We start from the raw sequence: 251,798 nt of genomic DNA, 5'->3' as shown, positions 1-251,798 counted from the left end.
CCCTAGGTTATTCCTTGACCATGATCCCTAGCCCCCTTCCCACAGCACCTTCCCATTGTAACCGCAGAAGGTGCAACACGTGCCCCTTCACCTTCTCCCTGCTCGCCATTCAAGGGCCCAAACAGCCTTTCCAGGCGAAGCAGCATTCTACCTGTACCTCCTCCAATCCGGTCTATTGCATTCACCACACCCATTACGGCCTACTGTAGACTGGGTTAACAAGATGTAGTGCTGGATGAACACAGCAGGTCAAGCAGCATCAGAGGAGCAGGAAGACTGATGTTTCAGGCCTAGACCCTTCTTCAGAAACTTAGACTGGGTGACTGCTTTGCAGAACACCTCTGGCCTGTGCACAAGCATGACCCTGACCTTCCTGTAAACCAGTCATTTTAACACAGCGTTCTGCTCGCATGCCCACTTGTCTGTCCTTAGCATGCTGCAATGTTCCAGCGAATAACAGCACAATCTGGGGGAACAACATCTCGTCTTCAGACTAGACACTTTACAACCTTTTGAGCTTAGCTTTGAGCTCATCACCTTCAGATTATGAACCCACTACCATTCCTTCCCTCTCTTTTAGTTTTACTTGTTACTATATCATATATGACTCCGTCACTATATCCTCTCTCCCCTGCCCTCACTCCAGTGGGACTGTTAGTTCTTTCCAGTCTGGCAATTAGAAACACCATTGTTCTGCTTTTCTCACATTCCAATCACTTAACCTGCTCTATCAACACCCTTTCACTCCCAGCGTTTGACGCCCCCCTCGCTCCACTATAGCATAAATACTGCTCCCTTCATGCCTCATCAGCTCTAATTAAGAGTCATCTATACTCAAAATGTTAGCTTGTTCTCTTTCCATGGATGCTGCCGGACCTGCTGTAATTTTCAGCATGTTTTCTTTTCAATACAGAATCCAGCATCTGAAGTAATTTCGTCCATGTATCTCAGTCTTCAGTATACTTCATGATCCAGCCTCAACAACCCTCTGCAATAAAGAGTTCCACCGATACAGTACTCACGAGTAAAGAAATTCTTCCTCTTCTCTGTCTTAAATATGTGACTATTTACTCTGTGATACGCCCTCTGGTCTTAGACCTTACTACAAATTCTGCATCTGCCTTGACAAGTCTCGTAACAATCTGCATGTTCCAATAAAATCACTTTCTATTCCAATAGGTATAGGCCCAAACTCTTCAACCTCTCCTCACAAGACACTCCTTCCATACATGGTTTCAGCCACGTGAACCTTCTCTCTACTACCTCCAATGTCAGTATATCCTTACATAATTTGTGCAGTCTTATACCCCATATCTCAGGAAACATATACTGTCCCTGGAGCAGGTTCAGAGGAGGTTCACGAGAATGGTACCAGGAATGAAAAACCGAACATATGAGGAATGTTTGAGGACTCTGGGACTCTCCTCATTGGAGTTTAGAAGGACTGGGGGCATCTAATTGAAACTTACAGAATACCGAATGGCCTGGACAAAATGGATGTTGGGAAGATGTTTCCATTGGTAGAAGAGACTTGGACCCGAAGGTACAGCCTTAGAGTAAAGGGAAGACTTATTAGAATGGAAATAAGGAGAAACTTCTTCAGCCAGAGAGTGGTGAATCTATGGAATTCACTGCCACAGAAGGCTATTGAGGCCAGGTCATTGAATATATTTAAGACTGAGATAGATAGGTTGTTGATTGTCAAGGGGATCAAGGGTTATGGGGAGAAAGCAGGAGAATGTGGTTGTGAAACTTATCAGCCATGATTGAATGGCAGAGCAGACTCGATGGGCTCAATGGCCAAATTTCTGTCTCTATGTATTATGGTCTTATACAATCATTCATGGTAATCCAACTGTGGTCTGATCAGTTGTTGTATAGTTTTAGCAGAACCTTCCTTCTATTATATGCCATTTCCTTTGAAATAATGACAAAATTCCAATTGCCTTCCCTGTTACCCATTGAACATTGATGCCAGATTATTGTAATTCATTCAGCATCTTCTGAAAATCCAAATGCATTACATCCACGGCTTTTCTTTTGTCTATTCTACTTGTTATGTCCTCAAATAATCCTAGTCAATTTGTTAGGCTTGATTTACCCTTCTTGAAGATATGCTAACTTTGCTTGATCATGTTATGTATTTCAAAATGCTTTATTATATCCTTTATAATAGAGGCTGATGTTTTCTCAACAGTTGTTAAACCAACTGACCTGTAATGACCTGAATTTTATCTCTTTGCCTTTTTAAGTAAAGATGTTTGCAATTTGCAATTCCAATCCTCTTGTACTTTAGCTTACTACCAGTACATCCACTTTCTCTGTAGGTACTTCCTTTAATATGCTGGGATGCACTCCATCAGGATAAGGGTTTCCCTAGCACTTTTTCTTAAATGATAATTATTGTATTCATTTTGTCTCTTTTTGCCTCAGAAATTTTGGAATGCTACAAGTGTCTTCTACTGTGAAGATTGATGCACAGTATTTATTCAACTTCTCTGATATTTTCTGGTTTATCATTATTATTTCCCAAGCCTCATTCTCAAAGGGCCTATAATCACTTTGGCTTTGCTCTTCCTTTTTTATATACTTATAGAATCTCTTACTGTCTGTCTTGATGTTACTTTAAAGTTCACCTTCAAATTTATTTTCCACCTCTTAGTAATTCTTTTGGTTGTCTTTTGTTGGTTTTTAAAACTTTCCCAATCATCTGGTTTACCAATTCTCTTTACTACAAAGTACGTTATTTTCTTTCAATCTGATGCTGTCTTTAACTTCTCTGGTTAACCAGGGTTGGCGTCTCCCATTCCTAGAATTATCCTCACCCATTGGAATATATTTTTTTTGTGAGCCAAGAACAATTTTCTTGATTGTTATCATCATTCCTCAACCTTCTTTGCTGCTAAACTCCTTTCCTAGTCCAGCTAGCATCCCCTCATTCCATTGTAATTACTCTTATTCAAGCTTAGCACTGTTATTTCCAAACCAAGTTCCTTTCTAAAAGCTAAATTTTACCATGTTATAGTTACTATTTCCTAGAGCATCGTTTATTCTGATGTTATTTGTTAAACTTCCTTCATTAAATATCACCAGATCCAAAATGGCCTAATCTCTGGTTGGATCCACAACATGTTCTTCTAGGAATCCAAAAACACTCTATAAACTCTTCCTCATAGCTTCCTCTGCCAATTCCCAATCTGACTATTCTAAACCACACGAAGATTAAAGTCACCATGATTAATGTACTACCTTTGTTGTGTGCTCTCATGATCTCCTGATTTATTCTCTGTCCCACCATGTAGCTAATTTTGGGGGCCCATGTTCTACTCCTACTAGTATCTTCTTGCCCTTTTTGGTTTTTACCTCCTCCCATTCTCCATCTTCTGATATAAGATCATTTCTTGCTATTATACTTATTCCAGCCTGAACCACCAGCCTTTCCTTCCTGCCTGAACCAGCAGCCTTTCAAAGACTCACATATTCCTGAGCTTTGACTGTATTTGATTATCGTGGGATCACTTTGCCTAGTCTATCACCCGTTGTTTCTGCTGCTTCTTATACATGTAGACCACCACTGAAGTTTCAGCAGGTTTGCCCCTCATTTTTGGCTGTGCCTCTCATGCTGTCCTGCACTCCCTCATTAAAAATCCAACTCAACCGTAACTGTAGATTGAGGTGTTGAAATATGCAGTGTTATGATCTATTTGAGAATGCACGCTGATTCCCAAACTTCTACTACTGGTGTAATCACAAAAGTTAACGTTCTAATCAAAGCATGCAAAGTCCCTGATTTACCTGTCTGTTGAAATCAAGCTAACAGAAAATATTGACTTAATAAGAATTACTGTTTATTGTAAATAAAGTAAATTCTAATCACAGGTAGACAGCTATGAACTATCAACATGTGGCTCTATTAGTATAAACTGTAACCCCCTTTTAAAACCCATACGCACACATACAGGCAGACGCAGACAAACAAAGATTATTAGTTTTATAGCGAATAGGGAAAAAACACTGTGAATCATAATTCAATAGCACTGGTCCACAGGGGTTCACTGAGACGATCTTTTCACTTGCCACGATTTTGTTTTTCAATTGCCTTTCTTCATGTTCTTCTAACTTCTTCACAGGAGGCACAGGACAATTAATACACTGCCTATGAAGTCTTGTATTTACTGTTTTAAGGCAATAGGTTGCAGCAGCTGGTGGGGGAAAGAAAACTGGCATTCTTCAGGCTTCAGGTATTTTTACCGCAAAGAGGGAGAGACATTCACCACCTGCCCTTCCAACAGTCAGAAACATTCTCAATGTATCATTCACGCTCCAAACTACTTGCCTTTCCAAAGACCAGTCAGAGAGTCGTCTAATTATCTTTAGCATGCTCAACCAGTCACAATTGCACAAGCCTTTAGTAGAATGAAGGTATATTTGCATCCTGATGATTTAATATACAGATGAGTACTCACAAGCCTGTTGTCATTAGTCTCGAAATACTTTGAGATCCAGAGCTGCGTAATGTAATTTGACCTTGAAAATACCTGACAACAAGATCAAGGAGTCTTTTCCAAGTTGCTACTGCTGCACAGCAGTGCACTGCCACCATGATGCGACTGATGGTACCATGATGCGGTGCCTGAGAGTTTTTTTCTTTATAAAGACCATTGGTGTTAACCCACATCTTTCCTACATTCAATCTCCTGCAGATGTAGTGAGGGGTTTTCTAACTTCAGCAAGTATTCATACCAGGTAAGGTGCTACTTATGTTAGCTCCTGTAACTTAAGGATGACACATGGATAATATAGTATCAGAGATAATGGGAACTGCAGATGCTGGAGAATCCAAGATAATAAAATGTGAGGCTGGATGAACACAGCAGGCCAAGCAGCATCTCAGGAGCATAAAAGCTGACGTTTCGGGCCTAGACCCTTCATCAGAGAGGGGGATGGGGTGAGGGTTCTGGAATAAATAGGGAGAGAGGGGGAGGCGGATCGAAGATGGAGAGAAAAGAAGATAGGTGGAGAGAGTATAGGTGGGGAGGTAGGGAGGGGATAGATCAGTCCAGGGAAGGCGGACAGGTCAAGGAGGTGGGATGAGGTTAGTAGGTAGATGGGGGTACGGCTTGGGGTGGGAGGAAGGGATGGGTGAGAGGAAGAACAGGTTAGGGAGGCAGAGACAGGTTGGACTGGTTTTGGGATGCAGTGGGTGGAGGGGAAGAACTGGGCTGGTTGTGTGGTGCTGTGGGGGGAGGGGCGAACTGGGCTGGTTTAGGGATGCGGTGGGGGAAGGGGAGATTTTGAAACTGGTGAAGTCCACATTGATACCATATGGCTGCAGGGTTCCCAGGCGGAATATGAGTTGCTGTTCCTGCAACCTTCAGGTGGCATCATTGTGGCAGTGCAGGAGGCCCATGATGGACATGTCATCTAAAGAATGGGAGGGGGAGTGGAAATGGTTTGCGACTGGGAGGTGCAGTTGTTTGTTGCGAACTGAGCGGAGGTGTTCTGCAAAGCGGCCCCCAAGCCTCCGCTTGGTTTCCCCAATGTAGAGGAAGCCATACCGGGTACAGTGGATGCAGTATACCACATTGGCAGATGTGCAGGTAAACCTCTGCTTAATGTGGAATGTCATCTTGGGGCCTGGGATGGGGGTGAGGGAGGAGGTGTGGGGCAAGTGTAGCATTTCCTGCGGTTGCAGGGGAAGGTGCCGGGTGTGGTGGGGTTGGAGGGCAGTGTGGAGCGAACAAGGGAGTCACGGAGAGAGTGGTCTCTCCGGAAAGCAGACAGAGGTGGGGATGGAAAAATGTCTTGGGTGGTGGGGTCGGATTGTAGATGGCGGAAGTGTCGGAGGATGATGCGTTGTATCCGGAGGTTGGTGGGGTGGTGTGTGAGAACGAGGGGGATCCTCTTTGGGCGGTTGTGGCGGGGGCCCTACATTGGGGAAACCAAGCGGAAGCTTGGGGACCGCTTTGCAGAACACCTCCGCTCAGTTCGCAACAAACAACTGCACCTCCCAGTCGCAAACCATTTCCACGCCCCCTCCCATTCTTTAGATGACATGTCCATCATGGGCCTCCTGCAGTGCCATAATGATGTCACCCGAAGGTTGCAGGAACAGCAACTCATATTCCGCCTGGGAACCCTGCAGCCTAATGGTATCAATGTGGACTTCACCAGTTTCATAATCTCCCCTTCCCCCACCGCATCCCTAAACCAGCCCAGTTCGTTCCCTCCCCCCACAGCACCACACAAACAGCCCAGCTCTTCCCCTCCACCCACTGCATCCCAAAACCAGTGCAACCTGTCTCTGCCTCCCTAACCTGTTCTTCCTCTCACCCATCCCTTCCTCCCACCCCAAGCCGCACCCCCATTTACCTACTAACCTCATCCCAACTCCTTGACCTGTCCGCCTTCCCTGGACTGACCTATCCCCTCCCTACCTCCCCACCTATACTCTCTCCACCTATCTTCTTTTCTGTCCATCTTCGGTCCGCCTCCCCCTCTCTCCCTATTTATTTCAGAACCCTCACCCCATCCCCCTCTCTGATGAAGGGTCTAGGCCCGAAACGTCAGCTTTTGTGCTCCTGAGATGCTGCTTGGCCTGCTGTGTTCATCCAGCCTCACATTTTATTATCTTGGACACATGGATAATGTAGTATTTAAAGACTTAATTGACCTTTACTACGGCTCCTAGTATCTACATATATTGCACTTGAATGTCTAGTTAAGCAATTCATATGTACAAACTGTAGCATACTTTCCTTATGCTGCAAGAGGATTTTGTATGATGGAGACTGAAGCCTTTATTCCAATAGATCAGATGCTGTGATAACATGAGGATGTCCCTGAAAGAACAATTGCATTTTAACTGTGAGGCATAACGCAACCATGATTCTTAAAGTCCATTTTCAATTACTCAATTGAGGAAAATTATTGGTAGACAAAATTTGCAAATGATAAACAAATAAAATGCTACAAATAACCATACATAAATCTGACAAAAATGTAACTTCAACAACACTTTAAAAGAAATCAGGAAATAAACCTTTTCATTGTTTCCATCTGCTAATTTGAACGTCCAACGGTCAATACTGAGATATTTTTACTTACTTGGTATATATTGTACCATCATCTAGATACAGTACTTCAGTTTGGCTCTCCAGAACTCTGCTGGCACTGTCCAAACTTACATCAGATCAAGTTCACTCATCATTCTTATGGTCTTTAATCTACATAAGCTGCAGTTCAAGAAATGACTCAGTTTTAAAATTCTCACTCTTGTGTTCAAATTCCTCCATCGTGTTCCTCCTTCCTAACTTAGTCATCTACAACCCAGCAACTCTCCAATGCTGACCTCATGAGAATCACTAATTTTAATAGTTTCACAATCAGTGGCCATGCATTGCCAAGGACCTTTGCTCTGGAATTCCCTCCATTAAATGTTCATACACTTGACCTCTCTCTCTTCCTTTAAGGCTACTTAAAATCTAACTCTTTGATCAACCTTTTGGTCATCTGCTTTAATATTGTCATGCATTGCTTTTATGTCAAATTTGATTTGATAATACCTCTGTGAAGCCTGCTAGATTTTGTTATGTTAAAGGCATTATATAAATACAAGCTGTTGTTTCAAGGGTTTTTCAGGTGAAGTTGGAATGTTTTATTGGAAATTGCACATGTACCTTTTTTAAAAAATGAAGTATTTTAAGGTAGTTTGTTTTTTTTCAGAGATTGTATAAAATGCAATTAAATTAAGCTACACAGTCCTGTAATGCTGTTGCAACAGCATGAAAATATTGGAAAACTGAGGTGATTTGTGGTACTGGAATATTTGCTCTGAGAACTATAAAGTTGAGAAAATCATTCACAGGTTATTTAAAATACATTGAAATATGTTCAAGTGAGAGAATGGTAGCACCGCCACCTAGTGTTGAAGGATTAAAGGCATGTATAGAGAAGTCATTCTTATATGTAGCAATAACTTAAAATTGTAGATAAAATAGAAAGCAAGTCTGACACAAAGTGCATGCAAATGTAAGAAATGAAGCTTGTTCATAAAAGCGAATCCAAATTATAAATATGTTCAATGATGTGCCATATATCTCAAAGCTGCTGTGGAGTGGGAAGATACATTGTTTGACGCCTGTCCCGTTTGGGATCCAACCCTCGGAAGTATCCAATTGACATTCCAAGTGTCTTAAGTATCTTTGGAAGTTTATATTCGTAATTTAATCTGACATTCCCTACAACATAAAATGAATGAAAATCAAATACCTTGCAAGCTAAATAAGTTTTCACAAAATTTTACTATTCATGTAAATTAGTTCATAAACAAAGCACCTCAGAGTAAAATTTATACCAAAAATATCAACAAAACTCAGGACTAATTAATGAGACCCATTACAAAATATTGAGAAATGTTAGAAATACTTCAGAAAGTCGATAGAAGATTTAAGATCACATATCAATTTGCTTTACATCATCTTTTAAATTGGCAATACATTCATTTGCTTGAATCTGACCCTGCGCACAAAACAAAATCATATCCCCATTATAAACTTGCAAGATTTCACAAATTGCATTCATCAGAGGTGGTACAGTCATTAAAATTGTGTTCATTTTCTTATGTACACAGGCAAGGTTGGTGTATATATGTTTTAAAAGTTTTAAATATCAAAAAATATTCAATTTACTAGGAGCCAATTAATGTAGATCAATGAAATTCATTATCTCAGTATCACTATTAAAGTAATTTCAAATGATTTTAAACTAGACCACCTACTAGTGAAGGATGAAGAAAAATACTAAAAATGCATACTTTTGGTGAAAAGTCTGTTTTCAGCTGAATTAGTAAAACTGCAACATGTTACCACTTTTAAACACATCAAGTCTTACATATTAATGGATAAAAGAAAGAATAAACAAATCTTTCATTATTGTTCATGAATTGTACTAGTTCATTAAAGATTTTACTAATGCAGGTAACTTTCTTCAGAACATGAACTACAGTTTGACAAATATAATGTGATCCTTTTTAAACAATTTTTAATGTTGATAAAAGCACACTCTCTGCAGATTTTTTGCACCACATGGGTTTCACCATAAAGGACACCTCTTGCTCATCTTAGAAAATAATTCCCAAAGGAATTCTGTCTTTGCAACTAAAATGTTTGTAGAAACAAAGAATAATGAAAGAAATCATTGTCAGCAAAATAAATGAAAGGTTAGCCAGAAAAACAAACAATATTTACAGAAAGGTGTGATTAAAAATGCAAGACAAAATGATACTATGATCTTCTTCTGGATGATTATTTAAGAAAGCAAAGCCTCAACATTCCCCCTTTTGTTTGGGCAAGATGCATGCCGCAGACAAAGCTTTATTGCAGGTCAAAATTTGACATATTTCCTAACTTACATACAGTATTTAAACAAGGCACACACATACCTGCAGCATGACATTATTTCTTTCCGTACCATTAAATAGGTGAAGTGTCAATCAACAGCTTGGCTAATGCTGGCAGCCTGCCTAATTAATTGGAGGGAGCACAAAATTGAGGTTCATAATGTAATTTAATGAGAGTCTATATCTCTTAAAGTGGAGGCATATTTTGGTTTAAACCACGTGCAAATGAACATTTAACATGACAAGCCCTCCCCATCTTAGATTGATGGCTTTGGTCAAGGAAGATGACAAGGAAAAGAGACCTTCTTTTCCTTTCAACCAGCAAAAAGATATCCTGCCAATGTGCTAAGAAGTAATAGACAGCATGGAGAGTGATGACAAAACATGCACTAATGACGTGATCAGAATGAATTGCATAATATTGCAGGATTTACAAGGGTGTGTTTATCTACAGTGAAATTCATGATAATTTTCAGGTGATTTAAAATAAATAAACCAAAGAGGACTGAGAGCTTCTCTTCCTGATGGATATCTTCATGTGAGTGTGACAAAGACTTTAACCTGCAGTCTAAAAGGTCTCGCCTCCCCCCACTGCATCCCAAAACCAGCCCAGCTCGTCCCCGCCTCCCTAACCTGTTCTTCCTCTCACCTATCCTCTCCTCCCACCTCAAGCCGCACCTCCACTTCCTACCTACTAACCTCATCCCTCCCCCTTGATCTGTCCGTCCTCCCCGGACTGACCTATCCCCTCCCTACCTCCCCACCTATACTCTTCTCTGCACCTATCTTCTCCCCTATCTATCTTTGATCCGCCTCCCCCTCTATCCCTATTTATTTCAGAATCCTCTCCCCATCCCCCTTTTCTGATGAAGGGTCTAGGCCCGAAACGTCAGCTTTTGTGCTCCTGAAATGCTGCTTGGCCTGCTGTGTTCATCCAGCCCCACACTTTGTTATCTTGGATTCTCCAGCATCTGCAGTTCCCATTATCTCTGATCACAGTCTAAAAGGTAACATCAGTTTGCTAATTACATACTGCTTATGTAAGTATTCAAATCCCATTTTATTTACATGTGTTTAGTTTAGTACACAGCTCTTAATCACAAAAAAACATAGCTTAGATAGATTAGCTCTCCTTCTCTGTGATCTAATTGGATATACATAGCAATTCAAATTGTGCTGGAGTAGCACTTTTCATAGCACGCATTATTAGTTTGTGCATCCTCCAACTCAGCCTTTTTTCTGCAAAGGCGAAAGAACATCAAGGGCTTTGGACAATAGTGGGATTGAAAATATATCTCCCTAACTACTGAGATTTAAATATGAATTTGAAGTAAACAGTCGCACGACAAACAAGGGAGTCTTATTAGAGTGAGCTTTAAGAGTCAAATTAGCCACAGAAAGATAAATAAAGGTGAGGAAAAGAAGAATTGTATCTAAAATTAAGAAAAAAATTCGAAGATGCAAAAATCTTTAATGATTTTTGTTTTGAATCTCCAATGGGAATACACCATGTGCAAGGATGGTATTTGTACTCTACATTTTTGCAGGGAGCTATATTAAATTCTTGATTGTAATGTGCAAATCCAATTAGTTGTTTAAAAAAACAGGGAGGCTGATGGTTTGCTGTCCTTTGTACAAAGCAAACAGCAGAGCAGCATAAATGAGCAGGAATTTTGGATATTTTTCACTCAAAGCATATTTCTTCTTCACCTGAACTTGCTGGCTGATTTTTGCACCAATAAATTGTATTGCGAGCTTTCTAATAGTTTTCCATTAAATAGGGGCTACTTTTAATAGGCAGGCAAGTCACTGGACTAAAGCAAGCTTAAAGCCAAAATATATTTGTTATGATGATTAATGAAGGACAAATTAAAACATAGCTAATGGCTTCAAAAGCAACTAAAAATTATAATTCCACAGCACCTTTAGTGTAATGAAAGGTCCTAAGGTGCATCGCAGGAGTATTACTATATAAAATGAAATATAACACTGAACAACACCTCAAGACATTAGTTTAGATGACCAAAATCTTGATCTGAGGGGTAGGCTTTAAGGAGTATCCTAAAGGAGAAAAGCAATGCCATGATTTTGAAAATAAGGGTTCATAATGGTGGCAGAAATATGAAATCAGAAGCTGATCTCAGGATAAAGTGTAACACCAAGGCTGTGAACACACTGGTATAATCTCAGACTCTTGTCAGAAGTGGCTAACTAGTGAACAGAGTTTGGAGCAGGAGCTAAAATCCTCAGTATTCACAATACTTATTTGGAGGAAATTTCTGTTCATTCAGTACTAGGTTTTGGATAACTAGTCTGATAATTTAGCAACAATAGAGGAGTCAAGAGAAGTTGCGGTGAGGTAGAGCTGGATGCCATCAGCGTACATGTGAAAACCATTATTGTGCCTTCTGATATATCACGGAGGGCAGCATATAAATTAGAATTGGAAGGGACCCAGGGATAGATTCTTGGACTACAGCAGAGGTGCCCGTGCCCATGCCCACTCACCATCAGGAAAGAAGCTGTTGTATGTGATTCTCTGCCTGGAATCCACAACTGTCAACATCCTGGGGGTTTTTATTAATGGGAAATATCACTGGACTATTCATATAAATGCTGTGTCTACAGACAACATTAGATGCTGGGACTCCTGCAGCAAGTAACTCACCTCTGAACCCCCCCCCTCCCAAAATTGTCGATAATCCACAAGGCATGTCAAGAGTGTGATGAAATACTCCTCATTTGCCTGAATGTGTGTAGCCCCAACAACATTCAAGAATCTTGACACTATTGAGGACAAAGCTGTCAGCCTGATTGTCACTTCACCTACAATTTCAAACATTCACTCTCTAAACCACCAACACATAGTGACAGCATTGTGTAGTAGCTACAAGCAAGATTCCTTCAACAGCATCTTATAAACCTATGACCCCTACCACCTAGAAAGACCAGGGCAGCAGATGAGACGTATGAGGGTACCACCATCTGCAACTTCCCTCCAGGCCACAGAATGTCCCCTCCTGGAACCATATTGTTGTTCTGTAACTGTTGCTGGGTACTGAAATCTGTTACTCCCTTTCCAACAGAACTTGAGTGTTCCTAAACATGGATTGCAACTGTTTCCCTATGGTGGAAGAGGTGGAAATCTGATTGGAGTGAATCACACTTTAAGTTATGGGAAAATGGGGATGGATCTGGATGGTGGCGACACATTCAAGGACCTTGGAGAGAAATGGGAGGTTGTAGGCTGAATTATGAAGTTGAAACTTGGTTTTTTGAGCTGTAACAATAACGGCACAGGTTTGAAATGATCACCCCTGAAGAGAGAGAACAATACTACAATATTGGCTAACACGGAGCCTAGAATGGAAAACTCAAGTTCTGAAGAAGGATCACTGGTCTGAAAGTGTTAGCTTGTGTTTTCTCTTTCCACAGATACTGCCAGGCCTGCTGTGTTTGACCAGCAATTTCTGTTTTTGTGTCAGGTTTCCACCATCTGTGATTCTTTATTTTATTTATTTGAGGTAGATTAATGGTTTTATTGGGAACTAGGGCATTGAAGCTGAAGTGAGGAAATGGTTGAAGAAATCAGCCACTGCAGCAATATTGTTGTGAATGCAGAGTTGAAGGCTACTGGGAAGTTTTTAGTCCAGTACAAGTTATGGCCTTCTGTCAAAGACATACTTCCATACCCTAAATTAAACATGCATAATGCTTGATTTCATTTTGATTTTCCTTTAATAAGAAGTACATGTTAGACTGGCAATATAGAATTATTCCTTAAAAAGTTATATTTTTAGACTCTTCATATAAGTTTGCACAATGTCACAGCATGTTTCGTTCACATGAGTTTTGAAAAGGCATTGAAAAACATAAAAGGACACAGGGAAATATCATGGAGATAGGATCGGAGAAGAAAGCTGCAGTAGATATCTTGCATGAGCACAAAGAGTTGAATAATCTCTTTCTGTGTTGCAATTTCTAAGATTTACTAAATTTGTTGCACCTGATGGGCTGACATTAAAATAACAACACAGTTTAATGGCATTGTTTCTAAATATTCTGTGGGGATTAATTCACAATTAAAGATGCTTTGTTGCATTATCTTGGGCCCACAGTTGGGCTGGATTGATTGAAACCTTTACTATAAGAGATAGGAACAATGAAAATGGAGAATGGCCGCCAAATTAAGAGATACAGAGAGACTCCGATGTTCTACTGCATCACTTACAAAATATTCATATTTGAATAAAGGAGATAGCAAGAACCTCAGATGCTGAAATCAGCGACAACATGGTGCGAAGCTGGAGGAACACAGCAAGTCAGGCAGCATCAAAGGAGCAGGAATGTTAACCTTTCAGAAAATTTTAAAATTAGGGTGGTCATTGTAGCACACATTTGAAGAGAAGTGTCTTCTCTCAGCGTGTAGTGCAACATCTGAAGTCTGCCTCAGAAGGCAGTGGAGGCAGGATCATCAAATATTTTTAAGAAATAGGTGAATAGTGTCATGATCCACTGGAATAGTGCACTGGAAATCAAAGCCCACTATTCCCAGAGTCATAACATATGTTAAAAGATTCAGCCAAACTATCCAACTTCCCCAATTTACCGAACTGACAAACTCAGGTTAGAAGAGAACACTCAGCAGGTTTCTGTACTTAACAAGAAAATAACCATTTATTACAAACAGCTGGACGCATAAATTATAACATAAAATACACAGAGAATGTCTCTCGGCAAAATCAGTCATCCTAAGAATTGGTCACTTTGAGGCTGTTTTATGCCTCTCTGGCTCAGCAGAACATTTTGTCTTGTTGACAGTTATCCTGCCACAACATAGGGTCCTCATCCTTCCCCTTCACAGACCTTTCTTCTTGCTCCTGCATCTGACTTGTCCTCTGCCAAGGCATATTCCCTTTGGCAATTAAAGGTGTGCAGAGTGCAGCATACCACTAATGAAGTGAGACAGTGTGCCTGGAGTATACTGTGTGGCACCCCCTCACCAGTCAGGAGGGATCAGAATCTCATTTTCAGGAGGCCTATGGTCTGCTGGATAAAGATCCTTGTGGAAATTTGTTTGAAGTTGTATCTCTCCTTGAAATTAAGATGAGAACAAGCTGGATTTTAAAGGGTTATCCCTTGTCATCCAGCAATAAATGTTATATGAACTGAGAGCATTGGAAGAAGGTGACACCTTTGAGACATCCAGGATATGTGCCTTGGCAGGTCCCTAGATATTGAGCACTAACTTGCATTGTCTGTTGTGGTCTCAAATGATTGGTCCATTAAGGGATCCTTTTCTATTGATGAAAACTGTTGGTTGTTGCTGGGATGTTCTGATTGCACTTCGAATCTGTAGGAAACCAGTGATCAATGAAAATCTGATTGCCTTTACTGCCCAACTCACCTTGCTAAAGAGGAAAGAGAGAAATTGATGGACTGTGGTGAGGAGGGTAACAGTGGCTTCCCAGATCAAAACTGAGTTGCGAAATAGCTGCAAAATAATACAGAACTTCCCCAGGAATTCCCAGAAATGATCTACAAGGCTACAAATTCAGGGCAGCAGGAACCTTTAGTGCTTCCCGGATAGGACTGCCACTCAATCTTTGCAGCAACAGCTTCTTGTCTAGCTGCTGGTATATGTATCTAGTGGTGGGTTCAGGCATCCTGAGGCATGACTTATACTGTCAGTCACTTAGCTGGAGATAGTTGCATAAGGATCTGGAGATACTGCTCCAGGCAACAGCTTTCCTTCAATGTCTTGTCTCGTGCCTTGATCCTTCTCCCTCTGCAGCCTGCACCACAGCCAGTGGCAGCTGCTGCTGTCCCTGAGCTTGCAGATGGGTTCAATACTGGTTTCTTTAGAGCTGGACTGCAGAGGAGGGAGAGAAAACTGTGAGAGTAAAGAGGGAGGAGAGGGAGAGGGAGTGGGGAGAGGGGGAGCAAGGGTAGAGAGAACAGGGGGAGATGCACCTGAAGTCACATGTAGACCAGACCAATTTCCTTCCCAAAAGGACATTAGTGAACCATATGAGTTTTTCCAATAATTGGCAATGGATTTCAATCCAGAATTTTACCATCTGCTGAAGCAGGATTTGAACATGGGTCTCCAAAGCATGAGCGATAATACCATTAAGCCATTGCCTCCCATAATTCTGTTTCTCCTCCACCATTTCACAATCCCTATTTCCCAAAGACCCCTCACTCTTTCCCTGTTTCTGTTGAGATCCATGTTACTGTCAATGTCCTCTTTTTATTCTTGAGGGTCCACAGAATCAAGATCCTGAAGCACATGGGGCCCCATAACTTCCCCAGGTCCCTTCCAGAGTTACCCTGATGTTGTTTGTCTCCTCCACCAACTTGGTCAGTCTAATTCCCAAGCTGTTGTGTTGTGACTCTCCAGTTGATGTCTGTCATTGCCAATGGACACATCCTTCCATACCATCACTTGGACATGTCTATTGCACTTTCACAGCTTACAGCAAAAGACTACAAATATATACAACATTTCAATGGAAGGAGAAATGGCAAAGAGTTTGTGGAGACTAAAGATGAAATGGCAGGTACATAGCCGTTGCATGTGGTCAGGTACCTGAAGTGCCATTTTTCCTGATTGAGGAGAGGTTAATTGGAAATGCTGACAATTCTAACGGGTTATGGAATCAATGAAATGCAAATACATGTCGATGAAATTCTTCACATTTGATGGTGAGAAGCTCAACTCCCCTTTTGAGGAGGGAGAACTTACATACTAAAGGTCATCTTAGGACCTTTGCCACATGCTCCATTCTTCCCGCCTCATCTGGCAGCAGAAAAAAATACTCACAGAGCTTGACCATTACTGTAGAGGCTTCAGGATACTTAGAATTTTTCGTAAATATTAAAGAATGAATTGATAGGTAGAAGCCATATGAAGACAACAGAAATACAAATCTCTGATCTGCTGTGGCCTTCCCTCCACTTTCCTGCCTGAGCCACTCCTAGCACCAACCCCAACCCTTGATTTCTGTTTCAGTCAAAAATCTGTCTAGCTCAACTTTGAATATGTTCAATGACACCACCTCTACAGCTCAAAGGGTAGGGAATTCCAACCACTCACAAACCTCAGAAGATGTTTTTAAACTGTGTCACCTAGTTCTGGAATCTCCCATGTGAGGAAACATCCTCTCAACAACCACTCTACCAATCCCCTCAGAATGTGGTGTTTCAATACAATCACTTGTCACTCTTAACCTCTAATGAGTACAGACCTTATTTGCTCGATCTTTCCGCCTAATTTAAATTCTTCAACCCAAGAATCTGCTGAGTCAATCTCCTCTGAACATGGAGCATGCTCAGAGATGTTGGGAAATGGTGACCAAGATGGATGCTTAGAGAAAATGCCAGCAACCTGCAGAGATCGCGAATTGGCAACATTTGGCTTCTCACTAGAATCTGGGAGAATGGAAACCTTTTGTATAAATGAGGTGAGATTATGAAATAATTAGATGTTAATACATGAAAATATACCTCTCACCACATACTTGTGAGATTCTCAACTAGCCGTTGAAACTTTTACAGAAAGAGTTAGACTTCTATTTCTTAACAAGAACAAATTCATTTTTTCATTCTTGCCATTTTCTCTCAGCTTTCTCACCACTGCCCATATTGTTCTGACACTGACAAAATCACACACTGCTACTTTAATATGGGTTTTAGCATTTTCCCAATAACAAACCTTATGCTATCTGGTCTATAGTTTCTTTTGGTTTGTCTTCTTTCTTGAGCAAGAGTGTTGGATCTGTAGTTTTCCAGCAGACAGAGGCTGTTCAAGAATCTAGAGAATTTTGGAAGTCATAAAAATGCAGCTACCATCTCTACAACTACTTCTTTTAAGACTCCAGAATGAGGCCATGAATTCTAGAGAACTCGTGTGCCTTAAATTCCATTAGTTATCCCATTACTGTTTTTCTAGTAACAGGGCTTTTCCCCCTTCAATTTCAATTATACTTGGGATACTTTTAGTGTCTTCCATTTTAAATCTGGATAAGAAAATACTTATTTAAGCCTCTCCTGTTTTCTCATTTCTTGTTATTAATTCCACAGTCTTACTCTTTTAAGGGAATAATGCTAACTTTAATTACTGTTTTCCTTTCTGTTTTTAGCCAACTCCTCCTTCATATCCCTGTAATTGCCATTATTTAAGTTTAAGTCTCGAGTTATGGACTCACATTTCTTACACAAACCAACTGTGAGGCTCTACCATGTTATGATTGCTCTTGCCTGAGGATCCTTTACTATGAGATCTTCATTTAATCTTAAGTTATTTGCATTGTTCACCTGTATACCTTTATGTAAAGAACAGAAGCAAACTGTATACTCCAATATTTACAAACATGATCAGATTAATTGTCCATATCGTGTCTACTTTAGGTGCTTTCCTTAATTTTCCCACTGTTGCTGCAAATCAGTCTCTGTTCCACAGGCCACCACGTTCTACACAAGCTTTTCCACCAGCTCCCAATGTTGCTACTTTCACTTGCCAAGGTTGATTATGTTTGGTAGATAATATACACGATATTCCTAATTCAAACATAAATCAACAATCCAAATCATGTATAAGCTAAAAAAAAATGAAAAATATATTGGAAATATCCAGAAGGTCTGGCAGTATCTGTGGAGAAAGTTGGCAGGCTAGGATTTCTTTCCAGGGCCCTAACCCTGCCTAGGATTAATTTGGGGTGAGGAAACTGGAGACATTAGCAGCAGGATCTGGAAAGCAATTTTTTCAGGAGGCAACCAAGAAAGTGGTTATTCTGAGAGTCCATTGATCAACAGCAGGTCAGCTCTTGAGACTTAAGGTTCAATAGGAGGCCCTCATGTTTGAAGTATTGATGTAGTTAATAGAGAAGATATTTTATTAATTTATACATTGACAGACCCTCCCCTGGATATCCAATGGGTATCAGCTGTGACTATACAGCTGTGGAGATGTTGAGAGTTGGCAATACCGTTTTCTCCAGGGCGCAGTATTGGCCTCATTCTACATCCAGGGGGCACTTCCATTCCGTGGTCATGTTCCAGCCTCAGTGCAGGGCCACATATTGACTCAAATATTCTGGCTCCTGTTTAACAGACGTTAACAGACTTGCTGGGTCTTCACCATACCCCCAGACCTCCCCCTTACTGAGGACGAATGGTCAGTCCTCAGTAAAGAGCTCACCATTATTCCTCTCCACCCAAACATCAACAAATACAGCTCATGATTGGACGTTGAACAGTTTTTCCGCAGCTGCCAGCTCTGCCTCCGCGCTTACTTCTTTAATTGGGAGTTTAACTTTCCCTCTACTGACCCGTTCTCTCACCTCCAACACACCCCCTCCTCCTGGACACCACCCCCAGGCCCCCTACGCTCCCTCGATCTCTTCATCTCCAACTGCCGTCAAGACATCAATCACCTCAACCTCTCCACCCCTCTCACCCACTCCAACCTCTCCCCTGCAGAATATGCAGCCATCCGATCTAATCCCAACCTCACCATAAAACCCTTGGATAAGGGAGGCACAGTTGTAGTATGGTGCACTGACCTCACATCGCTGAGGCCAGATGCCAGCTCTCTAACACCACCTCCTACTGCCCCCTTGATCATGAACCCACCCCCGACAACCAAAATATCATCTCCCAGACCCATCCACAACCTCATCACTTCAAGTGACCTCCCATCCACAGCCTCCAACCTCATTGTTCCCCGCACCGCCCGCTTCTATCTCCTTCCCAAAATCCACAAACCTGACTGCCCTGGTTGACCATTGTCTCCGCCTGCTCCTGCCCCACTGAACTTATCTCTACTTATCTCAACTCAATTTTCTCCCCCTTGGTCCAGGAATTCCCCACTTACATTTGTGACACCACCCATGTCCCCCACCTCCTCCAAAACTTCTGATTCCCTGGTCCCCAACACCTCATCTTCACTATGGACACCCAGTTCTTATACACCTGCATTCCCCATACAGATGGCCTAAAGGTCCTCTGCTTCTTCCTGTCCCGCAGACCTGACCAGTCCCCCTCCACTGACATCATCATCCGCTTAGCCAAACTCATCCACCTTCAACAACTTCTCCTTCAATTCCCCCCACTTGCTACAGACGAAGGGGTTGGCCATGGGTACCCACATGGGCCCAAGCTTTGCCTGTAGGATACGTGGAAAACTCCCACTTCCGAAGCTACACTGGCCCGATCCCCCACCTCTTCCTCCATTACATCAATGACTATATCGGAGTCGCCTCGCACTCCCATGAGGAGCAGGAACAGTTAATCCACTTCACTAATAATTTCCACTCCCTTAAAAACCTTAGGTTCACCTGGACCATCTCCGGTACCTCTTTCTCCTTCCTGGACCTCACTGTTTCCATCTCTGGCAGCCACCTGGAAACCAATATCCATTTCAAGCCCACCAACTCCCACATCTACATAGAATACACCTCCTCTCACCCACCTTCCTGCAAAACTTCCATCCCCTATTCCCAATTCCTTCGCCTCCACCACATCTGCTCCCAGGATGAGCATTCTACTCCCAGACATCCCAGATGTCCTTGTTTCTCAAGGACCGCAACTTCCCTCCACAGTGGTCGAAAACGCTCTCGACTGTGTCTCCCGCATTTCACGCTACTCATCCCTCACACCCCATCCCCGCAATATCAACCAAACCAGAATCCCCCTCATCCTCACGTACCACCCCACCAACCTCCAGATCCAACGTATCATCATCTAGCACTTCCACCATCTGCAATCTGACCCCACTACCAAAGACATTTTTCCCTCCCCACCCTTATCTGTTTTCGGAGGGACGACTCTCTCCGTGATTCCGTTGTCCGCTCCACACTCCTCAGCAGCCCTACCACCCCCGGGACTTTTCCCTGCAACCACAGGAAGTGCTACAATTGCCCCTACACCTCCCCCACAACTCCATCCCAAACCCCAAGAAAACCTTCTATATCAAACAGATGTTCACCTGCACATCTGCTGTGGTATACTGTATCCGCTGTTTCCAATGTGGCCTCCTCTACATTGGGGAAATCAAGTGGAGGCTTGGGGACTGCTTTGTGGAACACCTACATGCGGTTTGCGACAGATGACTGCACCTCCCAGTCGCAAACCACTTCAACTCCCCCTCCCATTCCTTGGATGACATGTCCATCCTGGGCTTCCTGCAGTGCCACAATGATGCCACCCAAAGGTTGCAGGAACAGCACCTCATATTTCGCTTGGGAACCCTGCAGCCCAATGGTATCAATGTGGACTTCACAAGCTTCAAAATCTCCCCTCCCCTGACCACATTCCAAACCCAACCCAGCTCGTCCCTGCCTCCCTAACGTGTTCTCCCTCCCACCTATCCATTCCTCCCATCTCAAGCCCCACCCCCATCTCCTACCTACCAGCCTAATCCCGCTTCCTTGACCTGTCCATCATCCCTGGACTGACCTATCTCCTCCCTAACTCTCAACCTCCACTCACCTTTCCTGGCTCCATCTCTGCCTCTTTGACCTGTCTGTCTCCTCTCCACCTATCTTCTCCTCTATCCATTTTCAATCCGCCTTCTCCTCTCTCCCTATTTATTTCAGAACCCCCTTCCCCTCCCCCACTTCTGAAGCAGGGTCTAGGCCCAAAACATCAGCCTTCCTGCTCCTCTGATGCTGCTTGGCCTGCTGTGTTCATCCAGCTCTACACCTTTTTATTTCAGGTGGTTAATTGGTTACAACCTGCTTGAAGGCAATCTGCCATTATCATTGCCAATAAACAAACCCTGCACCCTCAAGAAATCCTGCTTATTCCAATATATACCAAAAGATGGCAATATGCTGACAAACCAGCAATCTGACCATTGCAGGAAATTATCGGTCCAGTTGACTCCTGCACCACTTCTGTAGTGAAAAGAGAACTTGGCACACACCAGATCAATGACCTTTTATCAGAGTATCAGATCATTAGCTCAGTTTCTCTCTCTCTACAAATGCTTCTTGACCTGCTGAGTATTTCTGGAATTTTCTCTTTTTAGTTCAGATTTCCACAGCTGTAGTATTCGGCTTTTATATGAGTGTGTATTTCCAGTTGGACTGGATTTACAGGAGTTTTCCACTCTATCCCTGAAATCAAACTTGAACTTTACAAATTTTGAGCTGGTTCACAGATCTAGGGACTTACCTCTTTACACCATAAACAAACTACACTGGCAATCTGACCCACCCTCCTGCAAAAATTCCATCCCCTATTCCCAATTCCTCCGCCTCCGCCGCATCTGCTCCCACGATAAGACATTCCACTCCCGCACATCCCAGATGTCCAAGTTCTTTAAGGACCGCAACTTTCCCCCCACAGTGATCGAGAACGCCCTTGACCGCGTCTCCCGCATTTCCCGCGACACATCCCTCACACCCCGCCCCCGCCACAACCGCCCCAAGAGGATCCCCCTCGTTCTCACACACCACCCTACCAACCTCCGGATACAACGCATTATCCTCCGACACTTCCGCCATTTACAATCCGACCCCACCACCCAAGACATTTTTCCATCCCCTCCCCTGTCTGCTTTCCGGAGAGACCACTCTCTCCGTGACTCCCTTGTTCGCTCCACACTGCCCTCCAACCCCACCACACCCGGCACCTTCCCCTGCAACCGCAGGAAATGCTACACTTGTCCCCACACTTCCTCCCTCACCCCCATCCCAGGCCCCAAGATGACATTCCACATTAAGCAGAGGTTCACCTGCACATCTGCCAATGTGGTATACTGCATCCACTGTACCCGGTGCGGCTTCCTCTACATTGGGGAAACCAAGCGGAGGCTTGGGGACCGCTTTGCAGAACACCTCCGCTCAGTTCGCAACAAACAACTGCACCTCCCAGTCGCAAACCATTTCCACTCCCCCTCCCATTCTCTTGATGACATGTCCATCATGGGCCTCCTGCACTGCCACAATGATGCCACCCGAAGGTTGCAGGAACAGCAACTCATATTCCGCCTGGGAACCCTGCAGCCATATGGTATCAATGTGGACTTCACCAGTTTCAAAATCTCCCCTTCCCCTACTGCATCCCTAAACCAGCCCAGTTCGTCCCCTCCCCCCACTGCACCACACAACCAGCCCTGCTCTTGCCCCCCACCCATTGCATCCCAAAACCAGTCCAACCTGTCTCTGCCTCCCTAACCGGTTCTTCCTCTCACCCATCCCTTCCTCCCACCCCAAGCCGCACCCCCAGCTACCTACTAACCTCATCCCACCTCCTTGACCTGTCCGTCTTCCCTGGACTGACCTATCCCCTCCCTACCTCCCCACCTACACTCTCTCCACCTATCTTCTTTACTCTCCATCTTCGGTCCGCCTCCCCCTCTCTCCCTATTTATTCCAGTTCCCTCTCCCCATCCCCCTCTCTGATGAAGGGTCTAGGCCCGAAACGTCAGCTTTTGTGCTCCTGAGATGCTGCTTGGCTGCTGTGTTCATCCAGCCTCACATTTTATTACACTGGCAATCTGTTCTGAAGTATCTTAATATTCTTATTGTCCCAATTGTTAATTTTAATAGCAAAAACAGAAGTTGCTTGAAAAGCTCAGCAGATCTGGCAGCAATGGTGAAGAGAAATCAGAGTTAACATTACAGGTCCAGTGACCCTTTCTCAGAACTCAACTTTTCCAGTAACTTATGTCTTACAGCATCCGCTGTTCTTTCAGTTTTTATTTTGTTAATTTTAATAGTTTCTCTAAGTTGGTAAGTTTAAATAGTTATAAGTTGATGGATTTTTGTTTTCATAAAACTGATGTAAGTTTGCCTCAAGATTCCCAACCTCATTCCACTTGCGGCTCATACTAACAGGCAAAGAGCTTTTAATTTTGTGCATTTCAGTTGGTTTTAAGCAGTAAAATTGAATGCAGAATGTTCTGCATTGCTGTGCCATCCAGCCTGCTTGAGCTCTGACAAACAAACAAATAAAAATCTTTAATGTTATTGAAGTATTCTGTCAAAATGAGAATATAACCCATTGCTTGAGATTTTAGACAAAAAAGGGTGCAGGCATTTTATTAAAATAAAAGCAAGTTCATTTAATGGGTGGAGTAATGAACAGAATGAACAAGCAACAATATAACTTGACATATAAATGGATGCTAACAATTTAGAATAGCCAAGTGTGTTTATTTTACTATTAATCTTAAATGCAAAACAAGAACATAAAGAATTCTCTATAAACTTCACTATAGCTTTGTGATGTAAGGATGCCATTTTGCAAAAACTTTGCCGTGAAAGAGGGATCTTCACTGCTTAAACTTTGTTAAATAATTTAAAGCTATCAAGTCTGCTTTAATGAAAAAGTATAACTACAATCTTACTGTAGGTCCAGATTAACAGTGATTGAATGAATGGCTTATGCGTCTATTGCACTAAAATGAAATGTAGACACATGTGGTTAAAAGTATTGTTAAATAACATTATCTAATCATCCTAATACAATGTAAACACTTATAAACTGCAAATTATAAACTGCAAAACTCCCTCAATTGTTGAGCATTTATTTCATTCATTCTTCATTAAAACAATTTCAAATCTTTTGCAGGTAGTGCATTGAGATCCAGGTTTGAGGACTCTTGATGTAACAAATATCCCACCCAATGGCTGAATTTGGTATATACAAGTTCTTATTTACAAACTTAGCACTCCGCTCTGTCATCAGTTGCATTAAGCGACTGGTCATCAAATTTATTAAGTCTCATTATAACTTAAGAAACAGCTACTTTTAAAGAAATGATCCCATTGTTTGAAACTAGGATAGCCATTGTTTTAGTGTATTTTGTGATGAGTTTTTTAAAATTTGATTTATTCTTTCAAAGGTTATATTTGAATGCCCAATGCTTAGTCTTTTAAAATAAAACTGTGCTCCCCCTTTTAAATTTTCAGGAATTACAAATTATTTGAGGTGTCACCAAGGTCCTGTTGTAGATCATCCTCCACAGTTCTTTGTAAATGTAAGATTATTAAATCTTAAAAATAAGAACCTTTGCACAAATCCAGTTAGGTTGCAGTTTAAATGTAGTGACATGCCTGTTTTCATTCTGGCACATATTCTAAATACAAGCATATATACACATTTGTGCAGAATGTAAATTTAAAGTATACAAGTACTTTGCAAAAATAGGTATTAAATTTTGCAAAAACAGTGCGGGTTATTAGATCACAAAATACATGATACATTTCTAGCTATTTGAGAGAAAGAAATTGATTATGTTACCAAAATGAATTAATGTCGACTGACACTGATGTCTTACAGGGACATTTTTCTTTCCTTTTCAATTCACAGGCAAATTATTTGATTGCTTCTGGGCAGTTCCAGTTATTCATGTAAAGCTGATTTCTTATTTATAAAGTATGTTATTTTGCTGAAATAGGTGGTGAAAATGCTAATGGGAGGAGAAGGCAAAAAATGGCTTTCAAACCCGAATTAAATTAGGTCAGAATGCTAAGTATTTGTGACCTCATCTTTAATAAATAGTCAGCAGGCAAGACTCGGTCATTACTGCTACACTTGTCACTCATCCACTATACATTGTACAAGGAGAGCCAGAGAGGCTAAAGGCAGAGTGCAGTACTAGGTCCAGTTAATTACATATATTAAAAAATTGATTATAAAGCAGTTAATTTTATCTGGTAAGTGAAGTACAGATTCTGTTTCTCTCTTGCTGAAGTCTGAGCACACACATTATACATTCACCATGTTAGCAGTTTCTTTTGGAAAAGTGGGAACTCCCCAGGCACCCTTTACATAGAAGTTTTTTTAAGTTATTTGCAAACAAACTGATCAACTATTTGTGTGCATTTTTTGCATTTGACGTAACAGCACCAATGAAATTTACAATGGCATCTTTCAACTTTCGTGGTCTTGAACTGATCATAACCCCGTCCACAGCACATTAGCTCACAACCATCCATTCCCTCAGAGGTCTTGTTACAGAGGCGGCCTGTTGTGCCCAGGGAGCCTGTGGTCTTATTCTTAACACAATAATCAGGGCTCTGGTCAAGATAAACTAGATCATCTGCAGTGGGAGGATTGAAGCGGCTGTTAACTAGCTCCAGCTTCCCTTTGCGGTTAATTTTCATGGCAGCAGCACTGTCATACTTTTCTTTCAGCAGATCACCCACTTTCCGGAAATCAGCCAGTTGAAGCCAACAAGTCTTCAAGCTGCAGGAGCCTGAAACACCGTGACACTTGCATGCCACGTCCGCAAGATTGTACACAGCCTGCGAAAAGAAATAAAAGACAGAAGATTTACGTCTCTCGAATTAGATTTCATTTGTTAAGGTATATACCACACTTTGCAATTAATGTTTAACAGCTCTGCTAATTCCAGGTAAACAAATTGTGAACCACAATGTACCTGAATGTCCCTGGAATATAGGAGACAAGAGAATCAAGTTATGTCTTCCCAATTACTGATAAGTGAGCTTTTTCGGGAAAGTTCGTATGTATACAATTAGTGAAGAAAAGAAAGATCAGAATCAGCTCTTCAGAATGACGTTGTAGCAAAAGCAAATTCACAACATTGTGAACAAATTATACAGAGATAATAAAAACTGCAATTTCCAAGCAAATTACAAAATGAAATAACTGTATAAATCACAATATGGGCTCTGAAAAGAGAAGCACATTTCACTTACAGGCTTACAGCAAAAAACAGGTAATTCATGGTGTTGGTAGAATCCCTAAGACTTTGGACTCATTTCATCACTGTTATGAGAGTGGTGGCAATGCAAGGTTCTGAATGTTCACCTTGGCAGCCATTAGATATCTCACCACAGGCCCAAACAGGCATTCACAATGCTGTCTTCCTGCTCTCAGCAATATACAAAAACAACAAGTTGCACTCATGTAGCCAATCTTACAAATGTATAATGAGAAAAGAAATGCTTCCTCAAAATATGCTGAGCAAGGTACAGTGGGTGGCTGAGGCAGAATCACAGCTGGAAAGGTGGTAAGAGAATAGAATAACAGGGAGGAGTGATGGTTTATGTCAGGAATTGGCAGAGGGCCAGAGTGTGCTGTGTGAAGTACACAAGCAGGAGAAATAAGCAGCAGCATGACTGGCTGAAAGGAAAGGGAGGGTGCAGAAAGGACAGGTCATGGGAAAAAAAGGGAAGGTGGAAGTAGTGTGATCAAAGATAATGGGAACTGCAGATGCCGGAGAATCCAAGATAACACAGTGTGTAGCTGGATGAACACAGCATCTGAGGAGCAGGAAAGCTGACATTTCGGGCCTACACCCTTCATCAGAAAAGGGGGATGGGGAGAGGGTTCTGAAATAAATAGGGAGAGAGGGGGAGGCGGACCGAAGTTGGATAGAGGAGAAGATAGGTGGAGAGGAGAGTATAGGTGAGGAGGAAAGTAGTGTGTTCAGATCCAGAGCAGCCAACATGTTGATAAAAATAGCCTGAAGCATCATATACCAATTTTGGGGTTTCCAGGGTCAGAAACTTAGGTTGAATGGACCCCAGTCTATCAGTAATTCAACTGGCACACAACTGATTGTTGGCTGATGTCAGTGAAAACAGAGGGATGAGGAGGAAGGTAAAATCAACCACGAGCAAGAAGAAGCTAACTCAACCTTTCAGTGTATAGTGTTTTCAGGCTGTTATTCAATAAGCACCAACAGACCTAGATTACCAACAGATGGTTGAAGAGCAGTAGACGTGAAACTGTAAGGCAAGTTAAGTCCAGCAAGCCAGCCAAGATTAAAGGTAAATACAGCAAATCAATACAGATGGGGAAGAACATACAAGACTGGACCAGCAGTAGGCATTTGGAAAACTAATCCAAGCTAGTCCATTAAAAATGATAGAAGAGTTCTAGAGGAGAAGTGGCGCAAACAGATAATAAGGAATCATATTAGAAATAGGGTAATACACAAGATCATAGCTCTGACTCAGCAGAGGAATAGAAAATGTGTCTTCAAACGCAGGTCATGTACTGGTATTGAGGCATTTAGAAAGAGAATGGTCTCTTGGTTAAAAAGACAGTTGGGAAAGATATGGATCACTTCAGCTGAGAAGAATTGAAGAAATTCAATTAAGCCTTGGAGAAAGACACTTCAGTTCAGGTCACAAATTGCAATGGAGTTGTGCAGGTATGTCTCAGCCATAAGTGATTTCAAAGATCACATTTTACAGTAAAGTAACACTAAGGATTTTGATTGTAATAGAGAAAAGGTTTATGGTGCTGCCCCATTCTCAATTACTTTTGCAAGATTCCAGCAGCAAAGAGGATCCAAAAACTCCATGTAGTAAAGCAACTGTATAGCAAGTTTTGAGAAGATTAGTAGCTCAGGTTGAGGTTCTGGATGTGAGTTTGCTCGCCGAGCTGGAAGGTTAGTTTTCAGACGTTTCGTCACCATTCTAGGTAACATCATCAGTGAGCCTCCGAAGAAGTGCTGGTGTTATGTCCCGCTTTCTATTTATCTGTTTAGGTTTCCTTGGGTTTGGTGATGTCATTTCCTGTTCTTTTTCTCAGAGGATGGTAGATTGACTCCAACTCAATGTGTTTGTTGATGGAGTTCCGGTTGGAATGCCATGCTTCTAGGAATTCTCATGCGTGTCTCTAGGACAAGCCAAACAGAGACACGCACGAGAATTCCTAGAAGCATGGCATTACAATCGGAACTCCATCAACAAGCACATTGATTTGCAGCCCACGACCATCCTCTGAGAAAAAAGAACAGGAAATGACATCACCAACCCAAGGAAACGTAAACAGATAAATAGAAAGCGGGACATAACACCAGCGCTTCATCGGAGGCTCACTGATGACATAACCCAGAATGGTGACGGATTGTCTGGGGAATGAACCTTCCAGCTCAGTGAACCAGCTTACATCCGGAACAAAATAAAGACCCACTCTTTTGTGGACCGAGAAGAGGAGAGCATGACTGTGTTGGAGGTGGAAGGAAGACGTCGGGTTGGCTATGCACCCTTGCAACTGGTGGATCTTAATGCTGGCTTCGGCCTAACGCTGGTTCAGGGGAGCAGCCAACCTGCAACGATGGCTGCGGCAAGTGCTCATGCCCCAGGTCAGGGGGTCCGGAACACCATCCGTGTTTCAATAAAGAAGGTGGATGAAGTTGCACCTGTGGACCGCACCTTCTTCGTGAAGAGGGTCCTGTTGGACTGTCGTGGGTTCGCTGCTGCGGACATTTACTGCCTGCAGGATTTCCCCAGAGGAGGTTTCTACGATGTAACCTTCAGGAGTGCCATGCTTCGCAAGCGCTTCCTGGAGGTTTTTAAGGAGAAAGGAGGTGAGGGTCCCCTCTCTGTATTGACCACTGTCCCGCTGTTCGTGATGCCATTGCAGAGGAGCCGTATGGTGACTGTACACGTGTATAATCCACATGTGCCAGCAGTTGATGTCCTGACCTTCCTTGGAAGGTACGTGAAGGTGGAAGGGGACCTAACTGTCATCATGGACCCCTTTGGCATCTGGACCAGTAAGAGGCAGGTCAAGGTGACGCTGAGGACGGGTGCGGACGGGAACATCGTACACCCACCGTCCAGCTTCGTGATCGGCGGGAGCAAGGGCTGCCTGACCTACACAGGGCAACCTAAAGTGTGCCATGCCTGCGGTAGGTCAGGTCACGTGGCGGCCGACTGCAAAGCCACCATTTGCAGGAACTGCAGGGAGGAGGGACACCTTGCAAAGGATTGCCCACAAGAAAAAAACTGCAACCTTTGTGGGGAAGCGGGCCACATCTATAGGGCAGGCCCGCAGTGCGGGACCACCTAAGCCCAGGTTGCTGGCAGGGGCAATGTGGGGCAAGAACCCCGGAGGAGAGGATGGCACCAGGGGCCTGCAAGGACCCCCCTAATGTGCAGGAGGGCCAGGTCATGCAGGAGGGCCCAGCCCCGCAGGACGGACCCAAGGCCAGCAAAGCACCCCTGCAGGCTCCGCTCCCCCCCACCCCGGCAACCCGGAGTGGATGGAGGAGGGGACAGGTGACCCAGGGGAGTGGACTACGGTCCAGAAAGCGAGGAGGAAGGCGCGCCAGCAGGCCCAGGCACCGCAACCATCAGGTGGGAAGAGGCAGCTACACGGGGGGCTATAAGAGCTCCTCTGACGAGGGAGATTCGGAGGAGGCCCGCCCAAAGCAGAAGCTAAAGATCTCAAGGGAGAAGGAAAGCAGCACCCCGCTTCCAGGTGACGGGAGGCGTCCTGAGGCTCCCTCCGACACCCAGCCATGCGGCGCTGGGGCCCTGGTGGGAAGGAGGAAACAGCGTGTCCCTAGCCTGACCCAGAGCTGGACTCTCCCGCCTCCATACCCCCGACGGGGGGATGCCACCCGGAAGGCAACACAGACGGTTTCCTCAGCCCAGAGAGTGTCTAGCAGTTAGCCCAGGCAATGGGCATGAAGGGACAGATGGAGGGGCTGGACCTTGGACTTGGGGAGGGTACTGCGGTCACTGCCCACAGTGGGGGTACGAGTTGCGAGCATTAATGTGCGCAGCGTCAAGTCCACCGCAAGATGTGTGTCCATGTTGACCTACCTGACCACCATCAAGGCGGACCTCCTGTTTCTGCAGGAGTGCGGGATGCTGCACCTCAGCAGGTACGGGAAATGGTCCGGCGCCTGGACCTGTGGGCCTTCAATCTGGTCGGGGGTAACGACTGTCGCTCCTCGGGCCTGGCTATTCTGCTGCGGGGGCGCAACTTCACCATCTCTCAAGTTCAGGAGGTGGTGGGGGGGGCGCCTCCTAGTGGCTGACGTCACCTACAGGAACGCTCCCCTGAGGCTGATCAACGTGTACACCCCAGCAGTACGGAGTGAGCGGTTGGCCGTCCTGCAGCGGCTTCCACCCCTGCTGGCTACATTCAGGCCGGTCATCCGAGGCGGAGACTTCAACTGCATCATCGATGCAGATGGAAGATCCGGCGTGGGGACAGCGGGTGGGGGGAGTCAACTGGACGTCACGTCCGGATTCCTGATGGGCACGGTGAAGGACACCAAGCTGCTCGACGTCTTCAGCACCCCTGCAGACGGAGCGCAGCAGAGGTACACCTGGTCACGGCCAGACGGGTCTATTCGCTAAAGGATAGACTTCCTGTTTGCGTCACGGATGTTCTCGGTCAGGTCCACCGGCGTCGAGCCAGTGTTCTTCTCTGACCACTGCCTCCTGCTAGCCGACTGTCACTTACAGGACGACCAGCAGGCCGGCAAGGGGACGTGAAAGCTCAACACGAATCTGTTGACCGCAGAGAACGTCAAGGAGCTTAAGAGGGAGTACGCTAGTTGGAGAACCGTAAAACCCCTCTGAGTCTCCAAGCGACTGGTGGGAGACAGTGAAGGAGAACATCAAGAGGTTCTTTGTCCTCAAGGGTGTTCGGCAGGCGAGAGTTCGGGAAAGCTGTCGCGACTCCAGAAAAGGGTGCAGAACCTGCTCCTTCTGCAGTTGATGGGGGTCGATGTCATGGAGGACCTCCGCGAGGTGAGGGGCCAGCAAGCCTCGCTCTTTGCCATGGAGGCCTCCAGGATAATCTTCCGGTCCAGGGTCTGCTTCGTGGAGCAGGACGAGACGTGCTCGCGTTTCTTCTTTCAGAAGGTGCACAAAGAGAGCTCTGTGCTTAGCCGGCTGAAGGAGGACGACGGCTCGGTGACGTTGTCTCGGCCCGACATTTTGAGGATCAGCAGATCCTTCTATGCCGGACTGTACGACACGAAGCCCATGGACAGCACAGCCTCCGAGTCGTTCCTGTCGTCTATCACGGAGGTCTTAGACGACGGCACGAGCGAGTGGCTGTACCGGCCTATATCCCTGGATGAGCTGACCAGAGCCCTCAACTCCTTAGAGAGGAATAAGTCTCCCGGGAGCGACAGCTTACCGGTCGAGCTGTATTCTGCTCTGTGGGACCTGGTCGGCCAGGACTTGCTGGAGGTGTACGATAGTGCGCTTCGGGCAGGGGAAATGAGGTCCATGAGGAAGGGCATCATCACCCTCATTTACAAGAGGAAGGGGGAGAGGGAAGAAATTAAGAATTGGCGTCCCATTTCACTATTGAACGTGGACTACAAAATCCTGGCCAAGGTCATAGCCAACCAGGTCAGGTCTGTCCTGGAGTCAGTGATTCACCCTGACCAAACCTGTGCTGTGCCGGGCAGGAAGATCACGAAGAGCCTCGTGCTCATCAAGGATACAATCATCTACGTGCAGGACAGGCGGGTGGACACCTGCCTCGTCAGCCTGGACCAGGAGAAGGCCTTCGACAGGGTCTCTCATGCTTACATGAGGGACGTCCTCTCCAAATTGGGGTTCAGGGAGGGCATCCGCAATTGGATCCGGCTGCTCTACACAAACATCGTTAGTGCAGTCTCGATCAACGGGTGGGAATCGGACAGTTTTCCCGTCAGATCTGGAGTCAGGCAGGGCTGCCCGCTCTCTCCTGCCTTGTTCGTGTGCTGTGTGGAGCCCTTCGCCGCATCCATCAGGAAGGACGTGAGCCTGAAGGGCGTGACTATCCCAGGCAGCGGAGGCCTTCAGGTCAAGACCTCCCTGTACATGGACGATGTCGCCGTCTTCTGCACCGATCGTCGGTCGGTGAGTAGGCTATTGGACATCTGCGGCCAGTTTGAACTGGCCTCGGGTGCCAAAGTCAATAGGGGTAAGAGCAAGCCCATGTTCTTCGGGAACTGGTACGACCGCTCCTTCATCCCCTTCACCGTCAGGACAGACTACCTGAAGGTGCTGGGTGTTTGGTTCGGTGGAGCTAGGGCATGCACAAAGACTTGGGAGGAGCGTATCACCAAACTGAAGCAGAGGCTCGGCAGGTGGATGCTCCGGTCCCTCTCCATCACGGGTAAGAACCCGGTTGTCAGGTGCGAGGGGCTTTCGGTACTGTTGTATGTGGCGCAGGCCTGGCCTATTCCCTGGACCTGCGCCGCTGTGATCATCCGGGCCATCTTCCACTTCATTTGGGGGTCGAGGATGGACTGGGTCCGCAGGGACACCATGTACAAAGGCCTGGAAAATGGGGGAAAGGGCGTACCGAACGCCACCTTCGCCCTGACGGCTACCTTTGTGTGCGGCTGCGTCAAGCTGTGCGTAGATCCTCAGTACGCAAACACCAAGTGTCACTACTTACTGAGGTTCTACCTGTCCCCGGTGTTTCGAAGGATGGGCCTGGCCTCATTGTCGCGGAACGCTCCGAGTAGTTGGACCGTCCCGTACCACCTGTCCTTCGTGGAGAAATTTTTGAAAGGAAACACCTTTGACCACAAGGCCGTCAGGCAGTGGTCAGCACGTAGTATCCTCGAGACCCTTCGGGAAAAGGAGAGGGTGGATCCCATCGTGTGGTTCCCCACGCAGACTGCCAAAGTCGTTTGGCAGAATGCCTCAACGCCAGAACTTTCAAACAAGCACAAGGACATGGCTTGGCTGACGAGACTGTCGATCACCTTCTGGAGTGTGCTTATGCACAGGAGGTATGGAGGGGGATGCAGTGGTATTTGTCAAGGTTCGTCCCGAGCAGCTCCGTGACGCGGGACTCCATGCTCGACAGGCGGTTTCCTGGGACGCACGCCGAGATCAACATCAACTGCGCCTGGAAGACCATCAATGCGGTGAAAGACGCTCTTTGGTCTGCCCGCAACTTGCTGGTCTGCCAGCTGAAAGAACTGACCCCGACCGAATGTTGCAGACTGGCGCACTCCAAGGTCCAGGACTACGTGCTGAGGGGCGCACTAAAGCTTGGGGCAGCTGCCGCCAAGGCACGGTGGGGAAAGACCACCGTATGAACCCCCCATCCAGAATGGAAAAAAGGGCCCTATCTGGTAACTGGACCCAGCTGGTGCCTTCCCCAACTGGTCAGGAGACCAACGGGGACTGTGCGGGGTGACGACTGCCGGGGTGTTTTCTTTGTTTTGTTTTATTCCTTTAGTTTGTGTACGTACCCCCTGGGTAACCCGGAGCGGCTTGCATGACTGGGTAGGTGTATGAATATGTTTTATTTTTTGTACATCTTATGAATAAAGTATATTTTTTCAAATAAAAAAAAGTGACGAAACGTTTGAAAACTAACCTTCCAGCTCAGCAAGCAAACTCACATCCAGACCAAATGTATTGCTATGGGCAAAATGAAGAGATAGGTCCCAAGAACTATCTCAACCAGGATACGGATTGAACCCAGAGCTGTTTGCATTATTCCATACCATTCTCTTACACCTTTGGTCCCAAATAGCAACAGAGTTAAAAGGCAACAGCACATTAGTTGGACTACCTCAGCTTATGAACTCGTACATTGTAAAATGTACAATCTTCACAAATTCCTTAAACATGTTTTCATAGTGGAACATTTTGCAATTACAATCACAACAATAACCAACAAGATATTTGAGGGAACCTTTAGCAATGTAATGTGTTTGCTCTGTTGGAGGACATGTTAGGTGAACCCAGCATGACACTGCATAAGAATATTCTCTACAAGATCCAGTATTAGTGATAAAATGGTGAGGGGGATAAAGAGCTGGTCAGTCGGTCGATTACTATACAAGAACAAAATAATAAGTTCAGATCTGTTTGGAGACTGGTCACCACCAATGGCTGTTCTTTGTATTTTTTCGATGTTTAATTATATAAGACATGGTTGCAGAAAGCTGAAAATTTGAAGCTATTACTAAAATGGGTGTGATTCTCAATATCATACACTTGCCCAGTTAGTTCAGCTAGATCTTAATCTGCGGACAATTAGGCTTATGACTGCTTTGCCATGAAGCAGTAGCTAGAACAAATACACTACCAGGATTTATTTATTGGACAGAAGTCTGTAAATGAATTAATATTATTTTTGTATTCTCACTGAGGCATTTCATTGTCTTAGACAAGAACAGAGTCCAATTGTGGTCTATTCTCATGGTAGGTATTATTCTTTTGCACTTGCAGCATCTACTGTGCTTTGCTTTTGTGTTAAAAGAGGCTATCTGGTTGATAAAGAGGAAGTAAATAAAAGAACGTCACTCCTCAGTAATGTTGAACTATATAAAAGGAGACAAACTAAAGGGTTAAGTTTTCAAGAAGATGCTGGAGATAAGATGTATTGGATAGGTATGTTTTCTGCTGATTTATAAAATAAATATAGTGCAAAGTGTAATAATTGCATAAAAACAAAAGTTTGTGTATATGTCTGGGGGGTGAGGGGGGCCAGGGATGCAGTGTGCTACAGAAGTTAAAAGCCAAACAAAAGTGAAGGAACCTCAAGGATAAATGATAGTATTAGACTTAGTAACTGAATCCTCATGTGCCAATGAAGTGGCCAGATTAATGGTTGAACTTATGAGCACGCCACCAGAAACCACTGGAGATGATGGCGAGCACAATTAGGAACTGAGTCGCTTGCCACAAAATAAAAATAAGCAGTGAGGGAAATTGAGCCCAGTTCATGGATAAAAGTTATTAAAAATACTAAGTAAATCTGTGAAGCTTCAAATGATATATTAACAGGCAGATATCAGGCCCTGTCCAAGGAAATAAGGTATCAAAGGCTTAGGCAACTACAAAAAAGCAGATAACTGCTTGAAGCAAAACTTCAGCCTAAAGTTTATGGGGAGGCAGGAGTAAATTTCAGCAGCATGAAATCTGAAAATACAGAAAGGCAGCTGGTAAGGAATGAATAAGGGCAGAAAGACATTTTATTTCCAGATGCACATTAAATTTTCTTAGCATTAACAATGGAAAACAATGTTGGTTTTGAGATTAACCTGGACTTTATTCTTAAGGTACACCTAAAACAAAATTTCATACTTTCTAATGTATTTGGAGTCAGTTTCCTCTTAGCTAGCCTTTTGCAAACGTGCTCTAGTTGCTTAGATAGATAGTTTATATTGAGGACATTGCTTTGCGGCTTTTCACACAATTGAATATACCCAAAGAATGTAATCCACACAAAATTGGTAAACTATTGGGCAAAATTAGAAAAAGGCAGAATGATAGATTTAAACTAAGTCATCCAATTAAATTCCAATTATATCAGGTGGCAGGTATCAATAATGGTTGCAAATATAATTCATTTTACAAAGACTGAGCAAACTATTTCCCACCTATTTGCAAATTTCAAATTCTATGTCTCCACCATTGAGATATTCTTCCTTCCTCCTAAACTAAAATAATATCATCCATGTCTTCATAACAATGAAGAAAACAACAATTCAGTCTGTTTTCTGGCTTGCAATGAAGCCAGCTCTGAGAATGCACAGCCTTCCTTGACCTCGATGGAAACAGTTACTCATTGCTGACAGGGATTTGTAAAACCCAATGCCTGGAATTGAGGAAAGGGAATTTTTAAAAAGGCATGGCAACTTTTTACTACACCAGGTGAAATTACAGCTTATATTTTTCAATGCTACCGAATGAACCACTAAACAGGATTTGTGTTTATTGTCTCTCTCTGATAAGATAAATTGCATTTTAATAGGTCATGGAACATAAAAGCTAGGAGCAGAAATAGGCAATCTATCCCCTTGAGCCTCTTCCAAGGGCATTTAACAAAATTGTGGCTGATCTCATCTTGGCCTCAACTTTGCATTCCTGCCTACTTTCCATAATCTTTCAACTCATTGCTAATTAAAGATCTGTCTATCTCCTCAGTAATTTACTCAAATGTCCCATCATCCACCACACTCTGGGGTAGTGAATTCCACAAGATTCACAACTCTTAGAGAAATAAATAGTCTTCATTTCTGTTTTAAATCTACCACCTCTAAGTGAAGTACAAGCTCTTATTCTAGATTGGCCCACAAGGGAAACATCTGCTCTATATCCACTTTGTCAATCCCCTTTGTCAAATTCACATACCTCAATTAGATCTCCTCATCCTTCTAAACGCTAATGCGTACAGGTTTAAACTATTTAAGTTTTCCTTGTAAGATAAGCATTTTATCTCTGGAATTAACCTAGTGAACCTTTCTTTGTAATTTCTTTTAAAAATAAGACTTTTCTAAACAGTTTATGATTTCACCTTGCTCATTGTAGAATGAAAAGTTCTAAAGTCTCTTGAGAATTTGGTAGATCAACAGAATGATGAAAGCAGATTCAATTATCCCTTTTCAGAATGAAATTAAATAAGCAACTGAAGAAGAACAGTAGAATTGTAGAGATATAGGGAAGAGGCAGGAAACAATGCAGAGAGACAGTATAAACATGACAGGCCAAATGATATCCACTGTGCTTTAAATAATTCTCAGATTCTATAATTACATCACACGGGTAAGATTCTCTCCTTCTAGGACCAAAAGTACTTATGGTGCTCAAGTGATGTTTCACACACATTGAAGATGAAAAGCTATTGAATTGTAAAAGCTCATTCGCCTGTAGTAGTAGATATGCAGTAATGCCACAGGGCATCCTTCATAGGGAGAGGAGGTTAATCTACAAGGTAAGAGCAGATCATAACATCACTTGGTCCAATGATCACAACAATAGCAATTATGTCCAGCCTAGAGAAGTTGCACACTCCTACTCTACTTTTATTATTACATTGACAAAAACACTGATTCAATCAGCACCCAATAAATGTCTCAATGTGTGTAATCCCATGAGAAGTTATAATTTCAGATCTTGGAATACACAGTGCAAACCCTAAGCCATATCAAAACATAGTTGGTCCCAGATAGACTGCATACAGTACAGAGTAATATGTATCACATGATAAATATGATAGTGTTTAAAAACAGAGAGAAAAATGGATAGAAGGAAAAGGTGCTAAAAATAAATGTAAAATTGAAAAATCAAAATAGATAGGTAGCAGCATACCCTTCCGAAACTAATTTGCCTGAAGTAATATTTAACCAGTAAAAATCTTAAAGAAAAATGAAATTCCATGGTAAGTACGGTCGTAGAGTTATACAGCATGGAAACAGCCCCTTTGCTCCAACTTGACTGTGCTGACCAGACATCTCAACCTGACCTAGTCCCATTTACCAGCATTTGGTGCATATCCCCCTAAATCCTTCCTATTCATTTGAATGCCTTTTAAATGTTACAACTGTACCCACCTCTTCCACTTCCTTTTGCAGCTTGTTCCATACACGCACCACCCTCTGCATGAAAACGTTTCCCTTTAGGTCCCTTTTAAATCTTTCCCCTCTCACATTAGTCTTATGCCCTCTAGTTTCGGCCTCTGCCATTCTCAGAAAAAGGTCTTGGCTATCCACCCAATCCACACTCCTCATAATTTTATAGCCCTCTATAAAGTCACTCTTCAGCCTCCAACATTCTTGGGAGAAAAGCCCCAGCCTATTGAGCCTCCCCCTATAACTCAAACCCTCCAATCCCAAGAACATCCTTGTAAACATTTAAAGCTTTTCTGCACCCACTCAAGTTTAACAACATCTTTGCTATTGTAGGGTGACCAGAATTGTACGCAGCTTTCTAAAAGTGATTTCAACAATGACCTGTATAGCTGCAACATGACATCCCAACTCTTTTACTCAATGCACTGACCAATGAAGGCAAGCATGCCAATGCCCTCCCTGCCAATTCTGTCTACCTGTGACTCCACTTTCAAGGACCTACGTACGTGCATCCCTTGGTCTCTTTGTTCGGCAAACTTTCCCAGAGCCTTACCATTAACTGTATCAGTCCTGCCCTGGTTTGCCTTACCAAAATCAACATCACATATTTATCTAAATTTAACTCCATCTGTTTCTCCTCGGCCCATCTGATCAAGGTCTCATAGTACACAGAGATAAACTTCTTCAATGTCCACTCTGTTTTGGTGTCATCTGCAAACTTACTAATCAAACTTCCAAATTCACAAGTAAATCATTTATATCAATTATGAAAAACAGTGGAGTCAGCACCAATCCTGTGGTATGCCACTGGTCACAGGCCTCCAGTCCGAAAAGCAACCCACCATCTTCAAGTGAATTTTGTATCTATTTGGCTAGGTTCCCTTTGATGCTATGTGATCCAACCTTACGAAACTGTCTATCATGTGGAACCTTATCAAACACTTTGCTGAAGTCCATATCAGTAACATTTACCACTCTGTCTTTGTCAATTTTCTGTGTCACCTTTTCAAAAAACTCATTCAAGATAGTGAGAGAAAATTTTGCACACACCATATCATGTTGACCATCCCTAATCAGTCTTTGCCTTTCTGAATGCATGCAAATCCTGTTTTTCAGAATCCATTCCAACATTTACCCACCTCTGATGTCAGGCTCACTGTTCAAATTTTCCTGGCTTTTCCTTACTACCTTACTCAAATAATGGCACCACATTAGCCAACCTCTGGCCTTCCAGCACCTCACCCATGGCATTCAATGATATAAATACCTCAGCAAGGGGCCCAATTTCTTCCCATGATTCCCACAAAGTTCTGGGAAATACCTGATTAAGTTCTGGGGATTTATCTACTTTTATGCATTTTAAGACCTCCAACACCACCTCTTCTGTTCTTTAAACTCTTTTCACGACATCACTATTTATTTTCCCTAGTTCCCTCATTTCCGTGTCCTTCTCTACAGTAAATACTGACGCAAAATATTTGTTTAGTAACCCATTATCTGTGTATCACAATTGATGGCCACGTTGATCTTTAAGGGGCATTATTGTCTCCCTAGTTCACTTTTGCCCTTAATGAACTTGCACAATCTCTTTGGATTCTCCTTAACTCTATTTGCCAAAGGTATCGCATGCCCCCTTTATGCCCTCCTGATTTCCCTCAAGGATATTCCTCCTGCCCTTATACTCTTCTGGGAATTCACGCTGTACCCAATTTATGCCTCCTTCTTTTCCTTCACCAGAGCCTCCATTTCTCTAGTCTTCCAACTTCCCTACACCTATTAGACTTGCCCTTCACATTAACAGAAACATACTGTTTCTCAACTCTCATTATCTCATTTTTAATGTCCTCCCATTTCCCAGCTGTCCCTTTACCTGCAAATAGCCTCCAATCAACTTTTGAAAATTCCTGTCTAATACTGTGAAAATTGGCCTTACTCTAACTTAGAACTTAAACTTCTTAATCAGTTCTATCCTTTTCCGAAATTATTTTAAAACTAATAGAACTATGATCACAAATTGCTCCCTGACACCTCACTTGCCCTGCCTTATTTCCCAACAGAAGGTCAAGTATTGCTCCTCCTTTAGTAGGTACATCCACATAATTAATAAGAGAGTTTTCTTGTACACTCTTGTAACAAATTTCTCCCCATCCAAACCCTTAACACTATGACAGTTCCAGTCAATATTTGGATTGTTAAAATTCTCTCGGATTACAAACCTATCACTCTTACAGATATCTAATATCTCCTTACATCTGTAAAATGTAAAATGTGCATTTTCAGCTCAGGAAAACATTAAAAATGAGAAGAATAAATTGTGAAAATGGAAATCAAATAAAAACAATCCACAATTTCACATCATGACAGGCAGAAATGCATTCCACAAAATGAAAAAAATGAGAAAATGTAGTGGTAGATAAGTTAAGGAGAGAGATACATGGACAGATAGTTAAAAGTGGACTAAAAAGGTGAGTAAGCAGCAATGGACAGAACTGACACCAAACAACTAAGGAAATATCAAACAAACAAACACAAAGGCAGATGGAAATACAAATAAGTTTTGGGAACATGCTGGAGATGGAAAACATTTTCCTGCCAGAAATGAGGAATAACCAATAGCAATAGCTCATCTCTGTTCATTTCTTACCCTCCTGCCAGCTTCATTATTCTGCAGGTTCATTAGTGTCCTGGCATGATCCACTGAGCCTTTTAGATAATTCTTCTCCCTTTCCCTTGCATCCACAAATTCTTTGGCGAACCTGTAACCATATTCGGCATTGTCCCCACAACCTCCCCACAACCAGTCCCGGGGAAGATCTTTGGGTCTGGCAGCGCGACTGCACCCACAGGTTGAGAGCTCACCCTCACGACATGCACGACTTATTGCATTTACTACACCAGCTGCTGAGATGGAATATGTGAAGGCAGTCTCTCGGCTCCCTGAAATAGGAAAAAACAACCATGGTCAATATGCATTTAATTATATGTACCAAATGCATTTCCAAATTAGATTCCCTGGTTTCAAACAAGTTCATTAAATGTTTTTGACAATTAGGTATCGATATTTGTCTTCTTTTATCTCTGTAAGTGCATATGTTTAATCCTGGTCATGTTAATATTTTTCCCTTTTCTCTGAAAAATAATTTGGTGGATAACTTACAGAAGTGAAATTTTACCCATACATGATACTAAACAGAAAGGACCTGATTTAACTGAGTAAATGGGTGTGTTTTGAATGAGTTAAAATGGGGTCCTGAATGTTATCAGGCTATTAAAATTGGAGTGCATTGATGATCTGACCACATTTCTAACAAGATATACTTTCCAGCAAGGGTGACTCAATAGTGCTCAGGTTTGGGATTAAAATACTTTCCCTCCCATGTACACGTAAGTCTATTACAGTGTCGCATTACTGGTCTGGCTTGGAGCTAATTCAGCAGCAAAGAATCAGACAGTATCCAATACTGTCGATGGAGCTATTTTATCTTTGCACATTTTCAGTAAATACACAGATAACTGAATTCACACTTGTATACTCATAGATATTGGACAGAAATGGATAGTGTGGTATGTCAGTGCTGATGTTTTAATGACTGTAATGAGGTTAGTCAGGTGGATCTCATGAAATATGCATTCCCTGATTGGGGCTGTTAATCTGTTCCAATCAGGGAGCCCCTGGCTGACAGATATGAATAGGAATGTTCTCTGAGAACTGGCTCTGAGGGAGCTGGAGCAGTGTCAAGGACTCTCCACATGTAAATAAAGGGTGATTTGGTAGTGGGATACTGGCCTCTCTGGATTTATGTCAATGTCGAGAGTGGGATTCTAGGTCAGCCCACAGCAAATGCCCAAAACAAAGCCAATACCTTTTCAGACATAAGTTTGTAATAACAACGGACCACAAACTCCTGCTAGGTCTACTGAAGGAGGACAAAGGAGTGCCGCCCATTGCTTCAGGCTGTATTCAGCATTGGGTTCTAATACTAAGTGTATATAATTACAAGTTGGATCACTGTTCAGGAGGCCAAGCAGAAATGCAGGTGCACTGAGCTGCCTCCCACTGGCGAATACACTACCCACAGACAATGTCAGACTTTGGCCGCAGTTAGATCCAGTCCTGGAAAAACTGAAACAGCTGGTAGTGATGGGGAAAACCAAAAGACCATCACAAACAAAACTGAAATCTTTCTGGATTCAGAGAGGTCAGATCACAGCAGAGGCTGTTGTATTATTCTGGAGAGCAAGAATGATTGTTCCGAGCTAAGTCACCACCAGAACTCCAGGCTGAACTCCACCAGGGTCATCCAGGGGTTTCCAAAATGAAGACATTGGTGACAAGTCAAGATAACAAAGTGTGGAGCTGGATGAACACAGCAGGCCAAGCAGCATCTCAGGAGCACAAAAGCTGAAGTTTCGGGCCTAGACCCTTCATCAGAGAGGGGGATGGGGAGAGGGTTCTGGAATAAATAGGGAGAGAGGGGGAGGCGGACCGAAGATGGAGAGAAAAGAAGATAGGTGGAGAGGAGAGTATAGCTGGGGAGATAGGGAGGGGATAGGTCAGTCCAGGGAAGATGGACAGGTCAAGGAGGTGGGATGAGGTTGTTGGTGAGAAGTTATGTCTGGTGGCCAGGATTGGATGCAGTAGTGGGGCAGTGGCCAAAGTGCCAACAAGGACAAAAATCTGCACCACACATGGGAATGGCCGGGTAAAGCCTGGACTCGTTTAAATTATGACAATGCAGGTCCTTACATGGGCACAATGTTCTTAGACATTGTGGACACCCACACAAAGTGACTGGATGTGCACAGAATTCATTTGTAAAACACAGAGACGACAATAGAAAAATTGCACACATCTTTTGCAAGACGTAGACTCCCGGAAGTATTAGTTTCACATAAAGGGCTATTATTTACCAGCAGGGTTTCTGAGTATTTCCTAAAGCCAAATGGTATTCAACACATAAGGACAGGTCCATAGCTTCCATCATCCAATAGTCTGGCAGAAGGAGCAGTGCAAACTTTGAAGACAGACTTAAAGAAACAGCCTACAGTTTCAACAGATATCAAACTGTTCCATTTGCTATTTGATTATGGGACTTCTCCTCATGCAATTACAAGGATAGCTCCAACAGAGTTGCTAATGGGGAGAAGCTGCTGCACCAGGTTTAATGTGATCTTCCTGGGCCTCAGGGGTGGGTGAAATGGCATCACGAACACCAATGCCAAACACAAGACTCTGCTAACCGAGAGCAACAGTTTCTTCAGGAGCCAAGATTTGGTGTAGGAACCATGGGAATGGCTCTGCCTGGTCAAGAGGCATGGTCGACACGAGTTCAGGTCCAGTGACATGTAAAGTTCAGTTGGGCGCGATAGTCCTGAACAAGCACATAGACCATATGAAAGTTGCAAACTCACATACAATGCAGGAGCAAAACATTCCCAACTCCTTGACCACCTTTCTGACTGCTCCAGAACCTGTAGGTTCTCTCTCTCTGTCAAGCATTGAAGATACCTTGGAATCTGTGGGCATGGCAGACAGGGCCACCTCAGTGCCTTTACCGCCTGAAGAAGAGAATGACTTGCTTCTGAAATGGTCCTGATGCAAAAGGTGAGCCACTGTTTGTTATAAACCACCCGTATCCGAGCAGCGTTGGAGGGAACCTGACTTGGTGCCAGAGGAGCAAAAGGAGCTACAAAAAAATAAAGAACCAGCCTATGTCCTCAGACTTTCAGGGGAAGGGATATAGTGATTGTAATGAGTTCAGCCAGGTAGATCTCATAGAATATCAGTTCCATGATTGGGGCTGCTAACCTGTTCCAATCAGGGAGCCATGGCTGACAGATAGGAACAGGAGAGTCAGACATCCTGTTCTCTCTGAAAGCTGCCTCTAAGGGAGTTGGATCAGTGTCAAGGACTCTCCATATGTAAATAAAGGGTGACTTGGTGAGGGATACTGGCCTCGGTGGAGTTACCTTAGATGGTTCTCATGATTCCACCATAGCCTAAATGTGACAGCTTTTCTGTAACACAGCAAAGTCACCACATCAATAAAGGTAAGTCTGATGCAAAGCAACATTACTCAAACTGATAAAGACCAGGTCTTACAGATATGTCCAAATATAATTTTATAAAACTTGCATAAACTGCAAGGAAATGGCCAGTAACTTAAGTATATCTAATTATTTGTACAGGAAAACATGTATTTTGACACCTCACATAGTATATTGCTTTAGATGTAAACATTTCCTTTTTTGTAATCTATAACAGATAACGTGCATATTTTAAGAAGAGTGGACCATGACCTGACTATTATTTCTCAATCACTGCCTTCAAGATAGGTCTGTGGGGCCTTGTCTACCATATCTATATTTAGTGCAACATGGGCTACATTCGGAAAATGAATTGGCTATGATGCACTTCAGGACTCTTGATATAGATATGTATGTTGTCATCCTATTGTTAAGTTTTTATAATTAAATTAGAGAACTCTGATAAATTACCCATTTCTTAAAACACAGTATTAACAAGGTAAACAACTATTTTTAAAAAACTGAATTTATTTAGCACCTTTTAACATAATAGTGGCATGTGCAGGATAGACAGGTTTGTCATGGGAAATGCAGGGTTACAGGGATAGATTAGAGAGCCTGGGTGGGATGCTTTTTGGAGGGGCAGTTTGGATATAATGGGCTGAATGGCCTGCTTCCACACTGTAGGGATTCTGTGATAAAATTTCTCAAGGCGCTTCACTGGAGAAATATAAAACAAAATGTGACTTTGAACCACAAACACAGCCGAATTTTGGATGATCTCAAGTTTACACAGGGTAGAATGTGGGAGACCAGCCAGGAATGCATTGGAATAGTCAAGTCTAGACATAACGATGGCATGAATGAGGGTTTCAGCAGCCGATAAACTGAGACAGGTCAAAATCAGGTAATATTATGCAGGTGAAAAAAGGAATTATTTAATGCAATGATAATAACATTTGAGAATTATGAGTATTATTGAAATGTTAATGCGTTTGGGGGTCAGTTTGGAAAATATCAGAAGCAATTGATTAACAATGAATTTTAAAAAGGCATTAAATAGTTAATGACATTCACTAAAGAGACAGTACATTATATAAAGCAAAAAGTAGTCATCTAATGATTACTGAATAAAGTGCAAAGTTTTGACTGTGTTAGTATTTTAATAGGAAATTAAACAAGGAAACACTTCTTCAGTTAAAAAAGTTAAAATTCCTGAAGAATCAGTTTTACACAGCTTCACAAAATATGAACAAAAGTTATAAAGTTGACAAAATGGATTGAAAAATTTTGCTCCTATGGTTTAAGGATGGGATGAAAGAAGGATGAATTCTTATCTACATATGCATATCAGGAAAGAATTGGTTCTCTTTCAAAATAAGGAAGAGACCTAATTGAGGTGTTTATAATTTTGAAAAGTTTTAATGCAGTGAATATGGAAAGAATGTTTTTTTGTGTGGGGCAGGGCATATCCAGGGACCATCAACAGCAGAAAGCCAATAGAAAGTTCATAATTCTTTACCCAAAGAGTGGTGAGAATGTGGAACTTGCTGCCGCAGGGTGTTTTTTAAATGAATAGTACATTTAATGGAAATCTGGAGAACCAGATGGAATAGACTGTTTCAAAAGGTGCATTTAGATATTAAGAGTCAGACAACTGTCTTGGAGCTTAAACTCTGGAAATAATTAATTGACTCAAAAAAGGCCTGTTCCTGCACCAGATCTCCACTGCAATCCTACGTAATCATTTGTTCCAATTGCAAATGTGGGTGTAGTTTGAAATATTTTAACTTAATCCAGGAGTTGCCAAACTATGGTCATGCGTCGCAGGACAAAATCGTGGGTTGTAAGGTCCAGGACCACAGTGGCAGCCATGGGACAACGGGCAATTTGGATTAAACTACAGCAGCTCAGTGTGCCCTGCAGCAAGATGCTGCCTGTTTATCAGAAGTTTAATCCAGCACTAATCTGCATATAGCCATGGGAGGAATGTGGCATTGATGTTTCTGATATGGGAATTTTATATTGCAGGTTAAATTCAAACTGAGTTCTCACACTAATTTTCATTCACAAGTGCACAATAAATTAAATAATAGATCCCAGACTGTTCAAAGTAACTATCCTCTGCCAAATATAACCATGGGTCAATTAGTATATTGTTCCACTGGAAGGAACTCCTCCCCACATCTACTCTCACCATCCCCCGCCCAGGTACCCACCCTAAACTCCTACAAACCCTCCCCTCCCCCAGTATCCACCCAACTCTGACAACACCCCACTAACCATCCACCATCCACTCTCAAAAACCCCCAGTGGCACCTGCCCCTATTTTCTCACAAACCTAACCAGACCCTCCCTCCCAGGGCACACTCACTACTCCCACAACAACCCTCAGCAGGCACACACCCAAAAATCACAACCCACACCACCCCCCCCAACGTCCCCCACTCTCAAACCCTAATCACACTCCAGCATACTATCTCTCACTCACCCCTCCCCCACAGACAACTCCCCCCACATCCTCACTCTCACCACCCCCAATCCAACCCCTCACTCTCAACCTAACAACCCTCTCCCGCTCTCATCCCCCCTCCACTTTCACTCCTCACACCCTCTCCCATTTTCACCACCCAACCTTCCCCCTCTTACATCCCTCTCCCTCCTTCCAACACCCTCCCCCACCCGCACAACCCTTCAGCATCATCGAGCCCACCCCCAAGACTGTGTCTGAAATGCATCGTGGAACAAGATTATGCACAGTGTTTCAAAGCATTTAGTTCACAAGCCCTAGGAAAGTGGAAAGAACAGAGGCAGACAGTTGTTAAATGTGGTGATCTCCAGTTGGATAAACCATAATCACTTCACCATATTCCAATGTAACAACATGTGTGTCCTCCCCATCAGGCTCTAGGTTTCACCCTGAGCTACTTCATCAATTTCATTTCTAGCTGGTTGGCCATTGCGTCCCACTGTCATGGATAAGGCACATCCCAAGTCGACCTTAGCTGTTTTTGGAATCAAATCTGTGTTATTGGTATATTTCTGAATCCAGGTAGCTGGTCATCAAAAACAACAGCTGGAAGGGATAGTTATGCCATGCTGACATTATGCACTTGAGCTGCTGGCTCTGTTATCACTTACAGTGACTTGTAAATTCCAACAACAAACTGTTATGAACTAGGATCCATCAGCATCACCCCAAGAGGCAGAAATAAAAACAATAATGGTCACTGTCCTCTGACAAACCTACCTGGTGATACTTGTAGAAAACAACTTGAGTTCCTTTTTTAAGTCAAAGAAGCATTTTCCTCACGTACTTCATGGAGACTGATGAAACTCAAGCAGCTAATAAAAATTAGACTCCAGTGTCATTTCAACATCACATTAAACCAACACTTTGTATTTTAAATAGCCAAATTGTAAAAGTGGACATTTTCAGTAAATATGTGTGATATTGGTCCAATTTGTCCATCCAGTGAAACTGCGAGTGTATGAGAGCTTTGATTAATTTGAAAGATGTAAACTAACTGTTTTTGGAGGATGCCATTACGTTGTGCCTTCAAATTCTGTTCCTAGGAACCATGGAGGAATCTGACCAAGTGCGATGGCCCCAGCCCCAGCACAGCAAACAGATCCGACTCGCCCCCAGCTGCAGCTAAATACCCAGTCAAAGCAGCAAAAAACTGACTGAACAATTTGACAATCCACCTCAGTCACTAAGTTATAGAGTCATAGGGTTATACATCACGGAAACTGGCCCTTCGGTCCATCTTGTTCATGCCAACCAGATATCCGAAATAAATCTAGTCCCATTTTCGAGCATTCAGCCCATATCCTTCTAAACTCCACCGATTCATAGATCATCCAGCTGCCTTTTAAATGTTGTAATTGTACCAGCCTCTACCACTTCCTCTGATTCCAGACACGCAACACTCTCTGCATGAAAAAGTTGCCCCTATGGTCACTTTTAAATCTTTCCCCTCTCACCTCAAACCTATGCCCTCTGGTTTTGGAATCTGCTACTCTGGGAAAAGGCCTTAACTATTCACCCTATCCACACCCCTCATGATTTTATAAACTGCTACGAGGTCACCCCTCAGCCTCCGACACTTCAAGGAACATAGCCAGAGTCTATTCTGCCTCTCCCTAAAGTTCAGACCCTCCAACCCTAACAACATCCTACTAAATCTTTTCTGAACTCTTTCAAGTTTCACAACATCTTTCCTGTAGCAGGGAGACCAGAATTGCACGCAGCATTCCGATAGTGACCTAATGGATGTCCTGTACAGCTGCAACAATGACCTCCCAACTCCCATACATCATGCACTAACCAATAAAGGCAAGCATACCAAACACTTTCTTCACTATCCTGTCTACCTATGACTCCACTTTTATGGAACTATGAACCTGCACTACAAGATCTCTTTGTTCAGCAACACTCCCCAGGGCCTTAACCATGGAGGTTTATAAGTCCTGCCCTGATTTGCCTTACCAAAATGCAGCACCTCACATTTATCTAAATTAAACTCCATCTGTCACTCCTCAGCCCATTGGCCCATCTGATCAAGGTCCCATTGTGCTATGAGATAGTTTTCTTCGCTGTCCATTACACCTTCAATTTTGGTGTCGTCTGCAAACTTACTGACCATATTTCGTATGTTCATATCCAAATCATTTATATAAATGATGAAAAGCAGCAGACCCAGCACCAATCCTTGCGGCACACCACTGGTCACAGACCTCTAGTCCGTAAAGCAATCCTTCACCACCACCCTCTGTCTTCTACCTTTGAACTAGTTCTGAATCCAAGTAGCTAATTCTCTCTCTATTCCATGTGATTGAACCTTGCTAATCAGTCTATCATGAGGAACCTTGTCAAATGCCTACTAAAGTCTATATAGATCATGTCCACCACTATGGTCTCATCCATCATCTTTGTTACTTCTTTTACTTCTTCAAAAAACTCAGTTAAGTTCATAAGACATGATTTCCCACACACAATGCCATGTTGAATATCCTTATTGAGTCTTTGTCTTTCCAAATACATACAAATCCTGCCCATCAGGATTCCCTCCAACAACTTGCCGACCACCGATGTCAGGCTCACCAGTCTATGGTTCCTTGGCTTTTCCTCACAACATTTCTTAAATAGTGGCACCACGTTAGCCAATCTCCAAACTTCTGCCACCTTTTCTGTGGCTATCGATGATGCAAGTATTTCAGCAAGGGGCCCAGCAATCTCCTCCCTTGCTTCCCACAGAGTTCTAGGGTAGGCCTGATCAGGTCCGGGGATTTACTCACATTTACACATTTGAAGACATCCTGCACCACCTCCTCTGTAATGTGAACTCTTCCCAAGATGTCACTATTTACTTCCCCACATTCTATATCTTCCATATCCTTCTCCACAGTAATCACTGATGCAAAATATTCATTTAGTACCTCCTCCATCTCCTGCAGATCCACACATAGGTGGCCTTGGTGATCTTTAAGGGGTCCTATTCTCTCTCTAGTTACCCTTTTGTCCTTAATGTATTTACAGAATCCCTTGGATTCTCCTTAACCCTATTTGCCAAAGCTATCTCATCTAATTTTTGCCCTCCTAATTTCCCTCTTAAGTATACCCCTACTGCTTTTAAACTCTTTAGGAAATCACTGGATTTCTGCTGTCTATACTTGACATACAATTCCTTATTCTTGGCAAAAATCTCAACTTCTCTAGTCATCCAGCACTCCCTGCATTTACCAGCCTTGACCTTCACCCTAACAGGAACATACTGTCTCCGGATTCTCATTATCTCATTTTTGAAGGCTTCCCATTTCCCAGCCATCCCTTAACCTATGAACCTCCGCCCCTAATCAACTTTTGAAATTTGTTGCCTAATACCATCAAAATTGGCCTTATTCCAATTTAGAACTTTAACTTTTAGATCCGGTCTATCCTTTTCCATCACTATTTTAAAACTAACAGAATTATGCTCACTGGCCACAAAGTTCTCCCCCATTAGTGCCTCAGTCACCTGCCTGCCTTATTTCACAGGAGTAGGTCAAGCTTTGCGCCTTCTCTAGTAGGCACATCTACATACTGGATCAGAAAATTTTCTTAATAAATTAACCAATTCCTCTCCATTCAAGCCTGTAACACTGTGGCAGTCCCAGTCTATGTTCGCAAAGTTAAAATCCCCTACCAATAACGACCCTATTATTCTTACCGATAAATGCTACCCCCTTTGTTTCTGAATTTCACGCTGACTGTTGGGGGTCTATAGTACAATCCCAATAAGGTGATCATCCCTTTCTTATTTCTCAGTCCCACCCAAATAAGTTCCCCGGACGTATTTCCAGGAATATCCTTCCTAAATATAATCGTAATGTTATCCCTCATCGTTCCCTCTCCTTTAGCTGTCACTGAATGAATTTTCCTGACAAAGATTTGAAATGAAAGACATTTCCGTATTAAATAAACGAAAGCAATGGGCCTTTCGACTATCCCTTTCCCCAAAACATCCTGTCAAACGATCTAAGATAACAAAGTGTGGAGCTGGATGAACACAACAGGCCAAGCAGCTTCTTAGGAGCACAAACGATCTACAGGATGGAAACGACTGAAAGTTTCCCAAACCATCTGCTGTGCATATGGAACTCGGCTCCATCTTCTGTCTGCTCCTTGACACTGGATTGTAAAACATCCATATAGTCCTGGATTTCTGCAGCCCTTGTCACAGGATAATTGAATTTCAAAAAGCCAGGGACAATGCATCGAGTCGACACCTTCCTATAAAGCGCCAGCAACAAGGTCTAATGATCGTTGAGAAAAGCCTTCGGCTGCAGTTTTGTTAAAAGGGGCCGAGCATAGCGGATCTCACACTTGCGTGCTAAACTTTTGTTTCATTGAAACATCTTTTTTTGTTATGTAGCAAAGTGGAAAGTCTCACCTATCTGCATGACCCTTCCAAACACAGAGGTGTTATCCACAGTGCTGCAGTTCCACCGCCTCTGTCTGAACTGATACTGGCATTCCTTAATGCCCGTCTTTGCCCCCTCTCCAATATAAATCATATGGTCCTGATACAACTGGCACAACTTCCTCTGGCCTTGCGACAGACCATTCAGTTGACTGCACAGAGGTTGCGCGCCTATAATGTACATCTCAGGCCGTTGGATGGGGTTCATGGCCAGCGACCTATAACAAAAGTTAAAAAAAACCGCAAATCATTCGGGCACAGTGACGAGATGAGTCATGTATTTCAGTTTCTGCTCTGATTTTCCTCGCGTGTTGCAGTATTTACCAAAAGACCCAGCGATTTGTCAGCCCTAATGCTTTTTTTTAAACGGTTAGAAGCGGGATAAAAAAATCTCACGAGTATTAGAAATTTGAAATGAAATCAGCAAATGCTGGAGATGGTTGGTAGTACCTGCAGAATTAGTAGGGAAACAGAGTTAATAATGAAGTTATTAATGAGAAGTTAACTCTCCCTCTTCCCCCCCCCCCCCCGAGATACTTGCTTATATGCGGAGGATTTTCAGTACTCTATAAGGGAAATACAGTTAATTCCGCAACATCAGCTCCACGCTGAAGCTCTTGTGCTTCAGAGAATTCCGCGTTTATTCAAGCAGCCATTCGCCCCTTTTAAAGAAGCTTGAAAAACTATATTAAGAAATTTTTCCAGATTTATTAAAGAAATTGCAAGGTTCACGTCATTTCCAGTGAACCCTGTATCATTATGGTGCGAGAGACTGCATACAGATGCACGTCGACCTATGTCTGTGAGAGAATACACATTGTGCTCAAAAAACTCACACGTTAGCGCATCTACCAGCGTGCAGTAAATGTTCGTCTGAAACACACTGGCGATATCGCCCAATGGAGTGAAACACTGAAAAACTACAGTAGTTCTGAACTTTGCTTCTCACCTTCAATTCCGCCTCATTTTTTCCACATGCACACGCGAATAGAACTCCGCAGCACAGAATATCCGTCCAAATTTCACGGTGCTGTGCACTTTTAAAAATTTATACTGACTTAACCCTCCATCCTTGAATGCAAGCAAGAATCGCCAAACCCCGACTGCGAGGTTTCCAGACCATTGCGAACCCTCCCTGACTCGACGGTAAATTGAACAGCTTTTGCATCCCAAAGTCACTTACCACCAAGAGTTTGCCTGAACCAGGCAGTGGGAAGAGCCAGAGAGGAAAGCGGCAGCCAGCAGAACGTGAAGCCCAGTCATGGTGAGCCTGGCCGGGCTAAGAGCTGCATCGAGTGCTCCTCGCACTGTCACTGAGTTCTGGAAAGAAAAAAAAGAGCAGGTAAAGGCTATCAATCAGGCTGGCTCAGTCCCTCCACAAGTCAGGTTCACCTCCCTTCCTATTCTTCTTATATCAGGCAAACGATCCAATTCTACTCTTGGCGCAGCACAAGCTGAGGTATCTGAGCTCCGCCTGAATCCTCGCGAATCTCTTCCAGAGAGTTTTTATGGACGGTTCATCTCCTCGTTCCGATTGGTCAGAGACTGTCACACTGAAAGGGGGAAAGCTTTTTGTTAAGCTTGGCATCTGAAAGTGAGTTTCCACATTGAAACAAAAGAACAACTTGTTGAAAGGGACATTTCCTCAATCCCATTTGTTCGTTCCCCTCAGAAACTTGGAGAGCTCCCTACTTGAGAACAACTAAAAGCTGGATTCTAACTCTGCTCAGGTCTGAGTGCGGGGGTTGAGGTGGTAGTGGTGGGGGGGGGGGGGTGGCATGAACTGCAGCCAGCTCCAGTACAGCTCTCCTTGCGAGCAGCTCCCGACCACCAGTGTTACCCAAACACCAAATGGCCCCAGATTGTGGGCTGTACAAACACAAGATGCTGGGGCTGGCCGATGATCCTCCAGCAAAATACCACAGTCAGGCCAAGAAAAGCGCCTGCCCATCTGCTGAACCGTTCAACGAGCTGAATAGAAATTTGGCGGCAATAAACTTGCGGCCATCAAACAAGTTGCTTCATACCTGTATGCTTGACGGCGTAAATATAAAAGGTCGGGCAGATGAGTCATATTTTTACTTGTTAAAACAAATTTTATAGAAATATGATGCACTTTAGTACCATAACTAAGATTTTACTGGGTCTTAGACACAAGCTTCGGATGGCAGGCACAACATCTGCATTTCATTAAACAATGAATTCATGTTAAATAAGCAAAAGGCATTTAATCAATGTCTTTTTGGAGGGTTGCGGAGAGAAACGGGGTGGGTGGGGGTTGCTTTCCAAGACGCTAGAAGCTTCAGTGATGACAAGCGGACCTGGCGACCCCGAACTAACTGGGCGGTGTTCCTGGGGCCGGATTGTGTGTATATGTCAGGTTGGGGTGTGTTCAAATGATCAAGGCGCAGATTGCACATCTCCTCACTCCCCAATGTACTCTGCTGCAGCGCCACTCCGGAAACTGCCTGGCGGCTTGGACAACACCAACGCAGCCTGCACCCGACACCCCTTCAAAAAGATCCTCACTTCCAATCATGCTCCTGGAAATCGAGCCTTAACTCTGACGTGGTGTAAAAAAGGATTTGCAGCATCCTCCGACTGACCGTGGAAGCGAAGACAAAGTATATTAAAGCGCAGACAAGATTTCGTTACAGAGGATATATAGACTTTGCAGAGGGTATATAGACATTGCAGAGGATATATAGACAAGGCTGGCGTTTCCGCTCGCGGTCTCCCTTTTGCAAATTCAAAAGGGTTTCATTTTTTACTAAACTTGGCGAATGATAACTGAACAGCAGTGATACAGTTATTACCAGCACCAGGAACCGTGTCAACACGTGTTCCTTTCAAGGCTTCATTTACAAAATGCTTAAAGCGGAACGCGAAGGGGAGACAGCACTGAGAGCTCTCAGTTGAGCTCTCTAGTTCGGTCTCCCTCACCTGCAGACTGCAGAGCTAGTCCATCCACATCTCCACCTGGCCAGCAGATGCTGACCCCGCAGCCACACAGAGCAGAAAGGCTAACCTCTCAGTGGCCCAGAAATACAAAGCCACGCAAATTCCCCAAATTGCTTCCTTCATGTTAAATTCAACACGAGCAGAACCACCCGGATTGCTCAGAATATTATTATATCCGATTGGTTTAAAATATGAAAAGCGAGTAAAGCATATCATCCCGCAGCGCAAGGTCAGAAAAAGCTCAAAAGTCCACTCATTGACGCTTTTGGATGCGCCAGGTTTATGTTTCTTTTCTAACCAATTAATTCAGTGTAAAATCCCTTGAAATAAACTGTAATGACGGAATGGGAACCACGTTCATTTTCTACATTAGCTTTCCACAATATTTGTAATCGTTCCAGTGCCATTCGTGTTGTGTACTCTTTGAAATAATTGCTGTCAGCGTTTGATCAGTTAGCCCAGTCACACCACCTCTCACAAAAATATTGTCAAACGCACAAGAAACAAGAACATCACTCAGAGGTAGAACCGATCACCCCACTGTCTCCTGCGGATTTCTTTAGCGTTCCTTTCAAATCTATAACGAAATGAGAGTTTTGAATTTATCGTACGATATATTTGTCCGTGTAACCTGAAAATAGCTTCACACTTGGCCGGATAACACTGTCTTCTGCAGGAATCTGAAAGAATGTGGCTTCAAATACAACCATGACAAGTCTTTAATAACTCCCAACTTTCACCAGTCCTGCTATTAACTGCAAACAATAGTGAAATCTCCCAATTAAATTGCTCCATTGTGTAAGAAAATCCGTATGCTTTTTTTGGGCACCTAAATTGCCAATGTTATAATTTCAAAGGAATAGTATCTTTATCTGCGCAATTTATCCACAAGCTCATGGACATGGGTGATGGAAGCTCAAGGTAATTGGAATATTTACAAGCTACACAGTAGATCTGGGAACAATTCTTGTGCCATGATGATGTCAAATTTGCTGGCAGTATCACGAGGCAGTGCTTCGTCAATCCTATCTTAATAGGTGAACAGCAGATTGGGAGTTCGGCCCCGGATAAGCAGAATATGACAACGGCCAATAGCAAAAGTGCATTTTCCAAATCCATGCCATGAGGAGAAGTTTCTTCTCTCAGGGAGTATTTGGTCTGTAGAATTCTCTTCACAGGAATACTGAAGACCAGGTCATTGAATATATGAATTAAGGAGGTTTTTGATCAACAAGAGAGGCAAGAGTTATTGGGTAGACAAGTCATTGGCCTCAAACATATTGAATGGTGGAGCAGGCTCAAGGGGCCGAATGGTCTATTCTTGCTCCTAATTCACATACGGGATGCCACTTTGGCCACAATGCCATGTTTGAATTCCCTTCAGTGTGGTTTTGAGACTCAACACAGTATTAAAAGAGATAACAAAGTGTGGGGCTGGAAGAACACAGCAGGCCAAGCAGCATCTTAGGAGCACAAAAGCTGATGTTTCAGGCCTAGACCCTTCATCAGAAAAGGGGGATGGGGAGAAGGTTCTGAAATAAATAGGGAGAGAGGGGGAGGCAGGTTGAAGATGGATAGAGGAGAAGTTAGGTGGAGACGAGACAGACAAGTTAAAGGGGCCGGGATAGAGCCTGTAGAGATGAGTGTACGTGGGGAGGTAGGGAGGGGATAGATCAGTCCAGGGAGGACGGACAGGTCAAGGGGGCGGGATGAGGCTGCTGGGTAGGAGATGGGGGTGGGGTTTGAGGACGGACAAGCGGATAGGTGGGAGGAAGGACAGGTTAGAGAGGAGGGGACGAGCTGGGCTGGTTTTGGAAATACAGTAGGGGGAGGGGAGATTTTGAAGCTTGTGAAATCCACATTGATACATTGGGCCGCAGGGTTCCCAAGCAGAATATGAGGTGCTGTTCCTGCAACCTTCAGGTGGCATCATTGTGGCACTGCAGGAGGCCCAGGATGGACATGTCGTCTGAGGAATGGGAGGGGGATTTGAAATGGTTCACGACTGGGAGGTGCAGTTGTTTGCTGTGAACCGAGTGGAGGTGTTCTGCAAAGCAGTCCCCAAGCCTCCGCTTGGTTTCCCCAATGTAAAGGAAGCCACAACGGGTACAGCGGATGCAGTATACCACATTGGCAGATGTGCAGGTGAACATCTGCTTGATGTGGAAAGTCTTCTTGGGGTCTGGGATGGGGTGAGGGAGGAGGTATGGGGATAAGTGTAGCACTTCCTGCGGTTGCAGGGGAGAGTGCCAGATGTGGTGGGACTGGAGGGGAGTGTGGAGCGGACAAGGGAGTCACGGAGACAGTGGTCCCTCCAGAAAGCAGACAAGGGTGGGGATGGAAAAATGTCTTTGTTGGTGGGGTCGGATTGTAGATGGCGGAAGTTTCGGAGGATGATGTGTTGGATCTGGTGGTTGGTGGGGTGGTAGGTGAGGATGAGGGGTATTCTCTTTTGGCAGTTATTATGGGGATGGGGTGTGAGGGATGAGTTGCAGGAAATGCAGGAGACACAGTCGAGGGCGTACTTGACCACTGTGAGGAGAGGGGGGAGGGGAAGTTGCAGTCTTTGAAGAATGAGGATATCTGAGATGTGCGGGAGTGGAATGCCTCATCCTGGGAGCAGCTGCGGTGGAGTCAAAGGAATTGGGAATAAAGGATGGAATTTTTGCAGGAAGGTGTGTGGGAGGTATCCTAGGTAGACTTTTGTAAAAGGCACAAGTTCCATTTTTGTTAATTATGATATCCTAATCCATTTTCCTTCTAAATCTGTGTAGCTGTTAAAAGCATTGACCACAATAGCCCACAATCAGCCATGAACACGCTTGCCTTTAACATAGAAAGAAGGTCTATTATGAGGCAGCTCAAGTTGCTTTGTCTTGACACAAATGCCCTAAGGAACACATTTGGCAACATCCTGGGTCATCAACAAATCATAACCAATTTCCTTTGTGTGTGGAAAGGCTCCAGAGAATGATTTCCCCACAAACCATACTCACAACTCAGTCATCACCTCACTCACTGCACTCATTACTCCAGTTTGGACCTTGCTTCACCACAACATGATTTGCAACTTCTGATTTATTCAATAACAACTCATCTTGAGCTTTGATGTCCTAGTTCCTAAATAAACACTTACCCCCTCTCATCTTTGTCACCAGACCACCATCCAACTCAGCACTGATCTTCACTTCCAGAAATATAAAAATCCAAAAGAACATACTTGAAAAGATATGGCAGACAACTGGGTTAGCCAGCCACCATCTGCCAGAGACCGTGATAACACGGTGTAGAGCTGGATGATCACAGCAGGTCAAGCAGCATCAGTGCAGCAGGAAAACTGACACTTCAGATCTAGACCCTTCTTCAGAAAAGTGCCAGAGACTGTGCTTTCTTTTCATTTTAGAAGTGCAGTTGTAAGTTACTTTAGGGACAGATATGGAAGGAAGTTTAATTAAAGCATGGTAGGAATGGTGGATGCTAAATGATAAAAGTAGGTGATCAGAAATTACCTTGTCAATAATATGACTGGATAAGCAAGTGGCCATTCACCCAAATTGAGTCTGACCAGTTAAAAGACTATCAGGTTCTGCTGTGATCTGCTAAACTGTTCACTTGTCTTGGGTCATTCAGGAATGCACTAACAAGCTCTGGCTTCTTTTCTCTGCTGCAAACTGTCTTCTCAACTCCTTCCCCTTTGTCCTCTCCAACAATGATCAAGGAACTCATGAACTTTATTGTAACTGCAACCGAGATAACTTCATCAGCAGTCTGGGCAACATCACTCTTCAACGGGTCTACCTGGCTATGCTTTCATAAATGCCACACTCTGCTCTAGTCCTGAACTCGAGCTTGTCTCCTCCTCTCACTTCAGCCCCTCTCCAAAGTCAGCTTGTCAATGAGTCCCACCTACTGCTCCTCTATACACAATCCTTTATACACTAAACTGCTGATTACTCCACTTTTCCTCCCAGCCCCGCATTAGCTGATATTGTAAGCTGTTTTCTCTTTTCAGGTATTGTCCCTCTCACGTTTAAATTTGCAGTTATCACCTTTCTCCTAGCCCACCACTTTTGTGTGCTATCATCCCATTTCCAAACTCCCTTGAATCCCTTTAATCAAGTTTCTGCCCCATAGCTTGGCTGACTTCACCTTGTTGGGACATTTATGTAATTAATTTGTATGTATTATCAGCATATTTTGTGAAGTTTGTGTTATCTCAAGAGGGTTGGAATATAAAAGCAGCGATGTGCTTCTAAGGCTTTATAAGGCTCTAGTTACGCCCCATTTAGAATACTGTGTCCAATTTGGGGCGCCACACCTCAGGAAGGACATACTAGCCCTGGAGCGTGTCCAGCGGAGATTCACACGGATGATCCCTGGAATGATAGGTTTAACGTATGATGAACGGCTAAGGATCCTGGGATTGTACTCATTAGAGTTTAGAATGTTGAGGGGAGATCTAATAGAAACTTACAAGATAATGTCTGGTTTAGAAGGGGTGGATGCTGGGAAGTTGTTTCCGTTAGGCGGGGAGACTAGGACCTGTGGGCACAGCCTTAAAATTAGAGGGGGTAAATTTAAAACTGAAATGAGATGACATTTCTTCAGCCAGAGAGTGGTGGGCTTGTGGAATTCATTGCCGCAGAGTGCAGTGGAGGCTGGGACATTGGATGCCTTCAAGGCAGAGATCGACAAATTCTTGATCTCAAAAGGAGTCAAGGGCTACGGGGAGAATGCAGGGAAGTGGTGTTGAAATGCCCATCAGCCATGATTTAAATGGCGGAGTGGCCTTGATGGGCTGAATGGCCTTACTTCCACTCCTATGTCTTATGGTCTTAAAACAATCTTATCATTGTTGTCTTTTTAAGTGGCAAATACTATGAAGTAACTTTAAGAAAGAACATTTGGAATGCATTGGAGTAGTAACTACGTGTATTTGGACACTAAACCTATCTTGCTTAGCAGGAAATGAAAACCAAAGCTACAATTATCCAGGAAATTGGCCTCAGGATTTTATATTCCGGGAACTCCTATCAAAAGATACAAGTCATAGTTAGCAGTTAGAAGAGGCACCAAGGCTGCTAAGCTAATTGAAACTGAGGTCTAGGTGTTAGTGATACAGATTAAGGTTAGATTGTCAGTGGGAAGCTGGGAACACTCTTCACATCGATCATGAGTTGCAAATATTTGGCTTGAGGGATATAAAAAGGGCCACATCACTGAGAATTTTGCACTCGTCAAGTGATAACATGTCACGAGCGACAATTGACTGGAGAGAGTTGGCTGTGGCATTTTCAAGGAAGCTGGCATTTGTATGGCAGTCAAATATTTGTCAACGGTTTACTGTAAAAACCCAGTATTAGGCTTTGGTAATTAATATAGCTGGAGGATTTCTACATTGGGATAAGGCCCAGTATAGAAATCGATGGCTCCACTACATACTGCATTGCCAGAGCTATAGTAATTACCTAATGAGAAAGTGAATAGAAACCATATAACTTCAACAAACAAGGACTCATTTAGTCAGTTGAAGTCTAACTTGGGACAATCACTGGTAAAGTACAATCTTTCTCATTTTGGGAAAGCTGCAGTTTTTGTGAGGAAGTTAGTTCCACCAAAGAGAGGGAGAGAGAAAAAAACTCAGAAGGCAGCTGCCCAACACTACCTTCAAAAGTTAAGGTAGACTGGAAATTCAAGCCTAAGGTAGACTGGGAAATTGTGGGTTTAAAAAGGATTCACAAATCATGAAGTCTTAAGGCTACAATATGATTTGTATGTATGTTAGAGTTAAGTTGGCTATGCTAAAATATTGAAGTATGTTATGAATCAAGAGAGCAGGTTCAAGGAACCAGGAAGACCCTAGAAGTCTCAAGATTCGTAAGTGTTGACCATGTATATTGTGCCATGCCATGAACAATGAAATTTTAAATATCAATTCTTATCGTTCAATAAAACTTGGTAATCTGTATTCTAAGTTTTTGATTGCCTTTCTTGCCAACAAAGTTATTTCCTAACAAAAAGTTTCTTTCTCTGGGGTTCACAATAAGAATCCAAATCCCTGTACCAAAACAGCTCTTATGAAAGGCACAGATAACCTTCTTTATAAACATCACAAAGGTTAATTTAGAGGTAATGGGAACTGCAGATGCTGGAGAATTCCAAGATAATAGAATGTGAGGCTGGATGAACACAGCAGGCCAAGCAGCATCTCAGGAGCACAAAGGCTGACGTTTCAGGCCTAGACCCTTCATCAGAGAGGGGGATGGGGAGAGGGAACTGGAATAAATAGGGAGAGAGGGGGAGGCGGACCGACGATGGAGAGTAAAGAAGATAGGTGGAGAGAGTATAGGTGGGGAGGTAGGGAGGGGATAGGTCAGTCCAGGGAAGACGGGCAGGTCAAGGAGGTGGGATGAGGTTAGTAGGTAGATGGGGGTGCGGCTTCGGGTGGGAGGAAGGGATGGGTGAGAGGAAGAACCGGTTAGGGAGGCAGAGACAGGTTGGACTGGTTTTGGGATGCAGTGGGTGGGGGGGGAAGAGCTGGGCTGGTTGTGTGGTGCAGTGGGGGGAGGGGACGAACTGGGCTGGTTTAGGGATGCAGTAGGGGAAGGGGAGATTTTGAAACTGGTGAAGTCCACATTAATACCATATGGCTGCAGGGTTCCCAGGCGGAATATGAGTTGCTGTTCCTGCAACCTTCGGGTGGCATCATTGTGGCAGTGCAGGAGGCCCATGATGGACATGTCGCTGCACCTCCCAGTCGCAAACCATTTCCACTCCCCCTCCCATTCTCTAGATGACATGTCCATCATGGGCCTCCTGCACTGCCACAATGATGCCACCCGAAGGTTGCAGGAACAGCAACTCATATTCCACCTGGGAACCCTGCAGCCATATGGTATCAATGTGGACTTCACCAGCTTCAAAATCTCCCCTTCCCCCACCGCATCCCATAAACAGCCCAGTTCGTCCCCTCCACCCACTGCATCCCAAAACCAGTCCAACCTGTCTCTGCCTCCCTAACCGGTTCTTCCTCTCACCCATCCCTTCCTCCCACCCCAAGCCGCACCCCCATCTACCTACTAACCTCATCCCACCTCCTTGACCTGTCCGTCCTCCCTGGACTGACCTATCCCCTCCCTACCTCCCCACCTATACTCTCTCCACCTATCTTCTTTACTCTCCATCTTCGGTCCGCCTCCCCCTCTCTCCCTATTTATTCCAGTTCCCTCTCCCCATCCCCCTCTCTGATGAAGGGTCTAGGCCCGAAACATCAGCTTTTGTGCTCCTGAGATGCTGCTTGGCCTGCTGTGTTCATCCAGCCTCACATTCTATTACAAAGGTTAATTTACCTTACCTGTCTTTTTCAACCTATCTGCATCCATTGACATAGTTGACCATATTTTTGTTGACAACATTTTTGTACTGCCATCCAACATGGCATGACTGCTCTCATCTGGTTCCATAATAATATCTTGAATCACCAACAGAGAATAATTGGCAATGGTTTATTTTCCTGCTCCAACACCCTTGCCATTGGAATTCTCTAAAAGATCTAACTTTGGTGAATTCCTCTTTCTCATCCATAATTTGCCCCTCAATGGCATTGTTTTAAGACACAATGTGGTTTTCACATGTGCATTGACAGCATACAGCTGTACCTCAGCATTCCCCTTCAGTATTTGGTGTCAGACTTCTATCTGACACCAAGTACTTGATAAGCAGCACCACCACTTCATTCCTCTAATCAAAGAACTAGTATTGATGCATTAAAAGACCAAGGGATGGTAAAATATAGTGATGTGACCAGCAATTAAAGCCAAGGACAAGAGCTGCAAATGTGCCTGAGCTTTTAACAGATATAATTGTTTCTGTAGGATCAGCTTCATGTCCTGCACTAACACCTCAACAGGCTTTCATGCAGACAAGTGTGATGGCAAAGGTCCCTACTATCTCTGTGCTGCATCCACTAGAGTTACGATTGCATCAGTTAGACAAAAGAATAAAAAAATGGAACACCGAAACCTGAAAGGAAGCTCAAAGATCAGAAGATTAAATTAGGTAAAGACATTGTATAGAATAAAATGACAAGATCATTCATACGTCAAAGTGCCTGTGATTTTGAGGGAAAAACTTGTTAGTAGTAGATTATCACCACCACCACTCAAGCCTCAGACAAACATTTTGGCAGTAAATTCACCGGATACAGTAACAGACCCTACCTCCTGGCTACTAATGAAGCAAATCACAAGGTAAAACCTTAAAAAAATGCATAACCACTAGGTTCAAACCTACAACATGTCGCATTGACATCTATCCCTTTCATAGGTAAGATCAGAAATTGAATCTCATGAATACATTGAATGTTAAATATTTGTTCTGCTAATACTTCATAGAAGAATTTAACAAGAAAGATAACAAATTTACTTGGTTCATAGGAACAATCTTACCACATGTGGGAATCACTTTCATCCAAAGCAGTTTTTCACATAATACCTACGATGGACTTGGGTAAATTTAAAAGCAGTTTGAAGGTATTGTTTTCCATTGTATTTTTTCACCATGCCTTTAGATTTTGCAAACACTATAGGTAGTTGCAATGAGTTTGAGAAAATAGCAGAAATTTTGAACAAGTATTTGTGGTAGAATGTACAACACTCATCCCAAGAGAAGTATAAAATCCCCTAAGATGTAGGCTATTGGGTTCAAGGGACTTTTCATTCTGATCACTAGGGGAAAAGTATTAGGAAAACTAACAGAACTAAAAGTCCCTTGAGCCCAATCTTAGGGTATTTTCGGAATTGGCTGCAGAGATAATGAATATATTGGCTGTAATTTTCCAAAATCCCCTAGATGCTGGAAAGTTTCAGGGGTTTGAAAAGTTGCAAATATAACGCTACTATTCAAGAAAGGACAGTTCGTCAGCTAGTCTAACTTTCTTTTTATTATTTCATGTGATGCCAGCATCACTGGTAAGATGACATTTTCTAGCCATCCCAAACTGCGTTTGAATTGAATGTTGCTACAATATTTCAGAGGTGAGTTTAGGTTTGGAGTCATATGTAGGCCAGACCAGGGCAAAGAACATGAACGAAGCAGATGGGTTTTTACAACAATTGATGATGGCTGTCATGGTGACAATCGCAGAAGGCAGCATGATGTTTACAAAATTCTCATCTTCTCAGGTACATTCATCATGGGATTATGAAAGGGGAATAATGTTTGATTAAAAAATGAGGTTTTTTTTGAGGAGTAACAAGCAGGGTTGGTAAGGGGTGATTGGTTTTTGCAATGTAATTAGATTCCCAAAAACCATTTGAATACTTGCCACATAAAAGGGCCACCGTATAAGGTAAGAGCTCATGATGCTCGGGGTGCAGATGGGGAGGAGGGGTGATATTTTTAACATTACCAGAGGATTGGCTAATTCATAAAAACAAATTCAGAGCGAAGTAGCTGTTTTCAGGTTGACAAACTGTATAAGTGAGGTGTTGCAGGGATCGGTGCTGTGGCCTCAGTTATTTATGTTTTATATTAATGACTGGATGAAGACACTGACTTTAATTGACAAGAAAGTTGAGGGTAGTACAGTCAGGCAGGAAAGTGGAGTTAAGGCCACAATCAGAGCAGACTTGATGATCTGAAAGGGCCTATCCTGTCTCCTATTACTTATCTCTTCTTCACAGAAATATCCTACAATTAAGTATTGGAAAGACTGAAATAATTATTTTCAGTTCCTACTCAAAATTTTGTTTCCTATTTGTCAGCTTCAATTCCCTCACTGACAGCAGTCAGAGATTAAACCAGTTCTTGACACTGGAATCACACTTGATCCCAAAAGGAGCTTGCAACCTAATACATGTGCACAACAAAGATGGACCCATTTCTACGTGTGTAACAATGTTTGAATTCATCCCATCTCAAGTCATCAGCTGCTGAAACCTTCACCCATGTCTTTGTTACCTCTAGACTGGACTATTCTAACACAATCCTGCCCAGTCTCCCAAATTCTACTGTCCATAACTTGATGTTGACCAAATTTAGCTGCATGTGCCTTAACTCACAGCAAGTGCCATTCCTTTAACATCCCTGAAATCTTATGACTTGCACTGATCCCTAGTCAAGCAAATGTCTAGATTTTAAAATTCTCATGCTTGTTTACACATCACTCCATAACCTTGCTCCTCCCAACCTCTATAATCTCCTCTGGTTCAGCAGCCCTGAGATATCTGCGCTTCTCTAATGCCGACCTATTATGCATTCCCAAATTCAATCACTCCATCATTGGTGGAGTCCTCAGATGTCTAGGTCCCAAGTTCTGGAATTCCCTCCCTATTTCTCTTTGCCTTTCTGCCTCACTTTTTATCCTTCCAGACACTCCTTAAAACCTGGCTGATCAAGCATATGGATGTTTAACCTAATATCACCTCCTGTAGCTCAGTTTCAAACTTTGTTTTGTAATGCTCCTGTGAAGTGCCTAGAGGCTTTTCATTACACCAAAGGTGCTATATGAGTATAAGTTGTTGTTGTTGCTGCTGTTGGTTCAGCCACAATCTCAGTTGCCTGTTAAACATAGCTAACCCTGATATAACTTTGTTAAACTGTTAAAATACTGTTTCCAAACTTTCCCACATATCTGAACCTACACCAAGACTGCCTACTCCCATTTTGAAATGTCGTTTGACTGCAATCTTTCCTCAGTCCATCTCTTGCCTAAATTCTCATTCATGCCTTTGATACTTCTCCGCTCGCTAATTCCAATGCCATCCTGGCGTACTTCCCATCTTTTCCCCTGGAGAAATTTCATTCAAAACTCTGCTGTCCACATTTCAATTTGTTTCCAGGGTCATTATTTTACCACGCCTGCCCCTGTTAATACTTACAGGCTCCCCAGATCATTAATGTCCCAATTTTAAATTCTCACTTTCATTTTTAAATTCATCAATGGTCTTGCCCCTCCTATCTCTGACATTTCATCCTACAAGTTTGGGAGATATCTGTACTCCTCTAATTGTGGTGCACTATACATCTTTGATATTAATCTCTCCACCACTGGTTATCATGCCTTTCAGCCACCTTGGCCCTAATTTCAACTGTTCAGCTCAATTCAATGTGTGTAGTCCTTTGTATTATTTGAACTTGTTTCTGTTATGTTAAAAATCTATTCCGAAGTTAGCCATTTTATGGCTGTTCATGATGCTCCCTCCACAATTGACTGCTCCACAGTCGCATTATTTGTACGCAAGTCAGTTTTCAGATTCTCTCCCATCTACCTCTCTAACTCACAAACCTGGGACCACCTCAGTGCTCTGAGATTTCCTGTCTGACCTTAAATCATTAATTGGGCACAACTATTCCCAAATTAACTTGTAATGTTGGGATCCACAAAGTTTATTGTTTTCATGCAGCGGATGGCAGGTTTGCAGGAATGAGAGTCAATTCCCCAGAAATTGGTGCTGCTGTGATCCTGGAGCCCTGCCATCTTCTTCTGACATTCCTCAGGGTCTGAAGCCAGGGAGAAATCTCCTTGCAACTGGCAGGAAACCAATTAAGGGAACTTAAAAGGCATCTACGTTTTGCATTATGGCATTCCCTGCCAGTACGTAGCTTGCAGAAGGTGAGTGTACCATGGAAAGTCATTGTTGAATGACACTGACCTGCTGGCAACAGTATCAGCACAGAAAATCAGCATGTCTGTGGTTTGCCACAGTGAAAGGATTATATCTTTCACTCCTATCTTTGGGAATGGCAACTGAGTCCATTATAGTTAACATGAAATTCTTACCTGCATTGCTATTCCTGAGGAGTACCTGCAGCCTTAACAACATTGAGATGCTCAAGCAGTAGCTGCCTTCTCCATAACCAGATGCAGCTCCACAGAACAGAGAATGGAGATAGAGCTGCACCACAAAGGAGACAATGATCCCTCCATACAGCTGGTGTACCAAGAATCAGCTTGCTTCATTTCTCTGAACAAAGCAAGTCATTTTGGAGGCAGACGTCTGGCCGAGGGGAGCAGCAGACAGCCATACCTTGCCTGTGGCTGTCAATGGGACCACAACCATCAATTTCCTCACTTCTAATTTCTTCCAGGGATCTTCAAGTGACATCTTCAAGATTTCACAATTTAGTGCCCACACTGCACCAATCAAGTCCCTTCTCTTTCATTAGCCAAGGCCTCCAGTGATATTCACTTTGATGTAGTGAGGTGAATCAAGCCCAGATAGCTGTCAGCTTTGCTTCAATGTCAGGATTTCCACCAGTGCAGAGGATGATTCAACTTTTGTGGCAATCGAGGAGTCATCAGAACACACACGAGTTTCCACTTCCTGAATAGGCAGCTTGTCAATGATCCATCACAAGAATGTTAAACATGTCTGTGCCAAATATCCAGGCAACTTTCATAACTCTTTCATCCTCTGACAGTCTCAACTTTTACCAGCATTCACTCCAACAAACAGCCTCAATGGTTGGCTCCTAGGAGACAACATTCAAGACCTAGCTGCTAACTCCAGTGAGGAATCCAACCACAGAAATTCAGGAGAGATATGTCAGGACCCATTTCACAATCTTTGCAACCATCAGGAAGCTATTGGTTTGCTACAAGTGTCTTTCCAGTGTCTTCACAAATCTGGATGTCCTGCAGGATGCCTCATCAAGGTTCCCTAGGATAATTATGGTCAGCTGCACCCCTCATATGATACCGAGGAAGGGTTGGAGTTGGAGCATGGGGAAGGTAGAGAGAGCGCCTGACAACTGAAGAGAAGGAGACTAATGTACCATTGGTGCCTTTAGCCTAACAGTATACACAAAGGATGGGATTTCCAGAATCTAACAGGCACAAACGTGCAAACTCCACACAGTCACCCGAGGCTAGAATCGAACCTGGGTCCCTGGCGCTTTGAGGCAGCAGTGCTAACCACTGAGCCACCGTGCTGCCATGTTCTGTCAGATTTTCTCGAATTCCTTCTTCAAAATGTCATAGTTTTGCAGTTGATCTCTTTATTATTGAGGGCTTGTTTATCCAGGATAGCCTTCTTCAAACTTTAAACAAGATCTCTCTTCTCTATCATGGGATTTTGTTTCACAAATATAAGTTAATCCTTCTGAAGAAGAATCATATTAGACTTGAACAATTAACTCTGTTTCTCTCTTCATAGATGCAGCCACACCTGCTGAAATTCTCCAGCATTTGTTTGTGTTTATGTAAGTTAATATTGCTGGTTGCAGGAAAGTATTCTGCTTAGCTGAAACTGCCCACTGAGTTTCAAACTTTAAACATCTAAGAAAGAGAGTCATGTTTCTCCATCAGAGTAATTCTTTCTCTTGGCAGTTTCACAGGGCAATGGATGTCTCTGAATATAACTGTGAAAATTTTCTATAAACTTTTGCATTTTGGTTATTAAGCTCCCATTCTTCTCTAATGTTCTTTCTCTGGACTGGTAACAATTCTTCCTGTTCTTGAAGCAGTTGTGTTTATTCACATGTTCATATGAACCTCTATCTGAAGCTCTCTAATGTGGGATTTGGAGGGCTTTATTTTCTGGTGTTCACTCATCAACAAGTTGCTGCAAACATTTGATTTCCATTAAAACATTTCTTTTTCAATCTCTAAGACTTCCCTTTCCTGACCATTTTGTTAATGTGTGCATTAAAAATCTTGTCTTTTACTTAAAAATGCTGTTTCCTCAATCGGAAGTTCCTCATTCATTGATTGTGATTTTTTTTTCCTCTCTAACAGCCACTGTGGCAATAGGAAGGATCATAGTTTTAGTATTTCTTCAGGTAAAGGGGTTGATGTATCAGGTTGTAGTTATTGTTTTGTGGGTTTGGTGTTTTCAGTGGAATTATGGCACAAAAGCAACTCTGTATAATTTTGTGAACAAGTGTGACTTTACTCAATTGGATAGCAGAAACTTCACAAAGGTTGCAAGTATCTGTGCTGTATTCATTGAGCACAGTCAGATCCAGGGCTTTCTTCTTCAACAAAGCATCTATATCAATATGGTTATCATTGCCAGGCACTCTTCTCTCCAAAAATGAAGGAACCACAAACTCATTTCTATGGTCCTAAGGACAGAGTTTCATCAATGAAGGTTGATTCAGAGTGTAATGGAGCATGATTTACTTCTTTTGCTGCTGCTGAACAAAAAAACTATACAAGCATTTCTGTTAAAACAGAAATAATGATGATCAGGGATTACTAGAATATTGGTGGTATTTCTCCCATTATAGCACAGAGTAGCGGTCACCTGCCCTCGCATTCTTACTGGAATAGCTCCAAGGCTCAGTAACTGATTATTAGATGGTTAAAAAAGCTTAGGCTTCAGCCACAGTTTGAAATCTGAAAGAATCGATACCACAGTTCCTGTATCCAAAATACATTTAGTTCTCTTGCCATTAACTATGGCAAACCAGAATTCATCCTATAAATCTGCAAAATCAGGGTAGCAGAAAGCTTGTAGTGGATCTGTTAAATTTGGATAGAAGGAATTATCTGATGTCATCGTTATATCCTCTGAGAAGAATACATCCTGCATCTCAATATCCTCAAATCGTTGGACACTCACTGACTGTTGCAGTCTATTTTTATCTTTCCATCCTCCTGATACCATTCTGAAAATGGTCTCTTTCATAGCACTTATGCCACTCAGTATTACCGGCTGGGCCAATCTGATCTTTCAATAGTGGCAACTGCATGGTCTTTCTTTCTTCCCCCCATTCCTGTTGACAGTCTGTCTGCCCTTTTATTTCCCACTCTATCTCACACACTTGGGTCCCAGTTCCATATGGTCTGACCTCATTGATATATAATCATACATACATACAAGAATCACACAAGCCCTACAGTTTGGAAATAGGGCCTTCAGCCCTACAAGTCCACACCGACGCTCAGAGCATCCCACCCAGACCCATCCCTCTATAACCCACCTAATCTACACATCCCTGAACATTATGGGCAATTTCGCACGGCCAATCCATCTGGCCTGCACATCTTTGGACTGTGGGAGGAAACTGGAGCACCTGGAGAAAATCCACACAGGCGCAGAGAATGTGCAAACTCCACACAGACAGTTGCCCGAGTATGGAATCGAACCTGGGTCCCTGGCACTGTGAGGCAGCAATGCTAACCACTGGGCCACTATTATATGAATTCATTATACTACAATACAGCCCATGAAAATTTATTAACATCGGAGTTAAGACTGTTACGGGATATGTGAGTCTGATAACTTCAGCCTAAACAGTGTCAACTTTATTTCTAACCAGTGTTGTCAGATATCACAACTTTAAAATTAGTGTTAAAAGTTCTTTCTTTTTGGACAGAGACAATTCTTTGCAAATGTTAAGAAATTCAGGTGCTTAGTTATAGCACTTTGTGTTCAGATATGTGTATCTAGATATTAATTCCGTCTTGACCTCAGAATGTTGTTGTGAAAGTAGTTGAATTATGTAACTGATTCACTGCTAAAATGTGCTTCTCATTGTTCTTACCATTGATTTAGAATAACATTACTACAATTTTGTGAAAAATGAAATTTCAACATTTTTGTTCACACATAGACAGTTGAAAGGAGAAATCCTTATACCCAGTCTAAGCCAGACTGTTGAAAGCACAATATTCAGACTCTCCCAAAACTGTAGATGCAAGAAGACCACAATAAACTATTGCGAACAAGTGGCTTAGAATTGTTATTCCATTTAGTTCTTACACTGTATATTTGTAAATTTATAACATAATTGCATAGAAAAACCTTAATTGTCCAATTTAAAAGATTAACCTAACACTTCTTTCCTATTGTATTGAAAAGTAGTTTCCTCGTCACTAAAACAGTTGTGATCACTTGTGTAGCTCTTGGCAAAATTGATGCATTGTTTCTTGTTACCTGAAGTTATTTTATAACTTGATCACCTTGCTTCAGTGTATACAGGAAATCTGTTTGCCTTCTGGTCAGGGGCAATGACAATTAATCCCCTAATGACAACCTCAGTGACATCATATTCTACTTGTTATAAGTGTTTAACATATTCAGTTACGATTTGCTCTGGAACAATCAACTATTAAATGATAATGTGCACTAGAAACATGGAAACATATAAAATAGGAGCAAGTGTAGTCTTGGCCAATTGAGTCTGTTCTCCCATGATCATGGCTGATCCCCTATGTCAAGCCATACCCCTGCACTCTCTTCTTATCCCTTGACACTTTTACTGTTTATGATGCAACCGATTTCTTTCTTAAAGATATTCAGTGACTTGGTCTCCACCCCCATATGTGGTACAGAATTCAACAGAGTCACCACCATCTCAGTTAGGAAATTTCTCTTTCTCTCTCTCATCTTAGTCCTAAATGGTCTAAGTGGACACGCCAGGCAAGGAGGAATATCATGCCTGCGTCCTGTCAGAATTTTGTGTGTTATAATTTAATCCCCTCTCATTCTTCTAAATTCCATTGAATACAGGCTTAGTCAAGCTAACCCCCTTATATGACAAACCTGACATCCCAGGAATCAGCTTGGTAAACTTTTGCTAAACTCTTCTATGGCAGTATATCTTTTTTTAGATAAGGCAATGAAAACTACCCACAATACTCCACAATACTCATGAAGGCCCTTAACAACAGTAGCAAGAAACTCCTGTTCGTGCATTCAAATGCCATTGTAATGAAGACTAAAGTAACATTTGCATTCCTAACTGCTTGATGTACCACCATGTTAGCTATTACTGACTGTTGTACAAGGATACCCAGATCCCTTTTTACATCAAAAGCAATCTAATACCATTTAAGTAAATTGCTGCCATGTTATTAGTCTGACAGAAGGGGACAACTTCCCTTTTATCTGCATTATCATGCATCTGCCATGCATTTACCCATTCACTCAACTTGTCTGAATTGCCTTGAAGTCGCTTTGCTTTCCTCTTGCCACTCATAAACCTACCCGGTTTTGTGTCATTTGCAAAGTTGAAACTACTACATTTAATTCACTCATTCAAATCATTGGAATATATTGTGGATAGCTAGGGCCTGATCCACATGGTACTGCACAAATCAGAACTTCAATACCAGAAAGACCTTTTTATTCCTACTCTTTATTTCCTGTCTGCTAATTAATTCTCAATCCATATTAGTATCATATACCCAACGCCTTATACTTTAAGTTTGTACATTAACCTCTTATATGGGGCTTCACCAAAAGCTGTAGATTTGCCAACATAAGATGTCAATGACCTATATTAAATTATTAAGATGCAACAGTTATCAATCTGGTACAGGCATTAAAATACTTATATTTCACTCCAACTTTAATCCTATCCATTACCCGTGGAATCCAACCATACACTTACTTGGAGCATACAACATAATTTATCCATGGATTCCACATACCTTCACTTGTCTGAGGAGCACTGTATGTGTGGCTGTGTCTCCATGTCCCAATTACAATTATGCTGGAATACATTTCCATCGGTTCTTTCATATTGAACCAAGCCAATAACAAAGAAATTTAATCAATGATGGGGGTAGGTTTGGAAATCACAGACCCTACCTGACATTTTGTAACCAGAAGGAGACCCCTGCTTAATTTGATTAAGATCAAATCATAAAAAGAATGCACTTTTCAAATCACATCCACTGGGGGAATTCCAGGGAGCTTGGGAACTCACAGAACTTAATGCTCACAGTGAAACAATCTTAACATGGGTTATTAGATTACCTGACCATTATTATTCAAGAAAATTGCCAGAGAATAAATTACAATCATGAATGAGAAAAAAAGATTATTTTAAGTAACTATATTTTCAGTTCCTATTTTCACATTCCTTTTAATATCCAGCTTTGTGGAAGAATATATTTTGATTACATTTATTTGAATTCATCAATGAACCAAACTAGCCACACAGCGTAATGATGCCTCAAATGCTAATTGCCACTTGTCACCAAGGTATCATTCTATTATTTTCAACATCTCTCAATGGTATAGATATCATGGAGATTATTGTTTACATGGATGCCAAATGCAGATCCTATTTCCTCACCACATCCAACCTTTCCAATACAGTTTTCTGCCCTGTGACTGCAATATACTTCAAAGAGGCCAGGTGACATATTCAGAAATCTGCTTTATTCAACCTCAAACAGCATAACCTGATTAAACTACGTTTTTTTTCTCAAAATTGGGTACCTTAATCATATTATTCATAGGTTGCATTCAGTCCAAAATACCAAGAGTTGGAATTTGTATCAGGTGGGGGAGGACAGTGCAATCACAGACTGACCTCCTCCACCCCAACTCTACAAATGGCATAGGATCATCGGCAGGCTTAGGGGTAATGGTTGAGAAAACATTGGGGTTTACTGCCTCCAGTTGACACAAGGATCCTGTTAAGGAGGCAACCAACCCCTGGCCAGGCACCAGCCCAAAATCTGCCTGTCTGAATAAGCTGTTGGTCGCTTGTTGTCATTGGTTAAATCCCATCAGTGGAGGGAGAAAGCCTTTAACGGACTTGTAAAGGGCCCCAACTAGTCTATGCACAGGACAGGTTGTAAAGGTGCAAATAAAGTGGGCAAGATCAGTGGCCATAGCATGGCAGCCAATTTTACAGCTTTTGTGTGCCCACAAAATCCAGCCTCCAATCTCTCAACACCACACTTACCATAGTTTTTCCAGTTTATCTACTGTTTTTGTATTGGTGATATCCATGAGATATCGAAGATCCAAGCTGTATGCTTCCACTTTAATTTGTGCACTTCATCCATGAAGAGGTCACATGACATACAAGTCTCTCCTCAGTGGGGTGGCTTTGCGAGTTATTATTCCCCTCAGGGCTCAGTGCTTCTCTCAAACATACACATTACCTTATCATGATATACAAAATAATCTCAACTAATTCTTTATTTTCAGTGGAAAATATTTATTAATACAGAGTAATACTGAAAATAATACACAATCACAAACTCATTCAACTTTCAAAGTCATCAAAAGTGTTTCCGGTACTCCTTGGTTAAACAGCATCTGACTGTTTTGGGAGAAAATCAGAATAATTTTAATGTTGACAAATATCCAATGGCAATAACAGGGACAATACTTATGATGGTTATTAACTAAGTAGACAATAAGTGCTATGGATGCGAGGGTTCATGGAGCAGCCAGTCCTCATTATAATGGAGTTGTCAAGCTGCCAACCACAAACCACAATTTACAAATCTGCAAGTAGGAAATTAGATAGAGCAACCACGTGCAAGGTTTCTGATCCTGAAAGGAAACAGGTACTAACCCTGAAAAAAGAAGTAATACTGCAGGACAGCGAGTAATATGTGAATAGAACCAACAGCAGAAAATGCATGAGACAAATTTTACTGGAACTCTGTAGTAAACAGTTAAACAATAGAAAAGATTTATCAGCCTTGAGTCAGCTAAGAATTATCTCTTGAATCAACCTTGTTGAACGATCATGAAATTAACACTACAAGAACTTAGAAAGAAGTATAAATTAAAATGGGTGAATTTAATGCTAGATCAGTAGAGAAAGAAAAACAAAGAAATATTGTATAGAGACAAGAAAAGGGAGACAGAAAATTTCAAAGTTTTTAAATTTCACAACCACAATTAAAACCTCAAGGAGTGAGAATCCATACTTGTCGTATTTAATTGTCAATGTCAGAGTGGTGATTTGGAGCTAATTAACATTTATCATATTGTTAAAGGAATACTTATCCAGGAACAGACATGATTTAACTTTCTGCTGACATTAGTTTCTATCTGCCACATAACTTAATAGCATTCAATGCAATTAAATAAGAAAGAAATGTGCCATTTTCGTAAAGCTAAATGTTGATAGATGCAACTGCAGCAATAAGTTTAGCTATTTGAGTTTAAATGCTTATCTGTCCCAGCCTGATGTTGCTGAACCACAATCACACAAATAATGGTGAATCTCATCAGCCCTAACAATCACAGAAAAAAAATTAGAAGTGAAATACATTATAGAATTATACATTGTTACTTAGAAAAAACAGGATACAATTCCTATCAAATCTGCAGTGCTGTTTTCCTTCACAAATCAGCTAATTAATTCTACTTGTGCTTCTTCTCATATAGCACCTAATATTCACCTTTTTCAAGGAACCATCCAGTTCTCCTTAAACACACTCTGGGCTCTGCTTTGACAATGGCTTGTGGCACGAAATTCCACATTGTAAATAGCTGGTATATAAAAACATTTATTCTAGCCTCTTCTTTCAATGTTTTATATTTAGTTTAATTTGGGCTTTTGCTTCATTTTTGTCTCACCAAACCAGTGTGAGCAACTTATCCCTACTCACATCATAATCTTTCATAACATTTAATATCTTTATTGTTAACTTACATAGCTGTTCTGAAAATATCTCATATCTCTCCATAAATTGTAATAATTCAGCAGATCTCAAGTATGTTTCCTCTATTAATGTCCCAGGAGAGAGCCAGTCTATGTCACCTCAAGTGAATAAACATTTTCCACTCCAGCTTTTCCAAAGGCGTGCAGTCCCAAATTACATCGATGAAACCGGAACCTTACAACTTCTGTCACTCCAATACAATGTGTCAGCTAATTGGCAACACGTGTTGGAACCCATTACCATGCTCAAAAGTACACAAAACTGTCTGAGAAATACACAGAGTCTTTCAAGTGCTTACTACAGACATTTGTTCCCAGAGAGACAGCTGTGACTTAACCAAGTGCAGAAATCATAGACACTGGAGTAATGCCTTACTTGTTTTCCTTCTCACTATTTATCCAGTTAGGACCATATTCTCCATCTGGGTACTGATGTCAGATTAGCTTTAGCCCCCTCATGACAGGCCTCCCCTCCAGATCCTACTTCTTCGGATATGATTAACAATGTCCTCAAACTTCAGATCACCTGGTCTGCCATTAAAGAATAATTTGGGTCTAATCTTTGAGATCAAAACACTCAGGCCCAAAGAAGCTTTCCTGAAGGAAAACTGGGGTCATTGCAACAAGTGGATACGTAAATATATAGTACGTCACAGAGGATTACAATATCATGTTTGTTTATGTGTTGCTATGTAGATTTTGTAAGGTTGGACACAAATTATGGATTCACTACAAATTCTAGTAATTGTTGCATGGAAAGTCGAAGCAATGTGTAGAAAAGATCCTCATATCTTGTACTAGCTCTCCCTAACCATCAAAAAGGTACATAAATTTGACCAAAATGGATCAATCTCCCTGCACCAATCTCCTACACAAACAAGGAGTGGCATTACACTTGCTTGGGCCTTTGACCTGGTTTGGGGCTCTTTCATTGATTAAGCCAAGATACCTTACCTCAATCCCCTAAAACTTACCAGTGAATTCAATCAAGCCTCAAGCAATTACATTGACTGAAAAGTCCTGAACCCATCCTTGGCAAGCAGATTACACAAAACTATTTTAAAAGTTACATTGCTTTTTGAATAGAATATCACATTGTTACCCGAGCAGCTCACGGGTGGTATTTGTCCAAAATCTTGCCTTGAGTAGATTTTCATGTATCTATTGAAGGCAGTTAATTCTGGACTGTGGCTGGGGCTAGAAACACAGAGGCTTAATCACCCCATACCAGCTGTTGGTTATAACATATCACTTAGGATGGACTGAAAATGCTCATCAGTCAATTGTGTAGGAATAACCAAACCATTAGGATAAGAGGAATTTAAACAATGAATGAAAAAATCAATTGTTTACATGTTAAGTTACTGTTTAAAAGGTAAATAGTTATCTCAAAACCATTTTGAAAGTATTTATTACTGATAACTTCTCAGATTGCAAGTATGTACCTGATAAGACTGTTACTTCATATTGCTTTATTTGCTAGAGACAATACTACAATAGGAACATAATTCATAACAACATCTACTGCAGCAATCAAGACAGAGCCAGACATGACACAGAAATTTGTGCATGTGGTTATGCTTCATATCAAATTAAACCAAAGAGAATTCAGCAGGTATTATCACTGTCCAGTCAGTGAAGCCCTCATTCTGAACTTATGTCAAGTTTTAACTTCAATCTAAAGAAACAATGATAAAGTTGTTATGTGAATAGACATTTAATAATGTGGTGTTTCACATGGCCAACAGTGACTTGATTAATTTTGAATGGCATCATTATTTGTATCTGAAAATGATTTTATTACTTACATATTTCTACTTTGTTGCACTATTAAAACTGTGTGTAATTATTTTTAATCTTTCAAGAGGTACATCCAATGTTGTTCGCTTCCAATAAAAATTTATGCTTTAAAGGCTCAGGAGTTGTGGGGTTGGGTGTGTGGCCAGTGAAATAAATGTGAAAAACTTCAATCCAAACAGGAAATTGTAGCTCCAACTTGGCAGTGTAAAAAATGATGAAAATAATCAGTAGGTCAGTCAACAACACATAGGGAGAACCAGAAACAATTATCACAAATTGGTTAAGAGTAAATTTTGGCGAGTTTCATGGAGGGTTTCTCTCCGTGAGCAATAACAGGGTTTTTCACTCTATTCCCTGCAACTCACTTCATTACCTACATACCACCTTTCTCGAGCACACATTTCGGGTGATCTCCCTTCTCACCAGCACTGGAAACACTCGTCACAGCTGAAGACTCCCAGGATTCCCAGCACTAAGTTTAAAGCCCAGTCATGTATCAGACATTGTCCTAAACAGTGGACATGGAGAGAGAGGAACTGAAAATAAATATTTCTAAGTGTATGTAAGTGGCACAGTTGATACTTCATTGCAAAAACTTGTACCTTTGCAAATGTATTACTATTTATGAGCTAAGATACATAAGTTTACATGTCCTCAGCACCATCCCATTATAGAACCTATATAAGAGCAGGGGCTTCCTTTCCCCAAATTCCAGTGTAGCCTAACATCTTCTCATTGTTCAATGTGGGGCCAATCATGAACTGGAAAGGTGCCAAATGATTGAAACCATTCAATTCTATTCAGCAAAAGCAAAGAAAAATGATTAAAAGTTACACGTGCTTTTTAGAACAGACATGGACAGCTTGAATTTCAAGTGGCAACAAATTTACAGTCAATAAGTGATCACTGCATCCAGCTCACGTCTGTCAGAAGTGGATGTCAATTAAGTCCTGCCTAGCTTGTTGAGCCTGATATTGCAGCTCTCCTTCATCTAGAAGAGGATGATCCAATTGCACATTGACACAAGTTCCTCCCCAGATGATTGCTGCTGCTCTCCCAGATCTTAAGCATCCATCACACCCCTTCTTTGCCTCCACGAGTTGTGCAGAGTGCAGAATTTAAGTATTATGCCGCACACTCTGTCTGAACCAGACTGCAAGATCTCTCTTAGATCAATCAAAGCATCAGAACCTCATCTTTAGCAGATTGATCATTTGCTCCACAATGGTCATCAAAGACTGGGCAGCATTGTACCTACATTTCACTTCAGTCAGGGTGTTGCGTAAAAGGGTTATTAGCCACTGGAGAAAGGCCTTGCTGTCTTGGCATACAGTCCTTATTCCTATGAATCCAGCACAAATGGTGCTGTGCAAATACAGGAGATTATAAGTACTGAATGATTACTGATACCTAGTACCTCAAACCTACATCAGCCAAGAACACAGCATTTTTCAATACCAGGTGGTCTACCTAGTCTTGCAACAGAATTGTTTCCCTGAAAGATGACAAATTAAAAAGCACACTATTCCGTAGCAACACCATTCAAACAACAATTAAATGTGACAGGGAAAGTGGGCCAGCCTTTGGATGGCAATCCAAGTCAGGTTATTTCAAATGATAACTCCAAATACCTGCTCCAGCCTCAATAATCTTCCCTCACCCTTAAAGGTACTTGCTTGATGAAGTGCTAGGCAGTTTTAATTGATGCTAGCCACCCAAGAAATTGGCTCCTGCTGCTGAATCTGAGCAATAAACTGTACGATTAGCAGCGTTTGGCTACAAACTCAAGGAAATAATCAGGCATCACGAAGTCAGTGTTCTGCCTGCATTGTAAACAACAAGTTTTCAGAGACTCTCCAACTCAACATCATAGCTTTGATGCTTAGATTGTGGGTTGCAATACTTTATCATTATTGAATCTCTGACCTATGTTCTATTTTCCAGCCACTCTCCTACCCAAAGTGAAGCAGTGGTAAGGAGTCCCTCATCTTCAACCTTGAGCTTTGTGCATCTGTTCTTCCTTTAAGCAACCAACTCTGTTGCATCCCTCTCACTTTAAGCCCCAACCTCTACCCTGAATTTCTTCTTAATACATCCTCCTTTATGTCAAACCTGAATCTCTAGTTTAGTCTGCTCTCAATGAGTTTAACCTTCATCTAATGGATGTCTTTCCATTGATTTCACTGCCCTCTTTATACCTTTGTGCACCATACAAACCTATGCATGGCTCTGCTGTCATTCTTAGTTTCACCAAATTCTTTCATGAAGTTGCCCTTCCATTCTCTCTAATCTCTAGCACTACAAATACCCATAATCCCTAACATTAATCATTATTCTATGATAAAAGTCTGTACACCCCTACCTCTTTGCCCCACCTTTGGACAAACTGCCAGCTTCAAACCCCAAGGTTTCAAACTTCAATATAAAATGTTGTTTTGTTACCTCCCCAACCTCCCTTAAAACCCAACCATTGTTTGATCACCCCTCATGATTAGCATCTATTTTTCAGTACATCATTCAAAGTGATTCTTTTTCCCATATTAAAGGTTTTACATAAATGCAAATGGTTATTCTTGCTGATTAAATTTCTGATAATAATTTGTGACAAACTGTTCTGGAGAAAGAAGAGACAAGACATTGATTCTAAAATTACAAACTCATAATATTTTTAAGGATGTTTAACCATACATTATATGCCTTGGTGATAAACAATAAGGGGAACTGGGAAGATTTTGTGCTCAATGTTTTATTTTTAAAGTGTTATTTGATCTCACTAATCTAGTAATGCAATAGTATAACAGGCCTGAAGTTAAAGAGTGGCAAAATGAGCCAAAGTTCACACTCCTGATTACTGTCCAGAGGCTGACACCCTCCACAACCTGAAAAGCAAATACAAAGGAAAAGAAAAGATCACACTCAGTTGTGGTGCCTCCCATTTATTGACAATAGCCTGTTAAAAATCATGTCTGGATTTAGTCATGCAACTGCATCTCAGCACAGTCCATAGCTGTGAGGAAGGGAAGGGGTTGGAAGGAAAACAAATAATCAAGGTAAATAGATGACTAAAGTGATCAAAATGAAAATATTTGCATATATGCTTTCACTTCCTGCTTGTCTGTTAATTATGCAATCATTGCATTGAAGGTACAGGGAATTGGATGCAGCACTTCATTTATGTTTTAATTTTTTAAGGCCCTTTCCTATTTCTCACTGGTGTGCAGCCTAATGCAAGTCAGTTACTTCTTAAGTTTTGTCCATGCTATTGTTCATTATGAGCTCTGACAATTAATGTCAACAGGCCATCCAACAACTGACCAAATTAGAGCCAATTTTAACATCTCTTCTTCCAACATTCAGCAGTATGTGCACATTGCAGAGCTGCCTGATAGTGATTAAAGTAGGAATTCAAGTCCATTATTTTGCCTCATTAATCAGTGGTCACTGAGATCAAATGTATTTACATTCCTAGCTGATATCAGCATTAATAACAATTTGTATTTTATATTAGATAACAAGGTGTAGAGCTGGACGAACACAGCAGGCCAAGCAGCATCAGAGGAGCAGGAAAGCTGACGTTTCAGGCCTAGAAGGGTCAAATTGAGCGAATGTGATATATATGAAATTCCAGGAAGTCTTCAACAAGGCACTGGACAGGAAACTACTGGAAGAGATAAATCAGTTTGGAACAGGAGGAGAAATAACAATAATAATTCATAAATAAATCTAAAACTTTTAGTCTGTGAGGAATTATTCCAAAATATTTTGAAACAGTTCACATTTTTCTTCTAATTTGAGAATAGTACAAAGATGCCAAAGAAGACAACATTTTAGAAGAAATTAAGCAAGTTGCATCTTTTTTTAAAAAAAAGAAATTTAAATGGAACTATGGGCTTTAATTTGACTTTGCCTGTAATGGAATTGTTAGAAGTGTAGTTTGGGTGGCAATATAAACACCCAAAATCTCAATGTCCAACACCAAAAAAGTGAGAAACAAACAACAGAAAATCCAAAGCCTCTCATATTTGGAATGGCTGGATAAATGAGTGATAAATAGCAAGAATCACAGTACACCATGACAAAAATGATGTGTTCATTGTCAGGTTGGTAAGTGTAGTTTCACTAGCACATTATGACGAAGAACTCTATAACTGTAAAATATATGAACTGTGATTGATATGGATAGATATCAATTGATAGATTTTAAGAAGTATTGCTATTGAAAAAAATACCCCTCATGGCATCTCAAACTGCTTACAGTCAATGAGCTGCATTTATCATTATGATGCTGATGGCTAGCTAATTACCATATCCTAAAAATGAACACATATTGCAAAAGTTAATAATTATTTTTTGGGTCTATATTATTTTCCATCAAATCTTCTTTCAATTTCTCTCCTTGACCTCCACAAAGAAGAATTCAGTTCAATGTATAATTTTTCAAGTAAGAAATGAGCTTGAATAGTGAATATAGTAAGCTGTGCTCCTGGGGCCCAAAAAGTACATTTGCATCAAGGGCCATTACATATCAATTAGAAACAGAAAGACGGATGAATTTCTCCTCTCTCCATCCATGGGGTCAACGAAAGAAATTGAGTACCAAATAGTGCCTTTACCAATGCAGCCATGTGAAACGGGAGTGTAGTTTTATGGCCTGACATGGATTTGCGATGTTTTGTTGAAACCTGTAAAAGTGTTCTGAAGGCATTGCAGCCCATGTTGCATCATAATGGATTGGGATACCTAAACCAATTATTGCAGTCTCAACAAAGTACAATATCTTGCTACAAGAAGGATTAACATTTTCCTGAATCCAAACTTTTTACAGTTGACAATTAGAATGACTGTCAGCCATGGTTCAGCTCGAAGCACTCTTTCCTTTAGGTAACAAGGTTCTAGATGCACTACACAGCCTCTGTGTTGAAATCTTGGCTGACACTACAGTGCAGTCCCCAAGGAGTACAGAGATACCGTTTTCCAGATGAGATTTTAGACCACGGCCTCATTTGCCTGCTCAGATAGATGTAAGTAATTCCTATAATGGTAATATTCAAAGACAAACAAGGGAGCTATCCCTGGTGTCCTGGCCAATATTTATCCCTCAAATAAAATGCAAAGAAATTCAGATTATTTGATCATTATTACATTGTTTGTGGGACCTTGTAGGGTGCTATTTGGCTTCCTTTTTCCCTGCACTACAGCAGTGACCTCACTTCAAGAAATACTTCATCAGCTGGAAATGCAACATTTTCTTTCTTACAAACATGTAACTAGGATATCTCTAGTCATTCATTTTTACGCAAACAAAACTACTTTCCAATAGATGTCGTGAGTGCACCCAAGCAAAACATAACTCTGTTATGTAGTCTACAGTTTCCTTCCTGCATTCAGTCAAAATTCAAATGCAGCTAATAGCCTAAATCTCAGGATATAGAGAAAAATGTCTTTTTTTGCTGGGAAGAACAGAAACTCTGTTTTCCATTAAATCACGGATCTGCTCTTATGTCTTCATTTGAACAAGAAATCAACTTATTTTAGTTCTACAGTAACAGTGCATGCCTTGAACAATCAAAAGCTTCCTTTATAATACCATTTTATTCAAGGAATTATAAACTTCCACAGGACACAATACAGCCATAATTCATAAGTTTGGCTCCTTGGATGAAAAGATTGTCCTATGACAAAAGGCTGAGTAAATTGGGCCTACACTGTCTCGAGTTTAGAAGAATGAGAGGTAGTCTCTTTGAACATACAAGAGTCTGAAAAGGCTTAACAAGATCAGCACAGAGAGGTTGTTTATCTAGTTGGGGATGTCAGAACACAGTGCACAATCTCAGGTGAAGGGGTTGATCATTTTGGACGAGGCTGAGGAAGAATTTGTGGATTCTTTGAATCTTTGAGGAATTCACAACCCAGAGGGTTATGGATGTTCAATTGTTAAATAAATGTAAGGCTGTGATAACTAGATGGTTGGTCTGACAGGATAATCAACGTATATGAAGAGCAGGCAGGAAAGTGGAGCTGAGGCAGGTGATCAACCCTCACCATATTGAATGGCAAAGAAGAATTTAGGGGTTGCATGGCCAATCTTTTCTCCTATTTATTGTGTAGTAAAGAAAGCTATCAACTATTCGTCCGTATTAACAGTCTTCATTTCATTCAACTAGATGAAACACTGCCAAAAACCGCTTCCTTTCAAAGTAAAGCAAATTTTAAGTTAGTCTGCAGAAAATTGAAACAATAGCACAAGAGTGTAACAGGACCCTATTTTAATAAAGAAGGAGTAGGAAGATTAGTGAATTATTGTTTTCAAATAAATTCTTGATAAGACTCCTGCATGAAATCATCAAATGCAAAATAACCAGCAATGTTTAATGTGAGTTAGCCAACACTCGCAGTTGGAGATGCTGCCTGTCCAGGACAGCGCAAAGGGAGCACCATATTATTTTATCCCATTCAATTTCATGAATAATAACAACTTTGAAAAAGACAAAACTGATGAATTGATGCTATTTCTTCTTCCAGACATATGACACAGAGTGACATACCTCTTCTACTACCGCAGTAGCCAAGACAGAAGAGAGTTTGCATTCATTACAATAAAGTAAAATTAAAACATACGGCTTGAATAAAGCACCTGAATCAGTAATGAACATACCTGTTTTTGTTAAATTAAAGGCATTTCCTTTGCATTCAGCATATTGTTATGGAAACTCCTACTCTCCCTGTTCTCTTGAAAATTGACTAAAGGCATCTGTTATTTCGGTGCAATATAGTGAGAAACTTGTGTTTTTGCCTCATTGCCCCTTAAAAAAACTGTAATTCCAAAAGCTTATTATTTGCTTTTAATTGCCCTTCTACTGACGTTGGGTAAACAGTTGTTCATTGTGTGCATGGACTGCGGGCCCCTCCACCCCGATGAGCAGAATATACTGCAGTTATTCGGGTGCAGACGTTATTCACCATCAAAACCTGCTTGTGTAATTTGTGTTTGTATTTACAAGCTGACAACACAAATTGTCGCTCCTCGCTTCCATTCCGGTGCCGGGGCCAGTCTGAAGGTGTCGCACACGCGCTCTGATAGACAATCCCACAGTCGCCGCAGTCTCCACCCCCGCCCGGCTCTTTAAAGGCCTCTCGCTGTCTCCAAGCCTTTTTGAAAGTTAACTCTTCGATGTTAGCAAGTGTTCACAATAACAACACGGCTAGTTTCACACCTTAATCACAATATATATTACTTAGAGCTAAGAAGGGCTACTCTTGTCTCGTCAAAAAATATTATTTTTGTATGATAAGATCTATGGTAATGTATCCAGGAACAATATATAAACGCATGATATAAACTCAGGATATTATCAAAACTGAGAATACAAGGTGTAGAGCTGGATGAACACAGCAGACAAGCAGCATCAGAGGAGCAGGAAAGCTGACGTTTCGGGCCTAGACCCTTCGCCCGAAACGTCAGCTTTCCTGCTTGTCTGATGCTATTTGACCTGGAGTGTTCATCCAGCTGCGTATTCATCGTGCATCTGCAGTTCCTGCTATCTCTGAAACAATATTATCAAAACTGATGATTTGATATGAAGTCCAAACCTGTTTTAGTTGAATCATAATTGCTAGACACAAAGGAAAACGAATATGTAGTTTAAGCATTGACGAAGTCAACACTCATTACATTGAGCACAGAAAACAACGGCCTGTTTATAATGTGGCTGTATATCTGGGCCAATATTCGTCTTAGTTTGGGTTTAAAAAGCTGTAATTAGGTACAAAAAGAAAATACTGCGGACGCTTGAAATTTGAAATAAAAACAGAAAATTCTGGATATACTCGGCAAGTCTGGCAGCATCAGCGGGGAGAGGAACAGCGTTTATGTTTTAGGCCTGTGACCTTTCATCAAAGGAATTAATTGCAATTCATATGCTTCGGTAGATTCGCGTCGAAAGCGAGACTTTAAGGAACAACAGCGAAATTTGTGGCCGGGTTTACGCACATGGAACAGAATCACAATTTTTAAAAAAAAAATCATAATTCCATAAAGATTCACAATCCTCTCGAGTAAAGAAAATTTCTCTTTCACAACGCAGCTGAATTGGTTAAGGTTACACGCGTATGGAGTCACCGTGCAAAGTACTTCCCACGTCCCTTCAACACTGTTGGTGTCCCTACACCCAAAATGCAGTTCAAGAAGGCGACTCAACACCACCTTCTGCAGGGCAAAGGGGGATGGACAATAAATGCAACGCCCACGTCGCATGAATCGATTTTTTAAAATAAAAACCATAAAGTCTAAGTCGTAAATTTTGTGGCATTCGAACGACTATCGCCTTTTAACTCGGGTTGGGGCAGGGAGGGTTTTTTTATTTTAAAGAAATGAGAATGAAATGTTCGCACTTGGTTGTTGGGGGGGGGGTGAATTTCCAGGTGAGAAAGGCTACATTTTCCCTACGCACCGGGCACTCCAGGGTTAATGGAAAGTGAAGTGAATTGTAAGAAGTTGGTTACCTAGGGAACGATTCTTGCCGTTCCATCTGGGCGAGACCAACTGCCGTCTGAAACGGCGGGGTAGTCCGAGTGCAGAAGGCAACGCTGCTTCAACTCTCACATCATTTATGCTTCCCTGTCAAACGAAACCGAACGGGTCACCACAGCAGGTCAGGCCATTCCTGAGCCGAGCAGGAGGTTTGCGTTCTGGCAGCGCGATTCTCCTGCTGCTTTTAATTTCCGGGGACACCCCCGCGATGGAAAATGCTGCGCGCCTGCCAAGTGGGTTTGAAAAGATCAGACAAAGGCCGCAGGAAGCCCTCGGGCTGCAGGCGTGAGAGTGAGAGCGAGGAGCTCCGATGGAGGAGGACGACGAGGGGGTGGGTGCATTCGTTCAAAAGGAACAACTCCGCGGCCTCCACTTTTTAATCCCCCCTCCTTCCTCCTCGTCCCGCGATTTCAAGTAATACAAGCCTGGGTGGGGAATGCATCGGCAGTCGTGCCTTTAGGCTAAGAGCCCAGAGTTTTAAAGCTGCTTTTCTGATGCGCCGAAGGGTTTTGCAGTTTGAATCCGACTGCGCAACGAGCAGCAGCAGCAGGATCACGTGACGCAGTCCCGGGGATCGCGAATTGATCGATTGGCCCAAAAAAAATAGGGAGAGACTGAGACATTGAGAGAGAAAGGGAGAGAGGCCAGTGGGAAATCAGGTCAAAAAAATATGGAGACGCACATCTCCTGTCTCTTCCCGGAGATTTTAGCCATGATCTTCAGTTATCTGGACGTGCGGGACAAAGGGCGAGCGGCACAAGTGTGCGCGGCCTGGAGGGACGCTGCTTACCACAAATCCGTCTGGAGGGGGGTCGAAGCCAAGTTGCATCTGAGGAGAGCCAACCCTTCCCTGTTCCCCAGCCTGCAGGCCAGGGGCATCAGGCGGGTGCAGATCCTCAGCCTGCGCCGCAGCCTCAGCTATGTGATCCAGGGCATGCCCAACATCGAGAGCCTCAACCTCAGCGGCTGCTACAACTTGACAGACATCGGCCTGGGACACGCGTTCGTGCAGGAGATCCCGTCCCTTAACGTGCTGAACCTGAGCCTCTGCAAACAGATCACCGACAGCAGCCTGGGCAGAATCGCGCAGTACCTCAAGAACCTGGAGGTGCTGGAGCTGGGCGGCTGCAGCAACATCACCAACACGGGCCTTCTGCTCATAGCCTGGGGCTTGCACAGACTCAAGAGCCTAAATTTGAGGAGCTGCCGGCATGTCTCGGATGTCGGCATCGGCCATTTGGCAGGCATGACCAGGAGCGCTGCGGAAGGCTGCTTAAACCTGGAGTATCTGACTTTACAGGACTGCCAGAAACTCTCGGATCTTTCCTTAAAACACATCTCCAAAGGCCTGACCAAGCTCAAGGTTCTCAACCTGAGTTTCTGCGGTGGGATTTCAGACGCGGGTATGTTGCACCTATCACACATGACCAGTTTGTGGAGTCTCAACTTGAGATCCTGCGACAACATCAGCGATACCGGCATCATGCATTTGGCTATGGGTAGCTTGAGACTGACCGGTTTGGACGTTTCCTTTTGTGACAAGATAGGTGACCAGAGCCTGGCTTACATTGCTCAAGGCTTGTTTCAGCTGAAGTCGCTTTCCCTCTGCTCTTGCCACATAAGTGATGACGGCATCAACAAAATGGCCCGGCAGATGCACGAATTGAGGACCCTAAATATCGGCCAGTGTGTAAGGATTACAGACAAAGGACTGGAGCTCATAGCTGACCACTTGACCCAGCTCACTGGCATTGATCTTTACGGCTGCACAAAAATCACCAAAAGGGGATTGGAAAGAATAACGCAACTTCCCTGCCTGAAAGTTCTTAACTTGGGACTCTGGCAGATGACTGAAAGTGAAAAAGTAAGGTGAAAAATTTTGTTTAAAACAAACACTTAAGAATCGCCTCCATTGCTGTCAAAACAGGAGTATTCTGTTGTTTTTATTCCTCCAAAAATTATGACTTTTTAAAAAGTGATGTTCGTTTTGTTGTAACTTACACGGCAAATAATTTCTACACTGTGCTATCAAATAATTTGCAGTACAGTATTCCCATCCTTCAACATGGCTTTCAATTTCAAAACAAAAAATAATTCTGACGGTGGTCACTGTTTCTGGAATTTGGTTCATACTTTTTGTTCTGTTGATAATATGCATATTGCGGATAGACACATTCAAGGCTACCTCGTTTTCTTTTGTGCCCTGAAATTGAGAAGTTTCACAGTAAAATCTGTCCTTACAGCAACATTTCCCCTCCCCGCCTCTGGTCGGTCTACAGCGTTACCCTTTGGACAGAAAACAAAGATATATTTCAATGAAAGTAAAGTTGGCTGGAAACATTTTTACAAATAATCTATGAAGCACACATGACGCTGGTTTTCTTAGACTTGGCTGCACTCAAGTCAAAAACCACCGAACTATAGTTTTATGCAAAGGAAACAAAAAAAGAACTGAAGTTGGAAACTAGACGCCTTGATCTGGCAGCTGTACAGGCTTTTCTTTTCGGTTGAGATTTACAACAGTTTATGGGGGGGAAGCTTACTTTCCCCGTCTTTTTAGCAATGGTTAAAGCCTGTTCTACCTTAAATAGGGCGACCACGTCAAGTGAAGAATCATCGATTTCCCGAGGATTGAATGCCTGTCAGGGCCATGATGCAGAGACAGGCAGTTAGTTGCTGAAGGAAAACAAAATCCTGCTGATCAACCTATATTTGAATTGTACTGTATGTGAATTTGTAAATGATACTTAAACGTTTTATATTCTTACAGTAAACGTTAAAAAGCTGATATTTATATAATAAAGACGGGAAAATATGAAGTATGTTTTGGAAAAAAAGTGTCAGTGCCCCCATTGTGTGTGATCATTTCGAAAAGTACGGTGGTGGAAGTGGGCCAATGGCGCCTTGTTGTCAGTGACGAGATGCAGTCGAGGGCAGCTTTGTGGAGCCTCGCTGTGTCTGATCAGGTTTCCTTTTCACCCGGATGGCCTTGTTCCTTACACTGGGTACCGTATTCTCAAACCTCCCGACGATTCCCGTCGCTTTTTTTTTTAATATGTAAGAATAAAGGGAGTTTGATGGTCTGGGCGAACCCGACGCTGGCGCTGTATTGTTGGGCAAAGTTAAAAAGCTACAGCGCTCTCCTTTTCTGCTTGCCTGCTCATGCATACCAAATAGCTTAGTGTTCAGCTCCCTCAGGATCCTCGTCCTGCCCCCGAGGTTTTTTTTAAAAAGCATTCTTGTCCATTTCTGAGTGCGTTTAATCGGCTTTTCAAGCGGAAAAGAAGGCTGCTCCAATACTAACTCAGCAGCAGTTTTTTTTTAAAAGAAGTGGGTTGGGAATATATAATAGTTCTGTGAGTGTGAATTTTTTTTAATAACCATTTTCCCTCCCAGCCCCTCCCCCAAGTTCTAACGAGCATTTTAACGATTCCACACTGGCTTTCAGAATTTTTAATTCATGACAGTTGATTTAATGATATTTTTAATGTTTTCAACAGACAAGTAGCATTTTTTTTTTCTTTTAACAGCTTCTTGGTAGAATATGGCTGTTCAGAATAAAATGTTTTGTTGAGGTCTGCCCAGTCTGGAATTTTTCAGCCATTTTTTTAATAAGCAGTGCTTTTTTTTCCCCCTGATTTTCTTTTTAAGGTGGAAGAGGCCTTAAGCTGCTAGGACTGCCACTTGGGGTGCAACCCAGAATACCTCGCTATCGCATATACATCCAGTTTCAGTGATGTGCCTTCCAACTGCTCTTCCCCTAACCATCATAGGTTGAGGTTTTTAAATATATAAGTAAAGCTTTTTTTAAACAACAAGTTGTATTTATACAATATCACATCGAGTAGGACTGAAATTATTCAAAAAAGCAGGTTGTCTTGGGATTTGTCTTTTAACTTAAGTTTGCTGAGAGGTAACATTAAAAAAAACAAAATCCAGAATTTTAATTTGATAATTGCATGACTTTATCAATCGTAAGATATAGTCCATGTCAGAAATTAAAATTTAAGAAGTGGCAGAAATGATTTGGGGGAAAGGGAACATGGCTGACTGTCACTACACTTTTTCAATATTCCCATGACATGTTCTGGAAACTAAAAATGACTAAATTTCTGTTACCTTCCTGCCCCTCCAGTGAGAGAACTATCTGAACCTGCTTAACATGTTAACATTCAAACAGAGCAGAGATGATCAATATAATCCAAAGCTATTAAGTAGAATATTTGTGTACATGATTCTCAAACACAAGTTCATGTTCAACCATTTGATATTTTCCATCAGACATCTGTTTTGTTTGCAGTTTGTAGTGCCTACGTTAGAAATACACATTTCAAATTCACTGCATCTAATTAAAATCGTACTTTTACTCTTCACTTTTTAAGATGAGGGTAATTGTGGTAAAATAATGTCTTTTCCAAAACACAAGAAAATGTAGTTTTTTTTTAAACTACAACTGATTTCTTAACCAGTGCTAGAAATTTGTGCTCCACACAAGCTCCAGATATTCCACCATTTTCCCTTATTATGATAAGATGCTGTCCCCTCAAATAACAGTAGATTATTAATAATTCTGCAAACCCATTCATGAGGGTTCACAATGAAACTTCTACTGTGCTTTTAAACACTTGGGTCAGAACACCACAAATGTGTAGACAACAAAAGCTACTCCAAAGTAATGATGTACAAAAGGGGTGACATGACCACAGACCCAACCAGGTTGAAATGTAAAATACTCACAGGCTGCAATATAGGACTTAACTTCCCAAAATTCATTAACTAAAGATAGAGTCAGAGACAAAGATATATACTAGACCTTGATTGCAGGAGACTTATAAACAGTAGGATGGCAAATACCAAAGTAGGGTATGTTCTCTTTCTAAAGCCGTCTTATACAAAAGTGAATATGATTGTTTAATCCAACAAGTTAAGTCCAGGTAAGATTAAATTCTTTTCTGAATGAAATACATGAATATTAAAATTGTTTCTTTCCATGTTATAATACCAGGGATGAGAAAATTCTGCCTTTTGGCAGATTTTCATTCTGCCTGAACATGATATTCTTTTCTTGGAAATAATTTTTGATCTCTGCCTCTCCAAGGTTGTTGGTGCATGCATTCAACTCCAATCTTGCATGCTTTCAGTTGATGTCCAAAGTCAGGGCCCAAATGTGGGGAGCCCCATTGTTGCCTACGACCAAACCCCACTACTGCCACCCAGCCTTCCACAAGCGTTGTCCTGGTTACTGTCAATCATCCCACCAACAGTAAATGCTCTTCTGTTGCCCAGTTGATGGCAAATAGCAGGCAGTGGGAAGAAGCAATAGAACCTGACCTTCTGTGGGATTCAGACTGGTAACCGTGGGGAGCGGGAGCAGCAGAGACCAAGTTTCGGTGGTTGTAGGAGGAACAGGGGACCACAAGTCATCTTGGGGTTTGGCATGCAGGATTTAGCAGTGCAGCCACACCTGGATTGAATCAGAAAAACTTTTCAATCATGTTAGCTTGACTAGGAAGAGGTCTGTGGGCTCAGGATGGTTTGGTGTTGCTGTTAGACTACTGGAAAGACCAGGTTGCCTAGTGAGTTTGGGGGGAGTGGGGAAGGAGGATATGATGAGATGGATGGACAGGACGAGATTTGGGAAGATGGACTTGAGTTATTGGGTACAGAAAGTTGGGAAGAGGAACTCCTTGGCCAGTAGCGTGGAGGGAATTTCAAAGAGGAATGCCTCCAGTGAGTAGCAGCAAATGGTTTGGGAAGGGGAACTATTGAGTGAATGGGGGTTGAGGGGAATAGGAAGAATTTGTGTGAAGTAGAGGGAGAAAAATGAAATGAATTATAACGCACATGTGGGACAGGAGTTTTGTCAAGTCTTCTGTCATCTGGAAATGTGGGGAGATCACTGAAAACCTACATGAATATATTAAACAATAGCCTTTCTACAAAGAACTTTTTTAAAAAATCATTTTCCTATTAATATCTAACGTTGATTCATAAAATGTGATTCTCAAATGATATACTAAATATTGCCATTTTACAGCTGTTTAGCTTTGCTGACATCTTGTTTACATTAACTTATAGATTTTTAAAATATGTATATTTATATATTTATTCATGGGATGTCAGTATTGCTGGACAGCAGAACCATTTTTGACCATCCCTAATTGCCCTTGAGAAGGAGCTTGTGAATTAAAATGAGGTCACATTGGAAAATAGTTTGTGAGGCACTGCCATAGTCTTTGTGCATCACTTTGCACGCACATGAACCAGTAAAGGTCATGTTCTGTTGTCCGTATGGACATCATCTTATATTACATGTGCTGTCTGCATTGAATAATGAAATGCTGAAGTTACTTTGGTGATCTTGTTCAATTGTTTTGTCCACCGTATTAGTGGTGTTAGAAGGTAAACAAAAGGATGGTGATGTTTCTTACCACTGAAGTCCATCCCCATTTGAAGTGGCTTAAATATGAAGTGGCTTCCATGCTTACTTGTCACAAAGTAACAATTCAGGCTTTTTAGTCTTAACCACTTTCACACCTTGATCAATTAATCCCTGTCATTTGTCAAATGATGTATGGACATAAATGCGCAAGGTATCTTAGTCTTTTTGCCAAATAATCTCAAAACAACAGAAGCATAGTTTCCATATTTTATAGACATCTAGATTCAGGTGTTAACTACATGCTTTTATTCATACATATTATTACTTCATGGTATTCCTTGACACTGGAAATAAACCTGTTTGGAGTTATTTCACTTTTTGGCATTTGCATCACATTAGGGCTGACATTCCATTTATTAAATGTTAAGGTGCAACGCAATAATATTCTCATGTTTTACTGGAGTGATAATATCAAATTATGATCAGCATTCTATGTACATTTAGATAATAAATGTTTGCACATAATAGATTTGTCCTGGATCCACATTAAACCTCCAATTGATGGACATTAATAGAATGCACCTTATTTGGTGTAACTTCTCATGTATTCAGTATATTTTAGTTTGAAGCACACTTTAGTAGTTTGGCCTTTATAGTAATTTCAGCTTTTCTTAGTAATAGAAATTTTCATCAATGGCCACCAAATATTTTTAGTATGGCTTGAACCAATTGCACTATTGATATGAAAGAAACTTTGTTGTTAGGTTGAAAATCAACATGTCAAATCTTACTGAGGATGAATCTTTTCTATTTGCTTAAAATTAAAGGGCACCAGTCTCCCAGGTGTTAAATAATCATTGGCAATTTCAATAATAATTAGGTTAGGTTTTGAATCATTTATCTGCTCTAATTGGAGAGACTGACAACTAGGAAGTTGGCACATTTTTTTAAAAACTCTTTGGCCTGAATAGTAGTTCGGAAGAAATATTAAGTTGACAATTAAAATAAACTTCTATGAAATAAATATAAACTTTTTGACCCAGATATTTGGATGAAAGTTTTTGCTATTTAAAGGGATATTGTCAGAACTACATAATTGAGCCACTAAAGACATCTATTTTTTTGAATAACAAATTTAAAGACTAAAGATTGTGGTCTTCACAAAGGATCTTCTGCTTGAAGATTATACTGAACACTGACAAAGCGTAATCAAGACAAGACAGAATGTTGGTATACCACTATATTGTAGTACTGAATAACATGAGGTAGGATTGTCAGGAAAGTTCCTTTTAGGGAAGTTCAATACAAAGGACACTGCATTTAGGATTGCTTATGTTCCCATTCCACAGTGCCGAGATAGGGAGAGACTGAAGAACAGGGACCAGTTTCAAAAGTAGGCGTGAATGAAGAGGAAGAGGGAAAAGCCTAGTAACCTCACAGCCACTATTAGGTTTATATGGTAGGTTTTGTTAATAGACTGTTCATTGTATTGGAAGGAAAAAAGCAACAGTGTAGCTGCAGGTCTAATGGTTCAAATAAACATAAATTAATCAGCAGCCAACAAAATAAATATTGGATTAATTGTGAAATTTCAATCTCCATATCACATTTTTGGGCTGTGTCTAATTATCATTAGAGATTGTCACCATAGTCTGTGAACTTGGGTTCATGTATAACCAGTTATTACCTAGTGAATGGTTATTTCATGATCTATAAATCAAAGCACAGGTCCAAATAAATAGGATCTAAATAGGGTGTGCTTACTATAAAATATAGAACATGAGGTTGAAGCATTTTCAGTAAGTGTGATGTTCCCAATGTGAGTCAGTAACTTTATCACCATAAGGTCACTAGGATGACTTGGAAAAATTTCTGAGTTTAACCAGATGGGAGATGCAATGAGGAGCTTGTTCATTCATAATGGAGGTTAGCTAATTGAGTGAGTCAATATACAATAATTACGGACAGTTTTTCCCATTTTCATAAAAATAGTTAAAATAAAATAGCATTTCCTGCTTTATGTACTGTTCTACATTAAACATAAGCATTAAAATTAGCAAACAGGAAAATTGAGTTAGCCATACAAGTATTGAGTATTCTCAGTAATTTGTAAATATCTTAATGTCTCAGAAGTCACTTATTTAGTGGTACAGTGATACATGGTACTTGGTGTCAGTAGTTTGTGAATGAAAATAAATTTGGAGTATAGTATACTCGAAGTAAAGCAACTGTAATATTTAGAGTTGTACAGCAAAGACTATGACTGAATCGGAGTTAAGGTAGCTGTAAGAGTCGGAGACAAGGTAACCCTGGATAATCCACAAGGAATTGGAGATGGAGGATGGAACTTTCCTAACCACTGATTAACATGGGTGTTAGTGACAAAGTTGGGAAAATTGTGAGATGGGCAGTAAAGAGATTCCCAACATAAAGAGCAAAATGTCCCAGTTTCCAATGAGGTACTGAACAATGAGGCATGAATCTCACCAATGAGGGTTGAGAGGCCAATATACATGCATTAGTATCCATTAACATTCTGTTTATTACATCATCTCACCGTAGCGATTTGCAGATTAGATTCTCCAACCCAGAAACTAGACAGCAACAATTCTGACATTAAAGTCAGAACAGTAACCTGGCAAGTCCAGCTTGGTACTTGCTCCTCCAGCCCTCCATCTTGGACATTGGGCACTAGCACCTCAGGGAAATCTCCATTGGCAGTAATCACACATAACCCGATCCACCAAAACCTCCAGGTCCCTGTCAATCAAACAAGGTGCATATTTCCCTCTGTCATGTCTGGGGAAATTGACAAGAACCATGCAGGGCAGCTGTGGGCTGCTAGCACTTGACCAGGTATGCAGGTGGACATTAAAGATATGCTGCTGTCAGAAATCCCAGGAAGTGCCAATGTGTGGCAAGTGGGAGAATGAGTGGGGCATTAGAGGAGCATGGTGCATGGGTAATGAGGCAAATTTGTGAAGATAGCATGCAAAAACCCACTGGGGCTTGTGGAGAAAAACCCGCCGTGAGACTTGCCAAAATTGACAATCAATTTCTGGTAGAATTCAACCCAGATTAACTGATTTTCCAATATAATAATGCTGGACCACTCGTGGGTTTTGCTGTCTTTTGCTGTCTTCATTTCTAAATATTCACCTCAAACATATAAATTCCAAGTGTGCCTTTAAGACATGGGAATGCACCAATGCATTTGCAGAACATAACAATTTATGGTTTACAAAGATATATTTCATTCTGTTTAAAGCCAAGACAGTAGCATCACAATCTTTACAGAACACAATTAATGACAAGTCAGTTTTCCCTTTCCCTTGTCAAGAATGCTGACACTTGATTGGGGATAATTCCTGAGACTGGCAACTATTTAGTATCCTGACAAGTGCCAATTGTTATTTGGCCTTAAATAATGAAATGTCATGCATGGACCCAACGTATATTCATTTATCAACAGGAACCACTGGCGAGAAATGTTGAGCAAGATTCTTGAATGATGGTTTTCTTCTCCAAAGCCCTGAAGCTTTTAACTGCTCCATGATTAGTGGCTATCTTTAGCTATCTAGGGCCTAAGCCCTGAAATTCTGTCCCTATACCTATTCGCCTTTAATTTTTACCTCTCAGATTCCTTTTACTGCTCCTTAACATGTATTTCTTTGACCAAGCTTTGGGCTACCTGCTCTACTATCACCTCATGTACTGCAGTGTCAAATTTCATCTTCTAATGCTTATGTGAAGTGGCTTGGGACATTTTCTTATGTTCAAGCTGCAAATAAATGCAAGTTGATACTGAAATTGTTTCACTTAAATTAGTATTTGATGTGGTCTCTGCAGTTCATGACGATATCTAGATTCACAATGTTTGATTATTTGCTTTTACATTCATAGTTAATCATGATGCAAATTCTATTCCAAGTTAATCCAGTGCTAAAATTTGAACTGTTTATTTACTCCTGTTCAGCTAGGTTAAATGCATCATCTGGATCAGTGAGCAAAGATGATGTTTTTTGTCCTATTGGCTGAAGAAATTGATGAACCTGCATAATGACTCTGCAGGATTTATCCAGCAATTAGAAAGATTGGCAGACTCTGTCAAGATAGTTATAAAGATCTAAACGTGGAGAAACTTTTGCAGCTCCATCTTCAGTTTATGCTGGTACTTGCTCAAAACTGATACTAGCAATGAAACCTAAATCTCAAGAGGAGGGGAAAGAGCTGAGTGCTAGTTAAAAATAGCACTGATTAGGCTTGCAGCTTGATAATGATTTATGTTCCTAAATGTAGGTTGAATTTTGGTATTAATGTATATAAATTGGGTCCTGGAAACTTGTTCAAGAGGTTCTTTATAATCCAAAAACACAAAAAAACACACTTTAAACAATATTAGACTATGAGTACAATATCAAGAGAGAACTTTTATTTATCCTTGGAGGCTGAAATAGCTCTATCCTGTCTCGAATTTGCTTAACTTTCTAGTGAAGGAAAGGAAGAAATGCTGAATTCAAGCCTTAATGTTTGACAGCTGGGAGTGTCAGGCAAACAGACATCTGCAGACATACTGAACAAGTCAAGCCTGACTGGGAACAAAGAGAACCATGTGGAGAGGGAGGATCAAAGCCATGTATAAGGGGGAAAATTCAGACAGCCACAATTGTGAAATTGGAACGAAGAGATCTGAAGCTAAAGTAGAGCAAAATCATGAAGTCAATAAGCAAAAATTAATATTTTACACCTTGAACATCCACTTTATTTTCCCAAATTAACAATTAATTTTCTACGTTTTATTCTTCTTAAGAGGGGAATGACAGATCAATGACAACCTCGTACTATAACAGCATATGCGATAACTACTGTGTCTTTGTGGGTATGAGACTGAAACCCAGGTAGTTATTCTTTCAAGACAGCGTTGGAAGAGTATTTCTGACTGGCGCTGTAACTATATGCGAACAAAATTGACAGATACAACCAGCAGGCTGATCAATCCTGTGCCAAAACAAGATGCTGGACCATAAGGGTTACATTCTTTCTCATGTCTCCTATGTCTCCACTGATACAATATTATCTCACCCAACTCACACCCAGACCATCTGATCTCCAAAGAATGTCAAAAAGTAAAAACTCAGGGTCAGGATAATGGGGAAGTCCTCTCTGACCCCTTAGTCAGTTGAAACTTGTCCTGGACATCAAATGGACCAAGAGTAACCTTTAAAGATCTTTCATATGATATGGCCTCTTCCCTAATCAGGAACCAGTACAGCTGGAGTACAGTGATAATGGGAACTGCAGATGCTGGAGAATCCAAGATAATAAAATGTGAGGCTGGATGAATACAGCAGGCCCAGCAGCATCTCAGGAGCACAAAAGCTGACGTTTCGGGCCTAGACACCTCTCTGATGAAGGGTCTAGGCCCAAAACGTCAGCTTTTGTGCTCCTGAGATTCTGCTCAGCTGGAGTACACATCGTTTGCAGAGAAATGGGGAGATGGTGCTAAAATAGTAATGCCACTGGACAAATAACCCAGCCCCCAAACTAATACTTTGGGACTTGGACTCAAATCTCACCATGACATTGGTGGAATTCAATTTAAGAAATAAATCTATAAAGTAAAAGGAGTAATGGTGACCATAATAAGTATCATCCATTGTTGTAAAAACCCACCTGGTTCACCTTGATCCATCTGGCCCACATGTGATTCCAGACCCACAGCTAAGTGTTTCATTCTTTACTGCCCTTTGAAATGGCCTAGCAAGCCACTTAGCTCAAGGGAAATATGGGGTACTGAGCTACACTCAGGTCTGAGGAAAAATAATTCAACACCCACCAATTACATCTAGCAATGTAATTCCTCAGTGAGGGTGGAGGGATGGACAATGGCCTACTGATATTTTTGCCACACCATTCATTCAGAAACTCATCTAATGTTCTGGGGACCAAGATCTAAATCCCACCATAGCATATGTTTGAATGTGAATTTAAGAAACATCATATGGAATTAAGAATCTACTGAAGACATGAAACCATTGCCAGGTGTCGAAACACCCATCTGGCTCAGTCATGACCTTCTGGGAAGGAAATCAGCCCATTCTCACCTGGTCTGACCCCATGTGACTCCAAACCCACAGCAATGTGGTTGACTCTTAATGTCCCAGCAAGCCACTTAGTTGTACAAATCGCTATGAAGTCTCAAAGAAATAAAACCATACGGACCACCTGGCATAGATCCAGGCTCTGGAAAAAACAACAGCAGAAACAGCCCTGTCGACCCTGCAAAGTTCTACTGACTAACATCAGGGGGCTAGTGCCAAAATTGGAAGAGCTGTCTCACAGACTAGTCAAGCAACAGACTGACATTGTCATAGTTATGAAATTATACCTTACAGACAATGTCCCCGACATCACATCACCATCCCTGGATATGTCTTGTCCTACCGGCAGGACAGACCCAGCAGAGGTGATAGCACAGTGGTATACAGTCGGGATGGAGTTGCCCTGGGAGTCCTCAACATTGACTCTGGACCTTATGAAGTCTCATGGCATCAGGTTAATCATGGGCAAGGAAACCTGATTACCCCAAACCATCCTCCCACAGCTGACAAATTGGTACTCCTCCATATTGAACAGCACGTAGAGTAAGCACCGAGGGTGACAAGGGTACAACATGTACCCTGGGTGGGGGATTTCAAAGTCCACCACCAAGAGTGTCTCAGCAGCAGCACTACTGATCAAGGTGGTTGGGTCCTAAAGGATATAGCTGGTAGACTGGGTCTGTGGCAGGTGGTGAGGGAACCAACAAGAGGGAAAAATGTACTTGACCTCATTGTTACTAATCTGCTGGTTGCAGATGCATCTGTCCATGATAGTATCAGTAAGAGTGACCAGCTAAGAGTCCCTGTGGAGATGAAGTGCCACCTTCACATTGAGAATCACCTCCATTGTCTTCTGTTGCACTATCACAATGCTAAATAGGACAGACCACTCAAATCTAGCAACTCAAGACTGGGCATCTATGAGGCACTATGAGCCATCAACAGCAGCAGAACTGTACTCCAGCGCAGTCCGTAACCTCATGGCTCGACATGTTCTCCACTCAACCATTACCGTCAAGCCAGGGAATCAACTCTGGTTCAATGGAGAGTGTAGGAGGAGATACCAAGTGCAGCACCAGACATACCTAAAAATGAGATGTCAATCTTGTGAAGATACCAAACGGTACTAATTGCATGCCAAACAGCATAAGCAGCAAGTAAAGGATGGAGTTAAGTGAGCTAATAACCATCGGATCAGATCTAAGCTCAGCAAATCTAAGCCCTTGCCACATCCAGTCATGAATGGTGATGGACAATTAAACAACTCACTGGAGGAGGAGACTCCACAAATACCTGCAATTTCAATGATCAAAGAGCCCAGAACATCAGTGCAAAAGATAAGGCTAAATGACGTGCAGCAATCGTCAGCTAGAAGTACTGAATGGATGATCAATCGTGGCCTCCTCAAATGGTCCTCAGACAGCACCTTCCAAGCCCACAACCATTTCCATCTGGAACGTCAGGGGCATCAGACATATGGGAACACCACCACCTCCAAGTTCCCCTCCAAGCCACTCGTCATTCTGACTTGGAAATATATGACCATTCCTTCACTGTCACTGGGTCAAAATCATGGAATTTTCAGCCAAATCGCATTGTGGGTCAACCTACAGCAGGTGGGTTGCAGTGGTTCAAGAAGGCAGCTCACCACCACCTTCTCAAGGGAAACCAGGGATGGGCAAGAAAGGCTGGCCAGCCAGTGATGCCCACATCCCACAATAAATAGAAACAAAATACTGATACCAGTCTTCAGCCAATTTGATTCACTCCTCATTCTAGAAAGAAGTACTTGTTGGACAGGACAGCACAAAGACTATGGCTCTGACAATATTCTGACATGTGTTGTAGAACCTGCCGCTCCCCTAGTCAAGCTCTTCCAGTGTACTGGCGTCTACCCACAATGTGAAAAATTGCCCAGGTATGCCCTGTCCTCAAAAAGCAGGACAAATCCAACCTGGCCTCACCAGTCTATTCTCAACTACCAGTAAAGGTGATGGAAGGTGTCATCAATGAAGCTATCAAGTAGCATCTGCCCAGTGATGTTTGGGTTCTTCCAGAGCAACTCAGCTCCTGACCTCATTACAGCTCTGGTTCAAACATGGACAAAAGAGATGAATTCCAGAGGTGAGGCGAGAGTGACACTTCTTGACATCAAGGCTGCATTTTACTGAGTGTGGCATCAAGGAGCCCTAGCAAAACTGGAATCAATGGGAATCGGGTCAAACTGTCCACTGGTTCGAGTCATACTTGGCACATACCTGTTGGATGTCAGTCATCTCAGCTCCAGGACATCCCTGCAGGAGTTCCTCAGGGTAGTGTCCTAGGCCTAACCACCTTTAGCTGCTTCATCAACGACCTTTCCTCCATCACGATATCAGAAGAGGGGTTGCTTGCCAATGTTTGAACAATGAATAAGAATCAGACACAATCTACCTACCACCATTTCACATTCAATGGTGTTCCCACCACTGAATCCTCCTCTATCAATCTTGTTGAGTTTAGCATTGCATATAAACTCTACTCAACTTGCCACATAAACATAGTGGCTATAAGAGCAGAGCAGAGCAGAGCAGAGGCTAGGTATACAGTAGCGAAAAGCTCACTTCTGACTCCTCAAAGCCTGTCCACCATCTACAAGGCACAAGTCAGGAATGTGATGGAATACTCCCCACTTGCCTGGATGGGTGCAGCCCCAACAACATTCAAGAAGCTTGATACCATCCAGGACAAAGTATCCTGCTTGATTGGCACTACATCCACAAGCATCTACTCCCTCCAGCACCAATGCTCAGCACAGCAGTGTGTATTATTTACAAGATATACTTCAGAAATTTACCAAAGATCCTCAGACAGCATCTTCCAAACCCACAATTACTTCCACCTAGAAAAACAAGGGCAGTAGATACATGGGAACACCACCACCTACAAGTTCCCTCCCACTTACCTTCCTGACTTGCAAGTATAATCACTGTTCCTTCACTGTCGCTTGGTCAAAATCATAGAATTCTCTCCCTAAGGACATTGTGAGTCAATCCACAGCAGGTGAACTGCAGCAATTCAAGAAGGCAGGTCACCATCGCCCTCTCTAGGGTAATGAGGGACAGTTGACACCCACATCCCACGAAGGAATAAAAAGAATTCCAGAGATTGACACTCCCCTTGGAAATTCTTCCTTGTGTGGCCTAACATCCAATCTATTCCCGGTCTTATTTATCTATCCCGAAACAGTCCGTGCCCAGATGCAGCAAAATTTATGCATGAACTGAAAAGTGCAAGGACTGTCTCCAAAGAGAGAGAATCTAACCATCTCCTCTTTGATGTTCAACAGTTTTGCCATCGCTTAATCACTACATTTAACATTGACCAGAAACTTAGCTAGACTAGCCATATAATTTCACATCAAAGGCTAAGAACTATGTCATTAGTAACTCACTGATTCCACAAATCCTTTCCATCATCTACAAGGCTCAAATCAGGAATGTCCTGGAATATTGTATGGATGAGTGCAGCTTCAACAACACACAAGAAGGTCAAAGTTATCCAGGACAAATCAGCCCACTTGACTGGGACCTCATGCAGATCGTTAGCTTTCACTCCCCCAGCCAACCTTACGGAAAAGCAGTGTGCCAGATTAGCAACTTTTCAAGGCTCCTTGCAGGCACATTGAAAACCTATTAACTCCACCACCTAGAAGGTCAAGGGCAGAAAATACATGGGAGCGCCTGTGCCCACAAATTCCCCTCCAAATCACACAATATGCTGAGTTGGAAATATGTTGCTGTGACTGGGTCACAAAACCTGGGACTTCCTTTCTAACAGCAATGTGAGTATACCCATAGCGGATGGTTCCTAGTGGCTCAAGAATAGAGTTCAGAACCACCTTCTCAAGGAAAATTACAGCACGCAACAAATACTGATCCAGCCAGTGAAACTCACTATGCAATGAACAACTGACGATCTCAGCGATGAGAGGCTTTAGTTAAAGTAATCACAGGCAGAACAGAGAATCTTGTGATGACAGTCAGGAAGCTTAACGGTAGATAATATAGATTTGTTCAGAATTTGAGGGCTTACAGACAACAAAAAGTTGGGAATGAAGAGCAGGGAATAGAACCTTAACAGCTTTCAGTTTCAATGATTCAAAGCATTTAGAGCTATTGAAATATGTTCTCTTGTGTGCAGCCATCTTGATTCTACACTGCAGCTGGTAATCATAAAATAATATGGGATCAAAGGGAACAGTTAGTATTTATCTTATGATTCATATCTTTGCAAGGCTTCAATTCCACTGCAATACATCTCTATCCTGAGAATAAAACTAAACCTTTTCATCAAAAACAAATGATTAAGTTCAAACAGCTCTCTAGTTCAATAGAAGCAGTTCAAACAACTACAAAGTTGCTGCTACGTAAAATCACTTACCTGGTTTCACACGACTTTGTATTGTCTATTTCTAGGACACAGAGTGTATTCCTCTCGGTATTGGGAGCTGTTTCTATCCGGGATTGCTATTTGACTAGTCTTTATTCTGGTTCATGTGTGGCACATGATGGAATTTGAATATATTCTAAAAAATTAACAATTTAATGATAACCATGAAACTGTTGTTGGTTGTTGGAAAACTCCATCTAATTCACTAATGTCCTTTAGGGAAGGAAACTATCATCCTTACTTGGTCTGACCTACATGTGACTTCAGACTCACGGCAATGTGGTTGCCTCCTAATGGCTATCTGGGCAAGTAAGGCTGGGTAATAAATGCTGGCCTAGCCAGGAGCACGTCCCATTAATGAATAAGTTGTTCTGCTGATGATCGGCCTTGATTTTCTTGCCATGCTGTTTTGTGGCTTCTTGACTGAAGGCATCACTTGGAATACAGGGTATGTAGTCTGATTCCCAGTTCTCTCTACAATAGTGGCTCTTTTGGTTTTTGCAGGTATGCCAAATCTTTGCTTTCTAGTCCAAGCACAACATTCATTTGCTGTTGCATTTTCACTAGCGTGCAGACCTTTTGTTCTGACGATTTCTCATTTTCTAAGTTTTCCAGATCCTTTGGCTTGTTTTCAGTTGAAACTTCTCTTTTGTGTTCTTTATTATCTTCAATGTCAGTAGTTGGCTGGTAGCATGCCTTGGTTCGTCTGCCATAGCATTTTTAATCAGTGAACTTATCAACTGGTGTAATGTACCAGTTGAGAAGGATTATGCAGTTTTCAGGATTGTCTTCATTATTTTAAGTGTTCACTGCCCTGTCTTTATCTGTTAAAGCTTTAGCAAACTGGTGACATGACTGAACTCATATTGCCCTGGCAACGTTTTGAGCAGAGCTCATCACCAGATCTAACTGCAGTAGGAATGCCAGATGTGAAGACAAGCTTTCATCTCGGCCAGATCGTCTAACTTAAAAATTAGGTGACTAAAAAGATGGAGCTAATTCCTTCCATACATTTCAAACAGATCATGAATCTTTTCTGGTATTTAGCGACTTACAGAAGGCTGTCTTTTGCTGCTGGGCTTCAACCTGTTTGCACGTATCAAATCTAAATGTGTATCTTGCAATGTCCTTGTCCATCAGTTAGTCATCTTGCTGGTTTTCTAAAGGCAACCCTGGGTCCTTTGCAACTTGAGTGATTGCTGCACCTTTCTTCTTTCACATTATCACATGTAACAAACTGAGATCCCTTAAATATGAGTCTGTGCTGTTTATTGTGTTTATTTCTAATATAGAAATATGGCATTTATATACTTTGGAAAGCTGGGGAATCATGTTTACCCCACAACTCAAATTGCAAGACCCATTACAGCATGTTGATCTTTTTTCACTTTCGCTTCAGATCTTCTGTGAATTAACTGAGATTTCTTACATTTGGGCTTTTAGGTGTACATGCAGTCTGCTTAATTGGTCAGCAAGGAATAATCTTGGTCTTTTTTGTAGGAACTGACAACTCAAGCCCCAATAGATACACTGCTTTCTAGCACTGATGAAGCATCAGTAGATGGCTTGGATGGTAGAAACTAATAAATGTTAGAAAGTTAGGCTTAAGCACCATATTCAGCATATCTGCACAGGACAGTAGAAATTGCTGGTACAGCTCAGTGATTTCTGAAGTTCTCACTGATTCTGGTTAACCTCTGTACAAAAACACTGCTCGGTCCCTCTTCTCATGTGACTGGTCGGGACCCCATTGTGAGTCTTGTGGAGGCCAGCAAACATCATCTAATTCAATGTATCAGCCTACATGGTGTTCCAATGTAGCCTAGGAAGTTGAAACTCCAGCATTGGAATTCTATATGCCTGCCTTTACCTTGCGGATGGTATCTTTTATATTTACAGTGAGAGACTGTTGAAAGCCTCAATCAATTTCGGTACATGGTTTCATATGTTTGTGGATATAACACCTGTCTTTTGACTCAGATGTTAACACTAATTAACTCTTCTGAAACAGTTTCATGCTGAATGTCGTCAATCATTAAAATATCCTTTTTCCACTTGTTTACATTTATTTCTTTTAAGTTATTCTATTTCCTCAATAAACATGGACGTGTCAATTCAATAACGTGCTCCAGCCTAGAACAGGGTACGTAGTATCTGACTCATAGGTCAGGGTGCTATTAACTGTTTGAGAAAAGCCTAGTTGTATTTTCCAGGTAACATATGGCGAACTGCTACTATTGCTTCACAGGTTTTAAAAAGAGTTGCATTCAATTATTGAAATAGGTTCTGTGACCTATCATCTTAAACAATAAAATCTTAAAATAAAAATGTCTTTTACTGTCTCACACTGGAGGTCATTCAAGTATTTTTAGTGCCTCTGTCCCTTGCAGTAAATTGTCATGCATCTGACATTGTTTGGCTGTTTACTGATGTGTGATGATCCCTGTTATCCCATATTGTTCCAAAGGTGTTCCAATAATATGCTGAGATAACTTGCCAAATCTAATTGGCTGGGTGACTGCTTTGCACTCAGTCCATAAGCATGACCTAGCCTTCTGATTGCTTGCCATTTCAGTACACCCAGTCTAGCTCACATTTATATCCTCTACGCTTTAGCGTTCCTATGAAGTCCAACACAAGCTGGAGGAATGGCATCTTATTTTCTAATTAGACATCTTACAACCTTCTGGACTCAACGTTGAGTTCAACAACTTCGGATCATGAAGTCTGTCCTCCATTTTGTTTTCCCCATCTCTGTCCCCATTTCTCCCCAAGGTTTAGTTTTCTTCAGTTTCCTTTCAGCAGAACTGCCCTATGTCCTGCTACTAACACCTCCCCTGGACTTCTCTCTCTTTTTACAACCATGACTATTTTCTTTACCTTTCCTTCTATAACACTTGCAAATGCTATTTTTGTTCACCCTTTAACGGCCCCCTGCCCTTCCATTCCTGTTAATATTGCTCCTTCTCATCTTTTACTCTGACATATAACCAACCATTTTCTCTTTGTCTTCAATTCCAAAGAAAAGTTATACTGGACTCAAAACATTAAATGCATCTGTCTCTCCACAGACACTGCCAGTCCTGGTAGTGTCCTCAATACTTTATGTTGTTATTGTCAACTTCAGCTTTGCTGGAAAGGACATTAGCATGAAGATGAGTGGCCAGTGGTATGGCTGTATTCAAGGGGTTTTGTATTTAACATGGTTTAATTGGTAGTGTCAAAAAGCAGTAAGTACTACTAATATCATGGTAATCACATTAACATAACTTGTAGTATCTCAGCTGAAAAAGGCAATAGAAATGTGTATATTTCAGACATCTTTTCCTCATTTTCAGTTGTATTTCCTTTGTAGCCATTCTGTTAGAATCCAAGTCTAATATGTTTGTTTCCTATGCCAGATAATACTTACCATGGCGTGCCAGTCGGTAATAAAAAAATTACTCTGGAGTTGATTAGCTGTGCTATTTATTGTACAGTCATGTTGATTTTATGTTGTAACTATCAGTCATAAAACAACTGCTCGGTCACAGGGAGCAATTCTCAGAATTAACTACAATGCTGAAGAGAGGTAAGACAGAGTCAGCCCAGGTACAATGGTACATTTAGGATTTGGCCATAGTTTTGTTCATAAATTGTGTTAAGGACTGTGTTTGCGGGAAAAGATATTAAAATCTACCATTTGAAACAAATCTCCCTCTGCTATATTTTTTATAATGATTTCTCAAACAAAAATTGTACATGTTCAGCCATTTTAAGATATAAGCTTTCAATAAAGCCATGCTGAAAATATGCCACTGTTGAAAGAAAGATGGACTGAATAAAGATATGAAAATCCTCTTTCGTGTTGAAAGGAAAAAGACAAATTTAAAAACAAGGTGATGCACTGTCATTAACTGATTGCTTCTGTCAGGCAGCCTTGCCCACCAGCAGAGCACTTTGGAAATTCAAATATGTACTGCATATGAGATGATAGCCCATGAAATCAGAACATTATTAGCTTTTAATCTGGAGATTATCAGTTTGTTTTCAGCCCAGCCCAGATAGGATGAAATTTGCTCTGTGATTTTAATTGGTTCATCTTGTTTTTGTCATCTTTATTCTCCACCCTTGACAATGTGTTCAAATTCAGCCCTAATAAATTGAACACATTTCTGGGCACTGTTAAGAATGACTGGGCGCAACATAATATTCAAACAAAGGTACAGATTAAATCTAACCCAGACAAATAAAAAGAAACTTTCTATTTTCTGCTGAAGGACTGGGTGTCACAGTCTGTTCAAAGACTGCTCTTTCCCCTTTGGGGTAGAAGTTCAAGCCTAGCCCAGAAAGATTACATTAAGTCTCTACTATTTGACTAATGAATGAGTGTCATCATGTATTAGATCACTTTTTTATTCCCTTGGGACAAACATTCTGATTCAATCAGACAGTAAAAGTCATCTCTTCCTAAAAAGACAAAAGTAGGAATACAATTATCAGGAAATGCTACTGCTTTTTTGTATCATTAATTAAAGAAGGATACAAGCAGCAATGGTTATCTGAAGGCTGCAGCATTTATTTGCTCTTCCAGTTAAACGCAGTATTGTACACAAGTCTACCAGGAAGATAGAAGATGGGAAGCTAGATGATCCTTTCTTCAAAGGTCAGTAAAGCAGGATATTGTACAATTTGCATGGGTCATGTAAACTGCTAACAGCTGCAGCAGTGAAATGCATCACAGTATGACAGTAAACTTTCAAGAACATAAAGTGAACTGTAACCATGTAAAATAACAAAGTTTTGAGTAGAAAAATGTGAATCCTTAGTATCCAAAATGGGGCAATTGATAATCATGAACAAAGAAATGGTAGAACAACTGAATAGCAAATCCAGTTCTGTATTCACAAAAGATGACATAAATAATTTCCCAGGAAATGTATGTGAATGATACCCAGGAATGAGAGATATTAGATACAGGAAAACTTTAAGAGAAATTGGGCTTATTCTCCTTGGAGCAGAGAAGATTAAGAGGTGACCTTGTTGGGGTGTTCAAAATTATGAACAATTTTGACAGAGTAAAGAAGGATATTTTGTTTCCACTGTTTGGCATATCAGCAACAAAGGGATCACAATTTTGAGATTGTCAGCAAGTCAACTTAGGAGTGGGATGAGGAGAAACATCTTTACTCAGAGAATTGTTAGGATTTGGAATGTGAGTGGTGGAGATAAATTTCATAGGAGTTTCAGAAGAGAGCTGGATATATATTTGAAAGTGATCATTTAGAGGGCTAGGGAGATAGGGCTGGAGAATGGAACTAACTGGCTAGCTCTTTTGCGAGCCAGTGCAGATATGATGGGTAAAATGGCCTCCTTCTGTACTACAAAATTCTTTGATTCTATAATTCTATGAATGCTAAGGATAAAAATATGTGGTGAGGAAGGCAAACTGATGGAAATTAGAAGCAGTTACGAAAAAGCCAGTATTACAGAAATTAATGGAACTGGAAGCTGACAACTGCCCAGGGCTTGATAATCAATGTCCTAAGATATTAAAGGAAGTGGCCATAGAAATAGCAAATGCATTTGAAAGATTGTCATCTTTCAAAGCATAGTACATTTTGAGACATGACCAGCAAATTGGAGGATGGCAAATGTAACTCCACTATTTTTTTTAATGGGAGAAAACAGGGAATTACGGATCAGTTCCTCTAATATTAATAGTAGTGAAAATGAAATTTTTAGGGCAATGTAATTGGGTTGAAAGGACCGGTAATTGAACATCACTATTCTGCAAGCCATGATAGTTAATGTGATCAATTTGCCTAAGTGACCTGCCATTCAAGACAAAAGCAATTCACACTAGGCCTAGTCATTAAAAGGAAAATAACTATTTATTGGAAACACACTTATTCTTTAACAAATGGCAGAGGAAAATGATTACTAATCTATTACTATGCAACTTCAGATTTACCCCTACAAAACCCAAATACGCACATATCTTTCATGAATCAGACAGACAGATTGTTACAGAAATTATGGGTTGAAAAATAAAGGCAGGGCACACAAAATGCTGAAGATCAGAAGCCCAGATCACATGGATGAATTATGTTATTTCTCTTGGTAATTTTGATTTTACCAAAGAAGGCACAGTGTTTTCTGTAGACTGATGGTTGTTCTTTGATTCAGTCATTGATCAGGTGGACCTAGGTCTTGGATTTGAATTCTTTCTTTTTGTTTCCTGCCTTTTTTTAACTTTCACTCAAGCAGAGAGAAGGGAGATGGATGTGATAATGGGAACAGCAGATGCTGGAGAATCCAAGATAACAAAGTGTGGAGCTGGATGAACAGAGCAGGCCAAGCAGCATCTCAGGAGCACAAAAGCTGACGTTTTGGGCCTAGACCCTCTCTCTGATGAAGGGTCTAGGCCCGAAACGTCAGCTTTTGTGCTCCTAAGATGCTGCTTGGCCTGTTGTGTTCATCCAGCTCCACACTTTTTTATCAGGGAGATGGATGTGTTCTGTTTTCCAGCTCTGGATGTTTTGGCTGACTTACAGGTCTGCAGCCAGAAGACTCCGAGGGCCGTCAATAAGTGGTTTTCCTTTAAACATTTCAGGTGCTGCCTTGGCTTAATGACATAACAGCCACAATGTCCACAATAGCATTCTACTGTATAACTTTATCACACAATCCAACTTGATTTTCTAAGTTGCAAATTGCACACTTTGCCCTTCAATTTCCACCTGCATCCGCAACACTTTGCATTCTAATTTGTGAAGGGGATCTTGGGGAATTCCCAGCTGTTCTATCTGTACCCTGCCTTCTTTTCACTCTACCCCTCTTGAGTTCATGAGGGTGACAATGAAAGGTTTAATTTTAGGGATCATCTCATAATTGTTTGTCACTTCTGTTGCCCCTCTAGCAACTACAACTCTATGGTCTTCAACATAGATTTTTATTACAAAAAGGGATGAGTTTTTACATTCTTCACAGTGAATGATCTCTGTGAGAGCATCGTACATGGTACTTATACTTAAAGCCTGTATCATCTTGTATGATACTAAAAGGGGTGGATGACCTCCTCTGGGTCAGAGAAGTTGGTGCCTGGTTAATCTCTTTCATGCATGCTTACAATTAATTATTAAACCGACAGAGGACCATACCGTAGAATGCACACAGAGATGTTGAGAGTGAGCCCTCGTTCTTTTAAGAGTTTAAGAGAAAATATGGCTCTGTCAAAATTACTTTTCTTTACCATTTCAAAAGTGTAGGTTTGCCCAGGCTCTCTTCCTCAAATTTTGAAACTTTTTTTTGTATGCTTCAGGAACTAACTCATTCATATCCAGTTGAGCATTCCAGCAGTGTCATAACCTATAACAACCTCTCCTGACAGTGATGCTTAAATTTCATGTGCTCTACCTGTGAGCCAGTCCAGTGATAGAGATAGGGAGAATAACCCCACTTTCTCCATGCCAGGCTTGACAAAATTTTCTGTAGAGCAGCCACATTTCAATTTTTCACTCATTCAAAGGGCCAGAGATCAAATTTCAGAAAGATGAGGTTTGGCACAATAGGAAACACCTTTCAAAAAAGTATTCCAAAGCAGTAAATTAATAATTTCAATAAGTGTATAAATAAAACAATGAGCATCAAAACATGCCAAGCAGCAGAGTTCCAATAAAACTATTTTTGCCACAATGGCTATGAAGCAGAGCTGGAGACAGTCAGACCAGACCAGAAGTCCCAATCTCTACAAAAGGGGGTAAGGAACAGGGATCAGGCTGAAGAATAGGGTTTAACTAATACTGACCTTACAATCACTTCTGGTGGTGTACAACTTGAACTGGCCTTAGCAAAGTCCATACTAAAGTGGGTTGCAGGTGAATTGGGCTACCTCCTCTCCCAGCTTGTCTTGCAGAGAGGTGTTTGGGGAGAGGAAGAGAAGGGAAGGTTGGGTGTTGACTGGATCACTCAATCTCATGATTCACACACACTCACTCACATTATCTCTCACTCCCTACTACAAACATACACACTTCTTTCCACAAACAAACACACACGAACCAACATACACAAAGACACACACACACACATTCACTCAAATAGACTTGTTCACACATCCGCTCTCCCAGACACATGCTGTCATTCAGACAGACACACATTTCCACTCTCATTCTCACACACATGCGCGCATGCACACGCACACACACGCACACACACACACACACAGTCTCTCTATCCCTGCTTCACATGCACATGCATCCTCTCCTCCCACATACACATTCCCCCCACACTCTTTCCTTCCCTTGTTCCCTCCTTCATACCCTTTCATGTTCTCACTCATTCCTCCCAAATGTTCTGCCAGTTTAAGTCTTGATCTGCCATTAACTACAATTCTTCCAGGGGTACAAAGGACAGAATCTGGTCTTCACCCGAGTTGCTTGCCACCTGGCCCAAACTCAGCCACAACCTAATTCCTGGACCCGTCCATCAGGCACCCTGTCCCTTGTTATCCCCACGACCACAGTTGGCCACCAAGCCTCAGTCTGAATGAAGTTAGAGACTGTTTTCTGTTATTCCCACCAGTGAGTCTATCAGCAGAAAACAAGTTTTGATTGAATGAGAGTATCCTTGCAGAATCTTCCACATGTACTTGTCTGTATTTAGAGCACTGGTTGTGAGCTGGATGGGAGCCAATGGTGGGCCACAGTCTGGGCCTGTTAGAAAAACCTGCCTTAGTTTCCAAACATAACTGACTTTCTTTCACACTGGGTAAATTTCAACTGCATTCTCTCTATGGCCCTGATAGAACTGTCAAAAGTGGTGTGCTGAATTGGATTAGCATGACCTCTTTGCTGTGTACCTTTTGGATCTACTTACAAAGCGTTGTATTTTGTATGCTTTATTAACAATCTTATTAACTTGGCCTACCAGCTTCAAAGATTTGTATACTTACACTCCAGAATTATCTGTTTCTGAACCCTTTTGATATGGTGCTGTTTAGTTCATAGCTCCTTCTCTCAATCTCCATACCAAAATGAAATACTTCACACTTCTCTGTATTAAATTGCATCTGCAACGTGTCCACCCATTTTACCAGAGTGCCTTACATCCCTATGAGATCTGTTCCCATCCTCCAAACTGTTTACCATTTTTCCAAGCTTTGTGTCATTTACAAATATTAAAATTATGCTCTGTGTATCCAAATCTATTAATATATATCGAAAACTGTAGAAGTCCCAATACTGACCTCTCAGAGACAACATTAAACATTTCTCTCCAATCTGAAAAGCAACTGTTCACAACTAGACACTGTTTTCAGTCAGCTTCACGTTATTCAGTCACTGCCACCTTAATCCTATGAACATGTCAAAACTTGTATGGTAATTTATTAAGCAATTTTTAGAAATCCATATACAAGTATCAACGATATCAACAGCACTACCTTCACTATTTCATCAAAGAACTTGATCAAGTTAGTCGAACATGATTTGCTGTGAACAAATCCATGCTGGCTATCATTTATTTGGTAATATCTTTCTAAGTGGCAATTAATTTTGTTCTAGATCATGTCACCACCAAGTTGTCTCATAAGTAGCATTAGGTAAACAAACTTTTATTGCCAGATTTGTCCTCTACCATTTTTTGAACGGGGTGTTACATTTACAGCCCTCAAATTTTTGGTACCACTCATTTTTCTCTGATGGTTTGGAAGATTGTGGCCTCTGCAATTTCCACAATTACTTTTATCAGCAACCTAGGATGCAACCCATCCAAACTAAGTGACATGGTAATAAAATGTGAGGCTGGATGAACACAGCAGGCCAAGCAGCATCTCAGGAGCACAAAAGCCCGAAACGTCAGCTTTTGTGCTCCTGAGATGCTGCTTGGCCTGCTGTGTTCATCCAGCCTCACATTTTATTATTTTGGATTCTCCAGCATCTGCAGTTCCAATTATCTCTCTCTCTCAAACTAAGTGACATTCCCACTTTGAGTTTCACCAAGCTTTTAAGGAAGAAAGGAAATCTTACTTTTATGTAACAGTTGTTACAGCCACAAAATGTCTTAAAGGATTCACAGCCAGTGACATTCTTTTGAAACATAGCATTGTTGTAATACAGGAAATATAACAGTCAGTTTGCATACTACAAGCTGCAACAAACAGCAATGTGATAATGACCAGATATTCATTTTTGTGTGTTGGTTAAGGGATGAATATTGTCCAGGACAAGAAGATAGCTTGCTATTCTTCTTCTAAAGCATACTATGGCATTTTTCACATGCACCTCAACAAGCAGATGGAGCCTTGGTTTAAGGCCTTATCTGAAATAGGGCACTTCTTCCATTCCCTCCCTATTGCACTCAGTGTCAGCCTTGATTTTTGTGCTGAAGCCCTGAAAGAGAACTTGAACCTTATGACTCTGAAATTAATGTGCAACTAGCACTCAAGTATCTCCTCATCATCGACTTCAACGTAATTTCGGCCTCCTTCCATGTGCCTTTTCCGTGACTTCTTTCCTAAAGGTAGATGTGACATATTGATGTATGGTACTTGCCCACTTTTTGGTTTTCCTTTTTGGTCCTTAAGTAGCTCCACCATTCCAGTGACTCCTCCTTTTACATGATTATGTTTATGGCTGTTCATTTATGATTCTTTTGTGTTCTGTTTTATTTTACTGACTCGCTGATTCTCATCCATCTTCTTTGACACTGTTGTTGACTTCTTCACTTTTTCTGTTATTCAGCTCGCCATTCTGGTATCTGATTTGAGTCCACTAAGACTTCTTCAGAACCTCATCATTCACTGTCTAACCTGTCAAGTTTTGATTCGATTTAGCCTGGGCCACAGTCCTTGCCCCAGTCGCTGAAAATAGCTTTCCTCCAGTTGAGTTTTTCCAATGTAATCGTCGCCATCCTTACCTCACAAACTCTCCAAATGCAGTACTGCTTCCTTTCTTATTGAACTGGAAACATATTAATCAAGAACATTCTTTTGTATACATTCCAGGAATTCCTCTCCCTCTTTAACCTTTAGCTGTGTTTATCTTAATCTTGACTAGGAAAATACAAGTTCCGCAATGTCACTTCTCTTGTTCTTGCACTTTTCCACATTATCGCAATCTCACTATTAATGGGCCTATATTTACACCCAGCAACATTTAGTTAATGTTTCCAAAAGTAGAGAAAGGAAAGAGAACTCGTTAAGACTATTACACCTCAAAAGTACTTCCAAAATTGAACAACAGGTTAAGCAAATAATTAAATGCTGCTGCTGTGCAGTGGCTATGTGAGTAGTATTTTCCATTAACAGGGTGTTGCTATTATTTCAATAAGACATTCTGCCTACGATACATTGAGCAATGTCACTTATAAATTTCAGTGCCGGTACAATGCTAGGTGTGTAGAACATCCAAATGAATGATTGACTGAATCAAACAGCATATTCATTATAGGAAAAGTACCGATTACACTCAGCCAACCAGCACTTGCAAATCAAAATAAAATGTTTACTCTTGAAGATGACTCTACAATAGGGCAGCATTTACTGAACAATCCTGAGAGTATACTCATACCTAAACTAATACCTAATTCAAGACAATCAGTTAAACTTCTAACAAAGCTCATTTCAACTTGTAATAAGTGACATACATAGGAACAAATTCTCAGCAAATGAAAGGAAATATTCAAGTCCAATGCTTTTTGTGAACTAGCTGGGAGTTTGGGGGCAGGGTGGTGTGGGTCTTAATGCCCCGTTATTTTCTCCATGGCAACAGCTCAGCTAATCTACTTTTCAACCAAGCAGCAGCCTTTTCTCCAAAGTACAAATCTGAAATTTTGCATTCTTGTGTTTGTCCTGATGAGTCCAGGATGAAACATTTTGCTAAAATGTAATAAAAATAAAACGTGCTTGAAGAACCCAGCATGTTTGGTAGCATGGAAGACGAGTCAATATGATTCTTTTTACAAGACAAACCTCCTATTTTGCACATCCTCCATGCACATCTCCAGTTTTGCATTCAAAAATGTTGGAAACTAAACTCTACCATGTTACAATAATCTTCCCCAATTCCTATGTCAGATTCATTTTTTGCTCTACTGTCAGTATTTGATCCAGCTACAATGTGCTGTTTAAGAGGTGCAAGTTAAATTTAAGGGATTCAAGCCACATACAATATTGTATCCCTTCCCCCTCACCTCAATATGTGATCAGTTAATGGCGTGGTTTGTATTGGCTGGACAACGAAATCACTCAGAATCAACAGACAGACAGGACAAAGTTGGTACACTGTTTCTGAGATCGGAACTGCAGATGCTGGAGAATCTGAGATAACAAGGTGTAGAACTGGATGAACACAGAAGGCCAAGCAGCATCAGAGGAGCAGGAAACTTGACGTTTCGGGCCTAGACTCTTCTTCAGAAATGGCGGAGGAGAAAGGAATTCTGAAATAAATATGGAGAGAGGGAGAGGTGGATAGAAGATGGAGAGGAGAAGATAGGGTGAGAGGAGACAGACAGGTCAAAGAGGCGGGGATGGAGCCAGTAAAGGTGAGTTAGGGAGGGAATAGGTCAGTTCAGGGAGGATGGACAGGTCCAGATGGCGGATGAGGCTGGTAGGTAGGAGATGGGGGTGGGGCTTGAGGTGGGAGGAAGGACAGGTTAGGGAGGTGGGGACAAGTTGGGCTGGTTTTGGGTAGAGATAAATTTAATGGGGCAGGAGCAGGCGGTGACAATGGGTCGACCAAGGCAGTCAGGTTTCTGGATTTTGGGAAGGAGATAGAAGTGGGCGGTGCACTTTGGGGAACAATAAGGTTGGAGGCTGTGGGTGGGAGGTCACATGAAGTGATGAGGTTGTGGATGGTTTGGGAGATGATGTTTTGGAGGTCGGGGGTGGGGTCATGATCAAGGGGCTGGTAGGAGGAGGTGACAGAGAACTGGCATCTGATCTCGGCAATGTAGAGGTCGGTGCACCATACTACAACTATGCCACCCTTGTCCGCGGATTTTATGGTGAGATGGGGATTGAAACGGAGGGTTGCAGGTTCTGCGGGGGAGCGGTTGGAGTGGGCGAGAGAGGTGGAGAGGTTGAAGCGATTGTTGTCTTGACGGCAGTTAGAGATGAAGAGGTTGAGGGAGGGTAGGAGGCCTTGAGATGGTGTCCAGGAGGAGAGGTGTGTTGGAGGTGGGAGAAGGGGTCATTGGAGGGAGGGTTAGGCTCATGCTTAAAGAAGTAAGCGCGGAGGCGGAGGTGGCGGAAAAATTCCCCTCATCCTCACATACCAACGTCTGGAACCAATGCATTATCCTCTGACACTTCCGCCATCCGCAATCAGACCCCACCACAAAAGACATTTTTCCCTCCCCACCCTTATCTGCTTTCCGGAGGGCCCACTCTCTCTGTGACTCCCTCGTCCGATCCATACTCGCCTCCAGCCCCACCACCCCTGGCACTTTTCCCTGCAACCTCAGGAAGTGCTACACCTGCCCCTACACCTTACCCCTCACCCCTATCCCAGGCCCCAAGAAGACCTTCCACATCAAGCAGATGTTCACCTGCTAATGTGGTATACTGTATCCGCTGTACCCGTTGTGGCCTCCTCTATATCGGGGAAACCAAGTGGAGGCTTAGGGACTGCTTTGTGGAACACCAATGCTCAATTCGCAACAAACAACTGCACCTCCCAGTCGCGAACCATTTCAACTCTTCCTCCCACTCCTCGGATGACATGTCCATCCTGGGCCTCCTGCAGTGTCACAATGATGCCACTCAAAGGTTGCAGGAACAGCACCTCATATTCTGCTTGGGAACCCTGCAGCCTAATTGTATCAATGTGGACTTCACAAGCTTCAAAATCTCCCCTCCCCCTACTGCATCCCAAAACCAGCCCAGCTTGTCCCCGCCTCCCTAACCTGTCCTTCCTCCGACCTATCCCCTCCTCCCACCTCAGGCCTCATCCCCATCTCCTATCTACTAGCCTCATCCTGCCCCCTGGACCTGTCCATCCTCTCTCGACTGACCTATTCCCTTCTAGGGCGGCACGGTGGTTCAGTGCTTAGCACTGCAGCCTCACAGCGCCAGGGACCTGGGTTCAATTCCAGCCTCGGGCGACTGTCTGTGTGGAGTTTGCACCTTCTCCCCGTGTCTGCGTGAGTTTCCTCCGGGCGCTCCGGTTTCCTCCCACATTCCAAAGATGTGCAGGCTAGGTGGATTGGCCATGCTAAATTGTCCGTAGTATTCAGGGGTGTGTGTGTTATAGGGGATGGGTCTGGGTGGGATGCTTCAAGGGGCAGTGTGGACATGTTGGGCCAAAGGGTCTGTTTCCACACTGTAGGTATTCTAATCTAACTCCTCACCTTTAGTGGCTCCATCCCCGCCTCTTTGACTTGTCTGTCTCCTCTCCACCTATCTTCTCCTTTATCCATCTTCTATCTGCCTCCCCCCCTCTCTCTATTTATTTCAGAATCCCCTTCCCCTCCCCCATTTCTGAAGAAAGGTCTAGGCCCAAAACATCAGCTCTCCTGCTCCTCTGATGCTGCTTGGCCTGCTGTGTTCATCCAGCTCTACACCTTTTTATCTCAAAGTTGGTATTCTGCACACATTACGATGAACAGGCAAGAGATAATTGAGTATCCTGATCCCCATAACCATTTTTAGCCCCAATGCTTGCAATTGTAGATATTATCCAAGCAACCTGTTCAGGTATGTTTTACACACCTCTGAGGTAGGAAAGATTTAAACTCAGTCCTCCCAGTTCATAGGTAGGGTCACTCCCACTGTGCCACATGAGTCATTTTATAATTATATTAGCAGTGGGGATTAGATTTTCTATGGCATCCATATTATTAAATGCAGCTACATACTTTAATATAGGATTCAAGTAACTATCCAGGGTTAGATGGCATGTTAGACAGTCATTTTAGAACTTTCTGTGGAGCAACAATTTTTCATTGTTCCATATTGTGATAAATAACTATGTTTACTTTGAATGTACACACTAAAATATTTTGTGAAAAATATATACTTTGATTAGAATGACCTTTTTAGACATTGGCCGAGACAAGTATTTTAGCGTAAATTGTCTAGGAGGCCTTCTTTGTTGTGGTATTCAGCTTTCCAAAGGCATACATCAATACAGCTGTCAACATATCCATCAATAATTCTCCAAATATCTGTTCTTAAATATTCTTCTTAACCTGCTATGCAACACCTTTGTCTAATATATTAGACTTCCTAGGAAACAGTTGAAAGTACAGTTGTTTCTGAACAAAAGTGTGAAAGTGTTTTCCAGTCATAAAAATCATTAAAGCTGTGAGTTGTCACATTCATTATGTCATAAACCTTATCAACGTTATATGTAATTTACAATGCAGTTATGATGAGAACATTTCCATCTCAACTCTCTCCTGATGAAGTGTTTAAGGTGAACGTGTGATTTGCATTTGCCAAGTCTTATTTGTTTTGAGTGAAATCAACACAGAACATATTCCCTTATTATTAATATGGTACAACGCTTGTTGACAAGTGCATTTTACAGCATTGAGGATAAAAGTTTACAGATAAACCACAATATGTTACATGTTTAAAGTAGACTAGATTAAGATACAAGACAGCCCAAGGTGGCAGCTATATAACCCGTTGACTGCACTGTGCCTATGCTTAGCACAGACACAGCAATTTTCAGCTATATTATGATAAACAGGTTCAACAAGGATGTTTTGGCAGAAGCAACCAGAGTTCCTAATAGTCCAGGCAAAAGCACTGCTGACATACACTGCACATCTCATGGTAGCCTAGATCAGTGGTAGACCACTCAGCTCAGAGTCTGAAGGACATGCATCCAAACCTAATTCCCAGAATGCAGTATTTGGTCTACATTCAAATGTGGAGATATTGTACTGACCAAGTCCTGCATTATTTGAGAAGTCTTATTTTAAATATTAAGTCAAGACATCTGGAGATAAAATATCCCACAGTACTATTCAAAGAAGAGGAGGTGTCTTCACCAACTTACAACTCTCAATTCACTTGCCAAATTATACATTATTAGTAAGGAGGATCATAGCAGAAGCAGAAAAATTTTTGGACAGGATGTTCTGTACAAAAAATTGATGATTAGATTTTGAATATAGCTACAATTTCAGTCTACACCGTATTTCATGCTCTACCTGTTCTTTTCAGCACTTCCATAAATGTATCTCTTAGCCTGGGTGATCCAAGGACCCATAATGATTCTTCTGCAGAGGAAAGCTATATAATATGCAACATAAGGAATCCTTGAAAGCTTCATGTGACTATATTGAAGAATACCTCCAAATTATTCCGAGCACCTGGAGGGGGGGAATTTGTGTGCCCTATTATAAACGTGTCTTGGAACCACACATCTGTTATATGGTATGACAACATAGAATCACATCAGTCTCCTGGGATGTGTAAGAATTCCTCTTGTGGATCAAATATTGGCGACAACTGGTTCGCTTAAAAAAAAATTGCCAAGACCTTTGCTTTAGAGTAAGCATTGGCTTATAGAATGCAGTGCTGTGGTCACAAGCAGCTCTATGAACACAAGCAAAGTTTTAAAGCAAAAACATTAGGGGTAGTTCTAGCCTTGAGAGACATGCTGTGCTTGTCCTTTGGGGGAGTTTGGCTTCAGGTCTGATTAGAATATATGACACTTCTCTATCACAGCATTCTTTATAAACTCAAGGCTCTATAAGACCTGTTCCTCCGACAGAGTCATATGCAGCCTTGTCTGTAGATGCCTAGACACAAACAGTTATGCAGAGTGCCATCTCTTCCAAAAGGCACAGACAAACTCATGATGTGTTGGAGATAAAAGGCAACAGCCCAAAATAATTCCACAAAGGCTTCTGAAAAGCTGAATTACATTAGAAAAGGAACAAAAAACATAAAAACAACTGCAAAATGACCTTACAAACTACTAAATGCTTTAATCTTCAGCATACAGTTCAGCACCTAGAAAGGCTAGAAACCAATTTATTTTAGGCATGCAATAGAAATAGGGTGACACCAGTGAAAATGGAATAAGATAATATGCACAATAACACTTGTACCTCACCTTCATGCACTAGCCACAATCTGGACACATCATAATCAGTCCTCCAAAATCACAAGGAGCAATGAAGTTTGAACAGATTTAATATACTAAGTCTACCACATTTGTTTTCAGTGGCATCCAATTCACATCCTAAATATTAAGATCATTGTACGTCGAATTTTTTTAAATGATGTAATTTTTAAGCAGAAGTAATCATGCAATAATATGTACTTGCGCAATTCTATAGTGCATTTCATATAATGGTACATCAGAAAAGTGTAAGGAGAAGATACAGCACAACAGCGAATAATAATATGTTTCTAGCATGTTACTTGGAAGGTGTGGGTGAACTGATTTTATGATCAACTATTTTATGATTAGAATCTCCTGAAAACTGATGTGTACACCAAGAATTATTCATTGCAGACTTCTCTGTAGAACTTCTCAATCTTCCTCTCACTTAATGAGCTGTGCCATCTTGCTGAATCAAATAGACCAGAAAAAAACAAATATAGAAGGCCAAGCATCTTGTCCTAGACAAAATATTTGCTGTTAGCAAGACAATCTGACAGGAGAAGTGACAATTAAATAAAGAAAATATTAACTGGCGCTAATTAGTTATATTAACTTTCATCTATAAAGTTTCCAATTGATATTCCTTTGAGATAATTTCCACAGTTGTCAAAGAGCTGCAGTTCAAAGTGATGGTCACCTATTGTTAAAATTTCGTACTTGACGAGGACCAAAAGTTGATGAACAGCATTGGAATGAAAAAGATTTGAGATTCTCACATGACATTTACATGTTATTAGTTATGAAACTCCATGTATCTGCATTGTTTGAAACTTAAGTGAATTTTATAACCCATGACTATTTTGAAAGTGGTGAAAAACATTGGTGGAAGATTTTTTTAAAAAACTTATTCAAAACCTACCCACTTGGACAGATTTAAAATCAGGCCCATTAGAATGAAGAGCCACCTGGGAAATGTTACCTTCGCTCAATGTTTGCACAAGTAAATGTATATTATCAGGTCCTGCACTATGTGGTGAATGATTTAAACTACTAATTGCCCAGATGGCATTTTTATTGCCCAAGTGGCAACAACACTAAGAAACTGGTATTTGCACTGCTTTCAAGATGTAAGGAAATCTCCTAGGTTAAACAGTATCACAGGAAAACCAAGAGAAATGTTGCTCTTAATACTTAAGTGAGAGCTCAGAGCTAGTGTCAGAACAACTCCCATAATAAATGTCAAAGGAAATCCATAAATATTTTGGTCCGATACAACTGAAGTTCAATATGATATATTGTTTCACATATATTGAAAGTCTGCTTTTTTTGCAGTAAATTTAATTTCTATGTTAAACAGCTAAGTCAAAACGTTGTCTGGATTGTCAGAATAAGTCTACTTTTCAGTGTCCATAATTGCTACTTAACCAATTAAAACAAGTGTCAATCACACACAGAGTCAATGTTTTAAACCAAATGCTGTGCACAGATCAGTTGAAGAAAATGTATATTGCAATCGCCAGTAGTGTTAGAGCCTTTCCAACAAGTCCACCTAATAACAAATAATTGATCTCTACTGCTTGTTTCTGTGAAGTTAACAGAGGGAGGATGAAGCTCAACCTTTTTATAATTTTTTTTTAACTTGCCGGTACTAGTAGTTAGTTGCAGTCGAGATGATGCGAGCACGAGATGGAGGTAGGAGATAACACCAACACCAACAAAAGAAGCAATTTCTCAACATACTTAATGCCACCTTCATACTTTTACATGCAGTTTGTGGGTCTGCCTTTGTTCTGCCGCCACTCCCTTTACAGTCCGTTCAGTACTTTATATTTTATAATCAACTGCTTCAATGATGTCATTCCACACCTCTGGAATAGGTGGAACATGAACCCTGGCCTCCTAGCTCAGTGATAGGGATACTACCACTACACCACAAGAGCCCTTCCATTGGATACTTTAATTAGTTGGGTTTTATTATAGGCAGGTGTTTGGAAGAAAATCTGTGAAAATATAGGTACGGTATCTCAAACCCAGCAATCTGCCAGGCAGAACTGTGCAAAAACTGGACATGTCTTTCTCAGGCACAATGTGGCAATGAACAGGCCATTCTCAGACTGACTTCAGAGGACAGAAATGCTACTTCTGAGTGTGGCTAATTTCAGCTACAGGATGATGATCTGGATTACAAGATGACAAGTAATTTTATATTGTTTGATGTTTTCTTCTTGCTGGTGTGCTTATAGTGCTGGCTGTGATTGGCATCATCGAGGTCCAAACGTGGTAAAACTGAGGTTGAAAAACTTTACTCAGGTTCAGTGAATGAGGCAGTATTTAGGAATCAAAGACTCACAGTCAGCAATAACACAGGTTTATTTTCCTCATTTGGAGGGGCCTCACTTCCTGGAATTATCGTCACTGTGGTTCTTCAATCTTATTTCCAATGGTCTAGATAGCAAAATATTCATGTCTCACTTATCAGAACTAGCTTCTTGCCAACTCTGAGCTCATGAGACTGACTTGCACTGAGTAATAAATGAAAAAAAAAGGTCTAAAGAGCTTCAAGCAAAATGAAGTGATGGTGATAGTTTTAGAACAATAGTTTATAAACAAAGCTGCCTGTTCCACTGGCAGGAGCATTCCAGTTACAACATTCCTGGCCACTTTCAGGGAAGAGAATCAGAAATTAGCCATTTCTCTTAGGGTCTGTGAAGTCTGCATGAAGAAGCTGCTTGGGAATCCATAATCCGCTAAGGTCTTGGTCATAATGGTACTGGATTTTGGACACTATAGCGGCAGTAAAAATTGTGGACAGTTGAGGTACAGATCATCTTCTTCTTCTGGGCAATCCTACAATCTTGAGAATGACTTCTTCCACTTCAGTCTGATGAGTTCTGAGATGTTGATCAGCCTGATTGTGATCTGCACATTGTCACAACATGGTGTTCAAAGGTATAGATAGATGGGCTGCTTGGAAATCTAATGTCTTGACTTTGCCTCTGTACAATTCCTGATAAAGCTTCTCTTAGTGACTTCCCAAATAAGCCTTCTTCATTTTGGTTAGTCACAAACCAAGAATGTCTATGAGTCACAGGGATGCTTTGAAGAATCACTAAAGCACATGCACTGATCTTAAGAGAGTCTCCTGTTGTGACCAAGTTGCAGGTAAAGCAGATCAGTTAGTTATATCTAAAGATCAACAATGATCTAACTGAAGTTTAGAAGCTGCAGAACTATCCCTATTCCTGTACTTATGGTTTAAAGAGAAGGGACTAGATCTCAATCATGGTGATCATGATGGCTAAATATAGATTTGGATTACTTTTGTATCACATAATTAACATGACTATTAAGCAACAGTCTGATCAAGGTGTTATGTTCAGAACATACCATAAAATAATTGAGGTTTATGATTGTCAGCTGAGTTTTAACCTCTGATATCGCCTAGAAGTCACTTCTGTATATGTCAGTTTGAATTTTTAAAGCTATTTTCTCCTCTCATATCCTTAAGGCTGCTGACTTATCAATCCATGAGTTCGTGATTAAAACATTTATGATACTGAGGGGAGTTGACAGCATGGATGCTGAAAGGATGTTTCTGCATGTAGGAAATTCTGATCTAGGGGACACAACTTAAAAATGAAAATTCTTTGAAATTGGAGGTGAGAAGGTATTATTTCTTTCAGATGGTCTTGTGTCTTTGGAATTCTCTTCTCCAGAGAGCAGTGAAGGCAGGACCATTAAATGCTGTTAAGGAAGAGGTAGGAAAATTCGTGATTAACAAAGGTAGCCTATGGTTATTGAAAATTTTTTGGAGTTGAGGGTACAATTATATCAGCCATGTATATACTGAATGGCAGTGCAAGCTCAAGGGGAAAATGGTCTTCTCTTGCTCCTAATTTGAATGTTCATTTTGCTGAATGTTTGATGCATCTTTCAAAACAATCACGTTTTCTATCGTTTAACATGGCAAAAAAACTTCCCACACATTTGTAATCTTGAATGTTTTGAAAAATACCTATGTGAAGAATTGGAGCAAAAAGAGGGTTGTTGTTTGATGTAAAGAAAAACTATAATTCTATCAAAGCTATTAGTTCTCATTATCTCTGTAATTCCAGTACCTTTTTGAACATTTTTTTTGCAGTTGACACAGACTGATCAACTTAGGGGCCGAACAAAAAGTCACCAATACTTCAAAAAATTGAGCCTGAATTCAATGATCGTATCCAAAACAGCAACATCTAATCTAACTGTAAGCAAGAGTTCAGCAGAAACTACAGTGGAATTTGGGTTTACCATAACTGCAGGAATACCCAACATTTTATCACTTTTATAGCAGAGGAAAGAAAGTAAAGGACTTCACTCTACAGTTTGCTGCAACTGTGGTGAATTGAGAGGGATAGTAGGAACTGCAGATGCTGGAGAATCTGAGATAATAAGGTGTAGAGCTGGATGAATACAGCAGGCCAAGCAGCATCATAGAAGCAGGAAAGCTGATGTTTCGGGCCTTAGCCTTTCTTCAGAAAAGATTGGGTGAATTGAGGTTGAAATGTGACTGCTGACTACTGGTATTGGTGTTGAAGGAAAACATGAGTCTTGATGTCACAATCCAGCAGATAACCAGGATGCATCCTACATGAGTAAAACTCATACTTAACTGCTATGAGATATGCTTCTGACATTTTTAAAACTAATCTAGTTGTATTTTAAATGAAAAAATGTTGTTTTGAGACGTTAAGCTTTCACTTAAAATTTAGGTTTAGGTGTCATTTTGTGAACCAAAAACTTCTATGACTTGTACCTAAAGTATATCTATAAACAGTGAATTTCACATTCAAAATGTAACATTGACTCATTATCACTTAGTCCTGACCTCGGATTCTAAATCCAATGACAGGCTAGAGCCAGGTCGACACATTATTTTCACAGTATGCTGATAAAGCAATTTGAGGAGTGATTAGAGATAACAAAGTGTGGAGCTGGAGGAACACAGCAGGCCGGGCAGCATCAGAAAAACAGGAAAGTTGGTGTTTTAGTTTGGGACCCTTCTTCAGAAATCTCTTGAGGAGCAATTAGACTTGGTCAATGTAGTTAGAAAAGTAACTTAGTTCCAAGTCCAAAGTCCATTACTCAAACATTAGCCTATTCAACCTGAAATATCAGTCAGGGAGGCATCTTGGGGTGCAATGATAATGGCCCCACCTTTGGGTCAGAAGGCATAGGTTCAGGTCCCAATTGCTCCAAAGGTGCACAGAAAAGCAATCGGGAACTTCATCTATATGGAGAGACGAAAGAAGCTTAGTTTGCCTTTAAAGCATATGAAGTTATAAGAGATTTGCTGTAAGTGTTGGAAATTATGATGGATTTTGACATAGTAAATGAAGTCAGATGGTTTTCAGCTGTAAAATGGTCAGCAACCAGACAACAGTGTAGTGGGAAGAAAGGATTGTATTTGTGTAGCCAGATCACATCTTAGTAACTTATAAATCCTCACTGAATACAATGAATCATCTTTGGAATACAGTCACTTAGGTAGGCAAATCAGGCAACTTGTACATACTTGATACTAAAATCTAGAATAAGTTCAATAAATAGTTTCTGAGTTTTTTTTGGTAGTCCTGATTGAAGGACGTACACTAGTGAGATAGCTTCACTTCTTATTCAAATAATACACTGATTTTTTAGCATCTAGCTGCACCATTGGAAAAGACAAGGCAGGTTCTCATAAATACTTTATGCTAGGAGTAAGTTATTGACGAGACAGCACTCCTTTGGTGCTACCTATCGTGTCAATATAAATTACATGCTCAAATTACATTATCACCATTCCTGGAGTGAGGCTAGGACAAACAACCCTATTGATTCAAAAAGTCAAAGATTGAACTGAAAGGTCAAATAGACATCCATTAGACAATATCTCTCCCCTACTGAGTCTGCCAATTAATACACGAGAGACACAATTGCAATGCATGTTAACATTGGTTCCATTTAGTAAATATTCTGCCCAACATAAAATGTGTATTTATTCTTTGACTACAATTAAAAGCCTTATTAAACTCAAAATAATATCACTCATGAAGCAATGTGCTGTGATGACATCTTTTATATATCATATACAAAACTGTCAGACCAGCAGACCACTAATGAAACAGAGATCTGAAGTACACTTTAAGATGGTCAGCCTCTTAAATAAAACCACAATATTCCCCTGACAGGCTCATTAAATATGTTCAGTTGTTTCAAATGCTTTGAAGACACTTTATACATATTTTTTTTAAAAAGTAGAAAGTTATCTTTCCATTATTTGCCAATTCTCAACGAAAAGAACTAATGGCAAAGAATTACATTGAAATTTTTGTGCCCATGGATCCTTGTAAAAAACTGAATACCATCGAAAGCTTCCACTAGCAGTCACCGCACATGCCCATATGAACCCTCATTTTTCGCAATGCATGAAAAATTCAGACTCTCACAAGCACAATGGATCAATAGAAAAGTTACTTATAAGCCTCAATATTGAACTTATTTCATTTATTCAATGAGTCAGTTGGTACATTTATCAAATCCTTTCTGTCACATCCTCTGGATTGGTATTTACAACACAGATGATCTTTGAAGGCTATAGATATGCAGTAATTAATGCTCTGAGGACAAGGTGTGCTCGTAGCTGTGTGAAATTGGCAGACTTCTGTCACCCCTCAAATGAATGATGTCATTTGGCCCATCTTTCCACTGAAACCTATAACTGCCACATTCACATAAACTCTCATACGGCTTAAGTTATAGAAGGCTAATTGAAGTAATGAAATCAGATAATTCAGTTTCCTGGAATCCGGTTGATTCCCTTTCAGGCTTGTATATAGGCTTCCCAGTCTTTTATCACAGAAAGATTTTAGTTCTCCATGTTTGTACCTTTCCATGGGGGAATGAGATGAAGTTGATGGTGAAATAATTTCACAGAGGCCAGTATCCAGTCACCAAGTGACCCTTTATTTACCTGTGGGAAGTCCTTGACTTTAGCAGAGCTTCATCAGAGTTAGCACACAGAGGGTTAGAATCTCTGATACTCCTGTTTATATCTGTCAACCATGGCTCTCTGATCGGGGCTGTTAATCTGGTATAATCAGGGAACTCATTTTCTATGAGTTGGCTGACTGACCTCATTAAAATCACTACTTCCCTCCCCCTCTGAGAACTAGAACTCAGGCCAGTTCTATTTTTTGGAGAGCCTCCTGGGGCGTTTTAGCTCTGGATTAGGTTGCTCCAACATGGCATCCAATACGGGCAGCATGTAATGCTTGGGACCTCACCTCTTGCGCCAGGAATGCCTCGGTAGAATATCATGCTCTTCTTCCGCCAACAAAACGTCAATTCAACTACATCCGTCATGTCCATCACAGATTCAGAAGACTCGTCAGCACTTGATGGAGAGGGTGAGCCTGCAGGTTCTGACAGCCTTTCCAACAGTTCAGAGGAGCCAGGCACATTTTGCTCCCACGCTGTTTGCGAGTTTGTGGCTTTCATAGGTGCTTGTTCAAGGGACAGACGCACCTGCCCAAACTTTATACATCACTGGTCTTGACCTCATGTCAATCATGCCTGTTACCCATGCAGGGCCATTTCTGTTCTTACACCAATCTCCATCACCTGTACTAAATGGTCTTTCACACTGGGCAGAGTCTTAGGTCCGGCACTGGCATTCCTGATGCCATTTCTACTTACTGCCCCATGCCTGAGAAGATCAGATTTAACCTGGTGCAGAACCTTCTACCCATTAGCAACTCTACCAGTGAGGTGCCCCTACAATCAAAGGCCATGGAGGTGACCCATATAGTCAACACATAGCCGAGTCCAAGATTTACCCAGCCATTCCCACAGATGTGAAGGTGCTGCTGGTGGTAATTTTTGTCCTTGTTGGCATGGACATGGCCCCACCAATACAGTTATGTCTGCATCCTAGCCTGGCAACCAGACACAACCTCTCACCGGCATATATATATTGGTGGCCCCTGGATGATCATGGTGGAGTTCAGCCAGTATCTGACACTGAACTTTGCTCAAGCTAATCACTCTTGCTCCCTATAACAATCTGCCAACCCCTACTGTGAGCTGGTCTCTCTGGGTCCAAAAAGGTTACAGTTCAGGTTGTGTTGGCCCTTTGGTTTCCCCATCACCAGCTGTTGTTTCAGATTTGACATGGCTGGCTCTTTCTGTGTCCATAGTCTGAAATTGTCAATTGTGACTGGAAGTGTGCCCATAAAATTTAAAACCATTTCAGACTCTTCTATTGGTTGTACTACCAATCAGGTATATGCCAGCAGGAGGAAACTCAATGCATCCACATTTGCTACATGGCCTCAATGATGGTGAACGAACTTGTAATTATAGACACTTAGTATTACAGTCCACCTCTGAATTCAGCCTAAAGAGATGGGCAGCACTGCTTTGCATACTTTAAGCAGACCTAGTAGGGGTTTGTTGTCTACTATTATCAAAAATTTTCATCCGTAAAGATATTAGTGGAACTTCATGATTCCAAATATGACTGCCAATTCTTCTTTATTTACTTGGGCCTATTTATGGTCTGCATTAGCTAAAATCATAAATGCTTACGCTATTGAATGTTCCACTCCATTGGGCCACCAATGAGCTAATACCACTCTGATGCCACATGGGGAGGCATTGCATGTCAATGCCAGATTTCGCTTGGGATCATAGTAGCCAACACCTTCGAAGATGATAGGTGTTTCACACTTCACCGAAAGCTATGGCTTGGCTATGTGACCATTTCCAAGGCTGACCTGTTCTTAGGAGTTGATGCGGAGGTGCCAGGATGGAAGCCAGGTTTTGTATGAACTTTCTGTAATAATTTATCAGTCCAAGAAATGACCTAAGCTCCTAACAGACATGGAGGCTGGGGCACCTTTTATCACCATCTCTTTATCTTCCAACAGGTATGGTCCGGTCATGTCGACTCTGTTGCCTAATTAGGTCACTGGGCTTAGAACACATGTTTTTCCCTACACCCACCTTGGGAAAATGTCTAAGGACTATGTCCAAGTTCTTGAAGTGTTCTGTATTAGTCTTCTCCATTGTTACACCTCATTTAAATAAATAGCAACCTGAGGCAGACTTTGCAAAATGACACCCCAAATGACAGGCTCCTATAACGGTACAAACCCTTAGGGTATTAATTGTAGCATACTTCTGGAAATTCTCATCTAATTACAATTGCAAGAATGCATGGCTCATGTCCAGCTTCATGAAGGACAGCACCCCTGCCAGCTTTGCATATAAATCCTCAATCCAATGGATTGGGTACCTAACCAGCTGCCAATAGCAGTTTAACGTTTGTTTAAAATTCCCACAAAGACAAACCAACCTGTCAGACTTCACAATCGGTACAAACAGCCCTATCCATTCTGCAAACTGGACCGGCTTGATGACTCGTTTACTTTCCAGCATTCTGAGTTCTCCCTCTACATTTGCCTGTAAGGCAAATAGCATTGACAGGCCTCATAAAATCTTGGATTTGCTTCCTGATTAATGTGCAAGATGGCCTTGGCTCCTTTGATGCTCCCTAGACCTTCCTGGAAGACTTCCAGGTATTTCAATAGGACTTCATTCAGGCAGCCATTTCTGATTGAAAGGTATTGAGACAATCTAGCGGAACCTCTCTCAATCAATTTGCCCCATCAATTCAGGGCCCGAGCCTTAGGGTGAACCCTCAATCTGCAAAGGTTCCCTGGTATAGGTTCTCAGTCTAGTTGAGGTCTCGTGCAAACTTAAGGGTTGGAATCCAGAGTGACGTTTTAAAAACTGGCTCTGCAATCAATGATATGGACACATTTGATATCGACCTCCATTAGAACCAGGCGTCCATTTAACCAGATATTTATTTTGATTTGTTTTGATTTGCACGTTGCTAAGCAATTTAACTGTTCCAATGCAGATATAGGTGGGCTTTCTGTGGTTCGGACTCTGTTGGATACCGGCGTATGAGTTCTCTTACTTAATTCAGGTCTAGTGGGATACTTTTGCTATTATGTAGTGGCATACCGGCAACAACCACAATGGCTTTCCAGCCCAAATCCTTAGGAAAGTTTTAACTGTTTGGCTGAGGCTTGACTTTGTTTTGGGGTTTTGCTCTGGGTCAGACTAGAGTCCCTCCAATCAGTTTATGCCCTGAGTGAGGTTATGCAACTGCTTTCACTCAAGTGGTGTACCCCAATCTCAGTCAGCCTGGTAAGGGTGCCAATTTCCATCAGAATACCCTGCAATTCATATGCTCCTATTGCCGCATTTTCCAAAGATAAAGCTAGTTGTAGTTCCTGTTTGAAGTCCAGTCGGGCTTCAGCTCGTAGGCATTTTTACATGGTAACATTATTAGCCCCACATATCAACTGGTCTCTACGCATTTCATGAAGGGGTAAACCATTATCACATGCCTCTGCCAGTCATCTTAACATAGTCAGAAATCTCAACATGGATTCCCCTGGTTCTCAAATTGCCATGTAAAAATGATAGCAGTTCAGAATTACGGGACGCTTTCAATCATAATATTTCTGAACTAATTCTGTTAACTCTTCAAAGGTTTTAGTATCTGGTGCCTCAGGGCAAGTTAGGCTCCTCATAACAGTAGAAACTGTGGGTCCACAGGCTGTCAGAAGAATTACTCATTGCTTTTCATCTGTCCCAGTGTTGTTTGTCCAGAAAAATAATGTTTTCTTTCCACATACTGGGCCCTGTCTCCAACAGCAGGGTCAAATGAGTCAACCTTCTCAAACCATGGCATGACACAAGAAATGCTTACCCCAACTTAGCGACAACTGTTGTGTGCGAGTTTCTTCAGGAACATGCTAAAATAACTCCACAGAGGCCAGTATCCTATCACGGAGTCACCCTTTATTTGCATGTGGAAACTCCTTGAACTCTGTCACAGCCTCATCAGAGTCAACACCCAATGCGTCAGAATCTCTGACACTCCTCTTTCTATTTATCAGCCTGGGCTCCCTGATAGGACCAACTTACAGCCCCAATCAGGGAACTCATATTCTATGAATCCACCTGGCTGACCTCATTACAGTCACTACCAGTAGAATGTGTGGGGTGTCTTGTTGGAATGGGACAGTTTCAAAAGGCAAGTTAAGTGTTTATCATTTTTTTTCATGTTTGTACTCCAGTGTTTTGGCCTCACTGCAAAATGACTACTCCCATAATGACCATGCTTTTCATGCAATAGCTTCATAGACCTGAACTTGCAATATAGTAGTTTGTCTCCATATCCTTTTGTCCAGCATTTTCTATTCTGCTTCCCCCATATTTTTCTGTTAGGTCTTTTCTTATCTTTCCTCCAGAGAATAAAATGTCCGGCCTCCTCAATTTTTCCTGATAGTTGCATCATTCCAATTCTGATTCTACTCTTGTAAAACTTTTCTGTACATTCTTCATTCTCTTTAGACCACCATTATTGTTTCATAATTTCTTCTGATATCTTAATATCTTCTGTATTGTTTTGAAAATGAAACTCATTCTGAAGTTCAAATAAACAAAATAATCTAATTGCAACCTCACTATTGATTGATATGGGTTTATTACTTCTGTGCTTATCTTATTAAATAATCCTGAAATTCTTTCTTTTACAATTTTTATTCAATGTTCTCAACAACCTTTCTTCAAAGTATAATATTTAAAATTTCGCCAAATTTCATCATATTTTCTCGGATATCTCTCCAATCAACTAACATGTCTATGTTGTTCTGAAATCACTTAAAATCTCTATTTTTATGTGGCCCACAAACTTTGACATTGCACTTATTATATCCTGCTGAGTTTCTCCAGTATTCTCTGTTTTTATTAAAGAAGACACCAGTCTTTCACATTGCAAGCTGGAACATTAGGACCATACATCTCAGCCTTACTGATGAATCTCGGGATATTTTTAATCAACCTGTTCAGACATATTACAACATACTGTGGAGCAGGTGGGACTTGAACCCAGGCCTTCTGGCTCAGACATAGGGACACTACCACTCTATTACAAGGGCCCTTACCAAGAATTCTTTGAGATTTGATGATGCGTACAAGACAGGTATATCAATGAAGAACTTACAAGGCTCAATGCTGTACTGTGCTGTAAAAGACTAAGCTTGTTCAAAGTGTATCTCTTGAAAAGTGAAACACAACATATTCATCCAACAGAGGAAAGCTCAAGAAGCAACACATGAGCTGAAGTGAGTTTCTCAGTTTAAAAAAAGCACACTAATCAAAAGATTGAACCTCCCACAGAAGGCTCAGAGAGATTTCTTACTCTTCACTGATCAACAAGTGTGGGCTTGATTAATCTCATGCATCTATATTCCAACATTCAGTTCCACCCTAGATATCAAAGTCAATTCTATGAGACACAATGCTGCCACTAGCAGAATTCCAAGTACCAAAAGTACGTTCCAGCAGACTTCAATACACAAGTGCTACTGACTGTGCATCTTGACCGTTGTGCACATGGCATAAGAGAATCCATAAAATGAAACTGGACAGAGGTTGTTTGAGGTTGACGACCATCTCCTTCCAAATCAAACCATGCTGCAAGGTGTCCTGGAAACATCAGAGATCCTATGAATGGGCACCAGCTGAATTGCAACCTCACCAGATATAATACTCTAAACAGTTTCCTCATGATTGTGAGAATGACAACTTTCTGATCTAAAGCATTGTAGGCTTCAGCCAAGGACAAATATACCATTCCTTCATGAAAGCTCAAACTCAGATCAATATTTGTCAAAGCACTGATCAGAAGTATACTAAGAGTTCCTAAACATCCATAATCAGGATCATTTCAGATCCAAAGCCAAAATATAGTGTCAATTCGGGATTATCTGCACATCACCAGCCACAACAATTCATGCATTGTATATAGGAAAGGAGATCAAAGGCATGCAGAGGATTCTGTAGTTTATTGGATTGAAATGGAGCAGTTAAAACATCAGTGGAGAGTATCAAACTACAAACAAGCCCCCACAAACAAACCTCAAAACTCAAAAATTTTTGAAAGGTTTCTGCAGACTGTTGGGTGCTGCAACAATCAATACTGGTTGATTTGCTGCAATACCGTAAAACCTGAATTTAGGGACACCAGAGATGAATGAAGGGATTAAGAAAACAACAGATTGAGCAGTAACCAAACGGCTCCTTTGAAGACAAGAACAGGGATGATCATCACTGAACCTAGCAAGCAGATGGCAAGGCCAGAGTAGCATTAACTCAAACTGTAAACAGAGAACAGTGATCTGAAGGAGTTCTCAGTGGTACTGCAGACACGCCAGTCATGGAGAAGCTGGACAGTGAACTCGTGACAGTGGACCTCAACAAGAAAACTGATAATCTCACCAGTGGTAAAGCTCCATGAAACAAAGGCATTCCACCTGACATCATCAAAAGCAGGAAATCCACACTACTGCAGCATTTCTGTGACAGGCTTCTGTCTGTCTGAAAGAAAACTGGTGTCCTCAGACATGCATGACATAAACTTTATGCAGAAGTAAGTAGCAATCATAGTGACTCAATGACCAAGGCACTTCCTCGCTCAGTATTGTTAGAATCGAGCATATATCCTGAGTGTCAATGTCACATCAGAGCTGGTAGATTAACAACTGACATTACTTCCTCACTTTGGCAGTTACAGAAGAAATGCCACAGAAATACAGATTATTCTACACTATTTTCATAGACTTTACATAAAAAGAGACAGACTCTTCAAAATACTGTGTAACATAGGCAGCCCAACTCAACTCCTGGGCTTCTTTCTTCAAGAACATGCAGAATTCCTTCAGTTACAATGGAGCAACATCAGACACTTTCAAAATCCACAGTGGAATAAAGCAGGGCTGTGACCTGGCACCAACCCACTTTTGCACATTCTTTGCCAAAGAATATGACTACGCTTTGTACTATTGTACACTATTGTATACTTGTACAATTGGACACTTTATTACAATTGTATGCTTTCAGTGATACAAATTATGGTGTTTACCTGTACAGAGTGCTGACCACACGTTGTTCAATGTGGTAAGGCTGAATGCAAGACCAAAGTGCAAAGTCCCAGCCTATGACTTGTTTGATAATAATGCCACATTAGCAACCCATTGCAAACCTCATCTGAGGCAGCTTGTCCTCCCAGTCTGAATCAACAATTAGCATCCAGATGACCAAAGCTACAAGTTACGACAATGGAAAACCTCACTCTGGAGACTGCCAAGTTTCAAATACCTGAAGCAACAATCACCAGCAACCTATTCCTTGAAACCAAGAGCAGCATTAGAATTTCTAAGGTTGCAGCTGTCATGTCAAAATTGATTATTCGTATGTGAACCAATAGCAAACTAAGCAAAAATACAGAAGTGGTTACAGAGATAGTAGGAACTGCCGATGCTGGAAAATTTGAGATAACAAGGTGTAGAGCTGGATGAACACAGCAGGCCAAGCAGCACCAGAGAAGCAGAAAGCTGACGTTTCAGGTCTTGATCCTCCTTCAGAAAATTTTCTGTAATTTTCTGAAGGAGGGTCTAGACCCGAAATGTCAGCTTTCCTGCTTCTCTGATGCTACTTGGCCTGCAGTGACCATTCAGTTCTACACCTTGTTATCTCAAAAATACAGAAATGACTCTGTTCGCTGGGTTCTATATACACTGAATGAATAATTGCCACAACAATATGCTCTACAGCAAGCTTGCTATCAGCTTGATGTCACCAATTGTGCAATATAAAAATGTTCATGAGTAATACCTTCAGTTTTTTAATGTTGGATGCATGAAAAGTCCTTGGTGCTACCTGAAGACAAGCAATCAGCAGGGTTTGGAAAAATCAACAACAGAAGAAACAACCTGGAGGTGGGAGAGAGAGCCTGCCAGATGGGAAAACATCAGTTGACACCAAGCCAAGGCTATTCATCTGTCCCATCTGTGAATGGAACTGCCATACAAGTCATCCTTGACAGCTACAACAATGCTCGATCCAAAAGGGATACAGAACATAGAACAGTACAGCACAGGAACAGACCCTTCAGCCCATGATGTTGTGCTGAACATGACACCAAATTAAACTAATCTTTTCTGCTTACCTTTGGTCCATATCTCTCCATTCCTTGCATTTTCATGCGCTTACCTAAAAGTCGCTTAAACACCCCTGCCTCCATCACCACTCCTAGCAGTGTGTTCCAGGCATCTACCACTGTCTAGGTAAACACTTGCCCCTCACATTGACTTCGAACTTTCCCCCTCTCACCTTAAATGCATGTGCCCTAGTATTAAACATTTCAACTCTGGGAGAAAGATTCTGACTGACAACCCTATCTACACATATCATAGTTTTACATATTTCTATCAAGTCTCCCCACAGCCCCCACAGCTCCAGAGAAAACAACCCCAGTTTTTCTAGCCTCTCCTTAGAGCACATATCCTCTAATCCAGGCAGCATCCTGATAAACCTCTTCTGTACCCACTCCAAAGCCTCCACATCCTTCCTTAATGTGGTGACCAGAATTGAATGCAATACTCTAAAGTGCAGCCTCACTGAAGTCTTAAAAAACTGCAACATAACATCTTGACTCTTTTACTTAATGCCCTGACCAATAAAAGCGAGCATGCCATATTCTTTCTTAACTGCCCTATCTACTTGCATGGCTACTTTCAGGGAGCCGTGAACTTGAATCCCAAGATCTCTCTGCACATCAATGCTGTTCAGAATCCTGCCATTTACTGTACACTTTTCTTTAACATTTGATCTCACGAAGTGCAGCACCTCACATTTGCCTGAATGCCATCTGCCATTTCTTTGCATATATCTACAACTGATCTATATTCCACCTTTTCCCTTGACAACCTTCTACACTATCCACAACTCCACGGATCTTTGTGTCATCCATAAACTTACTAGCCCGAACATCTATGTTTTTATCCAAGTCATTTATATATTTATTCACAAATAGCAGAGTTCCATATGAATCCCTGTGGAACATCACTAGTCACCAATCTCTAGCCAAAAAAAATCCTTCCACCACTACCATCTGCCCTCTACGGGCAAGCCAATTTTGAATCCAAGTGGCCAAGTCACATGATTCCAAATATCTTAATCTTCTGGATAAGTCTATCATGAGGGATCTAAGTCGAAAGTCTTACTAAAATCCATGTAGACAACATCCACTGCTCTACTCTCATTGATCACCTTCACCACCTTCTCAAAAAGTTCAATCAAGTCACTAAGACATGACCTGCCCCACATAATGCCATGCTGACTGTCCCTAATTAGGCCATAATTTTCCAAATGATTGTAATTCCTATCCCTAAGAACACTTTCTAAAAGTTTCCCGACCACCGATTCTCTCCAAACACTTCCCAACTATAGACTCACTGATCTACAGTTTCCTGGATTATCCCTATTTCCTCTCTTGAGCAGAAGAACAACATTAGCTACTCAACAGTCCTCTGGGACCTGTCCAGTGGCTAGCGAGGATATAAAGACCTTGGTCAAGGCCCCAGCAATCTCCTCTCTTGTGTTTTTCAACAACCTGGTGTAGATACCATTGGGCCCAGGGGACTTATTCACCTTCATGCTCTGCAAGAGACTCAACACCACTTCTTTCTTGATCTCAAAATGCCCTAGCATAGTAGCATGTTCCACCCTAAACTCATATCCTCCATATTCTTCTCCTGCGTGAACACTGACGCAAAGTACGCTTTTAGGATCTCCCCCAAATTCTCTCTTCCAGGCACAAGTTCCTTCCTTTATCCTTGACTGGTCCTACCTTCTCCCTAGTTATCCTCTTGATTTCAATGTATGTATTGAACATAGACATCAGACACACTCCATCCTCTCCTGAGACAGACGGACAACTATTACAATTCCAACTCTTAGCTCTGACATGACAATCACCCTAAACCCCATGCCCTACCCAATTTCCTGGATTTGCACTGCATTTTTCCTTGTAGCTTACTGATTAGAATTAAGATGCACTCACCCTAAACATATGGTCCTATTTTGATGTGATTGTGTCAACCGTCTATGGTACTCACATGGGAATTTAACTTAGTATACTGTTTCTATTTTGATGTCTATTTTGGAACATAGAACAATACAGCACAGAACAGGCCCTTCAGCCCTCGATGTTGCACTGAACTGTGAACTAATTTAAGCTCATCCCCTTACACTATCCCATCATCATCCATATGCTTATCCAAGGACTGTTTAAATGCCCCTAATATGGCTGAGTTAACTACATTGGCAGGCAGGACATTCCACGCCCTTACCACTCTCTGAGTAAAGAACCTGCCTCTGACATCTGTCTTAAATCTATCACCCCTCAATTTGCAGCTGTGCCCCCTCGTACAAGCTGATGTCATCATCCTCGGAAAAAGACTCTCACTGTCCACCCTATCTAATCCACTGATCATCTTGTATGTCTCTATTAAATCCCCTCTTAGCCTTCTTCTCTCCAATGAGAACAGACCCAATTCCCTCGGCTTTCGCTCCAGGCCAGGCAATATCCTGCTAAATCTCCTCTGCACCTTTTCCAATGCTTCCACATCCTTCCTGTAATGGGGCGACCAGAACTGCACGCAATATTACAAGTGAGGCCGCACTAGCGTTTTGTACAGTTGCAGCCACGACATCACGGCTCCGGAACTCAATCCCTCTACCAATAAAACCTAACACACCGTAAGCCTTCTTAACAGCACTATCAACTTGGGTGGCGACTTAGACTCTTCAACATTCCTTACAACCTTACCCGCTACATCACATCGCTCAGTGCACAATGCAATCCACTGATTGAACTTTGCCCACTTGCAAATTTTATTTAGCTTTACTATAGTTTCCAGGCAATCATATTCTATTTGACAATTTCTATCCTAATGCTAAGAAACATTTCAAAATTAGATCAAGTTGTATTTCTATTTTTAAATGGGTCTTTAAATATAATTTGCTTTAGGCAGCCCTTCCAGAAGCATGTTTCCAGTTGGATAATGGTTCCCCCAATTATTATTCATATTTTCACTCTTTGAACCAGTCCTTAATTTTCTCCAGGTTGCGAAGTATAAACTATGGTACCGATATCCTTAAGCTTGTGCAATGTTAACACAGTGCTTTAGAGTCTGGATATAAACAGTCAAAATCTCAATTTTGAATGTTATTTATTCAAAATAATCAAGGAGGTTTGTCAAGCAGGATCCTTCCCTTCAAAAATTACATTTTCATCTATCCACACATGACTGACAAAATTATGCAATCATACAATTAATGAGACTATTTTGTCACTTTTTTTTATTTGCAATCCAATGGGACTCTAGTTTATAATTTCTAAAATGCCATAAGCACCTTGTGGATTCTAATCTCACCTCATATCCTGATATTTGCCATTGGGATTTAATTGATCTGAAACTGTGTCTGGTCAATCTAACAAAATGCTTAAATTACCCAGGAATTCTCCTATGATGGGTCGCCATGTTATTAGTGTTTTCTTTAATGAATACTTCAAGCAGCAAACATTTAGTAAACATAAATACAAGCTGTGAGATTACCAAAATCTGACCAACTGTGCAAGAAAACACTTCCACAGTCCCTAACAACAACTCAAAAATGACCTTGAATATTATAAAGCAAAACAAGTAATTATACAGTAAGTCTAGGGGGATACATATTTGTAACTTAAACCATTCTTTTACTCACACTGGAGGAACAAAAGAACATGAGTACTCAAGAGGTTGAAAGTGTGCGGGATTAATTAAGCACAAAAAATATTTCCGAGAATGCTCTGGGGCTTGCAACCTTTTCTCAGAAAATTGTGTTATTTTATATTGTATTCGGTATGTTTTTTCCCCGTATTTTAGAGTTCACAATGGACCAGGTGACCTATTCCACCCAGCTATGTCGATCCTCCCACATTCTGAATGGATACAGCTGGTATATGAACAAAGTAGTGAATCAATAATGAAATAACCAACAAAAAGATATTAAAAGTCCTAAGATCAGTTATAAAAAATTAATTAGCTAGTAAATGTTTCTGTTTTCTAGATACTTCAAAAAAATGATGAAGTTGAGAAACACTCGTTTCCCTTAAGAATGTGGAGAATGGCCCTATTTTTTGCCCACCCCTGAGATGTGGTTGTATACATTCTTCTGAAATATTATTGATGATGGTATCGCAAAATGGTATCAGAGATGGGAATTCCAAGATTTTGATTCAAGGACAGTGAAGAAACTGAGGCACTTCTTTAAGTTTTCAACATTGGTGTGTCACAACAAAGGTAAGAAGTGTGTCGCAAAGTTTTCAGAAAACTTCAAGACTGTATCCATGTTTCTTATCTCCTCTGGAGCCTCAATGTCTCTTATTGAAGGCAGTATCTGCCGAGATCAGGTGTCCCTACATCGACTGCACCTGCACAAATTTCTGGAGTCACATGTGAGAAAAGTGAGTGTGTATTGGAATCATTTGTTTATTCAAAGTGTGCCTTGATATGAAAAGTTTGGGAATAACTGATATATATTCAAGATGGTATATAATGTAATGGTGTTCCATCTACATTATTGCTCTTGTCCTTTTTTGATGGTCAAAGTCACAACCTGTAATAGGCCACACAGGCTCTAAATAACACTCAGTAGGAGAGAATGTTTGCAGCATGTGCACTCCAATGCAATATCATTTGCACAATAAATAATACAATCTTTTCCCCTGATAATCAATAGTACCACCATAATGAAGTCTGTCAGAATCAATATGTTGAGTTACCAATGACCAGATGCATTCCCAGTCATTTTCATACAAAGGTCACACAGAATCTAGTTATTCTGTAGCAAGTGGCTCATCTCCTGGTAGCTGAAATCTCTACATCGTCTACAAGTCTCAGGTTCGGAGTTTGATGGAATACTCACCACTTTACTGGATGAATCCAGCTGAAATAACACTCAAAGTTCAGCACCAGTCAGGTCAGAGCAGTAAAACATTTAAAATTAAAAACACATTTTATGAAAGTTAGATTCAAGTCACCGCATTGAAAGTAAGTAATAATGGACTTTTGGTGAACAACATTGCATTGATGTGAAAGTGGCAATGTAATTGCACTGTAGTTAAGTTTTGTTTAGGCTTTAAATCCATGCATGGCATGCCACTGAAACCAGATGAAGAAGATACAAGGCAAGATCCATCAGCTTTTTATGTGTTTAATAATAATCCTGAAATTTTATTTGGTTATTTGAGGTAGCTACTATTACACAGAAAACTTATTCTTAATATTTCACAGCTTCTTTCAAGACTGTTCAAAGCTCCTCATTAATTTTTTGTCTAAAAATACACAACTTAATTAGCATCAAAATCATGAGTAAAACTGAATATCCCATGAGATTAAGATGTTCACATATGCATCAGACTGCGCTCACTAGTTTGCTCATGCACTCAATTACTCTTTCATGCTCATTAACACACAGAGCCACCAGTGTGTGTTATGCACATGCACACACACACTGCTCTAGTTCATTCACACAGTTATATTTGGTGAAATGAAATGGTGTGCATCAAATCCCATCCTTGATGGTGGTGGGGGGTGGGGGGAGTGGAAATGATGGAAGGGCAAAAGCATTAGCAACAATATACAGCCAGGAATCCAAGCAGATGATTCACCTTGGCTTCCTCTTGAGTTTGCCAGCAATAGAAATGTCAATCTTCAGTCAATTTAATTCACTCCAGATGACACAAGAAATGACTGAAGACATAGCAACGGTTATGATCCCTGACAACATTCAGCAATAGTATTTAAATATGTGCTTCAGAACTAGGTGAGCCCTATTCCAAGCTGTTCCGATTCTACCGAGCAACATGAAAAATTTCCCAGGAGTGCGCTGTCCATGAAAAGCAGGACAAATTCAATGTAGCCAATTACTGCCCCATAAGTCAGCTGTTGATCATCAGCAAAGTGATGGAAGAGGTAATTGACTATGCTATCAAGTGGCAACGCTGAGTAATAATCTGCTCACAAACACTCTGAGTGGTTTGCACCAGAGACACTAAGCTCCCAAGCTCATTAAAGCTTTGCTCTAAACATGGACAAAGAGTTGAACTCCAGAGGTGCGGTGAGAGTGGCTGCTCTTGATATCAAGATCGCAGTTGACCAAACGTGGCACTTGGGTAATGAGTCAATAAGGATCAGGTGGCAGGGGAGGGGGGTGGTGTGGGATGTGGAATAGTCTGTTAATTTGAAACATACCTAGCACAAAGGAAGATGGCTGTGGTTGACCAAGATCAACCATCTCGACTGGTGGAACATTATTGCAGGAGTTCTGCAGGCTAGTGTTCTAGGTCCAACAACTTTCAGGTGCTTTGTCAATTAGCTCTCGTCAGTCACAAAGTCAGAAATGGGAATATTCACTAATGATTGCACAATGTGTGATACCATTTGTGCCACCTCAGTTACTGAGGCAGTCTGTGGCCAAAGTGCAGAAAGAGACAACATTTAGACTTGGACTGATATTTGACAAATAACATTCATGTCATGCAAATGCCAGTCAATTACCGTCTCCAACAAGAGAGAATATAAGCATTACCTGTTGACATTCAAAGGAATCCAGAGCAGACAGAAGCTGAGAATTCTACACGAGTAACTTACCTCCTGTCTCTTTATCTACCATGTTCAAAGTACAAGTCAGCAGAATGATGGAATATTCTTCACTTGCCTGGATGAGTACAGCTCCATCAACATTCAAGACGTTCAATACCATCCAGGATGCTGCATAATCCTTGAATCCAATATTTCAACATTCACTCACTCCTTCCACCAATGCAGTGGTAGTAGTGTGTACCATCTACAAGACACACTGTAGCAACTCAGGAAGACTCCTTTGACAGCACCATCCAAACTCATGGCCTCTACCATCTCAAGCAACAATGGCAGCAGATATATGGGAACACCACTGCTTCAAGTTCCCTTCCAAACCATACATCATCCTGACTTAGAACAATATCACTTTCACTTTTTCTGGGTTCAAATTCCAGGAACTCCCTTCATAATAGCACTTTAGCTGTACCTAAACGTGAACTGCAGCAGTTTAGAAGGCTGCTCACCACCACCTTCTCAAAGGTAATTAGAGACTTGCAAGGAATACTAGCCAAGCCAATGACACCCATATTCTGTGAAAAAATTAAAAGATGCAAATTCAGAGGTGAAATTACCCAAAGTACATATTAGGTTAAAAAATATAATCTAACATTGCTTCTGTTTTGCAACCCATTGTAGCTAAGTGAAATGTAAACATTGTTGATGTTCACTCTTTAAATTCTTATGATTAACAGGGGATCAACAGTCTACCTAGACACAGAGTGAAGTTCTTCTAACACAGACAATTTTACATTCAGAACTTACCAATTTGAACAGTGACCTGTACTTGATAAAATATCCCACAGTGATTTAAAGGTGAATAAATGCTGAGGAAGAAGCGGAGCATGGAGAATAAATGTAGAATAGAAAGAAAAATTTTCATTGAAATAGTGTTTCCTCATATTCTGGCATCCCAAAATACTTGACAATTAATGAAGTGCCTCTGAAATGTAGAATGGTGCTAAAAGAAGCATTGTTAAAAAGATAGGGTTTGAAAGGGAAGCAGTGACAAAATAGTGAAGTGGTTTCCAGATGAAATTCTGAAGTCTAAGATTACAGATGGAGGGCATGACTGGAAAACACTGGTGGAGGATTGCCTTTCAGATTGGAGGCCTGTGACCAGCGATGTGCTACAAAGATTGGTGGTGGGTCCACTGTTTCTCAGCATTTATATCAATGATTTGGGTGTGAACATAGGAGGTATGGTTAGTAAGTTTGCAGATGACACCAAAATTGGAGGTGCAGTGGACAGCAAAGAAGTTGGCTCAGAGTACAACGGGACCTTGATCAGATGGGCCAACAGGCCGAGGAGTGGCAACTGGAGTTTAATTTAGATAAATGTGAGGTGTTGCATTTTGGAAAGGCAAATCAGGGCAGGACATATACACTTCATGGTAAGATCTTGGGCAGTGTAACTGATCAAAGAGACTTTAAAATGCAGGTTCATAGTTCCTTGAAAGTGGAGTCCCAGGTAGATTGGATAGTGAAGAAGGCATCTGATATGCTTGTCTTTGTTGGTCAGTGCATTGAGTATAGGAGTTGAGGGATCATGTCGCAGCTTGTACAGGACATTGGTTAGGCCACTTTTGAAATACTGTGTGCAACGCTGGTCTCCCTGCTATAGGAAGTTTATTGTAGAACTTGAAAGGATTCAGAGAAGATTTGCAAGGATATTGCCACAGTTGGAGGGTTTGAGTTATAGGCAGGCGCAGAATAGGCTGGTGCTATTTTCCCTGGAATGTTGGAGGCTGAGGGATGATCTTATAAAGGTTTATAGAATCATGAGGTGCACGGATATGGTGAATAGACAAGGTCTTTTCCCTAGGGTGTTGGAGTCAAAAACTGGAGGGTATAGGTTTAAGGTAAGATGGGAAAGATTTAAAAGGGACCTGAGGGGCAACTTTTTCACACAGAGGGTGGTGCATGTATGGAATGAACTGCTGGAGGAAGTGGTGGAGGCTGGTACAATTACAACATTTAAAAGGCATTTGGATGATTATATGAATAGGAATGGGTTAGAGGGATATGGGCCAAATGCTGGCAAATGTGACCAGATTAATCTAGGATTTTTGGTCAGCATGGATGAGTTGGATCGTAGAGTCTGTGCTGTACACCTCTATGACTTCAAGTAGGAAAGTGGTCAGGTAGGGGTTAATGATTTGAATTTTGAATTCAATGTTTCAGAAAACAGAGATCAAAATGTAAGTAACTTTTTTCCACACATTCCCTCATATTTTTGGTAAGCGTATGAAAATTAAACATCTGCCTCAGATGCTCTGGGTGTATCAACTTTGTTATTTTTAATAGAGCAATGAACAGGAAAGATAGATGTTCACAGGGCTTCACCAGGCATTTCTTTTGTTTGGCATTTTCCCCTCGACTGAAGCTGATGTACATTTTACAGACAACCCGCTAACCTCCAGAACACCATCATTATTCATGTGTGAGCTCCGACATGAAGTGCTGGCTGATTTCCCTGACCACCGGTGGCAGCACAGCCGAGCCCACTCCACTGCTCACCCAAAATTCAGACAAATGCACTATCCAACAGGGGTCTCTGGGGAGTCATCAGCAACTTGGCTCGTTTCCTCTTCTGGAGCCGAGGAATGTGAACGGAAATCCCTGCACAAATTTAGCATTGGCTGGGAGATTGAACCCTGATCATTTGTGGTCTGGTCGGTGGAATTTCACATCACAGTTCCAACAGATCTAGATCAAAACGCCAGAAAGTGGTAATGAAAGATGGAACAAGTGAATCTGGATTTCTGTGGACTCAACATGGATTGGGACAAAGGGTAACGGGATTGCAGGTTCTCTGTTTCGGGAGCAGACGGTCCATTGGAATTGAGTAATTGGAACGGGATTTCTGTGGAATGGGTTGACTGGAGATTAATTAGCATTGCGCAACTCGATCAAGATTTATATATAACCGGAAATGGATAATACTGTGCGATGTAACCCAACATTAAACAATTATCGATCATTTAGGCGATTTGCATTTTTTCTGCATCAAACCCTAGGGGTCTACAGTTAAAAGATTACGTACGAAATGAACCGGTATGTTATGCTGCCTGACTGTCGCATAGTTACAACACCGGTAGGGAGAAAAGTGTTCCCAACACCCCACCATGTTTCAGTCTGACCAGGGCTGGTCTGCAGTTACAGAGTTCTGCCAGCGAGAGGCAACATTCACTACAGGTTCGCTCTGGGATTTCAGTACTTTTTGAAATCCGATCATGCGAATTCAGAAAGTTCTGTGGATGAATGAACTTGGTTTTGCATCTGAAGAACCTGGATACGATTGGTTTTCTGGAATCTCCCTTTACTCTCTGCTTTGCTGCATGAGTTTCGGCCACTTTCGTATTTCAAGCTTCGTTGGTTTGACCTAAACCACTCGAAGTAGGTTCACTTCGGAGCATTTACAGACCGATCATTTTAACGAACGTTTCCAGAGAAAACAATGTTGAATCGTGCATTTACAGAAAGAATTTCCCTACAGTTGTAGTTATCTTTTTCCTTGCCCTAGCACATACTTACGAAGTACAATGTAATTTTTTTGATAATGTGTTGAAGACTGGGTTTTGAATACTGGCAATCGGTCGAGCAGACTTACCCTCATTGTGAACAAACCTACGGGATCACTTCTGATCTATTTCGCAGGTAAACCATTCAACTGTAGGACTCAAGTGGATTTAAAACAACTAGCTTCCATTGTAAAAAAAATTGTGGCCCATGAGTAGTCCGTGAGCAACACTGTGAGAACACCAAACTGTAACAAAATGTAGTGTTGCCACCAGGTTGTTTCTATTTGGCGTTCGTGTCAGAGTTCTAAAGCCCAAACACCGGTTAACTGTCTATCTCTAAACTACAGCCGCCCAGCGGTTAGACTGGCACCGAGCTGAGCATGGCCCGGTAGTGAGCTGAGCATGGCCCGGCAACGAGCTGACCATGGCCCGGTAGTGAGCTGAGGGGACAGCAGCGATGGACCGGGAATGAGCGGCTCTCAGCGAAAAGGAGGGCGACTTGTCTGAACCATGGCCCGCAGACTGACTGCGCGCGGGTCTGGTTTTAATCAACAATACCGAACAACATCTCCTTTATCTGAACCATTTCAAATACTTCACCTATCTACCGTGTGAATCTCTACGTCTGGAAAGAACTTCCAGCAGCATTTCAAAAAAAAATTGGAGTCTAAGTCCTTTTAAAGTCTTAGAAAGATGGCTGTTGTTTAATGTGGTAGTTCTAAATTCTTTTTTAAAAAAACCTTGACTTCAGCATCAAGTAGTTATTTAGCGGTCTACAAGGTTTAGCGACAAACAACATTCGCACTCACAGATGTAACGGGTGTTCTCACAAAGCCACCGGTGTGAAGTTTGATGAAATCCCTGAGCTGCTTAGAGTTGGTGGTGGAACGCGACATTTTGAGAGCAGTACTCCCAGTCTCGGCTGTTTGTTTAAAGGACTTTCTGAAGTGATCCATGAGCTAGAAAATGTGTTGGAGCCACGGACTGATCCGCACGGAGTACGGGACTGTCCAGCATGCCCGCCCACAAAGGGAACAGAGCTCAATCAGCTGGCTGGACTGTGGGGGCGGGGAGGGTGGTCTGGAAACCGACTCTCAGGGCCTCCTCTCCGTGCACACACATCCACACTCACAGAAAGACCGATCAATCTCAGGCCGGTCACTGAGAGCGGCTGCCACTCGCAGGTTTCAGTGTAAACAGCCCCTCTTAAATGTCCGTATCCGTCCCGATCAATACAACAAGCATCCAGGATAGCCAACCTCAGCACAACGGCGATCACAGGGCAGCTAGTAGGCACATGGGTGGCACTGCCCGAGGGAGAAACCCATGTCAAATCACTCTCTTCCCTGGCTGCAACGGAGATTTGTTTTTTTTGTTGGGGGCGGTGTCAAAATGCCCTCAAACTGACAGTCCATGCTGTGGTCGTCCATTATGCCTTGGGAATGACCACCCAATATTTTGGTCCATAAAAGCTACTGTATCGAGAAGAACCACGCAGCAAAATTCAAATTCGACTGGCGTGTCTGACTATGTTTAAAGTTGAACAAATGCATGGAATACGAGGAGGTAATGTGTTTGTAAAAACAAGGTACCGGTTGAATAAGATATTGAAGGAAACTTTAAACGACATGTAACTATTTTAAGCCTGATATTTTCTTTCCAGGGGCTCCTCGTTCCAGTCTGTTGAAATCACAGATTCAATGAAATACTTTTGAAGATGTGAACTCATGTAAAACCAGAGATTGACTAGGGACAGTAATAAAATGACTTCCATTGGAGAAATGCAATTGTAAACGTCATATGCAGGTTAAAGTGGGATCGATTGGTTGAGTGATAAAGATATATTATCAACGTTCTGTCTCAAACCTACAAGCACAAACTCCAAACAAAGTCAAACTAACATCTGTATGATGCGACAACCACACTGTACTCGTTCTGCAGCATTCTGCTGTGAGGTACAAACGGCAACAATAAGACCACTTTCAACGCCAAACTAACGTTACATCTCCATCTATGGTACCTCACTCATTTTTAGAGCTCTAGCTTCATGAAAAGAAATGGAGCAGAGGAGAGGTAAACACTCACCTGCATTTTCAGGTTCAGGATACCCTGGGTAAATATCCAGGCTGTTGGGATTAATCAGGGTTTCTCTAATGTGCTGCTGTATCGAAGACAACTGTCAGAATGAAACAGTCAGGGTGAGCACGGACGGAGCAGTTGGTTCTCAGGAGCCCAGGGCAGATGGAGGAATCGAGTTGGACTGTGTGAGCATTGCACCTGTTATTGAAACTCTTTCAGGCTTACATCCATAACTCCACCCAACCCCAGCGCAGGACAGGATCCGTGCTCCTCAACCTCCCGTTCCAACCCTTGAACTTTTCTTCTCAATTCTCCCTCTCATACAGTTGGTTGATCTCTTCCTCCTTTTTTGTCACTGCAGTGCTGGTACTTGCCGTCCTTTACCGCTTTATCCCACTTCTGTTAGCTTTAAGGGTTCCAAGCTTGTCCCTCGGTTTTATGTTTGATTTTTAACGTTATTGTACCTTCCCTCGAGCCGTAGACTAAGTTACCTGAGAGACAATTTTTTTTATCAAATCGAGTGTCACTTCATCAGTGAGAGTTTGTACTGCTGTGTAGCAGCCTGGTCTGTCAGAGCCTTGCAGTGTTGGAGCGCGGTGCAGCCATTTCACGACTGGCTCTCACAGGGATTGCTCAGAAAATGCTGAAAACGTGAATCCACTCGAAACAAATCAAAGGGAAGAAAATAAATCACTGAAGTATCTACTCTCCCGAGTGTTCGGTCCGGTTTAGTTTTTAGTAACTTTCTCCAGCAGCAGTAAACCGATTAAATGCCCAGTTGCAGAGCGCCGAGCTGCGGTCACTCGGCTGTCCTCTCGAATTGCCAGTTTTCACCAACTAGCTATTTTGGTTCACACATGCACCCCTCGATGTGACAAAGTAACATATCCAGCAGTCCAAGAATTATGTTTAACCGACGTCCACTGTCAATCGGGGCCAGGTACAGCTCTGAAGTGCACCAACAGTTGAACGTGCAAACTTCTACAACGTTTCGTAAAAGTTTTCAAAAACTTCTTTTTCAATTGTTGCTGCCTTTTTAAGAAGAAACTCCGCTTTATCTTGCTGGCGCTTTCTTTCTTTCTCTCTCTCTCACTCCTTTGAGATCAGTGAAGGCTGGTCTCGTTTCGGCTTCGTGCAGGGGACGCTGTGCCCGCTTTCCGTCCTCTGTGCTGAGGGTCGCTCGCTGCCGGTCAGGCTGCTCCACTTGGACTGAGCACTTTGACAAAGCGCTACTCCCGAACTGCCACTGACACTGCTACCTGAGCCCCAACGTCGCGCCTGCGCACTGCTCGCCTTGCGCACAGCCCATTGGCAGGTTAACGCCTTTAAAGCGAGACTGTCCCGGATTTCCAATATGAAGTCACACCAAACAAACGCAGCATTACCGTTAAAGCTTCATTTCTTATATACGTACATATATATATATATATATATATATGGAAAGCTCGAAAGTAGAAGGAGTTAGCATTGGTACATCTTTATCAGAGTTAACAGCACAACACATTCCGGGTAGGCTAGAGTTTCTGCTCGTGTATTCTCTGTCTCAGGTATGTTTTGATGTCTTCCTAGTCTTCACAACATTGCCAATAAACAGAAAATAATATGTGGATAAAGCTGTTAACGTATTTCGATATTCCATCACCACAAATTCTCAAGGCAGCCCCTAATCTTACGCAGGATATCACCCACACTTACTACATCATCCAAACCTCTCTTGTCAGCTCAGTGCTTAGGGCCGAGTTTTGATACTCGATTTTCCTTAGATTCTCTGATCTGATATCGTTAGTCTAATTTTTAATCATTACCTCTCATTATAGCCAAGTAAATCTGATTTTAAAAACGATGAAATATTGTATTCCCGCCTTTCTCGCAAAGTGAATACCAGCGAATTTTCTATCAGAATAAATTTGATACTCCATGTTATACTAAATTGTTTTCATTTCTTTTCTTTGAAAATCTAAGTTTCTGAATATCTTTTATTTCACATTTATTAGTCCCTTGAAGATCTTGAGGAGTTCTCCAATTACTTTGTGTGGTTACTGTCGAATTTCCACGTTCCATGAATTGATCAGCTGAGTTACTTAAAAGATAACAGAAAATAGTTTATTCTTCAGTAAAGTGTTTCGGAAAATTGTAATATACTGCGCACAGATACATAATAGTATTAAAAACCGAAAGAACTGAGGATGCTGTAAATCAGGAACAAAAACAAAGTTGCTGACAAAGCTCAGCAGGTCTGGCAGCGTCTGTGAAGGAGAAAACAAGAGTTAATGTTTCAGGTCCGGTGACCCTTCCTCAGAACTCCCACCGGACCCGAAACGTTAACACTTTTTTTTCTTCACAGATGCTGCCAGACCTGTTGTACTTAATAGTATTCATGTGAATGTTATCCACACGGTATCAGTACAGGTATGGATTTTATCATGACAAGCGCGAGTGCACAGACACCAAGTTATACTTTACTTACACGTGTATAATGAGTTCAAGTGCACAAACGGAAATATATAATACAACTACATTAATGTAAGTATGTCCTGATACACGTCTATGCACATATGTCCGTGCGTTTATACGTGAATAATTGGTTCAAGTTACACAGAGTGCTTTGCTCACGTGCGTTCGTGATTAAGGCATATTCCTCCTTCTGGCTGTATTTAAACCATTTGCCACGTTCTCTGACGGTCTCGGCCAGCACTCTATCACATTTCTAAGAGAAGATGATAGGACTTCCTGTTCTTAAAAGTAACGTCCAAGGAAAATATACATCTGCGTTCCAATGAAAACGGTGAATCTTTACAAATTATTATTCGCTTTATTTTTTAAGTAACGTCTGTCGGTCATTCAATCGAGGCCATATATCAAGAGACCCGTGAGCAAGAGTTTCTGTTGTTGGAAGAGTTCTTGTGCTGCCGTGGTAGTAGGCACTTCAAGGAGGCCTGTCTTCAATTTCTACCGGCTCCAGAGATGTGTCACAACAAGCTGATTGAGATGTTTCAATCGTCCTGAATCATTCAGACACTCCTAATATGTTTGAATTCAAAAGTTGCACCAGTTTTCGAAGTCGGAAGATCATTTTTGTACATATTTTGATTACACCAACTCACTTACGATGGGTTATTTTGGTGCGAAGATATTTGTTTCACCCCTTTTTTTCGCCTGCTTGTCAATTTGGTTGAAGCTTACAATTGTTTTGTGGTGCGACAATGGTAGGTACGCAGCACAACACAAACTAAAATGTCCCATTATCAAACATACTTTGGCTTGGTAAAAACGAAGTTTTCGACGCTACTAATTCACGAAATAAACAAGTAACATAGACCAAAGAAATGTACATTACAACTACAGGAATTAACATATTCAACACGTGAACCGGTTTACGTCTAAATCTTGTTTGGTCTCTGCTCTCAAGTTAATGCTTGGATTTCATGTACCCACAGGAGCTAACGAATTAGTCGATGATGGGACTGGCGAGCACGGGCGACCAGATACATCGTGCTGTTTTCAGTGAAGGAGAATCATAGAGTATTTACAACACGGGAAGAGATCCTTTGGCCCATCCTATCTCACAGGTCATCAAACATCCATCTTTTCTCATCCCATTTTCCAACACTTGGCCCATTGCATTGTACACTGTGGCAATCAAGTGCTCATCTCAACCGTTCTCAAAGTCTTCATGGTTCCCTCGACCAATCTTTGAGACAGAGAGTTCCAGGTATCCACACCCCTCTGAGTGAGAAGAAAATATCTTCAAATTTCTTCTAAACCTCCTGCTCCTTGCATTAAAACTGTGCCCTCTGGTAGATAGGGATACACTTTTCTCCATATCTAGCCTGTCTATGTCCCTCAGGACTTTCTACACCACAATCAGGTGTCATGTCAGCCTTCTCTGCTCTAAGGAAAATAACCCCAGTTTATTAGTCTCTCTTCATAGTCCAGTCAAAATCCTAGTGACTGCCTTCTGTACCCTCTCCAGCACAATCATTTCCTTCAGAGAGTGTGGCAACCAGAACTGCACAGTATTCAAACTGTGGCCTATCAAAATTTACAACCAGCTTCATCATAACCTCCTTGGACGGAGGGTAATCCTGAAAGGATTATATTCTTAATTGCTTGTTTATGTCAGGTGACAAATCTCAAATCCTACTCAGGGGATACATGTATGTGGTTATAAAATAATATCCTAGATATGTGGCTCAGTGCTTAGCACTGCTGCCTCACAGCACCAGGAACCCAGGTTCAATTCCACCCTTGAGCGACTGTCTGTGTGGAGCTTGCACATTCTCCCCGTGTCTGCGTGGGTTTCCTCCAGGTGCTCCAGTTTCCTCCCACAGTCCAAAGATGTGCAGGTTAGGTGGATTGTCCATGCTAAATTGCCCATAATGTTCATGGATGTATAGATTAGGTGGGTTATAGGGGAATGAGTCTGGGTGTGATGCTCTGACCATCGGTGTAGACTAGTTGGGCCGAAGAGCCCATTTCCACACTGTAGGGATTCAATGAATTTTATCAATAAAATAGAATTACTCAGCTTTTGTCAGAAAAAGTATTATTGGAAGGCAAGGGCAGAACCTAAGTATTCATGCTATCCAAGTCCCAAGATTCAATCAAAGTCCACCAGAAGTCTATCAATTCCAAAGGACAGTCATTGGACTCAAAACATCATTAATTTATTTCTGTCTCTCTACAGATGCTGCCAGAGCTGCTGGGTTTCTCCAGCATTCTCTTTTCTTTATTTCAGAGTTCCAGCATTCAGAGTATACTTTTATTGTATCAGATTAGCATATGCCAATCCACTTTTATTCTGTCAGAATTGAGTTGATTAACTCTACAGTTTTATTACAGAAATGGCCAGGAAACAGACAAAAATGCAATGCATTTCTGAAGGACTACAATGGTACTTTTTTAATTCACTAATGGGATGTGGGAGTCACTGACTAGGCCAGCATTTACTGCCCATCCCTAATTGCCCAGAGCGCAGTTGCGAGTCAACCACATAACAGTGGGTCTGGAGTCACATTTAGGCCAGACCAGGTATGGATGGCAGTTTCTGTCTCTAAAGGGCATGAGTGATCCAAATGAGTTTTTCCTGACAATCGACATGGATTCACGGTCATCAATAGATTCTTAATTCCAGATATTTTATTGAATTCCAATTCTACTGTCTGCTGTGGTGGGATTCAAACCCATGTCCTCCCCTGTCAGCTTTCCGGAGAGACCACTCTCTCCGTGACTCCCTTGTTCGCTCCACACTGCCCTCCAACCCCACCACACCCGGCACCTTCCCCTGCAACCGCAGGAAATGCTACACCTGTCCCCACACCTCCTCCCTCACCCCCATCCCAGGCCCCAAGATGACATTCCACATTAAGCAGAGGTTCACCTGAACATCTGCCAATGTGGTATACTGCATCCACTGTACCCGGTGCGGCTTCCTCTACATTGGGGAAACCAAGCGGAGGCTTGGGGACCGCTTTGCAGAACACCTCCGCTCAGTTCGCAACAAACAACTGCACCTCCCAGTCGCAAACCATTTCCACTCCCCCTCCCATTCTCTAGATGACATGTCCATCATGGGCCTCCTGCAGTGCCACAATGATGCCACCCGAAGGTTGCAGGAACAGCAACTCATATTCCGCCTGGGAACCCTGCAGCCATATGGTATCAATGTGGACTTCACCAGTTTCAAAATCTCCCCTTCCCCTACTGCATCCCTAAACCAGCCCAGTTCGTCCCCTCCCCCCACTGCACCACACAACCAGCCCAGCTCTTGCCCCCCACCCACTGCATCCCAAAACCAGTCCAACCTGTCTCTGCCTCCCTAACCAGTTCTTCCTCTCACCCATCCCTTCCTCCCAACCCAAGCCGCACCCCCAGCTACCTACTAACCTCATCCCACCTCCTTGACCTGTCCGTCTTCCCTGGACTGACCTATCCCCTCCCTACCTCCCCACCTACACTCTCTCCACCTATCTTCTTTACTCTCCATCTTCGGTCCGCCTCCCCCTCTCTCCCTATTTATTCCAGAACCCTCTCCCCATCCCCCTCTCTGATGAAGGGTCTAGGCCCGAAACGTCAGCTTTTGTGCTCCTGAGATGCTGCTTGGCCTGCTGTGTTCATCCAGCCTCACATTTTATTATCTTGGAATTCTCCAGCATCTGCAGTTCCCATTATCCCTAGAACATTGTCTGGGTCTCTGGATTAACAGTCCAGTGATAATACCACTAGGCCATCACCTCCACTGGATAAACTGTTATTTATCTTAACTATAGAACTTAGCATGCTATCACCATCAGCATAATAACCTGCCAAAATTGAATATGCAATGGTACCCTGTGCTGTAACTGCTGTATATACTGGTTATTGACCACTGGTGGCTTATGGCTGCCACCAATCCTTCCTTCTGAACTGAAACCCTATCTAATTATCAATGGTAGGAGATTAACCACTATAGAACCTTAACATAAAATTTCTTACATAGAAAGGTGGAATTTTTTGTATGAGTACAAAAGGTACTAGTCAGATGGAATTATAAGTATGAGGAACATGGCATAATATCATGTCAGGACCTTGTGCATGATTACTTGTTTCTTCTCCCAATGATAGGAAGTGGCAGAGGCTGGTAAAATAACAACATTTAAAAGGCATCAGGATGGGAATACGAATAGGAAGGGTTTAGAGGGATATGGGCCAAATGGGACTAGATTTATTTAAGATATCTGGTCAGCATGGACAAGTTGGACCATAGGTTTTGTTTCCATGCTGTACAACCCTATGACTCTATGACTGTCTGATATCATCAGGTTGGGTGCAGCTGATACAGCTTCAACATTAATTCTTTCAGAACCATTACATTGTGCAATATTGCATTGTACAAGGGGAGATAGCGCCTAGTGATATTACTGTTAGATTATTAATCCAGAGCCTCAGATGATTTTCTGGGAATCAGGGTTTGAATCCTGTCACAGCAGATGATGGAATTTGAATTCAATAAAATTCTGGAATCAAGTGCCTAATGATAGCAATTAGATAGTTGTTGTCTGGAAAACCCTGTCTGGCTCACTCAGTTCTTTAGGGAAGGAAATCTGATGTCCTTACTTGGTCAGCCTACATGTAACTCCAGAACCACAGCAATGTTTTTGACTCATCACTGCCATCTGGGAAATTAGTATTGGGCAACAAATGCTTTCCCAGCTAATGCCACCTACATACTTTGAATATATTTTTAAAAATACCCCCCAGGCGTATTTGCTCTTAATTAGTAATTGTGCAGTTATGGTTAGAAAATGACTTTTCTATTTATCACTATCCCATCTTCCTTCAGGTCTCTGACTTCACAAATGCATGTGGTCTGGAGATTGCTCAATTCTTCCAGAATGCATTCGCTTCGAACTTGAAAGATTAGAAGGCCTTTGGTTTGAGGAGTGTTGATCTTAACTCTGATCTTGGTCTTGATTATTCTGTTAACCATTTTTCTGCCAGAGGATCCTTTATCTCTTTAATAGCCTCCACAAAGGATGTTGTTCCTGCTGACCCCAATTACGTTAACTGGAGGACCTTTAATCCCCTGGAATGCCTTCCATACTAAAACAGGTACTTGCCCATAACATAATCTGGGGTCTTTTAATCTCATGCATATCCGAGGTAACCACTCTGTTAAATCAAATACTTTTTTTTGCTGTATTATGGCTGTTCAGACCAGGCAATTGTCTCTTTTAGATTGTATCTTGTATCTGTAAACATTGCTCTGGCTTCCAAGGAGTCCCATGCAACAGCATTACATTCTGGTCAAGCAAATCTTTACTGTCAAACTCCTGATCCACCTGAGTTAAAAGATATAAACCGTTTACTTCAGTTCGTTGGTTAGGTTGGACATCTTCGTTCTTCTCCTATGGATGTCCTTCTGGTAAACAAAACATCTCCATTTCTTCAGTAGCGTCACTGGAGGATTGCTGCTATTTGTCACTGATATTAACAAATCCACTGTCTAAATTTGTTCACCAGTGTGTTTTGCTGTCTGAACAACTTCAGTTAAAGGTATTCAGAGATAGTACGAACTGCAGATGCTGGAGAATCTGAGATAACAAGGTGTAGAGCTGGATGAACACAGCAGGCCAAGCAGCACCAGAGGGGCAGGAAAGCTGGCGTTTCGGGCTTAGACCCTTCTTCAGAAACGGAGAAGTGGAAGGAGATTCTGAAATAAATAGGGAGAGAGGGAGGGGGATAGAAGATGGATAGAGGAGAAGATAGGGGGAGAGGAGACAGACGGGTCAAAAAGGCAGGGGTGGAGCCAGTAAAGGTGAGTGTAGGTGGGCAGTTAGGGAGGGGATAAGTCAGTCCAGGGACGATGGACAGGTCAAGGGAGCGGGATGAGGCTAGTAGGTAGGAGATGGTGGTGGGGCCTGAGGTGGGAGGAGAGGATAGGTGGGAGGAAGGACATGTTATGGAGGCGGGGACAAGCTGGGCTGGTTTTGGGATGCGGTAGGGGGAAGGGAGGTTTTGAAGCTTGAGAAGACCACATTGATACCATTGGGCTGCAGAGTTCCCAAGCAGAATATGAGGTGCTGTTCCTGCAACCTTTGGGTGGCAACGTTGTGGCACTGCAGGAGGCCTATGATGGACATGTCATCTGAGGAATAGGAGGGGGAGTTGAAATGGTTCGTGACTGGGAGGTGCAGTTGTAAACCATGATGCCAGCTGTCCCCGCCTCCCTACTCTGTCCTTCCTCCCACCTATCCCCTCCTCCCACCTCAAGCCTCACCCCTTCATCTCGTATCTACCAGCCTCATCCCACCCCCTTGACCTGTCCATCCTCCCTGGAGTGACCTATCCCCTCCCTAACTCCCCACCTACACTCACCTTTACTGGCTCCATCCCCACCTCTTTGACTTGTCTGTCTCCTCTCTACTTATCTTCTCCTCTATCCATCTTCTATTCGCCTCCCCCTCTCTCCCTATTTATTTCAGAACCCTCTCCCCCTCCTCCATTTTTGAAGAAGGGTCAAGGCCCGAAACATCAGCTTTCCTGCTCCTCTGATGCTGCTTGGCCTGCTGTGTTCATTCAGCTCTACACCTTGTTATCTCAGGTAAAGGCACATCAATAAGTTCTTCCTCACAGTAATTGTTTCTTCAGGCAAACTTGATGTGTTTTATATTCTGATCTGTCTTCAGTGATGACAGGAATGTTTTTCAGATCTGACTTTCCAGTGTTATCTCAGATTTTTCAATGACTTATGAGATCCTCAATCTCATTTGAGAACTTTGATCAACACATCATTGATTGAGCTCTGGCTGTATTCCTGGCAAAGTCTAAGTACCCCTGGTATTGTCTACTAAATGCATCTTCCCAAAAGGAGGCTGGAATAATTAATCTTTTAAAGTGCACTACTAAATTGTCAGTAAATTCCAGCTGCTAGTTCTCAAAAGCATATGTTCACAGCCAACACCGTGGAACTTCTGTTTAACAAATTTTTAACACAATACCATGCGTAATAACACATTCTTCGTCTTTGGTGAATTTTCTTGAGCTTCTTTTGTCATGCTGGCAACTGTTTCTTCTCAGCCATATGAGACATTTCTTATGCTATCATTGGTAATCACAATGTTACGGAGTTCTACCATCAGTCTTGGAAGCCTAAAAAAGCCTATTATTAGTTCCCCTTGACTGGTTTATTAACAACAGTTTGTTTTCAGGACCAGTTGTTCTCAGAATTAATGGGATCACCTTCTGTCCCATTAAAGATATTGAGGCTAAAACATGCATGAGGGCTCAAAAATAGGGAATATTGATTGTGCAAAATTTTCATCTCTTTGACACTCCTTGTGTTGTAGTATAACCTATAGTATACCTGTGCTGTTGGCAGCTATTCCACCAGCACCACATCGTGCCAGTAAGTTAGGATTGTGGGGCTGAAGTGAACAGCTGCTTCAAAAACACTAAAGAGGGGCTGAAAACAAAAATCATCAACATAAATGTGAAAACCCAACTCCTCCAGGCCATAAACTATTTGTGGTTTTGCAGCCAGTGTACTCACTTAACTTAAGATTGCTTGGGGCCACAGCATGCAGCACTCTCCACCTCAGATCCCTGATGGCAAAAAAGAAGGACCCTTAATGGAGGGCTCTCAACTAGATGATTATTACCACCAGTGAGTAAACCTTACTCCGAGGCATAGCTGATTGGCAATGCCTCCTTTCTAATCATGTAACCCTTTATTCCTCACCTATTGTAACTCATTGGAAAGGACAGAGTCATCTCAGACTCATACAACTATCAAGCTTAAAATTAATGGGATGCCAATTGACATAAACATCATCTGTGGAATCTAAGTTGTAAGGTCACAAATTTCCCCTAGCAATACTCGGACATCTTTCCTAGTGAAGGTATATTGCCTAATGTAGTTATCATTTCTAAAGGCAGAGGTCCTACCGCATTGACATCTTTGTATGATTAAGCAAGATGACTTTTTTTCTGTTGTGAAACTGTGTTCTACATCTGCACATTCTTGGGAAGTTACTTATCGTGTTACAAATATCGTATTCTTTTGTCATAGCTTGGCATTGTCTGATCTTGTGAAATTTTGCTGTTCCACAGCACTGACACTGACATTTAGTACCTGCTGTTTGGCCGACTGAATACAATGGTGAATTAACATCTTTAGTCTCAGGTTTACCACTTAATTTTGAGGCAATTCAGTACTTTCAGGATTATCTTCTTCAAGATGTCCATTTCTGTGTTTTGTTTGGCCCATGTCTGATATTAAATCTTTTTGTAAGTGTATTTCTCTTTTTAATATTTCTTAATGTATTTATTTGTATTCCTATACAGCTGTTTAACTTCTGTAGCACCTCAAGGAGATTTGTAACTTACTGTTTTCAAGATTGTATTCTTATATTAAATCAATGCTGTTTTTCTTTTTTTTTGGCTTAAAAGTGTCCTCAGTCTTTTAGCCTCTGTATTTAGATTTTCAACTTTGTTCTGCAGGAATACTGCATGATATGCTTCCAATAAAGCTGTAAATTCTGTGACTAGCAACACTAAATTGTGCTAGTTCTTTTCAATTTGAAATTATATCAATTTGTATCTTCATTCTGCTTAACGGCGTGTTTGCTTCATTGTTTAATGATGAAAATGGTGGTTCCTAAATTCTAGAGAATTTTCCCATCCTTACAGCCAAATTGGAAGTTTTTCCACTTCTCCCATGGTAAAATGCATGCTTTCCCACCTTTCATGGCCTAACAGACAAAACACATCCCTTTGCACAATTTTTAAAATAATGTGTAGCCGGAGTCACATTTTAAATCCTCAGTATCCTGATTTTATAAAAGTCTTAAAATTGTCCAATCTGTCTTCTTCTGAAGGACTCTGTAGTTAATTCCTTGATATTGTCAATTTTATGACCTAAGTTAAAGCTTGCAGCTTTTTTCAGCATTTTGGCTCAGGTATACATTATTTTGATGGCCTTTATTCTGTCCCTTGCGCTTGTACACTTCTTTTCCTTCATGACTGGTCTTTGCGCTGTGTTTTTGAACATTTTTCCTTTATCAGGTTATTGATACGCTCGCCGAGCTGGTATGTTGGTTTGCAGACGTTTCAACACCAAACTAGGTAACATCATCAGTGCACCTCCGATGGAGCATTGTTGATCTGTCCCGTTTGTTATTTATGAGGTCTGGTCTGAAGTGTTGGTTGGCCTCATTTCTGGTTCTGCTTCAGCGTGTTTGGTATATGGGGTCTATTTCGAGATGTTTGTTGATGGCATTCCAGGTTGAATACCAGGCCTCTAGGAAATCCCATGTGTATCTTTAGTTGGCTTGTCCTAGAATGATTACATTATCCCAGGCGAATTGGTGGCCTTCTTTGTCTGAGTGGATGGAAGTAAGTGATAGTTGTCATGTCTCCTGTTAGCTAGTTGATGCTCATGTGCCGTGAAAGCTAGCTTTCTCCTGGTCTGTATGACATTGCGTTTGTGGCAGTCCTTACATGGAATTTTATACGTAACATTGGTTCTGTTAGTTGTGGGTATGGGATCCTTTGTTCTTGTCAGTAGTTATCATAGTGTAGCCTTGGATTTGTGTGCTACCACCATTCCTAGTGGTTGGAGTAGTCTGGTGGCCATCTCTGATAGGTTCTTGATGTATGGTAGGGCAACTAATATACCTGGGCAGGCTGTGTCCGCCTGTTGTTGTCTGTTAAGTCAGTACTGGTAGACAAGACATTTTGGGTAGCCATTGTTTTTAAAGACGCCATACACTCGGACAAAGAAGGCCATCAATTCAACTGAGACAACGTAACATTCTAGGACAAGCCAACCAAAAACATGCACGGGATTTCCTAGAGGCCTGGTATTCAACCTGGAACTCCATCAACAAACCTGTGGAAATAGGCCCCGTATACCAATCACTAAGAAGCAGAACTGGAAACGAGGCCAACCACCACATCAGACCAGACCATATAACTAACAAGTGGGGCAGACCAACAACGCTTCATTGGAGGCGCACTGATGAATGTTACTTAGTCTGGTGATGAAATGTCTGCAAACCAACCTACCAGCTTGGCAAACAAATCAACAACCTTATACACAACCCAAACTACAATTTTCCCTTATTCTCTGATTGGACATTGGACCAAAAATACAAAAAATGCTCAATGGAAATTATATATAAGATGAACAGAAACTTATCAAATCAAAATGACATTGTCTGGCATGATGATGCACCCCAGATACTGTGGTGCCCGTCAGTCTCCAAAGGCCTCTATTATGCTGGCAAACATCACATGTTTCCTTCCTATACACACCTGAATATGGACCTAACCATGAAAGAGTGACAGACAGTCACCTGCAATGACCCTCTCCATGACCCACTGCCTGGACTTATTAACTGTCACTTTGGCCAGGCCCAAGAGCAGATGCAGGAGGAGGCTGTCCAACCTGTCTGCCCCGTCCTTCCATTGGGTGCCTGTAAATCAGAATTGTGGGGCTGAAATGCAACCAGAAATTTAGAAGTAGCCCCTTCAACAACTAAAGAGGGACTGTAAACAAAAATCATCTACATAAATATGAAAAACTGTCTCCTCCAGGCCATCAACTATGTGAGGCTTTGCAATGAGTGTACTTACTTGACTTAAGGTGGCATGGGAATGCTACATGCAGCACTTTCCACCCCAGATCCCTGATGGCAAGTAGAAGGACCCTTTGTAGAGGGCTCTCAACTGGATGATTATCACCACTAGAGTGTAAACATTACTTCAAGGCATAGCTGAGTGGCTATGCCTTCTTTCTAATCATTTAACATTAAATTAACATTAGTTTAAACAGCTCCTCATCCCTCCTTTCTACACTGAGTTGAAGGGTTTTCCTAACTACCAGATACAGAAGATAGAGTCCTAACAAGAAGTGGCACTTGCCTTACATAACAAGGTGTTGTTTAATCCAGGAAAGCAAAAACGTACGACTAAAATTAACTTGTTAGGCATCATTACAGTTATAAGGAGACAGTTACATTTGTTCTGTCTCTCTGGGGTCCTCATGTAAGTCTTACTATTCCTCCACCCAAACTCAGTATGATCTCATCAGGCTGGGTGGAGTTCATTCAACTTCAACATTAACTACTTCAGTATCATCATCTTGTACAATAATAACGGAGCAGCATCGTATCACAAACTCCCAAAAATTCAACTTTTTCCAGAGCCTCTTCTTCATGAGACTTGAGTTGTTTCAATGGTGTAGTTTATGCAGCTTTTAGAAGAATTGGGAAAGAGTACTGGTTCTTTGAAATGTTTGTACATAATCAGAATTTATTGTAGACAAGATTGCACTCAAACAAAGCACAAACTATTTAATTGTGGATGCAAAGAGCAACTTTAAAAAAGACAGTATTTTATGCAGCTATTTTATCTTTTTGATGGTGGAAGTCACTGGTTGTGAAACATGGCTAGAGCAATTCCAAAAGAAATAATTTGTGTATACTATAAATATCAACTTTGACATCCCATTAGGCAACAATTAATTATTTGCAGAGAAATGCCTGGTATCATCTGGGTGAGCGTGGTATGATGCTTAAGCATTAAACATTGCCTATTTGGAGAGCTTTCAATTCTTAGAACACCATGAGATCTTTGGACACTTGAACAGCTGTGTTGTTAACATTTCATCCCAAACATAGCACTTCCGGCAAAAAAGCATTCTCTCAGCATTTCGGTGGAGCCTGATTCTATAACAATGAGATTCAAGGTAGGGTAATGCCACTGATCCATAACTGACATGTCACATTGTAGTCAGTCAGTTGTGGAACCAATATCCTGGAGGCCAGCTCTCACTGTGTTTGTGTTAATCATTTGTCAGTCCGAAAACATCCCAGGTTATCAGTTGATTTAGTACCACAATGCGGTACCATCTTCCCAAGGAATCCATGAAAAATTATTTCATTTTGTCTCCACGTCCTAAGATGGCGCTGTCCAATTTAAACCAGATGATACAGCTAAGTGGAAGTTATTAAAACCTAAGACATTTGTAAGTGTGGGCACAATTTAAAATCTCGTCCATACCTGACCTTAGGTCTGTCCGGTTTCCGTGTGTAAAGTCATGTTTTATTACAGCCATTAGCTCATTAACTTCAAAGGCCTCATTTCAAGTCAGTGAGGAGGCAGGCAGTTCATTGAGTTAAAACCCACAACGCCGCATCTTCAAGCATCTGTTTATTTTAAAGTTGGGCGCATATCCAGAAAGTATCACTGTGGTCACTGAAGTTGTAATGGGTCAGGGTGAAAGACGGTCTCTCATTCCAACGTCCGCTATCTCGAATGCAGTATTTGAAACCTGGGGGGTAATGTGGGCCACAGCTTTTTTAAAATCTGAAGGTCACCACATTGTTTAATTCGTCGCTCCTCAAAGAGAGACACTAATTGCTGCATTTTGGCGTTGTTTCAGAATTTTGTTATTTCAAGCATTTTAATTCAGTGTATTTGGCGCCGAAGGCAAACCGCATCATTCCAGAAAACACACCCATCGCAATTTGGAAAATGGTTAAATGTGAGTTGCTCTTTTCTCCAGCATCCATTCATCCAGTTTCTCTGTAGGTCTGAGCGGATGTGAGCTGGTTCCAATTCTAAATATTAACCGCTTCACTTCCGAGGAAGTCTCCAAGAGACTAGCAAGAGGAACAAGACAACACATCGTTTTAATCTTAGAAATTCCTCCGGAATAAATGGATCGCAACAAGGACATTTTTTTTCCGATTGCTCCTAGCATCATTATTCCTTGTACTAATTGTACAGTATGTGAATATCGTTGGCATTTTGCTTTTCCAGAACACTCTCCAGATTTATTTAGATGCTCGTGAAGAATGCAACATTTCTTCTATTCCTTTTAATATTTACATTTGGAGTTCCATTTACACCATCAGTTATATTTTGATTCGAAAGGATCGAACAGACATTGTCATAGATACCCAAGGGAGAATGAGCATTCATCACCAGCAAAAGCAGCAACGACTTTTAGATTTCGCCAATAAAGCAGGCAGCAGTTCTGTTCTGAGAACGCCACTAGCCCTTTGAACATGTATCAAAACGATCAGCCAGCCTAGTAACTAAAATAACAAGAAATTGTCAAAACTTTGAAGCTCACAATCTGACACTTTTACACGGCCTGCTGCCCAATCGTGGGAAAGATTAGAACCTGAACATCCTGAAGAAAAACGCTTTTCAGAGATCCATGCCAACATCCCCTTGTTCGACTTAGTAACAAAAGGTGTGTTTCTGATGGGCTTTAGGGGAGTTGATGTGAATTTGATACATTTGCGAACATGTCAAACAGAGCCTTGTGCAGGAAGGAACCCAATGAAATCCCGTTAGGTTGTCGGTAGATGCAACTAGGCAATAAATATACAGCATTCTACAGAATATTGGAATAAAGACAATTACTTTACCGTTAAGGACTGGACTTTCAGATGATCCTTGTGAGGGTAAACTATGTTGTATATAAATTGAAGCGTGTAATTAAAACCACATTTTTCTAGCATCTGGGAAGAATCATTCGGGCTCACCATTGAGTTTGAAGAATCAGTTAGAAACATGCATTTTTCTGAACACTCAAACCGGAATTGTGTTGGTCATTAGAAAACAAGATGGAGGTTTTTTTTGCTTAATCCAGTGCTTTTACTCAAAGTGATACAATGAGATTACGTGTCAAAAGGGGAAACACGACTATTTCCGTCCTCCAAATCTTTCATGTTCATTAAATTAAAATGCACGGAAAAGTGTATGTAAACATTTAAAAAAAAATCTTTGTAATTGGTGTCATGTGAATTATGCTAATTCTAAATTTACCAATTTAGGCTTCACCCGTTGGCATTTATAGGAATGACTTCCTGCCATTGACGGCCACTTTGACCATTCATTCACCTTAAATCATATTGTATACACTTCCAATATTCCATCTGACACAAGACTGAACTTTGAACCTTACATCCCATCCAGTGCCATGAGTTTTTACTTCAGCTTCAAAAGTATTTACCTCTGCTCCCACCTTACCTTCACTGCCATGAACATGTTTATTTATTCCATCTAGGCTACTGCTTAAGACTTTTACTGCCCTCCAAACCTTCATCTTCTACAAATGCTAAACCCGCAAAGATCTTGCATCAGAGATAGTAGGAACTGCGGATGCTGGAGAATCTGAGATAACACGGTCTGAAGCTGGATGTACACAGCAGGCCAAGCAGCATCAGAGGAACAGGAAAGCTTGACGTTTCGGGTCGGACCCTTCTTCTGAAATGTCAAGCTTTCCTGCTCCTCTGATGCTGCTTGGCCTGCTGTGTTCATCCAGCTTCACATCGCGTTATCTAAGCTCTTGCATCATGTTGTTTAGTAATTCCTACTTTCCTACAACACCTTGTTATCGCCAGTCAATCACATTTCAAATCATTCTCTTTATCTGTAAGTTCCTTGATACTCTTAACTACCCTACTGCAAATTAGTACTGACATTGCTATATCTTACCTTAGCATATTTATCTCATGATGTTTGACATACGCACAATCACCTCTTCACAATTTTCTGCAGCTACTTAGTCCTGTTCATTGAAATTCTTATCTGAACCTCTTTATTCTGTCTTCCTTCCCACATTTTAAAGCTTCCTCCAAATGTAAGTGTTCGACCATATTTCTGGACACTTCCCCAAAACCTTTGACGAACTCTGAGCATCTGAAGCTCTTATTCAACTGCCAAATGTCATGAAATGGTTTCTTTCATTAAAGGTCCTAGATATTTGGTTGTTATTGATGGTGAATTAATGGTAGTGGTGGTGTGCAGTAAGGTGCAGTGGGGAGATTGTGGGGAAAGATTCAGTGAAGTAATTGACTAGAAATGAGATCAAAGCAGTGCAAAGCTACAAGAAAAATGCTGTTTGGAAGTGGGGATGTCAGCATTGAAAGAATTACATAGTTGTGCGCAAAAATTCAATGATCAGAAGGGCAGCAGCCAAGTGAATGCACCAGCCACATTGTGTTTTCATTATTGGTCACCAATCACAAAATTCAGTATGCAGAAATGAATAAAGTGATGTCTGTGGGAATTTTGGGAATGTCACCACATTGCTTCCCCTTTCTAACAGTTTCCATTTTTTGAAATATTGCAATATTTCTCAGTGAAAAATATTACCGTGCCTTTCCTCTGAACCTGTCACAAGTATATAGGTGCACCCTCCATTAAACTTACCATCAACTAAATAGTTGTTCGACCATTTCCCACCACCTGTATTTTCAATAGTTTTTATAGAGTCATACAGTCATACAGCGCAGAAAGCAGACCCTTCATGCTGACCAGATAAACTAGTCCCATTTGCCTGCATTTGGCCCATTTCCCTTGAAACCTTTCCTCTTCATGTACCCATCCAAACGTTTTTTAAATGTTGTAGCTATATCTGTATCTATTACTTCTTCTGGCCGTTCATTCCATATCAGCACCACCCTCTGTGTGAAACGGTCCCTTTTACATCTTGCCCCTCTCACCTTAAACCTACACCCTCTAGTTTTGAACTCCCCTATCCTAGGGAAAAGATCTTTGCAATTCACCCAATCCATGTGCCTCATGATTTTATAAACCTCTACAACGTTGCCTCTCAACCTCCTATGCCCCGGGAAAGAGGTCCCAGCCTATTCAGCCTGTCCTTCTCATTTAAACACTCTAATCCCAGTAACATTCTTGTAAATCTTTCCTGCACCCTTCCCAATTTAATAGTATCCCTCCTATCAAAGGGTGACCAGAACTGTGTGCAGTACTCCAAAAGTGACTTCACCAATGTTGTGTACAACCTCAACATGACGTCCCAAATCCTATACTCAATTCTCGAGCAATGAAGGAAAGTGTGCCAAATGCCTTCTTTACCCCCCTGTCTACCTGTAATGCTACTTTCAAGGAACTAAGTACCCGAGTCATTAAGTCGCTCTGTTCAAAAACATCCCATTAACTGTGTAAGTCCTGCCTTGGTTTGTCTTACAAAAATGCAATAACATGCATTTATCCAAACTAAACTCCAACAGCCACTCAATGGCCCAATTTCCCAGCTGATCAAGAACCTGTTGGACTCTTAGGTAATCTTCTTCACATTCGACTATATCACAAATTGTGGTGTCATCTGGCAAACTTCCTAAACAAGCCTCTTATCTTTTCACCCAAATTGTTAATATGAATGACAAACAAAAGCGGACCCAGCACCAATTCCTGCAGCACACCACTGGTCACGTGCCTTCAGCCCAAAAAACAACTCTCTACTATCAAACTCCGTCTCCTACTGTCAAGTCAATCCCTGGATCCCACGTGATCTAACTTTACTAACCAGCCTACCGTGAGGAACTTTTTCAAAGGCCTTACTAAAGTTCACCTAGACAATGTTTACCACTCTATCATCATCTATCTTCTTGGTCACACCTTCAAAAACTCAAGCTAGCTTATAAGACACAATTTCCCACGATGCTGGGAGATCACATTTCTTTTACAAGTTGTGTCCAGGAATTTAATTGATTATCCTAATCAGCTTTGGATAGATCATAGTATGATACAACTGGGAAGGATTGTATTTGCTTGTTGATACCCAATCAGCTGTTTGGTATTCAATTAGCCTCATTCACTGTTTTTTCATAGAATCCCTACAGTGTGTAAACAGGCCTTTCAGCCCAACCAGTCCACACTGAACCTCAAAGCATCACCACCCAGACATAACCCACCTAATCTACACATCCCTGAACACTGTGGACAATTTGGTGTGGCTAATCCACCTAGCATGCACATCTTTGGACTCTGGGAGGAAACCCACACAGACACAGGGAGAATGTGTAAACTCCACACAGACAGTTGCTTGAGGCTAGAACTGAACCCAGGTCCCTGGCGCTGTGAGGCAGCAGTGCTCATCACTGAGCCACTGTGCCACCCCAGTTCAGAAGCCTATGAAATCTTCCATTTGTATCTACTGAAATTTTTTTTGAAAACCATTATAACACCTGTTTACATACCTTTTCATGCATTGTAGTGCAGATCATTACAACTCACTCTAAAATTTGTTTTCCACATTATTGCCTCTTACTTGTCAATTATTTTATACCTGTTTCTTCTGGCTATCAGTGCTTCTGCTGATGGACAGATTTCCTTTATTTACTTGCAGAAATATAAGTTTGAACACATGCACCAAATTCCCTTCTCTGCTTTAAGAACAAGCCCAAATTTTCTCGATACTTGTGTAACTGAAGTTCTTCATCCATGCCAGAATCTAAATAAACCTCCACTGCATATTTTATAAATCCTTGACAATCTTCCTAAGACATGATGCCCAGTTTTGGCAACAATGCTCCCTAACTAATGGTTTATCAAAATTTAACATATCTTACTTGTATATGTACCATATGCCTTGACTTATAATGCCAATGACTTCTTGTGCTTTATTAACCTGCTTGGTTTGTTCTGCCATGTTTAAAGACTTGTGTAGCTGCACCTCCATTAAAATTGTATTGATGCAAGATTAGTAGGATTTCCATTTGTCTTCGATTATCACCAGCTTCTCATATATGTACACTGTACTATCTTCAAACTCCTTTGGAAACTCTTCCAATGTTGGTGATTCTAGTAGTCAGAGTAAGTTTGAACAACATTGTGTGTGTGTGTGTGTGTGTGTGTGTGTGTGTGTGTGTGTGTGTGTGTGTGTGTGTGTGTGTGTGTGTGTATGTGTGGTATACATTTGCTCCTGATCAATGATTCCTCACTCAACAGTTTCTGACAAACCTTCAGATTCAGAAGGAGAGTTTGTGTAACCAGTGAAACAAGATGTGTGATAGGAGCTGAACTAACAACAGAGGTCAGTTCAGACCAGTTGCTGGGCAGTTGCCTTCGAAGCGGTGTGATGCCAACAGTGTGGGGTCGATCTCCATCACTAGCTGGGGTTACCACGAAGGACTCTCCATTGGAACCTTACCCCTTGCCTGACAGATTCTGGCCCTCCTGGTGGTAAGACTACACCAATTGAAACTAACAGTATGATCTAAAGAACTCTACATGGTGGAATTCATTGCATGCAAAAACCACAAACTACTATGGATCAATTTCCTTGAATAATATGATTTATGAATGGTGAGCATTTTATCTATCATTTAGAGTTCGAATTTTGAACTAGTAGCATGTGGGTTTTGGTTTTATGTCTATGAGGGGTTTTAATGATTAACATTAACCAAAAATTTAACTAAAAATGAAAGACTGTTCCTGGAGTGATAATGGGAATTTGTTTGCATTATGAACATTTTATGATTGGACAAAATAAATGTTGAAATGTTTGTCTTCAGTTTAGAATTTAGATTTAGATTTATTGTCACAAGTTAATAAAAATATGTGAAGAAGTGTTTTCTCGTGTGTCATATGCATAGTGTTGCCACACTTCAGTGTCATCTTGAAATACTGAATATAGTGCAAATATTCACTGCAAGAGAGTTTATTTTTCTCTCTTCCTCATGTTCCTCCTCCACTGCCCCTCCAGTGGCTACTTGACATTGGCCAGGGCCTCTGCAACAGGCTTCATGGTCTCTGGAACAGGCTCTGAGGTCTCAGTTGTGGGCCTCCACCACCATCACTCCCGCGACTGCTATGTTCAAGCTGGAGCATTGGGCCTGGGGATGCATGGGCTCTAACATTCTGTCTCCCTTCTGATGCACCTACAGATGCTGCCACTGATCATCGGTCATCAGGATCCTTTGCCATCACCTTCAGAAATACCTCCACTCCTTCAGGTGCCCCAACCTAGCTGCAGACCTGGAACTGTGGCTCAGTTAGCGAGTCTGGGCTAGGGGAGTCAGCCCAGGATATGTTCCTTGCTCGCTGGTGTGGAGTCATGTCTAGCTTGTCCCGGGTGTTGCTGCCTCCACCACTGCCACTGGAGGCCTCCTCCTTCACCCACCACTTTGCAGACTTTAAAGAAAAGAAAAAGAGCAAAGGTAAAAAGAAGAAAAGAAAGAGGAAGAAACCTGACAGGAGTGTACATGTCCCAGGTTCTGCCTTGCTACTCTGCCACCATCTCAGAAAAATGCATGAATTGAACTTTATCTTATAATGCTTTCAATTTTCAGTTTGTAGAAGTCCTGGTAAAGGTAGATGTAAGAAACACTTTCTCCTGGAGAAAGAAGTTAGGTTAGAATAGTTAGAAAATAGTGGAGAAGCTTGTGTTGAAAACTCCAGACCATAAGTGTTTGATCGGCAAAAGGGTAATTGGAACTGAGTAAATATAATCTCAGTTGTGTGACTAATCAAGAAAAAGACTATTAAACCTTCAGGAATGGGAATTGAAAGGAACAGGTAAGTCAATCCTATAAATGTGATAGAGAATGAAACTCTGTCTGGTCTTTGAGTGCTGTAATGTGATGGTGCGGAATTAAATGGGAATGTATTTTTACTGTGTTTTGAAATGTGTCATATGTAAATAGTTTGGTTTATTTTATTTCATCTTTATTTTCCTTTGTGCAATAAACTTTTATTTTATTGCTAAAACCGAATCTGCTGTATTTTGAGCTTATGTTTCAGTGAAAGATCATTTTGCTAAATAAAAACAAAACAAACATAATCTATCAAGTCAGATTTCAGTCTGGTGTTTGACTTGTCCAGTAATAACATCTGCTTTGATTGTAATGATGATTAATTTTAATGCAAAGTGTATACATTGTACGGGTCAATTTATCCATGAATTGTACAACATGTTTGTATTTTAATGGATAGGAGGAGGCTTTTGCTATGAAAATGGCTAATTGTGAACAGCCCCAAATGTTTGTTGTGGCCAGTAATCCAAGAATTCTTAATTGAGAACCTTTATTTAGTAAGTCTTGACATTGGCACTGGTAAGTGTTATCTTGCTTTTGAGCTGGTGCTAAGTCTCTGGTATGACAAACTGATCAAACCCTCATTCATTTGTCTATTATCTGTTGTCTACGAAACAAAATTATCCAATTGTACTTACTGGAATCAGCTGGATCTTGTTGACTACGAGATCCTTGATTGGGGTTGTTCACCTGAACTAAACAGGAAAGCATTGGCTGACCAATATAACCAGGAGACTGGCCATTACCAGGTCCCGGCAGTGGGCCATGGAGGGGTCATTATGGCTGACTGCCTGCCCCTCTTCCATGGTTATGTCTGCACCTGAGTGTCCCTGGAGAAGGAGCAATGTGCTGTGCACCAGCACTCTCGATGCCTTTCGGGAGAGGTGGACACCACTGGGTGTGGAGTGCTTTATTCCTCCTTACAATTCTATTTTAATTTGATTCCTACCCTCCCCTTCACCTTTTCGTTCACATTGGCATTGTCCCTAAAGGGGGCCATTCTTGTCTGTGGTTCTTTGGTCACATGCGTGTTCCTGGCAGTAGGATGTTAACAGAGTTATTTACACGCCTATTTATTTTATTGCACCTACACGCAGGTGCTGTGGGAAATAAGCACTACTGCCGTTTAAGTGGAGGGGAAGAAAAAAAGAGAAAAACAAGAAAAAAATTGACAGAGGATTTAGAAAAAAATATATAACCAGGAGATTTAGAATCACCTTTGTTCAGGGGACTGGCTACAGCTAGCGTTACTGAGCATGTATAAATAAAGGGTGACTTGGTGACAGGATACCAGCTTCTGTGCAATTATTTCAGTGGTAACAAGAGTGGGATGTGAATTTGGGTTAACCCTGAATGAGATGCTGAGAGACAGTTTGGTACATGGGACTAATGGTGCAACCATGCAGAAGCACCTACCAGCTGAAGCCCAACTTCAATCAGGCACTTCAACTGGTGTTGTCATGTGAAAATGCAGCAAGTGGAAAATGGGAGCTGCAGGGCATCCCGATGGAAGTGGACACCCTCACCTGTCCAACTGAGCTTGGGGAACACCACTTCAGTGTTGGCAATTATAAAGTCTCGGGCAGGGCATGCTCTGAGCAGAGGGACCCTTAGCCAACCTACACCAGAACCCCACAACAAAGCCGAGCCTTGGCCAAGTGGCTAAACAGTTCTTCAGGATGCGGGCTGATAAGCCATTGTAGTTGCTGTTGGTGCATCAACTCAATACAACAGGGGAGTCCGACAAGGCCTGACTATCAGGAAAACTCATAGGCTGGTACAGAGGAAGGTGCACACCCTGGAAAATTCCCTTATGTGTGGGTTGAAACAACTAAATTGCTAATTGCTTATCCAAATTGGAACCGATTAAAATTAAAGTTTGGTTAAATCATCAACCAGTTCCCATGGAGCTTGAAACTGGTGCAGCTGTATCTGTGGTTGTAGAATGTGTCTTTAACGAGACTCGGTCAGAACTCCAAACCTTAGGTTTGCACAAGACCTCTGCCAGACTGAGAACGTACCCTGGGGAAGCATTGCAGATTAAGGGTACGACTTCGATTCCAGTCTCCTATGAGAAGCAGTTGGTGCAGTTACCATGATGGTAGTAAAAGGCTAGGCCCTAGCATATTGGGATGGAATTGGTTGAGAAATATTCGCCTAGTAAATGGCTGCCTCAGTGGAGCTCTAGTGAAATAACCAGGAGTATTTCAGGAAGGACTTGGAACTACTAAAGGGGCCACTTTACATATTGACCAGGACCCAATTCCGTTGGGTGCCATTTGCCTCGCAGGCATAAGTAGAGGCAGAAATCAGGAACCTGGAGAGCGAAGGAATTATCAAACTAGTGCAGTTTGCAGAATCGGCCACACCAATTGTACCAATTGTGAAGCCTTACAGCTCAGTTCACCATTGTGGGGATTTTAAGCAAACAGTAAACTGCTTCTCACAGCTGGATAAATAACCAATCCCTCACATAGAGGACTTGTACACAATGTTGGCAGGGGGCTGTCCTTTATGAAGCTGGACTTGAGCCACACTTACCTGCAATTACAACTGGATGAGGAGTACCAGAAGTACACTACAATTAAAACCCATAAGGATTTATATTAATATAGAAGACTGCCATTTGGGATATCATCAACCTGTGTACTTTTCCAGTGAACCATGGAGAATATTTTACAAGGGCTACGCCAGGTTGCCATTTATTTGGATGATGTACTAATAACAAGGAAGACCAATAAAGATCACCTGGAGAACTTGGACATAGTGCTTAAATGTTTCTCCTATGTGGGCAAACACCTTAGACAGAAAAAAATGTGTGTTCCAGGCACCCCAGTGACCTACTTGGGTTACACAGTTGGTAAAACTGGGTTACACTTGATGGAAGACAACATGAGGGCAATCAAAGGAGCCCCAACTCCCGTGCCTGTATAAGATCTTAGGTTTTTCCTTGTGTTAGTGAATTATTACAGAAAATTCATATGTAACCTGGCCTCCATCTTGCCATCCTTACACCTGCTATTGAAAAAGGGTCTGCCTTGGAAATGGTCATGTAGTCAATAAGTAGCCTTTAGGGAGGTGAAAAACAGCTATGGTCACCTAAAGTGTTGGCGCGTTATAATCCCAAGCGATAGGTAGCACTGACATGCTATGCCTCCCTGTGTGGTATTGGGATAGTGTTGGCTCACCAGTGGACCAATGGAGAGGAATGCCCAATAGTGTATGCTTCCAGACTTTGGCTGATGCTGAACGCAAATATCCTCAGGATAGAGAAGGAAAATTAGGCGGTCATCTTTGGTGTGAAGAAGTTCCACCAGTACCTTTATGGACGAAAATTTGGCATTGTAACAGATCACAAATCCCTGCCAGGGCTACTGAAGGAAGGCAAGGCAGTACTGCCTATACTTCCGGTAGAATTCAGCTTTGGGCACTTATTCTTGGTGCATACAAGTTAGAACACAATCGAGGAAGCCAAGTGGTTAATGCAGATGCCCTGAGCTACCTCCCACTGGCAGATAATCTACTGGTGGTGCCTCCCCTGGAAGAATCTGTTTTGGTTTTAAACTCCCTGCACATCCTTCCAGTCACTGCAGACAATATCCAACTGTGAACACAAAAAGTCCTAGCGAAGCTGAAATAGCTGGTGCTAATGGGAGAAACAAAAGGGGCATCACAACTAAGATTGAAATCTTTTTCAGATACGGCAAGACCAGATCACCCCAGAGGATGGCATATTACTATGGGAAGCAAGGGTGATTGACCTGATTCAAGAGCACCACTAAATGCTAGCCAGACTCCACCAGGGTCATACAGACATTTCTAAGATGAAGATGTTGGCAGGAAGATATGTATGGTGGCCAGGGTTGCAGCTGCATTGGTGCCCAGAGTGTCAACAAAGGCTAAAATTGTGACCAGTGGCACCCCCTAATTTGCGGGAATGGCTGGGTTAATAGTTGTATATCGACTATGCTGGTTCTTTCATGGGCACAATGTTCCTGGTCATTGTGGATGCCCATTCAAAGTGGTTGGATGCACATAAAGTTGGTTCAACAAATTCAGGGATGACAAATGAGAAGGTGTGAGCATCATTTGCAAAACACTGACTTTCGAAAGTATTGGTAATGGGCAATGGAACATCATTTACCAGCAGGAAATTCCAAATTTCCTGAAGTCAAATAGTATTCAGCACATAAGGACAGCTCCATTCTATCCATCATCCAATGGTCTAACAGAAAGAGCAACCCAAACAATGAAAACAGGCTTAAAGAAACAGCCTACAGCTTCACTTGATAGCAAACTGTCCTAGATCCTGTTTGATTACAGGGTCACCCAACATGCAACAATAGGGTTAGCTCCGGCAAAGCTGCTGATGGGGAGAAGATTCTGATAAATTAAACCTGATATTTCCAGATCGAGGGGGGTGGAGTGAAATGGCAACAGGAATGCCAATGCTGGCCAAATGCCTCCTCTAAGCAAGAGACAATTTATTTCAGGGGACAGTTTGGTGTCAGATCCAGGGAAATGGCCCTATATGGGTATAAGGTGAGGTCAACATGAGATCAGGTCCCATGATTTACAAAGTTTGGGTCGACGATGCAGCCCTAAACAAATACATGGTTCGCCTGAAAGCTGTTTCCACACAAACGGGGCAGGAGCAAAACATACCTGGCCCCTCAGGACAGCCAGAATGCTTGTCAGAAATCATACGTTCTTCCCCCTCTGTCTAGTGTAGAGGAAACCTCAGAGGCTGAGATGAATGAAGCCTCGATACCGTTATCACTGGAAGAAGAGGAGGAAACTCTCCCATGGCATTCTGGATGCAAGAGACAGGCTATAGTAATGGTATACTTTGCCCGTATCAGAATCCACGTCAGAGGAACCGGGCCTGGGTCAAAACGTCAGAAGAAAAGCTACAAGATAAAGATCAAGCCTGCATCCCCAGGCTTAGGGGAAGAGGGATGTAGTGATTGGAACTAGTTGGATCTTGTTGTCTATGAGAGTCTTAATTTGGGTTGTTAACCTGGGCCAATCAGGAAACCCCTGGCTGACCAATATAAACAGGGGATTCAGAATCTCCTCAGTTCAGGCCACAGATTCTGAGCTGGCTGGGCAAAGTCAGTGTATTGTGCATAAGTAAATAAAGGGTGACTTGGTGATGGGATACTGTTTGCCATGCAGCTCTTTTACCAGTCATGCAAATTTGTTATTTTAATGGGACAGTGCAGCAAAACACTATAGGGACATGAACAACAACATGTTGAAATTTGAGCAGTGTCCGAGTAACTCTTTTGTCATTTTATGATTTAAAAAAATTGATTCATCTGCAAAGCATTTACTTCAGATAAAAGTTCTGTGGGTGTTTCTGGCATAGTTATCACACACATACTCAGCCATTAGATAGAACTGGACATGACAGGCACTGGTTCATCCACCTCTGTCTGCTTCCTGAAACTATTCATTATTTCTCAGTCTCATTCTATTGGCAGCAGTAATCCTGCCCACAGCATCTGTGCTTGGTCGATTAACACTTCTGGACTAAGGTACAACATACAAATGAGGAGCAGGAGTAGGTCACTTGATGTCCTAAGCCTGTGCTAACATACAATAAGATCATGGCTAATCTGGTTACTCCAGATTCCCACCTATTTGTGATAAACTTAAACCCTCTTACTTATCAAGCATCTACCTTCCTCTGTTTTAAAAATATTCAAGGACTCTTCTCCTGCTGTATTTTGATGAATACAGTTCCAAAGACTTAAGATGCTTGTTAAGAAAATAATTGTCTTTATCTCGACTAAAATGGCTGACCCTTGTTTTGAAACAGTAGCCCTGAGGATTGGGAGTACAGCTGAACAGAATATAAACCTGAGTCTGTGGTGAGACAGTGAATCTTGAAGATTAATTTCTTTTACAAAATTTAGTATTGCTTGTTCACAATTAGCATTTGAGTTAAATGCACTGTGCTAAATTTTAACATGCTTTCAGGTTTGGGCACAGCTTAATCTGCTGTCTGCTGGACAGCGGGTGAGATAAATTAATGAAGTAATTGGTTTAATCCAGTTTTATAACTCCCAGAAAGCTCATTTACCGAAAACAGCAACATAAATTAGTAAAGCCAAAGTACAGTTATTATTGAGTGCAGCTGAAACAGAGTATAAATGTGAGAATGTGAGATGGTGTGGGGTGAGCGGTGTGGGGTGTAGGGTATGATATGAGATCAGAGATCTGAGATCTGAGACCTGAGATCTGAAGATTGGAGAGTGAGGAGATCTTTACTTTGTCAGCCTCCAGGAGGGTGGGAATTGAGTAGCTGCAGGAGAGTGGACAGAATGGCAGCAGGACTTCAGCTCCCAAAATCCAAAAATTGCATTTGTATTCAAATAAGTGGTAACATCACAGGGAGATGGGTAGTGATTGGTTAGTCAGTATTGTGCTCATATTTTTAAAATTTATTCCCTTGCATGATGTGTGTATTGCTATCTGGCCAGCATTTATTGCCTGTCCCTAGCTGCCCTTTAGAAGGTGGTGGTGAGCTGCCTTCTTGAATTGCTGCAGGCCCTACCTGCGCTATAGGTTGACCCACGATGCCCTAAGGGAAGGAATTCCAGGATTTTGACACAGTGAGGGAATGCTGAAGTATTTCCAAGTCAGGATAGTGACTGGATGGTCAGGATGGATCAGGTTTGGAAGAGAACTTACAGGTATTCTCGATGTAGCTGCTGCACTCATCCTGCTAAATGGAAGTGCTCATAGGCCTAGAAGGTGCTGTATTGGGTGAATTTCTGCAGAGCGTCTTGTAAATAGTACACACTGCTGCTACTAAGTGTTGTTGGTGGTGGGAGTGGATGTGGTGCCAATCAAGTAGTTGCTTTTTCCTTGATCATACGACCATAAGACATAGGAGTGTAAGTAAGGCCATTCGGCCCATCAAGTCCACTCCGCCATTTAAATCATGGCTGATGGGCATTTCAACTCCACTTCCCTGCACTCTCCCCGTAGCCCTTGATTCCTTGTGAGATCAAGAATTTGTCGATCTCTGCCTTGAAGGCATCTAACGTCCCGTTGATGGTATATTGTACTGAAGAGGTTGGCTAGGGGAGCAGCAAGTACTGGAGAATGTCTTCAGTACTAAAGCTGGAATGTTGTCAATGCCAATAGTTGTTATACTATCCAGTGCATCCAACTGTTTTCTGATATCAATGGAATGACTTGAATTGGCTATAAATTGGCATCTGTGATCCTGGGGAGGAGGCCAAGATGGATTGTCTACTCAGCACTTCTAGCTGAAGATTGCTGTGAACGTTTCAGTTTTGTCTTTTTCACTGATGTACTGGATTCTTCCATCATTGAGAATGGGGATTATTCATTGGCCGCCCTCCTCCAGTGATTTGTTTAATTGTCCACCACCATTCACAACTGGATGTGGCAGGACTGCAGAGCTTAGAAATGATACATTGGTTGTGGGATCACTCAGCTCTGCATATCACTTGCTGTTTGGCATGCAAGTAGTCCTGTTTGCTGGCTTCACCAGGGTGACATTCCATCTTCAGGTATGCTTCTGGTGTGCCCTCCTGCACTCTCCATTGAACCACGGTTGATGGTAATGATTGAGTGGGGGGATATGCCGGGCCATGAGGTTACAGAATGTACTGGAGTATAATTCAGCTGTTCTTCATGGCCCACAATGCCTTATGGATGCCCAGTATTGTGTTGCTAGATCTGTTCAAAATATGTCCCATTTAGCAGTAACAGAGCTTCTCAACATGATGGAAGGTATTCGCAATGTGAAGGTGGGTCTTTGTCTCCAAAAAGACTGTGAGTTATCACTCTTACTGAAACTGTCATGAACAGATACATCTGCAGCTGACAGATTAATGAAGATGAGGTCAAGTACGTATTTCTCTCTTGTTGGTTCCCTCACAACTTGCTACATACCCTGTCGAGCTGCTATGCCCTTTAGGACCCGAACAGAACATGATCTGATTTTCTAGATTAATTGTTTAGCGATAATATCACTAGGCCATCTCTTCCCCTTATCTTCAAGCCCAGGAAATGTATTGCTAACTACAGATTTTCATTAGCATTATAAAATTTAAAAAATGGTATGAAATATTACTGGAAGTAGTATTAAGGTACAAAAAAGATACAAGTGATTCTATGTAGGAGCCCCGGACACCACTATAATCCAGAGTGAACATGTCCACAGCTCACAGAATTTCAGCTCAAAATTCATGAGCTGGGGGTAAAGCTGCAGATATTGCCTAAGGTGGGGGATAGTTACTGGGACACTCTACTTTATTTCAGGAGGCGGTCACATTTCCTTACAATGTGGTTTCCTGATTCAATCAGTGGACAGGGATGGGAAGGTATGGGGTAGACCTGAGGACTTGAGATAGAAAGGCTTCAACTTTTGCAATAGTTTGAAAAGCCAGAAATACTTTCAACTTGCTTGGGTGAGTGAGGACTGCAGAGTGGATGAGCTAACTGACCATGGTACCATGATGCGGGGAGCCATTCAGGTAGAGGAAACTAAATTGAATGTAGTGGGAGTAAGAGACAGTATAGTGAGGGGAATAACTGAGATCAGTCTCTCTGAGTGTAAAGTGTGAGGACATCTGCCCCAGGCTGGAGAAGAAATAGCAGTGGGAGGGGAAGGATTTAGTTGTCATTGTTTCTATAGGAACCAACAAAACAGGCATAGCAAGGATAGAGATTCTGCATAGATAATATGAGGAACCAGGCCAAAACATAAAAGTGGGGCCTCAGAGATAATATCTGGATTATTACCTGAGCTTTAATCAAATTGGTATTGCCAAATAAGATTAGAAAAATAGAGAAAGCATGGCTCAAAGGCTGGTGTGGGAGAAATTGAGTCTGATTAATTGGACACATGGACAAAGTGAGAGCTGTGCTATTGGGACCAACTGTATCTGACCAACTGTGCTAGGGCTAATGTTGTTATGAGTTACATGGCTAGGGAAGTAGTGACGGTCTAAAACTAAGTATTGGGAGCATGGATCAAGTTGTGAAGATGTGGTTAAATGTAAGAGTAGAGATAAGGCAAGAGGGAAAGGTAATGATAGAGGGAATGATAAACAGACCATAATGGAAGGAATCGATTACACATCCGAGTAAATTAACAGATAAAGCTAGAGGTGACGAAGGTAGTAAAAGAACAAGCTAAATGGTATCTGAATGCAGATAGCTTTCCAAACAAATCAGCTGAATTGATTGTGCAAATAGAAATAAATTTGTTGCAATAAATATAGCAATTACAGAACACAGCTTCAGGAAGAAATAAGTTGGGATCTGAATATTGAAAAGTGTAGGACATTTAGGAAGGACAGGAAGTTAGGAAAAGGTAGAAGGATGGCTATGTCAATTAATGATGATATTAGCACAAGAAAGAGAGATGGCCTACATTCAGGAAACCAAAATGTAGAAGCAGTTTTGGTAGAGATAAGAAATGATAAAGGCCGAAGTCTCTTGTGGGAGTGTTGTACAGGCCTCCTAGCAGAATCCACACATGAGGATGGAGTATAAATGAATAAGTAATGGGAGCTTGTCAGATAGGTCTGGTGGTGAACACAAGAGATTTAAACCCATATATTGGCTGGAAAAATCAGATGAGCAAAGGTAGCCTAGATGAAGAGTTAATCAATTATGCTGTCTTAAGAAACTAACCCGTAAATATTCTAAAGCCAATAAGAGAGCAGATATACTTAACCTGGCATTGTATAACTGGATAGGATAAGTTAGTAACCTCAAAGCAAAGAAGATCCGAGAGAGCAGTCCTGCTGGAAATGATATCCTTGAAACTTGCATTCAGTTTGAGAGAAGAGGAATTGGTCCAAGACTAATATTTTAAACTTAAATCAAGACAATTGTAAGGGCATGAAGCCAGAGCTAGCTAAAGTGAACTGACAATTAAAATTAAGGGATGGGTCAATAGAGATGCAATAGAAGATATTTAAGGCAATATTTTAGAATACACAGGGTAGATGTATTCCAACAAAAAAAATTCAATGGGAAGACCCAACATCCGAGGTAAAATAAAGCTAATGAAGGTATCAAGCTGAAAGAAAAAGCATGTAATTGTGCAATAACAGATGACAGGTCGGAAGATCAGCTGAGCAGAATAAGAAGTGGAAGAATTCTTAAAAATTAACATGGAAGGTAAAAAAAGGATATGAAAGAATGTCAGCTAGGAACATAACAAATATAAAAAGGAAGGGAGTTAACAAATTGAACATTGAACTTTATACAACATGAATCTGGGGAATTGATAATAGGTGGAAAAAAAAGATTACAGATGAATTAGAGATATACAGCAGGGAAACAGACTCTTCGGTCCAACTAGTTCATGCCAACCACATATCCTAAATAGATCTAGTCCCAATTGCCAACATTTGGCCCATACCCCTCTAAACCTTTCCTAATTATATACTGCCTTTTAAATGTTGCAGTTGTACTAACCTCCACCAATGTCTCTGGCAGCTCATTCCACACACTCACCACCCTCTGTGTGAAAAGGTTGCCCCTTAGGTGCCTTTTAAATCTTTCCCTTCTTACCTTAAATCTATGTACTCTAGTATTGGACACCCGCACCCTGGGAGAAGAAAGCTTACAATTTACCCTGTCCCTGCCCCTTATGATTTTACAAACCTCTATAAAGTCACCCCTCAGCCTCCGACACTCCAGAGAAAACAGCCCCAGCCTATTCAGCCTCTCCTTATAGCTCAAACCTTCCAACTGTGGCAACATCTTTCGAAATCTTTTCTGAACCTTTCAAGTTTCACGACATAATTCCCATAGTAGGGAGACCAGAACTGAATGCAATATTCCAATAGTTGCCTAACCAATGTCCTGTGCAGCTGCAACATGACCTCCCATCTCCTATACTCAATGCAGTGACCAATAAAAGCAAGCACATCGAACACCTTCTTCACTATTCTATCTACCAGTGACTCCACTTCCAAGGAAAAATGAACCTGCACCCCAAGGTCTCTTTGTTCAGCAACACTCCCCAGGACTTTGCCATCCTGTGTCTAAGTCCTGCCTTGATTTGCCTTTCCAAAATGCAGCGCTTCATGTCTATCTAAGTTAAACTTTAAAACTTAAAAAATTGAACAGGTTATTTGCATCAGTCTTTACTGTACAAGATATAAGTGGATATAAATCAGAAAATGGAAGGGACAGAGGAACTCAAGAAAAAATACAATCACCAGGAAAACAGTGTTGAGCAAATTGATGGACGTGTGGCTTGTCCCCAGGTCCTAATGAACTTCATTATCGCATCTTAAAGGAAGTGGTTAATAAAATAGCTAACGCATCGATTTCAATTTTCCACAACTCCCCAGATTTAAAGAATGTTCCATTTGACTAGAAAATAGCATATATAACATCTTTCAAAAAAGAGAAAGAGAAAGAACACAGGAAACTATAGGCCAGTTAACTTAACATGTCATAAGGAATATGTTTTCATAAGAAAGTGTTATTAAAATTGTTATAGCAAGCACTTCAAAAAAATCAAGGTAATTAGATAGAGTCAACATGGTTTTGTGAAAAGGAAACCCAATTTATCAACTTTATTGGACTTCTTTGAGGAAGCAACATGTGCTATGAATAAAAGGATAAAAGTACTGTACGAGGATTTCAAGGAAGCATTTGATAAAGTGCCATGTCAAAGCTTACTGCAGAAAATAAAAGCTCGTAGTGTAGGAGATAATTTATTGGTGTGAATAGAAGACTGGCTAGCCAACAGGAAATATAAGTCATAAATGAGGTTAGATCATAAGGAATCCAGGTAGAACTAACTATTTGGATACAAAATTGACTTGAAGGTAGGAGACAGAGGCAGATGGTAGAGGGTTGCTTTTCGGACTAGAGGCCTGTGACCAGCAGGACTGCTTTTTGCTATTTATACAAATGATTTTGATATGACTATAGGAGGAATGGTTGGTAATTTTGCAGATAAAATCAAAATTGCTGTTGTCGTGGACAGTGAAAAAGGTTATCTCAGGTTAGAACATGACCTTGATCAGATAGAATTTAATTTAGATAAATGTGAGGTGATGCTTTGTTGGTAAGGCAGGACTTATTCACTTAATGGTAGGGTGTTGGGGAGCATTACTGAGCAAAAAGATCTTGGAGCGCAGGTTCATAGATCGTTGAAGGCGGAGTCACAGGTAGACAGGGTAGTGAAGAAGACATTTGGTACGCTTAACTTTATTGGTGGGTGCATTGAGTATGCATTAGGAGGTCATGCTGCCTGTACAGGACATTGGTTAGGCCACTTTTAGAATAATGTGTTCAATTCTGATCTCCCTACTATAGGAAAGATGTTGTTAAACTTGAAAGGGTTCAGAAAAGATTTTACAAGGAAGTTGCTGCTGTTGGAGGGTTTGAGATATATGGAGAGGCTGAATAGGCTGGGGCTATTTTCCCTCGAGTGTTGGAGGCTGAGGGTTTACTTTATAGAGGTTTATGAAATCATGAGGGACATGGATAGGGTGAATAGTCAAGTCTGTTTCCGAGAATAGGGGAGCCATAATCAAGATGGCGTAGGTTTAAGGTGAGAGGGGAAAGATTTTAAATAGACCTGAGGAGCAATGTTTTCATGCAGAGTGTGGTGTGTGTATGAAGTAAGCTGCCGGAGGAAGTGGTGGAGTCTGGCACAATTACAACATTTAAAAGACATCTGGATGGGTACATGAATAGGATAGATTTAGAGGGATATGGGCTAAATGCTGGCAAATGAGACTAGATTAAATTAGGATATCTGGTCAGCAGGGATGAGTTGGACTGACGGGTCTGTTTCCGTGCTGTACATCTCTATGACTCTGCATCATTATCTGACTGGCAAGATGTAACAAGTGCCAAACTAAAAGGATCAAGGCAGGAGCCTTGACTTTTGATAACTGATGTAAATAATTTGGATAAAGTAACTGAGGGTATGGTTGCTGAATTAGCTGATGACAAAGATAGTTATGCAAGTAAGTTGTAAAGAGGACATAATAAAAATGCATTAAGTGAGCAAAGATTAGGCATTTTATGGTGATACATAAAATTATTCACCTTGGCAAGAATAAAGAAACGAAGCATATTATCTAAATGGTGAGAGATTTCAGAATGATGTAGGCAGCCTGGTGTATTAATTACAAAAGACTATTATGTAGGCACAGCAAGTTACTAGGAATGCTCACAGATTGTTATCATCTATTGGGAGGAAAATTGAAGGCGAGTCATGCTTTGCAGCATTGGTAGGAACATATCTGTAGTATTGTGTACAAACATTGGTCTCCTTTATTCAAGGAAAGGTGTAAATGCATTGGAAGCAGCTGAGAGAAGGGTTTCCAGACAAATACCTTGAAAGGATAGATTGTCTTATGAAGAAAGGTTGGCCATGCTAGGCTTGTATCAGCTGGAGGTGAGACAAAAAGCAACCTATGAAACACATATCTTCCTGAGGGGACTCGACAGGTTGGGTGAGGAAAGGATGGGAGAATTTAGAATTAGAAGTCGCTGTTTAAAAAAAATGGTCACCCATTTAAGACTGTGAAGACATTTTTTTTTGGAGTGGTTTGTGAGTCTTTGCATTGTCTTCCCCAAGGTCTAGTAGAAGCAGAGCTTTTGAATTTTTTAAGGCAGAAGTAAATAGATCTTTGTTGAGGAATGACGGTTTGAGGGGGTGGGTGGGGGGGGGGGTTGTGGGGGGAGGTCATGACTAGACGAGAATAAGGATAAATCAGATTACCTGTGATCTTGGAACCAAGTCGTCTACTCCTGCTCCTGACTCATAGGTTAGGATATAAGATGAAAATATCTTTTCCGTGTGACTTTATTGATCAACATTGCCAGTGGATGAAGAACTCATACTGACTTTGCTGCAGGTGAATCAAGAGCTCAATAAGTTTGATTGCTGTTGAGTAGATTGTTGGAATCTCGGAGACTCCTCTCTGAGTTAGATGAGACCACTGTACTGGTGGCAAGTGCGTTGAGAGTAGAAAGCAATAAATTGGCTGCTCTCAGAAACTGGAAAGCTGATGTTTCGTGTTATCTCAGATTCTCCAGCAATTGCAGTCCCTACTATCTCTGCACTCAGAAACTGATGGTTTTCAAGAACTTGATGTGTTGACTCTCAACAATGACAACCATGCTGCCTTATGATGACATACCTGTATCAAAGCAGTGTAGCACCTTTTCTTGCCTCCCCTCTCAGAAACATAAGAATCAGAAAAGAAATGGAGTGGAGAGCAAGGTGATTTGGTGGTGATGGACTGAATTGCCCATGACTTCCTTTCTATACTGCATGGTCCGACTGCCAAAATATACTGGGATGATTCAATGTTTCGATTTTCTCCTTCCAATTTCAGCATTTTTCATTAATACAAGCAACAATTTGTTTGGATAGAGCTTTGTTAAATGTTTAAATGAAAAATATTACTTTTTTGTCTTTCTTCAATGCTTTTATCTCTTATTCTTATCTCTTATTCTTTTCACGGCCATTACATCCTTCCTATAATGAGGCTTCAATACTAAACACAATAATTGAACTGCAACTTAACCAATATTTTATCCAAATTTATTATTTCTGTCTTTAATATTATTATGTTTGTTATTTAATAAATACTCATCTGTTTCTGTATTTTTAAAGAAAAAATTATAACAGTTTACAAAAGTGGGAGATTAGGGAGCATTCCAATGTTCCTGATGATTTGTCTGCAGGAGTGTTTGGTTGCGAATCCTATTGGATTGCATGGATTGGTTGGAGCAGCAGTTTGAGGTATCAGGAACAGCGGAGGAAGGTGGGAGGTGACAGATGACATCATTCAGGAAGACAGACAAGCAGGTAGATGGGTACCTGCAGAGGGGGTTGGGAGGGGTTTGATAAATGGCATCATTCAGGAAGACAGACAAGCACTTAGATGGGTAACCTCTAGGTAGGTAGTCCAGGAGTCTTCTGTAGCTATCTCCATCTCAAACAAGTATGCTGTTTGGGAAAATGGGTGATGCTGTCACTGCTACATTCCCCTGAGAGTCCAAGTTTCTGAGACTGGGTCTACTGTAATGAGAGGTACAGCAGGTTCCAAGTGATCTATGGTGTTCAGGGATCCTCTAGGCAGGGGCACAAACAGATGTTTCCGTGGCCGACAGCGAGACATCAGAATGGTGTGTCATCTCCCTGGTGCCAAGGATCTCTTGAGAGAGCATTGAATATTCTCAAAGTGGAGAGTGACCAACAGGAGATTCATGTAAATGCTGGGGCTAATGACACAGGGAGAGAAAGGGGCAAGGTTCTGAAGAGAAGGAATTAGGCTGGAGGTCCTCGAGTGCCATGATATCTGGGTTACTCCCAGTGCCACATGCTAGTGAGAGTAGGAATAGGAGGATAGGGCTGATTAATGCATTGCTGAGGAGCTGGCGCAGGGGGTAGGGCTTCACATTTTTGGATCATTGGAATTTCTTCTGGAGTAGAATTGGCCTGTATATGAAGGATGGGTGTACCTGAATTGGAAGGTGACCAATATTCAAGCAAGGAGATTTGCTAGTATTACCCACAAAGCTTTAATCCAGTAGGAATAGGGGGCAAAAGAGGTAGTGGAAAAAGAGATGTCTGAGGCTAGTACAGTTGAAAACAGAAGAGCCAGTCAAATAGTAAAGGCAGGTAAGAGCAAGGCAGAGAATGAAGTAAGACTGATAAAGTAAACTACATTTATTTCAATGCAAGAGACCTGACAGGTAAGGCAGATGAACTCAGCATGGTTGGGAGCATGGAACTGGGAATATCATAGCTATTACAGAAATGTGGCCCAGGGAAGGGCAGCACTGGCACCTTAATGTTTCAGAGTATAGATGCTATAGGAGAGATAGAAAGAGGGGGCATGTGAGGAGAGGGAGTAGTGTTTTTGGTTAGGGTTGTAAGCAGTCAGGATAGTTCTAGGAGTACATCCAGTGACATTATTTGGAACTGGGAAATAAGAAAGAGATGATCACCTCATTGGGACTGTGGTGAGAAGCCAATTTGTAAGATTGCAGATATATATAATTATAGGTTTGTAATGGTTGGGTTAATTTTCCAAACATCGACTTGGACTCCCGTAGTGTTAAGGACTTAGATGGAGAGGAATTGGTTAAAAGTGTACAATAAAATCTTTTTATGCAGTATGTGAATGTGTTTGTAGAGAAGGAACAAAACTTGACCTGCTCTTGGGAAATAAGGCAGAGCAAGTGACTGGGGTGTAAACGGGAGAGCACTTTTTGGCCAGTGATCATAATTCTAGTTGTTTTAAAATAGCTATGGAAATGGATAGACCTGACCTAAAAGTTAAAAGTTTTAAATTGGAGCAAGGTCAATTTTGATCGTATTAGGCAAGAACTTTCAAGTTGATTGAGAGTAGATATTCATGGGTAACAATATGTCTGGGATGTGAGTGGCCTTCAAAAATGAGATAACGAGAGCCCAGGGACAGTATGTTCCTGTTAATGTGAAGGGACAGGCTGGTAGGTATAGGGAATGCTGGATGCCTAGAGAAATTGAGGCTCTGATCAAGAAAAAGAAGGCATATGGTAGGTATTGATAGCTGGGGTCGAGTGAATCCCTATTGGAGCTGAAAGGCAGTAGGAGTATACTTAAGGGCGAAATCAGGAAGGCAAAAAGGGGACACGAGATGGCTTCGGCAAATAGGTTTAAGGAGAATCCAGAGAGATTTTACAAATACATTAAAGTCAAAAGACTAACTAGGGAGAGAATAGGGACCTTTAAAAATCAAGGCTCATGTATTCATGGAACTGCAAGAGATGGGCGAGATACTAAAAGAGTATTTTGCATCAGTATTTACTGTGGAGAAGGATTATGGATGCTAAGGAACTTGGAGAAGTAAATAGTGATATCTTGAAAAGTGTCAAAATTACAGAGGAGCAGGTGCTGGATGTCTTAATGCATAAAAGTAGATAAATCCCTGGGACCTGATCAGGTATGTCCTAGAAGCTTTGTGTAAAGCTAGGGAAGTGATTGCTGGGCCCCTTGTTGAGATATTTATATCATTGAAAGCCACAGGTGAGATGCCGGAAGACTGGAGGTTGGCTAACACGTGCCACTACTTAAGGAAGATAGTAAGGAAAAATGAGGGAACTATAGACCAGTGAGCCTGACATCAATAGTGGATAAGTTGCTGGAAGGGATTCTGAGGGTCAGGATTTACATCTATTTGGAAAGGCATGGACTGATTAGGGATAGTCAACATGGCTATGTGTGTGGGAAATTCTTGGATTTGATTGAGTTTTTCGAAGAAGTGACAAAGAGGTTTGAATGCAGAATGGTGAACTTTGTCAATATGGACTTCAGCAAGACATTCGACAAGGTTCTACATGGTGGGCTGGTTAACAAGCTTAGATCACATGGGATTCAAGAAGAACTTGTCAACTGGATATAAATTGGCTTGGAGGTAGGAGACAGACAGCGATGGTGGAAGGTTGGTTTTTAGACTGGAGGCCTGTGACCAGCAGTCTGCTGCAAGAATCCGTGCTGGGGTCCATTGCTTTTTGTTACTCATATAAAGGATTTGGATGTGAATATTGGATGAATGGTTAGTAATTTTTCAGATGACAGCAAAATTGGTAATATAGTGGATAGTGGAAGAAGGTTATCTCAGAGTACAACATGACCTTGATCAGATGGGAAAAGGGCTGACAAGTGGTAGATTAGTTTAATTTAGATAAGTGTGAGGTGTTGCATTTATAGTAAGGCAAATCAGGGCAGGACCTATACACTTAATGGTAGGGCCCTGGGGAGTGTTGTCGAGCACAGAGACCTTGGGGTGCAGGGTTCATGTTTCCTTGAAAATGGAAGTACACAAGGTATTGAAGAAGGTATTTGATACGCTTGCCTTTACTAATGAGTGCATTGAGTATAGGAGTTGGGAGGGCATGTTGCAGCTGTGCAGGACATTGGTTAAGCCACTTTTGGAATATAGGTAGTTCTCCTATAACATGATAGTTGCGTTTTTGTGTGACCTCACGCTACAGAAAAATCACGATAGAAAATCACTATAGCTACTCAGCGGAAAGTTCACATTACCCAACCAGTGTCTTCTATTCCTCAATTATATTGCAGCCAATTCTCATTAATGAAACATGCATTACAGCAGAACTACCTGCACTGCATTCAATTCTGGGCTTTTTGCTAATAGTGAAGATGTTGTTAAACTTGAAAAGGTTCAGAAAAGATTTTCGAGGATGTTGTTGGGATTGGAGGGTTTGAGCAATACTGTGAGACTGAATAGTCTGGAGATATTTCCCTGAGAGTGCCAGAGGCTGAGGGGTAACTTTATAGGGGTTTATGAAATCATAAGGGTATCGTTAAGATGAATAGTGGAGGTCTTTTCCCCAGGGTAGGGGAGTCCAAAACGAGAGAGCATAGATTTAAGTGAAAAGGAAAAAATTTAAAAGGGACCGTAGGGCAACTTTTTCACGCAGTGGAAAGAGCTGTCAGAGGAAGTGGTGGAGTCTGGTACAATTACAACATTTAAAAGGCATCTGGATGGGTACATGAATAGGAAGAGTTTAGAGGGATATGGACTAAATGCTGGCAAATGGGACTAGAATAATTTAGGATATCTGGTCAGCATGGATGAATTGGACTGTAGGGTCTGTTTCCATGCTGTATATTTCTGACTCGGTGAACAGTTTCTGCATAAAATACATTTTGTAACCATTGGTCTGACCACAATCAATCTATTGTCAAGTTCTGGAATCTTTCTCATATTTGGTCATGCCTGTAAATTTATTCCTCTAGATACTGCTTTAAGAGTAAAAGCAAGTTGTTCACTATTCAACTCTTTTCCAGTTGTCAATGAGACATTTTTGTGTGCTTATCAGAGGACATTTCTTGTAATGGAGATCTTTGGGTTTCATGCCCTCCGCAAAACTTGTAGGATCTCCATTTAATAACAAATCAGATTGTGGAATCCTCACTGAGACATGCAAACAATAAAATATGAAGCAAAAATGGAAATATAAGTTGCATTTAAGTAATTGTACAGGAATGACATACTAGGACGTAAAACATGGAATGAACAGAATGACATAAAACACAAAAACAAGCCCTTCTAAACTCTGCATCATTGATTGTAATCCGAATGAATAGAATTCATAGTTATAAAACAAGTTCAGTTCAGCAGTAATTACTACTGCACCCCAAACAAGTCAATAATTTCTAAGTGGAAAAACCCCAAAACCTATTTCAGCCATGTTGAGAATGAGAATATTGGGTAATTAGCCCAAGTTTACACCTATAATTTTTACGCAGACTCTATCTAAGATGGGAATAGCACCACCTGTGGAGGACCAGGATATCACTCACAATGACTTCTGCATCTCCACGTTAACTGTGTGTGTGCAGATTCTAGAAGTCACTGTCTGTTTTAGTGTGTACAAATGGTGAGTGCTAATTGACTTGACATTATTGGTCCAGCAAAATTTGAACTAATGTAACAAGCAAGACTCAATACCTGTGTTGAATGAAAGATAAAGGATGTGAAAGTACAATTTTCTGGGCTCCCACTACCCAATTCTTACGAAGGCTTTCTAGCTATCTCTGTGGTTATGTTTCCTTTAATTATACCTGTTTTACATTGGAGTCAGAGTTAGCCTCTGAACTGTCATTTTTGGTAAGATATGCCACAAATTCCAACAACAAGATGGCTGCCTCTGTGCTGTTGACTGGAGTTACAAGTTGAATCCATGTGGAATTCGTAATGCAGCTGAATCCCAGGGAATTGCCTGGGAAATTGAAAATTCTAATGGGTAATTCTCCGGATGATGATCAAAGTTCCTGCCGTTATATTTCTAAATTTTTTTTTCATGGTATCTAAGTTATTTATGCTAAGGCCCAGATCTTCTGATCAGAAGATTGTTGTTACAGCAGTGGGGATAGGAGGCGTTTTGGGTCCTTATGTAAGTCTCAACACATAACTCTGGGTGTTATCAGGGAAGGATAAACTTCAGATTTGGCAATTAGCTGAATTCTGTGATAGAGTGAGAGGCTTTGAATGGGTTCAATTCACTTAACTGAAAATTTAGACAATTTATCTTGACTAATTACAAATCTAATTTCCCTTCCCCTGACTCACCACCAAATTCCCCCAAAGGCAATTGATGTACGTATCCCACCCTGACATGAACCACCAATCTAACACTCAACTGATGCCTAACATTCTCCCATGACACCTAACCCTCAAACATCTTGGATCTGAAAGTCCCCCCTCCCATTCCCTGACAGAGCTGATCCTCTCAGACCCACACCCTGGACGCCACCTCTGGGCCCATCCTGAATCATTTTTGGATTCCTGGACTTGTCTTGGCTGGCACTCACTGGCTCAGATGTTTGCCCAGAAGTTTTTTTAAACATGTAAGTAGCAACTATTTGCCTATAGGGATTCCAATTCAGAGTGAAATATCCAGGCCCAAGTGGTATGCTTAATAGTGTGTGTCACACTTCAAATTAAACAATAAAGAAACAAAAGAGTATAAAATGAGTGGCAGAATGCCTGCAATTTCTTAATAGACTTTTGTATGATGTCACTCTGTATTTAACCAACAGCTACTAGACCCTTCCATCTTAACAGTCATACACGGAACTTTACCATTCTATAAACATCACTCATCCTGCAAATCTAGCGCTATGTTGCCTATTGTGCATGCACCTGAACATATTTTGCTGGTAAATAAGAAATTCATAAATAAAACAAAGCACACACAAACTATCACTCACACATTTTGGTTAAACATACTTTATTAAAGCCCAGATGAAATATTTTAATAGCAAGGACAAATCAATATTGCCTGTCCAAAGAATGTTAGCACCCACAAAGATACAAAAGTCTGATTCCTGTAAAGCTGAAATGTCTGAATCACAGCAGGGGAAAGCAGCTTAATACGTAGTTACTACTTAAAATAAAAATGGTTACCCATAATTCAGGTTTAAATGAGTTTATATCATAAATGCGAATCACAGAGGAAGCATCTTAGTGTAAGCCAACTGCTCAAAACAAATGAGTTGCCACTTAGCCTTGCTGCGGTCTTTGAGTTTGCAGCTTGATACACATCAACCTGCAGAAGGAAAGAAAATCATCGTGCAAACAGACATGTGCAATGGATGAATTCATAACAAAAGTTAACAAGAATCACATACACAGAAAACAAAAATAAATTTTTTTGTACAGCTCACAAATTTCCTAAAAGGTTTTTGTTGATGCTTTGGTTTTCTTTAAGCAGTCCTTCAGTAGTAAAAATGTGAACCGTGCATTTCCCTGTATGTTCTCAGTGCCCAGGATATCCTATTCCAAAGTGTGCCTTCTGTAACTAGCCTGTTATCAACACCACTTCCCTGAGCTCATTATTCAAGCATGTATATCAAACTTAGGCACAGTGTGGTATCCTGGCCCAGCAGTAGACTCATATAAGCTACAGCAAAACAGGCAGAAGCAGGCTTCAAGCGATTTAATTCTTTCTAGAAGATCATAAGAAATTAAGGAAAGGGACTCCAATTAAAAGACACGAAAACCTCCAAATCAATTTATCAACTTTAGATTTAAAAGTTCTTAACTTGCAAATTAGCATTGAATGTGAACCTGATTGAAAGATTCAAAAATCAATTTAACAGGAAACAGTGAGATAAAAACTTGACGCACAATGGTGAAGGGTTTAAAAATAGTTAAAGGAACATGGAAACAAATAGATTAAGGGTTGAATTGTTTTCCATTGCCTTGCCTTCTAATAAACTTTTAACTAAATGGAGAACTTTCAGTTAATAGTCTGTTCACGAAAGTCTACAAGATGAGCACAAGACTAATCTTAACATTATAATATCACTGAACAAAGTTGTGCCTTGGAAACTTGATGTTGCTACATAGGGGCCATCACAGGTCACTCCATTACACCTTTCAGAGGCCAACTGCACCCCAGAAAGGTCTCTGCCTCTGGCCTCTGCCATATGGCTGCAGGAAACAACAGAGGGCTCACATGTAGATTTTAATTTGATCATTTTTCAATTTTAAAAATCGACATCAATTTGCAAATAATGCAACAATTGATGTAACCTATGTTACCAATTGGTTAATTACAACTTAGGTGGTGATGGGACTGTAGGTGAGCCAATTTCAGAACAACGATGTTTGCCATAACAGTAAACATGAACTTAATTAACAAAAAAAAGCATAATTTAAATGAGTGAATTAATACAAATGACCATTAAATGGTGCCAAGTAGCAAAACTTAATAATAAAGTCCTTTCTTTTGCCTTTTTGCTTAAGAAGTGCATCTAAAGTGAGCTGAAGAATCAAACTTACATCACCAGGGAAGGGCTCCCAGGTAAAGCTCCTCCTTTCTGTACACCACGGCCATGACACACAGATTGCCCTGTGATTGGACAGTATCTAGCCAGAGATTTTACCTGGAACACTGTCTCAGCGTCTTACCCCCTCCCCTACAAGCCTGCAAAAATAAACCATGAGGTTTGAACTCCAACCATTTTCACCAGTATTATTATCCCGTGAGCAAACATTTTGCATTGAAATGAAGGGGGCCATGTATTTTAAATGCAATTTGATAAAGGTTTTTTGAAAAGAGTTTTTTTTGAGCATGAATTCAAACTGAATCTCTAATTAGCTGACCCGAGTGGCCTGACCAAAAGATCAAAAGGGGATGTGCAAACTGACAATTGTAGTAAAAAGCTGATCAATATCCAAGATTTTGGGGAAAGAAATATCAGCCATAGAGACCCAACCACCTGACTATCACATCTTTTCTCATAGTCATGGGCCTACGCTCAATTCCTCTTTATCATCTGGCCGTCAATGCCCTCTTCACATGGTGTGACTCCTATCTCCTTCCCCTCCTGTCCACTCTCTCTGAATGCCTCCTTCAACCACAGTTGACCCACAGATTCAGCACCATGGCTCCAGGACTTGGGCTGCTCACTATTCATCCAATTACAGACTGGTTCTTCCCCGTATTTCAGCTGCTCAATGGACAAACACACATTTAAACATAATTATCTACCCAGGCTGTTTCTCTTGACAGCTACTCTCCTTGTGTATTTCCTCTGGAGAATTGGATCTAATTAATTGAATGACCCAGCAATGCCAATTGTAATTCAAAATTCCAGGAATCACACATAAAGACACCCATGAACAATCTTAATATAAGTCCGAACAGGTGGTAGGTTTGAATCAAACCTTTTCATAACATGCAGATCCTCAACTTGATTGAATGTGCCTATTTAAAATAAATCCCCAAGATTCCAACAAGGAGTTCTAAGAATTAGTGTGTCACAAAGAATGCTATTGCAAGCTTGCATCTATCCCGTGTTTAAAAAATTCAACTTAGTATTCACAACTTAGCTATTACAATCAACAATTTCATGTGCTTCTTAAAATAGAAATGTAGAAGATAGAAGCTGAAGGAGAGCATTTGGCCCTTCGAGTCTGCTCTGCCATACATCACCATCATGGCTGATCATCCAACAGAATACCCTAATCCTGCTTTCTCCCCATAACCAAATAATAAATATGAATCGCTTTTTGACATTATCTGCAGAATACTTCATTTAGAGTGATAGCAGCAATATAAAGAGTGACACATTTTACTGAGGAATGCACTGATCATTAAAATTTCAATGATAATTTAGTTATTTTGGGATTATCTTTAATCTGAATTAGCTGTCAATTTTGATCAGATCTGCATTCGTCAGAGTCAAATGAAATGGGATGGCTTTGCTTATTTTTCTTTCAAAATATACATGGTGCAGATCCTAGATCAGTTACCATTGGTTCATATTCAAAAAAAAAATTATGTATAAAACAATAACATTTCAACGCTCTGTAACTGCAATTTTTTGCTGGACTTGGTTTCAATTCTGGAAGTGAAATTCATTTATGTTAAGTAACTCAGGAAAGAAAAAAGCACAAAGCATGCTACCAGTGTTTATATTATAGAGGCAGGAGGAATAAAGTAAGATTTTAATCTGGCAACAATTTGCAGCAAAAGAATCAAAGAGAAAAGCTATTTCATCATGAAGACAAATGAAGGCAGTACAGTTTTTAGTCAATGTAAATGCCAGAGAAATCAATCTGCTTCGCATACAAGACTTTCATGTAATGCACCAAAGCCCATTAAACACACCCATTTTTGACAGCTTCTATCACATAGACAATGAACAGGCCAAAAAGAAAATAAAATTAAAAATATTAACAAGTATAGAATTACAATACTCTTTCAACATAGATTAAAATTCATCATTTTACACTATTTTTGACACTAGAAACATTAAACAAGTTATTTAAAAAGAGAACCAGCAAAACAATTTTGTTCAGTAGGAATTACTAAGCAGTTTTTCTTAAAAAGGTCATTTTATTAATAAAGTGAAGCTGTACCAGTTTTGTATATAACACTTACTTCTTTGCATGGTTTAGGTTTGTACCAGATTGTGACATGGCTAGTGCAAGTGCCAAAGGAATAATGGTTCCATCAATGGTTTGAATAACAGTTTAACCATCTTTTGGATGCTTTAAGTTAGCAGTACACCAAATCAGTCAGATCAATGAATACATTTTTGGGGAGAGGCACAAATTGACAGTAACATTCTGTGAACTTTCAGCTTGCCTTTTAATCTCCTTTTCAACAGCAGAAATTTTTCATTTGCAGGTTCCATTGTACATAAATAGAGACATATGAACAAAGCAAAGATGGAAGAGGGTTTGCTTTTATATCTTGGTGTGCCATTTAACCCTAGCACTGCAGTAAAGGATCATTACCCATTCCACAATTGACCACACAAATTCTAAACTTTTCTGTAATGTTGATTTCCTTATCAATGTGATCAACGGCAGGATAAGGCTGATTCCATACAGCAAAATCCAACATTACTGTGACTTCAGAAGTGACTGCATCAGAGAGTTTTACGTATGTGGATATATGACTAAAGAAGCAGAGACTGAACTCTTACAATATTTTACCCTCTTTTTTCCAACAGACCACATTGACATTACTGCACAGGAACAGGTTATTTGGTCCAACTTATACTCGCAGTACAGTAGACCTCTCTCACTCTGACTACATTTGTGTGGCCTTACTTATGTGTGCATCAAACCTCCCTTTTAAATCCTAATTCAACCATACCAACTATTCCATGTGTCAGAATTCCACATCCTTGTTGCACTCTGCATTCTACTTTCTATGATGTGTCTGATCAGTAACCAGACAAAGCTCTCAAAAAAAATTTAATCACTTCATGACCTCATCCAAAAAACATCTAATCCACTCAACCGTGGACTGTTTAAAAGGAGAGTTGTAGTTTTAAAATAAAAACTATGAGTCTCTCTCTCTCAAAGAGAATCTGACCATTTTGTGTATAATATAGTCATTTTATTTACTCTTTTCCAACTTTCAACCATCTTCTCTTGAATGTACTATCCCCTTTCTTTGGGATATTGAAAATATAATGAAGGACTCAGTCATTGGAGCTGAAGCCCTCCAATGTTTCACCCAGTTTGCATCATTGACCTTAGAGTAAATGGTGGTTAGTTTCACCATGTTCTCACTTGAGCCTCCAAAAGTCCATGTTCCAGCAAACTTCACTGAAGAACAAACCATCTTGGGAACTTTAGACTCACAGCATCGCTGCATTGTCTTGCATTTTTGCACCTTGACCCCGAAAGTGAGTCCAAAACTGGATACAAAGCATCCCCTCCAATCCATGAGATCGATCTTAAAACATGAGGTCTTGTTGTGATCTTTTCAGTAAGTTAATACATGCCATTACAAATCATTTGGTCTCTACAAGGATTCTAACTAACCTAATAATTGTTTGACAATCCCACTGAGTGAGAAATAGGATGGGTAAGCAAGTGATCCTTAGTTCTCCAAATTTAATAATGCAGAATTAATAAGCCATTGTAAAAGAGTTTCTGTCTATCATTAATAGAATGTAGCCAGTTATACACAGACCCACTCTGCTGGGCAATGGAGGTGTAATGTCAGAGGAGGTCATTGTAGTTAACCATGTAAAAAGATTCTGGAAAACGATGAGGAGGGATTCTCCCCGGGGTACCAGACATACAGAATGAAAGTCTTTATTGTGGCTGGTTCTGTATTGCCTAAGTGGGAAAAATGTGATTGGAGAGGTTAGAATGTGGAGTTGATGGTAGTATGTTAGGGTTAGATGAGAAGGATATTAGAGAAGAAAGTATAAGTTTGCAATACTATAGAGCAATAAGCTGGTGTGCTTGATGTCATTGAAATGCTTATGCATTGCTGTTCCGATATAGACAAAGGACAAGTAAATCCAAGTCCTGAAAGTTACCTCCATTACACATGCTGGGAAGGAAGTAGCTCTGCTGACACAATGTTAAATGAAATTGATGGGGAAGACTGGGGACCTACGCATATCTCCACTGGTCTTATGGGGGCAGTGCCTTCAAAGGCCTGTGGAGTTTTAGCTCCACAGTTAACACTGGCACGAGTGCTGCATTGTCAGAGGTGCTGTCTTTCAATGTTTGCTGAACCCTGCTTGTTTGTGTCATTAATTGGAGAAAAGTAGATGTGTTTGATCCATCAATTGTTCTTCAACCAGCATCGTCAAAACAAGTTACCTGGCCAATCATCCCATTTTCTGTTTCTGGTACCTTGCTGCACAGAAATACCCTGCTGCATTTTCATTTGAAATATTCACTATCTCCATAGTGATGTGTGTATGCTAAAGACTTGAAAGGGATGTTTAAATGGAAGCTCTTTTTCCTTAATAGATAGTTGTCACAGCAAGGCAAATGGGAGTGGTGAGAATAGGGTTCTATATTGGGGATCAAAGGACAAAAAGGAAAAATAAGCTGTGAATGTTGAATGGCATTGTATTTTCATGGAACGTGCCTGTAATGCATCATAATGATATTCGCACTAATTTTTTTTTGTTTATCTATCTTAAGAGTCAATCTTAATATGCTCTATATATCTTAATTTGGAAGAGTAAGGCAAATTTCATAAAACCAAAAATGGAATGGGGAGAACTTCATTGATTGATGATTCTTCATTTTGACTATCAACTCTAAAAGTGAAAAAGATTGAATCATTTTAAAAATAGCTTCTCTAGGTTAAGGAAAAAAGAGTTACTTCCCTCTCTAATTTGTACTGTTTAGGTTTGCACAAAATCAGCCAAATTAGAATAAAAAGATTGAGAAATATTAAATGGAAGTTACATTGAGTATCAATTGAGTTTCTTTGATCTTTAACAAAAACAGCACTGGGAGAAATCCCTGCCCAAAAAAATTAATTATGGTCCAGATTGAAATAATGAGCAGAGTGAATTTTCAATGAATGTCCAAGTTTCTGATCATTTAAGCAGGCTCTTCAAATTTAAGTGCTTTTTTTTAGGCATAAAGGCAAATTTTTAGAACATTCACTTAATTCACTAAGCAACTACTGCAAACCAATGAAATAGTTAACAATTCAGTACAATTTTTTAAGAAATAGTTTTCAATAATTTAGTTAGATTACTTCCAAATGGTGGCATAGACACTAGTGATAAGCTTCATACATTTTGTAAAAAAAAATCAATCTTTACCTGCGTTAATGAGATCTGCACAAGGCTTATGCACTACAAGGGAAAAAATGCAACTGTTTTATTATGATGGTCAATTGCATTGATTCATGGGCAATGTTATGTCTGTGATGATCCAAATGAGTCTGAGTGAAAACCTCAACCATAACTTCATTCAAAAATCTGGTGTAATTTCAAGCATAATTTGAACCCAGATTACCAAGTATGCCCAAAATTGAAACTCTAACCTGTTATTTTCATTAACTCTAATATTTAACTAAATACATCAACCAGCTGAATTATTCACACAACGCTGCATTCATGGTTAATCAACTGGATAATTATATTGCAGAAATAATGAGTTTTAAAGAATTTTAATTGGACCGCTGCACACTGGAACTATTAGTTGATCATCCGTATGTAAATGAGAAAACATTAAATACAATAATCATTTTCCTGTTGGGAGATGTGGTTAATGTTGTCCGTACATATTTGCAAATGTACCAAGAGCAGCATATACTCTAATAGGACTTTCATAGGCAGTTTTATCATTCTTGTGGTTATTAGTAAATAAATGGTACAGTTATATTGAAGAATTATAATTTTATATGCCTTGTTGACTTTATATTTGCCCATATATGTCACTGGGAGAGCCTACAATCAGTGACTGTGGGATAGAGACTACTTTGTCCTGACCAGTTGCATCATTATTTTGTTACACATCAATATGCCTCTGTCTTTGCCCATATATGTCAATGACAAGAGGCAACACAGCTTGTGATTGTGAGGCATAGTTCACTGTGCCCTGACTGGTTTCGAAAATTCTTTTTTTCTGCAAGTGGTCTCAGATTCCTGCAGTGAATAATTATGGGTGATGTGCTTAGAGAAAAATGCATTGATGGTTCTTAAAAGTACAGTGGTAAAAATCAGGCAATTTCCAGACAAAAGGCATGTCGCACATGATATGAGCATAATGTGTGGCTTGAAAAGCACATGTAAGGTAATTATCTGTGTTACAGATGCACTCTTGTCTGAATAGGAATCCGACAACCCTTAAACACAACAATAAATCAAATGGACTATTCTATAAAATAAAAGTACATGACTGAAGAAAGGCTTACACATTGAGAACACTCTGATTTATAAATGGAAAAATGTGTGCAAACGTGGTCTACTTAAAGATACATTAACTTATTTAATCACCTTGAAATAATACCCAAAGTAAATATGGTTGATTACAATGGATGTCAATCCAAGTTGTACAATAATCCTGGAACAGAACTAGGAGATTCTCTGACCTCTGGCTGGTGATATTCATAGCTCAACAATTAGTTCAGATCCAAACCTGATTTCTACCAGAGAGGGATATTGCCAAATTGCAAGATAAACACAGCACAAAAGAACGACAAAATTTTTAAAATATGCTGGCTGGCTCAATGAAAATGAAACTCAACATCTTGCTCTAGCTACAGTCTTATATTCTGCGTTGGAAATCTTTCCCTTACAACATGCCTTGCTTCTATAAGTAGAAATTCTCTCTTCTGATGTTAACATGATTCCATACACAATTGTAGTGACTCTCCAAAGACAACTATTATTTCCACATTTTTCCTTCCAAAAACTCACCAAAATGGTAAAATCCTCAACTAAATCTCTTTTTTCTTATTTTGTCCTAGTTTATTGTCTTCTCTCATTCTGTTTGTTATGTTGGGGGTATGAGAAATTGTATCACATTGATCTCAACGTTGTGGCATATTGTCAATGAATCTATTTGGTGAAGGATAGCATGTGACCTTGTCAGTATAAATCAAATATAGGGGAAATGACTTGATGTACATGTGTAAATAAGCACTGAATGATAAATTTCTGAACAAAAGTATGCCATATCAAACTCGTCACATCCCAAATGAGGTAAAAAGTAGGAATTTCATTGAAGTTTCTGGAAACTTCTGGAAACTTACATCGAGAACTCTAGTTAAAGGCTGAGGAATATGAAAAACAAATTATTTTGAAATAGTTACAGCGTTGGTTTAAAATAGTTTGGACTGTTACAAATATAGAATATTGTTTGAAAAGTGCAAATAAGAAATTCAGAACTGTGAACAATTTCCTAGCTTAATGCTACCGCAGTTGCCAGCCTGTGGACTCCTATAACTAGAAATAACCTTGAAATGATGTTCTTCCTTGTTATTCAAGTTGCCAAGATTCTAATCCTGTGTGTTGAGCCATATTCCAATAAAGACATTTCTTGTGTGATAAATATGCTTGCCAAAAAATGGCTCACACAGCAATGAAGAAAATGTGGCATATCAAAAAAAAACAATTGAGGGATGCAACTCTGGAATTCTGTATCAATTACTTTCAAAGGGCGGTTACTTCTTTCCTCCAAACAGCTGTTCCTTTGCTTACTGTTGGTCTGTGAAAGGAGTAACCTTTACAAACCTCATTCCTGGTCGCGTCTGCCCTATACCTAGAAAAATGACAGCTTGCAGTAACTTTCTGAAGTCAGGGAAATCACCAGGATAGTTCTGCAGTTTAATGGGAAAATAAATTATTTCATTTCAATTACAGTAAATGTGCATTTATCAGATTAGTTTTCTTCAATTCAAAGATGCAGTAACAACAACCCAGGAGTTGGGGATTAAAGGATATCAAAGTAGATTTATGATTACCTTAATTGACGTGTGGTAGATGATTGTGATGAGTACAAATTGTTAATTAAGATGATAATTAATAGGCAGAAGTAATATTGCAAACACTAAGAAAATTTAGAGTAAAGCATCACAATTTAAAAATTGAAGGTAGAAAAACATGCTTTTGATCAACCGGTTTCCTGGAGCATTCCCAGAGGGAGGTTAACTGTAGGAACTCAGCTGTGTTGATAGGAGATCTCAATAATGACGGAACTTTTGTGAAAACTGGTCTCAACTGAGGGGCACTCAAACGTTAAAGGGGGTAGGTAATGCACTGCTGAAGATTTTGACTGGCAGCAAAAGGAAGTTCTATGTCAAAACATGCCTAAGCTTTCATCCCTTATCCAAATTTTTGACATTAATTGATGGATTGGGTTTTTATTGCAAACTACCAAATTTGGTCCTCAAAGACATTAGTATGGAAAACCTTAAAAGAGAATTGTGTTCTGTACAGTTGGTCAGATAACAATATCTTTTGAACATCCTTCTTCAATTCTCTAGGTATGCCTTATTAAAATTCTTGGGGGGGGGGTCACAAAGGAAATCATGTCAGTCCGTAGGCCCTATTTTGACCTCTGCACGATTCTGTATGTCAACTTAAAAATTCCAGTTGATGTTGGTAGAGTGATATTAATTGGTTTTCAATTATGCCAAATTGGCTACCCTCCAGTTGCCATTTCAAGAAAAGAGGGGGAAGAGACAGAGACTGCTCCTTCAATAAGTTTCAGTTAACGACAATCATTTTGGAGTGACAAACACTGAGAGTGATAATCTGAGGCAGCCCAATGTCAGAGGCCCAAGGTCAAAGTTGGAGACCTTGTTATGAGAGCAATCCGAGACCAGGTGATGGGGGAAGAACAGAGCCTACTGATTACTGGGGGACTGGGACATTCTGGGGAAATTAGGGCCTGAGTGAGGGTGAGAATCTGGGTCTGGTTTGGGGTGGGTTTGGAGGTTAGAGGAGATGATCAGGACTTGGTTTGGGATGAAAATCAGGATCTGGTTGGTGCAGAAATTGGGGCTCAAGTGGGTCACGGGAAGTCAGATGCTCCAGTGGGGAGATTAGATTAGATTACCCAAATTGTGGAAACAGGCCCTTCAGCCCAACAAGTCCACACCGCCCTTTGAAGCATCCCACCCAGACCCACCCACCTATAACCCACACACCCCTGAACACAATGGGCAATTTAGCATGGCCGATCCACCTAGCCTGCACATCTTTGGACTGTGGGAGGAAATCGGAGCACCCAGAGGAAACCCACGCAGACACGGGGAGAATGTGCAAACTCCGCATAGACAGTCGCCTGAGGCTGGAATTGAACCCGGGTCTCTGGCGCTGTGAGGCTGCAGTGCTAACCACTGAGCTACCGTGCTGCCCATGCCGAGATCATTGCAGAGAGCCCCAACTGCAGAGATTCCTCTGGCAGACTTCTGAATGCAGATGGTAAATGTAAACATATACACCTCTTGAACTGACTGAGCCCTCCTCTTGAAACAGCCAAATTCTTCAATGTTCAGAAAATTTGGCCAACAGCAATTACATTTCAAAAGATGAATGAAAACAATTGTGTTTAAACTTGCAAACTGGCTCCTTGGAGCAGCTTGATTTCCTATCCCGCTTTTATACAAAAAAAATTACACATAGCAATTAAAGGAGGGGAAAGAGTAAGTTGGAAAGAAGAAGCCAAATTTGTCAGTTTGCTGTCCCGTAACAAGGATAATGGATTAGAAAACTGAGGTGCTTTTCTTCAGGCTTAGGAAATAGGTCATAGATTCCTGAGACATAGGCTTCATCAGTGCATAAAACTGGTGAACTGAAGCAACTGCAGGAGATTATTTGATAGCAGAATGGCATGTTCCAGTGATTTTGGGGCTTAGTTGAATGCCCTTGTAATAGTTCAAGCTGCAGTGTTCAAATTGGTAGTTTTGATAGTTAGGGTTAATTTGTAAATTCTTTCGAAGGTGCAGAGGCTGATATTATCAACTGGTTTAGTGATTTTTAAAAAAATGTTCACCTTAATATGTTTTCAAGTTGTGTTCCATAAATGGATTTAATGTCTGCCAAGTCTAATTTAAGATGGCCAAAATTAGTTTGAAAAATTCACAAGTGATTTCATCCTGTCTTGCGGAATTTGCTAGTTACTGATTTAAACAGTTAATAAATTGTGATTGATATATACACATTTTGCACATTGGGACTTAATTACCTTACTGTCCTTTGTTCATTACTGACTGCCTTTATTATAAACAATGGATCATTTTGTTGACAGTGATTTTAGTGTCAACGCTAAGCTGCATCCTTTATCAACACAATATGTGAGGCACCTCTATCAATTTCAAGATAATATTTTCTCACCAAGTAAAGATAACACTAGGTCTAAAACAGTGGGCTGCATTTCCCATATTTTTGGTCGTGTCAATTTCAAAGTTTCCCAGAGGGTTTTCTTCTGTGATCCCTGGTGACTTTTCTCTTGCAATACTCCACTATTCACCTCATTAATCATGTTATCTGTCCCCACAGTGATGCTCTTGTACCATTTTGTACTCAGCAGTGGCAAAAGTGCTTGCCAATGCCAGGGCCTTCTGCATGCACACTGGCTGGCATATTGAAACCACAGTTGTCCAACACTCTAAGTCAGGTCTGAAGCAGCCGCCAAGGTTCTTGTGGGGTCCACAGTCCAGAGGAACAAACAGAAGAAAGTTAATGATCTTTGCACTCCACAGAGCAAGTACCACCGTCTCCTCTCTGCTACCTTACACTTTGCACCCGCCTCCTACTCCACCACCCAAACCACTTGTCCTTTCCGCCTTCTGCACTTTCTACTCACTCACTCACTCAGGACATCTCACTGCCTTTCCTAACTGACGATGTCTGACCATAGTCCGCTTGACTGGACTAATGAGAAGAGATAATAGGAGATAATAGGAACTGCAAATGCTGGAGAAGCCGGGATAACAAGGTGTACAGCTGGATGAACACAGCAGGCCAAGCAGGGTCTAGGCCCGAAACGTCAGCTTTCCTGCTCCTAAGATGCTGCTTGGCCTGCTGTGTTCATTCAGCTCTATGCCTTGTTATCTTGGACTAAGGAGTACCTCTCTTAAGACTTTCAGATGTGGGCATATGATTGAAGCACATGCCTCGAATTTGTAATATAAGATGCTATGAGATGCTGTAGGTATGACATTGATCTTGCCACAGGAACATGCCCACCCTTTGACTGACCATTGCTCACAATACGTCAAGGTGCCTGACTTTCTACCTGTGCTAAAAAGCAAAAAAAGGCAATGATCCTGTGAGCTATCCAAGTGAGTGAATGCGAAGAAAGCAAGCCCTAAACTCTGTTCTAATACAGAAGATGACCACCTGTCTCTATGCACAAAGCAGCCTGGCTGCAGCATTGCAATGTAAGATGTCACTGAGTTTCAAAGTCCAGTATTCAAGTGAACTGTATTAGAAGTGTGTCCAGGATGTGCCATGATGATGTGCTGAGGTTGGCGCTTTGCTGATGCCAATTTCTGTGGACAAAGGGTGCAGGCAGTTTTTTTTTCCCCATGGACTGCGCCCTGAGATATTTGGGGAATCCTGACTAACTAAGGTTGATGCTCAGAGAAGACACTGGTAAGCTACAGCCATCAGGGTCTTTGGAGAATAACAGTGTACATAGAAAGGAGTTGAGCTTAGCTAATAATGAAATGTTAAAGCACGCAAATAGGCCTCACAACTGCCCTCTCTCAAGATTGCCACTTTTGTGTTAAAACTTCAAAGTGGAAAATTTTTCTCAACATTGAGAGTTTTTTTTTCATTGTCATCATATTTTCCTAACTTTCCCACCAATGCCCATGTTGTTCAAAGGCTGGGAAAAATCCTCTTTTTTTGTATATTTTCTAATTAACCTGTTCAGAGATGTTATTATTCCACACCACATGAGTGGGTGGGACTTCAACCCGGGTCCCCTGGCCCAGAGATAGGGATACTACCACTGCATCACAGCAGCCCTCTAACATCCACCTTAGGTTTTCTACATAAAAAATTCTAATGAGCCTGTTCAAAGATGTTATTATTCCACACCTCTGGAATGGGTGGGACTTGAACACGGGTCTCCTGGTTCAGGGGTAGAAACGCTACCACTGTATCACTAGAGTCCAGCATAAAAGTCCACCTTACACCAACAAAAACCAATCAGGAGCAGCCACTGCTGGTCTTAACTACCAAAAAACAGAAGACAGCTAAAAACATTGTGCCAAATGGTCATTAAACAATGGAAAATGAAATTTTAAAAAAGCATTCCTTTTTAGTTAAGTTAAAAGGATTGACCCAGAATTGCTATATCCCAAAGCTTAGATGACAATACTATAAAATGGATGACAAAATGGTCAATAGCAAATCAGTCATCACATTCTGTCTGATTTTGCTTTCCAATAAAGTCAACACAACAGATCAAGGGCATAAAAATGAAGCAAAGATACAGAAGGGCATTAAGATATTACTGTGACAGACTTATTTAATGTTTTGTCAATATTCTCTTAGTTGTGTGTGGAATAGATGGTTCTATTTGAGTGTGTGTAGAATTAGGACAGACTGCTTCATCAGTTTCTTAAAAGCAGAGAGGCTGAAACCTCAGAGTGGACACTGTTTTCAGTCATTGTATTTATAGTCTTTGGAATATTATTTAAAAATGAATGTTTTACATGGGTAGCAGATTGAAATCTACTTGAAAAAAAAATTATGTGAAGATATCAAATAGCTGACTACTTCTGTGGCTATTTTTTCACTTTGTTTCCAGGTTCCTAACGTTATCATTTTAACATCTACCACTAGAGAGGTTTCTTTATTATCCCTAAGGGAAAGTGACTGACCTCTCCTTATCACCTCTCTACCACAGCATACAACATCACTAATACACAATAAGGATAATTGTAGTCCAAACCAACATAACATGGTAGGCATCTCATCTAACCCACATCTACATTTTCTGGGTAGCAAATCACAAACTTGATTTTTTTCCAAAGCCACAGGGTCTATTTGTGAACCCCAAATACTATTTTTATAGATAATCAAACACAGTCCTGACGGCAACGATAAATCTTGAGGCTTATACTCTGTATAGCTGAGTTCTCAATGGGCTGTGTGTTGTCTACTAGATTTTGAGGAGTTTCCAAAATTTGATATTTCTATAACACTAGTCCAATTCCATATATCTGTGGCTCCTAACTAACCATTCAAATATTCTTCTGCTTGTGTAGATCACAATTGCCATACTCAATACAGATTTAAAACTATCAGCTATCAGAAATGTTGTACGGCATTGAGTTAAGACAGTAGTTTCATCCACTGGGTCTGTTGCTCTTCAGAAACACTAGATTTTCTCTCTCATTATCCGAGTTAACAGAATTGAATTGATACTTAAAAGTGTGTTACCTGTTTACTAATATAGGTCTCATGTCACACTACAACACCTGCAAAATCAGATAGTGAGAGAAAGCAGTTTCTGTCAGTGATAATTGATCATTACTTCCTTTTAATCAGTAGACTCAGATAAATATTTAAAGTGCATTTTTCTCAAAAGAATGAAAATGTTAATGGTTAGATTCATTAGTACTGAAGCAGCCTATCAGGAACCTCCCAAGTTCAATCAATTCTGCCTATTTACATGGAGTTTGCTGATCTCAACTGGTATGGAATTAAGGCTTTATAAGTGGCTTGGTTATCCTTGAGCTAGGAAGGATAAAAATCAATTGGGATTCCTATTGCTGATCTCTAATCAATGATTCTTCTGGAAATTACACGCATGAACATTGGTGATTAAAGGATTACGGGTGGCTTTGATAGTTTCATAACCAAATCACCAGCTGCCTCAGTAAGGTACCAGGCAAACTATATTCCATCATGCCTGGTGTATTTATATTTCATCATGCTCTGGTGTATCCACTCTTCCATGTGTAAGTGTTTATACACTAGTGTTACTCAATGCAACTTCAATGCTCACCAAAATGTGCAATCAAGCCACCATGTACATTAAATATTATGAAATGTATATATTACTTTTTAAAAATGTGAACTGTTTTTGATCATAAACTTGAAGTTTTAACATGTCAGCAATTAAGAACAATAGACTCAGTCACTGCCAGAATCAGATTCAAACTGGTTTTGCAATCTAGTTGTTCTACAAAACAAGCCGGCTGCATTCACTCTCAAATGGTGGTGGCAATCTGTTAACTGACGTGTTCTGTACATTAGCGTCTTCCAGTTTATTTAAAAAGAAACATTTTTTCAAGAGTAAACTGTCTCTATTAAATTACAATTAACATATTAGGAGAATCAGAGGGAAAATAACCAACAATTCACTATGTATTGGCTTCTGTGCTCTGGTTCCTGTCTTTCTTACACTCTGCTGCTGCCTAACCAAACACTGTTTTCAGATATTTAATACATTTCAGGTCATAATCTCCTGAATTCGCCATTTTTATGTGTCCAATTTGTATCATTTTTTTCATTTCAACATTTCATTTCATTACTAAGATCAAGGCTGAATGCGTTTGATTCTAGTTGCATCATCTCCACTTACAAAATTTGCACAATTCAAAACATTGGTATCAACACACCTCAAATATTTTGTGAAAACCGCCAACTTCCAGAGAAATGAAACTAGTTCCTGAGTTAATATTCTAGTGCTATTAGATTCCCAGAGAAAATTGACAGCAATCGGACAGCTGTCCTTTTGAAGGTTGGTCCTGCCTTTCATAGTGCTGCACAGATCTGAATGAACCATCATTCAGAGGCAGCCACAAAGAACAAGAATAGAGATGGTAACATATGGTGAATGGGTTTTCTTGTTTTATTAAGTGGTCTGTCAGGTTTCAGGTGACCAGAAATCTGTAAGTGAACGAAATTTTGTAAAACATCATCACTGTCTGCCAATGTGATTTCTGTTGAACTGCAATATGGCTGATTCTTCTTTCCTCAATTAGGGATGGTCAACAAATTGCAGTCTAACAAGTGATTTCCAAACCCATACCTCAAAGCTGCAATTTCAACAAAACACAGTATCGTGTAGCTGTAGCATAGTGTTAAGAAATGCTACCTTTTCTTTTGGTGGGGGTACTCTGGCAAGTACTTTTGAGAGACTGAATTCCCTGTATGCCCTGGGAGTCCCTATGCTTGTACGTTAGGATCACAGGCTGCACATGCTCCATTCAAGTTTTGATTTATGGCTGAAGGACCTGGCCATTTTAAGAATATGGAATGCAGTTGCCTTGTGGAGACTGGCATGGGTCCCAGTTAGTTGATCAGTTTGCTACCTTTAGCCAATTGGTCAATCAGAGATGTAGAAGTTGGGAAGAGGATCCAGGCAGTAAAGATGCTCATGTTAGCAGTCTTCAGGCACCCCAGCCTGTGAGACATCTTCAGGATCTGAGAGGGTGATAGGCAATTACTGACTTGGAGAAGGTTGAGGGGGGGTCAAAAAAAGTCCTGGGGAACATTGCTTGTTCAGAGCAAATGCAAGGAAGATGAAGAAAGCTCTCAAACAGCACTTACTTGGTGCAGCTGAGAACTATTGGAGATTAGAAGCACAGGGATAGTGTCTACTTAATAAGGTTAGCTGTCTGCAAGAGAGCTGGAACTGTACACATCTGTCAGTGCTGGAGTGTATCCTTGAAAATCTCATGCAACTCAATCTTGAGGGATGAGATTGAAATACCAGAATGTGAGCAGTTTATGATGGAGCTGCTTACAAGGTTAGATCTTTAAAAGTGAAGAACTGGAATCGTAGTCAAGGAGGAAAACCTTGAATGAGATTTGGTGACTGAAAATGTACCGTGCCTGGGTAAGCTGCTAGGGAATCTGTGGAAATTGTCTTCATTGCATCTATTATTTGATACGCTCTGTGGAGTATTTGACCACAATTTTTGTTAGCCTGTATTTACCTGATATTCATTCTGAATGTTAGAGTATAAGTTGCAGATACTTTTAGGATTGTTTTCTTTATCTGACCTTGTATAGTTTAGTTTTAGAGATAGTAGAAACTGCAGATGGTGGAGAATCTGAGATAACAAGGTGTAGAACTGGATGAACACAGCAGGCCAAGAGCATCAGAGGAGCAGGAAGGCTGGCATTTCAGGCCTAGACCCTTCTTCAGATTTCCAGAAGGGTCTAGGTCTGAAACGTCAGCCTTCCTGCTCCTCTGATGCTGCTTGGCCTGCTGTGTTCATCCAGCTCTACGCCTAATTTATTTTTAGCTTTGTTTGTTAAAACTATTTGGATTTTTTGGGTTGGTCGTCATGATTAGAGTGGGGGGGTTGCGTTGAGGTGAACTGCACTGAGTTAACCCAGGTCTTAAACTGTGTAATAATTCCTGGGTAAATATTTAAGTTAAGTCCAACATTTCTAACCCAAGTTTCACCTTGAGCTCGGGGTCAGAAATATTCATAAAAAATCCTGGGTCGAGGGAATTACACCAGTGGAAGTTTAAACTTCCTGAACAAATTTGCATCTATGTCTTTGTGTCAGCACTCTGCTCTGATGTGCAATTCTCAACTCACATGTAAAAGAGCATGTAGTTTGTTCATGAATGCTGTAACAATTGATGGTAAACTGTTGACATCAACAATTGTATTTCCAACAAATTTTTAAAAATCCCACTGTGAAGCAGGTAGAGAACAAGTAAACCAATGATCTAAGTACAATTTCTGGCTGGGGGAAGGTGAAGCAGAATGATACTGTTGGTTTGGAAAATAAACCTAAGTAGCAAAACAACATTTTTCTAAAAAAAATCATTTTATTACTCAAATTACTGATACCTTCTCACCACTTTCTTTATTAAATTGTGAATAAAGTGGCATTTTTGTTTGATTCTGACTCAATATTAAAACACCAAATTTTTCTGACGTTTGAGAAAGAATGTGAACTTGTAGGAATCAGCAAAAAAATCAAGTCCCTGATACTTGTTATAAATCGAATTTACTAAAGGTTACCTAGAAAAAAATCAGTCTACGCTGATATGTTGAGCAATATGATATTTGCAAAAAGCAAATATACTTCACTGGAACTGGAATCACAAAGTAGGTTCCTGTGGCCAGCAACATGCTCTCTGGATTTGCAGCTTTATGGTTATTTGGATTGGAGTTAGTTTATTGTTTCTATAAGATCAACATCAAAGGTACTAAACTACCAATTCCCTCAAACTTCTGCTTCAGAATTGGACAATTAGTCCATCCAATGTTACCACTTTGTACAACAGCAACATTTCTTATTCTGGTTGCAGTCATACCTACTTTCTACAGAAGGGTGAATGAAAGAAAACTGGCAATTTAAGTGTCATTCTTGGGTTGCTGTCAGGCAGGTATATTGCTCTGCTTTGTCTTAGGCAGAGCAGTCCTGTTAAGAAGGTCCGGAAGCTAGTTGAATGTTAATATTAGTTAATGTATTTGGCTAGTGGCCTGAATAATAATGTATTAACTCAGACAGTTCACCTGGAAGTAGAAGGATTGTAGACTGCATAAATACATGGCTGTAATCTAATACCAGTTTAGATAGTGAAGAAGAAATCCCTCAAGATTCCCCATCATAGTTTAAATAATAATTTGCCAACAAACAGTATGTCTGCTTGAAGAAAATTTTTGGCAAGAATGTTGAATTATTTTCTCAATTTACAGTCCCTCTGTAATATTGATTTTAAAATATGTTTACTTTTAATGACCAGCTATTAATGCAAACTTTGCAGAGAGAAATTTGAGGTTTTTTTGTGAAATATATTTGCATTTGAGTTTTAAGTTACAATTTATAATCTATCAGTTAACATTAAGCAACAGAGGGAAATGTAGCAACTGTTACATAGACAATATGTTGACACATTTTAAGAATGTTGTTGAAAAATGTTGCTTAATAAAAAAAATGAAGTGTGTTTCCATTTTTTTGATACCTTTGCAGTGGTATGAGATTTAAAATCCTCTATTTTCAGTCTTCTCAGCTTCAAACTGAATTTCCTTTGCACAAAACAATTAAAAATCTATTTTAACAGATTTTTACTACACAAAACCATTCCTATTCGATACTCGCAAGTAACCTTTGAAATCATTGTTCAGAGTGCTTTCAGTTTACAAGCCCAAATGTGGCATTAAGCACTCTTTTAGATAGACTCACTGGAGAACTGTGACATGTTGATATCGGCAAGCTGCAGCACATTTACAGAGAAACAAGACTTCAAGGCTATTCTTGGTATTAATATTATCTGAAGAAGTACACCAACATGCAGTTCACTGCAGATTGTTTGAACCAGTTAAAAACCAATGCCGTGAAAATCTTGAGGAACAGAATCAAAGCACCCTTTAAGAATTTCCACAAACGTCACAAAACTATGATGTGAAAACAGGTTGTGCTGGTGGATGTAGACTTAATCCTTTGCAAGCAACAATGTTTTTGGGTTAATATGCGCACAAAACTGACTTTTAGAAATAGAACTTTTGTTTTCAATATCTAGTAGACTCGTCAGAGCTGGCACATGTTTCAATGATTTCTGAAATTCATTAAATTGTTAAACTGTTTCAGATACTTTTCCGTGGTAGTTTCCTTCTGTCGTTCCTCTTTTTCAAATGAATTGTATAAACTAGTGACAAATTAATTTCCTTTTCTAGTTATGCTCGTTGTCCAACTGCAAAGTACCAAGAATATTCAATTCTGACTGTTTTAATGCACTTACTTTCCTACAAAATATGACCTTTTGCAGATACACTCTGTTGCAATACTAAAACCATGCAATGAAATAGTATCAGTTGTGCTGGTAATTCTCATCAGTAACGTTGCATTGGAGACACAGATCTTAGGAGTGTAATGCTGGGGAGAAGGATGCTGTTCTCAATTTCCATGTTCCATTTAGGAACTGATAAATACAGAGTTGGCAGTGCTGTGCTTTAAACATACTTTGTTTTGTGGATCTATTGCAGAATTTGTGTTACAAGTATCTATCTCATGCAGTACAACCTCCATTTTCTATGCTCCAATTAATTTCCTTCTCAATTTCTTAGATTTCTCATAAATTGCTTGCACAATCCACCAAAAATGAGGTTCCTAATCAATGATATAAATCACCCAAAATAGACTGTACAACACAAAATGTGTGTGTGTGTGTGTGTGTGTGTGTGTGTGTGTGTGTGTGTGTGTGTGTGTGTGTGTGTGTAATTAAAATTTGACATTCTTGTTTATCTGTCAATTTTCTACTATCCCATATTAGGTGGACAATGGAGGTTCCACCCTAAGAAAGCAAACTTGTAGTGTCTGTCGAAAAATTTACAGTGATTAATTTCTAAAGTTATGTATCATGTAAGCAATATCAAAATCATACAAAATTCTTACAGGTACATGGATAGTCCTCGCCTGTGAGAGGAGGTTTGTGCATAGCTTCAACCCTTTAGATCCCAGAAAATGTTCACAAATATCATTTGAATGTCTAGGTCCTCTGGTAAAAAGTCATCATGGACAACAACTTAGTGAGGAATTTAGGACTGGCATGATAATTTGAAGCTTGAAAAAGTTAGTTCCAATCCCTTAACTGAGATTTTGTAGTTTGATTTGAAAGATGAAACCATAGGTCCATTCTTTGACTAGTTCACAATCCTCAATTTCCCTGACATACAACAAGATGAGTCCACTATTGTCGTTTTAATGAGATTTTCTGTTTATTCCTTTGCAGCTTTAAAAAATGGCTGCTTTAAGGTTCAAACAGGTATGAAATATTGCATGACTATATCATCTATGTACAACAAGATTTGAAATGGGACTGGACCACATTCAAGGAAGATTTAATATGTACTGTTTGACCAATTTGAGTACAATTGGGGATGTTCTAGCTTGTGTGTCAGATAAAAAAAAACGTCAGTAGCAATAATGTGATGCACAAGAGATTCTCAGAGTTAAAATATTCCAATATACTCATAACTCCTTTTGGATTTGCAACTTTGGGGGCTTTTGGTCATTTTAGGATCTATAGGGTTCAACAGAGAAAACTGAAACTTGGTGCAGTATCCTTTTTTTTAAACCAAAGTTTGCATAGACAGTTTACTGCAGTGAGTGTTGTCCATGTCAGGTAACTAATAAATTGTAAAGAAAGAAAAAAACATTTTTTTTAAAACTGCAGCAACATTGCTCATTTCTTAGCTCAGCTCTGATGTCCAGGCACAGAGTCTCATGAAGATTCTTCTAAGGTGTTGACTACCAGTTCAAGGATGTCAGGGCAGTGGTCCGCAATCTGCTGTAAGATGGTGTTGGCATAATCTTGAAGTTCTGAACTTTCTTTTTCACACTGTTCCAGCTCAGCATTTAACTTTAAAAACAAAAACAAACAAGGTACATGTTTTTAAAGATTTTTGGTTTATTCTGTTGTGAACACTTGCATTTATCTTTTTACCTAGGCTCTTTTCTGACATGGGGAACAACTGGAATTCACCTCATTGCAACTTTGGCCCATGCTTCTCTTTAAAAGTATCTTTGTCCCACAAAGAACATAATTTTGATGTTTAAACAATAAATCAAGTGATTTACGAACAAGATTATTGGCATAATCCAATGACAATGACATTGTACTGATCCTCCTCCTACCAGTGCCACACTTACTCCGTTTTGAAGATACTGTGCTGTCTTTCAGGAATGGGAAATACTCTCATTATGATGATAATAGCATAAAGGATGTAAGCTGAGATATTAAGGTGTAGAGCTGGATGAACAGCAGGTCAGGCAGCCATCAGATGAGCAGGAATGGTGACGTTTTGGGTCTGGACCTTACTTCAGAAAAAGATGTAAGTAGTTTCTCTTTCAGTCATACAACTCCTAAACTATGAAAATTGGGGGAATGGAGAATTGGCTGTTTGATCTTGCTTCATTCCTTTGACTTGTAATTGAAGAGATTAAAAAGCGGTCTTCATGATTTTTCCATTTGAAGGTCGCACATTTCAAACCAGCCGAAGAGCACATGGAAACATTCTAATGGCTGATATCAAATCCACCAGAATGAATTTACAGGTTGGAAATGATATATTATGTATCAATTGCTTATTTAAAACTATATATTCACAATTCCAAGATCATGGATTTAGAGAATAAATCTGTTCATTATTTCAGAATAATTTGCAAACTTTGAATCTGTGCTAGTTAAAGAAATTGATGTGTTCTGACAATGTAAAACATTTGTACACTTAAGAAGATCGGATTTTCTTTGCTTAGATTCAGTGATCTTAGCAATGAAGTGTCTATTGACACTTTGCATTGACTTCCAAGTTAGCATTGGCATTGACCCTCAGGTACCATGCTTTCAGATACAACCAAGCCTCTGATTGGACCTCCACTAAAAGAAACATAAACTGAAACATCAGTTTAAAATGACAATTACTGATGTTATCATATGAACAATTAACATGGCTACAGTACATTTCTCTCTTCAATATTTTAACAAAATTGTTAAACTGTTTAAAATACATGGGTTAATGCCTTCACTGAGAGGAACTTGATGTCAGAACATTAAGCTTTTATTTGGTAACAACACACAGTCATTTCCAGGCTTATGTATATAAATGTGTTCCGCAAGGTAACATGTTCTACTCATTTCTCCTTTTGACAGTAAAAATAAATTATTTTTCCCTCCAACTTTGACCCCAAATCTCCAAAGACTAACATATAACTTCCATTTTCCATTACTTTGGGATGCAAACATTTCACCTGCGGACTGAAAAAGCATTTATGGAAAATGGACATAAGGCCTGGATATACAACTCAGACCAGCTCAAACTGTAAACAATTCATTAATAGCAGATTAAAAACCCCAAAAAATCATTTCAAAATGAAATGAAGCTTACTATTATTGTTCACAGGTGTTCCAAGCTTGTTCACTTAAATAACATTTGGCATAGTTCCAACTGTTAACAGGACTTTTTTTCCCTCTCCACTAATCTTATGCTGTCACAAAGAACATTATATTGAATGATGTCCATCTTATTGCTTTACTACAGATGGTGCTCCTGTGTTAGACTTCAGTCTCATGTGCTGTGGCAATATACCCTTTTACATGCATGATGTAATCTTAAACTATGGATAGTGAAGGTAGAGGCTCTAGTTCTCTTTCCATCTCATGGCTTAGCAGGAACATTTCCTGGCCTTATCACCTGTCGCTGGAGTGAGTTAGAAGTCTTTTCAGGTTGAAAATAATCCTGTTTTGCTGCACTAAATGCACTTTTCTCATCAACCTGTCTTGAGATGGGGCTTGAACCGAGACTTTCTGACTTAGACGCAGAGATGCCTCCCACTGCACAACAACAGAAAGGGAAAAGAAAACATTCACAATCCTTCAAGAAATGGTCAAAGTTTCAGGCATACCTTTAAACTTGGACACCCCTTCACTAAGTGCATAGCAGGAGAATGACAAGAGTTGGTGGACGATCCTCCCAACCCCTGTCCACGAAGGATCAGAAAGCGACTTGCTACATTAATGGTCTCACTGGAAGTGCATTAAGGATCTCCAAGGCTAAATACTGTGTGCTATTTTCTTACTGCAGTCCTGGGGTCATCACTCAGTGTAACTCTATCACTGTACAGTAATGTTGCACAGACCTGTCCACCATCCCATCACAGGCATGATGTGCACTGGAGGGCTTATTCCCAATGTGTGCTGCTAGGCACTGCACTTTCCATTCCCTTCCTGGGAAGGGCTCACCACTTGGCTCAAGTGCTCACTGACAAATTTCTTCATTCAGTGCTCATTATCAGTGGTTAATGGAATATTTGCTCCTCTTAAATACAAAATAATCAAAGTCTGTTCTTTACGTAAATCAGAGTGGGAGTGTAATTCTTGAGATGGAATTCTCAATTGCTGGCTGAGGAGGTGCCTTCCTGTCGTCTCACTTAATTACGACCTCTTGCATTGCATACCCACTGGGGCCAGCAGACTGCAGGGCCAGCAACAGACCTGCTGTGGGATTCAGGACTTCCTCTTTCCGGGAGCCAGCAGCAACCAATTAGACAGTTTTTGTTTTGCAAACATTATTGGCGATGGCAGCAGATAGTGGCAAAAAACTCACTAAAGGTCTGGCAATACCAAGGGAGCCAGTTTCAAGGACATTTTCTTAGGGCAGCATGTTCTGATGCCAACCAGAGAGCAGGCAATAATAGATCTGGTAATGAGCAATGAGACTGGATAATTTTAGTAAAAGGAACCCTAGGCAGTGGTGGTCATAATGATATTGAACATCGCATTAAACTCGAGGCAGAGAAGAATGAGTCAAACACTTATGTTTTAAAGGAGATAGCAAGGATTGCACATGCTGGAGTCAGAGTCAGTATGGTGTGAAGCTGGAGGAACAGAGCAGGTCATGTAGCATCAACGGAGCAGGAGAGTCAATGTTTTGGGCCTAGACCGTTCATTAGGATGGGGGAGGGGGAAGGCAACTGGGAAATAAATAGAGGGAATGGGGTGGGGCTTGGGGAAGGTGGGTGGGATGGCATTAGGTGGATACAGTTAGGGATAGGTCAGTGCGAGTGGAGGGGCGGATAAATGGGGAAGAAAATGGGCGGGTAGTGTCAGGTCAGGGAGGCAGAGATGAGAGGGAGGACTGGACATGGGTTAAGGCTGGGGTGGGTGGGGAGATTTTGAACCTGGTGAATCATACGTTTAATCATTGGGCTGGAGGCTCCCCAGGCGGAGTATGAGGTGTTGCTCTTCCAGTTTGCAAGTGGTTGGTGGGATGGTATGTGAAGCGCCCACATCCAGTGCACCATACTCTGCCACTTCTGCAACCTACAATCTGATGCCACGACCAAAGGGAGATTTCCATCCCTATCCCTATCCCTATTTGCCTTTTGTAGAGGTCCCTCACTCTGCTACTCCTTTGTCCTCTCCACACTCCCCACCATACCCGGCACCTTTCCCTGCAACCACAGGAAGTGCTACACCTGCCCGACACCTCACCCCTCACCTCCATCTGAGGCCCAAGACAAACTTTTCATATTGAAGCAGGGGGTCACCTGTACATCCTCCAACCTGGTCAACTGTATCCATTGCTCCCAATGTAGCCTCTTCTACATCGGTGAAACCAAGCGCAAACTTGGTGACAGATTTGTGGAGCTCCTGTGCTCTGTATGCTTTCATCAACACCACGTTCTGGTTGTCAACCATTTTAACTCCCCCTCCCATTCCCTTGGTGACATGTCCGTTCTGGGCCTCCTCCAGGGTCACAATGACACCACCCGCAAACTGGGGAAGCAGCATCTCATATTCCTCCTCAGGAGCCTACAAACTGATGGCCTAAACATGGAATTCACCAGTTTCAAAATCTCCCCACCCCGGCCTCATCCCATGTCCAACCCTCCCTCTCATCCCTGGTGCCTTGACCTGACACAGCCCGTCCACTTCTTTCCCCACCCATCTGCCCTACCCTTCCCACTGACCAATCCCCACTACCTCCACATTCATCCACCTATCGCCAACCTACCTACCTACCTACCCCGAGCCTAATCCTTCCTCCCTCTATTTATTTCCCAGCTCCCTTCTCCCTCCCCCCTCCCCAGTTCTGATGTAGGGTCTAGGCCTGAAACACTGACTCTCCTGTTTCTCTGATGCTGCCTGACCTGCTGTGTTCTTCCAGCTCCACACTGTATTGACTTGTGTTTTAAACTTGATTACGGACAATTCTGAAGAACAGCGCTGTCTAACTGATATTGGAAATTAAGTTAAGAGTTGGGTCAGTAAAGGTACACTGTCAGATATTTAAGGACATATTTAAGAAAGCTCAGAAAAGACACATTCCAATGAGAAATATTCTATGTGAAGGGCACACTATCCATGGCTAATTAAAAAAAAGTTAAAGATAGTGCCAAACTGAAAGAAAAAGTATATAATTCTTGTTTTATTCACTTGGGGAACATGAGCATCGCTGGCTGGCCAGAGTTTATTGCCTACCCCTAGTTGCCCTTGAAGGTGATGGTGAACACTTTCTAGAACTGTTACAGTCCACATGCTGTAGGTTGATCCACAATGATCTTAGGGATGGCATTCCAGGATTTTGATCCTACAGCTTGGAAGGAACAGTGATATATTTCAAAATCAGGATAATGAGTGGCTTGAAAGTGAATTTGCAGATGGCGGCCTTCCCATGTATCTGCGGGCCTTGACCTTCCAGATGGAAGTGGTCGTGGGTTTGGAAGATGCCATCTAAGGATCTTTGGTGAATTTCTGAAGTGCGTCTTGTAGATGGTACACACTGATGCTACTGAGCGTTGATGGTGGAGGGAGTGAATGATTGTGGATCTGGTGCCAATCAAGCTGGCTGCTTTGTCCTGGATGGCTTCAAGCTTCTTAAGTGTTGTTGGAGCTGCAGGCAAGTGGGAAGTATTCCATCGCGCTCCTGACATGTACCTTGTAGATGATAGGCTTTGGGGAGTCAGAAGATGAGTTATTTATCACAGTATTCCTAGATTCTGACCTGCTCTTGTAGCCACTGCTTTTATGTGGTCAGTCCAGTAGAGTTTCTGGCTAATGGTAATCATAAGAATGTTGATAGTGGGGTTTCAATGATGATAACACTGTTGAATGTCAAGGGACAGTGGTTAGACTGTCTCTTATTAGAGATGGTCATTAGCTGGCATTTGTGCGGCACGAATGTTTCTTGTCACTTTTAAGATCAAGCCCGGATATTGGTTAGGTCTTGCTGCAAAACTGAGTTACAGGTTAGAAGATTGGCTATAACATAAAGAACAGCAACAAAAATGACTAAAAGATTAATTAAGAGGGAGAAGGCTATCTAGAAATAGAAAGAACAGATGAACTGAACAGCTATTCTGAGTCTTTCTTTACTATAGATGATACAAATAATATTCCAAATATAATCGTGAATCAGAAGGCAAAAAGAAATGAGGAATTTTAAACAATCACAATAACCAGGGAAATGGTACTGATAGAATTCTAAGATCAAAAATCTGACAATCCCCTGGCTCAGATGGACTTCATCCTAGAATATGAAAAGAACAGCTGCTGAGATAGTATGGTTATTAGTTTTAATTTGCTAGAATTCCCTAAATTCTCAGAAGATACCACTAAACTGGAAAATAGAGAATGTTACTCCTCTATTCAAGAAAGGTGGGAGACAGAAAGCAGGAGACTAAAGATTGGTTAGCCCAATATTTGTCACAGGAAAAATGAGGAACATCCATTATTATTGAGATTACAGCACGGCATTTATAAAATCTTAACAGAATCCAACAAAATAAGCAGATCTTATTTTGTGGAAGGGAAATCTTGTTTAACTAATTTATTGCTTTTTTTACTTTCTCAAAGACTCCAATGCAGTGGGGAACTGGCGGATATACTATACTTAGTTTTCAGAATGCATTTGACACGTCAAAGGTTGCTATGTAAAATGGAAACTCATGTCCTAGGGAATAACATTAGCACAGATACAGGATTGATTAGCTGACAAGAAACAGATCATAGGCATAAATATGATGCTTTCAGATTTATAGGAAGTAATAAGTGGTGTGCCACATGGAGGCTCAATTATTTGTAACTTATAATAATAATTTGATGAAAGGACTGAATGAATGGTTGTCAGATTCGTTGATGATACAAAGATAGGCAGGTAAGTAAGTTGTGAAGAATACATAAAAAAATCTGAAAGGGATATGGAAAGGTAAAATCAATGGGGAAACATTTAGCAGATGGAGCATAATATGGGCAATTATGACTTGTCTACTTCAAATAGGGAAGCTACACACTATTTAAATGGAGAGAAATTGCAGAGGTACAGAGGAATTTGGGCGCCCTGATCCATGAATTACAAACAAGTTAGTAGGTGGGTACAGCATGTGATTAGGAAGGTAAATGGAACGTTGTTATTTATTTTAAAGGGTGGGTGGGGTGTTCTCTGTTCAATGCACCTAATTGGAAGTTAGAAGTGTAACCTATGATTTTTCAAGGAAATATAGATGGAAAATTCTGAATTAATTGGATTTAATTTCCCAAGCTGCACTCCCTAGGAGTTCTACACCCCACATGGAGAACCAAATTTTGGACTCATCCTTAACATCTCTTCTTCATTCTCATTATTTCCCTGTAAGTTAAAGATGTTAGATCAAAACACATTTTCAGAACAGCATGGGCACATTTAAGTTCGAAATTAAATTGATCTTGTACTAACAGATGTTATGACTATCATGCACTCATCCTAGATAAGTTGTAACATTCATGCCTCCATTGTTTCACAAGCTTCACAAAATGTATAATTGCATATAATTCCAATAAAACCACCAAAATTACTGACCAACTGCTACTCAGGACAGATGTAATTCACATCAGGTCGCTTCAGTAGCAGAAAACATTTTCTCTACTTATTGTAACACTTAACTTTAACAAGAGTAGTGTAAAGCAAAGACTTCTAAGTTATGCAACTTAAACTGTACCCTTTCAAAACCTCAAATACACATGCATACACAATCACAATCAAGGCAGACAAAAAATAAGCCATTTCCATGTACAATAAGGGTAGAAAAATAATATAGGCAAGGTAGACCAAAATCCAATGATCAAAAGTCCAGACCACAAGGTGGAAAGTTATTTTCCCTTTTGTCCCTGTGATTTTTTTGTAATGATAATACACGGTTGTCAATAGAGTGACAGTCATTCTTCAATTCAGTGGTTGAACTGGTGAATATGCGTCTTCTCTTTCTCGGTATTTTTCTTCAACCTTCTTGGTTTCCCATCTTTTCTCCACAGACAGAGAGACAGAGAGAGAGAGAGGAAGAGAGAGGGAAGCTTTCTGTCTGCAGGCTATGGATGGTTTTACCACTCTTCTTGACATTTAAGCGTTTTAAAATTCTGCAGTTCAACCACAGGGATGTTGCCAGACAAATTTGCTTAACTCAAATATTTCTCGGGGCTGTTCAGTCTTGAATTCTCTCTCTCATCACTTCCAAAAAGCAAGATTGTATTGCACAGCTTAACAATATGTGCAACACTTGATCTTCAAGTTGCAAAACTTTTCTGGTATTCCAATTATAGCAGTCTAACTTTTATTTCAGATGATTGTTCCAAAAATGGAAAATATGAGCTCTCTTACATGAAATAAGAGATTTCTATGATCAAAACAAAACTGCTCTATAATCTACGTATTTTCTTCTCTTTCATTGTTTGAAATTTCTGTTGTAGGGTTTTGTTTTATGTTCTACTGCTATGATGGTGCACAATTCTGACCACAAACATGCATTAGGAGATTAATCCAAGTACCTGCTCTGTTGTGTCTTGGATGACAGGATGCTGGTTCATTAATAGTGGGCGAGGAAAAAAGGATAGCTGTTACTAGCAGCTGGGTTTCACTGACCTTCAATGTGAAGTTAATGGAACTGAACTCCTAGAGTCATAGTCATACAGCATAGAAACAGACCCTTCGGTCCAACTGTCTATGCCAAACATAATCCCAAACTGAACTAGTCCCACGTGCATATTCCTGACCCTTATCCCTCCAAATCTTTCCTATTCATACATTAATCCAAATGTCTTTTCAACATTGTAATTGTACCCCCACCCACCACTTCGTCAGGAAGTTCATTCCATATGCAAACTGTTGTGTAAAAAAATTGCTTCTTATGTCTTTTTAAAATCTTTCTCCTCTCACCTTAAAATGTGCCCCCCGAGTGTTGAAATTTGATATCTCAGGGGAAAGACAATTACCATCAACTCTATCTACACCCCTCATTATTTTATACCTTCTCTCAGTTATTTTATAAATCCAGAGCAGAAATTGCCCAAAATATCATAACTCCCTGGTAAAGCATCAAAATATTTCTACGGTCTAATATAGTTAAAGAAAAATTTACTGATGTAGTTACAAGGACCTGCAATGAGAAAAGAAATTCACTCTCTGAACTGATAATAAATTCCCTTGCTCTATTATTCTTTCACTATGGATCATTTCAATTCAAACTGTGTTTTCTTTTTGCTTGATGATTGCGATCCTTGAACACCATAGACAGGAATGAATAGCATTGCGTAACTGAATTGAATTAATTGAACAAGTTTATTTAATCTGGGCCACTGGGATTGCTATTCTCTTTCCCAATCAAAGTCCTCATTTTAAGTTTTAATCTTCAAGTAAGAGGTTCTAACAGAAAAAATAATGAAAAGCCAAAACTTTCCAGCTCTTTTGGCACCCAGAAAACAGAGAATTTGTTTAGTACTTTATATAACTATGTGGAAAGTATTGGATGTATTTTTCTTTAATTAAGGAATTCCCCAAACTTGAATCTCCACATTATTTTTTTTAATCAAACCCAACTGCAGCAATACAAACAGGTTTTGAAGAATCTTCTTGTCAAACCATAACCATTTTAGTTTTTGTAACTATTGTTATGTTCCATTTGAGATAACATGCTGATGCTTGAGCTCAACTATTCCCAGGCTTGTCACACAAGTTAAAAGACTTAATCAAGTACATATAGTCCCCAGTTTACCTATCTAATAGATTTGGTTGAACAAGAAACACACCGGGCTTCTGAAAGTTACAAGAACTATTATTTATGGCAAATAAATAAATTCTGACTACAAGTAAACAACCATGAACTACCAACAAAGAGCTCTACTAGATGAAACTCTATCCCCACCCTTATCCCAAACTATACAGATGTACAGACAAAAGAAAAGATGGTATTATGGATGGAGGAAAAATATTGGGCAATCACAGACCTAGAGCACCTGTTCATAGATATTAGATTAGATTAGATTCCCTACAGTGTGGAAACAGGCCCTTTGGCCCAACAAGTCACACCGCCCCTTGAAGCATCCCACCCAGACCCATCCCCCTATAATCCACACACCCCTGAACACTATGGGCAACTTAGCATGGCCAATCCACCTAACCTGCACATCTTTGGACTGTGGGATGATAAAGTGTTGTTTGGCTTCCCAATACATTCTGTTCTCCGATTTCTTCCCTTCAAGATTCTCAATTTGGAGTAGATCTGTAGCTTGAGTTGTGGGTGTTGAGGTTGTTTGGCTCAGTTGCTGCAAAGAGGATGTTACCAAGCTTGGTAACTAAACATCTGCGGAACAACAAACCAGCTCAGCGAGCCAACCAACTTCAACATTCTCAATTCTTGGCTGAGGAGTCAGTGAACTTACACATTAATTGTTCAGTTTGACTGTCACTGGTTAGAGGTGATAGCTTAAAGCAAATAATGGGAGAAAGTAACTGACTGTCTTTACACATGAGTCATTTTGGTCCAAAAGTGTAGAGACAGATCCTGTTTCTTCCAGTCTGGAAACCTTTTGCCTGGGAGAGATAATAGGAACTGCAGATGCTGGAGAATCTGAGATAATGAGGTGTAGAGCTGGATGAACACAGCAGGCCAAATTGTTTACACATACCAGCTATTTAGCTACCCAGGAACCAGAGTGCTGTCACCAGGCTGACAACCTCTGACATGCACAACTGGTCATAATTGGTCACTAACTAATCAGAGCTTTGTTGCTGGCCAAATCTCACTCTGCATACATATCCAGGGTCCATATCATCTTGTCTCGCTTCCCTACTGCTTACAAAGCAACAGTGTACATAAAACTCACAATGGGTTCCAGTAACTCCATTTTAAAATTGCAGCAATTCCTTCCACAATGCTTGTTTTTCAAAACATTCTTTTTTCCATGTAAATCCATCACCAAAAATACAGAAAAACAAATATGGTCTTTATGGAATAATTAGAAAATCCTTTAAAATTTGTATTTAAAAATCGCTCTATTCTAATGAGAATAGTTCACAAGGTAGCAATAATTAGGAATTATTGAGACAAACCGGTTATCTATGTCTCAGTTGAGCTAATGGCCCACTGTTTGGATAGTTCTGATCAACTGTCTCGCTAAGCTTGGATCTGATATTGTCACTTTCACTGTGTTAGCCTGTGAGTAACAGCAAAATGGACCTCTGCTTTATACTTGCATTATCATATGATGTGCAAAATCTGGCACCAATTGCTTTATTTGGTTTGACAAAAATATGATTACCTTAGCAAGTCTTGCTTCAAATTTTGTAAAATTGCTGCTTTTTCAACTGTACTTATAAATGTTCCTGTGAACAGTATTTTATATTCATTTATAAGCTAAGTTCTCCACATGTGCTGAATTCTATGATGGAGAATGAGAGGATCCAACGACAACATTGATCATTCCTATTCAATATCCCATTTCATGAGGGTGCATCCATTTACTGGCATTACACTCGTAGATTGTTTATCCTTACATATTCAGTGTAACTGGCAGAAATGTAAGTAACTTGATTTAAAAAATAAAAAAAGGCTTAATAAAACATTCCACTCCCGCACATCCCAGATGTCCAAGTTCTTTAAGGACCGCAACTTTCCCCCCACGGTGATTGAGAACGCCCTTGACCGCGTCTCCCGCATTTCCCGCGACACATCCCTCACACCCCGCCCCCGCCACAACCGCCCCAAGAGGATCCCCCTCGTTCTCACACACCACCCTACCAACCTCCGGATACAACGCATTATCCTCCGACACTTCCGCCATTTACAATCCGACCCCACCACCCAAGACATTTTTCCATCCCCTCCCCTGTCTGCTTTCCGGAGAGACCACTCTCTCCGTGACTCCCTTGTTCGCTCCACACTGCCCTCCAACCCCACCACACCCGGCACCTTCCCCTGCAACCGCAGGAAATGCTACACTTGTCCCCACAGCTCCTCCCTCACCCCCATCCCAGGCCCCAAGATGACATTCCACATTAAGCAGAGGTTCACCTGCACATCTGCCAATGTGGTATACTGCATCCACTGTACCCGGTGCGGCTTCCTCTACATTGGGGAAACCAAGCGGAGGCTTGGGGACCGCTTTGCAGAACACCTCCGCTCAGTTCGCAATAAACAACTGCACCTCCCAGTCGCAAACCATTTCCACTCCCCCTCCCATTCTCTTGATGACATGTCCATCATGGGCCTCCTGCACTGCCACAATGATGCCACCCGAAGGTTGCAGGAACAGCAACTCATATTCCGCCTTGGAACCCTGCAGCCATATGGTATCAATGTGGACTTCACCAGTTTCAAAATCTCCCCTTCCCCTACTGCATCCCTAAACCAGCCCAGTGCATCCCCTCCCCCCACTGCACCACACAACCAGCCCAGCTCTTCCCCCCCCACCCACTGCATCCCAAAACCAGTCCAACCTGTCTCTGCCTCCCTAACCGGTTCTTCCTCTCACCCATCCCTTCCTCCCACCCCAAGCCGCACCCCCAGCTACCTACTAACCTCATCCCACCTCCTTGACCTGTCCGTCTTCCCTGGACTGACCTATCCCCTCCCTACCTCCCCACCTACACCCTCTCCACCTATCTTCTTTACTCTCCATCTTCGGTCCGCCTCCCCCTCTCTCCCTATTTATTCCAGTTCCCTCCCCCCATCCCCCTCTCTGATGAAGGGTCTAGGCCCGAAACGTCAGCTTTTGTGCTCCTGAGATGCTGCTTGGCCTGCTGTGTTCATCCAGCCTCACATTTTATTATCTTGGAATCTCCAGCATCTGCAGTTCCCATTATCTCTTTAATAAAACATTTGTTAGTCCATGTAATTGTTTAATTGGTGTGCACTAGCCTGTTTTGTAGTTTTTTTAATATGCAGGCCTTGTAACGTGGAGCTACTAGTGCCTACACACCAAGGAAAGAGGTGCCATTTGGTTTCCATCAGGTTGACTCAGCTCCTGACCTCATTACAGCCTTGCTTCAGACTTGGGTAAAAAAGCTGAATTCCAGAGATGAGGCAAACATGACTGCCCTTGATATCAAGACAGGAATTGACTGAGTATGGCATCAAGGCATCTGAACAAAACTGGAGTGAATGAGAATCAGTGGGAACACCCTCTGCTTGTTGGAATCATGCCTACAAGAGGATGGTTGCAGTTGTTGGAGATCAGTGAAGAAGTTTCTCAGCGTAGTGTCCTTGGCCGAACCGTCTCAGCTGTTTCATCAATAACCTACTCTCCATCACAAGGTCCAAAGTGGGGATGTTTACTGATGATTCCACAATGTTCAACACCTTTTACGACAGCTCAGAAAATGATGTAGGTTTTATCCATAAGAAGCAAGACCTGGACAACATCCAAGCCTGGGCTGCTGACTGACAAGTAATCTTTATACCACACAAGTGCCAGGTAATGACCATCTTCGACAAGAAAGGCTCCAAACATCAACCTTTGACATTCACTTGTATTACCAATGCTGAATTTCACACTATCATCACCCTGGGGATTACCATTGATCAACTGGACTAACCATATAAATATAATAAAAAGAACAGCATGTCAGAGGCTAGGAATACTGCGGCGAATAACTCAATTTCTGTCTCCCCAGTGCTTGCGTGTCACTTGCAAGATGTAAGGGAGGAGTGTGACTGAATTCTCTCCACTTGCGGTTCTGATAATAACCAAAGAGCTTGACATCATCCAGGACAAAGCAGCCTGCTTGAACAACACCACCTCCACCACTTTCAACATTCACTTCCCCCGCCACCAATACACAGTTGCTGCATTGTGTACCATGTACACGATGCATTTCAGTAATTTACCCACGCTCCTTTACAGTGCCTTCTGAAGCTGTAACCTCTATCACCTAGAAGGACAACAGCAGCAGATATGTGGGAACACCACCACCTACAAGTTCCCTTCCAAGTCACACACCATTCTGACTCAGCACTGTGGCAAAACTGGGTCCAAACACTGGAATCCCTTTCTATCAGTATTGTGGTTGTCCATACACTGAAAAAGAAGGCAGCTCACCACACTTTCTTCAGGACAGTGAGGGATAGCTATTAAATGTTGCCCTAGTCAGCAATGTCCACATCCTCTAAATGAATTTAAAATAATTTGAAGCTCTATTGCGACTGGGCCCGTGGTGTGCCGTCTAGTTTTGTGGAGCATAATCTGGTGAACTGAATCTTAAACTAATGTTAAAAAATGAGGAAAACACAAAACAAAGTGGTTTTGGATAAAACTTGCCAATTGCGTCTGCTGATTTGGCCTATTCCACCTGGATTGTGCTTACATTATCGATAATTATAAGTGATATATATATATGAGTTCTCACTATTGTAAAATCTGTACCCTATGTTCATCAATTCTACAGTTCAACTTATAGACTACAGCAGAAAGCATAATATTCTAATTTCCTTCCTATATTTGGTTAGGCAGCTTTCATTATAGCTATTGCTTACCATCTCAGCATACACAATACCCCCAAGGGAAGATCGAGTGGAATCTTGGACACTTCTGAAATTCCCACCCATCATACCTTGGATGACCTGGACAAAGCAGCCTTAAACTTTGTGGTCCCCATAATACAGCGTTTAAAAGACAATGTGCACCATCTTCCAGGCCTAGAAGTGTCCAAACTGGAGGTGGGATGCTAGTGGACCAGAATCCCACCACCTCCCTAACCTTGCACAAATTAAGTTCTGCACAAAAAGGCCCAAGTTCAACCTTCCTGACCTGCTGCCAATTGTGGCCCTGAGATGGTCAATCACTTGAAGGTCTCATCCTGCCTGGACAGAAATTACACAAGTTCCAGGAAGTTAGGGGCAGGGGAGTGCAGGTTGATTCACCTCGATCTGTCTGACTAAGGGAGTGTCGAGTCAGACAGCAAGGAAACCGACCCATTGGTCCAACCAGTCCATGCCAAACACATTCCCACTCTAAACACCTGCGTGCACTTGGCTCATATCCTTCCAAACTGCTCCTATTCATGAATTTACCCAACTGTCTTTTAAATGTTCTAACTGTACCTGCATCTACCACTTTGTCTGGCAGTTCATTCCACACACAAGCCACTCACTGGAAAAAAAAAGTTGCCCCTTATGTCCTTTTTAAAATTTATCTCATCTTACCTTAACAATGTGGCCCATAGCTCTGAAGTCTCTCACCCTAGGGAAAAGACCTTTGTCATTCACCTTATCTATGCCCTTCATGATTTTATAAACCTCAATAAGGTCACCCTGCAACCTCCTCTGTTCCAGTGAAATAAGACCCAGCCTTTCAGTGTGTTTCTATATCTCAAGCCCTCCCTTATTGGCAACATCCTGGTAAATTTTTCTGAACCCTGCCCAGTTTAATAATATCCTTCGTATAACAGGGTGACCAGAACTGAAAGCCGGGGATAGTCACTGAGAGTCACTCCAAAAAGAAAACCTTAATATAAAAAGTGAGAAGATTCTAGCAGATGAGTTTGAAACCGGCTGACATGCACCTACGTCATAGCCATGAAATGCCAAATCATCCTATTTAGCTTCTTTTTTCTTTGATTTTTGCAGGCCAGCATTTGATCTCTGTCCTTAACTGCCCTTGAACAGTGCAGACCATTCAGAACACAATTAAGAATCAACTACATTGCTTTGGGTCTTGAGTCACATTGATCAGACCAGGCAAGAATGGCAAATTTCCTTCCCTAAAGGACATTAATGAAACAGATGGGTATTTCCAAATCAAACTTCATATTACAGATTTCTTGAGTGAATTTAAATTCCATCAGCTGTCACAGCGGGATCTGAACACAGTACATAATCCAAATATCCGAATTACTATTTTTGTAACATTACCACAGTCTTCCCAAATGTGCATTAACACACCTTTATACAGGACTTGTGCAATGCACAATACTGTTAAAGCAGAAAGAAAGATGACCTGGGGCTTTAGTATACAAATGTCTGTTGATGGCAATGTGCCAAAGCTGGGCTGTCTTGAATGTATCTGGTACTGGGCAAGCTACATTCAGTGAAATGTATTCTACATGTGGTCTACTTGATGGGCCTTAAAGGAACTGCTGGAGACCACCACATGAAAGATAAGTTTGTTCAAAAATACATTTCTCAATTTGGAGCCAGGAACTGGAGGAATGCTGCAGCAATGCCAAAGACTCCTGCTTGCTCACTCTTGCTTGGCTTCTCTCAATCCACCTCTTCTTTTGATATATTTACATAATCCTTTTTAAAATCACTTTCCCTTTCTCTTGCTCAGCTTCTTCCCCACTATTCTCTAACCATAGATCTACTTGAGATCACTCTGGCGATTCAAATCTGAAAGTCAATGTTGATTTGCTGGCTAGCCTGGGGATCCTTGATTTAAATTAGGCTAAGCTCCAAAAATGAGATTTGCTTGATCCATTACTGGGATTGTTTCCTGTACCCAGTTTGTGCTGGCAGGCCACAAAAACTAATTTCCAGCCCATTGAGTTATTGCTGTTTGCACATTAGATGTTTTAAATATTTTAGGTGCTCAGTCAAATGGATCTGCGGTATGTCCCAGACGGAGTGGTAAGTCATTGGTCTGCAAATCATTTAACTTTGTCAAGTTGATCCTCATGTAACATCACTAATGGAGCTTGCCCCTAATATTCAAATAATTTGGTTGCAAAGATTTAGCACTGTCACTCTGGAACAACAAAATCATACTGTGTAAAACTACCCCAAATGTAAGACCTTGGCTGTTGGTTCTAGGTCTCATGTGTGAACTGGATGCGAGACTGTGTCTCTGAATGCAGTCAAAAATTCTAGCTTTCTCTCGCTCTCCATGTGAAAATTATTTGGTCTCCACCCTGCATCTCTCCAAATTGCTCAACCAAGTTTGGAAGTCCAAGATGCATGAGAAATGGTGCAAGTTTGTATCCAATCAGCCTGAAATTCAGTATTTTTGATTTGGGAAAGAAACAGGCTTTTCAATCAATTATGGTGGGAGCAGGGCGAATTTGTGCACATCACACAAAAGGGAATGGAGTATGTCTCACTGTTCATTCATGGTCAGCATTACGTACTCCCAGAGATCAAATACAATACTGGTTACATTTCGGATGAAGATGACTGTAGCTTACCTGTGTTAACCGAAAAATCTGCATTAACCCCTACTTCAGTACAAAATATCTTTCCATGTTACTATGACAGTACTTGTTTTCTTCCCTCACAATAGCCATCTTTTTGCTGTTGGTAGTTAAAATGCCAACTTCACATCCAGATGTAGTGAATTATAGATAGATTTGTGGTTTGTATTTGTCATTTGAAATGAAGCTGACATGGTGAAGTTCAAACCTTCAATGCTCTATGTAGGACACTTCAACCTGCCAACATCAGCAGAAGCACAAAACGTAATTCACAAGCAACCCACGTATACATAATTTGAATGAAGAATTCGAAGAATTCAACATTGCAGACCAAATAAAATTCTTAAGACAGGTCTTGAATTGCTAAATTAAATGGTATTATAACTTATAACAGCACAAAAATTGTTTTCGAGATCTGACATGAGGTGATCTATCAACAGTACTAAGTTCATTCAAAATGCAACTAAATTCTGTGGAAAATCTTTTCTTTGTCAATAAATAAGGCTTCTAAGATACTTAATAAAAACCCAAAAGAACTGCAGATGCTGTAAATCAGAAACAAAAACAGAAATTGCTGGTAAAGCTCAGCAGGCCTCGCAGCCTCTATGGAGAGAAATCAGTTAAAGTTTCAGGTCTGATAACCTTTTCCCAGAACAGGGGAAGTTCTGATGAAAGGTCACCGGGGCCAAAACGTTAACTGATTTCTCTCCACAGATGCTGCCAAACCTGCGAGCTTTTCCAGCAATTTCTGTGTTTGTTTCTGAAATATTTAACCAAGATATTCTATGTAATTCGTTATCTATCCATTAACAAAACTAAATACGGTAAGTCAGAACAATTCATTTATGATGAACATTTTAACTGTGTCCAATTCTGAGCACCGCACTTCAGGAAGGAGGTGAAGGCTTTACAGAAGGTGTAGAAGCTGGTGTTATTTCCCTTAAGAAAAAGAAATTGAGGGGAGTTTTAATAGAGGTGCTTAAATCATGAGAGGCATAGACAGAAGATGGAGATAAATTGTCCCCACTAGAGGAGGTGTTGAGAATCAAATGACAGTGTTATAAGGTGACTGGCAAAAAAGACTAACAGCAACAAATAGAAAAACCTTTTTCACACTGAGTGGTTAGGATGTGGAAAGCACTGCTTGTGATTATGTTGGACTCCAATTCAGTGTGGGCTTATGAAATAGAATCAGATGAGCACCTGCAGTGCTATGAGGGAAGCAGGCTGTGTGGGGTAGGTTGGTGGGCAGCAGGGGGAAGATGTGCTGGGAGTGGGATTTAATACTCTGATTTTTCAGAGACCTGACATGGAGATGATGGGCCAAACAGTCTCCTTGAGTGCTGTTACTATTTAATGATTGTATTCCAGTTTTTGGTTTTAGTCGCATAGATTAAAATATCACCAGATCTTTCAACTGTCCAACATTAGTGTTAAGTGGAATTTAGAAAAGTGACGATGACTTGAAGTGTACAAGATCCCAAAATCTCTTGACAAGGTGGATGTGGAAAGGATGTTTCCTTCTGCAGATCAGTTCAAAACTAGGAGGCACTGTTTTAAAGGGTGTCCTTTCAGGAGAGAGATGAGGATGTATTTCTTTCAGAGGGTTGTGTGACTTTATCCTCTTTGTCTCAAAAGATGGTGGAAGCAGAGTCATTGAATATTTTCAAGTAGACGTGGATAAATTTTTGTTATGTATGGGAACCATGGGTTATCGAGGTGGATAGAAACACGGAATTTGAGACACAATCAGATCAGATCAGATCAGATCAGACACAAACAGAAGCAGGCCCATGGGCTGAATAATCTATTTCTGCTCCTATTTCATAAGTTCACAGTGATGATAATGATTAACAAATAGTGACTTGCGCTACAAGTAGACAGATCATTAAGGAGATTTATATATGTGTAATAAATAAAATTTGATGATGTGCTTCTGGAATTTCAAATGAACAAATATTTATGCTCACTTCTAGTCTCCACAGCTGTTGAAGGACTTTGAGACGAAAAATAAAAACAAAATGCATACAAGACAGAAGGTATCAGAAAAACATTGTGGGAAGTTGCGTGTTTTGGGGAACTTTAATTAAATAGTGCAGCATAGCACACTCAAGGCCAGCAATATCCCCACTGTGTCTAACTCCTCCAGAACTTGATTTGTGCCAACAATAACTAGGGATTGATTCCACCCACAGTCCAAAAAGCTTCCAAAATCTGTCCAATTTAGTTTGGAGCACTTTTCAGCTACATCTGAATTCTGATAAATGCATTCCTAGTTTGCCAAAAAAAAAATGCTTTTCTAATGCTGCAGATGAAAAATGAACAACTTGTAATATTTGCACCTTATCTAACTTAATCAATGATGCCTCAAATGATTCTGAAGTTAAACCAAAAAATAATTCTTGTATTTTAAAGAAAGTATTTAAAATCTTTCAGAAGGAAGGCAAGTGCTTGGAGTGATCGACATGCTGTGCTGACAGCATTCAATTAGGCTGTGCAATCAAAACACACATAATTGGGGCAGCCGTTTCTGCTCTTGCAAGACTATACTTTAAGTGTAATGCCTGGATCAAGAATTCTATAGAAGGGGAGTGAACAGGAAGTGACTTTATACATTGGAATGCTATCCTTGGATCAGCCGTGCATTTATCGAGAGTCAACTGCGGTGAGGGCTGGTAACTGATGGCATTTCAGAGTGCCAGTTTTCTCTGTATTTTATGTTTAGATCATAATTTACTCTGCTGATTGCAGCAGCAGAAGTAATTTCAATAATAAATCCTGCATTATTTCATGAGTATGTTACACCTCACAGTGAAGGAGTGCCCGTACAGACAGCAAGGGAGATAATGTAACCCTCCAAAAGTTTTCTGAATCAAAACATACTTTAAAGGGACTAAGAAGTTAATTCACTGGCTGAAACCTTCTGATAGAAAGGTATTCGTTGTAGCAGTATAGTCAGGACTTGTGCATTAGGAGCATGTGGAAGTCTCAATGCAGCTGACTGACTTAGCTGAAAAGTTAGCCTGGAAAACATAGAAGAATTAAAATCTGTTCAAACTTCTGGTATTGGAGTGCTGGAGAAATGCAACAGGATTGGCAGGATCTGATAAGAGACAGAGTTGACATTTTGTATCCAATAGGACCCTTCCTATTTTCTCTCCAGAGATGCTGCCAGACCCGCTGTGTTTCTTGTGCATTTTTTGATTTTATTTCAGAGTTCCAGCATCCAGACTATTATTCTTTTATAAAACCGACCCTCTTGATTCACAATGCACCATGACCGACCACATCACCTGAAAACTCCTCTATAGACCTGTAAGTGCGAATCAATAGTGGACCCCCTGAAGTTACACCATCCAACTTGACCTCTGTCACCCTAGCCTCAATACACTTCCAGTGGATTTGCAATTCTTCCCACCTCCATGGCCCTAGGCACCACCAAGAGCATTCTGGAACCATCCAACAGATCTGACCTTCACTACCTCACAAATTTTGCCTCACTATCGCGAGACACCTGTAACCCTATCCACATGGCATCCGTGCTCTCTTTCATCTGTCACCTTAACCTCCCTCACTTACCTGGCATCCTAACCCATCTACCTGGTATCCTGTTTCACTCACATACCTGTTGTCCTAGGCCCCTGCCCACTGACAACCAACCACCTCACCCACTTGGCATCCTAACAGCTCACTTACCTTTGCTTAGTTGCTGTCAAAGTAACTATACAATCTTTAAACCATGGAACATGGCAGTAAAAGGACATATGGTTTCAATGTTGCCCCATTCAGCTGCTGCTGGCATGCATCACCATTCCTGGACTATACAGTTTAAAATGGTGGGCAATGTTTAGTTTTATGGGGCTCAGAATTAGGGATTTTTGACCCAGGTTAGAATATTTGGGTCAACATATGCAAGCCATATAATGCTGGAAAGGCATTTCAGAATCCCCTTCCCCTGCCCCATTTCTGAAGAAGGGCCTAGATCTGAAATGTCAGCTTTCCTGCTCCTCTGATGCTGCTTGGTCTGCTATGTTCATCCAGCTTCACACCGTGTTATCTTGGATTCTACAGCATCTGCAGATCCTCCTATCTCTAATGCTGGAAAGGTCCCAGATTTATTCCTTAATTAATGTCAATGATTTTTTACACAAGTGTCTTAGCTTCTCAAAATATTTATTTCTTTAAATTGTTATTAGCTCATACAGTGGCAACAATCAAGAATGATCTTATAATTAGAGCATGTAAGTTTAAGATCATAGCCGAGGGAATGAAAAGAGAAGGGTTTTAGGTCATGGAATGCCTCCCAGGAAAAGTAATGCAAACAGAAAATGTAAAAGCAATCAAACGGAAGTGGATACAATTTGAAACTTAATCGTTTAAAAGGGAATATGGAAAGGAATTGGAATAAGTGAACAGGTGTTTCACAATGTTGGTGCACAACTGATGGGGCAAAACGTCTTCCTGCTCTTATAGAAATTCTATGATTCCTACGGTTACAGTGTACAATTTACAGGCTGTTCCCTTATTTGGAAAATAACATGTATTTTGGGGCACCATATTTTACTGCTTTCATTTTTTAGGAATTGTTCCTTTTTTTAAAAAACTCTTTCATGGGATGTAGGCATCTCTGGTTAAGCCAATATTTATTGCTCACCCCTTGTTGCCTTGAGGGCTGTCAAGACCAGCCACATTACTGTGGGTATATAGGCCAGAGGAGGTAAGGGCACAGTTCCCTTCTCTAAAGTACATTAGTGAACTAGAACAATCAATAGTGGCTTAATTTCAGATTGTTATTGAATTCAAATTCTAGTATCTGCGATAGTGACAGTTAAACCCATGTCCCCAGAACATTACCTGGCTCTCTGGATTACTAGCCTAGCAATGATACCACTAGGCCATAACTCTCCTATTTCACGATGCCACAAGAAAAGAAATCCATGATGTCAGATCCAAAGAGGATTTCCTTCCTTCCCAGATAAGACCATTGAATAGGAATTTGTTGTATTAAAGGAGAATATGTACATCAGCTGTGCTCTGTTATTCATGCAAATTAGACTCATACAGGAACAGTTATACTTGGTTTGTACTGATACTCATCAAATCTTGATTCTTTGCATCATCCTTGAGGCAAATCGACCTGATGTTTAATGTCCCAACATCATTCCTCTAATTCTGGTTCATGTGCACTCCGAACTTTAATTTCTCAACTACTGGTGACTGCACCTGCAATATTCTGCCTACAGCTCTCCACTACTTTGCCTCACTTTCTTCCTTTCAGATACTCTTTAAAGCTTACATCTTTGACCAATCTTTTGGGTATCTAGCCTCTTACCTGTTTTTATGTCTGAACAACACATTTGTTCATAATGCTGCTCTAAAGCACCTTGCAACTCTTTATTATGTTAAAGCTGCCATGTTGTTGCTGTTTTGTCGTTAGGTATGATGTGGAAGGCAGAGATAACAAATAAAGTGTATGTTAGATAAAAGAAGACACAAAAGTAAATTATGTCCTTAACTTTCAAATCAGTGATAGAGGAAACCTTAGATGATGGGCTTAATTATGTACTTCCTTGTACTTTTGCCTTCATAGGTATTTGGACTGCCTGCTGGAAACTGAAATACTTTCCATGGTTTCAAACTTGTAGAATTTTGAGATCGACCTGAACTGAAAAGAGAAACTGTGAAGGGAAACTGACTCTTACAGTTTCCAAGGAAACTAAGACTGAAACTGAGACTGGAAATCACAACTTCTAAGAGACTGAAACATGCTAATATACTACCTCTTACATCATAAGCTGTAACCTAAAGCAGCCTACTTTGCAATAGCTTATAAAATAACTTTTGAAAATCCAAATATATTACATCCACAGCTTCCCCTTTACCTTGAGACAATAGGAACTGCAGACGCTGGAAAATCTGAGATAACATGGTGTGGATCTGGATGAACACAGCAGGCCAAGCAGCATCAGATGAGCAGGAAAGCTGACAGGAAAGCCTAGATCCTTCCAGGCCCAAAATGTCAGCTTTCCTGCTCCTAAGATGCTGCTGGGCCGGCTGTGTTCATCCAGCTCCACACCTTGTTATTTCCGACTCCACTTTACCTATCCTACTTGTTACTTCCTCAAAGAATTCTAGTAATTTGTCAGGCATGTTGACTCTGCTTGATTATAGTAAATATTTCTAAATGTTCTGCTATTACATCCTTTAAACAGATTCCAATATTTTTTATGACAGACATTAAGCCAACTGACCTACAGTTACCTACCTTTCTGACTCTTTCTCCCTTAAAGGTGTTGCACTGACACTTTTCCTCTGGGGCTTTTTCAGAAACTTTGGACTCTTGGAAGATTACTACCTGTGTATTCATTATCTCTGTAGCCACTTCCTTTAAGATGCTTTCTTTTTTTTCCTTGTTTCTAATTTGGTTGCCTTCTGTTGATTTTTAATACTTTTCCAATCATCCGTCTTCTGATTAATCTTTGCCACATTAAAAAAAAATCAATACGATTCTATTCTTAACTTTCCTGATTAACCATGTTGGCTTGTTAACTTTCTAGAATACCTCTTCCTCACTGGAATATGCCTTTGTCATGAGCCATGAACTGTTTTCTTAAATATTTGCCTTTGTTCATCAGGCATCTTTGCTTCTAAACTCCTTTCCCAGTTGACTCCACCTGGCTCTGCATGCATTGCTTCAAAATTAGTCATGTGATTGTTATGGAAGATGATTGGGAGAAATCCAAACTCCATTCTCCTCCCCTAAAAATTCAATTTCCCTAGTATTTACTATTTCTGATAGTGCAGGATCATGGGGTTTTGCCTGCCTGGAATGGCCAAGTTTTAGTCACACTGGAAGGATCTGGTTATTGTGCAGGTGGTCCCCAAGTTTCTGTTGTAAAGCAGGAGCCAGGGTTTGTAGTACTACACAGTATTATGGAAAGGGTATTTGAGAGTTTGATAAAAGTAAGATAGAGAATATGGAGTTTGACTTATTGATGGAGTGCTGGGCCTGAATTATGTCCTACATTTCTAAGACATGATAAAAATTATTTCTCTAAACATGTGTAACTAATACCAAAATAAACGTACACATTCTAGTCTGCATCTCTATCTGTCTGAAAGTGAGGATAAATATTACAATGTTATTACAGGTATCAAGATTCAATCAGCCATTTTTTTGCAACATTGTAAATCGTTTGTCTTCCTTTCAATCAATGCACATAGAAATTAACTCAAAGGAGTTACTTCTTTGAGGAATTAGTACTTTAGCTCAACATATTTGCCTGGATGAGTGCAGTTCCAACAATACTTAAAATGTTTGACACCATCCAGGTCAAAGCATTCCGCTTGATTGGCACCACATCCACAAGGATCCATTCCCTCCATCATTGACTCTCAGCAGCAGCAGTGTGAACCATCTACAAAATGCACTGCAAAAGATAGTACCATCCAAATCCATGATTACTTTCCCCCAGAAGGACAGGGACAGAAGCTATATCGGAACCATCAACCGCAAGTTCCCCACCAAGCCACTCGCCATCCATACTTGGAAACATATCAATATTTCTTCTCTACTATTGGATCAAAGTCTCAGAATTTCCTCCCAAAGGACACTGTAGGTCTACCCACATATGTATTGCAGCGGTTCAAGAAGGCAGCCATGCACAAATTGCTCAAGGGCAACTAGGTGTGGCTAATAAATGCTGGCCCAGCCGGTCCAGTGAGAGAAATTAAAATAATACTAACCCACAAAACGTATCACATCATCAGATTAATATATGAAAAATTGTATACAAGTTGTTGTCATTTTATCTCAACAGCTAGTAATGAACCTTTCAATTCACTCACAGCAGCTGTGTAAACAATTCTTGCATAATGACTGATTACAGACAATGGGGCTAGATTTTCATAGGCCAAACTTTCCTTGGTAAAAATTACCTTAAATTATGGAACCTCAATTGCAGGGCCTGTGTGTGGGAAGGAGTCTTGCCCACTGACCCCAAAAGCACAGCACAGCAGAGGGCCGGGTGAATGGGAAGATAGCAAAGTGAGAAAGCCCACTGCTGCACTCTGTTACAGATGTTTCAGAAGCTATACATGCCAAACTTACCCATCAAACATTCACTCCCTCCACCACCAACACTTAGTAGCAGCAGTGTATACTTCTACAAGATGCAGTGCAGAAATTCAACAAAGATCCTCAGACAGCATCTTCCAAACCCATGACCACTTCCATCTAGAAAGACAAGGATAGCAGGTATATGGAAATACCACCACTTTCAAGTTGCCCCCCAAGTCACTCACCTTCCTGACTTTGAAATATATTGCCGTTCCTTCACTGTCCATGGGTCAAAATCCTGGAATTCCCTTCCAAATAGCATTGCGGGTCAAACCATAGCAGGAGGAATGCAGCAGTTCAAGAAGGCAGCTCACCAACACCTTCTCAAGGGCAACTAGGGATGGGCAAGAAATGCTGGCCATCTTTGCTTGCTTGGGAGCACATGGCTCTCCTATGTTACAGGGTTCTATTGACTGTATACACATCATAGGAGCTGTACATCAACTGAGATGTACCAAAACTGATATTGATGTATCACTTTGTGTGTATGGTCACAGGCCAGTTAGATAGTCATGTAGTTCAGTACATCCTTATCCTGGCAGCAGTCATGATGCCTTCACACTATGATATTCCACCTACGATTTGCACTTGAGCCGATCAACCAACTGGTGGCTTCCAGGCAACAGAAGGCATCTCTAGCTACATGCCTCATGATCCCAGTGTGGGAGCAATGTATATGGGGCATCTTGCACTACATCCTCTGAAAGCAAGTGCTAAAATGCATCATGACCCGCTGTGTGTTTCATCAAAGGCGAGACACAAGGAAGTGGATGAAAAGGAAAAGTGGAGGCAACCAGCACAGATGCTATCTGGCTGGGTTTAGCATTCAAGCATGGCACTAATGAACACAACCCTAATTCCTCGTTCAACCAGAGCACCACAACCCTTACTAACCATGTGTGTTCTTTTAATCATAATGCAAACAAAAAGGCTACCATGAAACAAACATACCAAACCAACTCTACAAACTAAACCATGCCATATGATGTACAAAAGTAGATAAGTCACCCTTATGCATTCTCATTGTATCAGTGATAATGGGAACTGCACATGCTGGAGAATCCAAGATAATAAAATGTGAGGCTGGATGAACACAGCAGGCCCAGCAGCATCTCAGGTGCCTGCTTTTCATGTGCTTTTGCTTACCCCCATGCTCCAATGCGGTGTGGCCCCAGTGGCTGCAGCATAGCTGGAGCTTTGAAAGACTGAAACTTCCTGGGAAAGTGGCAAGTTGCATTTGGAATTGGTTCAGTGCCAGGAAAGAAAAGATAACAGTTGGCAGGGAAAGAGATGTTTGTTTCCAGTCAGGTTCGACAGGACTAGGTACTAGATCCCTTGCTTTTCTTGGTATATATCAATATTTTAGACATAGGTCTAGAGGAATGATTTGGAAGTTTGCCACTTTACATGTGGTTAACAGTTAGAAAGAAAGCTGTGGATTGCAATGGGTTTGTCAGGTTGGCACTAAAGTGGTAAATGGAACTTAATCCAGAGAAGTGTGAAGTAATTCATTTTGGGAGGTAAAACGAGGTAAAACAAAGGAAGGAAATACACATTAAATTGTAGAATTGTGAGATGAATAGTAAAATAGAAAAAATTTAGAGGTCACACCACTGGTCACAGAAAGTAGCAGGACAGGTCAATAAAGTGGTTAGGGTGGTACAGAGAGTGCTTTCCTCATTAGTCAAGGTACAAACAAGAATAGCAGGGAGATGGTGCTAGATCTGTATATAATGCTAGTTAGGTTGCAGCTTGAGAGCCACATGCAATTCTAGTCACTGGAAGAATCCACAAGAAGGATGTGATTGCACTGGGGAACACTGTTAAAATGATGAGATTGCAAAACTATGTTGAGATTTAGTTAGGCACCAGCACTTTCTTTGTTTAAAGTCAGGCCGGATCTGATTAATGTTGATTACAGTTTACTAAGTTACCACTTTTAGACAGGTAGAGGCAACAATACATACATTTCTGTACAGCAACAACAGGGTTCTGAAGCACCAAGTAGAAGAGTCTATTTCAATCTTTTGCGCAGATGACAAAACCTGTCAACAGCCTCAAGTCTGAAACTGTGCACCATTTTATGTTAACTATATCCAGCAAAACAAAACATACTTCTGATAAACAACTCAATTACTTGAAATATGGCTGATGTAAGATTAATGAATGCATACTTTGCCAGTCTTTTAGTAACCTTCTTAAAATGAAAAATCATGTCATCCTCTTTCTAACCGACTGGTATTTTCCTTGTGTCCAGAGACCGCTTCAATGTCTATACCTAATAAATTTATTTTCTTGCTTTTCTCTGTACCCTGGAATAAACGTCAACTAGCCCTTTGGATTTATTTTATTCTAGGATCATTTAACTTACCTAGCTATTACACTCCTACTTACTACGGTTAAAGTAACTTGAAGAAAATTGAGGTTTAAATACAAAGTGAAACATTAAAATGGCATATCAAACTGTGTGGTCCATCTAAAACTTATCTTTTATTTATTTAAGAAATCTGGAAATATCTTAGAATGATAGTCATTTGCAACCTATTCCGGACTTCCCTTCAAAAAAGATAACAATTTGTGTTATTGGTATTTTGTTATGGACTCTCCTTCCATAAGAATATAGTTTATATTTCCGGGGACAAGTTGACTTCTCTAAGGACATTGCTTTGAAAATAAACAAACAGACATGCAGGCAAGGACACACACACACACACACACACACACACAGCTAAACAAAGAGTAAGAAGCAATCGGCCAAAATACCATTTTTGAAAACATCACAAATTTTCCAAAACAAACTCATAGCTAAGATGTTTCTCTATTTACAGAAAGTTTAGTTTTGTAGATTTAACTTCTCATTTATGTCGTCCACTGTTACTTTGATTCCCAGTGGCTTTGGCAATTGATATCCACTGACAAGAACTGTAACTAACAGGAAAGCATCTCAAAGGATCAAGGAGATCAGAAATTGAATTAAAGGTAGAGATAACTAGGGGTTTAAAAATAGTATTTTATGGAAAAAAATCCTGTAAAACCAACTTGCAATTTGCTATGGATTAAAAACATCTGAAATAATTCCGCACTTTTGTTATCTATATTTTTAAAACTTAGAACATCAGAGTCAAGTAAACCCTTCTGACTCAGGATCACAGAACATTGAAAATTGCATTATTTCATTGAAAAATAATTTTCTTTCTAATTGACGAGCTTAACATCAAAAAGTGAAACATTTTCTTCTAAATCTAAGACATTTACAAGGACCAACTGCCCTGTAAAAATGTTAGTGGCTGGTCGCTTCCTGTTAAACTTAACCTTCTGCAGCCAAATAGCTTCTCCTTCTGTGCATTTTTATTAATGTTTCCCATGTGTTTCATGCCAGGCAGCTGACATTGTCAATTACCTATTACTCAGGAGACTTTACATCTTGTTTAACTCTGCATTCTCATAGGAAGGGATAAACACAGAGAACGGAGTCAGAGCTTCACACAAAAATCCCTTCAGTTTTTCCTGATATTTTCTCCACATTTTCTTCCATATCTTTCTCAGAGAGACCACCTCAATTCATTTTACCCTACAAAGTTTGGAAAATCTTTGTTGTCCTCCTTGTGGCTCTGATCAACACTACTGTAACAATCTTATGAAGTGGAGCATTTTTATAATTATTTTCGCTCCCCTCTTCCACATCTCAACATTGTAAAATCTTGAATTTAAGTTGTATGGGGCCTCAGCAGCCCCAGAAAAGGTAAAATATTAGCTGAAATCACATATGGTCAATCTCCTTGTGAAGGAATTTCACTGTTGGTGAGTTTGATCCTTTCTAGATTTCCTTATTTCTCAGGATATAGGTGATGATGGCAATCTTATTGCTCAAGATTGCTTGATCTGAGAACTGAATAGGGAACCTTTATCTTCATAGAATTATAAAAGCATCTTAGAATCCCGACAGTGTGGAAACAGGCCTTTCAGCCCAACAAGTCCACACTGACCCTTGGAGTATCCTACCCAGACCCACCTAATCTACATATCCCTGAACACTACAGGCAATTTAGCATTGCCAATCCGCTCAGCCTGCACATCTTTGGATTGTGGGAAGAAACTGGAGCACCGACCGGGAGGAAACCCACACAGACACAGGAAGAATGTGCAAACTCCACATAGACTGTCGCCCGAAGGCGGAATTGAACCCGGGTCCCTGGCGCTGCGAGGCTGCAGTGCTAAGCACTGAGTCACCGTGCCGCCTGAAAAGGAGAGCGCGCACTCCCTGATCTTGAACTGCACTTGTTCTTCGAGGGGTGGTGTTCAGACAATGGTCTCAGGTAAGGAATTCCTGCTTCAGGGTGGGAGTAGCCCTAGCTGATTTTGATGTAACCCTAAACGATTTTGATGAAAGTCACCAAAAATTTAAGCTCTATGTTATCTGTTGTAGCTAATATTAGCTGTGACATTACTAGTAAAACAGCCACATTAGCGTTTTCATTTCACATTTGGACCTTTTCCTTTTCTCTTCGACACAATTAATCCTTTAACCCTATGACCTCTCCAGCAACAGGGTGGGAGAAGAAGTGCTGGATTTACCTGACACCTATTGCCAATTGAGTAAATATAACAAAGGCACCCATACATTGCCAGTATAACACGTAATTTTATGAATGGTGGAAGACTGATTGCCAGTAACACATTTACTATGATTTGTGCTGCTAAACTCCCAATTGTATTGTGTTGAGTAGTTCTAATGCCTCTTACAGAATATGAGAATTAACTGAAAGGTGAATCAATTCAGGACCCATTGTTTGCACCACACAGTGAATCAGCATACAGAGGTAAACCCTCGAAGCAACCTATTGAACAGCTAGGGATTATACCCAGTATTTGGAAATTACAGAGAAGAGAACAAAAAAGGAGGAAAAGTACTCCAAAAGCTAGCAAGAAACAATTACGCCATCTAGTAGCTTGTATTTTACAGGTGCATTTACTGAATCCAAAATTCATTAGAGTACCTGTCACGTAACAGAATGAAGACTGATACAAGCATAGAGAGTCAATGATGCAGATTTTAAGCACTGGAGGTAAGTGTATTTCTGTAGGCATACATTTTCTTCACAAGACACTTAATGGTTTACTTTAAATTTGGGAGTAAAAATTAGCCTAATGGTAACCTTGTAACCTCTAAAGATTGTTATATGAACCCAAATGGTTCAATCATGTCTTTCAGGCAGCCTTATTTGGTCTGGCCTACATGTGACTTCTGAGCCACAACAATGAGTGATTTTTTTTAAAAACTGCCTTTGGGCAATTAGAGATCGGTAATAAATTCAGCACTTCAAAAGCACACCTTCTGGAGAAGTGTAGAATTACTGACAGCAATGACTGGATTCTGTGTTTAACTACACAAGTGCTTGAACATGTGGGGCACACCTAGGAAGTCTGCGGACGACATAAAAGTTCGCCGTATCATAGGTAGTGCGGAGGATAGTTGTAAGCTCTAAGGCAGTGATACCCACATTTAGTGATAAGCTTTAAAAACCCTACACATGGAGTATACAAGACTCATTATACCAAGTAACGCCATTTAACATTTCACTTGCCAGCGAGTTGTTAAGTGGCATATGTTAGTGAGGTTTATGATTAGTGCACATGATCAATAGTGGTATCACCTCTACGTCACAGGAGGCAGTAGAATATTGGCCTGCATTTTCTGTTCAATGACATTTTTCAGTTATCTGAAAGAAAACTGCCCACAAGGAGCAAGCAATCTCTGGATAATAAATTTAAAATTGCCAGACATAAATCTGGAGGTCAAAAGGATCTCCAAACGCCTAGTCAAAGTGATGCTATTAAGTAGGGTAAGCATCCAATCATGTTGAAGAGTGCTCATATACAGCAAACTAGTGAGTAAAATGCACTATTTATCATTTTTAAAATTGTTTTACAGGAAAGAAATATTGGGACAAATACAAGAGGTAGAAATATTGCACACAAACTTTATCATTTTTAAATATGTATAATCTTTTAAACCATAATGGAGAAATGTAACATTCTAAACCTATAAAATTAGTTATTCAGCATGGTAGAGATTGCTAACAGTAATTATGATCTTAATTACTTTCTTTCATTCATTTCACCTCATTGAACAAGATGAAACTATTTCTAGTGCCTTCATAGTGAGAAAAATAGGATAAAAGTGGAAATTCTCATCATGTTGATGACTTCTATTTAGCTTCAGGATTTCAAAAGCATGCTTTGTGGAGAAGTGTGGAATTACGGCCAGAAGTGACCGAATTCTGTGGTTAACTGCACAAGTGTTTGAACATGTGAGGCACAGTTAGGAAATTTGCAGACTACACATAAGTTTGCAGTATCATAGACAGTGCAGAGCTCATTTGTAAGCTCCAAAATGATGTAGAAGGGTTGGTAGAGTGGGCAGGAAAATAGCAGATGCAGTTCAACTCTGGTAAATGTGAGATAATGCATTTAGGGAGGTGAAAAGGGAATATACAATAAATGGGATCATAACGAGAGGAGTAGATGAAGTGAGAGATCTTGGCATGATCATACAGAGGTCCCTAAAGACAGCAGAAAAGCCGGATGAGGTTGTAAAAACGGGCATATGGAATGCTCTCCTTCATTGGCAGAGGTATAGAACACAATAGTAGGAATGTGATGATGAAATGTATAAAACACTGGTGAGGCCACAACTGGAGTATTGTGTGCAGTTCTGGCCACCACACTAAGGAAAGACATAATTACTCTGGAGAGGCTGCAGCAAAGATAGAGTAGATTGTTGCCAGGGCTGGAGAATTGTAGTTATGAGAGACTGGAGAGGTTGGGATTGTTTTTCTTGGAACAGAGAAGGCTGAGGAGTGACACAATTGAGGGATATAAATCTGATGGGTAGAGATAGCATAGACAGGAGGAACTGTATCCCTTGGCAGAGAGTTGAAAAACCATGGGTCATAGATTCAAGCTAAGTGGCAGAAGAATTAGATGGGATGTGAGTATAAAATTCTATACACAGAGGGTGGGCAGTGCTTGGAATTTGCTGCCTGAGTTGGTGATGGAGGCAGAGACCTTAAACTCTTGTAGAAATTACCAGGATCTACAGCTTAAGTGCTGTAAGCTTAACGGTTATGAGCAGTGTGCAGGAAGATGGGAGTAGAAATGGCATCTGGGTGTCTTTGGGTTGACATGGACAAGATGGGCTGAATGCACTCCCATCCTCCCCTTTTGAGCTGTATCATTTCTATGGTTCTGAATTGCAGGACTCCAGACGTGGTTGCTCATTTCAAACAGGTGTTGACAGCAAGCACTGACAGTTTCAACATCATTACAGTTTCAAAGTTTGGGCCATTAAGTTGCACTGTTAATGATACTACACTATAATTTTCTACCTAATCGGAGGGGAATTTTGTTGCAAATGTATCAACATACTTTTTCCTATAACCTCTGCCCTCAAATGGTCATAGTTCGAGGACAGTGCACTGTTGCTTCTTTGTACCAAGTACAGGCCCATGTTTCATTTCGTAATTTTTATCCCTACAAAGCCCCAGTGTTAAGAGTGATACTTAAGATCTATCACCTTAACGTTGTACAAAGTAATGTTTCCTAAAGATGGACTCTGACAGGATGCACATTGATATCATCTCAGTATTTTTACCAACTGGATTTGTCTACTTTCTCGAGTGGAAATTTCCATTGACAGAAATTTTTCACAAAGTTGGTTGCTGACCTCTGGTGAAAAATCTGATTTCTAATCAGATACAGTTTGCTGTGCTGTGACTGCTGTGTGCAGTATTTTCAGCCTTGTGATAAATCATGCGACAGATCTACATATCAGCTTCACTGTTAGTACATTTAAAGCCTGCCTGTCACTTGCTATGTTATTCAGAATATCTACTCACAGTTTGGATGAGTAAATCACATTTCTAATGATAATTATGTAGACTTCTGGCGAAGAGTTCACAGTCTACATAGAGCGTATCTTTGTGCTTTAGAGATAATGGTTAGCCTGCTTTGTATTTCCAATCTTTTCTGTTTATAATAAATATCTTGTTGCCTTTTCCACAATGCATTTTGCATTCCTCCTGAAAGAGCAATTAGTTCCTCCCCAATCGCATTAGCATTATACCTCAGAACTTTACGAAAGAACTTTTAAAATGGCCATCATGACCTGAAAGCTATCCAAAGTGACTCTCCCCCGGCGAAGAAATGGTCAGCCTTTCCCTGAGCCACCTTAAAACGCAGACTTTCCATCTGGTGTCAGTGATGATCTTTTATTTACTTTTGTAAATTCAGCCTATGTTGATAAACTAAAACCACAATGTCTTAATCAAATGGACTAGACATCATGTAACAAGATAATAATTGGGAAATAGATATTCTAGGATACTTGTCATGACAGAAAGCCAGACAGGATAGAAAAGGATGAAGAATTGCCGTGACACAAGGGCAACAATAAGAAAAGACCTAGGTTCGGAAGATCAGGAAGTCAAATCAGTAAGGCTGGAAGTTAGAAAGAGTTTGAAAACGGTGGTGAGAATAATTTGGAGACCACCCAACAGTAGTTATACCATTAGGCAGACCACTGAGTAAGAGCATTTTGAGCTTGTAACAAAGACGTGATAATAATTGTGTGGGAGTTTAATCTTCACCTTGTTACAACTGTGATAGGATGAATGTGTTGGTAATCAAGACCCACTAATCCATGAGTTGCAACAGTAGTGCAATTTTTTGATTTAATTACCAAAATGGCAAATTGTTTCTTTTTTCTATTGCCATCGAGAATGAAAGAAGCTTTCACCGGGCTTCTTTAACTAACTCAAAAAAATTCATTTTTCTATAAAACTCTTAAAAACAAGTGGCAAAACCAGGCAACATCTAAGCTATTATTTGGAATTAGATATATATCCTGTTTTAATCCCAAACCAGACACTCTTACACAGCAGAAAAGACAATAAAACTCTGCAAAGGTGTTATTTTAGAAACAGAAATAGAAACACCTTTACTATCCAATGGTTTGAAATTGAAGGATAAAACATGATAGAATTGAACTGCTGCCTACCAATGGAACAGCTTCCAATCAAGGATTTAGTCTGATGGAAATCAAGCTGGATCCAAGTTTTTGGATAATGGTTATAGTTCAGCTTGTCACTTGTTAATCAAAATACTGAAGAGCAGAAACTTTATTAAGTTCCCACATACTACAGAGAGAGATATACTCTTACGGCTGCATTACTGCTTTAGATGTTGTTTCCCTCCTCATAAAGCTCCTAGGTTTTTGAAACAGAAAGTCAAGTCCAAAAATGCTTGCTAGACAACCATCAGCACAGGTGTCTGCATAATCTCTTCCAAAGCTAGATTTTCCAGCAATGATGGGCTACAAACTTCATCCCTAAAAGCTTTGCTTGGATATTTTTACAAAATATTTTACTTTCTGTAATCAGCAGGTGGATTAGAACTAGCATTAAACTCTTGACCTCATTTCCAAGAAAACAGATGGATTCCTTTCAAACTGGTGGTACAAAAAAGATTTTTTAAACCAAGAAGTTCGATATCATCCAGATCTTCACAAATGCATAATTATAGATATGTATTTCCAACCACATAGATGAGACAGATCAACTGGCTAATGTCATCGACGTAGTCACCTCTCCCACTGATGTAGGTAGCTTTGCTTAAGTTTAATCTTCTTATTTTGGATTCATATATGGCATCAAACTTAATGTGGAATTCAGTTGTATTATAAATATCCTTTCCCATAGGATTTCTTTCACCATGAGATAACTATTAAACCTTGAATACTAGCTCTATAATAGCTTTATTCCAGCTTGCTTCCACAAGTATTGTTCTAGAAACTGTCATGAAAACACTTCACAATTACACCTTCCAAACAATCTGTATCAAATAGATTTGTCTAGTTTTCATTCATTGGTGAAGATTAAGTTCCTCCACAATTATTGCATTGCCTTCGTTACACACTCTAATTATTTCTTATTAAATGCTTTGTACAACCGTATAACATACTAGGTTATAGTAAATAATATTGGATTAAGTGCTGCAAAGAATAGTATAAAGGTTAAGGATTGGGATAGTTTTAGAAACCAGCGAAGGGTGACTAAATGCTATTGAAATGAGACAAAACAGAATGAAAGCAAAGTAGCCTGGAACATAAAAACTGATTGTTAGAGCTTTTACAAGTGTATTACATGTTGTAGCTAAAATAAAGGCTGGGCCCTTAGAGGCAGTCTGGAGAAAATATTAAAGGGAATAAGGAAACAGCGGAAGCATTGAATAAATATTTTGTTTCTGTTTTCATGACAAATTATACATCTGAAATAGAGTATAACCTAGGGACTAATAAGAGAGAGGAATTTAAGTCAATTAACATTAGCAGAGACGGGACTAAAAGACAACAACTCCCCAGTCTTGATGGCCTACAACCTTGGCTTCCAAAATAAATAGCTGCAGAGATAGTGGATGCACCTGGTCAAGCTTTACCAAAAGTTCCTAGTCTCTAAAATGGTCCCAGCAAATTAGAAGTTGTAATATTACTACTATTCAAGAAAGGGGATAGAGAAGTCTGACAGTGAGAGACAAAGGGATTTTAAGAGATCTAGTGAGTTTACAACAAAGTTGTAGGTGAACACTAATGTGGGGGGTGTTATGTTATTCACTTTGATAATAAAAATTGTTTTCATTTTCTTATTAAATTTTAAATACTGATGTTGAGGCAGACTTGTGTAGACTAGTAAATGGATCACAGCAAGGCAGCATTCTGGTTAGGAAGTCTAAGACAAAAGGCAGATTTGATCTCTTTTGCAAAGAGATTAGAATACAAGAATAAGGAAACCTTCCTACAACTAGAAATAGTTTATGTGAAACCACACTTTGAATAGTATGTGCAGGTTTTGTCTCTACATCTAAGAAACAATACATTTATACCTAAGACAGTGCAGCCAAGATTAATTAGATTGGTTTTTGGAATGAGGAATTTTGCCTGTGAAGGGCAACCAAGTAAATTGCACCTCTTTACTCTCTGGAATTTAGAAGAATGGGACGTTACTTCTTGAAACCAACAGGGTTCTGGAAATCTTTGGCAGAGTAGGCACTGACAGGTGGTTTTGCCTGGCTGGTGAGTCCAAAACACTAATACTACAATATATCATAATGTTTAAGCTCAAGTAGCAGGTTAGGCGTCAGATTAAAGGATTGAATTTACAGTTCCTTCACTGTCACTGGGTTAAATTCCTCGAATTCTTGTTTTAATAGCACTGTGAGTGCATCTACACCTCAAGAAGGTGGCTCACCACCACCTTCCCAAGGTCACTTAGGGATGGACAACAAATCCTAGCTTTGGCAGAAATGCTCACATCCAATGAAAGAATAAAAACAAGGCAAGCACATCTCCAGTCTGTGACTCACACATGTGCAATGCAATTTGTAACTTCTATCTGGAGATCTATCTTCTATAGTTTCGATTAGGCCATGTTGTTGAGGCAGATTAGAGGGAGCTGTGTTCTGCTTCCAGCTGCACAATACTGGATTAGGGAGTGCCTGATCCTGACAATGAATGCCACAATGTTGAAATCAAATTGGCAGCATGGATAGTCCTAATTTTAAACAATTGAAAGAATTGCTCATAAAAGACGACTACTAAATCCTAAAAATAGAAATTATTCTAAATCTATGACAGTTTTAATCACAGCAATCAATGTTGAGGTTAAAATGGCTTTGACAATAAGCTAAATTCTAGGCTAATAATAGTTATAAATTATACATGCCTTTATTTTAAGACCTTTCTGATTTGCTAAATTTGCACTTTAGGTGGTTAAATACCAACTCTTTGACCATACTTTTGGTTATCAGACCTAAAATCTTCCTAGGTGGTTTGGTGTCTTACCTTGCATCATAATGCTATTTGCAAAGTGTCTCAGGATGTTTTGTTGTGTTAAAGTGACTGGATAAATAAATGTTATTGCGGTTAACAGAATATAACTTAAGATTTAGGTGGTACTGAAACACTGAATAGAATCTGTTGGGGTATCAACGATGTGGGCTATGATGAGATTTCTGCAGAATCGGATGGCGTCAGGAATAATTCACACCATCTGCTATGCAATTGACAAACAGTGTAGTAAATTTCTTCTGAGGCAGCAGCAAGTTGCCAACTGAGAGGAATTACTACTTGTTGGCAGTCTAGCTCTCCTCATTTATGTATAGCTTTCCATCTCATCAAACCTGCCAACAAGCTAGATATTGCAAAATCTCAGCATGGTAGTTAGCTGGTGTATGGCGACTCCAGCTCACCACTTGCCCCAAAAGACCTCTGTGTTGGCCTGTCGGCACCAACAGCTCAGGGCATGTTCAATGGGCATCAAGGCAAACACATCCCACATCCACTGACATTAACATCTGACACATGCTAGTCTCTAGGACCCTCATGGCTCATCCTTGATGTACTTACAGGATGCTTCTGCACTTCCATGCTGCACTAGCAACCATCATTGTAATACTCTCAAAAGGACATGTTATGCTCTGTGAGACACACCCAGCTCATGGACTGGACCAGCCCACATCTCTGGGTTCTGCACTTGCTTTCATAGCATTTGCTCACTCTGAACCTGTGTGGATGCTCACAATATCCCTGCTTTGCTTTTTTTTAATGCTACGCCCCTCAGCCAGGAATATAGGCCTGTATTGCTTCCGTCTTGCCTTGCTGTTTAACCCTGACATAAACGATGCCATCAGCAGGCCTCAGTCAAATCATAGAAACATAGTCCAGGGGAAATAGCCAGAGGTCTGGGAATGCTGGTACTTTTAGTAAAGAACAATGTTTGATATATGTCCCAGCCAAATGGGCAGTCAGATTCAGGATCTTCTCCACTTTAGGGATTTTATGGACTAGACCGGACTGTCTTATTATATTTTATGAAGGTGGCCTAGACTGTAACTTTTTCTTATATTAAAGGCAAATGTAAAGAGATGTGTTCCAGATGCAATTTGACTGGTCAAATTACACAACATTAGGCAAAACACAATTTATTCAAAAGCTATAGTTAAAATATGATAAAAGAAACAAGAACTTAGAATAATACATACAGTAACTATTACTAACTAACTGTTTCATTATAGTAGCATTCCATAAACACACCCTTTGGTTAAAAAGGCAAATTCAGAAATCAGATTTTGTCTTACATGCAACCCAGCAGCCAAGGAAGAGAACCCCCAGCTCCTGGCTGCAATGGAGACAAGGAAATATAGCTTCCACTTCTTCAAGCCCACAGCAGCAACTGCTGAAAGCTAACTAAAAATCCTTGATCTATGATAGCTTGACAACACCTACTTAGGCTGCTTCAATTGTACCAGCTTAAAAATAATCCCAAGGCCTCACCAGGACAAAACACACCTCTTAATGCCCCAGCATTGTCAATGGGTAAGGAGCTGAATGTCGGGCAGTGCAATGCCCATCAAGGTACTTTCTGCCCCCTGGTAATTAGGCAAGTCAGAGGGCCTGCAGGGTTCATGCAGTCAAGGGTTGTTGGGTGACGGTGAGTAGGAAGATGCTGTAGGCAATTGTGAGAGTGGTAGAGCATGTACCTTGATGGAAGGTGGATACAGTAGCAGTGTTGGTGGGGATTTGAGGAATTGGAGAGAATATACTTATGCTGAAGGAGTGAAGAAGGTCTTTGATTTATTTCCTATATTGCTGTGCATTCCTCCAGACAGCTGAGAATCTGGTGGCAATCTTGGACCACGTCTGGTGTTGTGGCCTCTTCTGTTGGCCATGGAGAAAAGGGAAGTTCCATGTCTTCATCACTCTATCCAGCAGGAGCTCCAGGTCTTACCTGCCAAGGGAAGGACCAATTTCCCCTGTCTGCCATGCCTAGGGCAAGTGTCAATACTTTACAGAGTAGCTCATTATTAGCAATGTTCATGGTATGGGCACAAAGAATGCTGGTGAATTCTGGGATATCTGCAGATTGGCAAGCTATTCTGGCAGTGGCATATGTTAAGATGGGGCTGGAATCAAATGTGAAGGATGTCATAGGGGAAAATAGTCCATTAATGAGGCAGGTTTAGTAAGATATGGCAAAAAATCTCACTAGGGAAAATCTCTACAAAAAACTCATCACAACTTAGACTCAGCCCAATGTTTCTGTGCAACACTCTCTCACAAATATAGGTCTTACTTACAAACATGAAACCATACTGTTTCTGCACTGATTTCAATAACGCTTATCCATCTGATCTTTCTCATAAGGTCCCTTGTGATGATCAAAAACGTGGCTATTCATTTTTATTCACGTCTTTTCATATTCTCCAGATAAATGAAAAGTGAAGACATTTTGCAAAATGCTGGATGGTGTTATGAGCACAGATGATGGTAATACTGCATAAGTCAGAGCCTAGGGTGAAACTTGGTCTGATAGATCATACATCTGCAGTTTGGTCACCATGCTGGTCCTCTACTGAACATATTCACAAGATTGCAATCTCTTCTAATTAAAAAAAGAGGTTTACTAAACAATAGAAAAACATTGAATATATATGTAACAAACCATTTAAAAATACCTTAATATAAAAGAAAAACGATTCATCCCTTTTCCCAACAATATTCTTTGGTCACACAATCCCAGTGAGGTACCATCCCTTCCTTAACTGTTTATATTCTGACTCAAGTGACTCTTTTCAGCCCTTCATTAGAACATAGAACATAGAACAGTACAGCACAGAACAGGCCCTTCAGCCCACAATGTTGTGCCGACCATTGATCCTCATGTATGCACCCTCAAATTTCTGTGACCATATACATGTCCAGCAGTCTCTTAAATGTCCCCAATGACCTTGCTAATAGGGCGCCCAGAACTGGACGCAGTATTCCAAGTAAAAGCAGCTTTAGGTTTCTTTTTAGACTTGATGGCCGAAAGACTTCTTTACAGCTCAGATGGCCGAGGCAGATCTTTCTAATTCTGAAGTCTAAAGATTTCTCCCACTTTCACAGCCCACCTACAAACTAAACATTCACAGTGTGCAGAATTCTGCAAAACTAAGAAAAAGCCTTCCTGTTATGATTACATTTGTTCTTCTGAACTCAATCTATCACTGGCCCCTCACCATCTGTTTCAGTATCATAAAACTTAACTCTACAAAGATTCAGCAATTAACTCTCCAGGTAGCTAACTGAGTCATTGAATTTAAGTCACACATTTTCTTGGAAAAGCTGTCTTTAGTTCAGTGCTCAAAATGACTTTCTGACCTTTGTTTAAAAAAATCACATTTACAGAGCCGAAAACAAAAATGTATTCCTTTTATCTACTTTCCAGTTCAAGATCCTAAATCATAATATATCATAAACCTACTTTACAATAATTACAGATTGAAAGAAAACAGCTTTTTAACAGCTATATTGTTGGGTATCTCAGAAATATCAAGAAAACTTACATTGTCTTGCAAATGCAATGGATGCTATATCACTGAGGTAAGCCATACAGATTTGCAGCAATATTCCAAGAAAATTAAAGGTCAAGTACAGACATAAATGCTCTCTAATGTCGTATTTCTTTTCCACTTACTCACCAGCAATGACCAAAGTCAAAGTAAACGAAATTATGTGTTTATCACATGGATCTCAAGAAATCATCCCATGACTGCATTTGCTTTGTCACTGATGAGTATAAACTGGCTTGAATAATGATATCAGTAACTGTGTTGAAATCAACAAAATCATTCTCATTTCCGTTAAGGATCTTTGGCACAAGATATAACTGTATCACTAAACATAGCAGAATATACCCGAGCACCTCCAGTTCACTGAAACGTTCTGTTCTTGCTATCACCAATCTACGCTTCAAAGGAAAACATGTCAGTTCATCTCCTAACAAAATCCTGGGAATTTGGGAACTTAATGGGCAGCATATTGTTGTAACTGTTGTGACATCAGACCAGCTAAATGTGTTGACATGTATATTAGAAATGAGGAAAGCACCCTGGGGCTTTTTTATAGTTTACTGGATCCCTGCTATAGCATAAAATCACAATATGATTAAACTCGTCCTGGCTTTGGGATCATTGCAAAAATTGTTTCAAATAATCACATTTCCAATATACCTTTTAAGCAGCATAAATAAATGTGTTATATTATGAACTTATCAGATTAGCAATTCAATAGGTTTTTGAATCATTATACATAGAACAATACAGCGCAGAACAGGCCCTTCGGCTCTCAATGTTGCGCCGACCTGTGAACTAATCTAAGCCCATCCCCCTACACCATCACATCATCATCCATATGTTTATCCAAGGACTGTTTAAATGCCCCTAATGTGGCTGAGTTAACTACATTGGCAGGCAGGGCATTCCACCCCCCCTTACCACTCTTTGAGTAAAGAACCTGCCTCTGACATCTGTCTTAAATCTATCACCCCTCAGTTTGCAGCTATGCCCCCTTGTACAAGCTGACGTCATCATCCTAGGAAAAAGACTCTCACTGTCCACCCTATCTAATCTTCTGATCATCTTGTACGTCTCTATTAAATCCCCTCTTAGCCTCCTTCTCTCCAATGAGAACAGACCCAAGTCGCTCAGCCTTTCGTCATAAGACCTTCGCTCCAGTCCAGGCAACATCCTGGTCAATCTCCTCTGCACCTTTTCTAATGCTTCCACATCCTTCCTGTAACGGGGCGACTAGCACTGTATGCAATATTCCAAGTGAGGCTGCACTAGTGTTCTGTACAGTTGCAGAATGACATCACGGTTCCGGAACTCAATCCCTCTAGCAATAAAACCTAACACACCGTAAGCCTCCTTAACAGCACTATCAACCTGGGTGGCAACTTTCAGGGATCGATGTACATGGACACCAAGATCCCTCTGCACATCCACACTACCAAGAATCTTTCCATTGACCCAGTATTCTGCCTTCCTATTATTCTTCCCAAAGTGAATCACCTCACATTTATCTGCACTGAACTCCATTTGTCACTTTTCAGCCCAATTCTGCAGTTTATCCAAGTTTCCCTGCAACCTGCAACATTCTTCCACACTGTCCACCACTCCACTGACTTTAGTGTCATCTGCAAACTTACTAACCCATCCACCTATGCCTGCGTCCAAGTCATTTGGGAAAATGACAAACAATAGTGGTCCCAAAACATATCCTTGTGGCACACCACTAGTAACCGGACTCCAGGCTGAATATTTTCCATCAACCACCACTTGTTGCCTTCTTACAGAAAGCCAGTTTATAATCCAAACGGCTAAATCTCCCTCAATCCCATGCCTCCACATTTTCTCCAATAGCCATGTGGAACCTTATCAAAGGCTTTATTAAAGTCCACGTACACCACGTCAACT

The 251,798-nt window shown here is 41.0% G+C and overlaps 3 protein-coding genes across 6 annotated transcripts in view; 1 reads left to right on the top strand and 2 right to left on the bottom strand.

The window, feature by feature from the left end:
- Window positions 1–23,470: 23,470 nt before the first annotated feature.
- wnt5b (wingless-type MMTV integration site family, member 5b) lies at window positions 23,471–161,374 on the bottom strand. Of its 4 annotated transcripts, none has more exons than XM_059652380.1 (5): window positions 161,240–161,374; window positions 51,636–51,772; window positions 50,423–50,670; window positions 40,105–40,397; window positions 23,471–25,662 (listed from the first exon to the last, which is right to left on the bottom strand). In XM_059652380.1, exons 1-5 carry the CDS (start codon window positions 161,357–161,359, stop codon window positions 25,204–25,206), a joined length of 1,257 nt encoding a protein of 418 aa, XP_059508363.1. In that variant the 5' UTR covers window positions 161,360–161,374; the 3' UTR covers window positions 23,471–25,203. The 4 variants fall into 4 exon arrangements, with proteins under 4 accessions (XP_059508363.1, XP_048404399.1, XP_048404398.1 ...); XM_048548442.2 differs by lacking the exon at window positions 161,240–161,374 and adding an exon at window positions 145,323–146,586; XM_048548441.1 differs by lacking the exon at window positions 161,240–161,374 and adding an exon at window positions 144,047–144,271.
- Window positions 84,137–87,639, top strand: LOC125460706 (F-box/LRR-repeat protein 14). The gene has a single exon (XM_048548444.2). It carries the CDS (start codon window positions 84,787–84,789, stop codon window positions 85,987–85,989), a length of 1,203 nt encoding a protein of 400 aa, XP_048404401.1. The 5' UTR covers window positions 84,137–84,786; the 3' UTR covers window positions 85,990–87,639.
- A 47,277-nt stretch (window positions 161,375–208,651) lies between the features above and the next one.
- Window positions 208,652–251,798, bottom strand: part of LOC125460655 (ELKS/Rab6-interacting/CAST family member 1-like) — a 730,867-nt gene continuing 687,720 nt past the window's right edge. The window contains exon 20 of the mRNA XM_059652379.1: window positions 208,652–209,760. Coding sequence (XP_059508362.1) covers window positions 209,623–209,760 — 138 coding nt within the window. The 3' untranslated portion in view covers window positions 208,652–209,622. The remainder of the gene's footprint in view (window positions 209,761–251,798) is intronic.

Source organism: Stegostoma tigrinum, chromosome 18, assembly GCF_030684315.1.
Source record: "Stegostoma tigrinum isolate sSteTig4 chromosome 18, sSteTig4.hap1, whole genome shotgun sequence".
Taxonomy (NCBI): Eukaryota; Metazoa; Chordata; class Chondrichthyes; order Orectolobiformes; family Stegostomatidae; genus Stegostoma; species Stegostoma tigrinum.
The sequence above is the reverse complement of the archived record's forward strand: the minus strand, read 5'-3'. Positions and strand labels throughout refer to the sequence as shown.

Excerpts from the sequence above, each read along its gene's own strand:
- LOC125460706 (XM_048548444.2), top strand. The coding sequence starts at position 84,787 with ATGGAGACGCACATCTCCTGTCTCTTCCCGGAGATTTTAGCCATGATC.
- wnt5b (XM_048548441.1), bottom strand. The coding sequence starts at position 144,193 with ATGGATCACTTCAGAAAGTCCTTTAAACAAACAGCCGAGACTGGGAGT. Across the intron at positions 51,773-144,046 it reads TGAGAACACCCGTTACATCT|AACTCAGTGACAGTGCGAGG; the intron begins GTGAGTGCGAAT and ends TTTTCTTTCCAG. Across the intron at positions 25,663-40,104 it reads ATAATGAAGCTGGCAGGAGG|GCTGTGTACAATCTTGCGGA; the intron begins GTAAGAAATGAA and ends TTCTTTTCGCAG.